This window comes from Parambassis ranga, chromosome 22 (genome assembly GCF_900634625.1).
Source record: "Parambassis ranga chromosome 22, fParRan2.1, whole genome shotgun sequence".
Lineage (NCBI taxonomy): Eukaryota > Metazoa > Chordata > Actinopteri > Ambassidae > Parambassis > Parambassis ranga.
Genome location: NC_041042.1, coordinates 18,090,896 through 18,309,248, shown reverse-complemented (window position 1 = coordinate 18,309,248; position 218,353 = coordinate 18,090,896). Strand labels below are relative to the sequence as shown.

At 42.6% G+C, this 218,353-nt stretch overlaps 19 protein-coding genes, 1 long non-coding RNA gene and 2 pseudogenes across 31 annotated transcripts; 7 read left to right on the top strand and 15 right to left on the bottom strand.

Moving 5' to 3' along the window:
- Nucleotides 1-452: 452 nt before the first annotated feature.
- On the bottom strand, nt 453-1,174 carry LOC114427399 (histone H1-like; annotated as a pseudogene).
- A 1,920-nt stretch (nt 1,175-3,094) lies between these two features.
- On the bottom strand, nt 3,095-3,489 carry LOC114427439 (histone H2B 1/2-like; annotated as a pseudogene).
- A 2,953-nt stretch (nt 3,490-6,442) lies between these two features.
- On the bottom strand, nt 6,443-6,856 carry LOC114427075 (histone H3). The gene has a single exon (XM_028394825.1). The coding sequence runs from the start codon at nt 6,851-6,853 to the stop codon at nt 6,443-6,445; it is 411 nt and encodes a 136-aa protein (XP_028250626.1). The 5' UTR covers nt 6,854-6,856.
- Nucleotides 6,857-7,203: 347 nt separating this feature from the next.
- LOC114427072 (histone H2A-like) lies at nt 7,204-7,610 on the top strand. Its single transcript, XM_028394823.1, is given in 2 exon segments — nt 7,204-7,408; nt 7,410-7,610. Coding segments are annotated over 2 exon segments (387 nt in total). The 5' UTR covers nt 7,204-7,222.
- Nucleotides 7,611-11,426: 3,816 nt separating this feature from the next.
- On the bottom strand, nt 11,427-20,288 carry LOC114427071 (histone H3-like). Its single transcript, XM_028394822.1, has 2 exons — nt 19,945-20,288; nt 11,427-12,152 (listed from the first exon to the last, which is right to left on the bottom strand). The coding sequence occupies exons 1-2, from the start codon at nt 20,286-20,288 to the stop codon at nt 11,840-11,842; spliced, it is 657 nt and encodes a 218-aa protein (XP_028250623.1). The 3' UTR covers nt 11,427-11,839.
- LOC114427070 (histone H1-like) lies at nt 12,118-14,512 on the bottom strand. Of its 2 annotated transcripts, none has more exons than XM_028394821.1 (3): nt 13,928-14,512; nt 12,960-13,080; nt 12,118-12,286 (listed from the first exon to the last, which is right to left on the bottom strand). In XM_028394821.1, exons 1-3 carry the CDS (start codon nt 14,498-14,500, stop codon nt 12,207-12,209), a joined length of 774 nt encoding a protein of 257 aa, XP_028250622.1. In that variant the 5' UTR covers nt 14,501-14,512; the 3' UTR covers nt 12,118-12,206. The 2 variants fall into 2 exon arrangements, with proteins under 2 accessions (XP_028250622.1, XP_028250621.1); XM_028394820.1 differs by having other exon boundaries at nt 12,199-12,286; nt 13,887-14,500.
- On the bottom strand, nt 16,460-16,855 carry LOC114427073 (histone H2B 1/2). Its single transcript, XM_028394824.1, has one exon. It carries the CDS (start codon nt 16,853-16,855, stop codon nt 16,481-16,483), a length of 375 nt encoding a protein of 124 aa, XP_028250625.1. The 3' UTR covers nt 16,460-16,480.
- A 350-nt stretch (nt 20,289-20,638) lies between the features above and the next one.
- Nucleotides 20,639-21,051, top strand: LOC114427628 (histone H2A). The gene has a single exon (XM_028395796.1). It carries the CDS (start codon nt 20,658-20,660, stop codon nt 21,042-21,044), a length of 387 nt encoding a protein of 128 aa, XP_028251597.1. The 5' UTR covers nt 20,639-20,657; the 3' UTR covers nt 21,045-21,051.
- Nucleotides 21,052-25,443: 4,392 nt separating this feature from the next.
- Nucleotides 25,444-27,097, bottom strand: LOC114427054 (histone H4). Its single transcript, XM_028394787.1, has 2 exons — nt 26,976-27,097; nt 25,444-26,303 (listed from the first exon to the last, which is right to left on the bottom strand). The coding sequence occupies exon 2, from the start codon at nt 26,166-26,168 to the stop codon at nt 25,857-25,859; it is 312 nt and encodes a 103-aa protein (XP_028250588.1). The 5' UTR covers nt 26,169-26,303; nt 26,976-27,097; the 3' UTR covers nt 25,444-25,856.
- A 1,754-nt stretch (nt 27,098-28,851) lies between these two features.
- Nucleotides 28,852-31,373, top strand: LOC114427057 (uncharacterized). The gene is made up of 3 exons (XR_003669420.1): nt 28,852-28,942; nt 30,933-31,015; nt 31,327-31,373. It is a non-coding gene; the product is annotated as an uncharacterized LOC114427057 (long non-coding RNA).
- Nucleotides 31,374-34,685: 3,312 nt separating this feature from the next.
- LOC114427858 (histone H3-like centromeric protein CSE4) lies at nt 34,686-40,467 on the bottom strand. Its single transcript, XM_028396066.1, is given in 3 exon segments — nt 34,686-35,107; nt 38,603-38,623; nt 40,056-40,467. Coding segments are annotated over 3 exon segments (855 nt in total).
- A 6,047-nt stretch (nt 40,468-46,514) lies between these two features.
- LOC114427053 (histone H2A) lies at nt 46,515-46,927 on the top strand. The gene has a single exon (XM_028394786.1). It carries the CDS (start codon nt 46,534-46,536, stop codon nt 46,918-46,920), a length of 387 nt encoding a protein of 128 aa, XP_028250587.1. The 5' UTR covers nt 46,515-46,533; the 3' UTR covers nt 46,921-46,927.
- A 3,761-nt stretch (nt 46,928-50,688) lies between these two features.
- Nucleotides 50,689-52,343, bottom strand: LOC114427056 (histone H4). The gene is made up of 2 exons (XM_028394788.1): nt 52,222-52,343; nt 50,689-51,548 (listed from the first exon to the last, which is right to left on the bottom strand). The coding sequence occupies exon 2, from the start codon at nt 51,411-51,413 to the stop codon at nt 51,102-51,104; it is 312 nt and encodes a 103-aa protein (XP_028250589.1). The 5' UTR covers nt 51,414-51,548; nt 52,222-52,343; the 3' UTR covers nt 50,689-51,101.
- Nucleotides 52,344-54,097: 1,754 nt separating this feature from the next.
- On the top strand, nt 54,098-62,454 carry dglucy (D-glutamate cyclase). 4 transcript variants are annotated; one of them, XM_028396355.1, is made up of 15 exons: nt 54,098-54,188; nt 56,179-56,261; nt 57,234-57,387; nt 57,577-57,663; nt 57,936-58,083; nt 58,319-58,469; nt 58,566-58,688; nt 58,773-59,012; nt 59,114-59,231; nt 59,385-59,527; nt 59,615-59,714; nt 59,831-59,979; nt 60,604-60,723; nt 60,800-60,960; nt 61,101-62,454. In XM_028396355.1, the coding sequence occupies exons 2-15, from the start codon at nt 56,186-56,188 to the stop codon at nt 61,260-61,262; spliced, it is 1,932 nt and encodes a 643-aa protein (XP_028252156.1). In that variant the 5' UTR covers nt 54,098-54,188; nt 56,179-56,185; the 3' UTR covers nt 61,263-62,454. The 4 variants fall into 4 exon arrangements, with proteins under 4 accessions (XP_028252156.1, XP_028252155.1, XP_028252153.1 ...); XM_028396354.1 differs by having other exon boundaries at nt 57,234-57,405; XM_028396352.1 differs by lacking the exons at nt 54,098-54,188; nt 56,179-56,261 and adding an exon at nt 56,301-57,056 and having other exon boundaries at nt 57,234-57,405.
- A 6,079-nt stretch (nt 62,455-68,533) lies between these two features.
- gpr68 (G protein-coupled receptor 68) lies at nt 68,534-86,921 on the bottom strand. Of its 2 annotated transcripts, XM_028396333.1 has the most exons (7): nt 86,719-86,921; nt 74,702-74,928; nt 74,262-74,411; nt 74,042-74,175; nt 71,156-71,378; nt 70,895-71,075; nt 68,534-70,819 (listed from the first exon to the last, which is right to left on the bottom strand). In XM_028396333.1, exons 2-7 carry the CDS (start codon nt 74,798-74,800, stop codon nt 70,377-70,379), a joined length of 1,230 nt encoding a protein of 409 aa, XP_028252134.1. In that variant the 5' UTR covers nt 74,801-74,928; nt 86,719-86,921; the 3' UTR covers nt 68,534-70,376. The 2 variants fall into 2 exon arrangements, with proteins under 2 accessions (XP_028252134.1, XP_028252135.1); XM_028396334.1 differs by lacking the exon at nt 86,719-86,921 and having other exon boundaries at nt 74,262-74,446; nt 74,702-74,774.
- Nucleotides 86,922-89,502: 2,581 nt separating this feature from the next.
- Nucleotides 89,503-121,670, bottom strand: ccdc88c (coiled-coil domain containing 88C). Of its 4 annotated transcripts, none has more exons than XM_028396330.1 (31): nt 121,606-121,670; nt 118,841-118,953; nt 115,224-115,332; nt 109,535-109,604; nt 108,668-108,726; nt 107,794-107,877; nt 106,859-107,002; nt 106,116-106,348; nt 105,565-105,646; nt 105,204-105,362; nt 104,828-104,974; nt 104,580-104,730; nt 104,305-104,486; nt 103,856-103,993; nt 103,492-103,776; nt 102,615-103,412; nt 102,357-102,484; nt 102,125-102,266; nt 101,891-102,031; nt 101,450-101,611; nt 101,094-101,371; nt 100,309-100,452; nt 99,974-100,160; nt 99,588-99,733; nt 99,332-99,421; nt 97,911-98,209; nt 94,310-94,399; nt 94,092-94,211; nt 93,861-93,998; nt 93,535-93,773; nt 89,503-92,490 (listed from the first exon to the last, which is right to left on the bottom strand). In XM_028396330.1, the coding sequence occupies exons 1-31, from the start codon at nt 121,657-121,659 to the stop codon at nt 91,717-91,719; spliced, it is 5,886 nt and encodes a 1,961-aa protein (XP_028252131.1). In that variant the 5' UTR covers nt 121,660-121,670; the 3' UTR covers nt 89,503-91,716. The 4 variants fall into 4 exon arrangements, with proteins under 4 accessions (XP_028252131.1, XP_028252130.1, XP_028252132.1 ...); XM_028396329.1 differs by having other exon boundaries at nt 121,035-121,669; XM_028396331.1 differs by having other exon boundaries at nt 91,717-92,490; nt 94,101-94,211; nt 121,035-121,669.
- A 2,787-nt stretch (nt 121,671-124,457) lies between these two features.
- pals1a (protein associated with LIN7 1, MAGUK p55 family member a) lies at nt 124,458-139,725 on the bottom strand. The gene is made up of 17 exons (XM_028395613.1): nt 139,542-139,725; nt 133,098-133,397; nt 132,291-132,468; nt 131,740-131,840; nt 130,618-130,725; nt 129,856-129,933; nt 129,447-129,587; nt 128,605-128,766; nt 128,440-128,514; nt 128,113-128,296; nt 127,866-127,937; nt 127,668-127,739; nt 126,869-127,036; nt 126,697-126,786; nt 126,132-126,244; nt 125,939-126,049; nt 124,458-125,855 (listed from the first exon to the last, which is right to left on the bottom strand). The coding sequence occupies exons 2-17, from the start codon at nt 133,272-133,274 to the stop codon at nt 125,679-125,681; spliced, it is 2,007 nt and encodes a 668-aa protein (XP_028251414.1). The 5' UTR covers nt 133,275-133,397; nt 139,542-139,725; the 3' UTR covers nt 124,458-125,678.
- A 396-nt stretch (nt 139,726-140,121) lies between these two features.
- gphna (gephyrin a) lies at nt 140,122-159,444 on the bottom strand. Its single transcript, XM_028395015.1, has 24 exons — nt 159,252-159,444; nt 155,581-155,659; nt 155,447-155,504; nt 154,845-154,937; nt 154,644-154,738; nt 154,457-154,523; nt 153,147-153,443; nt 151,383-151,484; nt 149,153-149,290; nt 147,857-147,899; nt 147,562-147,699; nt 147,375-147,467; nt 147,017-147,072; nt 146,670-146,789; nt 146,531-146,589; nt 146,300-146,453; nt 146,086-146,207; nt 145,639-145,726; nt 145,421-145,494; nt 145,133-145,197; nt 143,615-143,718; nt 143,224-143,320; nt 143,004-143,142; nt 140,122-142,920 (listed from the first exon to the last, which is right to left on the bottom strand). The coding sequence occupies exons 1-23, from the start codon at nt 159,442-159,444 to the stop codon at nt 143,009-143,011; spliced, it is 2,469 nt and encodes an 822-aa protein (XP_028250816.1). The 3' UTR covers nt 140,122-142,920; nt 143,004-143,008.
- dnal1 (dynein, axonemal, light chain 1) lies at nt 157,722-167,505 on the top strand. 3 transcript variants are annotated; one of them, XM_028395017.1, is made up of 8 exons: nt 157,722-157,857; nt 165,507-165,545; nt 165,689-165,798; nt 166,020-166,075; nt 166,154-166,209; nt 166,302-166,428; nt 166,540-166,680; nt 166,801-167,505. In XM_028395017.1, exons 3-8 carry the CDS (start codon nt 165,764-165,766, stop codon nt 166,845-166,847), a joined length of 462 nt encoding a protein of 153 aa, XP_028250818.1. In that variant the 5' UTR covers nt 157,722-157,857; nt 165,507-165,545; nt 165,689-165,763; the 3' UTR covers nt 166,848-167,505. The 3 variants fall into 3 exon arrangements, with proteins under 3 accessions (XP_028250818.1, XP_028250817.1, XP_028250819.1); XM_028395016.1 differs by lacking the exon at nt 157,722-157,857 and adding an exon at nt 164,748-164,855; XM_028395018.1 differs by lacking the exon at nt 157,722-157,857 and adding an exon at nt 164,878-165,000.
- Nucleotides 167,506-168,493: 988 nt separating this feature from the next.
- tedc1 (tubulin epsilon and delta complex 1) lies at nt 168,494-171,824 on the top strand. 2 transcript variants are annotated; one of them, XM_028395905.1, is made up of 8 exons: nt 168,494-168,775; nt 169,300-169,384; nt 169,464-169,675; nt 169,760-169,897; nt 170,079-170,147; nt 170,280-170,366; nt 170,557-170,700; nt 170,791-171,824. In XM_028395905.1, exons 1-8 carry the CDS (start codon nt 168,635-168,637, stop codon nt 171,076-171,078), a joined length of 1,164 nt encoding a protein of 387 aa, XP_028251706.1. In that variant the 5' UTR covers nt 168,494-168,634; the 3' UTR covers nt 171,079-171,824. The 2 variants fall into 2 exon arrangements, with proteins under 2 accessions (XP_028251706.1, XP_028251705.1); XM_028395904.1 differs by having other exon boundaries at nt 170,557-171,824.
- A 125-nt stretch (nt 171,825-171,949) lies between these two features.
- Nucleotides 171,950-172,989, bottom strand: pth2 (parathyroid hormone 2). The gene is made up of 3 exons (XM_028396065.1): nt 172,886-172,989; nt 172,485-172,664; nt 171,950-172,127 (listed from the first exon to the last, which is right to left on the bottom strand). Exons 1-3 carry the CDS (start codon nt 172,987-172,989, stop codon nt 171,950-171,952), a joined length of 462 nt encoding a protein of 153 aa, XP_028251866.1.
- Nucleotides 172,990-176,955: 3,966 nt separating this feature from the next.
- On the bottom strand, nt 176,956-189,688 carry rin3 (Ras and Rab interactor 3). The gene is made up of 14 exons (XM_028396166.1): nt 189,490-189,688; nt 185,093-185,579; nt 183,606-183,717; nt 183,454-183,526; nt 183,194-183,285; nt 182,085-183,090; nt 180,593-180,773; nt 180,341-180,512; nt 179,917-180,038; nt 179,647-179,833; nt 179,181-179,312; nt 178,913-179,079; nt 178,351-178,465; nt 176,956-177,354 (listed from the first exon to the last, which is right to left on the bottom strand). The coding sequence occupies exons 1-14, from the start codon at nt 189,513-189,515 to the stop codon at nt 177,089-177,091; spliced, it is 3,138 nt and encodes a 1,045-aa protein (XP_028251967.1). The 5' UTR covers nt 189,516-189,688; the 3' UTR covers nt 176,956-177,088.
- Nucleotides 189,689-218,353: the final 28,665 nt, after the last annotated feature.

Below are 218,353 nucleotides of genomic sequence, written 5' to 3'. Positions count from 1 at the left end.
AGTATTAAGTTGTTACAGGAATTAAAACAACAAGGGATGGTACGTCATAAACCTTATTGCACAGATGCCATTAATTCACATACATATCTGAGAACTCTATGCTGTTTGACAGAGTAACAGATGCGACTTGAACAAGCTATTGTTGAATAAACTATTCAATAATGAAAACAATCAGCTGAAGATCTTAATTTTCATTTTGTGTATGGTGCACATGCGCTGTGACTCATACACTAAATGTGTTCAAACAATAAAAGCATGTCTGGTCTAAAGTCCACAGAATCAACCTACGTTCTACATGTGATCAGGTACATAGTAATAGGCTTGAAGGTCTGTCCAACTGATACATAGATATATCAGTACACAGTATCTACAGCTCTGTAATTAATGTAGACAATAATAACTAGCTGCCACAGCTGCAGGAGCCACAACCTGGAGTTTAACAACTACCAGGTTTTAACAACAGTGAGTAAGGATGAGCTCTTTGTGGATGTTGTGGTGGCTCTTAAAAGAACCTTTGTGTTTGCTGTGGTGACAGCTCACTTCTTCTTGGGTGCTGCCTTCTTGGCTTTGGGCTTGGCTACCTTCTTTGCGGGGGCCTTCTTCTTGGCAGCGGGGGGCCTTTTTGGGAGCCACCTTCTTGGGACTCTTGGCGGCCTTCTTGGGGCTTTTGGCGGGCTTCTTGGGACTCTTGGCCACTTTCTTGGCCGCTGCGGGCTTCTTGGCCTTCTTGGGGGACTTCTTAGCAGCTGCTGGTTTCTTGGCTGCCGCCTTCTTGGCCGCTGCGGGTTTCTTAGCGGCTGCGGGCTTCTTGGCTTTAGGTGCGGCTTTCTTTACGGGCTTGGCCTTGGTCTCAGCCTTCTTGTTCATCTTGAAAGAGCCGGAGGCCCCGGTCCCCTTGGTCTGGACCAGAGTCCCTTTAGCCACCAGGCTCTTGATGGCGATCTTGACGCGGGAATTGTTCTTCTCCACATCATATCCTCCGGCAGCCAGAGCCTTCTTGAGGGCGGCTGTAGACACGCCGCTCCGCTCCTTGGAAGCGGCCACAGCTTTCACGATGAGCTCGCCGACGCTGGGGCCGGACTTCTTCGGCTTGGAGGCCTTCTTCTTGGGAGCTTTTGCCGGAGGGGCGGCTGGAGCTGGAGCTTCTTCTGCCATGTTTAATCAGTAAGTGTTTGCAGCGCAACCAGAGTCAGAGTACAGTTATGGTGAAGTGAGCGCAGGAGGCGGTACTTGAACACAGCATGAGAACCGTTAAGACTCAATCCAAGCCTGCCTCCTCCGTGCAGGCGGAATGTTTCCACTTGTGTTTTCTGTGCGTGGATAAAAGAGTAAAAACGAGTGTGGGAGCAGCGCTGCAGGCTGACAGTGGAGGAGCTGATAGCGGACAGTGTCTCTTCTTGTTCAGCTCATATTCAGCTCTGATGATCGCTGCACTTTGTTGCTGGAGCCTCCAAAGCTCAGAGACTCGGCGCGCTGCGCAGCGCCTTTTCCCTCTTCTTCCTCTCATAAATGATCACAGATGTATCAGAGCTCCATCAAAAGTTGTTTTCCAGCTGAAACACATGTTAGTTTAGAGACTCAGGGGAAAAACACACATCTGCTGACCGTCACTTTGTCACAAAGTCACGTTGTTGTGGCAGCATCAAACACACTGTGATGACGCTACAGTTCTATCGGAGTTGTTTGCTGTCGTATGCCGCCACTGTTTGTCTTCCACTAATGTTAGAGTGAACTTAAACTGACAGATGAATGACATGCGGTCACTTTAACTGGAAATGGAAACAATTTCATTACTGGATTTTTGCTAAATGTTGGAATACCCAGTCCTCCTGCACACTTTGCATCCAATAGCCTCGCCTCAGTTATTATTTTACTATTTTACTGTATACAGTTGTCATTTACTATATTACTGTATACAGTAAAATAATTCACTTCTTATCTTCTCATATGGTCATGTAACCACTGCGCATTCAAACGGCAGCGGAATCCACAAAAAAGTCCCTAAAGTGAAAGACAGTCGTGCGTAATTACGCACATGGTACAACAGCGCTGCCTCCATCCATGGAAGGAAAAAGTGATCTGTGGACAAATTTAGAAATCACGCTGGTTTTATTTTAAAACAATAAGTTATCATAATGTATTTGTGTATACTGTCTTTGTCATTTGTTATTTTGTGACAATCGGTTAAAACATAAGAGTGAGAACAGAGGAATGCTTGTAATTGCTTCACTTGCAATTACAAGCATTATAAAGCTCAACGCTGACAGTTTTGTGTTTTTTATGGTGAATAATTATTGTAGTACTATATGTACTTTTTGGAGAACATTTTGTTATATTAATTTACTTTTTCATCCCACTCATTGAGTTTTTGTTAATGTTCTTTGGTGTTTACACGGCCGGAGAAGCCGAGCTTGCTACATACAACATCTGCCCCTTTGTTAGACGCACTCAGTAAAGGCTCCTGACATTCAGCCCTGCCTCCTGTCTGTTTGTACACTACATAGCGCAGAGTACCAGACACACCGGGTTACACATGTAAAGAAAAAAAAAAGAGTGGAATGACAGGCCATGTCAGACACTTCTATCTTGATGCACGTGTACTGTTTATTGACAGACAGAACTGTCGGTACCTAGGATTAATTTCGATTTAAAAAAAAAAATCACACTTGAAAGGTATTGTACAACCACCGACAGTAGACTGAGCTGGCTGACAGCACAGCTGTGTACAAGGCCTGCAGCAGACTCTACTAGAAAGCTGAGGTCCTTCAGCGTGTGCAGCAAGATGCTGGAGATCTTTGTGGCCACAGGCCAGGACTGTTTCTCTCTCTCCCGACAGATTTTGCGCAATCCTTTTATTATATAATTGCACATTTATATGTAATGTTTCTATTTTCTGTAAATGTGTTTACAGCGAGGTATGTTTAGTATGCAGAGTGCGTGTATATTGCTACTGCAACAGCGAGGAATAATTAAGATCCTTCTATACTATACTTTTCCTATGGGCATCAATACAACCAACCATAAAACAAGGTCCCTCTTAAAAACGGACTCGCTCTTTACGTGATGTGGGTGGCTCTTAAAAGAGCCGTTGGGTTGTTGTTCAAGCAGCAGCTGTTTACTTGGAGCTGGTGTACTTGGTGACGGCCTTGGTGCCCTCAGACACGGCGTGCTTAGCCAGCTCACCGGGCAGCAGCAGCCTGACCGCGGTCTGGATCCCCTGGAAGTGATGGTGGAGCGCTTGTTGTAGTGAGCCAGACGAGAGGGCCTCGGAGGCGATGCGCTCAAAGATGTCGTTTCACAAGGAGTTCATGATGCTCATGGCCTTGAGGAGATACCGGTATCAGGGTGCACCTGCTTCAAGACTTTGTACACGTAGATGGCGTAGCTTTCCTTCCTGGTCTTTCTCTTCTTCTTGCCTCCTTTGCCGGCGGTCTTGGTCACGGCTTTCTTGGAGCCCTTCTTGGGCGCAGACTTGGCGGGTTCAGGCATGTTTATTATTCGGGATTCTCAACAACGAATGATGTGAGGGCCGACAACGACTTTTCTTATACTGACTGCATGCAAATACTTTTGTGCAGTCCCCTATCTGTGATTGGCTCAGCTGGTGGACTGGTTGGATGTAGGGGGATGGGTGCGTTGCTCTGGCATCAGTTCTGCTGTAGTCAGGTTTCATTTTCCTCAGAAGAAGAAAACCTCTGCAAGAAGCAAAGGTTCTTTACTTTTACCACTAACGTATAATATTAAATCAGTTATCAAATATTTGGTGTTTCATTTGGTTCATTGAGTTCTCCTTTTCTACTTTAGAAAAATGATGATTTATGCAGAAGGTGTTTGTGTGGACACGTCCTTGTCCAGTTCGCTGGTATCATTCAGAATGCATTGTTCCATCAATGCTGTAAGTCATCCTGGTTCAAGAGAGAGGCCTTTAACACAGCCAGAGGAAGACTCATTTCTGTTACAGTCATCCTTCACAGCAGTGTTACTGTATGACACTCAAAACCAGCCTGATGAAAACACAAGCTGGATGAACTCCTTCAACATACGTCTGCATATCATTTGTTATTAGCGGATTTATTCATGGTGTTATTGGTGTTCTACTAGTAGTGGACAAGTGAGGCTTTGGATCTTGTTCCACACTGTCACCGTGACTGCACAGCCGGCCACAGTACAGAAGATATGAATGTACCAGTATGAATGTACAGTGTCTGAGTGACTGTTACAGTTCAGAGTTCAGTAGTTTGATTGAGACAGGCAGGAATGACTTCCTGTGCTCTCAGTGGTGCATCGTGGGAGTCGGAGTCTGTTGCTCAACGAGCTCTGTAGCTGGTCAGCACAGTGTGGAGCGGATGAGAGGGACAGTCCAGTATAATCTTTACTTTGGAAAACATCCATTTTAGTGTTTCACTTCAAATCGCACTGCAGTGCAACTAAAAATTGTTATATTCCTTTTTTCTAGGTCCTTGTGACTTATGACATAACCACTTCACTCGGGATCACAACCCTGTCATTGGGTTTGTTGTCTTGAACCGCGATTACTTAACCCAATTAAAAATCTGGAATGCAATCACATCTGCCATCTAGGGACTGCACACCCACTATTTTTAGGGGCCATTTACAGTCCTTTTAGGAGGAGTTATCTATATATTTAGATTTATAACACAAAATGCCTGGCTAAGTATAATGCTAAAATATATTACTATATACCATGTTAATAACACCTCTCTTTAACCCTTGTATGGTGTTCGGGTCTGTGGGACCCGTTTTCATTATTCATCAATGGAAAAATGATACAACCAATTATTATTTCAAGCTGAGATTCACTGGCCTTGGCTCTTGTAATGAACATATATCAAAACACATTTATATTACATACAGGATGTTCAGGTCTACTGGACCCGGGGCATATAAAATCCCTCTGTCTTCTTTTACCTGTTGTTTGTATGTGTGTTTCTGCCTGTAAGTGTGTGTGTGTGTGAGAGAGAGAGAGAGAGAGAGAGAGATTTGATTCTGCCCCTGCCATTCGCGCACAAGGTTTGACATCGTCGACCTGTCTCACATTTGACCCTCTGTCCAGTCTTTATTTGCTCATTCTCTATCTGCAAATTTTAAGCAGGACACAATAACTATAGCTTTGATAGAACAGATCATGATGGCCAAGATGGCGCTGTTCAGAGGGCCTTGCAATTGATTTTAGAAGTGAGAGAGGCTTTTAATGATGAAGAAGGGGAAGAGTTTCAGAATGTGAGGATCACATTTCTGAATATTCGATATCAACGTTAGGATCAGTAATTACTCGATACTAGCGTGATGAGATCGATATTTCTGTGGAAGTTTCTCTTCTGTACCTTCAGCAACTTTACTCGTATTTACTCGCGGTGCAAACAGCGCTCCTCTCTCAGTCTGCTCAGTGCTCAGGCACAACCACCCCTCCCCCTTCTTCTCCACTCTGCCGGAGCAGACGGAGCTCCTGATTGGCTGTAAAGTGCAGCTAGCATCATGGAGATGGCAGAGAGGAAGAGGAGCGCTGTTTGGAGTTATTTCACAGCTCTGTGCATAGGCTTATATAAGTTATTGTGTGGAGGAGAAACAGGGACTTTTAACTGACAGCAAAACAAACTGAAGCTAAGATAAAACTAATTTTATTTGTTTGTTTGTGTTATCATTAGTCATATGAAAATGAATGCAGAGAATTAGGATCACCCTCTTTATGGGTCAGTGAGGTGGCTCTTAAAAGAGCAATGTGTTCAGCGGGGCTTCAAGTGAACTACTGAACTTGTAGAGTCAGTGCAGTAGAGCTCCTGAATGGAAATGACATAGACGACTGAGGATCTTCATCGACTTTGTGTTCAATGGGGCTGATATGTTGCACCTACAGACTGACGTGGTTACTGTATGTGTTCAGCTTGTGAGGTAAATGAGTTCAATTTCTAATTCATGTATATTTCAAACACAACAATAATTCAGTAAGTATGAAAAACCATGCTTCATTTGTACATTTGTTTTGATTAATTATCATTAATGTTGGATTATGTGCACTGAAGCTTTACCATGCTGGGCATTCAGTATAACATATGTTACACTGATCTAAGCTCTGACAGAGCTTACTGTAAACCTGTATGAATCCACGCACATGATGTTATCTTGATGTTCTTCGGGAAAACAGACTGTTTTAACCAGCTCTCATATTGTAATCTGACCTTTGAAAATAACACATGAGGATAATCAGTCAGGTTTATGTTTGTGAGTCTAAATAAATTTACAAAACTGTTCACCGCTTATGGTAACTTTAAACAAATGTATTATATTTTGACAACAAAAAGCATTAGAGGTCTTTAAATAAATGTATTGCTCAGTTGTGAATAAAGGGCTGAGCTCTATAGTCGAGTGTGAGGTGGCTCTTAAAAGAGCCGTTGTTGTTGTTGTTTGTGGAGCCGCAGACACTTTAAGCTCTCTCTCCGCGGATGCGGCGGGCCAGCTGGATGTCTTTGGGCATGATGGTGACCCTCTTGGCGTGGATGGCGCACAGGTTAGTGTCCTCGAACAGGCCGACCAGGTAAGCCTCGCTGGCCTCCTGCAGAGCCATGACAGCGGAGCTCTGGAAGCGCAGGTCGGTCTTGAAGTCCTGAGCGATCTCTCTGACCAGGCGCTGGAAGGGCAGCTTGCGGATCAGCAGCTCGGTGGATTTCTGGTAGCGACGGATCTCTCTCAGAGCCACGGTACCGGGCCTGTAACGGTGAGGCTTCTTCACGCCACCAGTGGCTGGGGCGCTCTTACGGGCAGCCTTGGTGGCCAGCTGCTTTCTGGGGGCTTTGCCTCCGGTGGATTTACGGGCGGTCTGCTTGGTTCTGGCCATTTCTTCTTTCTCTGAGCAACAGAAAAATATGAAATGAAAGAGAAGACACGCGCCTCTTAAAGTGTGGGCCCGGCTGTGAAGCTGTGACGCTGCTTCAGACCTCCGGATCCTGATTGGTCAGCGGCTCCTCGTGGAGCTCGGCCCGCCTGGAGGAGCGGCCTCGCGCCTGAAGCTGCGCTGCTTATTGGAGAAAAGTCTGTTCAAAACGGCCGCTGAAATAAAGAGCGGCCCCCCTGCTGCTGCTCCGCTGAAACCAGTCCTCTGGTTGGTCTGTGAGGAAGGGCCCCGCGCTCTTGTATATAAAGAAGACTCTCAGCTTCCTCAGACACAGTTTCTCTGAGTTAAGACACCAGAAAACACAATCTGAAAATGAGTGGACGTGGAAAGACCGGTGGCAAAGCCAGAGCTAAGGCCAAGACCCGCTCCTCCCGTGCTGGGCTGCAGTTCCCCGTGGGTCGTGTCCACAGGCTGCTGCGTAAAGGTAACTATGGAGAGCGTGTGGGTGCCGGCGCTCCCGTCTACCTGGCGGCTGTGCTGGAGTACCTGACCGCTGAGGATCCTGGAGCTGGCTGGAAACGCTGCCCGCGACAACAAGAAGACCCGTATCATCCCCCGTCACCTGCAGCTGGCTGTGCGCAACGACGAGGAGCTCAACAAGCTGCTGGGCGGAGTGACCATCGCTCAGGGCGGCGTGCTGCCCAACATCCAGGCCGTGCTGCTGCCCAAGAAGACCGAGAAGCCCGTCAAAGCCAAGTAAATACGGAGACCCCTTGACCCCACAAAGGCTCTTTTAAGAGCCACACACTCTCACGTAAAGAGCTGATGTCCTGGATTTTTACATTTTCAGTTGCTCCTAATGCTTAATAAATCCATATAAAGCATAATCACATTTCTGCCTTTTTAATTTCAGAAATTTAGATTTTTTTTAGTGTTTACAATACATAAGATATAAGACCAAGATGACAGGCTATTGTGAAATATTTATGTATAATCTACACATGCTGACGCTGCAGACGGACTTCTATCGGAGCTGCTTCTCTCGCTGACCTGTTTGAATAAAGTCCATCACTGTTCTCTTAGTATCTCAGCTAATTATAATTTAAACAGGGGGGATCACTTTAAAATGAAGCAGAAGACTGTTTTATAAACAGTTTATTGTTGGTTAAATAATAGCTCTACTTCGGTTCCACACTTCAGACGCGTACTCATCGCAGCTGTTGTTAAATCCTGTTACATACAGTGGTGATAGGTCATGGCTGCTTTTCTAATGTCATGTAATCGCTGTACCTTCCTTGCAGCATCAGACAACAGGGATATCAACAAAGTCTCTACAGCATAGGTTCTCAATGGCGGCCCGCAGAAAAAATGTTGGCGGCCCGCAATGAATTATGTGAATTTGTGTTATGATGTGAATTTTAAATGACCTAAAATGTCCGGAACTCAGCGCGGTAGTAAATTGTTTCACGGGGACGTTTTTAATTGTTGCACCGCTGCTCACGCAGGGATCAGAGCACAGGTATTAGTGGAGTTGTCGGTGAGAATGGACAGGGGACGTTCTGAAGCAGGAACGTGTGTAAAACTCTTCACACGGCTCTTAGCGCACATCGTGCACACACAAACAGGTTTTGGAGACTTTTGGAGACGCTAAACAGCAGCAGAAGCAGCGGTTAAAAGAGGTGAACAAACATGTTTGACAGGAGCAGGACGATATTGCTACTTTTGGTATTTCACGACTTTGCCCGTTTCCTCAAATATCTCCGCTTCATACATGTTCACCTGAACTGCTGCTTCTGCCGACGATTAGCAGCGAAATAGCGGCAAAACCTGTATGTGTGTGTGGCGCTGCGTGCGCTCCGTATGAGCAGTTCTGCACACTCGTTTGTCATGAAGTATGAAAAGTCCGGTCCAAACGGATCTTGCTCTTATTTCTGCCACCTCAGGAACACGAACAGATTTCTCTGTCCTCGTGGAGTATTTAACAGGCTTCTGTCACGTCACTCCGCCTCCTTCATCTGGTCTGCGTTCACTCGAAGCCACGAGTGAAGCTGAGTATAATTTAACTACCCCCCCCCCCCAATTATTTATAATTATTTTTAAAACAAAAAAATGAGCGTTCTTTAATCGTAATTGTGGAAAAACCCTCACGTAATCACGATACTACTGGATAATAAATAATAACCCACAGCCCTGTTGTATTACATGTAATACTAATGTGGATTTTTTTTTTTTTGTACAATTCTCATGACCTGGAACAGGGTAACCACTCTGCAGTAATTCTTCTCACAATCAATGCAGTTAACACGTCATGCATGATGAGAGAAAATACTGTCAAATACTGGAAATATATAACGTTATAATAATATAAAAATACTGTGATCTAGAATTTTGGTCATACCGCCCAGCTCTAATCCCCGGGGATTTTTTGTGCATAACAATGTTTCCCCATATGTGTTTGTTGCACATTACTGGATACAGACCAACAAATGTAAACTGAAGAGATGCAACTGTGTCATTAAATTTAATACACGTGTATTTTTTTTCTTTTTTCTTTTTTTTCATTGGCGGCCCTCAGCTATCAAAATTTGAGAACCCCTGCTCTACAGTAACAGAGAGCTGTGCGTAATGGCGCGGTAACTTTACCCTGACCCAAAAAGTAGCTTTCGGCAAATGTGTGAAATCTGGACACCACTCTTATGAAGACTTTAGATAATTGTTAATATGGAGAACACAACTCTCACGGACATCATCAAGCAGAGTATGAGTGGCAGACAAATACAGGATAGTGAAAGTGTTTCGGGGAAAGTAAATAAAAGTTAAGAAAAGCTTATACAGCTACAAAGAGTCATATATATTCAATAATATAATATAATTCAATATTTATATTCAAATGCAAGGAGTATTACAGCCACCTACAGCATGTGTACATGTTATTTTATGAGGGAAATGTTGGTAATATAGGACACTATCAGATATTGGATTGAAACTGACTTGATTATTGTTTTATGTACTTTAAGATGTATGTTTTGTAGCACTGTTGAGTATAATAAGTCATAGAAATAAATAATTGATACCATGTATGGTTTGTATACTAGTAATTAATTACTCTCACTTTGCACAAAAAATAAGCAAAATAAATAAATAAATAAATACAAATCAGAGAAGCCGCTTGGGAGCAGGCTCAGCCGAAATTCCCATATTAGCTGAAATATTAAAGAGGGTTCTGTTCTTTAAAAGAATTGGTTTATATTAACTGTGTATAATACATATAAAAATACATTACAGGTCTTAAGAGAAGAATCTTTAAAGGCTTTATCAAATATGATATCAAATTCAATATAATATAACATTTCTATGTGTGGGGCCAAAAATTCTGCTCATTCTGTTCAATTTATCAATGAGTGGTCGTCTTTAACATTAATTGTCTTCTGGCCCATCCCTGCCTGTAGAAGAGTCAGCTCTTCTGAGACGTGAGGCGTCTTTTACATACATTTATTTAACAAATACAGAAAAGCATTTTATAGGGTTCAGTCTTTTTTCCATGTCCTGGAAATGATCTATACATCTATATCTAAATCTATACATCTATATCTATATCTATATTGGAATAAAGCATCATCACAGGTGCATTTCAAACTTCTCAGTTACATTAACTGTGTTTTTATTGTCTCCCTGATCTGCTTTATGTGAGTGTATGTTTTTATGTGAGTTGTTGCTTGTGTTTATTGTATTTATTCTTTAAAATGCTGCTACTGCAACTTAATTTCCCCACAGGGATTAATAAAGTTAATCTTAATCTAAATACAAGATTACATGAAGAGATGACAATGTGAGAGAGTGTGGAAATCCACCCAATGTTAGACATTTTTTATTATTCATAGTCATAAAAATGAATAATTAATTAATACGACAAACCTTGCCATGTTCTGCTCCAGTGTATTTTTGTGCACCTCTCCACTTCCTGCATGACCTTGTCCCCCTGTGTGTGGTTCTTGCTAGCAACAACCTACCGAGTTACATTGTACAGTTTTTGAACTAATGATAAAACATCATACTGTTTACCAACAGCCTCTGTTGTTTTACTAACATATGCATTGGTGTTAACACCAGAGGCTCTGGTAGACTCAGCTCTAGCACCCTGGATAGTTCCCACAACTTCGCGGGAGAGACCCAGTCTCTCTAGGCGCTCCCGTTCAGCGGCCAGACCCACAGCCGCTGGCCTATTATGGGATAGCTCCTGATCAGGCGATCAGGAGCTCCACGGCAGTTCCCACGGGTTGCCTGACAACATCTGCTGTAGGCATGGAAACCACGACGCATTCGTGCGCACTGGCGCCACTAAAATAGCCGACAGCTGCTCCACTCTCACTGTGTCCAGAAACTGAGGGATAAGTGTGACTGGAGGAAACGCATATAGAAGCATCCTCGGCCACCTGCGCTCTCCCCAACCTGCTCCAGATTTGCCCGGCCAGATCGGGATGGAGACTCCAATTCCCGGAACGTGTTCAGTACACCTGGGACGTACACCGCTCTGATAGAGAGAAGGTGTGTGTGCAACACTGACATCCTCATTCACACCCTGAATATTGTAACTCATATCACCCCCGTCCTTCCCACAGGATATTTTTGAGCATATCATAGTTATATATAATGCAAATGCATAATCAACTGACCAACCAATCAATATAAACTACACTCATCACAAATTAAGACCACTATGTCACGGAGAAGCTTTGAATTAACACATACTCGACACCAATACTGACAATAACGTCCAATAACGCTTCATTTGCACCTCACTAGTTTATCATCACATAAATATTACACACACGTGTAATAAAGGCAGAGATAACGACAGAAGCGTTAGTCGGGGGTATAAATAAATATTAATATATACACACAATACATATTGTAGAATTCAGCTCTTCATTGACAGAGTGTGTGGTCCTTAAAAGGACCTTTGTTTCGTTTTGTTGGATCTGTCACAGTTTAACCGCCGAAGCCGTACAGAGTGCGTCCCTGCCTCTTCAGAGCATACACCACATCCATGGCGGTCACAGTCTTCCTCTTGGCGTGCTCGGTGTAGGTGACGGCGTCACGGATCACGTTCTCCAGGAAGACCTTCAACACACCGCGGGTCTCCTCGTAGATCAGACCAGAGATACGCTTCACTCCGCCACGGCGAGCCAGGCGGCGGATAGCGGGCTTGGTGATTCCCTGGATGTTATCACGGAGGACTTTACGGTGACGCTTGGCGCCTCCCTTACCGAGTCCCTTTCCTCCTTTACCACGTCCACTCATGTTTGTTGTTGAATTGTTTTCTCGACAGTGAGGAAAGACGCGCACTCACTGGAATTTACTTTGTTACTGAGGACGTGATGGGAGACAGAGGCGGAGTTTTCCACTGTGATGTCTTCCACGACTCAACGCCACCATCTGGACAATAGTAGAAAGTATTTGAGTGGATTACAGTTTTTTTCTGATTGCTTAAACACTAACAATGATTCTTATAGCACAATTTCTAAAACTATTAATAGTTATAGCAAAATCACTCACTGAGTTTGCAAAACTAAAAGCAAAAACAATGCTTTACACTCAGTTTGCACTTTTGTAACACACAATTTGCAATTGTATAAATATAATCCACTTCGGAATGGGTTAGTACAGTTCCCTCACACTAAGTGTTGTAGGTGTACCTTACCCTAATGCATAAAAAAAGAGGGGACGAGTCATGAAAATGTTTGAGATCTGTAAAAAGAACATCTTAAATGCAGTTTTTACAGTGACTCTAATCTCTTTCGTAAGTGAAACTGTGTTCCCTTTAGATTGTTGTTCTGACTACTGTTTAATACCGACTGGCTAAACAAACAAAAAAAAGAAAAGGCCAACAGTGTAACTATTGTGTTGCAGTTAAAGACAAGTAGAAACTCTTTTTGCCACAAAGCATGAGCCTAAATGAGCAGTGCCATCAGAGGACGCTGTGAAGCAGAAATAGAGCTTCAGCAGGCGGGACAGCTCTGACCAGGACTTTATCTGCAAGATGGAAGAGGTGAAGAAGACAAAGACTTTTAAAACGTTCTGTGAAGACTCTTCTGGAAGTGTAATTTACATTTTAGCTTTGCAGTGTGCTGGGATACAGGGCTGAGCATCTCACTGGTCCACATGGTGTTGGTCTCAGGTTTGGAGACAGGAGGTCTGGATCCTGTTGTGGCTGCCTGGCCAACAACGGACTGAAACACAACAATAAATCTTACATCACTTCACTGTAATGTAAATTTAATGTAATTCCTTCTTTTTTCAATGAAATTAAACAATGCCCTCTGTCTCAATCAGAGCATGTTGTGTCATCATGTCCTAAGTGAGGTACCATTCTACAGCCTCAAAGTCAATAACATCAGAGCATGAGACGGGCACATGACGGACTAAGACCGAACACACACAGTGTGTGTGTGCATGCCCCCTGAGAGTCACTTCACTACACCTTTAACCTGCTCATAAGTATTAAGTTGTTACAGGAATTAAAACAACAAGGGATGGTACGTCATAAACCTTATTGCACAGATGCCATTAATTCACATACATATCTGAGAACTCTATGCTGTTTGACAGAGTAACAGATGCGACTTGAACAAGCTATTGTTGAATAAACTATTCAATAATGAAACAATCAGCTGAAGATCTTAATTTTCATTTTGTGTATGGTGCACATGCGCTGTGACTCATACACTAAATGTGTTCAAACAATAAAAGCATGTCTGGTCTAAAGTCCACAGAATCAACCTACGTTCTACATGTGATCAGGTACATAGTAATAGGCTTGAAGGTCTGTCCAACTGATACATAGATATATCAGTACACAGTATCTACAGCTCTGTAATTAATGTAGACAATAATAACTAGCTGCCACAGCTGCAGGAGCCACAACCTGGAGTTTAACAACTACCAGGTTTTAACAACAGTGAGTAAGGATGAGCTCTTTGTGGATGTTGTGGTGGCTCTTAAAAGAACCTTTGTGTTTGCTGTGGTGACAGCTCACTTCTTCTTGGGTGCTGCCTTCTTGGCTTTGGGCTTGGCTACCTTCTTTGCGGGGGCCTTCTTCTTGGCAGCGGGGGCCTTTTTGGGAGCCACCTTCTTGGGACTCTTGGCGGCCTTCTTGGGGCTTTTGGCGGGCTTCTTGGGACTCTTGGCCACTTTCTTGGCCGCTGCGGGCTTCTTGGCCTTCTTGGGGGACTTCTTAGCAGCTGCTGGTTTCTTGGCTGCCGCCTTCTTGGCCGCTGCGGGTTTCTTAGCGGCTGCGGGCTTCTTGGCTTTAGGTGCGGCTTTCTTTACGGGCTTGGCCTTGGTCTCAGCCTTCTTGTTCATCTTGAAAGAGCCGGAGGCCCCGGTCCCCTTGGTCTGGACCAGAGTCCCTTTAGCCACCAGGCTCTTGATGGCGATCTTGACGCGGGAATTGTTCTTCTCCACATCATATCCTCCGGCAGCCAGAGCCTTCTTGAGGGCGGCTGTAGACACGCCGCTCCGCTCCTTGGAAGCGGCCACAGCTTTCACGATGAGCTCGCCGACGCTGGGGCCGGACTTCTTCAGCTTGGAGGCCTTCTTCTTGGGAGCTTTTGCCGGAGGGGCGGCTGGAGCTGGAGCTTCTTCTGCCATGTTTAATCAGTAAGTGTTTGCAGCCCAACCAGAGTCAGAGTACAGTTATGGTGAAGTGAGCGCAGGAGGCGGTACTTGAACACAGCATGAGAACCGTTAAGACTCAATCCAAGCCTGCCTCCTCCGTGCAGGCGGAATGTTTCCACTTGTGTTTTCTGTGCGTGGATAAAAGAGTAAAAACGAGTGTGGGAGCAGCGCTGCAGGCTGACAGTGGAGGAGCTGATAGCGGACAGTGTCTCTTCTTGTTCAGCTCATGTTCAGCTCTGATGATCGCTGCACTTTGTTGCTGGAGCCTCCAAAGCTCAGAGACTCGGCGCGCTGCGCAGCGCCTTTTCCCTCTTCTTCCTCTCATAAATGATCACAGATGTATCAGAGCTCCATCAAAAGTTGTTTTCCAGCTGAAACACATGTTAGTTTAGAGACTCAGGGGAAAAACACACATCTGCTGACCGTCACTTTGTCACAAAGTCACGTTGTTGTGGCAGCATCAAACACACTGTGATGACGCTACAGTTCTATCGGAGTTGTTTGCTGTCGTATGCCGCCACTGTTTGTCTTCCACTAATGTTAGAGTGAACTTAAACTGACAGATGAATGACATGCGGTCACTTTAACTGGAAATGGAAACAATTTCATTACTGGATTTTTGCTAAATGTTGGAATACCCAGTCCTCCTGCACACTTTGCATCCAATAGCCTCGCCTCAGTTATTATTTTACTATTTTACTGTATACAGTTGTCATTTTACTATATTACTGTATACAGTAAAATAATTCACTTCTTATCTTCTCATATGGTCATGTAACCACTGCGCATTCAAACGGCAGCGGAATCCACAAAAAAGTCCCTAAAGTGAAAGACAGTCGTGCGTAATTACGCACATGGTACAACAGCGCTGCCTCCATCCCATGGAAGGAAAAAGTGATCTGTGGACAAATTTAGAAATCACGCTGGTTTTATTTTAAAACAATAAGTTATCATAATGTATTTGTGTATACTGTCTTTGTCATTTGTTATTTTGTGACAATCGGTTAAAACATAAGAGTGAGAACAGAGGAATGCTTGTAATTGCTTCACTTGCAATTACAAGCATTATAAAGCTCAACGCTGACAGTTTTGTGTTTTTTATGGTGAATAATTATTGTAGTACTATATGTACTTTTTGGAGAACATTTTGTTATATTAATTTACTTTTTCATCCCACTCATTGAGTTTTTGTTAATGTTCTTTGGTGTTTACACGGCCGGAGAAGCCGAGCTTGCTACATACAACATCTGCCCCTTTGTTAGACGCACTCAGTAAAGGCTCCTGACATTCAGCCCTGCCTCCTGTCTGTTTGTACACTACATAGCGCAGAGTACCAGACACACCGGGTTACACATGTAAAGAAAAAAAAAGAGAAACAAAGCAGCATTATATGGAATGACAGGCCATGTCAGACACTTCTATCTTGATGCACGTGTACTGTTTATTGACAGACAGAACTGTCGGTACCTAGGATTAATTTCGATTTAAAAAAAAAAAATCACACTTGAAAGGTATTGTACAACCACCGACAGTAGACTGAGCTGGCTGACAGCACAGCTGTGTACAAGGCCTGCAGCAGACTCTACTAGAAAGCTGAGGTCCTTCAGCGTGTGCAGCAAGATGCTGGAGATCTTTGTGGCCACAGGCCAGGACTGTTTCTCTCTCTCCCGACAGATTTTGCGCAATCCTTTTATTATATAATTGCACATTTATATTTAATGTTTCTATTTTCTGTAAATGTGTTTACAGCGAGGTATGTTTAGTATGCAGAGTGCGTGTATATTGCTACTGCAACAGCGAGGAATAATTAAGATCCTTCTATACTATACTTTTCCTATGGGCATCAATACAACCAACCATAAAACAAGGTCCCTCTTAAAAACGGACTCGCTCTTTACGTGATGTGGGTGGCTCTTAAAAGAGCCGTTGGGTTGTTGTTCAAGCAGCAGCTGTTTACTTGGAGCTGGTGTACTTGGTGACGGCCTTGGTGCCCTCAGACACGGCGTGCTTAGCCAGCTCACCGGGCAGCAGCAGCCTGACCGCGGTCTGGATCTCCCTGGAAGTGATGGTGGAGCGCTTGTTGTAGTGAGCCAGACGAGAGGCCTCGGAGGCGATGCGCTCAAAGATGTCGTTCACAAAGGAGTTCATGATGCTCATGGCCTTGGAGGAGATACCGGTATCAGGGTGCACCTGCTTCAAGACTTTGTACACGTAGATGGCGTAGCTCTCCTTCCTGGTTTTTCTCTTCTTCTTGCCTCCTTTGCCGGCGGTCTTGGTCACGGCTTTCTTGGAGCCCTTCTTGGGCGCAGACTTGGCGGGTTCAGGCATGTTGATTACTCGGGATTTCTCAACAACGAATGAATGTGAGGGCCGACAACGACTTTTCTTATACAGACTGCATGCAAATACTTTTGTGCAGTCCCCTGTCTGTGATTGGCTCAGCTTGTGACTGGTTGGATGTAGGGGGATGGGTGCGTTGCTCTGGCATCAGTTCTGCTGTAGTCAGGTTTCATTTTCCTCAGAAGAAGAAAACCTCTGCAAGAAGCAAACGTGCTTTACTTTTACCACTAACGTATAATATTAAATCAGTTATCAAATATTTGTGTTTCATTTGGTTCATTGAGTTCTCCTTTTCTACTTTAGAAAATGATGATTTATGCAGAAGGTGTTTGTGTGGACACGTCCTTGTCCAGTTCACTGGTATCATTCAGAATGCATTGTTCCATCAATGCTGTAAGTCATCCTGGTACAAGAGAGAGGCCTTTAAAACAGCCAGAGGAAGACTCGTTTCTGTTACAGTCATCCTTCACAGCAGTGTTACTGTATGACACTCAAAACCAGCCTGATGAAAACACAAGCTGGATGAACTCCTTCAACATACGTCTGCATATCATTTGTTATTAGCGGATTTATTCATGGTGTTATTGGTGTTTCTACTAGTAGTGGACAAGTGAGGCTTTGGATCTTGTTCCACACTGTCACGTGACTGCACAGCCGGCCACAGTACAGAAGATATGAATGTACCAGTATGAATGTACAGTGTCTGAGTGACTGACAGTTCAGAGTTCAGTAGTTTGATTGAGACAGGCAGGAATGACTTCCTGTGTTTCTCAGTGGTGCATCGTGGGAGTCGGAGTCTGTTGCTCAACGAGCTTCTGTAGCTGGTAAGCACAGTGTGGAGCGGATGAGACGGACAGTCCAGTATAATCTTTATTTTGGAAAACATCCATTTTAGTGTTTCACTTCAAATCGCACTGCAGTGCAACTAAAAATTGTTATATTCCTTTTTTCTAGGTCCTTGTGACTTATGACATAACCACTTCACTCGGGATCACAACCCTGTCATTGGGTTTGTTGTCTTGAACCGCGATTACTTAACCCAATTAAAATTCTGGAATGCAATCACATCTGCCATCTAGGGACTGCACACCCACTATTTTTAGGGGCCATTTACAGTCCTTTTAGGAGGAGTTATCTATATATTTAGATTTATAACACAAAATGCCTGGCTAAGTATAATGCTAAAATATATTACTATATGCCATGTTAATAACACCTCTCTTTAACCCTTGTATGGTGTTCGGGTCTGTGGGACCCGTTTTCATTATTCATCAATGGAAAAATGATACAACCAATTATTATTTCAAGCTGAGATTCACTGGCCTTGGCTCTTGTAATGAACATATATCAAAACACATTTTCAATAACCACACACTGTATGGGTATACAGTGTGTGGTTATTGAAAATGTGTTTTGATATATACACATTTATATTACATACAGGATGTTCAGGTCTACTGGACCCGGGGCATATAGAATCCCTCTGTCTTCTTTTACCTGTTGTTTGTATGTGTGTTTCTGCCTGTAAGTGTGTGTGTGTGTGTGAGAGAGAGAGAGAGAGAGAGAGAGATTTGATTCTGCCCCTGCCATTCGCGCACAAGGTTTGACATCGTCGACCTGTCTCACATTTGACCCTCTGTCCAGTCTTTATTTGCTCATTCTCTATCTGCAAATTTTAAGCAGGACACAATAACTATAGCTTTGATAGAACAGATCATGATGGCCAAGATGGCGCTGTTCAGAGGGCCTTGCAATTGATTTTAGAAGTGAGAGAGGCTTTTAATGATGAAGAAGGGGAAGAGTTTCAGAATGTGAGGATCACATTTCTGAATATTCGATATCAACGTTAGGATCAGTAATTACTCGATACTAGCGTGATGAGATCGATATTTCTGTGGAAGTTTCTCTTCTATACCTTCAGCAACTTTACTCGTATTTACTCGCGGTGCAAACAGCGCTCCTCTCTCAGTCTGCTCAGTGCGCAGGCGCACTCCGCCCCTCCCCCTCCTTCTCCACTCTGCCGGAGCAGACGGAGCTCCTGATTGGCTGTAAAGTGCAGCTAGCATCATGGAGATGGCAGAGAGGAAGAGGAGCGCTGTTTGGAGTTATTTCACAGCTCTGTGCATAGGCTTATATAAGTTATTGTGTGGAGGAGAAACAGGGACTTTTAACTGACAGCAAAAAAAACTGAAGCTAAGATAAAACTAATTTTATTTGTTTGTTTGTGTTATCATTAGTCATATGAAAATGAATGCAGAGAATTAGGATCACCCTCTTTATGGGTCAGTGAGGTGGCTCTTAAAAGAGCAATGTGTTCAGCGGGGCTTCAAGTGAACTACTGAACTTGTAGAGTCAGTGCAGTAGAGCTCCTGAATGGAAATGACATAGACGACTGAGGATCTTCATCGACTTTGTGTTCAATGGGGCTGATATGTTGCACCTACAGACTGACGTGGTTACTGTATGTGTTCAGCTTGTGAGGTAAATGAGTTCAATTTCTAATTCATGTATATTTCAAACACAACAATAATTCAGTAAGTATGAAAAACCATGCTTCATTTGTACATTTGTTTTGATTAATTATCATTAATGTTGGATTATGTGCACTGAAGCTTTACCATGCTGGGCATTCAGTATAACATATGTTACACTGATCTAAGCTCTGACAGAGCTTACTGTAAACCTGTATGAATCCACGCACATGATATTATCTTGATGTTCTTCGGGAAAACAGACTGTTTTAACCAGCTCTCCTATTGTAATCTGACCTTTGAAAATAACACATGAGGATAATCAGTCAGGTTTATGTTTGTGAGTCTAAATAAATTTACAAAACTGTTCACCGCTTATGGTAACTTTAAACAAATGTATTATATTTTGACAACAAAAAGCATTAGAGGTCTTTAAATAAATGTATTGCTCAGTTGTGAATAAAGGGCTGAGCTCTATAGTCGAGTGTGAGGTGGCTCTTAAAAGAGCCGTTGTTGTTGTTTGTGGAGCCGCAGACACTTTAAGCTCTCTCTCCGCGGATGCGGCGGGCCAGCTGGATGTCTTTGGGCATGATGGTGACCCTCTTGGCGTGGATGGCGCACAGGTTAGTGTCCTCGAACAGGCCGACCAGGTAAGCCTCGCTGGCCTCCTGCAGAGCCATGACAGCGGAGCTCTGGAAGCGCAGGTCGGTCTTGAAGTCCTGAGCGATCTCTCTGACCAGGCGCTGGAAGGGCAGCTTGCGGATCAGCAGCTCGGTGGATTTCTGGTAGCGACGGATCTCTCTCAGAGCCACGGTACCGGGCCTATAACGGTGAGGCTTCTTCACGCCACCAGTGGCCGGGGCGCTCTTACGGGCAGCCTTGGTGGCCAGCTGCTTTCTAGGGGCTTTGCCTCCGGTGGATTTACGGGCGGTCTGCTTGGTTCTGGCCATTTCTTCTTTCTCTGAGCAACAGAAAAATATGAAATGAAAGAGAAGACACGCGCCTCTTAAAGTGTGGGCCCGGCTGTGAAGCTGTGACGCTGCTTCAGACCTCCGGATCCTGATTGGTCAGCGGCTCCTCGTGGAGCTCGGCCCGCCTGGAGGAGCGGCCTCGCGCCTGAAGCTGCGCTGCTTATTGGAGAAAAGTCTGTTCAAAACGGCCGCTGAAATAAAGAGCGCCCCCCCTGCTGCTGCTCCGCTGAAACCAGTCCTCTGGTTGGTCTGTGAGGAAGGGCCCCGCGCTCTTGTATATAAAGAAGACTCTCAGCTTCCTCAGACACAGTTTCTCTGAGTTAAGACACCAGAAAACACAATCTGAAAATGAGTGGACGTGGAAAGACCGGTGGCAAAGCCAGAGCTAAGGCCAAGACCCGCTCCTCCCGTGCTGGGCTGCAGTTCCCCGTGGGTCGTGTCCACAGGCTGCTGCGTAAAGGTAACTATGGAGAGCGTGTGGGTGCCGGCGCTCCCGTCTACTTGGCGGCTGTGCTGGAGTACCTGACCGCTGAGATCCTGGAGCTGGCTGGAAACGCTGCCCGCGACAACAAGAAGACCCGTATCATCCCCCGTCACCTGCAGCTGGCTGTGCGCAACGACGAGGAGCTCAACAAGCTGCTGGGCGGAGTGACCATCGCTCAGGGCGGCGTGCTGCCCAACATCCAGGCCGTGCTGCTGCCCAAGAAGACCGAGAAGCCCGTCAAAGCCAAGTAAACACGGAGACCCCTTGACCCCACAAAGGCTCTTTTAAGAGCCACACACTCTCACGTAAAGAGCTGATGTCCTGGATTTTTACATTTTCAGTTGCTCCTAATGCTTAATAAATCCATATAAAGCATAATCACATTTCTGCCTTTTTAATTTCAGAAATTTAGATATTTTTTTAGTGTTTACAATACATAAGATATAAGACCAAGATGACAGGCTATTGTGAAATATTTATGTATAATCTACACATGCTGACGCTGCAGACGGACTTCTATCGGAGCTGCTTCTCTCGCTGACCTGTTTGAATAAAGTCCATCACTGTTCTCTTAGTATCTCAGCTAATTATAATTTAAACAGGGGGGATCACTTTAAAATGAAGCAGAAGACTGTTTTATAAACAGTTTATTGTTGGTTAAATAATAGCTCTACTTCGGTTCCACACTTCAGACGCGTACTCATCGCAGCTGTTGTTAAATCCTGTTACATACAGTGGTGATAGGTCATGGCTGCTTTTCTAATGTCATGTAATCGCTGTACCTTCCTTGCAGCATCAGACAACAGGGATATCAACAAAGTCTCTACAGCATAGGTTCTCAATGGCGGCCCGCAGAAAAAATGTTGGCGGCCCGCAATGAATTATGTGAATTTGTGTTATGATGTGAATTTTAAATGACCTAAAATGTCCGGAAGTCAGCGCGGTAGTAAATTGTTTCACGGGGACGTTTTTAATTGTTGCACCGCTGCTCACGCAGGGATCAGAGCACAGGTATTAGTGGAGTTGTCGGTGAGAATGGACAGGGGACGTTCTGAAGCAGGAACGTGTGTAAAACTCTTCACACGGCTCTTAGCGCACATCGTGCACACACAAACAGGTTTTGGAGACTTTTGGAGACGCTAAACAGCAGCAGAAGCAGCGGTTAAAAGAGGTGAACAAACATGTTTGACAGGAGCAGGACGATATTGCTACTTTTGGTATTTCACGACTTTGCCCGTTTCCTCAAATATCTCCGCTTCATACATGTTCACCTGAACTGCTGCTTCTGCCGACGATTAGCAGCGAAATAGCGGCAAAACCTGTATGTGTGTGTGGCGCTGCGTGCGCTCCGTATGAGCAGTTCTGCACCCTGTTTCTAATGAAGTATGAAAAGTCCGGTCCAAACGGATCTTGCTCTTATTTCTGCCACCTCAGGAACACGAACAGATTTCTCTGTCCTCGTGGAGTATTTAACAGGCTTCTGTCACGTCACTCCGCCTCCTTCATCTGGTCTGCGTTCACTCGAAGCCACGAGTGAAGCTGAGTATAATTTAACTACCCCCCCCTCCCCAATTATTTATAATTATTTTTAAAACAAAAAAATGAGCGTTCTTTAATCGTAATTGTGGAAAAACCCTCACGTAATCACGATACTACTGGATAATAAATAATAACCCACAGCCCTGTTGTATTACATGTAATACTAATGTGGATTTTTTTTTTTTTTTGTACAATTCTCATGACCTGGAACAGGGTAACCACTCTGCAGTAATTCTTCTCACAATCAATGCAGTTAACACGTCATGCATGATGAGAGAAAATACTGTCAAATACTGGAAATATATAACGTTATAATAATATAAAAATACTGTGATCTAGAATTTTGGTCATACCGCCCAGCTCTAATCCCCGGGGATTTTTTGTGCATAACAATGTTTCCCCATATGTGTTTGTTGCACATTACTGGATACAGACCAACAAATGTAAACTGAAGAGATGCAACTGTGTCATTAAATTTAATACACGTGTATTTTTTTTCTTTTTTCTTTTTTTTCATTGGCGGCCCTCAGCTATCAAAATTTGAGAACCCCTGCTCTACAGTAACAGAGAGCTGTGCGTAATGGCGCGGTAACTTTACCCTGACCCAAAAAGTAGCTGTCGGCAAATGTGTGAAATCTGGACACCACTCTTATGAAGACTTTAGATAATTGTTAATATGGAGAACACAACTCTCACGGACATCTATCATCAAGCAGAGTATGAGTGGCAGACAAATACAGGATAGTGAAAGTGTTTCGGGGAAAGTAAATAAAAGTTAAGAAAAGCTTATACAGCTACAAAGAGTCATATATATTCAATAATATAATATAATTCAATATTTATATTCAAATGCAAGGAGTATTACAGCCACCTACAGCATGTGTACATGTTATTTTATGAGGGAAATGTTGGTAATATAGGACACCATCAGATATTGGATTGAAACTGACTTGATTATTGTTTTTGTACTTTAAGATGTATGTTTTGTAGCACTGTTGAGTATAATAAGTCATAGAAATAAATAATTGATACCATGTATGGTTTGTATACTAGTAATTAATTACTCTCACTTTGCACAAAAAATAAGCAAAATAAATAAATAAATAAATACAAATCAGAGAAGCCGCTTGGGAGCAGGCTCAGCCGAAATTCCCATATTAGCTGAAATATTAAAGAGGGTTCTGTTCTTTAAAAGAATTGGTTTATATTAACTGTGTATAATACATATAAAAATACATTACAGGTCTTAAGAGAAGAATCTTTAAAGGCTTTATCAAATATGATATCAAATTCAATATAATATAACATTTCTATGTGTGGGGCCAAAAATTCTGCTCATTCTGTTCAATTTATCAATGAGTGGTCGTCTTTAACATTAATTGTCTTCTGGCCCATCCCTGCCTGTAGAAGAGTCAGCTCTTCTGAGACGTGAGGCGTCTTTACATACATTTATTTAACAAATACAGAAAAGCATTTTATAGGGTTCAGTCTTTTTTCCATGTCCTGGAAATGATCTATACATCTATATCTAAATCTATACATCTATATCTATATCTATATTGGAATAAAGCATCATCACAGGTGCATTTCAAACTTCTCAGTTACATTAACTGTGTTTTTATTGTCTCCCTGATCTGCTTTATGTGAGTGTATGTTTTATGTGAGTTGTTGCTTGTGTTTATTGTATTTATTCTTTAAAATGCTGCTACTGCAACTTAATTTCCCCACAGGGATTAATAAAGTTAATCTTAATCTAAATACAAGATTACATGAAGAGATGACAATGTGAGAGAGTGTGGAAATCCACCCAATGTTAGACATTTTTTATTATTCATAGTCATAAAAATGAATAATTAATTAATACGACAAACCTTGCCATGTTCTGCTCCAGTGTATTTTTGTGCACCTCTCCACTTCCTGCATGACCTTGTCCCCCTGTGTGTGGTTCTTGCTAGCAACAACCTACCGAGTTACATTGTACAGTTTTTGAACTAATGATAAAACATCATACTGTTTACCAACAGCCTCTGTTGTTTTACTAACATATGCATTGGTGTTAACACCCCCCCCCCCCCCCCCCAATGCAGTCTTGGTGCTTTTGCCTTTAGAGGCAGAAAGGCAAAGAGTAGATGGGTGGGTGAATCGATCTAAGTATCAATAGTATCGATACCAAAGTTGGGATCAGTATTTACTCGATAGTAGCGTGATGAGATCGATATTTCTGTGTAAGTTTCTCTTGTTTACGTTCAGCACATCACTTGTATTTACTCGTGGCTTCTGTGCTGGACAGAGAAGATGAGATGTCCTCTCCTCATCAGAACTGTGAGGAGGAGGGGAAAAACCATCCAACGTTATCACCCTGGATCTGAAAGAGCTAGTGATGCTCTTAGGTATAAAAGTCTGAGGAGCAAAGGAGCGGGACACAGGCCTGTGTCTCCGCACTCCCTTCAAAAAACGCTTTGTTAAAGGATGGCTAAAAACTGTTCTGTCACCAAAACCGTCAGGACAGGCAGACACCGCAGCCGCGTAGGCTTTAATTAAAAAGCAGAGGAGAAAAGACAACACAAGAGGCAGGGGGCAGCTGGTGGGATCCACACTCCTGTCAATGCACCACTGCTGGAAAGCAGACCATTTAGCAGAGTAAGAGGCTCTGGTAGACTCAGCTCTAGCACCCTGGATAGTTCCCACAACTTCGCGGGAGAGACCCAGTCTCTCTAGGCGCTCCCGTTCAGCGGCCAGACCCACAGCCGCTGGCCTATTATGGGATAGCTCCTGATCAGGCGATCAGGAGCTCCACGGCAGTTCCCACGGGTTGCCTGACAACATCTGCTGTAGGCATGGAAACCACGACGCATTCGTGCGCACTGGCGCCACTAAAATAGCCGACAGCTGCTCCACTCTCACTGTGTCCAGAAACTGAGGGATAAGTGTGACTGGAGGAAACGCATATAGAAGCATCCTCGGCCACCTGCGCTCTCCCCAACCTGCTCCAGATTTGCCCGGCCAGATCGGGATGGAGACTCCAATTCCCGGAACGTGTTCAGTACACCTGGGACGTACACCGCTCTGATAGAGAGAAGGTGTGTGTGCAACACTGACATCCTCATTCACACCCTGAATATTGTAACTCATATCACCCCCGTCCTTCCCACAGGATATTTTTGAGCATATCATAGTTATATATAATGCAAATGCATAATCAACTGACCAACCAATCAATATAAACTACACTCATCACAAATTAAGACCACTATGTCACGGAGAAGCTTTGAATTAACACATACTCGACACCAATACTGACAATAACGTCCAATAACGCTTCATTTGCACCTCACTAGTTTATCATCACATAAATATTACACACACGTGTAATAAAGGCAGAGATAACGACAGAAGCGTTAGTCGGGGGTATAAATAAATATTAATATATACACACAATACATATTGTAGAATTCAGCTCTTCATTGACAGAGTGTGTGGTCCTTAAAAGGACCTTTGTTTCGTTTTGTTGGATCTGTCACAGTTTAACCGCCGAAGCCGTACAGAGTGCGTCCCTGCCTCTTCAGAGCATACACCACATCCATGGCGGTCACAGTCTTCCTCTTGGCGTGCTCGGTGTAGGTGACGGCGTCACGGATCACGTTCTCCAGGAAGACCTTCAACACACCGCGGGTCTCCTCGTAGATCAGACCAGAGATACGCTTCACTCCGCCACGGCGAGCCAGGCGGCGGATAGCGGGCTTGGTGATTCCCTGGATGTTATCACGGAGGACTTTACGGTGACGCTTGGCGCCTCCCTTACCGAGTCCCTTTCCTCCTTTACCACGTCCACTCATGTTTGTTGTTGAATTGTTTTCTCGACAGTGAGGAAAGACGCGCACTCACTGGAATTTACTTTGTTACTGAGGACGTGATGGGAGACAGAGGCGGAGTTTTCCACTGTGATGTCTTCCACGACTCAACGCCACCATCTGGACAATAGTAGAAAGTATTTGAGTGGATTACAGTTTTTTCTGATTGCTTAAACACTAACAATGATTCTTATAGCACAATTTCTAAAACTATTAATAGTTATAGCAAAATCACTCACTGAGTTTGCAAAACTAAAAGCAAAAACAATGCTTTACACTCAGTTTGCACTTTTGTAACACACAATTTGCAATTGTATAAATATAATCCACTTCGGAATGGGTTAGTACAGTTCCCTCACACTAAGTGTTGTAGGTGTACCTTACCCTAATGCATAAAAAAAGAGGGGACGAGTCATGAAAATGTTTGAGATCTGTAAAAAGAACATCTTAAATGCAGTTTTTACAGTGACTCTAATCTCTTTCGTAAGTGAAACTGTGTTCCCTTTAGATTGTTGTTCTGACTACTGTTTAATACCGACTGGCTAAACAAACAAAAAAAAAGAAAAGGCCAACAGTGTAACTATTGTGTTGCAGTTAAAGACAAGTAGAAACTCTTTTTGCCACAAAGCATGAGCCTAAATGAGCAGTGCCATCAGAGACGCTGTGAAGCAGAAATAGAGCTTCAGCAGGCGGGACAGCTCTGACCAGGACTTTATCTGCAAGATGGAAGAGGTGAAGAAGACAAAGACTTTTAAAACGTTCTGTGAAGACTCTTCTGGAAGTGTAATTTACATTTTAGCTTTGCAGTGTGCTGGGATACAGGGCTGAGCATCTCACTGGTCCACATGGTGTTGGTCTCAGGTTTGGAGACAGGAGGTCTGGATCCTGTTGTGGCTGCCTGGCCAACAACGGACTGAAACACAACAATAAATCTTACATCACTTCACTGTAATGTAAATTTAATGTAAATTCCTTCTTTTTTCAATGAAATTAAACAATGCCCTCTGTCTCAATCAGAGCATGTTGTGTCATCATGTCCTAAGTGAGGTACCATTCTACAGCCTCAAAGTCAATAACATCAGAGCATGAGACGGGCACATGACGGACTAAGACCGAACACACACAGTGTGTGTGTGCATGCCCCCTGAGAGTCACTTCACTACACCTTTAACCTGCTCATAAGTATTAAGTTGTTACAGGAATTAAAACAACAAGGGATGGTACGTCATAAACCTTATTGCACAGATGCCATTAATTCACATACATATCTGAGAACTCTATGCTGTTTGACAGAGTAACAGATGCGACTTGAACAAGCTATTGTTGAATAAACTATTCAATAATGAAAACAATCAGCTGAAGATCTTAATTTTCATTTTGTGTATGGTGCACATGCGCTGTGACTCATACACTAAATGTGTTCAAACAATAAAAGCATGTCTGGTCTAAAGTCCACAGAATCAACCTACGTTCTACATGTGATCAGGTACATAGTAATAGGCTTGAAGGTCTGTCCAACTGATACATAGATATATCAGTACACAGTATCTACAGCTCTGTAATTAATGTAGACAATAATAACTAGCTGCCACAGCTGCAGGAGCCACAACCTGGAGTCGTTTAAATGCAGTTTCATTCATTATAAATTACTGTAACATGGTTCCTCCAAAGTTTAAAAAATTCACTTTGTAAGTTTGTTACAGACGTGTGTTAAATTAAAAACCCTCAAACATCAGACAGGCGGGTTAATTATCGTATTTTCATAAACAGATGCTTCTTTCCTGCTCATTGATTTATAAACACAACTTTTCTCCTCATAGATATTACATATGGAATAATAAAGACATCTTACACAGGAACAAATCTTTATTTTACCCTTTCTGGTTTAATCACAACATACAGTCCATCAGTTATTTAACTCCAACGCTTCACTTTTTACATATGAAGAATTTACTTTAAAATATAATGTCTTAATTTTTAGGGAATGTAATGTTGTTATAAATGCAATCCCTGCTGGTATTCTTATGTTATTTAGAAGCACAATATGTATGTTTCTATTCCATATGTGGCTTCTTACTGGAATAACTTAATAAGTTATGAGAAGTGTCTTTCAAAATAATACATACAATTTACCCCTCTAAAGTCTTTTTTTGCACAACGTTTTAAAAATATTACTGATACCAGCTGCTCTTTTTGTTTGGGTTCCTCTGAATTTGTCTTCCATTTGTTTTGGTCTTTGCTTCTTCTACCAGCTTCTGGACAGATGTCTGTAATTTGATTTCATTTTCTATCGATCCAGATTTTTCCCTTTGTTTGGAGAATGTACTGTTTGGCTTCATTACCCTTTCACTTACAAAGACTAATCAATATTACCTTATTAATCTTATTATTTTGTTATCTAAATGGTATATTCACAAATGTCGTTACACAAATCCATTTTTTTGTTGCATTTAGGAATGAGGCCATCAGAACTATAGAAAAATCTCATAATTTAAAAGCTATAAAGACTTTCCGTTTATGTGCTCTGTACTGTATTTTTGTATAATATTCATTGTAAAAATAATATGTTTGTACATGTAACCCCCGGCACTGTTCTAATCAGACGGACAGGTTTGAGTAGCGTGAGGCTTTTATTGTGAAGGCCGACTGGAAGTGTGGCACTTCCGGCATTTTGTAAACATTTCCTGAGTCACCAGGAGAAGCAGCGAATCTATAGACTGTTAACTCTCATAAAAGACACTGAAGTGGCTTATTGAAAGGTATGGAAGTGAGAAACAAATGTTAGCGACGTATAATTTGATGGCATTTTTCTAGCTATCGCACACAGACTGCGCAGTGGCTTTATCTTCGGTAGTTTTGCTAATCACACAGTATTCGTGGATATAGCAGCATAATATGACCTGCTACACATGCACAACATGCCATATAACCAAAGTCTGCATCAGCATTTAACTTTATGAACATGAATGACATTTTGTGGACAATTAATTTGGATTTGTTGCATAATTTTAAGTGGCTGTTCTCTTCACCACTTAACATTACACGACCAACATCTGGCACAATGAAACAGAACTGCTGGCTCCTGTGGCCAAACAGAAACACACAACTCAAACATACACACACTAACAGGGCTGCACACAAGTCAGTTTATTCTTCAATAAAGACATTTGCTCTGCATATTAACCTGTCATAGAGAAGTGTCAGAGCAAAAAAAAACTGACAAGATAATTATATTCAACGATCGGAATAAACCCTCCCAAAAAACATTTTAGAGGGAAGAACTTTTAGGTTTTAAAAACACTGCAGTAAAGCAAACGAGACTCGTCATGCTTTCATTGCTGAAACATACAAAGTGACGCTTTAGCTAAACTCACAGTTAGCCCATATTTCTTGATGTAGCTACTCACAATTTTTACACTTTATATTTACCTTAAGTTTTTAGTAATATGTTATATGTTGCGGAGTGAAGAGTAACGTAATTCTCTGTATGTCCTGCACATGTAGCAGATTTGACAATAAAGCTGACTTTGACTTTGACTTTTGACAAATTAAAGCAACTTTTTTTGTACTTTCCAAATTAAATGAAGTTAAACTCCTCGGCTAATGTAGTAAAAGCGCTAAATCTAATTTTTTTAATCGAATATTATGGCACTGAAATAAACTTTTATTAAGTTCTCCCCCTAATTTATTACATTGCCATGCTAGCGATGACATAACTAAAAATTGACTGTACCTATCCGCACTGCGTCGCAGGTGTAACGTTTAAACGTCTTGACGTATATTATTTTTAACAGCTTTTTATTGGCTGCTCAGTCAGCGTGGGGAAAATCACGTTTGTGCAACATCTACGGCACAGACGGCTAGAGGAAGTCTCGTATCAAATACTGAGAATCAACAGGATACGTAACAATATATAACAGTTGTTATATAAAAACAAAACACCAAAATCTTCGTATGATAGCTATAAACACTAAAATATATTCTTTGTCCCACTACATTATTACGGCGTCTACTGCTCCACAGCGACATCTGCTGGTATTTTGGTAACTCCTGCTGCAAAGTGCACAGTGACTGGATGAGTTGTAGCCCCACATAAACACACATTAAAACTGTTTTCAGGGCCATTTTAATAGTTATTAACAGAGACTCAGTGGCTGCAGATTCAATGGTAGTTTTAGAGCCTGACGCATGCAAATCAAGTTACAGCATCTCTCAGTTTACTCTGCTGTCTTCTACCATTCACCTTTAAACATGCTGTCTTGTATTGAACGCTCAGTTGCTTTTTTAAAGCAAACGCACATGCATTCTTTATTTTGTTTCATAAACATATTCTAAAAGAAGATAACAATGATAAGACTTGATAACACAGTTTTTAACTGCTATGAACCTGGAGTGCTCACATCAGAGAGGGCTGAAAGAAACATCATGAGTTTTAAGTGATAAAAGCAAATCTCATGATTAATCTGAGGTCAACTTACTGTCCACAAACATTTTCTGTGTGTACATATGAAACAAAGGTTTATTTCCAGTGCAATGTACGTGCATAGATTTGAACATTGTGGATTCACATGTGAAAGTTGACATTTCTATATAAACAAAACACCTTTATTTTTTTGTAAAATTTGATTCAAAATTAAGACTCAACCTCTCTTACAGTATAGTAGGTGAATGGAAGCTTACTCAAGTGGTCTGGAGTACAGTATACATGGTGTTCAAGTGGTTCCTTCATTTGTGTGTGTTTGTGTTTAGGTGAAGCATGCTTTCTGCTGTGAGAGCTGCCAGACATCCCCTCAGAAACTTCAAGACTATCTGTAACTCTGCGGTGGACAAAGGTGAGGCAAACACTCACATACTGTACATCTACCTCACTGCAGCAGTGTTATGGTCAGGCAGAGTAAAGAAGGCACTCTGGAGATCACTTTGTAAATCCCATGTACGGCATGTTGCAAGTAAAATGACTGTTTTCAAGTCGGATTGTGAAAAACATAAAAGACATAAAAGCTACTATCCACAGATTAACAGTGCCCCACTGTGATGTCAGTTCAGCAGTTCATTCAGAGTGCACTACTGTCACACAGCCACAGAGTGGCAGCAGAGTGCTGCTGGTATAACTTCATCTTTTTTTTTTTTTTTTTTATTTTAGATACTGTATTAATCCCAGAGGGAAATTCGTTACGGCTGCTGCACAAGCAGTGTCATACAATGACTAGCAAGGCGCGCCACAGGCTAGGGTGAAGTGTCTTGCCCAAGAACACACAACAGTGACTAGGGAGGAGTTTGGGATCGAACCACCAACCTTCCGGTTATTGGACAACCCTGCTATCCCACTGCACCACTGTTGCCCCCCAACACTTTTTCCCACTTTAACTTTTTTGTATCTGTTTTTCACTCGTTTCCATTCGGTTGACTTCTTGTTGTAAGTAATGTATGGTTTGTTCATGTTTAAAAGGTCAGGGAGTGTCTAGCCTTCGTTTGAATCCATCTTTTCTATAGATTATATATACAGCCAGAAGTTATTGTGAATACCAGAGAGCTGCTGATGATAGAAAAACAGATCATCTGTAAAAAGAGAAAACAGTAGACTACAGTAGAAATAGTGACTGGTTGGATGTAGGGGGGATGGGTGCGTTGCTCTGGCATCAGTTCTGCTGTAGTCAGGTTTCATTTTCCTCAGAAGAAGAAAACCTCTGCAAGAAGCAAACGTGCTTTACTTTTACCACTAACGTATAATATTAAATCAGTTATCAAATATTTGTGTTTCATTTGGTTCATTGAGTTCTCCTTTTCTACTTTAGAAAATGATGATTTATGCAGAAGGTGTTTGTGTGGACACGTCCTTGTCCAGTTCACTGGTATCATTCAGAATGCATTGTTCCATCAATGCTGTAAGTCATCCTGGTACAAGAGAGAGGCCTTTAAAACAGCCAGAGGAAGACTCGTTTCTGTTACAGTCATCCTTCACAGCAGTGTTACTGTATGACACTCAAAACCAGCCTGATGAAAACACAAGCTGGATGAACTCCTTCAACATACGTCTGCATATCATTTGTTATTAGCGGATTTATTCATGGTGTTATTGGTGTTTCTACTAGTAGTGGACAAGTGAGGCTTTGGATCTTGTTCCACACTGTCACATGACTGCACAGCCGGCCACAGTACAGAAGATATGAATGTACCAGTATGAATGTACAGTGTCTGAGTGACTGACAGTTCAGAGTTCAGTAGTTTGATTGAGACAGGCAGGAATGACTTCCTGTGTTTCTCAGTGGTGCATCGTGGGAGTCGGAGTCTGTTGCTCAACGAGCTTCTGTAGCTGGTAAGCACAGTGTGGAGCGGATGAGACGGACAGTCCAGTATAATCTTTACTTTGGAAAACATCCATTTTAGTGTTTCACTTCAAATCGCACTGCAGTGCAACTAAAAATTGTTATATTCCTTTTTTCTAGGTCCTTGTGACTTATGACATAACCACTTCACTCGGGATCACAACCCTGTCATTGGGTTTGTTGTCTTGAACCGCGATTACTTAACCCAATTAAAATTCTGGAATGCAATCACATCTGCCATCTAGGGACTGCACACCCACTATTTTTAGGGGCCATTTACAGTCCTTTTAGGAGGAGTTATCTATATATTTAGATTTATAACACAAAATGCCTGGCTAAGTATAATGCTAAAATATATTACTATATGCCATGTTAATAACACCTCTCTTTAACCCTTGTATGGTGTTCGGGTCTGTGGGACCCGTTTTCATTATTCATCAATGGAAAAATGATACAACCAATTATTATTTCAAGCTGAGATTCACTGGCCTTGGCTCTTGTAATGAACATATATCAAAACACATTTTCAATAACCACACACTGTATGGGTATACAGTGTGTGGTTATTGAAAATGTGTTTTGATATATACACATTTATATTACATACAGGATGTTCAGGTCTACTGGACCCGGGGCATATAGAATCCCTCTGTCTTCTTTTACCTGTTGTTTGTATGTGTGTTTCTGCCTGTAAGTGTGTGTGTGTGTGTGAGAGAGAGAGAGAGAGAGAGAGAGATTTGATTCTGCCCCTGCCATTCGCGCACAAGGTTTGACATCGTCGACCTGTCTCACATTTGACCCTCTGTCCAGTCTTTATTTGCTCATTCTCTATCTGCAAATTTTAAGCAGGACACAATAACTATAGCTTTGATAGAACAGATCATGATGGCCAAGATGGCGCTGTTCAGAGGGCCTTGCAATTGATTTTAGAAGTGAGAGAGGCTTTTAATGATGAAGAAGGGGAAGAGTTTCAGAATGTGAGGATCACATTTCTGAATATTCGATATCAACGTTAGGATCAGTAATTACTCGATACTAGCGTGATGAGATCGATATTTCTGTGGAAGTTTCTCTTCTATACCTTCAGCAACTTTACTCGTATTTACTCGCGGTGCAAACAGCGCTCCTCTCTCAGTCTGCTCAGTGCGCAGGCGCACTCCGCCCCTCCCCCTCCTTCTCCACTCTGCCGGAGCAGACGGAGCTCCTGATTGGCTGTAAAGTGCAGCTAGCATCATGGAGATGGCAGAGAGGAAGAGGAGCGCTGTTTGGAGTTATTTCACAGCTCTGTGCATAGGCTTATATAAGTTATTGTGTGGAGGAGAAACAGGGACTTTTAACTGACAGCAAAAAAAACTGAAGCTAAGATAAAACTAATTTTATTTGTTTGTTTGTGTTATCATTAGTCATATGAAAATGAATGCAGAGAATTAGGATCACCCTCTTTATGGGTCAGTGAGGTGGCTCTTAAAAGAGCAATGTGTTCAGCGGGGCTTCAAGTGAACTACTGAACTTGTAGAGTCAGTGCAGTAGAGCTCCTGAATGGAAATGACATAGACGACTGAGGATCTTCATCGACTTTGTGTTCAATGGGGCTGATATGTTGCACCTACAGACTGACGTGGTTACTGTATGTGTTCAGCTTGTGAGGTAAATGAGTTCAATTTCTAATTCATGTATATTTCAAACACAACAATAATTCAGTAAGTATGAAAAACCATGCTTCATTTGTACATTTGTTTTGATTAATTATCATTAATGTTGGATTATGTGCACTGAAGCTTTACCATGCTGGGCATTCAGTATAACATATGTTACACTGATCTAAGCTCTGACAGAGCTTACTGTAAACCTGTATGAATCCACGCACATGATATTATCTTGATGTTCTTCGGGAAAACAGACTGTTTTAACCAGCTCTCCTATTGTAATCTGACCTTTGAAAATAACACATGAGGATAATCAGTCAGGTTTATGTTTGTGAGTCTAAATAAATTTACAAAACTGTTCACCGCTTATGGTAACTTTAAACAAATGTATTATATTTTGACAACAAAAAGCATTAGAGGTCTTTAAATAAATGTATTGCTCAGTTGTGAATAAAGGGCTGAGCTCTATAGTCGAGTGTGAGGTGGCTCTTAAAAGAGCCGTTGTTGTTGTTTGTGGAGCCGCAGACACTTTAAGCTCTCTCTCCGCGGATGCGGCGGGCCAGCTGGATGTCTTTGGGCATGATGGTGACCCTCTTGGCGTGGATGGCGCACAGGTTAGTGTCCTCGAACAGGCCGACCAGGTAAGCCTCGCTGGCCTCCTGCAGAGCCATGACAGCGGAGCTCTGGAAGCGCAGGTCGGTCTTGAAGTCCTGAGCGATCTCTCTGACCAGGCGCTGGAAGGGCAGCTTGCGGATCAGCAGCTCGGTGGATTTCTGGTAGCGACGGATCTCTCTCAGAGCCACGGTACCGGGCCTATAACGGTGAGGCTTCTTCACGCCACCAGTGGCCGGGGCGCTCTTACGGGCAGCCTTGGTGGCCAGCTGCTTTCTAGGGGCTTTGCCTCCGGTGGATTTACGGGCGGTCTGCTTGGTTCTGGCCATTTCTTCTTTCTCTGAGCAACAGAAAAATATGAAATGAAAGAGAAGACACGCGCCTCTTAAAGTGTGGGCCCGGCTGTGAAGCTGTGACGCTGCTTCAGACCTCCGGATCCTGATTGGTCAGCGGCTCCTCGTGGAGCTCGGCCCGCCTGGAGGAGCGGCCTCGCGCCTGAAGCTGCGCTGCTTATTGGAGAAAAGTCTGTTCTATTTCGTATAGGCTTCGCCCTTTAAGGCTATCGCTAGTGGGTTTCATCCCTTCGCGCGCATGCGCAGCACTGAAAGATTTAATCACCGCCCACCTATTACGTGGGCCTCACCTCGGTCTCACCTCGAGTATAAATTGGACTGAGACCGGACAATCGGCTCCCATTTTTCTTCAGCGTAAGCTGCAGCACTAAGAGCGAGCTAAGAGCGAGCTAAGGGCGAGCTAAGAGCGTGCAATGACGAGCAATAGCGAGCAAGAACGAGCAAGAGAGTCCGCTAAGTCCTCGGATGGCATCAGGATCTGCCCGGTGTGCCAGATCGGCTTCATCATGAGCTTTGATCTGCATGCCCGTTGCGAATCCTGCCTTGGCCCGGAGCACGCCGGCCTGGCGCTAACTCCACAGGCAGCGTGCCCCTATTGCAAGCTCCTTCCCGAGGACGAGAGGCGGCGGAGAGCAGATGCTTTCACCGCTGCAGCGGACGCAACTTTTCCCGTGGCAGATGACTACCCGTTAGAGGACGCTATTGCTCTTTTTGCAGAAGGGTCGGAGTCGGACGACTCTGCCCCACCTTCACCACATTCTCCTCAGGTCGATCCCCCTCTCCGGATGGAGGGGCTGGATGATGATGATAAGGAGATGCCTGGGGTTCACTCGGGAGTCCCCGAGGTCCCCGCTTTAATCCTTTCTCCCTTGCCGGCAATAGGCGCTCTCGTCAGGGATCTTCCTCAAATGATTCAGCGTGCGGCAGCGCTCAGGAACCTGACGGTGCCGTCGGCCGAGGAAGTAATTCCTCGGGACGAGATGGGAGGGCGTTATGCTTCAGTACACGCGGCTAGACGGGACCCTGTCTGGCCACGTTTTCCTGCTATTGTGCCGTATCTGTCGGGGGCAGCGGCAGAACCTGGAAAATAAAGGCGCCGGTCTCTACCTATTCTCCCATCACCAAGGTAGATGGGCTCACCGCCTCTGGTTTTCCTCCCGTCCCTCCCCTCGACCCCAGCCTCACATCTCTGTTTGGAGTCAGGGCCAACGTGCTGAGCGGACGCCGGCCAGCCCTGCCCTCCGGCAGAGATCAGCTGATCGCACGTTCTCATCAGTGTGCTTTTCAGATTAAAGCGGCAGCCAACAACATTTCTCTCCTGGCGTTTGCTATCACTAAGCTGACGGAGGATTCCGATCACCTTTCTGAGCAAGCCTTGGAGCTCGGCAACCTTGCCAGCGCCATCCTGAATCTGTGTGCATCAACTGCTGTCTGCGCGGCCCGGATCGCAGTGTGGCAACAGCTGATTCAGAGGAATATGTGGCTGCACCTGTCATCCTCCATTCCCGATGCTGTGAAGAAGGAGTTATTGGAGTGTCCCATCAGCTCGGACGGGCTGTTCGGTCCTCACCTTCAAGTGTTGGTGGATCACATGCAGAAAGCTTCTGAGGACGCAGAGAAAATTAAGAAGCATGTTGCTCGAGCCCAGCGCTCCTCTGGTCACTGGCGGGACCGCCGGGACCCGCGCCCCAGGCAGAGACGCCCCCCAGTACCTATGACGGCTGCGTCTCAGCCACAGCAACCACTACCTGCTTCTTTCAGTGCTCCACCGCCGTCTCACCCGGTGCCCGCGGCGGCACCCCGAGGCAACAGACAGCGGCGGCCGGCATGCACTTGGTCTAACCCTCCTCTGCAGCCTCCCAGGAAGCAGCCCAAGAAACAGTGACGGTGCGGGGGGGATATGTGTGATATTGTTTGTAAGGATGTTGGGAGTGTTTCTCCCCGTTTTGAAATAAAACACGTACATCCTGTTGAGAGCAATCCTACAGCTCAGGCTGTCGCACACATGTCTCCCACACAGTGTGAGCCTGCAGTCTCTAACCTTTCGGTTACGATACAGCAGGAGCTCATATCACACAAGCAGCACGTCTCTCTGTCTTCACCTGTGCCTCTCTCTGATGAGCCGTCACACACACAGACGCTCTCAGCTTTGCACAGTCTCTCTCCTCCTCACTTACCAGTGAGCGGGGATGAGTCTCCCTCTCTGTGTCATAAGCCCTGTCTGTCAGCACAGACATGATTTATGCAGAAGGTGTTTGTGTGGACACGTCCTTGTCCAGTTCACTGGTATCATTCAGAATGCATTGTTCCATCAATGCTGTAAGTCATCCTGGTACAAGAGAGAGGCCTTTAAAACAGCCAGAGGAAGACTCGTTTCTGTTACAGTCATCCTTCACAGCAGTGTTACTGTATGACACTCAAAACCAGCCTGATGAAAACACAAGCTGGATGAACTCCTTCAACATACGTCTGCATATCATTTGTTATTAGCGGATTTATTCATGGTGTTATTGGTGTTTCTACTAGTAGTGGACAAGTGAGGCTTTGGATCTTGTTCCACACTGTCACATGACTGCACAGCCGGCCACAGTACAGAAGATATGAATGTACCAGTATGAATGTACAGTGTCTGAGTGACTGACAGTTCAGAGTTCAGTAGTTTGATTGAGACAGGCAGGAATGACTTCCTGTGTTTCTCAGTGGTGCATCGTGGGAGTCGGAGTCTGTTGCTCAACGAGCTTCTGTAGCTGGTAAGCACAGTGTGGAGCGGATGAGACGGACAGTCCAGTATAATCTTTACTTTGGAAAACATCCATTTTAGTGTTTCACTTCAAATCGCACTGCAGTGCAACTAAAAATTGTTATATTCCTTTTTTCTAGGTCCTTGTGACTTATGACATAACCACTTCACTCGGGATCACAACCCTGTCATTGGGTTTGTTGTCTTGAACCGCGATTACTTAACCCAATTAAAATTCTGGAATGCAATCACATCTGCCATCTAGGGACTGCACACCCACTATTTTTAGGGGCCATTTACAGTCCTTTTAGGAGGAGTTATCTATATATTTAGATTTATAACACAAAATGCCTGGCTAAGTATAATGCTAAAATATATTACTATATGCCATGTTAATAACACCTCTCTTTAACCCTTGTATGGTGTTCGGGTCTGTGGGACCCGTTTTCATTATTCATCAATGGAAAAATGATACAACCAATTATTATTTCAAGCTGAGATTCACTGGCCTTGGCTCTTGTAATGAACATATATCAAAACACATTTTCAATAACCACACACTGTATGGGTATACAGTGTGTGGTTATTGAAAATGTGTTTTGATATATACACATTTATATTACATACAGGATGTTCAGGTCTACTGGACCCGGGGCATATAGAATCCCTCTGTCTTCTTTTACCTGTTGTTTGTATGTGTGTTTCTGCCTGTAAGTGTGTGTGTGTGTGTGAGAGAGAGAGAGAGAGAGAGAGAGATTTGATTCTGCCCCTGCCATTCGCGCACAAGGTTTGACATCGTCGACCTGTCTCACATTTGACCCTCTGTCCAGTCTTTATTTGCTCATTCTCTATCTGCAAATTTTAAGCAGGACACAATAACTATAGCTTTGATAGAACAGATCATGATGGCCAAGATGGCGCTGTTCAGAGGGCCTTGCAATTGATTTTAGAAGTGAGAGAGGCTTTTAATGATGAAGAAGGGGAAGAGTTTCAGAATGTGAGGATCACATTTCTGAATATTCGATATCAACGTTAGGATCAGTAATTACTCGATACTAGCGTGATGAGATCGATATTTCTGTGGAAGTTTCTCTTCTATACCTTCAGCAACTTTACTCGTATTTACTCGCGGTGCAAACAGCGCTCCTCTCTCAGTCTGCTCAGTGCGCAGGCGCACTCCGCCCCTCCCCCTCCTTCTCCACTCTGCCGGAGCAGACGGAGCTCCTGATTGGCTGTAAAGTGCAGCTAGCATCATGGAGATGGCAGAGAGGAAGAGGAGCGCTGTTTGGAGTTATTTCACAGCTCTGTGCATAGGCTTATATAAGTTATTGTGTGGAGGAGAAACAGGGACTTTTAACTGACAGCAAAAAAAACTGAAGCTAAGATAAAACTAATTTTATTTGTTTGTTTGTGTTATCATTAGTCATATGAAAATGAATGCAGAGAATTAGGATCACCCTCTTTATGGGTCAGTGAGGTGGCTCTTAAAAGAGCAATGTGTTCAGCGGGGCTTCAAGTGAACTACTGAACTTGTAGAGTCAGTGCAGTAGAGCTCCTGAATGGAAATGACATAGACGACTGAGGATCTTCATCGACTTTGTGTTCAATGGGGCTGATATGTTGCACCTACAGACTGACGTGGTTACTGTATGTGTTCAGCTTGTGAGGTAAATGAGTTCAATTTCTAATTCATGTATATTTCAAACACAACAATAATTCAGTAAGTATGAAAAACCATGCTTCATTTGTACATTTGTTTTGATTAATTATCATTAATGTTGGATTATGTGCACTGAAGCTTTACCATGCTGGGCATTCAGTATAACATATGTTACACTGATCTAAGCTCTGACAGAGCTTACTGTAAACCTGTATGAATCCACGCACATGATATTATCTTGATGTTCTTCGGGAAAACAGACTGTTTTAACCAGCTCTCCTATTGTAATCTGACCTTTGAAAATAACACATGAGGATAATCAGTCAGGTTTATGTTTGTGAGTCTAAATAAATTTACAAAACTGTTCACCGCTTATGGTAACTTTAAACAAATGTATTATATTTTGACAACAAAAAGCATTAGAGGTCTTTAAATAAATGTATTGCTCAGTTGTGAATAAAGGGCTGAGCTCTATAGTCGAGTGTGAGGTGGCTCTTAAAAGAGCCGTTGTTGTTGTTTGTGGAGCCGCAGACACTTTAAGCTCTCTCTCCGCGGATGCGGCGGGCCAGCTGGATGTCTTTGGGCATGATGGTGACCCTCTTGGCGTGGATGGCGCACAGGTTAGTGTCCTCGAACAGGCCGACCAGGTAAGCCTCGCTGGCCTCCTGCAGAGCCATGACAGCGGAGCTCTGGAAGCGCAGGTCGGTCTTGAAGTCCTGAGCGATCTCTCTGACCAGGCGCTGGAAGGGCAGCTTGCGGATCAGCAGCTCGGTGGATTTCTGGTAGCGACGGATCTCTCTCAGAGCCACGGTACCGGGCCTATAACGGTGAGGCTTCTTCACGCCACCAGTGGCCGGGGCGCTCTTACGGGCAGCCTTGGTGGCCAGCTGCTTTCTAGGGGCTTTGCCTCCGGTGGATTTACGGGCGGTCTGCTTGGTTCTGGCCATTTCTTCTTTCTCTGAGCAACAGAAAAATATGAAATGAAAGAGAAGACACGCGCCTCTTAAAGTGTGGGCCCGGCTGTGAAGCTGTGACGCTGCTTCAGACCTCCGGATCCTGATTGGTCAGCGGCTCCTCGTGGAGCTCGGCCCGCCTGGAGGAGCGGCCTCGCGCCTGAAGCTGCGCTGCTTATTGGAGAAAAGTCTGTTCTATTTCGTATAGGCTTCGCCCTTTAAGGCTATCGCTAGTGGGTTTCATCCCTTCGCGCGCATGCGCAGCACTGAAAGATTTAATCACCGCCCACCTATTACGTGGGCCTCACCTCGGTCTCACCTCGAGTATAAATTGGACTGAGACCGGACAATCGGCTCCCATTTTTCTTCAGCGTAAGCTGCAGCACTAAGAGCGAGCTAAGAGCGAGCTAAGAGCGTGCAATGACGAGCAATAGCGAGCAAGAACGAGCAAGAGAGTCCGCTAAGTCCTCGGATGGCATCAGGATCTGCCCGGTGTGCCAGATCGGCTTCATCATGAGCTTTGATCTGCATGCCCGTTGCGAATCCTGCCTTGGCCCGGAGCACGCCGGCCTGGCGCTAACTCCACAGGCAGCGTGCCCCTATTGCAAGCTCCTTCCCGAGGACGAGAGGCGGCGGAGAGCAGATGCTTTCACCGCTGCAGCGGACGCAACTTTTCCCGTGGCAGATGACTACCCGTTAGAGGACGCTATTGCTCTTTTTGCAGAAGGGTCGGAGTCGGACGACTCTGCCCCACCTTCACCACATTCTCCTCAGGTCGATCCCCCTCTCCGGATGGAGGGGCTGGATGATGATGATAAGGAGATGCCTGGGGTTCACTCGGGAGTCCCCGAGGTCCCCGCTTTAATCCTTTCTCCCTTGCCGGCAATAGGCGCTCTCGTCAGGGATCTTCCTCAAATGATTCAGCGTGCGGCAGCGCTCAGGAACCTGACCGTGCCGTCGGCCGAGGAAGTAATTCCTCGGGACGAGATGGGAGGGCGTTATGCTTCAGTACACGCGGCTAGACGGGACCCTGTCTGGCCACGTTTTCCTGCTATTGTGCCGTATCTGTCGGGGGCAGCGGCAGAACCTGGAAAATAAAGGCGCCGGTCTCTACCTATTCTCCCATCACCAAGGTAGATGGGCTCACCGCCTCTGGTTTTCCTCCCGTCCCTCCCCTCGACCCCAGCCTCACATCTCTGTTTGGAGTCAGGGCCAACGTGCTGAGCGGACGCCGGCCAGCCCTGCCCTCCGGCAGAGATCAGCTGATCGCACGTTCTCATCAGTGTGCTTTTCAGATTAAAGCGGCAGCCAACAACATTTCTCTCCTGGCGTTTGCTATCACTAAGCTGACGGAGGATTCCGATCACCTTTCTGAGCAAGCCTTGGAGCTCGGCAACCTTGCCAGCGCCATCCTGAATCTGTGTGCATCAACTGCTGTCTGCGCGGCCCGGATCGCAGTGTGGCAACAGCTGATTCAGAGGAATATGTGGCTGCACCTGTCATCCTCCATTCCCGATGCTGTGAAGAAGGAGTTATTGGAGTGTCCCATCAGCTCGGACGGGCTGTTCGGTCCTCACCTTCAAGTGTTGGTGGATCACATGCAGAAAGCTTCTGAGGACGCAGAGAAAATTAAGAAGCATGTTGCTCGAGCCCAGCGCTCCTCTGGTCACTGGCGGGACCGCCGGGACCCGCGCCCCAGGCAGAGACGCCCCCCAGTACCTATGACGGCTGCGTCTCAGCCACAGCAACCACTACCTGCTTCTTTCAGTGCTCCACCGCCGTCTCACCCGGTGCCCGCGGCGGCACCCCGAGGCAACAGACAGCGGCGGCCGGCATGCACTTGGTCTAACCCTCCTCTGCAGCCTCCCAGGAAGCAGCCCAAGAAACAGTGACGGTGCGGGGGGGATATGTGTGATATTGTTTGTAAGGATGTTGGGAGTGTTTCTCCCCGTTTTGAAATAAAACACGTACATCCTGTTGAGAGCAATCCTACAGCTCAGGCTGTCGCACACATGTCTCCCACACAGTGTGAGCCTGCAGTCTCTAACCTTTCGGTTACGATACAGCAGGAGCTCATATCACACAAGCAGCACGTCTCTCTGTCTTCACCTGTGCCTCTCTCTGATGAGCCGTCACACACACAGACGCTCTCAGCTTTGCACAGTCTCTCTCCTCCTCACTTACCAGTGAGCGGGGATGAGTCTCCCTCTCTGTGTCATAAGCCCTGTCTGTCAGCACAGCGGCACATAAATGACTTTTCTGACGCCGCTCCACATCTCTCGGGGATGGCAGCGTGCGCTGCGTCTATCCCACAGACACATGACTTGCCCTTTCGATCGGAGCCCCCCATGGGTTGCCATGGCAACGGCGGCAGGGACTCAGACAAGGGGCGTCTCCGTAGTAGCGGCGGAGTGTCAGACAGGTGTACGCCCGCTTTCAGAGCGTTACTCAGAGTGGCGGCGCGTATGTTCCCTGGACAGATGGATGGACAGGCTGATCAGCAGAGGTTACACTCTACAGTTCGCCACAACACCTCCGCCCTTCAACGGCATTCTGGAGACAGTTCTCTCCTCCCCAGGCCAGCGTCAGGCTCTCCAGGCGGAACTGGAAGAGCTGCTGGTGAAGCGGGCGATTTCCAGGGTTCCGCGGGGACAGGAAAATCAGGGGTTTTACTCCCGTTATTTCCTGGTTCCGAAGAAGACAGGGGGAATGAGGCCCATTCTCGATCTGTCTTACTTCAACCAATCAATAATGAAAAGACCGTTTCACATGCTGACTGTGAATCAGGTGCTGGAATGTGTGCGTCAGGGAGATTGGCTCACATCCATAGACCTAAAAGACGCGTATTTCCACGTCCCCGTTGTTCCAAAACACAGGAGATACCTGCGTTTCTCTTTTCTGGGGATCCAGTACGAGTACAATCGCCTTCCGTTCGGCTATTCTCTGGCTCCCCGGACTTTTTCAAAGTGTGTGGAGGCGGCGCTGCGGCCGCTACATATGTCAGGGATGAGAGTGCTGTTTTACCTGGACGACCTGCTGCTGCTGGCTCGGTCCAGAGAGGAAGCTGCGTCACACACAGAGCGGCTAGTGAGCCACCTGTCGAACCTGGGGTTTATTATAAACTGGGAAAAGAGTTCCCCAGTCCCTGCTCAGACGGTGATTTATCTGGGGGTGGAGCTGAACACAGCCGTGATGAGAGCGCGGCTCTCACAGCAGAGAGTGGAGGCGCTGACGGCGCTTCTCCATCGTGTGTCACCTGGCAGCGTTGTGACAGCGCTCTCCATCATGCAGCTGTTGGGCATGATGTCAGCGGGTCATGCCGTAGTTCCTCTGGGACTGCTTCATATGAGACGACTGCAGAGATGGTTCATCCGTTTGCGCATCGATCCCGTACATCAACGGAGACGCATGGTGTCGGTGCCTCCCTCCGTAAGTCCCGATCTTTCTTATTGGAGGAATCGACAGGTCCTGTCGGAAGGTGTGCTTCTGGGAAGGGCAGTGTCACACATCTCAGTGTTCACAGACGTATCTCTGTCCGGAATGGGAGGAACGTGTCTGTCTCAGGTGGTGGGAGGACGGTGGCCGGCGCGCCCGTCACTCCACATAAACGCGCTGGAGCTTCTCACCGTGTGGAAAGTGATCCAGCATTTCGCCCATGTACTGCAGAATCAGCATGTTCTGATTCACACAGACAACAGAGCAGCAGCGGCATACATAAATCGACAGGGAGGAGTGCGCTCCGCCCAGTTGTTAAACATAGCCAGACGGCTGCTGCGCTGGGCGCACACACACCTTCTCTCTATCAGAGCGGTGTACGTCCCAGGTGTACTGAACAAAGGAGCGGATGTGATGTCGAGGGGAGGTCCTCGTTCCGGGGATTGGAGTCTCCATCCCGATCTGGCCGGGCAGATCTGGAGCAGGTTCGGAAGAGCGCAAGTGGATCTGTTTTCCAGACGCGAGAATGCGCTGTGCGCTCTGTGGTTTTCTCTGAGCGCACGGGACAATCCTCCACTGGGAGTGGATGCTTTTGCGCATCGACCGTGGCCCAGGATGCTTCTATATGCGTTTCCTCCAGTCACACTTATCCCTCAGTTTCTGGACAGAGTGAGAGTGGAGCAGCTGTCGGCCATTTTAGTGGCGCCAGTGCGCACGAATGCGTCGTGGTTTCCCTGCCTACAGCAGATGTTATCAGGCAGTCCGTGGGAACTACCCTGGCGCGGGGACGCGCTCTCACAGGCAGGAGGAGCGATCAGGAGCTATCCCATAATAGGCCAGCGGCTGTGGGTCTGGCCGCTGAACGGGAGCGCCTAGAGAGACTGGGTCTCTCCCGCGAGGTTGTGGGGACTATCCAGGGTGCTAGAGCTGAGTCTACCAGAGCCTCTTACTCTGCAAAATGGTCTGCTTTCCAGCAGTGGTGCATTGACAGGAGTGTGGATCCCACCAGCTGCCCCCTGCCTCTTGTGTTGTCTTTTCTCCAGCGGTTGCTGGACAGAGGCTTGGCTTTTAGTACAATTAAAGCCTACGCGGCTGCGGTGTCTGCCTGTCATGAGGGTTTTGGTGACAGAACAGTTTTTAGCCATCCTTTAACAAAGCGTTTTTTGAAGGGAGTGCGGAGACACAGGCCTGTGTCCCGCTCCTTTGCTCCCCAGTGGGATTTGGCGTTAGTTTTACGCGCACTAACCAGGGCGCCCTTTGAGCCCCTGGATACAGTTTCACTGAAGTTTGTGTCTCTTAAAGCTGCTTTGTTGTTGGCTTTAACATCTGCAAAGAGAGTCAGTGATTTATCTGCTCTCTCTGTGGCCCCCTCCTGCCTCAGGATTCAGGGGGATGGCAGTTCAGCTGTATTGCGTCCTAATCCGACTTTTATACCTAAGAGCATCACTAGCTCTTTCAGATCCAGGGTGATAACGTTGGATGGTTTTTTCCCTCCTCCTCACAGTTCTGATGAGGAGAGGACATCTCATCTTCTCTGTCCGGTGCGCGCGTTGTCCTGTTATGTGGCGCGCACAGCTGCTGTGCGCCGCACGCAGCGTCTGTTTGTGCATTACAGAGTTCAGTCTTTGGGTCTTCCTTTGTCTGCTCAGCGCCTGTCACACTGGCTGTGTGAGGCGATCTCACAGGCATATCTGTCATCTGATGCTGTCCCTCCAGACAGGATCAGGGCACACTCCACCAGGGGGATCTCATCCTCTGCGGCTTTGCACAGAGGGATGACAGTGGCTGATATCTGCTCTGCAGCATCCTGGTCCTCCCCCTGTTCATTTGTGCGTTTTTATCTGCGGGATGTTTCTGGGTTATCCATGACCCGCGCTGTTCTGGGTTTTTTGTCAGAATGAGCTGTGCTGTGTTCCTCCTCCCGGCCTGTTGGCGGGTGAGGCACGTCTCTCTCCCTGTGCTTCCTTCCTCTGTTTTTTCGGCACATGGTGATTGTGTGACTACACTGCTGTGTTATTGTTTCAGTGTAGTGATCTGGCAGGTGTGTGGTTATGCTTGTGGTACCGTACGGACCCAGTGAGGCATGGACTACATCCTGCTTCGCCTTTAACCCACTAGCGATAGCCTTAAAGGGCGAAGCCTATACGAAATAGAACGTTGGTTACGTATTGTAACCCCAGATTCTATGAGTATAGGCGCAGCCCTTTAAGCTGTGGGCCTCACTGGTTCCTATTTTTGGCTGAAGAAAAAGCCGTTTTTTATTTGGGAGCCGATTGTCCGGTCTCAGTCCAATTTATACTCGAGGTGAGACCGAGGTGAGGCCCACGTAATAGGTGGGCGGTGATTAAATCTTTCAGTGCTGCGCATGCGCGCGAAGGGATGAAACCCACTAGCGATAGCCTTAAAGGGCTGCGCCTATACTCATAGAATCTGGGGTTACAATACGTAACCAACGTTCAAAACGGCCGCTGAAATAAAGAGCGGCCCCCCTGCTGCTGCTCCGCTGAAACCAGTCCTCTGGTTGGTCTGTGAGGAAGGGCCCCGCGCTCTTGTATATAAAGAAGACTCTCAGCTTCCTCAGACACAGTTTCTCTGAGTTAAGACACCAGAAAACACAATCTGAAAATGAGTGGACGTGGAAAGACCGGTGGCAAAGCCAGAGCTAAGGCCAAGACCCGCTCCTCCCGTGCTGGGCTGCAGTTCCCCGTGGGTCGTGTCCACAGGCTGCTGCGTAAAGGTAACTATGGAGAGCGTGTGGGTGCCGGCGCTCCCGTCTACCTGGCGGCTGTGCTGGAGTACCTGACCGCTGAGATCCTGGAGCTGGCTGGAAACGCTGCCCGCGACAACAAGAAGACCCGTATCATCCCCCGTCACCTGCAGCTGGCTGTGCGCAACGACGAGGAGCTCAACAAGCTGCTGGGCGGAGTGACCATCGCTCAGGGCGGCGTGCTGCCCAACATCCAGGCCGTGCTGCTGCCCAAGAAGACCGAGAAGCCCGTCAAAGCCAAGTAAACACGGAGACCCCTTGACCCCACAAAGGCTCTTTTAAGAGCCACACACTCTCACGTAAAGAGCTGATGTCCTGGATTTTTACATTTTCAGTTGCTCCTAATGCTTAATAAATCCATATAAAGCATAATCACATTTCTGCCTTTTTAATTTCAGAAATTTAGATATTTTTTTAGTGTTTACAATACATAAGATATAAGACCAAGATGACAGGCTATTGTGAAATATTTATGTATAATCTACACATGCTGACGCTGCAGACGGACTTCTATCGGAGCTGCTTCTCTCGCTGACCTGTTTGAATAAAGTCCATCACTGTTCTCTTAGTATCTCAGCTAATTATAATTTAAACAGGGGGGATCACTTTAAAATGAAGCAGAAGACTGTTTTATAAACAGTTTATTGTTGGTTAAATAATAGCTCTACTTCGGTTCCACACTTCAGACGCGTACTCATCGCAGCTGTTGTTAAATCCTGTTACATACAGTGGTGATAGGTCATGGCTGCTTTTCTAATGTCATGTAATCGCTGTACCTTCCTTGCAGCATCAGACAACAGGGATATCAACAAAGTCTCTACAGCATAGGTTCTCAATGGCGGCCCGCAGAAAAAATGTTGGCGGCCCGCAATGAATTATGTGAATTTGTGTTATGATGTGAATTTTAAATGACCTAAAATGTCCGGAACTCAGCGCGGTAGTAAATTGTTTCACGGGGACGTTTTTAATTGTTGCACCGCTGCTCACGCAGGGATCAGAGCACAGGTATTAGTGGAGTTGTCGGTGAGAATGGACAGGGGACGTTCTGAAGCAGGAACGTGTGTAAAACTCTTCACACGGCTCTTAGCGCACATCGTGCACACACAAACAGGTTTTGGAGACTTTTGGAGACGCTAAACAGCAGCAGAAGCAGCGGTTAAAAGAGGTGAACAAACATGTTTGACAGGAGCAGGACGATATTGCTACTTTTGGTATTTCACGACTTTGCCCGTTTCCTCAAATATCTCCGCTTCATACATGTTCACCTGAACTGCTGCTTCTGCCGACGATTAGCAGCGAAATAGCGGCAAAACCTGTATGTGTGTGTGGCACTGCGTGCGCTCCGTATGAGCAGTTCTGCACACTCGTTTGTCATGAAGTATGAAAAGTCCGGTCCAAACGGATCTTGCTCTTATTTCTGCCACCTCAGGAACACGAACAGATTTCTCTGTCCTCGTGGAGTATTTAACAGGCTTCTGTCACGTCACTCCGCCTCCTTCATCTGGTCTGCGTTCACTCGAAGCCACGAGTGAAGCTGAGTATAATTTAACTACCCCCCCCCCCCTCCCCAATTATTTATAATTATTTTTAAAACAAAAAAATGAGCGTTCTTTAATCGTAATTGTGGAAAAACCCTCACGTAATCACGATACTACTGGATAATAAATAATAACCCACAGCCCTGTTGTATTACATGTAATACTAATGTGGATTTTTTTTTTTTTTGTACAATTCTCATGACCTGGAACAGGGTAACCACTCTGCAGTAATTCTTCTCACAATCAATGCAGTTAACACGTCATGCATGATGAGAGAAAATACTGTCAAATACTGGAAATATATAACGTTATAATAATATAAAAATACTGTGATCTAGAATTTTGGTCATACCGCCCAGCTCTAATCCCCGGGGATTTTTTGTGCATAACAATGTTTCCCCATATGTGTTTGTTGCACATTACTGGATACAGACCAACAAATGTAAACTGAAGAGATGCAACTGTGTCATTAAATTTAATACACGTGTATTTTTTTTCTTTTTTCTTTCTTTTCATTGGCGGCCCTCAGCTATCAAAATTTGAGAACCCCTGCTCTACAGTAACAGAGAGCTGTGCGTAATGGCGCGGTAACTTTACCCTGACCCAAAAAGTAGCTGTCGGCAAATGTGTGAAATCTGGACACCACTCTTATGAAGACTTTAGATAATTGTTAATATGGAGAACACAACTCTCATGGACATCTATCATCAAGCAGAGTATGAGTGGCAGACAAATACAGGATAGTGAAAGTGTTTCGGGGAAAGTAAATAAAAGTTAAGAAAAGCTTATACAGCTACAAAGAGTCATATATATTCAATAATATAATATAATTCAATATTTATATTCAAATGCAAGGAGTATTACAGCCACCTACAGCATGTGTACATGTTATTTTATGAGGGAAATGTTGGTAATATAGGACACTATCAGATATTGGATTGAAACTGACTTGATTATTGTTTTTGTACTTTAAGATGTATGTTTTGTAGCACTGTTGAGTATAATAAGTCATAGAAATAAATAATTGATACCATGTATGGTTTGTATACTAGTAATTAATTACTCTCACTTTGCACAAAAAATAAGCAAAATAAATAAATAAATAAATACAAATCAGAGAAGCCGCTTGGGAGCAGGCTCAGCCGAAATTCCCATATTAGCTGAAATATTAAAGAGGGTTCTGTTCATTTTTTATTATTCATAGTCATAAAAATGAATAATTAATTAATACGACAAACCTTGCCATGTTCTGCTCCAGTGTATTTTTGTGCACCTCTCCACTTCCTGCATGACATTGTCCCCCTGTGTGTGGTTCTTGCTAGCAACAACCTACCGAGTTACATTGTACAGTTTTGAACTAATGATAAAACATCATACTGTTTACCAACAGCCTCTGTTGTTTTACTAACATATGCATTGGTGTTAACACCCCCCCCCCCCCCCCAATGCAGTCTTGGTGCTTTTGCCTTTAGAGGCAGAAAGGCAAAGAGTAGATGGGTGGGTGAATCGATCTAAGTATCAATAGTATCGATACCAAAGTTGGGATCAGTATTTACTCGATAGTACCGTGATGAGATCGATATTTCTGTGTAAGTTTCTCTTGTTTACGTTCAGCACATCACTTGTATTTACTCGTGGCTTCTGTGCTGGACAGAGAAGATGAGATGTCCTCTCCTCATCAGAACTGTGAGGAGGAGGGGAAAAACCATCCAACGTTATCACCCTGGATCTGAAAGAGCTAGTGATGCTCTTAGGTATAAAAGTCTGAGGAGCAAAGGAGCGGGACACAGGCCTGTGTCTCCGCACTCCCTTCAAAAAACGCTTTGTTAAAGGATGGCTAAAAACTGTTCTGTCACCAAAACCGTCAGGACAGGCAGACACCGCAGCCGCGTAGGCTTTAATTAAAAAGCAGAGGAGAAAAGACAACACAAGAGGCAGGGGGCAGCTGGTGGGATCCACACTCCTGTCAATGCACCACTGCTGGAAAGCAGACCATTTAGCAGAGTAAGAGGCTCTGGTAGACTCAGCTCTAGCACCCTGGATAGTTCCCACAACTTCGCGGGAGAGACCCAGTCTCTCTAGGCGCTCCCGTTCAGCGGCCAGACCCACAGCCGCTGGCCTATTATGGGATAGCTCCTGATCAGGCGATCAGGAGCTCCACGGCAGTTCCCACGGGTTGCCTGACAACATCTGCTGTAGGCATGGAAACCACGACGCATTCGTGCGCACTGGCGCCACTAAAATAGCCGACAGCTGCTCCACTCTCACTGTGTCCAGAAACTGAGGGATAAGTGTGACTGGAGGAAACGCATATAGAAGCATCCTCGGCCACCTGCGCTCTCCCCAACCTGCTCCAGATTTGCCCGGCCAGATCGGGATGGAGACTCCAATTCCCGGAACGTGTTCAGTACACCTGGGACGTACACCGCTCTGATAGAGAGAAGGTGTGTGTGCAACACTGACATCCTCATTCACACCCTGAATATTGTAACTCATATCACCCCCGTCCTTCCCACAGGATATTTTTGAGCATATCATAGTTATATATAATGCAAATGCATAATCAACTGACCAACCAATCAATATAAACTACACTCATCACAAATTAAGACCACTATGTCACGGAGAAGCTTTGAATTAACACATACTCGACACCAATACTGACAATAACGTCCAATAACGCTTCATTTGCACCTCACTAGTTTATCATCACATAAATATTACACACACGTGTAATAAAGGCAGAGATAACGACAGAAGCGTTAGTCGGGGGTATAAATAAATATTAATATATACACACAATACATATTGTAGAATTCAGCTCTTCATTGACAGAGTGTGTGGTCCTTAAAAGGACCTTTGTTTCGTTTTGTTGGATCTGTCACAGTTTAACCGCCGAAGCCGTACAGAGTGCGTCCCTGCCTCTTCAGAGCATACACCACATCCATGGCGGTCACAGTCTTCCTCTTGGCGTGCTCGGTGTAGGTGACGGCGTCACGGATCACGTTCTCCAGGAAGACCTTCAACACACCGCGGGTCTCCTCGTAGATCAGACCAGAGATACGCTTCACTCCGCCACGGCGAGCCAGGCGGCGGATAGCGGGCTTGGTGATTCCCTGGATGTTATCACGGAGGACTTTACGGTGACGCTTGGCGCCTCCCTTACCGAGTCCCTTTCCTCCTTTACCACGTCCACTCATGTTTGTTGTTGAATTGTTTTCTCGACAGTGAGGAAAGACGCGCACTCACTGGAATTTACTTTGTTACTGAGGACGTGATGGGAGACAGAGGCGGAGTTTTCCACTGTGATGTCTTCCACGACTCAACGCCACCATCTGGACAATAGTAGAAAGTATTTGAGTGGATTACAGTTTTTTTCTGATTGCTTAAACACTAACAATGATTCTTATAGCACAATTTCTAAAACTATTAATAGTTATAGCAAAATCACTCACTGAGTTTGCAAAACTAAAAGCAAAAACAATGCTTTACACTCAGTTTGCACTTTTGTAACACACAATTTGCAATTGTATAAATATAATCCACTTCGGAATGGGTTAGTACAGTTCCCTCACACTAAGTGTTGTAGGTGTACCTTACCCTAATGCATAAAAAAAGAGGGGACGAGTCATGAAAATGTTTGAGATCTGTAAAAAGAACATCTTAAATGCAGTTTTTACAGTGACTCTAATCTCTTTCGTAAGTGAAACTGTGTTCCCTTTAGATTGTTGTTCTGACTACTGTTTAATACCGACTGGCTAAACAAACAAAAAAAAAGAAAAGGCCAACAGTGTAACTATTGTGTTGCAGTTAAAGACAAGTAGAAACTCTTTTTGCCACAAAGCATGAGCCTAAATGAGCAGTGCCATCAGAGACGCTGTGAAGCAGAAATAGAGCTTCAGCAGGCGGGACAGCTCTGACCAGGACTTTATCTGCAAGATGGAAGAGGTGAAGAAGACAAAGACTTTTAAAACGTTCTGTGAAGACTCTTCTGGAAGTGTAATTTACATTTTAGCTTTGCAGTGTGCTGGGATACAGGGCTGAGCATCTCACTGGTCCACATGGTGTTGGTCTCAGGTTTGGAGACAGGAGGTCTGGATCCTGTTGTGGCTGCCTGGCCAACAACGGACTGAAACACAACAATAAATCTTACATCACTTCACTGTAATGTAAATTTAATGTAAATTCCTTCTTTTTTCAATGAAATTAAACAATGCCCTCTGTCTCAATCAGAGCATGTTGTGTCATCATGTCCTAAGTGAGGTACCATTCTACAGCCTCAAAGTCAATAACATCAGAGCATGAGACGGGCACATGACGGACTAAGACCGAACACACACAGTGTGTGTGTGCATGCCCCCTGAGAGTCACTTCACTACACCTTTAACCTGCTCATAAGTATTGTTACAGGAATTAAAACAACAAGGGATGGTACGTCATAAACCTTATTGCACAGATGCCATTAATTCACATACATATCTGAGAACTCTATGCTGTTTGACAGAGTAACAGATGCGACTTGAACAAGCTATTGTTGAATAAACTATTCAATAATGAAAACAATCAGCTGAAGATCTTAATTTTCATTTTGTGTATGGTGCACATGCGCTGTGACTCATACACTAAATGTGTTCAAACAATAAAAGCATGTCTGGTCTAAAGTCCACAGAATCAACCTACGTTCTACATGTGATCAGGTACATAGTAATAGGCTTGAAGGTCTGTCCAACTGATACATAGATATATCAGTACACAGTATCTACAGCTCTGTAATTAATGTAGACAATAATAACTAGCTGCCACAGCTGCAGGAGCCACAACCTGGAGTCGTTTAAATGCAGTTTCATTCATTATAAATTACTGTAACATGGTTCCTCCAAAGTTTAAAAAATTCACTTTGTAACTTTGTTACAGACGTGTGTTAAATTAAAAACCCTCAAACATCAGACAGACGGGTTAATTATCGTATTTTCATAAACAGATGCTTCTTTCCTGCTCATTGATTTATAAACACAACTTTTCTCCTCATAGATATTACATATGGAATAATAAAGACATCTTACACAGGAACAAATCTTTATTTTACCCTTTCTGGTTTAATCACAACATACAGTCCATCAGTTATTTAACTCCAACGCTTCACTTTTTACATATGAAGAATTTACTTTAAAATATAATGTCTTAATTTTTAGGGAATGTAATGTTGTTATAAATGCAATCCCTGCTGGTATTCTTATGTTATTTAGAAGCACAATATGTATGTTTCTATTCCATATGTGGCTTCTTACTGGAATAACTTAATAAGTTATGAGAAGTGTCTTTCAAAATAATACATACAATTTACCCCTCTAAAGTCTTTTTTTGCACAACGTTTTAAAAATATTACTGATACCAGCTGCTCTTTTTGTTTGGGTTCCTCTGAATTTGTCTTCCATTTGTTTTGGTCTTTGCTTCTTCTACCAGCTTCTGGACAGATGTCTGTAATTTGATTTCATTTTCTATCGATCCAGATTTTTCCCTTTGTTTGGAGAATGTACTGTTTGGCTTCATTACCCTTTCACTTACAAAGACTAATCAATATTACCTTATTAATCTTATTATTTTGTTATCTAAATGGTATATTCACAAATGTCGTTACACAAATCCAAAACTTTTTTTTGTTGCATTTAGGAATGAGGCCATCAGAACTATAGAAAAATCTCATAATTTAAAAGCTATAAAGACTTTCCGTTTATGTGCTCTGTACTGTATTTTTGTATAATATTCATTGTAAAAATAATATGTTTGTACATGTAACCCCCGGCACTGTTCTAATCAGACGGACAGGTTTGAGTAGCGTGAGGCTTTTATTGTGAAGGCCGACTGGAAGTGTGGCACTTCCGGCATTTTGTAAACATTTCCTGAGTCACCAGGAGAAGCAGCGAATCTATAGACTGTTAACTCTCATAAAAGACACTGAAGTGGCTTATTGAAAGGTATGGAAGTCAGAAACAAATGTTAGCGACGTATAATTTGATGGCATTTTTCTAGCTATCGCACACAGACTGCGCAGTGGCTTTATCTTCGGTAGTTTTGCTAATCACACAGTATTCGTGGATATAGCAGCATAATATGACCTGCTACACATGCACAACATGCCATATAACCAAAGTCTGCATCAGCATTTAACTTTATGAACATGAATGACATTTTGTGGACAATTAATTTGGATTTGTTGCATAATTTTAAGTGGCTGTTCTCTTCACCACTTAACATTACACGACCAACATCTGGCACAATGAAACAGAACTGCTGGCTCCTGTGGCCAAACAGAAACACACAACTCAAACATACACACACTAACAGGGCTGCACACAAGTCAGTTTATTCTTCAATAAAGACATTTGCTCTGCATATTAACCTGTCATAGAGAAGTGTCAGAGCAAAAAAAAACTGACAAGATAATTATATTCAACGATCGGAATAAACCCTCCCAAAAAACATTTTAGAGGGAAGAACTTTTAGGTTTTAAAAACACTGCAGTAAAGCAAACGAGACTCGTCATGCTTTCATTGCTGAAACATACAAAGTGACGCTTTAGCTAAACTCACAGTTAGCCCATATTTCTTGATGTAGCTACTCACAATTTTTACACTTTATATTTACCTTAAGTTTTTAGTAATATGTTATATGTTGCGGAGTGAAGAGTAACGTAATTCTCTGTATGTCCTGCACATGTAGCAGATTTGACAATAAAGCTGACTTTGACTTTGACTTTTGACAAATTAAAGCAACTTTTTTTGTACTTTCCAAATTAAATGAAGTTAAACTCCTCGGCTAATGTAGTAAAAGCGCTAAATCTAATTTTTTTAATCGAATATTATGGCACTGAAATAAACTTTTATTAAGTTCTCCCCCTAATTTATTACATTGCCATGCTAGCGATGACATAACTAAAAATTGACTGTACCTATCCGCACTGCGTCGCAGGTGTAACGTTTAAACGTCTTGACGTATATTATTTTTAACAGCTTTTTATTGGCTGCTCAGTCAGCGTGGGGAAAATCACGTTTGTGCAACATCTACGGCACAGACGGCTAGAGGAAGTCTCGTATCAAATACTGAGAATCAACAGGATACGTAACAATATATAACAGTTGTTATATAAAAACAAAACACCAAAATCTTCGTATGATAGCTATAAACACTAAAATATATTCTTTGTCCCACTACATTATTACGGCGTCTACTGCTCCACAGCGACATCTGCTGGTATTTTGGTAACTCCTGCTGCAAAGTGCACAGTGACTGGATGAGTTGTAGCCCCACATAAACACACATTAAAACTGTTTTCAGGGCCATTTTAATAGTTATTAACAGAGACTCAGTGGCTGCAGATTCAATGGTAGTTTTAGAGCCTGACGCATGCAAATCAAGTTACAGCATCTCGCAGTTTACTCTGCTGTCTTCTACCATTCACCTTTAAACATGCTGTCTTGTATTGAACGCTCAGTTGCTTTTTTAAAGCAAACGCACATGCATTCTTTATTTTGTTTCATAAACATATTCTAAAAGAAGATAACAATGATAAGACTTGATAACACAGTTTTTAACTGCTATGAACCTGGAGTGCTCACATCAGAGAGGGCTGAAAGAAACATCATGAGTTTTAAGTGATAAAAGCAAATCTCATGATTAATCTGAGGTCAACTTACTGTCCACAAACATTTTCTGTGTGTACATATGAAACAAAGGTTTATTTCCAGTGCAATGTACGTGCATAGATTTGAACATTGTGGATTCACATGTGAAAGTTGACATTTCTATATAAACAAAACACCTTTATTTTTTTGTAAAATTTGATTCAAAATTAAGACTCAACCTCTCTTACAGTATAGTAGGTGAATGGAAGCTTACTCAAGTGGTCTGGAGTACAGTATACATGGTGTTCAAGTGGTTCCTTCATTTGTGTGTGTTTGTGTTTAGGTGAAGCATGCTTTCTGCTGTGAGAGCTGCCAGACATCCCCTCAGAAACTTCAAGACTATCTGTAACTCTGCGGTGGACAAAGGTGAGGCAAACACTCACATACTGTACATCTACCTCACTGCAGCAGTGTTATGGTCAGGCAGAGTAAAGAAGGCACTCTGGAGATCACTTTGTAAATCCCATGTACGGCATGTTGCAAGTAAAATGACTGTTTTCAAGTCGGATTGTGAAAAACATAAAAGCTACTATCCACAGATTAACAGTGCCCCACTGTGATGTCAGTTCAGCAGTTCATTCAGAGTGCACTACTGTCACACAGCCACAGAGTGGCAGCAGAGTGCTGCTGGTATAACTTCATCTTTTTCCCACTTTAACTTTTTTGTATCTGTTTTTCACTCGTTTCCATTCGGTTGACTTCTTGTTGTAAGTAATGTATGGTTTGTTCATGTTTAAAAGGTCAGGGAGTGTCTAGCCTTCGTTTGAATCCATCTTTTCTATAGATTATATATACAGCCAGAAGTTATTGTGAATACCAGAGAGCTGCTGATGATAGAAAAACAGATCATCTGTAAAAAGAGAAAACAGTAGACTACAGTAGAAATAGCACCGTCCACAAAAGTGACAGAAGCAAGAAACACAACAAGCGGCCCAAAGAGTAACCACATCTAACCCCATTCACTCAAACATTAACCATAGTAAAACAGATAATAGCAGACCAGAGCCTTGTACAGCTCTGCATCGAGTCGTTGGGTGGTTTACCGTGTGTGCTCTGAGATGCAGCAGTCAGGCCATTTAAAAAGTCTGAGTCCTGCTGAACTGAGGCTGTTAATCCGGCAGAAAGATCCCAGAATAAGAACCACAACTGGCCTAGCTAAGGGTAAGAGCCTGCAGCACTGACTGTGACACTGAAACTGCTCCTGATGCACCTTGATTGTGACGATCAAAGTCTTTTGTAAAAATACTTACAAATGTTGTTTATAATATATGTCTATATATAATGTTTTCTGTACATGACCTGCAGATTATATTCCTTCTTTTTTCGTTTTTTTGTTAGGGTACCAGCAGGCTAATGTCGTCATCCTGCCAAAACATCTAGCCAATGACTTTGAAGCCTTCTGTCACAGTAACCCCGCCCCTTTGCCGCTCCTTTACCGCAGCCAATCAGGAGAGACATCCTGTCCACCTCTGGCTAGAAATGCTGACATAAGGTTGCACACACACACAAGGCAGGCTTAGTGTCTCACTTAGCAAATAATTCATGAAGCACAAAGGTGAATCTGTTGGAATGAATGAAACGATGAGACATATAGTGTCTAAAATATGTTGTAGAAGCTGTGTTAACATTTACATTTTCCTTCAACATGAAACACATGTTTGTGTGTTTTCTGTGTCTGTAGGACAGATATTTCTCAGTATTGTGTGTATGAGGAAGGTCGCCTGGTGAAAACAGTCTCCAGTCTGGAGGAATATGGAAGTCAACAAAGGTATTTAAACAGAGACACAACAGTGACAAAAGTTTGAAGAGTCAGACAGGCGACATCATGCGGAGAGCTCAATCTCCATTAGTCAGTGGAAAAAGACCTTGTTACTACACACATGAGCAGCTGCGCATTGTCATGACAACTGCTACAGCTGTAGGTTTTGATGATTTTATATATACAGTAGGTAACATTGAAATACTAAAGTCTTTATTATAAAAATGTATTCAGCAGGGTGGATGTTCTTTATTTCATTGTTTGTTTGTTTGTGTTCATAGAACAGAACAACAGGCCCTGCATCACGACTTCTGGTCAGACATGGTTTGTTTCTATCTGGGCTGCAGTTTTGGCTTTGAAGGCGTGCTGAAAAAAGCTGGCATTCCAGTCAGGAACGTGGAGCAAGGCAGAAATATCAGCATGTATAGAGTATGTATAGATGTTATATAATGTGTTGTATAATGTGTGTTTTTAAGGAAATGGTTGAGATATATTGAGTGCTGTATGTATCCAGCGTTGACTTCTGTTCTGTTTTGTTCTGTTTGCTTTGCTTTGTGAGGACATTGTGCAAACAGTCAGTGCACTCTTGAACAGCACAATCTGGTATATGAGTTTGTTTGTTTGTTTTTTCACTTTTGTTCACACTGTTTTTGTGTGTGTCCAGACTGCCGTGTCCTGTGTTCCTGCAGCAGCGTTCAGCTGCCCCCTGGTGGTCACTATGCGTCCTGTTCCAGTTGATATGCTAAATGCAGCTGTGGAGGTTACACATCTCAACCCACTGGCACATGGAGCCCCTGTACATATTGGAGACCCAGGTGCACATGTGCGTCCAGGATACACACAGGATAACAACTGGCAGATGGTTCATGAGTGTGTGTTTGTGCTTTCTGTGTGTGTGTGTGTGTGTGTAGCTCTTTTAGGCATACAGGACCTGTCCAAACCAGACTATGGGGAGCAGGTAGAGCTGCAGCCTGGTGATGTCACAGTCTTCTGGGCCTGTGGAGTGACTGCTATAGAGGCAATACACAGCAGCAGTGAGCAATATGATTGGCTGCTTTGTTACTGTTACAACGATATAACAGTTTGATTGCGGGCTGACATCAGACTGTATCTTTCAGAGCCCTCCTTGGCGTTCAGTCACTCACCAGGCTGTATGTTTCTCACCGACGTCCCTGACTCTTCTTCTGTCTCCATGACTCGCTTTTTGGACAGTTTGGACTCTCCATACAACAAACCTAATCCTGAGCTGGTCCCCCTTTGCTTCCAAATATCCCACAATCCCCCATTTTACAGCCTAGTATCTCAGGCAGCAGTGGAAAGGATCAGATTGTTAGAGATGATTATTGGAGATGACCCAGGTAAAATATACTTCCGTTGGTGTGTCACTGAGTGTTCGTGTTCATTTAAGATCAGAGTCAGTTTTGCCGGAGGATGTCAGTTCGTCACTTTCTGTCATCAGGTGAGCGAGGGATCAAGGCTTTATTTGTTCAGGATGAACTTCTGCGCTCATGTCTGGCACTCTCCCACTCCTCCTCTGTTGCCATAACAACTGGCTTCCCTACACATTACATGCACAGGTATCCTAAACTAATTTATTCTGCTAGCTCTTTGCTCATGGTTACTGCAACCTCAGAACTGGAGACCATAGATCAAAGCTGGTGGTTGGTGAAGCTGATCAATGTTCTTGATTCCTCGAATGTCTCTCCATGTTATTATTTGTTATTCGTTAGCCCTCCTGACGAGACAGATGGCCCGCCAGGAGCCATTGCCATGGCAACCATACTGCTGTCTCTTGGGAAACAGGTGACATTGTTGACGGACAAGAGAGCCCTGGAGATGAACCGCGCCATCATCGATGAAGCAGTGAGGACAGGTGGGAGGGAGATTTAAATCTATGAACACTAAAAGGAGGCAGCCACAGAATTAAATTAAATCACATTTAATCTAATTTAATCCATAGGAGTGCTGAAAACTGCAATCCCAGTGGTCACTTTTGAAGACAGTGGCCCAGACTCTGCACTTGACTTCCTGTGTCACCATGGAGACCCTAGCAAGCCAAGGTCAGCTGATATGTAATGCAGGGGTTAAATGTATTGACCGTATTGATGTATGTGGTGATGGATGATTTTTAGCTTCAGAAGTGTGAAAGGAATTTGCCTTTGATGCTTTGTATCAGGTATGACCATCTGGTGGCGATAGAGCGCAGTGGACGAGCTGGAGATGGAAATTATTACAACATGAGAGCAATAAACATCAAACATCTGGTGGATCCTATAGACGACCTGTTTATTGCTGCCAAGAATATACCTGGAATAACTACTACAGGTATGTATTCATATACATGTTTATATAGATTTAATAATGCCTGTCTGTCGTGTAAACAAAAAGATGTCAAGAATGGAAAAATACGAATTTCTCGCCAACACTAAGTTCACTGCATCATCTGCATCAGCAGAACCATTCAAATTTAGGCATGTTGAACTTAATATTCATTCATCAGGTTGACAAAATCAATATAATAATGAATTATTATTGTTCATTAAATGCACAGTTACCAGTAGTTCAACTTAAAGTGGCTCTAATGATCAGTTTTGCAGAACGTTGTCTTTCACACACATCAGCATATGCAATGTCTCAGTGGACGTCCTGTCACAGCTCACCATTCTAACAGTACTGTTTCACTGTAGAAATAGCATTTCTATGGTGAAAAAAAAATCAATGTTAGGCTACAGCCAGATTGTTATCATAATGGAAGATGTTGCTGGATGTGAAAAGAAGTGGCAGGAAGCCAAAAGGAATTCTGATAAATGGCATGAAGTAATGTCCCCTGAAGCAGTGGTCCTTATCTCTGCTTTGACCGACACAGCAGAATTCAGTACTGGATGTATGGAAAGCGACGTAAGTGACGTAACCTGTGTGTTGTTATGTTTCCGCTTTGTGTTTCCAAAGGAATCGGGGATGGTGGTAATGAGTTGGGGATGGGTAAACTGAAGGAGAAGGTGAAGAAGCTGATGCCCAAGGGGGATCTCATAGCCTGTGATGTCCCTGCTGACTTTGCCATCACTGCTGGTATGGATGCTCCCTCTCTGTCATACCTACACAGATTACATAGGTATCATACCACCTTTTGCTTCTCCTGCCTCAGGGGTGTCCAACTGGGGGGGCTACGCTGTGGCCTGTGGGCTGTTCCTGCTCCATACCTGCCCATCACACCAGCGCTACCTAAAAAGTGGACTGGGACTGGAACGTGTGACCCCACAAGAACTGCTGCAGGACTGGACTGCTAATCTGCCATCTGTGGATAAGGTAACACACACATGCACATGCATTTCAGGAAGTTTAGAACAAGTTGGTTTAAGCAGCTACGCAGCAGGATATTTCCTTCAGGCTAATTTGTAACAGTTCATCGATGCCATTTAGACGAACACTGTGCTTCTGTACTCCAGGAGGAGTCCTGCCTTTCAACTCTGGTGAGGTTTGGAATACGAAGTGGGAAAACTGCTAACTTGGCCATGGAGGTGGACGGCTTGACCTTTCACCCTACACACTCTGACATCATCACACGGTTACTGGAAGTCACCCACGGCTCCAACATGCTGAAACCCTGATCAACACATCCTGTTCTGCCTTTTTTTAAGACACATTCACATAGTTTAATACCAGCAGACACTTTTTCAGAGAAGAAAAAAAGAGCCAGAATGAAAGGAGGGGAGTGTGTGTGGGATCATAGATGCAGCCCTCTTCCTTGACTACCAGGGACAACGCAAACTAAAAGCAGCTCTCTGTTCCCCCTCCCCTCTCTCTTCTTTCTGGCTCCTTTGGCCTCAGTAATGAATAAACCAGAGCTCTGATGCTATCTTGATGACTGGAAGTGTAAAGGTTAAGTTTTGAGGTTACTACAGAGATGTTCAATTCTCTTGTGTAAAGACAGTTACATGCTTGACTTGCCTTTGCTTCTAGTTTCTTAGCCTGAACATGTAGGATCCCTGTCAAAGTGGAATGAGTGACAAGTTTGCGGTGCAGTGATGAGCAGTGTAGGAGAAAACAAGTTAACTTTCTCTAATCATTTTGGCATTAGTATAAGCTTTCAGACATTATTCTCCGCATCAATTCTTTTAAGAATTTCTATTCCATATTCTACACTAAGAAGCATGATGCAATCAAAAGGAAGTGAATTCAAGAACAAAATGTTGGCTGCATAAAAACAACAATCAATTTTCCCTGGAGGCTGTACCCAGAGGCATTGAGGACAGCACTACACCAATGAAGAGGACGTGATGAACTTACAGACTGAGGAACAAGAAAAATCGCAGTTTAAAATTCAGACCAATATGTCACTCTGACCCCTCAGCTGTGTAAATCTGATTACAGGCTTTGAATGCAAAATCAGTGGGAACACATTTGTTTGTTTGTTGTGACGGCCACAACCCCAGACACAGACACATGTTTTTATTTTTTGTTAGTTATCAGTGACCGCAGGCTTTTTTTGCTTCGTCTGTGAAATCCATGTTAACATCAGAATGCCTTAACATATCTGTAACTGTATGTCTCTATGTTTCTACACGGGCGAAAACAAAATCTACAATTCTCAATGTAAGGAGAAAGAAACAGAAGAATGCTGGGTCAGCACTCTGTCCTTTCCTAAAAAGCAAATCTTAAAGAGCAGCAGCTGTCACCCTCATTATGATTCATTTTCAATACCACCCCATTTAATAACAGTGTTTATGTATTCTGGCATTCATTGTTAAATGATTGAAAAATGATTAACAGAAAATGTGATTTTAATAGAAATTGATGCTGCTAATGTGACGTTTGTTTTCATTATATATATATATATATATAAAATTGCTGTATTATAGCTGTATTGTACCAATAAGTGCTTAGTGTTAGCTGTTCACTGCTGTTATAATGCCTTGACTTTGGATTTACCAGTGCACTTCTGTGTTAATAATACATGTATTGGTGTCTGCAGTGGGAGAAAATAAACAGCTACCAGCACATTATTTGGGAGATCCTCTGAAATGAAAACTCTGATTTCACACTTTAGAAAGAGTGGCATGCTTCACAAAGCATTAATCCCATCTGACAACAATTGATCGGACCTGTCCTTCCCCATCGTCAGCAGCAACAGGGAGCTCAGTCTGTCTTAGTGCAACAGAAAATCTTTGTATTAATAGACATTCACAGCTGCTTTTTATTGCTGTTTCTACATTTAAGAATGATTCGTGACATATCTATTTGGGGTTAGCACACAAGTGCAGATATTTCCACTTTGCCTGAAGGATGGTGTTGACATTTCTTGACTGGCATAGTGTTAATCTCAGGGTAACTGCAGACTGAGGCGTGTTTGGATGGAAACCACAGTTATGTGCTATAACCGTGCCGTGCAAATATCTGGGAACAATTTTTTTTTTTTTACTTTCGAGGAGGTCCTCAGGATATGCCCAGTCAAGGTCTGCTCTAAAATCATTGGACTTCCACTCAGATCACTGAACACAGTGATCTGAGTGGAAGTCAGACGCTTGTTCCCAGCTGTTGAATGGCTCCCCTCAGGTCGGCAGCTCCGCTGCCCCCGATGCAGGACTCAGAGGAGAAGGACAACCTTCATTCCCAGATCCATTCTGCTGCTTAGAGAAGATTGAAGCAAGGCGTCTGGACTTGTAGAGTTTTCTTGAAGACGTTTCGCTGCTCATCCAAGCAGCTTCATCAGTTCTAACTGTTTGGTGGGGAAACATGGTTTATATGTGGTTACAGACCTCAGTGGGTGGGTCTGGGTAAAAACTTAAAAAACTTAAAAACAATAGCACTAAATGTTTCCATACTTACCTGTGATGTTCTGGCTGACTGGGCCAGGTGTGTCTAACGACTGGCTAACGACTATGAAACTGCCGGAGGGGGACTGATTGACAGCCCTTTGTTCTTGCTGTGAGTATGTGCAAACTTCCTGGGAATGGATGGAATCACTGCATTGTATGTGGTAGAAAGATGATGTCTGAGGCCACCACCTCTGTTAAGGGAAAGTTTTTCCAGCTTAACATAGATGGCTTCCTTGACTCCTCTTTCATACCACCTTTCCTCCCTGTCTAAAATGTGAAAATTGTTGTCCTCGAAGGAGTGTCCTTTGTCTTTGAGGTGGAGGTGAACAGCTGAGTCTTGTCCTGAGGAGGTGGCTCTCCTGTGCTGAGCCATTCTTCTGTGGAGTGGTTGTTTAGTTTCTCCAATGTACAGATCAGAGCATTCCTCACTGCACTGGACTGCATACATCACATTGCTGTGTTTCTCCCTGGGAATCTTATCCTTCGGGTGAACCAGTTTCTGTCTCAGTGTTGTCATCGGTTTGAAATGGACCGGGATGTCATGGTTGTTGAAGATCCTGCGGAGTTTCTCTGATACTCCTGACACATATGGAATGGAGATGTTCTTTCTCCGCCTGGTGTCGTCCTTCTTCTTGTTGTTGGGGGGTCTTGTTTTTGTGGCTTTGATGAGTGCCCACTTCGGGTAGCCACAAGTTTGCAGGGCCTTCCTGATGTGGTGTTGCTCCTTCTTCTTCCCCTCTGAGCTGGTGGGTACAGTTTGTGCTCTGTGCTGCAGGGTCCTGATGACTCCCAGTTTGTGTTCCAGTGGGTGGTGTGAATCAAACAACAGGTACTGGTCCGTGTGTGTGGGTTTCCTGTACACTTCCACATTGAGGCTCCTGTCCTCCTCAATATGTACTGTGCAGTCCAAGAAGGCCAGATAGTTATCCTTGGTGTCCTCCCGAGTGAACTTGATGTTGTTATCCACTGCGTTGATGTGTTCTGTGAACCGTTCCACTTCGTTGGTCTTGATTTTGACCCAGGTGTCATCCACATATCTAAACCAGTGGGTGGGGGTGGTTCCAGGAAAGGAACTCAGGGCTCTTCTCTCCACTTCTTCCATGTAGAGGTTGGCCACAATAGGAGACACAGGTGATCCCATCGCGCAGCCGTGCTTCTGTCTGTAAAAGTTCCCATTGTACTGGAAATAAGTGGTGGTCAGGCAGAGGTCCAGCAGGTCACAGATGTGGTCTGGCGTTAGGTTGGTTCTCTCCTTGAGTGTGCTGTCTTGTGTGAGGCACGTCCTTACCATCTCTGTGGCTTCTGATGTAGGGATGCAAGTGAACAAGGAGGTGACATCAAATGAGACCATGGTGTCATCTGGGTCCATTTGGATCTTCTCCACCTTGTTCACAAAGTCCTGTGAGTTGTGGATGTGATGTGGTGTGTCACCTACCAGTGGTGTCAGGAGTTCAGCCAAGTGCTTAGCCACGTTGTATGTGACTGAGTTTGTGCTGCTGACGATGGGTCTGAGGACTCCTTCCTTGTGTATCTTGGGGAGTCCATACAGGCGTGGAGTGGCTTCCCCAGGGTACAGTCGAAAGTAGAGCTTGCGGTTGATGATTTGGTCCTTCTCCAGTTTTTGTAGGTAGCTGACTAGTTTCTTCTTGTAGTTTCCGGTGGGGTCCCTCTTCAGTGTCTCATATGTGGCTGTGTCACTGAGGAGATCTGTCACTTTGGAGTGGTAGTCCTGTGTGTTGAGCACCACTGTGCATCTTCCTTTGTCTGCTGATAGGATGGTGATGTCCCGGTCCTTTTGTAGTGCAATCAGGGCCTTCCTTTCATCACTGGAGAGGTTGGATGGCGGTGCTGCTGCTCAACTCCCAACCCCCCCCCCCCCCCCACCCCCCCACCCCGCTCTCGAACTGTGCATCCATCCCACATAATTGTACATTTTGACTTCCATCATACAGGGGGACACTGAGGCCAGGGCCATTTTAATTTTAGGACAACCATACCCCTACTTATTAATGCCAGTGTAATTTACATAGAGGAGCACTGTGAGATAATTATCTATGAGTGGAGCTTAACAGCTAAAATGATCATTTACACCTGTGTCTGGACAAAAAGCTCAGTGTATGTGATATGTTATACACACACACTATGTTATACAAATCTAAATAAATATAAAATGCATCGGTTGTTTTAACCACTTATGTTGCAAACTTGATGAAACTTGCTCAAATTGTTGTTAATTCAACTTTCTCCACAGAAGTTCCACAGAACATCCCATCAGCGCCCCCTATATTCTAGACTAGACTGTAGAAATTCTCTGACAGAAACACTATAGAAGACAGAGGTCTGTAGCAGGCCAAAATCACAGAATTCATTTATTATGGAGAGACAGGTCGACAGTTCTGTACTTTACATGGGGAGCAGTTTTTGACCACAAAGAGTCCCCAAAATGAAACAACTTTTAAATGGACAGCACTGCCAGCCTTCCATTTATGTCTGTAGGTTTCTGGCATTTGTAATTTAGCCCCAGAAAAGATGGATCCACAGTCAGGGAGAGGCAGGAAAATCTGACGTGTAAACAACTGAGGTCGGCTTCCCAGAGTTCATACGTTTGCCTGCTTACGGTATTTCCAGACTGTGGGTGCAGTAACAGTAACTAATCAGTCTCTGGCAGAAACCAGAGCGCTGGCTTCACATGTTCTTACTCAGGCTCACTGTGGACTGGAAGTACCTGGAGACTGCAGCTCCATCACATCACACAACACACTCTCCATCCTGCTCTGCAACAATATGTGATGGAAAACCACATAACTAGCTCCAGTTTAAACACACGTCCTCTCTGCTTCTGTAGTGTCACATTTTTCTTCTCATCTCCCTCCATCTCATTTTCAACTGCGACCTTTGACCCCCACCTGACCCAAGATTAATGTGACTTCCTGCTGGATGACAACAGCAGCCAGGAGATGCTAATACTGCCAAGATTAACACACACATGCATGCACGCGAGCACACACACACACAGCACAAGAATTTCACAGTACACAATTTGTTTTAGTCACACCACACACACACACACAAAACCTTTTTTTATTTCAGCACACACAGTTATCAAGCCCCTCTAGAGGAAGGATTCTCTTACAAAAACAAATACAGTAACGCACAAATAACACTTCTCCTTTCACACACTCATTCTCATTTTCAGCTCCCAATTCACCTGACAACTGTATTTATTAATCCCCTAAAACCAATAAACAGCACAGACTCACATTCATCCTGCTACTACTCCCCAACTTCTACAGTAAAGTGAAGCAGATCCTCTTAAAATGACCATGCTACAGAGATGCTACTGTCAAGATGGCCAGTAAACCAGTGTAGAAACTAAAACTAGTTTTCATATAATCACACAAGTGGGAACATGACCATTGAGATGATGAACTACTCTGCCATGGAATAAATTAGAAGCTCCCAAAATGAGCTTAAACACACAGGTGAAGGACTCTGAGTCACATTTTAGAGCAAATAAAACAGCAGCAGTACCTGAACGCCCACTGTGTTGTCTGGATTGTCCAATTTATACCTGTTTTTTTTCTGGGTTTCCACCTCCTCACGTGTTGCTCCCGGCTTCATTCTAAGTTTCTGGAAATGCATTAGAAGAGAGCGATGGTGGAAAAAAAAGACATTTTCACAGCAGTATGCAGACATATTTGGCGCCTTATTTACTTCTCACAGATAATGCATGATAAATCTGTCTGTTGCACCTAGTAGAACTGCCTCGACCACTCAGTGTAGTGACATGTTTGCAGACACAGTGGATGTTTTTCCCACTATTATTTTGTCTATATCATTCCAAAGGGAATGCTGTTTCCTGTTAATGATTTATACAGCTGTGCCCTTAGCCTGCTTCCATTACAAATGCACAGCCCCACGTGACGTCATTCACATACCGTGCACTATGCAAAACATTTGTTCATTTGTGAGATTGTGCTACTGCACAGCTGGTTGTGGGAGCTCTCAGTGGGCTAAAGTGACCAGTCAGGACAGTATCTGTTTAGTCCAGAGGGGAACATTTGACCTGAAACCACAGAGGTACGTAATAAGATTGTTAACTGTGACCCACTATTCTTATTAAATCTTTTTGTCCTACCATCTTTTCATGTTTAAGTGCACTTATATTGATTAAAGGGCAGCTGTTATGTGTGCTACAAGGCTTTATTTTGGTAGTTACTTCCAATTGAATTTAATCCAATTTGATTTATATGGAACATTTTACAAACATGACATGTCCACTATGTATTGTATTGTATTTGCTTTTTAGCTGATATGTTGTTAAAGTTATTAATACTAGAGAGAGAGATGGAGAGGAAGAGAGAGAGAGAAAGAGAGAGAGAGGAAAACTATGAGGAAGGACACAGTTAGTGACATAAAAGAGGTGGGGGAACCGCTCAGTGGATCGTTTGTGTCCTCCGGCAGCGTAGGTCTGTGGCAGCGCAGCTATGATAAAGATTGTATTCTTGAGCCCACTGGGAGCCAATGAAGAGAAGCTAGAACAGCAGAGATATGATCCATTTTGCTGATTCCTGTCAGAACTCTAGCTGCTGTGATCAGGATCAGCTGCAGGCTGTTATTTGGAATAATGTGGACATCCTGACAGTAATGAGTTGCAGTAGTTGACTCTAGTGGTTTCACTTGAATCAATTGTGTGTTTTCCCTCCAGATGTGCTCACCTGTGCTTCATCACTTAGCCCCATGCTGTCCCTCTGAGTCGGTATGGAGCAACTTTGTTCCTTAGTTTGGCATGTGTCTGGACTCAGACAGCCTGCAGGTTGGTTTCTTTGTATATGTTAATAGCTGTAATCAATACAGCATGTAGACATCTTTCCTGCCTGTCACGGCCTCAGTGTTTTTTACCTCACAAATGATGTGTGAGAGCAGGGCCTGCTTGGTTTAGGGTAACAGTAAAGGTGTGTCTTTATGCAGATGACACTGTAATTTTCATTGGATTGTTTGACACAAGAGGTGGTTGGTTTATAGAAACACACACACACACACACATACACTTTCTTTAGCAGTTTCAGCCTTATAAAAATACAGTATTTATTATAACTGTCAATTTAATCTTTCACCATAGTTCTATTTAATTTGACATCCAATCAACCATGTAACAATACACTGACAAACATATTCCTAAAGATACCAGCTCTGACAATAGCTCTGAGCCATTTGGCGCATGCAGATTGCATTATAGTTTCCCTTTATATTTATCTAAGCAGGCAGTGCATACGCATGCCATATACTAACACTGAGTGCAATAACATTTAACAATGTCACCCACAACCTGTTTGTTTTCAGTCATTTCTTAAAATACCTTTTTAAATAATGACAAATAAATAGTAACACTATAAAACAAATCTGTTAAAAGCCATTAAAAAAAAGGTTAAAGTTCTGAAACAAGCACAGAGGGAGGGGCCATTCAGGCCAAATTGATAAAGAAATTATTGTCTACAGCTTTCTAAATGTAACGGTTTATTATTTAAATATTTAATGGAATTATTGAAAAACACATTTAGCGGACAGCTACAGCTTTACCTGATCTATTGTTTGTCAGCTAGTGGTCATTTGAGCTACATGGCCTTCTTTTAAAGCCGCAATTGTGTAAATGACTGGTGTAATGCTGTCAAGTTACCCTGCATCTTTTAATAATAGAAAGAAAAAAAAGTCATCAGATATCAGTAAATTCATGTCAGTAACTGTCCAGCTGCAGCATTGGTCTTTAACCTTGAAATTGAGCAAAAATAGTAAATAGTTTGTTCTGGTACCCAGTTTTTGTCAGATTGTCCGTCACAAAGTATCAATAGTTACAGCATTTCACAATGAATGCATTTTAATAGTACACAGGGAACATTGGTACCACTTCATAACAATTCACCCTTTACGTAAAGTTGTTGACAAGTGTTTGGCCACTTTGTCAGGTCCACCTTGTTAGTACCAGCCTGGATGGAGGACAAAGATTCAACATGGTGTTGGAGCTTTTCCTCCATATCGACATGATAGTATCACACATCTAGGATTTGAATCTCCTGTTCCACCACAAAAGGGGCAAAATGTGGACCCTGGTGTTGTACTTATTTGTGTTACCACCAGTCTGACCATTCTCCTCTGACCTCTGACATCAATAAGGTAAGACAAAAATCACCTTTCTTTTCCATTCAGATGCTCACATCTGAGTTGCTGCCATGTGATTAGATTAAACTGCCAGCTTTGCTGTTAATAGTTAATCTGTGATTGGTTAACCATTACTGTGGCCTTCACTTTCACTTAGCTTCCAAAACTGCATTTTATTAGAAGTGATACCATAATACTGTCAAGTTCTCCTCCACATTTTTTAGTATGACCTTGTGATGCATAACAACACTTTCCATTCATTTGCTATATCTGCTTTCTCCTGTAGAGGGTCACAGGGTACTGGAGTCTATCCCAGCAGGCTTTGGGTGCACTGACACACTAACCTTCTGTACAATCAACCGAACATGCATGCCTTTAAAGTGGACAGGCTCCACACAGAAAGGCTCAAACTATAGCCTTATCGCACCTCTGTGCTGCCTATATTGACATTTTGTAAGTCTTAAATTCCCCTTAAGGTCCCATTAAAATTGCCCTACTTTGTACAAAGCACAGAAATGTAAACAGGCCATTACAGTGACAATATAGATCCACTCTGACCTCTTGCACTTTGTCTCAGACAAGAAACAGAGAACAGAAAATAATGATGTAAACACAGCTGGGTGGGCAGCAGCTCTCATTACTGCCACATTGAGACTTACAGACAGGTTAGTCGTGGTTCACCTCTAGCAATTTTTCCAGCACGAAATCAGTCTGTGAATCAGCTTTTCTTCTCAGTCTGTGGCCCTAAAGCTAACAAAGTTCCGAACCTTCCTCAGGCCTAACTGTCTTCTGGCTCTCCATGGCTATCACTCCATCAGCTTCCACACATTTGTCTTTGTGTGTGTTATTTTGCAGAAATTTTAATGGAATGTTGTTCGTCTGTGTGATTACAGCTGTGTTTTTGCAGGGAGCGTCTGTTTTTACGTTGTTGAGTGTGCTGGTGTGCGTGAGCAGCGTCACCGTTGGTTGGCCATTGTTCTCGTCTGTGGCGACCTCGTTTGAATCGTTGGCCGGGTTGGAGGGACTGGCATTTCCACGGCGACAGCAGCAGCAGAGTATCCTGGCAATGGGTCGGAATACGGCTCTGTACAGGCCACGGCGGGCGCTTTCACTGACGAAGCAGTAGAGGGCAGGGTCAGCCACGCAGTTCAGGGTGGTCAGCAACAGTGACAGGTGGTAGTAGTTGAATATGGCTGTAAAATAAGAGAAATAAGAAATAAATCCTTTACCTTCATTCAGTGGATTTCTTTCAATGGATGAAAGAGTACCTGTGATAAAGTGGCAGTCGCGCTCCAGAAGAGTGCGTATTAACAGAAAGATGTGGTAGGGGGAGAAGCAGACGAGGAAGATGAGAATGGTGCTGCTGACTAGCTGCCTGATCCTGGTCTTCTGGTCTGGTTGTGTTCCTGCACTCCGACCCACTGCGCGAAGCACACACAGGTAGCTGATCTAAACCAAGAGACAAAGCATGCAGGTCACCTCATCCATCCAGGTTATATCTGAAGTATTCGTGCAAACTGTTATCATACCAACAAGATGGCCAGTGGGAACATGAAGCCAATGGTGAAGCGGTAGTAGTTGATCGGGTATTCCCATGGCTGCATGGGGTAGTGCTCAAAGCACACTGACTGGTTCTTGCGGTCTCTGCTCAGTTCTTTATGGCGAAAGAAGACCACGCCCACTGCGATCTCCTTCAGCCAGATGATGGCACTAACGAGCCACGCGGCGCTCATGGAGCGGAGAGACGTGAACCTGGAGACGAGGACAAAAAGAATGTAACGTATTGTTCTGTGTGAAATGTGTAAAACCTTCTGTAGAAGCAACTTCTTGTAGCTGTTTTGCATTACAGGCAACCACTTTCTGACATCAGCTTGCTGATTTATTTGACCAATTGGGTTGGGTTCACTTGTATAGTTATCAAGTGGTTAAAATCACACAACAAAGGAGTTTCTTTGTTGCCATGGGCAACTGTTTTTCAACAGAAATGTCCTTGACCAGTGGTGTCCCCCAGGGGTCAATCCTTGGACCATTAATTTTCCACCTATTTATGCTCCCACAAACAACTCAATCTGCTATCACAGCTATGCTGATGACACACAAATTTACTTTGCTCTGTCCCCTAATGACTATGCCCTGCTTGAATGTCTTGTTCAGTGTATGGACCAAATTAATGACTGGATGTGACAATTTTTTCAGCTCAACACAGACAAAACTGAAGTAATCATATTTTCTTTGTCATACTTGGAAAAAGGGAGGAAAGACTCAGGATCGCCACTGTTCTTGACACAAAGGGGCTAAAAGCAAAGAAACTGTTGAAAACCTCAGGGTCTTTATTAACAATGATCTAAACTTCAACAGTCACATAAAAACAATCACTAAATCAGTATTTTATCACCTAAAAATATTTCCATGTCACAAAATGACTTAGAAAAACTTAGCAATGCTTTTATCTCCAGCAGTGTTGATTACTGCAATGGTCTTTCAAAAAGCTTCAGCTGATCCAAAATGCAGCTGCTTACAAGAACAAAAAGGACTGACCGCATTAGTCCAATTCTTAAGTCTCTGCACTGGCCTCCTGTAAGCTACAGAATTGGTTTTAAAACGTTGCTTGTGTTTAAATCACTAAATGGGACAGGACCCAATTACCTATCTGACATCTTTCAACAACACACACCACCTCTCAGCTCTTTTAGGTCACAGGAATGAAACGTGTTGGTTAAACCTGAGGTCAAAACAAAATGTGTTCAAACTGAAAGCTGTTTCACCACATTTTGTTTTGACTTCTATGCAGTTCAGCTCTGGAACCAACTTCCAGAATAGATCAAAAATGCACCTACTGTTGGCAGTTTCAAGTCTGGACTTAAAACCAAGCTGTCCTTAGATCTCATTCTACTAAAAGATTCACTTTTATCACTATGTGTCTTTTATATTCTGTACACTTTCCTTTTTTATTTAATCATCTTATGCTTTTAATTGAACTACCTTGTGTGTATGAAATGCACTCTATAAATAAACGTGCTTTGCTTCTCATTCATGGACTTCCCTACTGTTTAACTCATCAAATTGTGGTAGCCACTGGGAGAGGAAAGGCAGCTTCCTCCAGCTCCTTCTGGGCCTGTGGCCAGCTGGTGGTTCCTGGTAAACCTCCTTGTGCTTTTTTCAGTTTGAAGGAGTTCTTCTTTATTCCCTTTATAATGGATTATTGATAACTTACTTTGTACCAAAACAGAATCTTTTTAGCTTTTTTTGGTCAATACCAATTTCATGTACTCATGTGAGGGCAGGGTTTCCCATACAGACACGGGCCGCCACACAATCAACACCCGCCGCCAAAAATTGATTCCATGTTTATTTTTCCCAAAGCGATTTTAAAATAGCACTATCCTTCTGTTCATTTTACTCCGCTCAACTCTTTCTCCCTCTCGTTCACAAATACACATGCACACACCCTGACAGCTGATCTGCCCACTCCTCCTCTCTATGCGCAATGCCTGGCGCCTATAAATTATTGAAGGAAAACCTGAATCAGCAGATATTTGCACAGAGAAGACGTTCAGCAATATCTGGAGTTAACTTAACGTTATTGATAATGGAACACCCTAATTCAGCACAGACAGAGCTGTTTAAGATGATAAACTATGGTATATAGTCAAATAAAGAATATTTAACCTTTATGTAGTTTATACTATTTATTTTCATCTTTATTTTACCAGAACATGTCATTTTACAACACAAGAACAGGTTGGGCTGAGGTCAGTCTTGAGTTTGTATTGTGAAATAAAAACCTTTAGCTTTAGCTGTTTTTGTAATCCATTCCTTAAATGACACACAATCTAAGGACTGGAACTAAAATAGGCACAAACTCAAGTAAAAACTCATAATTCATGTAACACCACAAATTACTGATCTGTGGGAAGCACTGGCCTGTGGTCAGATTCAGATTCAGAAAACTTTATTTGTCCCTGAGGGGCAATTTAAGGCACAAGTGAGCAGTTCGAAGTATAAGATACAAGTAGAATAGAAAATAGATACAAATAAAATATTAAATATTAAATTATTATCCTCATGGCTATGCATTGTAGTTTAAAATGATGAAACGAATGTATTTATTCTTTATGTCATTTATTGGGGTGATATATTGAGAAGATATGTATAGGTACCATTAGGTACCCGGTACCTAATAGCAGTCAGGGTACCTCTGGCTAGCACATGGAGGGCTGTGCGGCCCTCCAAAGAAATGCCTCCCCACACCATTACTGACCCACCGCCAAACCGGTCATGCTGGAAGATGTTGCAACATGCCTGCAACATCCTCCAGCATGACCTTTTTTTTACTATTTACAGACCATGAGCAGTACAGCAGTGTATACATATAGAAATAATGTGAGGATAATAATCAGACATTTTTTCATTACCTCAAAGGATGGACCACAGCTAGGTAGCGATCCAGGCTGATGCAGCACAAAAAGCCAATGCTGATGTAGATATTTTCATAGAGCAGGAAGCCGCACAGCTGACACAGCCATTCCCTGTGACGCCAGTCGTCATCCTGAAACAGCAACAACATGCGCTATATGACATCACAGTACAGGTCACCTACCAAGCAGTCATGTGTGTGAACATGGGAGTATTTACCTGAAAGATGTACTGCAGCCACAAAGGCAACGACGCCAGGTATAACAGATCAGAGACGGTGAGGTTCATTAGGTAAACCCCAAGCTCATTCTTCTGCTTGAGCTGGAGAGCAGCATGGTACAGAGAGTACAGGTTGGAGGGGACACCAACCTAGAACCAACATCACTGATGATTACCGTCTTTCTCTGTGACCACCAGAATACATCAATTATAAACAACACCAAAGTTAACACCAAAAGTGTGGGGCTCTGATCATTGCCCCATCAATGGTAAATACAGGTCATGCTTCCCAGCATTATTGCTGCAATATTGTGATTTTAAAGAGGAACTAGGGCTTCTAGAGGCCAAGCCATGACTGCTTACTGCGTCACACCAGTGCTCTACTGCTGACTATGTACATTTATGAAGACAGCGATGACAAGATGTCCACACACACTTACCAGCAGTACAAGGATATACACACAGGAGAAGAGGTACTGGTGGATTTCATGGCTGATGGTGCAGTTAATTACATCCTCTTCAGACATGGTTAACACCATCAGTCTGCTTCACCTTTATGAAACATAACTATAACATCAGCACGTATTATGTCTTCATGTTGGCTGGAGCTTGTAGTGATGGCTTCAACTTGTCCTCTTTGATTGCGTAGTCAGGTTTCATGCGGCCACTGTGGAGCACAGAATGAACTTAGTAGGGAAGTTACAGAACATTCAAACATTGTCATTTCACAATAAAAGCTTACAAAATGTGACATGTTTTTTCTTTATCCATGTGAACTTGGCAAGCTTGAAAATAAAGTAGCAAACTAAGTAGCAACTGAAGTAAGTAAAAAACAGCAGGAAAAGGTCTCACTTGAGGATCGAATTTGACTCTTTAGGGTCTTCTATCCCTTGACCGCAGACCACAAAAATATATGGCATCTCACAATTGTAAAGAACTTTTATTGTGAAACTTTGTGCTGCAAGCCAACACAGCAATTGCACTTTTTTTTTTAGAAGTGAGACTGAGGATGTGAGTGTGAAGACAATAATTATCATAATGGGACCAACAAATGCATCCATGCCCCTCAGCTCAGCTTCATGTAAAATGCTGTTATTGAACATGTGAAGAGAGGAAATACAGTTTCCTTTTGAAGCAATAACTACACTCCTGTTCCTGTTATTGGCTTAATGCTGATTATGTAAGTAGATAAAAATGAGCATTTCCTGTTGTTAACTCTTAGCTGCTTACGTCAGCAGTGAACTCATTAATTGAAGCATGTGCAAATAAAACCTCAAAAACCCAGCTCTCTTGAAGAGTTGAATGACAATTTATATAACAATAATATATAACAAGTGGCAAACTAGTGTGTGTGTGAAGTGCCAAAAACTGCAGTTTTTAAATCCACAGTTAAATGTCCAACTTGTACAGCAGTAACAAATGTCTCTCCAGTATTTTACTCTTTTTAAATTTTATATATATAATTCATTTGCATTTTTATGAATGAAATAAGTATTTGATCCCTTCACAAAACGTGCTTCAGTACTTGGTGGCAATCACAGAGGTCAGACTTTTCTTGTGGTTGGCCACAAGGTTTGCACATATCTCAGGAGGGATTTTGTCCCACTCCTCTTTGCAGATCCTCTCCATGTCATTAATATTTCATGGATGATGTTTGGCAACACCAACCTTCAGCTCCCTCCACAGATTTTCTTTTTTTTACGGTCTGCAAACTGACTAGGCCACCCTAAGACCTTAACATGCTTCTTTTGATCAATCCATTGTTTACCTGTTACCTGACTTGTTTCTCGAGCAGGGGGACCTTGCAGGCACTGCAGGATTTCAGTCCTGTTTTCTTGTGGTCCCAGCTGCCTTGAGATCATTAACAAGTTCCCCCTGAGTAGTTCTGGGTTCTGGGCGTTCTCATTATCATTGAAACTCCACCAGGTGAGACCTTGCATGGAGCTTCAGACCGAGGGAGATCAGCAGTTATTTTATGTTTCTTCCATTTGTGAATAATGGCACCAGCTGTTGTCACCTTCTCAGCCAGCTGCTTGGCGATGGTCTCATAGTCCATTCCAACCTTGTGTAGCTCCACAGTCTTCCCTGACATCCTTGGAAAGCTCTTTGGTCTTGGCCATGGTGAAGAGTTTGTAATCTGGATTGATTGATAGCTTCTGTGGACTGGTGTCTTTTATACAGGTAACGAGCTGAGAGGGCTCCCAATGTCAGCTCCTTACCTGTATAAAATACACCTGGGAGCAGAAATCCTGCCGACTGATAGGGGATCAAATCTTATTTCATTCATGAAATTTTTTTTTTCTGGATTTGTTTCTTATTGTTCTGTCTCTCACAGTTCATATAAACCTACCATTCTAGTGATAGACTGACCATTTATTTGTTATTAGGCATACTTACAAAAACAGCAGGAGTTCAAATCATTATATATATATTAGTATATGACCAAGTGAATTGTTGTACACAGTGTTAGCACATCCTTAAAAATGTAAAATGCTCTGACACTGTGATATAAAAACAACCTCATGTCATGACTCATAAAATGATTAGAGCTGTTGAAATTTCCCTCCTACTGTGTGTGTCAACAGGACATCAGTTTTATTAATGTCTGGCAGAGAGAAGGAAAACAGTGACACATTTCATTCCTATTACTCCTACAATTCAAACCATAATGGTTTGAATAACATCTAACAACCTTTAAAAGAGATAACGTGGCAACAGCTCCTCTAAATATGTATGTATCCTACATCTTAAATGGTTTAGCTGTGGTAACCAAACAGAAACCATCTATTCCAAACCATTAGAAACTACCCAGATCAGTATGGAGTTACTGAAGCACCTGTTTGAACACTCCTTTACACAAAATTTCAATTAGCAATCAGTCTGCAGGCCTTAAAAGATAAGGCATGCAAGAAGATTCTTCCCACGGTGCATTGCAAGAGAGGATATTGAATGTGATGTGGATGAGGCCATGTGGCCCCATCGCTAGGACAGAAGAGGCAGGGTATCTTACACTAGATAATATTTTGGTTTACATGTGTATGTATGTAGTTTGAAGGCAACATGGTTAGAGCCTTTTACAAACAAAATATGTCATTTTGACCATCAGTGCCACTGTTTAGGCCTGTGTGTTAGCTGTTTTGAAAAACTGCAATAACTGCTGTTTCTTTCAGGATATAAACCACAGACTGACAGGTAATAACCATGTCATCAAAAGACATGTCTTGTGGTTTTGTTTATTGTGAAAGACTGTGCTCTGTCTTGTGTTTACAGAGTGTTTAGAGCAAATGGGAAGAATTGTTACATTGAGACCTGAGGTTCAAATAAAGCGAGTAAGAGTGAACTCTTCCCTTTTTAAAGAAAAACCCAATGCAGGTAAACATTTTTCCCACTGGCACAGAGATGAGTGTTGCCAACATGGTGACTCTTGCTAAATTTAACGACTTTCCAAATCGTTTTTTGTCAAAAGCGACTAGCAACTAGTCTCCAAAAGTCACCAGAGACTGATGACTTTTGGAGACTGACGTGAAAGCATGTATCTGCCGTTACATCATGATTCGGTTATGATTTACCTGTCAATTTGATTCTACATTTTTGAAACACATTTTTCACACTGTCTACTTTACACATGGCCAAAGCTCCCATGGTGTTAGCACAGTAGCATTCCTATTATAGTGGTGCCATGTCCGCCAGAGGATGGAAATCAATGCAAATCAAGCCAGTACGCTATCACCATGTGCTGCAGGAGTTCCACACCTACCACACATACCTTCTCTATTTAGGCTACACTCAGTAAAAAGCCACACTTTCTTTAATTACAGGGATGCAAGTGACACTGCATACAATAAACATCTCAGTGTTAGTGTGGCTTTCATTCTGTGAATCGGTGTCAACAAAGAGTCAGTGCACAGTGAAGCCTTTTAGTATAACCTCTAACTACATTTCTTTGCTTTGGCATCCCAGCACCTTTAGAATGTCTCCATAATAACAGACTGGAAAACATTTAGAGCCACTATAACACCACACATATAAACCACAAGTATCATCTCTCGGCCCATCCTTCTTCTATGACCCTCTGTCTCGCTGGTTTTCCAACATAAAACACAGCTGGACACACTTTGCATTCTTCATGAGTCAAGCTAACCCAGGGGTTTAACCCTTATTCAATCAGGTTAGCAGAGAAAGTGGCCTCGCCTGCATACCCTTTGACCTGTGTTTTACTAGACGCTCCACTGTCCCGAGTCCAATGTGTATTTATATCTAGAGCCAGTCCGATCTAAAGCAGTGTCCAGACTACAATGCAGATGGATGTCATTGAAACTCTGTAAACACGGAGGCTTGCAGGCCTATGTCACACTGTCACACGTGGTTAGATGTTAACAATAGAGGTTTACACACAGCAGGCGCAGCAGGTGTCTCAAGCAAAGGCCTAGGTATCCATCAGACTGTGTGACAATTAACATCTTAAAAACATCAAATCACACTGATAGAAAATCTGAATTTATATCAACAAAGTTTGCCTCCTTCACATCGAATCAACACAATGGAGTTTAATTGGAAAACTGCTCTCTAACTGCTCCATGTATGAACGGCATAACACGTGTTTATTTATGGAAAAGAACCCGTCCACGGATAAGGGACAGCATATTATACATTTTTAGACATGCTCCATAATTTGAATACTTTGGCTTATGGACATAAATTGAGTAGACTACTTCACAAACACAGCCCAACATCAAATTAGCTCAGACACACCACATTTTATCACTTACTGCATCCATTTTCCTCGTTCAGCTCTCACCAATGACTGTAAGCTGCTGCAATATTCACTCTTGCTCAGTTACCCTCTTGCTTTCTATTTTTTGTTTCCTCAGACAAGATCCTTTTTGGTTTCTTTGCTGGCTCTGCTACAACATCCACTCAGAGCATAACAAGCTACATAGCTCCATCGTCATCCTCACTCCACTCAAAGTGAATATATATGCCTGACATATGAGGCGGAGCAGGTGATTTGCAGCTGTTACAGTGCAGGTGCAAAGCATGTCAGACTCACACACACTCTAGAGGAGGGGCCAATCACAATCACACTGTTATGAGTTGATATGCCATCAAAATGATGTTATAAGCATTTATTTTATGGAAAATCTATTTTATATTCATCACATCACACTGCTCCTTTATTTGTCCAGCTATCACTGCAGTGAACCTTTAGATATGTTGGGATGCATCCTTCACTACCAACAGAGAAAAGGATGCAGCCCCTAAGTCTTAGGTCCAAGCCAGGCAAATGGATGTAAAAACAATTCTACATATTCTAAACATGCATCTAAAGTCATTGATAATAGGATGCTGGAGTGCAGCAGCTCTTAAAGGGCCAGTACACATTTCCAAACATCAGTGCCAACAACAACAACAACTTGTGTATCCTCACACAGACCTGTAACACACTCCTGTGAATGGTTTCTCCACCCCTGAGGGGAATTTCATTTATCACATAGATGGTGTATAATGTCCATGTTTATGCTTCTCCCAGTCATTCACTGGTCCCCTGTGGTGTGGTTCTGGCCTTATGTTCTGACCTTCATACTGTAACAGGAATTGTGGCCACGATACTGCTGAGGTCTCAGATTTAATGAAGTAATTCGATCACTTGGGTGTATGTGGGATAATTGGCAGAGCCTCTGACTAATGGACACTTACAATGAATTAAATGGACTGAATGCATAGTGATTAACATGAGGTGGGTGACATTTTAATTTAGGATTTTATTTTTTGATAGATTTGGGTTTTCCCTTGTTTTATTTAGAAATGTTTGCTTTTATTCAATTAATTTAACCCTTTTATGTTTTATTTTTCTGTATATTTTATGGGATGGGAAGCACTTTGTAACTCAAGTTTATTGTTATTATTAATAGTATATGAAAAGACAAATATTAATAAGACAGATGTTTAAAGTAATAATCAGTGAAAATAAACGAAACGATGAATGAATATCCCTGTATGGGTTTAATCCCTGTTACAGACAGGATCAGTAACAAGTGAGCCTGTGACTGATTATTTCTGTAGGCCAATGCTGCACCTTGATTATTGATCTGACATTGGTAACTATGGCAACGGAAGCAACTTGTAAATTGCTGTCGAGTATCCTGTCAACACTAGCTTCATCACTTCATCGGCATATCAACATATAAACTGTCACGCCTCACCCGCCCGTCCACAGCTATGATTGGCTAATCCTTCCTAAAATAAGCGAAACTAATTTTAATAACCTGATGTAAGAAGAAAATAAATACACCACAATCTGATCTAAAAACAATATATACTGGCTAATGATTACGATGTTTCTTCTGAATCACAGGATGTTTGTGTTTTAGTTCACCACACAGCAGCACAAGTTTTCCTGGAATCAGACACATTAGCACAGACTGTTGATAGCAATGCAGCTGCAGCGTGGTGAGCTCACCACAAACATCCGTACATTACACAGTCACCAAGACCTTGTCCTGATTCTGTTATATGATTCATATTAAACTACTGGACTGCACAGTGACATCTAAGATCACATCCCATTACGAGCAGTGAGCTTTGCTGCACACTTATCCTGGTGTCAGCACATTAGCACGGACAGAAAGTGAACACAGCCTGCGACACTTTTTATCATGCCATGGTGGAACGCTTAATTTCCTGCCTGTGTGAAAGTTGCCTTTACATTATCTTGTGCTATTTCCAATAGCTAACTGGGATATAGGCTCCAGGCTCCATGCTGCAGGATGAAGCGGGTTACTAGATGATGGATGGATCTGTCAACATACGCTGAAGATGTGTTCTAGAGCTGAAACACACCACATAAAACTCTTATCTGACACATCCTAATGCTTCAACAACACAAAACAGATTATTAATAACGCCTGAAATGATCATTTAGAAGAGACGCAAATATCCTGACCATACAGATTGGAAAGTCTGGTTTCAAAAAACAACATCCGGAAGTTTGTCCTAGACACAAAGCAGGTGATTGGATGAACCATCTGTCAGTCATTTTCTCTTATCTCTTATCTACTCTCTGTACTCGGTCATATCAAGAAGAGGAAACACAGGCCCGTTCACACTGGAGAAAGTCATTCCAGCTAGAGTAGGATTGAGCCCAGACAGCCTTTAAGCTGGATGCGTTCAGACCTATTTTCAAATGTGGCTAGCACACAGTTGTGTCCGCACTCAATCCGGCTTCATCCAGCGTGTTTACTGTTCTCCAAACCACTAGGTGGCGCCTCGTAATATGGCTAATAATGTGGCTAGCCGGGTTCGCTAGCCACATTTGCGTTCACACCTGAGCCACATTTGAGCTAATCCGGCTAGATCCAAACTGGATACAGCCGGATTCGAGGTGTTCACACTCAGAAAAAAACACATCTGGATTGATCTGGATGCGACCGAATCCTGCTTAAGCCACATTTTTTTCCCCAGTGTGAACGGGGCCACAGTGGAGTATTGATAAAGCTAGCAAGTAGCAGCAAGCTGTATTTATCATCTTTGTAAGGAAATAGAAGACACAAAGCTGTAAAATGTTACTTCTGAGCATCGTTACCTGCACTGTCACTTATGACTAAGATGAGATACATTTCTCAGTGAGGTAATGTAACAGGTATGAAGCTGACCGCCTCCTCGTTACTCAGGGGAAATTATCGTCATATCGTCCAGGAGGCTGTAAATCAGCTTCCATCTCTGCTCCTGCTTTGATTTACTGTTGGTTCAGTAAATGTGTTCTCCTACAGACGTGATTCATTGGCGGTGCATCCAGACACAAATCAGCAGCCAGGCTGTTCTCACATATGTGTGACTCCAGACTGGGTTTTATAAATACATTTGAATCATCATCCAAACGTCCAACAGCTGATTCGTGAGCAACACATCTGGATCATACTGCCTCAATCATCAGACCTTCCATCTATTTATGTCAACGAACAATCAATAGAGTAATCTGGAGTCCTTCATTTGTGTAACTTATTGTGACAGTGGAGCGACTGGAGTGATATGTCGCTCAATGAGATGGAGGCATGATGCATGTAGCTCCACCCTCCACTGTTTGATAAGTATCTTCAGCTGTGAGGTCAGTCTGTGAGGCTGCTGAGATGTCGCTCTAAATAACATCAGCATTTTGCCTCTTTGATACAGACAGGGATGCACAAAGTCACTGTTTTCTGTTTGTGGCATTTGGCTGAGGCTTATTCAGAGCCGGGAGCTACACTGGCATCAGACCAGGGAGCATCAGCTGTACAGAGCTGCGAGGAAAGAGACCAGTTACAATTACAGCCAGTTAAAGTCTGGAATATGAGTGTGTGGGGGGGCTAGTTTAGCATAATTTTTCTGTGCAGTAATTGGATTGTCTATAGATAATTAACATGTCTTATAAACAAACTGCAAGATATTTATTAGCTATTAGATATTAGAGGTGATTGATCAGTCCTCAGCTAGATCAAGACAGGGGTTGGGACCTCCAGAAGTAAATAAACAGACACATTGACATCATTTTAAAAATGACCACTGAGCTCCTGCTTCACCTTGAGAAAGAGCCGGAAGGTGCTGCATCAGGTGAACAGGTTGTGTGATGGATGTTGGCAGCTCTCAGCGCAGCCTTGGGAGCTCGAGGATCATCCTGGTGGAAGAGCACTCCTCTTGTTCCATGCTCAATCATATTGATTTTGTTTGTCTGGCAGCTGTCGCACCTGTCACCCTTCTACAGGTCAGGTAGTCAACTAGGAGTGTTCCATTTGCAGCCCATAAAACATAGGCAATGCGGCAACCCCTGAGGCTGAGGAACGAAGCCTCTGAAGAAGTGTTCTCCATGTTCTGGGGGCTGGCTGCCAAGATCAAGGTCTCCATGTTACAATGTCCAACTTAAAGCAGGAATAAGCATGTTTCACTCATTCATTTTCATTATATTAAGGCTTAAAGTTTAGGATAATTGATCGATAATGACAGAAGGTTTCCTGCTTGCTGTCATCAGACATTAGCTCCACCTGTTAACCTGTATATGAAGACTGACATGAACAGTCAAAGCCTCCTGTCAAAGCCTCCTGACCAGCTCACCATTACCATCAAAATACAGTGTATTTTGATGGTAATGGTGAGCTGGTCAGCCTTCCCAGGATGAAGGAGGAGGCCATCTTTCAGGCTCTCCAGAGCTCACCATCTCATCTCATTCTTCATAGTCCAACAACTTATCAATCACATTTTCAGATTAACAAAGACATTAGGATTCTAATCAATGTACTTGAATATTCATTGCTTTGAGGCTGCAGGACTCAAAGGTGAAACAGACTGTTACACACACATTTGGGAAGTCGTCAAGCAGCGTTTATGGTAGCCGTGGTGACCGACAAATAATAGCAGAGTCATTAATAATGCATTAAATGTGGTCACTGGTCTGAAGGGATGTATTGTATTATTGAAATATTGCCAATGTCTGGACGAGTTAGAGCAGCGAGGTAAATGATTCATTTTTAATAATATGGTAATATGATGATGAAGCTTTAGTGCTAACATCAACAGCAAAATATTCATATTAAAGAGCCAATATTGAAGATGAAGTCGTATCACATGCTTCACAAACATCCTCTAAGCACAGGCTGCGGTAATAAGAGGTAAATTGTGGATTTTTATTTCCATCTTCAGGGCTAATTGTAGCACTGTCACATATCTGGGTTTGAGGAATGAGGTTTTCTTTTCCAACAACCAAAACAACAACGCTTAATATTACTCTTCTTCCTCACTTTATTCATTAAATGATGTAAAAAAGAAAAATCTTATTCAAAGTGTGGAGGTTTTTATGGCCCATGGGATCTTTAGAAGGTGAAAATCCATTGCCGTATAGCAGCAGTAAGTCAGTACGTTAAGAAAATACACCTCATACGGAGTAGAGACTCAGATGCATTATTCACAGTCTGCTTTCCAATACCCTTTATTCAGTATGTGAGTAAAGGTGGCATGCTGTGTTTGTGTCTAGAATGAGATCAGGTGATCCTTGTGTGCATCCTTGTATGCAAACAATCTTATCTCTGTTTTTGTCCTACTGCTAATGAGGATGAAAACCCATTCAGCTCATTGTAAATTAGATATGAGCTCTCTACGAGCCAGCTTCTCTTCATAATGCTAATTTATCCTGAGCGACACACTAACAAAGAAGCTATAACAGAGCTACAGTGTGCTCTTGGTTCCCTGCAGGACCTCATACGCTCGCTACTAACAAACACTCACACTGAATACTAAGTCAGAGGTTTTTAGCCAGAAGCGTTATTGTACGCTGCCTCTCACAGCAGTAAGTTATCCGGTAAGAAAAGGAAAACTGAAGCAGACAGCAAGAAGGAAAATGTATCTAAAAGCACAAAAATAAAGATGACTTCGGCTTTAGGACTCCAGAGAGCATCCTCCCATATAATCATTACAACTTTTTAAGAAATGGCATTAAAAGTTCTTCTGTGTCCGTCTTGAACCCCCTCCACCGTGGTCACTCCACATGGAGTAGTGCAGCAAAGAGTTTAATATGTACAGAGCTCTCTCTAACCTGCAGACTTCCTTGTGGGTTTGCTGGAGTGTCGCTTTGTCCAAGATAGAAAACTTGCGAAGAACCAAAATAGCCTGGCCCTTACTCTAAAACCACTAAGACTTGCATCAGGGTGCCCCTTGTAAATTTTGGTCTCCACATTTAGCATCACTCCTGCTGAACCACTGACATTAAAAAACAGGGACTGCTTTTCTGCTAATGTCTGCAGAGTGGATGAAATTTCATGGATGGATGGGGTTAGTGTACACAAAGGGCCACTGCACTCTGTCCAAGTGGTGCCCAATGTCTGGGCCTAGACCCAAGGGGAATAAAAAAAAGAGGGTGTCTGAGATGTCCAGGACGAAGCACAAGTCTAATGTCCACTACACTGCATCCTCCTCAAGGTAGTATCAATGATTACAGCTAAAAACAATCTGCAATTCTATGGTGTAAACATCCTTCAGTCACACTCATCTTCATGCTGTGCTGTGACTCCTGTAAATTGAGTGCTAATGTTCTGCGGTGCACTGAGGCACTCTGGCAAAGCGGCTCCTCTTTCATGCATGTCAGTCAGGATATGATAGCCTTATCAGATGTATCTATATGTGATGGATGAGAAGCTAATTTGAGCTGGTCGGCTGATGATGTTTATGTGGGCAGGGAGTCAAAGAAAGACAATCCCTTATTATTCAGGAAGCACTTAGTGACCAACAACCTGCAAGGACCAGGACACTGGAGCAGCAGTATAAAGGCACACATTCACACTCATCTGTCCCATATCCATCGTATGTTGATCATTCTGCCTGGGTGCTCAACCACTGTGGAGATGCTGCTGTGCTGTAGGGCAGGAGAAGTCCTGCAGCCCCACAGTGGCAAATACGGAAGGTCACAAATTATCTATTCAGTGCTAGCTGGCTTGAAGTCATGCACAAAAACACAAACCCCATCCCTGTCATTCCATTGAAAATAGAGGGATACGATGCAAAAGTTCACTGATACTAATAATGCTTTTCCTTGCCTGTGGGAGGTTGCCTAAAAGCCACTACATAGGCAGTGATAGGAGGTATGACAGGTAGTGGAGGCACACATAAGTCTGCAGGTTAGGTTTAGGAAGAAAACCTATAATGTGTTAGGTTTTTAAAAAATACATTCATACATGATTACAACTTTTACCTTCACTCTAGTTATCCATTCATGTAATGGCCCACTCAGTTCCTTGAGAGAATCTAACAAACATAAACTAAGAAGCCAGTCTGTCAGTCAGGCTGTGAGAGAGTGAAGCGGACAGATGAAATTACCCAGCAGCCCTCTGTGGCTTCCAGCCAGAACACTCATCTGGATCTCACGCTTCCTCATTACCACACTTCTACAATAGCCAGGCTTTTATTTATTTATTGTCCTAATAGCATCATCACAACACTGCTGTAATACAATCAGATGCATTTGTACGGCACGTGAACGGTTAATGCATGTGTGTGGCTTGATTTTAAATTCCAGCAGTAAACAAACAGAGCAGCAGGTGAAAACGAGGCGGCTGCACAGGCTTCTCATTATGTCCACACATGCTCTCTGAATAATACACGAAGTTCTACAGTCCACCAACCACGCGAGAAAAAAACACAGCTCCCGTCCGCAGCTTCTCAGGGTGAATGCTTCAGTTTACAGCAGCCTGCTGACCGATACATTATTGATGAATTAGAAAATCAATAACTCCGGATCGCACCGCCTGCGCGCTCCTTTCTTATTCATTCTATCCAAACGTGCGCTCCACTTATCCACACCAAACGCGCGCCATGACGCGCCATGAGCTCCACGACAATCACATTCAACAGGACTCCGCCGATATGTCACCTCATCTACAGATGCAAGAGAGACATCGATGACTGAATACAGGCTATAGATTAATGTCATGAAGCCTACCTTACAGAGACGCTTGGTCCATGGAGGCAAAAACACGCACAGAAGCGGTGAAGTTGAATAAGAAGTTGTTTAAATATTCACATGAAATAAAGGAAAGGACATCAGAGCGGCTCTCTAACGAAACCTTCTCCGTCTGAGGGTCTGTACGAACCTGACCGCTCTCTCTCTCTCTCTCTCTCTCTCTCTTTCTGACGCACGCTCTCTTCCCACACAGCAGACGCACCAGGCCTACACACAATGCTCAAACATTAAATGTCACAGTTTATAGTTTAGTTTTAGGAAATAGGTAACACCTTTGTGTCTAACCACAGTTGCTCTTGTCAAAAAGTAATTTCCCGTTGAGCAATAAGCCAGCAGACTACTTGACGTGACTGAAGACAGCAGTGAGACACCAGAAGAGTGCCACATACAGACACAAAGGCTTATGTGCAATACTACATACAGTTTGTTAGATAACGTATAGCAGTAGCGAGCCTGACTGTTAAACCTGGGCCCTCTGCCTCCAGCTTCAGCGATGCAAAGAGCAAACAGCAGGAGAAAGGGAGAGGTATCACCACACAACAGTCAATCCTCCTCCAACTAATAATCACACAGGGGATCCGCTCTGATGACACACACGAGCGCAGGGAGGCTCATACTGTGCAAAGTTTAAACATTATAGTTAGTTATTCAACATGTTTATTTATTGCATCTCCAACAGCAGAGGCAGGAGGACAGGTAGAGAGATGTGCGCAATTACGCATTTGGCACAATGGCAGTAATTTCATGAAGTGGCCACACATGCCAAAGCAACTGTTCCCAACATGGTTTATGATCCGTAATGATAATGTAATAATGTAACCACCTGACCCCGTGTTATAAGCGCTGCCCCCGCATTTACCGTGGCTTCAGCGGAATAATGAAATGTGGCATTATACAAACAGGGCCAAAATTAAACATTTTGCCACATTTAGCCCCACACCTTAAAAAAGAGGGGGCAGGTGGGTGGGGGCTGCCCTATTCCAGCTGCAGTAGCTGCACTGACATGAAGCTGCAAGAAATTGCCTCGCAAGAAACAATACAGGTATCTATTCAAACATGCTGAGGGTGAGTGACTTATGACTGGAATGTGACTCTTTAACCTACACACACAAAGAATTGTTAAGCAGTCCATCTAAGCGTATCAAGGGCGTAGTTTGAGCATGGATGGAGGTGACGCATCCTCACCAATAATTTCCCCTCCAAAACAAAACAAAAAAAGATAGGGGTTAAATTCCGTTGGAATCTTGCGTCCACAACAATGTCATAAAGCAAATCTACACCCCTTAAAGTGTATGGGTTGTTATTTATCTATTGTATTTAGTAAAACAGTTAAACCACACAAAGTGTTTCTTTTGTGATTCACTTTCCATTTGATTTCTCTGGAAGACAAGCCATTTCCCCTCTGTCACTTTCAGTGTGTGTGTGTGTGTGTGTGTGTGTGCTCACGCATCTAATGTCATACTCGAACACTGCCCTTTACCCTGGTGGAATATTCTGTCACACGCCATCAATCACCACATCAATCACTGACACTATTCAAATTTAGAAATCTTTATTACGAAAAAAGCTTTTGCGTGTGTACTGACATTAGCTTCAGCTCAATCAAACTAGTTTTTTTTTAACAGTAGTCACACCACAGCAAAGCAGACATAAAGTGAACTATAGTAATTTGAGTTACAGCAGGAAAGATCAGTGACGACAACTCCACCTTCTTCTTTCACTTCTCTGTGACAGTGCCTCACATTGCAGTTGTTTGGTGTTCGTTTGAACTGAGGCAGGACAGAGAGGTGTAGGTGGAGGTTGGAGGAGGACGTCACGTTTGCAGCATAGTAAGGCAAAGCAAGCATCACGATTAAAACGCACAAACAACATATGAAACAAGTTTCCTTTGAGCCCTTTTCTTTCATTTTGACGTTGAAAACTGACACACACACACACAGACATATGACCAGAGGAACCGATAATGATGATGCCCAGACACAGACAACCCATCTACAGTGTTTCACATCTTAAAGCCTTTTTAAGAAAAATCTACAAAAACAGTTTTACAGTGGAATCACAGATTTTACCAGTTTACAGGATTCATGTGGTTGGATTTTTTTTTTGGTTCTTCAAGGTAAAGTTTTTACAAAATTCATCTTCTAATATCTGACCAGTTAAAGCAAGGCGTCTGGACTTGTAGAGTTTTCTTGAAGACGTTTCACTGCTCATCCAAGCAGCTTCATCAGTTCTAACTGTTTGGTGGGGAAACATGGTTTATATGTGGTTACAGACCTCAGTGGGTGGGTCTGGGTCAAACAATAGCACTAAATGTTTCTATAATTACCTGTGATGATCTGGCTGACTGGGCCAGGTGTGTCTAACGACTATGAGACTGCTGGAGGGGGACTAGTTGACAGCCCTTTGTTCTTGCTGTGAGTATATTAAGCTGGAAAAACCTTCCCTTAACAGAGGTGGTGGCCTCAGACATCATCTTTCTACCACATACAATGCAGTGATTCCATCCATTCCAAGGGCTGTCACCAGTCCCCCTCCGGCAGTCTCATAGTCGTTAGCCAGTCGTTAGACACACCTGGCCCAGTCAGCCAGATCATCACAGGTAAGTATGGAAACATTTAGTGCTAGTGTTTGTAAGTTTGACCCAGACCCACCCACTGAGGTCTGTAACCACATATAAACCATGTTTCCCCACCAAACAGTTAGAACTGATGAAGCTGCTTGGATGAGCAGTGAAACGTCTTCAAGAAAACTCTACAAGTCCAGACGCCTTGCTTCAATCTTCCCGTATGATGACCTGGATGACTGAGAATCTTCATCAACATCTGACCAGTTAATACAAATCTAACAATGTACAAAAGTTACAGGAAAAATAATTTAACTTGCTGCATAAACAAGTCGGAAAGATGGACCCCAGGCAGATCTTCCTCCTTAACATCATCATTTTTACATTAGTGCTTTGTGTGAACTTCATCGTGTCTCTTTAATATCTCCCACCTCTTTATCGCCATTCACATACAGATAATGCACAGAGCAGTTGTTCATTCAGCCACCAAATTCATCCATGTGTGATGAGAAGTTTGAGCATCAGAGAGAAGGATGATTTTTGAGAACAATGGCTGCTGAATACTAATGTGATGCAACATAAGAAGTGTGTACAGCCCAACTGCATTTTTACAATATCACTGTTATACTATCTGATAATAGTTTAGGTTACAGTGAGCCATCCTTTACTATCTGTGGTTACAATAATCGGCTGATGTTAGCTTGAGATATCCATCCAATCACAAGACAACTGCTCTGATGGTTCTGGTGCACTGGGATACTTTGTTCTACAACGCAGAAGACAGATTCTACAGAAACACACTGCAGTCACCAAACAACATGAGTTGAGCTGTTTTAATACATTTGGATGAGATGTGGTTCTTGTAATAAGGTAAAACAGCATTTTTATAGGATGAATCAAACAGGCTAACAATCGATTTTCAGTTTAGACGATTTAGTTATGATCAATGATCAATGGATCTACCACATCTACTCTATCTTTGCGTAGGTGAATGCGATGTGCACAGGCATCTGTAAAAATCATAGCCTCAAAGAAAAGGTTAATTCTATTATTACTTCATCCCTCAGTTTTGTTTTGTTTTTGGTTGTTTAGACTAAAAAAACCTCAAAGCTGATGGCCTGAAAGTGGTCCCTATTCAAGATGATCAGCTGCCACAATAGTTGTCAATAGTCTGGTCAATTTTACAATATAAAAGTGTATTTTATCCCAATCATCACTTCCTGCTACATATCATTCAATACTAAGTAGTTACTATATGCTACAAAACATAGCATTATGCTAATACTTAATGTGCACCAACATCAATAGGTTTACTAGACACTTGAGGATGTTTTGTTCTCATTACATCATAATTGTTTATCAGCACAACAATCTGCATAACAATTGGTGTTTTCATTTCACTTCTCCCTCCTCCCAGTGGGTTCAGCCTGCACCTCTCTCTCTCTCTCTGTGGTGCTTACAGTGTGCAGCTCTACACCCATCCAAAACACAGTGGTTTTACCCAGCGGTGAGTGTGTGCATGTGTGTGTGTGTGAATTAAGTCCAGCTCAATGGTTAGCAAAGCCACAACCAACCCCCTCAAGGACAATGCCTGTGTGTATTATTATACATATATATGAGAGTGTTTGTGAAGCTAGTGTTGGCTTGGGTCAAGCAACATTTCCAGTAAAGTGTCAGAGTGTTGCATGCTGGGATAGAATCTAAAGATGGAGGGAGAAAGACTGTAATTTAACTGGGAGGAGCCCCTCTGTCCTGTTTATCTATCTGTCCTCCAGTCACACCATCTGTCTCTATATCTGTTCACTGCTCTCTTCATTCTTCCATCTCCTCACCCATTTCGCCTTCACTAAATTTGAATCCCTCTTGTCTCCTCCTGTCTTTTCCAGTGTTTGTTCTAAGAAGGGAAATCTGATACATTCAGTTGCTCTGGTGCTTCTGGTCATTCTCTGGAGTTCAGTTCAGGGCTACTTCCTGGTGTATTTGCTAAGCAGTCAAAGAGTTCCAGCTCTTAGACAAGCCCACTCATGGTAGTGTTCTTGGTCCACAGCACTGCACCTGCTCTCTGTTAGTTGCCCCTGCAGGCTTTACGTGTTATTGCAGCTTCCATTTTTGTCTCTGCATGTGTTTAAAAAACATTTAAAAGACATCCACCTTTTACAATCAGTAATAAAAAGATCCTTTGGTGGCTCCTCTGCCCAAGAGAAAATCACAGTAAACATGGTGATAATAGCATCCTCAGAGACCACTGATAGTGTTGCGGTGTTCATCCAGCTCAGAGAGATCCTTGTAGATGAGAAATGGTGAGACGACTCTAATTAGCTAGTATGGCAGGTGGCGTTATGGATACCATAGACTTTAAAGAGTTCTATCATAAAGCACCAGTCTTGCCCCAGCAGAGTATTCGTTTGCAGTGTTTAGACGCAGCCGTACTCATACCACACAGTCTGAGGGTCGTTGTTGGGGTCAGGGGAGGCCGGCGTGCTTTTAGGACGTTCCACTGAGGCACACCTTGGTCTCTCACTTTCCTTCTTTGAGGAGTCGCTTGGTCGTCCCTCCCTCAGGGCATCCGCTAGTTCAGATGAGTCTTCTGGCCGTGTTGTGGTCACAGCCCTGACTGGGGTTACCATGGCGACCTCTCCACGGTGATGAGAGGTGGATGAGGAAGGGCCATTGCGGGAAACAGCAGTCCTCCCTCTGTCTCGCTCTCTCTCTGCGTATCTTTCTGTCTGCAGATTGAGAGAGGACGAGTGGTGAATGGTTGGGCTTAGGAAGCTGCTGTCTCCATGCTGAGTGGATGGACCGGCGAAACGAGCCGACAGTGGCCGCTCTCTTCCATTAGCTGCTCCTCCTTGCCGCCGAACCACTACATCTTCTCGGCCTGAAGATCCCTCATTTACGCGGAAACTATCTGGCCCGTTGGAGCGAAGCAAATCAGCCGAGGCCAAGCTGAAGGCCCGGCTCAGCGATTGGCTACTTCTTTGGGTGACGGGCTGGCCAGAGGCTGGTGACTGGCCCACAGGCTGGCGTGGCGAAGGCTTCACACTCTGGCCTGGCCTGTGGTTGGAAGACTGCACAGTGGGTGTGACATAGCTGGTGGGAGTCACCTGATCCCTGCCAGTGGGACCTGAGGGGGCGGGGCTTCTGGTGAAATAGTCAGTCATCAAGTCTTCCCTGCTTCCTGTAGACACCTGGACAAAGAGAATCATGCATTTACAATCAATTCGGAGGAATCTGATTTGTGAATAAATAAATAAATTATAAATAAACAAAGCTCACTCTTGCTCTTTCAAAATTCACCTCAGTGAATAGGTGCCAAGCCCTTAGACACTAACATCCCCTTCACATCAGCATACTGAACTTCATAACCATTGTGACTAAAATAATAAATATTTCTTAGTGAGTGAATACATCCAGTCCACAGAAAGATGCTGGTGGATTCACAAACCTTTGAAGTAAGGGTGGGGATCAGCAATGATTTAAACATCCTCCAGTAATAACTATTCTGTTTTAAAAGAATGTGTTGTTTTAGAGGCAAACATGAAAGCAGCTCTCACTTTACAGGATCATCAATAAGAATTATTGTGGGTGTACATATGATCAGAAGAGATAAAAAGTATTTTCCCTATGGGTGGATTGTGACTCGTCTGTTGCTCAATGGGAAAAAAATAAGTAAAATCACTCCATGATGTCTGGGTGGTGTCTGGTGTAGGCTGCTATGAAACAAAAATCAGTGTCTGCAAACATCCAAGAATAATTAGATATTTAAAATCTGAAACCCTATCCAATGCTGACATTAATTTAGGTTTCTCTTTCCAGACAAATCACAAAAGAAAACTCATTCAAGGACAACATTCAAATGATGAGGTACGTAACAGTAACATCTGAGTGTAATTTTAATGAGAGGTATGTGGATAACTTTTTCTTTCAAAGTTCATATCCTTTACCAGAAACATTGGCCTCATTTAATTGATGCAGCTGTGAATTCAAAGCTCAGAGGAACATTTTAACAACTGTAAATTGAATTATTTTGAATAATTTATGATACAAGACTATGTGGTATTATAGGAATATTTTGTCATTCGTTGAAGTGTTGCAGTGATATGTACTGTAGTTAGCATGCTAAGCCTCCTGGCTGTGGCCCAAATACCCATGTAATACATGTTAGAGGGATTTGTGTTGTCATGTGTTTATAGGTGCATATGTCCATATATTGGTATGTTATGTGTTCTTACCACAGGAGGAGACTGTATGTTGCTCTCCTGTAGAAACTCTTCCAGTGTCACCATCTCACTTCCAGGAGACGATGGGCGTGTTTTATTCCTGGCCCCGCCTCCATGTTGTGGCTGGGCTCTCTGGGGTGCATGGTCATATGGAAGGGTGGAACTACGAGATAGACTCGGATGTGATTGGCTGAGGCCCATGACATCATCACTAGAGAGGCTGGCTGAACGAATTTGCCGATCAGGTGTGTCTGATGGAGATGGAGACACGTTAAGAGTGAGATCTATTTTTGTTGAACACTGCTTTAAACACAAATAGCTACTGAAAGTGTCTGTACCTCTGCAGTTGACAGGTGAGTTAGAACTGGAAGTATTATGACTCAAATCTGCAGACCCTGGACGTCCTGCATTGTTGCCATGGAGACCGTACATGGAGTCAGAGGTGTTGTGGCGAGAATCTTCATCAAATAACAGCCCTGAAAACATTTCATCCACAATAATTACTATATCCTTTCTTCTGGTAACGTATGAATAAAAAGTCTAAAAGTCTAATTAAACCAGGTTATTACCTGGTGTACCTCTGGGCCTGCGACTGGGGACTTGTCCTCTGGAGGTAGAGCTGTTACTGAGCCCCAGCGAAGATAACTGATGGCTTGGAGTTGAAGTTAAATGAGTCTTATGGGTCTGACCTGGGATTAAAACAAATACATAAAAAGTTAAACTACACAGAAGAGAAGGGGACGTTTGAGCCCTCATTTTCCTCTAGATCCTTGATTATATGAATCACCTTGCCCATGCCCATCTTCTCCATTGACGTTTTCACTACTGCTTCCTGGAGTGCTGCTGCGATAGACGCCTCGGCCCCTGTCAGTCAACCCTGCAAACCAATCACAAAGTCATGAGGGAGTGCTCTGTATCCACAATGTGACTAAAAGGCATACAATCACAGGAAGCAAAGTGCTGCAACAGAGCGGGAGCATCGCTACAGGGTGTGTTTGAGTGTGTGAGATTAGTGTAGCAAGAGGGCAAAGCAAAACATCCACCTAATATCTGCCATCAGTCTTAATACATTTTAGTAGCATTCTGGTGTGATCAAATACACTATTGTTCTCTTTGACACCTGCAGTATCCTTCACATTTCCCCTCTGTGTCACACTGAGTCATCGAAACTAAAAAAAAAGGTGTGATGTTCCACCAGAGCTTCACTGATGCAATGTTCTGCCACACACCGTTACAAACGTGGTAGACTTAAACAAAATTCTGGGCTGACTGTTGAAAAAGAAAAATGGACATTTCCATAAAATGTTCACTTTAATGGGTAGTTTTTAGATTTGTATATGTGTCTCTAACAATCCTCATTTAACCACAAGTACACTGAAACATAGTCCTATAGAACACACTGGCTTGGAACAGATTAAGTTCCACAGTTCCAGTTCAAATGAAGACAAAATACTGTGAATGAGACACCACGTAGATACAGTATATTATAGACGTACATCCTTTCTACTTCCTGTATAGCGTTTCCTGTGTGTTGAGGTGGCAGAATCACACAAAGGGGAGAGACTATAAAAGGCTTTGGAAGACATCCACTTATCATAATTTATGTATTTATAATATAATGCATTTATATTTACAAAGCTAGTGGCCATATATACTCGTACAGAGAACTGAAAGCTGAGAGCTGGGAGGCTGATTATCTGTGTGCTGCTGAAAGTCAAACAGTTCCCCTACTAGGGTAGTTTTCTTGGGATATTTAAGTAAAATATTTCTGTTGTAATTTTTAAAAACAATTAGATTGGTGGGTTTAGAATATGAGCGTTCACACCTCCCATTTGACTCTAAAGACTGAGTTAGTCTTTAAAAGGACAGGGCAGAGGGGAGACCTGCAAGACATCTCATTTCTGAACAGTCTGTGGCTTCCACAAAGCTTTCATCACAGTAATAGGACAGATGGACAACCCCAAGCTGTAACGTCTCCAAGGCATACCAGAACCCAGATAATCAATATCTAGACGATCTGCATTAGAGCTACAAGATCAACCACAAGCAGGAAACAACAATCATCTTTCCTGTCAATAAACAATGTATTTAATTTGGTTTATACTTGCATGATGAAACTATTGAACCACATAGGATAGGGACAGGGCCAGGTTATGTGCAATCATACAGACTTAAACTCATGTGCAGTACGGTTGCTGTGGTGATGTGTTACTGCTGAGTGAAGCAAAGCCTTGTGATGTAAACACATTTATCTCAAAGCAATAAGATCAGCTCTTGATGAAGCCATCACTTCTCACTTATCTGACTGAAAACATCGAAGTAGGCGACAGCACACACACACACACACACACACAACACTTAAACAGATTGTAATCAAAAGCACACAAGCTTTTACATGTATGCAGAAATTTGAAGGCAGGCTTGACGTGCTTGGAGACAAATGTTCGTGCACAAACACTCTCTCTCTCACACACACACACACACACAGAAACACACACACTACTTACTAGGTATACTGGCCGGCAACATGCACCTGTTTGTGTTTTATTAGTGCTTATACATGTCTGATATGTGTGCATTTTGGCGTGACATTTTTAAGGTCACGGTGAGTGTTGATGGTGTGGGCAGTGATGATGATGATGATGATGATGGTTACAAATGATGATGAAGAAGAGGACATTAGAAAACTCCATTGGTAGAGATAGTTGGGCTAGTGATGGCGTCGGCTGTGATGTCAGTGGAAGACCAAAATCGCAGTCGTCTGGAGAGAGAGAGGGAGGGACGGGAGCGGGAGGAGGAGGAGGAGGAGGAGGAGGAGGAGGAGGGAGAGGAGGAGGAAGAGGAGGAGAAGAGGAGCTTGTCTTGACTTTTACTGCGGAGAAAAGGGAAACGTTTTGGAGGAGGAGGAGCTGAGAGGGAGACAAATGAAAAGAGATAGGAAGGAGAAATGTAAAGAATATGAAACAATACTGATTAAATTAAAGAAAACACACAGTTAATTAGACAATTAATTATGATTAGCAGAATGTGAAGGTATAGATAACATGCAATAGAACCACGGAAACAGGATCCCATTATAAAACCAAGCTTCAGATTAAAATCTGACCTCAATTCACGTCAATTTGAATGAGTGGTGGGAAGCTCAGCACAAATCTGACTCTTATATGTTACAAAAACAAGACAGAGCTAATGGGAAGTGTTGTTGAAGCTGACTTAAACAGTTGACATACACAACTTCTATTTTTTTTCCCATTAATGAACTAGGAGTGAATTGAGCTCAGGGTCATTCAGTTTAAGTGCAGAGCAGCAGAAACCCCACAAACATGAAAAGAAAAATCATTCAGGACCATGCATTATAAAATGTGCATCAGGCAGTGAAAGGTCACCTTCATCATCCCTTATCACAGAATGGATGACAATGGAGGTAGTAGCAGGATTATGCCACTGTCAGGAGACTATCAGGAGAACTTACTAAGAACCTTGTCTTAATCCATCTATAAGATGTAATGAACAGAAGGGCAATGGCAACACTGACTGTTCTGTGCATACCATCACAAGGATTTCATAATCTCTGCTCATCCACAAAACAAATGTTTTTACAGCATGTTACACTTTCAGTATGCTGATCGGTTTGTCTTTACACAATCAATCACAATGTCACGAATCAAAGCAATCGGGGAGAGATCTTTGAGAATAATAGTGAGCTGAAATGACAGCAAAGCCTGCCAGTTAGCCGTTCCTGTTCAGCTGTCCTCGGTGACTAAACATCTCAGACTAAAAATGTGACAACTAATGACGTCCGATTCATCATCACAGGCCAAAGACAACACATTTTTGTTGTTGTTTATTTTTTTTCTTCTTTAGAAAGTGTTAAGACATTGTAATCCCTGGCATATTTTATTCAGTGCCCTCTAAGATCATAGGGGAACCAAGCGTCTTAAACTTCTGACCACTGCCTTCATTTCTGTTGCCGCTATGTTGAAGGATATATGCAAGTTGGTTTTTGAATTAAACGGTAAGTATGTGTGAATTAACACATGTGGCTGTGAACACAAAATAACATATAGAATGTTGTTGTTCTTGCAGATGTCTAATTTTGGGCTGGGATGAAGTAGAAAACTTATTTAAACATTCTGTGACAAATTCAAGTGCTGTTAGTAGTAGTTGAGTATCAGCATCTGGTTAAAACAAACACAGTGGAGTAGGCTGTACAGTCATCCAGTCGGTTAAATGATGGGCAACATCACCCTCTAAAGGAGAAAAATGGAGGTGCAACTAACCCAGAATTGTGATTTTAGTATCAACTATAACAATCAAACCCTGCAGACATCTGTCAATCATCGATATTGCTCTATGAATCTGAAGCGTTTAGTGTATTGTGTGTTTACCTCGGCTGATGGGTGTCAGAGCAGGACTCTGGGGTCCCAGGCCAGGGCTGGTGATGTGGTTGCTTTGGTTACTATGTACGTAGTTGCCGTCTTGTGAGTCACTGCCAGACCGCTGGGGGAGAGGTGGTGTGGTCTCAGGGGGGAAAAGGGAAGGGGTTGCAGGTAGGGGGATGTCTGGGGCACTCTTTGCCCGGTCCCTGCCCAGATCCTTGTCTCGGTCGCCTCCTCTTTCCCTGCTGCTCTCCTTTCGGGGTTTTATCAGTTTGGCTAAAGCTTTGGCTCCAGACCATTGACTTCTCCTGACATTATACAAAAACATACAGTTATAGTCAGATGCAGAATTGTTATCAGCACAGGTTAAAAAACAGAAGCAAATAAACACCACAGCAGTTGCACAGAGACCTCAAGATTCCATTTTGTGGCTCTATTTTAATTGCACAACAGCAAATGCAAAGGATTTAGATACGCTAACTGTGGGGGCAACTGATGTCCCTGCTATTTAAAATCATGTATAGCTGAAATGGAATACAGATCAGATGGTGACCCCTGGCCACACAACAGCTGAGCTGAACACACTCAACAATTAAGGACCAGAGAAATATATGAAGTAAATCAGCATCATATTACTATTTAATGCTAAACAGCATCTACTGTTTAGGGTGTGATTATATAAAACCTTATCTACTTTTCAATTACTTTTCTGTTTTTGTTGTGTATTTAATCCAAGTTATGCATGCATTATTAATGATAATCAGTCTGGCAGCTGACTAAAAATGTACTACAGACAGTGTCTGTCTCAGCCCCAAACAGACGTCACACCACTTCCTCCTCCTGTCTGCACACTGCTTACACAGACAAGGATAAGCAAACCCAGAAAAATACCAGACTGCTGCTGGGAAACAGAGTCTGAGGTTGTTTGTAGATCTATTTCAATAGAGGCTGTAGGCTTGCTTGCTGAGGGCAGACAGCTTATATGTCTCTTATTACATGATCAACACATTTATTTTCTGAAAGCAGAAAGACAACATCATACATGATGTCTCGGGTGTCTGCTGGTTCAGAGGTTGTTAAAGCGGAAACAGCAGATGTGACAGCTGGCTGCTGCCTGTTCCAGTGGATGCACCAAATTACTCATGTTCGCCGACTACTCTGTGCTATTCTGTCTTCTGGCCAATGCCCTTTGGACACCAGTACAAAAGCATCTGCTGTGTGCAGCTAACTGAACACTAGCAGGCTGAAGGCCTACAGGGCTACACTATGTTTAGTTACAGCTTCATTTCTGTGATGTGAGTGGCTGATTATGTGCTAAACAACCCTTTCCTAATGTCATTGAAAAATATTATACTGTTATGAATGTATAGAATGAGTTTGTTGTCCTGGATATGTAAATAATAAGGCATTGTTAATGATTTGTGCATTACTTTTTAGGTGTGGGGTCATAGAACTTGTACTGGTCCATGATCTTCTCCTCCAGTTTCTCCTTTTGGCGACGAAGAGAATTCAGTTTATCTCTAATGAGAGGGACCAACAGATAGAAAGACAGAAATGAGCAACAACAACAAAAGATATTCATTCATAAAATGTCTTTGTTTTCAAAGTTTCAATGCATCAATATCCTGCCAGCATTCATTGAGTATTGTACAGTACACTACATCTGCACACAGTGTACTTAGTTACATGTATAGTTTTTGTTCCTGGTGATAGAGCTCCTTGCTCTCCATGCTCCTCTCCAGTAGGGTGTGGTTCTGCTGATTCAGCAAGTTGATCTGACTCAGGAGGTGATGGTTCTCCTCTTCAAGATTTCCTTTCAGTCGACTCAACAGCTAACAACACAAACACAGGTAAAAGAAAGTAACAAATAAGTTAGCCATCCAGACTTGAATTTTAAAGCTGCAGTGAAAATCCACATTTCTAGACAGGAGCTGTGAACACCCTAAAAGTCACCAACCTCTGCCTAATGCCTACAGTTAAATGGCAGTTGAATATAATGTGAATGATGTGTGTACCGTGGCCCTCTTCCCACCACAGACTTATTTATTACTAAAATGAACACTCCTGTTTACCTCACAGTGGTTGTCCAGTTTGGTCATGGTGAGATCCAGGCCCTGGTGCTGCTCCATTAGTGAATCATATCGTGCCATCCACTGACTTACGTCCTGCTGTGCCGAACTTAAGGAACTCTTGAGTTCATTCATGCGCTGCTGGAGCGCTTTACTTTGCTCTGTTTGATGGGAATGACTGTCTGTAAGTCTAAAGGGGCAAAGAAAAGAAATCAAGGAGGAGAAAAAGGATTGCTGGGTCAACAGGAGAAAAGCCAAGTGAGTAATCTTGTCAGCTCCACTGTACCTGCCCTGAACCAGTGGGGAATTTGTGTATTATGTTTCATACAATACAGTACCTGTCCACTTCAGTTTTCAGCTGCAGATTCTCTTGCTGGAGTAGTCGACTCTTCTGTATCTCTTGGTTTAGCTCTTCCTTTTCTTTCTGACCACGGCCCTCCTGCTCCTCCCATTTATCCTTCTGCTGCAGCAACAAACAATACCTACAAACAGAGATCCAAGCACTTAGATTCTTAGAACACTTAGATGGGGAGTAAACAACTGCAGTCACCTCATATAAACATTTAGCAGACAGGCACACTAGAAAACTCCTTACAACCTTACAAACAAAGAGAAGTACCTTGAAAATAATAATAAAAAAAGACAAGTTGAAGTTAAACACTGTGACTGTCATGGATCAATAATTGTGACCTTCAACCCCCCCTCTGTTAATACACTATGTGTGTACAAGCTGTCAATAATCAACAAACTGAAAGAAGGAGAAACTTATACAAGCATTCAGGCTTATATAAGCATTCTGTTTTTATCTAGTTATGTTGTTTGGTTATATTTTCTTGATGCATTCAGGGACCGCTTGCTCTATTCTTATAACTTCTAAGTAACAGAGCATTTTAGTAGAAAAAGAATGGATGCTTTTCTATTAATGCTGATCAAATGCTTACAAAACAAATGCTGAATTATGTGAAAAACTGTCTTCTGACCTAAGGGTCAAACATTAGAAGCAGTCTATAAATAGCTAACAGTAGATAAAATACCGAGTGATCTTTAATCTATAGTTTCCTTACAGGCGGTGTTCTTGTCATGTGTTTATCTGTCAGAGGACCTTGTGATGCTCTTAACTTACTTGCTGTGCAGCGCCCTCTGTTCACTCTCTAGCGCCCTCTGTTTTCCTTTTAGCGCAGCATGCTGACTGATCAGCTGCTCATACTCATGTGCCTGCCTCTCGTGAACGCTCAGCAGCCGTTCATGGTCGCTGAGCACGTTCTCTCTGCCTCGCCATGCCTCCTCACGCTGCCGCTGCCACGACTCTACTTCGGTCTCCAAGGCGGTGACTTGCCCCTGCAGCACTGCATTCTGGGCCATAAGTGATGCACTCTGAGAAGATATTGTGGAGTTCTCCACCTAAGATGGGGTAGAATTAGCTCAGTTACTCTATTTAAAGAGCAGATCTGTTTTATTTACAGGCAGACTTCGCAGTACCTGTAATTTTGCTGTCTGTGTGTGCAAGGCTGAATTCTGTTCCTGCAGGGTGGTGGTGTGTCGCTGCAGCCCCGCCATCTGGTTGTTAAGAGAAGTGTTCTGGTTCTCCAGCTGTTTCAGCTGCTCCTTCAGCAGACAGCTCTCTGTCTGTAGGGAGGCATTCTAGAGGAAATAAGGACAACCACCAATACTCAGAAACTTTACTGGACAACCTATTCTATTACCAAAGATATTGTATGCATGCAATTAGTTTCTGTTCCCTCCTGTCAAATTATTAGTCAGTGTAGCCTGATTTTTCTTTGCACCTTTATGGAAAAAAATCCTGTTCCACATCCTGTTGTTGAACTTAATGTTCAAATGTTTTTTTTTTTTATTTTCTGGCTGTGATGAATGGTTTAAAAGCACATATTACAAATGTGCCATATTAGAAAAAGTGCATACATTCTTTTCTACGTCTATGAGATGGTCTTTGAGTCGAAGCAGTTCAGCTGTAGCTCCCCTGTCGTTGGCCGAGCGCTGCTGGGAGTTGTAGTTTCCTTCCTCCTCCTGTTGCTGACGCAGGACAGACACAGTCTGACGAGCCTACAGCCAGAGAAAAAAAACATGTTTTAGTCACATTTGTTGTCTTTTATCATTACAGACCATAGAATAAAGAAAGTGTGCAAAGGTCCTTACAGTGGCCAGCTCAGAACGGAGAGTAGCATTGAGAGTCTTGCTTTCCTCTAGCTTCTTTTCCAGACTGGAGATTTTCTCCTCCCTGATCTTCATCGTCTGCTGGACAGTTTCCTCCAACCGAGACTCCAGCAGCCTGTATTTGCTGACATATGCATGCAAATAAGGTCAATCAGTGACTCAGTTTTCTGACAAGCTGACCTAGAATATGGCCAAACACATCAGAGCAGGCTACCTGTCCTCCAGTGTGTGTTCCTGCTGCAGTAGTTTTTCTCTGTTCAGTCCGATCTTCTCTAGCTCTTCATTGAGTCGCTCTAACTCAACGCTTTGCTGCTGAACGCTCAGCTTCTCCGACACCAGCTCCTGCACACACGTACACATATATGAAACACAATATGAAACTCTAGATACAGTCCCAGAATTCCCAGTGTTTATTTTTTCAGTGCTATTCTGTTGTGACTGCAGGAAACCCTTACAGTTCTTTTCTTCTCACCTCCCTGAGTGTAGCCAAAGTCCTCTTATCAATTGTAGCTTGTTTCTGTAGCTCTTTGTTCTCCCGCTCCAGGTCCTTGGCTTTGACTGCCATCTCCTTTAATCTATCTACTTCCTTGCTCTGAGCTGCTCCTTCCTTTATCACTGTAGACAATCGCCTGACCTTCTCCTCCAGCTCTGTCTCTTTCTGTTCCAACAACGTTCTGATCCTCCAGCTTTCCTTCTCCAGAAACTTCCTGCCTTTCTCTGACTGCTCCAGATCCAGCTGGAGCTTCTTCCTTTCCTCGTCTCCTTCTTCCCTTCTTCTCCGCTCTTCCTTTAACTCCTCTAGTTCCCTTCTTAGGTCCTCCTCTCTGCTCTGCGTCTCCTGCCTCTGCCTCTCTTCCTCTACCTTCTCTTCTTTGCTCTTTTCTATTTCCTCTTCCAAACGATGCTTTTCCTGATTTACAGCTGCCAAACTGAGCTCCAGCCTTTCTGTTCTCTTCTTCTCTCCCTGCGTTTCCTCCCTGGCATCTTCCAGGTGTCTCTGCAGCTCCTGTGTCTCTTTCTGTGCCTCCTTCAGCTCCTCCTGTAGAGTGACAAGCCGGGCAGTTGAGGTGCGCAGGTTTTCCAGGGAGCAGCGGAGATCCAGGTTTTCCTTGGACAGCAGGCTGTTTTCTGCCTCCTGCTTTCCCAGTCTGAACAATTCCCGCTGGGCCTCCTCTGCCTCTCGCTTTAGCTTGTGCACCTCCTGTTCCAAGGATGTCACCTGCTTCTCTAGAGTCTCTGACCGTTCGCTGCACACACGTAGGGATGCCACCTACAACCAAGGAGCAATCAGGTATGTTTTAAATGAGTAACATGCCCAAAATAAAACTTTGTTTTATTAACACAATTACCTCTCTGTTCAGAGCGTCTCTGCTCCTTTCCAGCCTGGCTGCATCTCTTTCTGCCTCCTCGCACCGCTCTGCTCTCTCCCTTAGCCTCTCTGCCTCTTCACTCACTACTTTCAGTTGAAATTCCAAGCTTGCCAGGCGGGAGCTGGTGTCGGTGATGCTCTGGTGCAGTAAACGGTTCTTTGCTTCGACCTCACGGACCCTTGCCTCACTGTTAGACTGAGCACGCTCCTGAAGGGACGCTACTGCGTCAGACAGGTGCTGCTTGTCACTCTCCAACTCTGAGATCTGTTTAGACAGGACGGTTTGTTACCTTAGGATTTAGGTCTCTTCAAGTACTAACAGAACTTCAGTTTCAATGGTCTACCTGTCGATCCTTCTCTGCTCTCAGAGCATGCAATTCTCTCTCCAGACACTGTTTTTCCTTCAGTATTTCCTCTCCCAGAGCCTCCATGTCCTGATTGGTTAGTCTTTCCTGGTCCAACAATCCTTGGAGGCGCTCCAACTAATAACACATCAACAAGACATGAGCAGTTGTTAGTAATGAGCTACATAGGTAGGTAACTATGCAAATTAGTTATTTTTACTAATTACAGCTTTTCCATAAATAACAATTTTTGTCTGTTTTTTAGGTGGCTACGGCAACATATTTTCCCATATGCACTCTCTCTGCTGGTGGGAGTGTGTCACCTGTGTGTGTGTGTGTGCACATCAAGGTGGAACCCCACCGTAAAACCTAGCTTAGGTGCCTCCTGATATAATGAGACACTGAAACACTGGTTACTACAGTGGCTGTAAGACATTCAAGTCTCCTACCTTGTTGCTGAGACTCTGGTTCTCCCTGTCCAGCTCCTGCGTGTGGAGCTGTTGTTCCTGCAAGACGTGGTTCTCCTCTTTCAGTCTTTCTATAGATGCCTGCAGTTCCCGGTTCTCCTTTTCCAGCTTTAACACCCGGCTGGACACACACTCATTCAGCTCATGGACCAATGACTTACGAGCTGCAGCAGAGGAAAATATCTCAGTTAACAACAGACAGTTGAGATTTCTCCACCATCAATGAAGACACATATAGCAGCAGGTTAGTGTCTCACTCTCTGCGTTAGTGTTGTCATGGTTCTTGGAGAGCTGTTCCAGTTCCCAGCCAAGATGAGCCGACTCATTCATGCTCTGTTTCTGCCCGATCTCCAGCATCATATTCTCCTCCACCAGCTCTTCCAGTCTGCGACGTTCATTGTCCCTCTCCTGTACAACACACACAGTTAGCAAATATACAGTGTATAATCAACTATGCACCAGATTTGACTTGATTATTACAGCTTGCTGTCTGGCAGGGTAATACCATTTCCAAGTCGTGTATCTTTGCTCGTAGTAACAGATTATCTTTCTCCAGTGTGTGTAGTTTATCACAGCGACCTCTGGAGGCCGACAGCTGCTCCTCCAACAGCACCTTTGTCTCCATCAGTGTCAGGTTGTCCTCACGAAGCTCCTAAATGACCACAAACACACACAGATCCATTGACTGTCAGTACCAGCTGCTCAGTCAGTGTTTGTGTCAGATGAAAGGTTTTAGTAAGATGCATCTCAGCACACGGAATATGGGTGCATACAACTGCCATGTATTTAGTAGATAAACTGTCTCAAATAGAAGACAATGAAAACTGTGTTTGGTACAGAACTACACGAAAATACTTGGGGTGAAGCTTTAGTTCTAGTACCTCCACTCTGGACTTGTAGAAATGTACATCATTCAGCTTCTCTTTACATCTGGTCAGTTCAGTCTCTAGCCGGTCAACCCGCGCTGATTTTTCCCTCAGTGAGTCCACCTCATCCCGGTATGCTCGGACCGAACGGGCCTCACAAGACAGCGACTGGTTCTGAACCACACATACACACATGCAAAATTATTGAATTCAAGTATCCTCATACTTACAGTACATACAGTAACAACTCTTCTTGTCGTTCATTTAGTGCTTGTATGTTAGCTTCATAACCTGGAGAAAGTACCTTATGCTAGTTAAAACTAATATGAAAATGTATTGGATCATTACAGAAACTGCTGTTTATAATTGGTCTGACCTCTTGTTTCAGTCTCTGTAACTCCTGATCCAGACGCTCCACTTCATGTTTTGAGTCCATCAGCTGCTCCGTCTTCTCCTCCCTACAAACACACACAACATGCACCGCCAATTAGAATATTTTCAATCCATCATTAACTTGTATACTTAGCTCAACATCATGGTAATATCTGGATATGCTGACAATAATTGAAGAGTCTGACCACTAACAGCAATGACACTTACAGTAGACTTGTATTACTATACAGTAAGTCTACCTCTAGTATCCATTCTGCAGAATGAGTCCGAGCAGCTGCGAGTAAAGTACGAGTGTATAATCTCCAAATAGATGGATCCACTGTGTGATTACACAGTAGCACTATAATAAGCCATGCTAGCTGTATAATAACTTCCAGCTGCTCCATGGGAGTTTAAACCAGTGACCCAAAGATATATTCTCAGGTTTTGAAGTTTGCAGTGGATTTCTGCTACAGTCATAACACATCTGTTCACAACACTTGTAAATAACTACTGTAACACAAACACAAAATTTTCTTTGACTGTTAGACTCACAGTTCTTGTCTGTATCTTCGAAGCTTGGCCTTGGTGTCGGCAAGCTCCACTGACAAATGCCGCTTCTCTTCTTTGGTCAGCCCAGGCACAGTGACAGCCAAATCACCGTTATTCAGTCCCATACCTCCAGAGCTCTGCCCTCGCTCTGGGCTGTTCATGCCCAGGTTCCTGCACCCTTCCTGTGGCAGCTGACTAGATAGGTAGTCCCTCTCCTGGGTGAGATCCACAATCACCTAGAGGGCAAGTTGACAATAATGTGTTAAGGTGGAAAATCCTCTGAAAGTGCATTTTATTGATTGATACATATCCGTTTTTCACCAAAACAAACACTGCTGAGAATATATTGCAAATGTAGCATCTGGAAAAACAACTGGATTATTATTATATAACAAGTTAAAGTGTGGGACATTTGATCTGAGGCGTATTATAGGCATCAAAGTACAACCTTACTGCAGAAGTTCAGGTTTCAGTGGTAATACGTGCAGTGTTAATTAGGCTAGAACAAGATTACAAAAGAACACTACGGCTTCCTCACTTTTGACCTGGCTTGTGTGTGATGGTATGTAGAAAGAAGGACATCCCACCCACAAATGAAGACACTGTTTTTTCTGAATATTATTAATTAGTCATTCATTCAGATGAATTATTATCATTATGAAACAACATAAATTGCAATTAAAATGGTTCGACAAGGGAGTGTGATGAGACAAACATTAGCCACTGCTTTGTTTGTGTCTTCTTACCTCACTGGCTTTGTCTCGCTGGTCAATAAGTTGCTGTAGAGAAGCAGCCATGCTACGGGACAGAGGTTCCAGCTCCTCAGGGGGGAGCTCACTTCCTTCCTCCAGCCAGGACAGGTCAAGGACATTCAGCTGATTGTGAGTTACCTGCAATGAGCAGACACATGCAATATTATACTACAAAAATATATATTTTGATCTACATTTAACTATTTTATTCCTAATTTATAAACATTTCTGTCGCTATTTGGCTGAACACATTTGGAAGCCATGGGATCTCAGTGTGTTTGAGAGTTCAAACAAAGTTTAAACAATGCTTGTCCACAAGGTGAGTAATAATGGGCTCTTTAAAGTATCTTTAGGGTGGAGGAGGTTAACTAGCATGGTAATATCATTAGCCTGACCTCATGCAGCAGAAGAAATGTGTGTGTGTGTTATGATGGCTGACCCAGGGACTAAGTGACCTTTATCAAAAAGAACACTTATAAACAATGGACTTTAAATAGATTACTGTCAGCCGATGCCGGTCATATTGAAGAGACTACATAACAGCTTCTTCTGCTCTTAGCATCTGGTGCTTTTAGTGTGAGTAAAAGGAGGCTACCACAGGAAGGAAGAAAACCCACTTACATAGTTAATTTAATTTAAACTCTGACTCAATGAGAGGTGCTGCCTACACAGATTAGAATAGGATGAAGATGAACAAAGAGCAAGGTAGTAGATTTGGGCTTCCCTTTAAGGTCCAGTGCAAAGAGTGTTGCTCAGAATTCACTTTAAAGGCGACTGGTGAGAACACAGCTTTGGGCTATTAGCCTATGGTCAAGCATCCATTGTACTGACCAATTTGGGTACTGTGAGGATCTACTAGCTGCTACAGGGATATGTAAGGTGTGGCATGTCCAGTGATGATTATTAGTAGATTTCCATCGTCTACTGACCTCCTGTATGTGAGAGACAATGGCAGCCTGGGTCTCAATGTCCAGCAGCTTGATCTTCTCTATCATCTCTTCCTTACGATCACACTAAAAACAGACAGGTGTCAAACCAGGAAATAAAACTTACATAATGCCAGTTTGTTTAGCAAATGTTTGAAGGGCCTGGAAAAAATGTTGTCATAAACATCAACAGCATTTTCATATGATTTTCTCCATCCCTCTGTTCCCTCCCTCTGTCTTTCCCATTCAACGCTCTCTTGTGGTCTTCCTCTTTCCTGGAACCAGTCAAACCAGTACAGGTAGACAGGTCACAAAAGGAGGCTCAGCAGAAAAAGGGGGAGCGGAAAATTAGGATGAAGGGAATGAGGACGGAAGAGACAAAGGAAGAAAAGGGAAAGATGAGATGAAAAAAAACCGTTTGCTGGCAGAGGTGGAAACGACAAGCCAAAGGAACAAACAAACAGAAACCACCTGCGGCCCCACATCCCACATGACTAGCCCCTCCTGTTTGCTTACAGGTAACCCAATTAACTCTTAACTCACCACATCTGGCTGTAACTTCACTTACATTTCTAAGAAGGTAATTCAAGGTTTACCCCTAACCACATTAAAATATACACACATTTTAGAATAATTTGACTTAAATTACTGAACAGTGCAGTTCTAATGACATACATTTGCATTCCATAGCACTATAATCTTGATGAGTGATTACAGCAGTAAATCAGTGATGTGTTTTCAACGTCTCTAACCCTGCCCACATGAAGGGCCACCCTGCACCATCCACGGCTGTGCTCAGACATGCAAAACTACACAGACAGAAATACACTTCCTGGGAGAGGCTGGGTGGCACAGTGTCTGTGTGTGTGTGTGTTACCTGTACAGCACAGCCTAGTATCAGCAACAAAAGTCTTTTCAGCTCTTCCATGCTTTTGGCTGAGGGGAAAACAAACCACAGATACATACAGTGAGTTGAACTTGGTGTATATGCTTATAACAAATCATGGTATTGGTGAACAACAGTGAAAATGTCACACAGGCCTTCTTGATCACAGTGTCCTAAGAAATGCTTTTGATAGATTACAGTAGCATGCAATGATATAGCTAAACACTCAGTGCTGACTGCGCTCAGTGCTTTCACAAAGCAAAAAAGATGCCACAGTGAGTCAGTCAAAACATACTTAGTATCATTATATTAAGCCCAACAGAATGCAAGCTAAGTGAATTTAGGTTGGAATTTCTTCAGCTGAATTTTGGGTGCAGGGAGACATGAGCTGTTTCCCAATTCCAGGCATAACCCTTCAAAGGAAGCATCTGAGGACAGTGACTCTGGAATTCTTTTTACAATAGAATACAGTGTGCCTAATAAACATAACTCTATCAAGCAAAGAGAAAACCTTTAACTTCAACTCAAGGTTGCTAGTGATAGGAGCACTGCTTTGTGATAAACAGGAAGTCTTCCACATTATAAGCGGAGGACCCACTGTGGATCACGTCCTTGGAACACAGCAATAGCCCATGATTTTGTAATAAGCAGAATCTACTCCCTAGTCTTCCTTGTCTGATACTTACAAACAATTTATAATCCTGCAACAGCAGCACAATGCATTACATGTTGTACACAGTTTAGTAAATTAAATATCCAAAGAGTGTTGTTGTTGGTGTGATGAAATGTTACAACATACATGCAGGCAGTGGAAACGTATAGGTCCAGATTAACAATAGGCTGCAAGCCGTGTGTTACCTGATATTGGATCCTTGGCGATGCAGAGGATGTTGGGAAGGGGCATGACTATTAACTGCTGCAAGGTCTCCTATTGCACAGAAAAAAGAAATTGAAATTGTCTTGTCACAATGATAACTGTTCATCAAATAATGAAATAAAATAAGCTGGTCCTGGTCACAATATAAATAGCAGTATGATTCTAAAACTCATATTAATGATGTATGAAAACCTTGTGTACACAAATGATATGTTAACTGTGGTGACATTTACGATCTGGGTGTGTGAGCAAAGCTGACAGTGTCTGCCTGCTGCTATTTATGTTTGATCAAAACACCTTCTGGGGAAATAAATCAAAGTCCAGCAAGCCACTGACTAGTGTGCCTGTGTGTGTATAGGCAAGCAGCCAACAGGAAACACCCTGCTGTCGACAAAGTGTGTGTATGTGCGTCAGGAAAGAAAAAGCCCACTAGGAGGGAATGCTTTCCATGCATTCCATCCCAAAACACACCTGACTGCAGAGGAAATGTCAGACAAATAACTATTAAATCTTTTTCCCCTGATTCTACATCATTGAAGTCAGCACTCAGGGAGATGTAGAGGTGCAGTGTCTTCACTAAATCTAACATAATTTGGCCGACAAAGCAAGTTCAGATGAGGAAGCAGAGCAGGTAAGCACAAAGCATAAAGTCACATAGGAACATTTAAAGAAAACGCACATGGGAAAGAAAGAAACTGATCTGACCGCTGAAAAGAAGTAAAACATAGTAATCAGGAAGTGGGAGTGTGTGTTGTGGGAGGAGGAACTGTCAGCATTGATTGGCTGATTCTAATAATACACCTTACACACACCTGCACCTCCTCACAAGAGAAAAATATGGTGTTACATCACATATCAACTGGAAGCACACCTCCATGTTTACGTATAAGTTTGGCAAAGGTGCCAATGAATATTTTTGGCCCCTGTCACAACTTAATGAGATGTAGGGCCGAGGTCGAATGTCAGCTGCTAACCAGGCAAATAAATGCACTATCACATTACCACAGTTCCAACTGAGCTGCAGGGACAGCTTCGCAATAGTGATGGTAGAGTTGAGGTAGTGTAATACCCGCAGATTCTGTTACACTGGTCTGTACACCTGGAGGAAATGTGATAGTCAAATAGTCTCCGTCTGTCTCTCTCTCACACACACACTGTACAGTGTGAATAAAACATGTGAGCTGGCTACCAGATGCCTTAAAGGCAGAGTGACGCTTGATCTGAAACATACTGTCCGTAAATTTTAGCAAGAAGGTTTAAGTTCATAGCCTTCATATTAGGCTTAGCTTTACACTTTCAGATAAGGCTGTTACATCTAGCAGCACTTTTAGCAGCAGTGAATTGTTTGTTTGTATGTATGTCTACACAGAAAGTGTTCAGGAGCACTGCTGATTGTTTTCAGAGCTCAATACATAATGGATAGGCAGTGTTTGAATTGCTTTCTGTATGGACAGGTTGTTAGTGTTAGTGATGGGATCCTATAGCTAGCTCCATGTTTGTTATGGAATCATTAATCAGGCTCTTATCCAACGCCTTCCTTGTTTCTCTGTTTAGTTGTTCTCTGTCTGACCAAATCCATTAGCAAAGAAAATGCACAACACCGTAATGAACAGACTGATGGAACATGTGATAAATCAGTAACAGTGTTGTAAACAAACATGGTGCACAGGGACAAAAATGTGTTTAAGCTGCTTCTTTGGTAACTGAATCTAAATAACAATTAAAACGATGTCTAATATGCGATACAAACGCACTTCATTTTTGACGGACCTGAATGTGAACTGGAATTTTAAAAACGATAATAATAATAATGGTCCCAAGTGATCTGTCTTTGCAGAACAATTATAGCAGAAACAGCTTTGTCAGCAATGGCTATAAGGCAAGAACGCAGGAGGGGTGCGGTTACAAAGAAGGCTCTTCTGGAAAGGATACACCACTCAAAGTCTAATCATTGCACTTTGCTATGAACAAGGCCATCTTTGACCAGAACAACATGATGTTCTAATGCATGACAAACATGAATTCACATGCAATTTAGGAAGACAAACAAATACATACTCTCTTATTCGGACTTTGCTGTGTGTGAGTATGCATACTGGTGAGATCAATATATATCTCCTGCAGCAACATCACTAGCAGGATCAAACACTTGAAATTGACAGGGGATCAATAGTGCCAGCTGTACTGACCCATTTACACATACACGCATATACAAAAGGCCTAAATCCATGGCTCACTAACACAGTGGGCTCACATTTCTAATCCGAGATCAATAAAATGGTGGCAGGTAGCGGAAGAGCTGACTTTTACTAAGCCACCAGCTTTTAGACTACACAACTTTCTCACCACTTTGACTGACTTAAACTCCAAAGTGTTTGCAACAATCTAGTTGGGCTGATAATCATATAATATAGACAGTTTAACGCAGAAACAGCAAACTAAAGTACTTAAGTTGCGTGATCCTGTATAGTGGTTTCTTTCCATTATTTGCTCTGTAGCACAGTCTCTGAACCACCAGTTAAAAGGGCTGGAGACTGACTACATGTATATACACACACACAGCAAAATAATTTTAAACTCAAAAAATAAAACTGCTCTCTAGTAACCTTCCAGTCCAGCCTCAACCTCTCAGCACACAGACACACACATCAGTCCTTTGGACAGTGGCTGCCAGTTAGCTGGGGCAATAAAACACTGTCCACCAAGGTAAAAATACACAGTCCACACAAACATGCACATGCACCACTGCACGCACAGGGAATGTGTGTGTGTGTGTGTGTGTGTGTATAAAGTAGGCCAGAGGATACGGAGTTCAAAACATCCCATGTAGGCTTTGTTCTGCAGTTCCCACGGTAACCAAGGAGGGGTACAATCAGAGGAAAGAAAAGGAGAGCGAGAAGGAGAGTGCTGCTTAAGTTACTACACAACAATAAAATCTCTTTCACAAGAGGTTCATACTTTCAGGACCTAACACACACTTAGATTATGCCAAAAATACAAAGGCTCAGAAACCTTAAAAAGGCCAACAACACACACATTTATTAGACATGTAATGTCTTTTTAGACTTTTCCTTTTGCTGATATATCTTCAGGGTTATTTCTACACCTTTTACAAGCTTGACTAGACAGATGTGTGTTAGAACAAGTTGCCTTCATGTTCAGACATGCTTGATTTGAAGATAAAGGTTTTGTATGTATTGCCATCTGTGGATGGAAGTTGCTGCCATGCATGGTGTGAAAAATCATGTCATCAGACCACATTCATGGTTTAATCTATCCTATTAATAGCTTGAAGTGGGATGTCATAATATTCTTTCAATTTTACCTGATCCAAGTATAAAAATTAATATAAAAATTAATAGAGACAGGTGGTAATGGAGCTAACATTGACATCAATACTCCCCGCAGTGCATAGAAAAATATGTCCTATGATTATTATACTCCACCTTGACCATGAGTGCTGAAGTTGTTCTAACATGTGAGCTCAGCAATTTAATAAAATAAATAAATTGCCATATTATAACCACTGATTATTTTCGGTTGAGAAACTGATTCTATTAATTATGAGGATTAGTTGAGAGCATGCAAAGAGTAAACAGCTCACGGAGCAAAGAGCCGGTGATATCAGGTTACAGTGCTTTGTCCAACAGAGGGGAAAGGGAACGACAGACACCCCACTCCCCCCTCTCCCAAACACACACACAGGGGTTAGAGTTTTCACTGGGGGGACTGGGAGGATTCACCAGACCAGCCTGTGTGTCTGCTGGGACCTCATCTAATTAGGTGAAAGCCAACGCCTAGCCCCATATGAACAGCAGGAGGTGTGTGTGTGTGTGTGTGTGTGTTTTGTGTTTACAGCCGATCTCAAACACTCTACAGCACATGACTGATTGACTTAAGGTTGTGGCATGAGGTGTACACATGCATACATGTGTGTGACTGTGTGTGTGTGTTAAGACCAGGGAGATTAACCATCATGGAGAGATTAACTCTATACAACCCAGAATGACCCACTTCACAGACACACACAGTGAACAGCAGATGAGGTCTCCATTGTCTCTGACCTCCAAGATGTGCACACAATGAGCAGTACTGAATTGTGTTTGTTTGTAGTGCAGTAAACTGAAGAACAGTTAGTGTGATGAGCTAAAGGATTTGGTTAAAATTGTTTTTTTTTTTCAAATACTTCCCACATATTAGTGAAATACTCACAGCATGCTAAAACATGATGGCAACATGCCGTTGACTACAAAATACCAACCTAGGGTCAGTCCTGCCATATTTCCTTACTAAATGTCATTCCTGCCACATTTTGTATTTCTTGTATTTATTTCTTACTATAAAATATAAAGAAAAACTATTTTTGCACTTTGGGATCAATGGGACTTTGTGAATGGGATTTGGTTGGAAGGCTAAAATACAGTCTGTAATTTTTGTGTTTATGCTGCAACACATAATACAGCAGTAAGAAAAAAAGCTTGTGATTTTTCACAAAGGTTTCACTTGTGTTAAAATTGGTAGCTGCTAGCAGGTGGCTAAATGAGACTACACATGTGTCTAATTGATCCATCATGGTGAACAGGTCCCACTAATGCTAAACTAAACTACTACACTCTAATAAAAATCATCAGTATGTTTACTGGGCAAATCTGGCCATGTGTATCCATGCAGCAGCTAGCATTAGCTCCCAGATTAGCTGTTAAAACATCAATATCTTTATTTCCATTTCAAGTGAGTGCACCACTGTTCTGTCAAAACTCACAAATGCACATAGTGGACTCAATTTAAAAAAAATGCATAAATAAATACAACTACTCCATATATGTGCAGCGCATTTATTTGTAGCTCATAATGTAAATTGTTAACCCTTAACCACTGTGTAAATAAACTTTCCAGTAATCTTCCTAGAGCACTAGTATTTATATGCAATATCCATAAGCAAGCAAAACGCTTCAGTCAGTGAATGGAGTTAGAGCTTAGAGGAAGTGTGTGTGTTAGCAGGATATGACTGCAGCTCAGTCAAATCAACTGTATCTGAGCTCCTTATCTCTGATTTTTACAAAAGACACTCTGTGTGCATGCACGCACATACAGCAGGACTTGTGCCTGTGAGGAGGTTTGAGAGGATGATCACATTACATTACCCACACAAAATCATCTGTGCGGGTGTGATGCTATAGGACACTAGGAGGAGAAACAACAGCTCTAAAATTGTTCTTATTAACTTGGTGGGTTATCTGAAATTCAGGTCAATTTAAAATAATAGACATTTTAATAGAATGTTCTGTCCACTACGATAACTGCTGGTTTTTAGTAAAACACCTCAAAATGAACTAAAAAAAGATGAGCGATCATATTGCATGAGTCTGCACTGATGTCCGCCATAATCAGTAATACAACCCATGAACCACGCTCACAATGCTTCATTTATGAAGGTGTCATGTGTGTGTGCCCAGTTTGTCTTATGTTTATAACGTTCAAACGTATGTGACACATCAGATGACACATGATGGCTAAACGATGAACAAACACACAAACATGTGCACTCAAACCAATGTTGGATGCATAGATTTGTTTATCAGCTGAGGTTACAACAATGACGCCTCCACCTCTGAAGAGAAAGTGAATAGTTTGTGTTGCTGTGAGTGTGTTGGAATCGTAAGCGTGTACCTGGTAGAATGTCCTGACGTGCCTGGTGAGAACGGTCAGGTTGTGAAGACGAAGTGACATGTCATTGTTCACATTCTTGCTCAGCCTCTGGTTGGTGGGGCTGGGGTCACTATGGAGATACACACAAACAGCAAGGCAGCATTTAGATTGACATTTGTGCCTATTTAGGACAAAGATCGTTACACACACACACACACACATTTATGTTCCAGGTCCAGGATGGCTATTGTGCTGAAGAAGGATTTATGCTCACATCACCACATGTCAGCCTGTGCCAGACTGATTTGCATGTGAAGAGGGGGTGTGTTCTGCTGTCTGGCTGACCTACCGTGTCTGACATCATGACGTCAGTCTGATGTTGGAGTCGTTTCATGATATGGTCTTTACTATTACAGCTTGTGGGCAGTCCAGATGGCTAAGGCTGGTCAAACTGGAGCTACTTATAGCAAGCTATAGTAATATATAGTTGTCACTCTTTTAAACAAACATCAATGCTGTGCTTATGGTAGGTATACCAAAGAGAATCTTAAAAACCAAAAAAAAAATGTATGTGACTGACTGACAGTCTGCTTCAATCACATTCTTTATATATGACACACTCAACTGCATTCGTAGCTCGCCATTTAGCCTGCATTCCTGCATCCATTGTTTTCTTTTCTAAACCTTATGGCTTCTTTTCTGTGATGTTTCCTATAGTTGTCTGAAACTCGGTATGGAGCCTTTGGTGATTCATATCAGGCCTGATGCTGTATTCAAGACACAGTTAGACCATTTTTGACCTCCAATCTTTCCTGGTGTGCTACACAAAATGCTGTCAGGACTTCATCAAGGAAGTGGATGCATAGAGGAGAAGCCAACATGTTTGTTTTTGTCGTAATCTGCATTTTATATCAAGGTCAATGGAGCTTGAGTCATTTTTGGACACTGGACAAAAAGTCCGAGTGCTGCTTGTTCAAACATTTCCATCTCAATTTTTCACTCCCAGAATTTGAATCCTTAGTAGGAAAACTTTGCATGCTGTCGGCTAGTTTTATTAGTGAAAAGACACAGTATTTTTTTTTCATTCTCTTTTATTATAGATTTACCAGCCTCTCTCTTCACTTGAGGCCCACAGCCTGCCCCAGGACACAGACTTGTCTAGGTCTTTGATTTCTTTCAGCACCTCAAACAGAGGCAAGCAGCCAAGTGGGTACATTGGGTGAATCATTTCAAAATGTCTTGTTTTAAGGAAAGCAGAAACGAATTGATTAAAATTGTAAATCGAGTGTCATGTGAAAAAAAAAAAAAACGCCTAGCCCTATCAGCAAATAATGGTTTTTAAAAATGCCCTCCAAAAGCGTGACCTAAGCAGGTCAGGCGAGGGTCGGGGCATGTGTGAAACAAATTTCCTTTTAACAGATTCTTTTCCTGAATTTATTCTACATTTCATTTTAACTGCCTATTCAGGCTCTAGCCACACTTTAGAATTTAACAAAATCAAATAACTAATTTCATGTCCAGCTCAGTATTCCCTTTTCAAACAAAGGTCAAACAGGGTAATACCGGTAGGTCTGCAGACTGACTGATTTAACAGCTGACTGGCTCTCTGACTGACTGCTTCACCAATAGCTTCTGAGAGGCTTTCCTTAATATTCCTCATGGCTCTTCTGTCCTGACCCCTTCCGCTGTAACCCACTTTCCCATAAACCCCTAACAAGTCCTAATCACCCCCCGAGTCAGCCAAGCCTACATTTGGAGGGTGGAGAACAATGGCCTGATTATCATTGTTTCTGAAGACAATAACTCACATATGAACATGTGGTGTGATAAGGGACACGTCTGGGCAGGAGAAGATTCAGACTCCACACAAGTACATGTGTTTCACTATGACAGTGGACAGCATTTGTGTTCTGGGTGCTATGTTCCTTCATTACTTGGGAAATGCTATAAAAAAATACATGTGAATAATACATGTTGCAAGTTTTGATGTCATAAAAAGTCCCAAGAAACTGGATACAGTATAGAGATATCATGTCAGAGCATTGTGATTCAGTGATGGCTGTGTGATGTCTGCTGAAGCCCCACAGGTCAGTTTGTGTATGTGGTGATTCAGGCACTAAAAATGCTGGAACTAAATATGCTGGAACTGAATCGGCCGAGAAAACCCAGCTAGTAGAGAGAGCTGCAAGTAGGAGACCTGAGCAGCTGCAACAAGGACGGCATTAGCTTTTTACTTCTGGGTATCATATTTAAATGTGTTATTCATTAGCATCGTAACTGTAGCAATCCAAAGCCAATGAAAAAATGTTTTTTTTTGTCAAAACAACCTATGATATACTAACTTCAGAACCTCCACACTTGCCTTCCATTATAGACCTGGCTGTCTAATCCCTGAATCTAAGAACAATCTGAACAGAACCTCAGCTTCTCTCTACAGTGCCTAGGCTGGTGCAAAATCATATCGTGTGCAATTAATCGTCAGAAAAACTGTCACCGATTAATATTTGCCACTTATCCATTACTGCGATTAGTGCCTCGTCATGATGACGCATTTTTGTGTGCGATGTTCTCTCACCATCAACCGCGCACAATAACAATAATAGCAGCACGTTCCTAACATAAGTTCAACGTCGGTCACCATAAGCCGGAGCACGAAGAAAGCCAAAGAAAGCGCGACGAGGCCACAACGCCGGCTACAGCTGTATATAGTGCCGCGACATGCATTAGGTGATGCGTGGAGCGTTGGTTGTTGCCATAGAACCTGGATTCTTGCTCGTATTAAATGAATGAACTCCAATCTTTATTTACGGACTCCACAGCAACACAGGAAAACACTACAACAGCGAAGTCTCCTCCAGCAGATATTGAAAGAATTCCACTCAGACGAGAATCCGTGGTTCGTTTAGTCATTGTCCTCCTTACGACCAAACTAAGCGCTGGAAGAACGCAGAAAGGCAGGTTGATTTGCACAGACACACATCTAAATGTGATATTGTCCGGTTAGTTTGTTTGTTTGTTCTTTCTGCTGCTGATCTACAGTATTAATGAAAACATGCACTAGTGTGCGACATATTCCACAGGTTCATTCCACAGACACATTTTTTAACTTGAAATAATCACTGATGTGACTTTTCTGAACCTATTTGTCCTGTTTAATGTTAATGTTGACATGCACTGCTCTGTGACCTTAACATAAGAACATCTGGTTGGTGACTAATCACTAAGAATGAATGAAGGAGTTAACTTGACTGATGATTTGTCGGTATCATGCTAGAACACTGTGCCGATGTAGAGTCAAAAACACGTAAGTGCAATTGTCATCAATTAATCGTCAAATTAATGGTTATCGGCTAAATGCCACAATTAATCGTGATTAATTTTTTTGCCAATATCGCCCAACCCTAACAGTGCCTCTACATTAGAAATCACCCAATTTCTAGCTGCACACTTGAGCAGCACATCTGGCTGTGACGTTTACGACCTGAAACCAGCAGTCAGGATGTGGTCACAGATGCGCCCTCACACCGACAAACACACAGGAAACACCGGATTAACGAATTTACCGGCATACACCAAGTCCAGACGCACACAAATACACACAAGGACATTTTTCACTGACTCTGCACGTTGATACCTACATGTGTGTCATGATCTTGTGCAGGAAGACGCCGTCCACCAGCTCCATGTACATGTTGACGCGTTCCTCTGAGCCTGCATTGTCACATGGTCCTAATGGGCCCAGCGTCCGCACCTAGAGGCAGACAGAGATAAGCCACTGTATCACAAACAAATACACTTCATACAAATTTGAGCGTGTAAACTTTTTAGTGCATATTGTTGCGGGTCAAAGGTTGCTGTGCAGGCAGAGACACTAAACCACTGGCTGCTCCATGAAGCTCATTAAAACATCATCAAAGATGATGTCATCAGTCACGAGGATTGTCTGCAGCTGGGGGGTGTCCTGAGAGCTAAACAGTAACAATATATACCATTTAACCACGTTTTTCAGTCACCTGGGGAAGACAGACGTTTTTAAGTGCAGTGGTTGTGTGGAGCCTATTATGCCAGGAAAGGTTTGCAGACATTGGAATCTGTTCAGTCCCCTGATGACTCAATGACAGCTTCTAGTACTGCTGCGGTTGCATATTGGTTGGAACCCATCACCTAGACTATTCACATAAAGCTTTTATGCTTGCCAACCAAAAATGATTAACATTAATTCATAACATTAACCAGAGCTAATGCAAAGTGTGATAAATGTGCTGTACCAGAGTTCTGTTGTGTCATGTTACTGCATGGACACCAATTGCACATGTGCTGGAAAACCAAAAATAGATGCTGAATTGTAAGTAGTGCTATGTGGACAGGCTTCTTTCTACCCACAATGTACCATTACTGTAGCCCTGTAAAGATTATAAGAGCAACCAAATGTGTCAGTGTTTTTATTACCTTATGGCAACTTGATGGGACTTTCAAAACACTGTTGCCATCACATGAATAAGGACGCACACAATTGTGGAGATATAATGGCTTTAAAATCCAATTTCATTTACTCTGTCTAACTTTTGTTCCTCAGAGGGGCCTGCTCTCTGTGTGAGGAACGCCCGGCTCAGACTCACACAGTGACACAGCTGGAAGCTGCCCAGGACGACCACAGTCTGATGCATTGGCCACAGAGCAGCTCCACTGGAGCAGTTGGGAATTAAGGCTTTGTTAAAGGCATGCACTACTCTTTTATTTTCCTTAACCAGATAGAGTCTGCAAACTGTTTGAGGGACCAGGGGTTTGTACCTGCAAAGGTCTGGTCCTTACGACCGACCCCGCTAGGTGTGCAAAGTGAGAGATTCACAGAGCATAAGTGAAAGTTGTCCTGTGCCACTTTCCCTCTTTGTGGCTACATTGTCTTTTTTCTCTGTGTCCAACAAAGAGGGAAAACTGTGGGTTGACCGGTCAGGTCAACAGGACATGAGGTCATGGGGAAGCAGGAAGTACCACAGAGTTAATAACCTGTGGACTGCTCAGTTGGTTGTCAAAGTCTGGGCTGGGAGCCCGTCCAGGGCTGCAGGAGGATTAAAACTGGACACTGGGGTTTGTAACATTTCAATCAGGGAGTGAAATTAATGTATGTTTACTTCCAGTGTTGTGAAGCATCTTCAAGTATTGCTCTTAAATCTTTTTGCTGGTTACCAGCTGCTGCAGCGTTTAACCTGTTATTCAAAGCAGATCCAGATTAGAGGAAACAGCTGCTGTTTGCTGTGCTGGACACATTTAACATCAGGTACTATAGAGGCTGTCTCTGCTAACAACCCAGCAGGGTGGCTCGCCGGCTTTACTTGGTGATCACCGTAAGAATATTATTGAATCATCATTACTGAAATATTTTTGTAACAAATGATCAGGCAGGCTCTGAAGTGCGTCCAGTTTAAAAACTTTCAGCCTGTAGCAGCCAGCTCTGTGGGTGTATGGCTGCTGGCTGGTTTGTGAGACACAATGCTGGAAAGTTCGTGAAGAACATGGAATCCTTACCTGCTCCAAAAATCCAACATAGACCGGCCTTTTTATAGTCCGCACAGCTTATGTTACTAATATTTATAGAACAATGGAGTCTAGTGGGGACTTCTGTGAACATTAGAGGTAAAGAAACCGAATGTGAGGTGCACCAGCTGCAAGCTGGAGAGTTTCACAGTAAGAACAGGAACCTCTGAAGCTGCTGTATTTCAATGAGTTTACTCAACATCACAACATGTGGCTCGGTCACAACTCCACCTGACAAGTGAAAACAGCTCGTGCGCATCTTTTTAACAATTGTGTGCGCGTGCACGTCCCACTCACCCACACCACCAGCGGTGACTCCATGAAGGCAGCCAGTAACTCGGACAGAGTGACGTCCATGGTTGCGTCGACAGCTGCCCGAAGCACGCGGATCAATCACCAACAGATCATGAAGGCGCCGATCAGTCAGGCGATGTCCACAGCAGGCTCGCGGCAGGTCTCCACGCAGGACAGAACAAAGCCCCCGCGAGGCATCGACCTCCCCCCCTCCCCTGCACGAGCTCTCCTCTCTCACCCACACCACTATTGTCTCGCGCCGTCCCGTTTCCCTAAACACTTCGTTTGGTTTGAAAAAAAGTTAAAAGACAATAAAAACAGTCCCGAGCTCTTTCCCGCGCGCTCTCGTCCACGCTGGTGTCCGCTCCGTGGGTTCAGCGCGTGAACATCCTGTTTGATTTCAGGTTGAAGGTAGAACACTTGATCCAAACTTCGCAGGACAGTTGATCGTGTTGCCAGGGATACGCGAGTCGGACCGTAAAGCGGCAAAACCGACGCGAAAAAAGAATAAAAACATAAACTGCGCAGAAAACGGTGAAACGCAGCGCAGAGGAAACATGGAGCGTTAAAATACCTGTTTCCGTTGTTTGCTACATCTGCACGGAGTCTGCACCGCTCTGCTCTCCATCAACCTGACTGCAAGACCGGAGGCGATGGAGGAGTGATTGACAGGAGGGCTGACAAATCAGCAGCGGCAAGAATAGTAGGCCCCGCCCTTTGTGATAAATCAGCCAATTACAGTGCAGAAATTTGGATGTTTTTTTTATCCCCTGAGGCTGACGTCACCACACTACACAAACCAGCAGCCAAAGAGTTTGAACGGAACAAGATAGTTATCGCCCCAATTACAGACAGTTTTTAGGTGTTAAGTACTTAAGATAATGAATACAGGACGGTAAACACAAGATAACACACCGTGGACGCACCAGAATAAGAATGGAAGCAATCTTGAAATATTTACTATTAGCTACATCTAGCTAAGAAACATTTTAAAGCATAGATTTAAATTAACAATAGAATAGAATAGAACAGAACAGTAAGCTAATAGCCAGGATTTAGCAGGGACCCGCATCTAAGACCTAAATAAAGTTGAGTTTATTTTTACAATAAATGTTTGTTGAATATTAGAAGGTACATTTGTAGCTATATGACCTAGATATATCAACTTAGCCACGACTTCCCCCTCCTCAGCCAACACACGCCTGTTGCAGGGTACCATCTCGCTCTGCTACTATCTCTGGTCGCTCTTCAAACAGGTTGAAAGGAAACCAAAGATCAAAGAACTCTCAGAGGCCACATGCAAAGCAGCAGTAACTGATGACATGATATGAAAGGAGTGCACAATTTGCACAAAAGCACACAATAAACGAGTGATTGAGCTGCAGTTCAGCTCAAGTTTAGTTTATCAAGTTTGAGATTTTCAGCAGAGTTTAGATTCTATCTCAGGATGAAGCAGAAGAGAAGAGACTTTAGATTTGTGTTTGTTCGTTTTTCATTTGTAGGATAAGAATGCAGGAAACTACAGACACATGTGCTTCATGTTCAGACCGGAGCCAGTCGATGTGAGGGAACGCTGCGGTGAACCAAACTTTGCTCTGATTACACATGGCGTCAATAATCTGGAAAACAGCACCACCTTGTGGCAGATGGTTGTTACTACACCTCTATATACTATGGGCTATTTCCACACTGGAGGAACACGTGATGCCAACCTCAGGCCTGTTTAATTCCAAACTAAACATTTTCACTTTACCCACATCAGTTAGTTCCTCATGTACATGTTCCCCTCTTCCATACTTTAGCCTATGATATTCATGTTGTGCTCTGCAGCCGCTTTGGATTCATTATTTATTATATCCTGAATTTCCCTGAGGGACCTTGCCTAAAGGGATTAATAAAGTATATTCTATTCTGTTCTATTTACTCATTTATTAACATTTGTGAAGTCTAGCCTATATAAATGCAGTGATTTTATACATATTTTCCATGAAATTAGCTTCAAATGTAAAGTCAAAACAGTAAACAACAATAACAGGAAATCCAGGAATTCCAGCTTTCCTGGATTTTAATTTATGGTATACAGATAGATTAAGTTGCAAGTCACTTTTTTTATGGAAACATAATCTAATCTAAATCTGAATTTATCAAGAAATATATTTGTTATATATATATATATATATAAAAACAATTCACAGAGCCACACATAATCAAGAACAACACTGGCTTTGAGCAGTTTGTTGATTATTTTATCCCAACAAATAAACCATAAAGCGTAAAAATGTTTTGTGTCACACAAGGGGTGACGAAGATGATGACGTGCAGCTGAACTTTTACATGAACTTTCCACACTGTTTTATAAAATATGAGGTGTGTGATCATACTTTTGAAGAAAAGCAAATAGCCTGTTTTTTCTATTAATTAACTATTTATTTATTCGTTGTGAATATCCTTACAAAAAGCAGTTTTTCTCAGGAAGAGGTGATGTCTGAACAAGAAGTGGTATCCATTTACAGTTACATTCAATACAGTTCATTCCACTTAGCCCCGCCCCCCTCGTCCTCCTGGACTGCAGGCACAGCAGGGAACTGGAAGAGTGTGAATCCTATTGGTGCACTCTGGACTTCATAAATCTATTTAATCAATATTACAAATATATAAATGTTCTCTACACAGTGATGACAGTGATGTGGTGTCTACTTCAGTTCAGAATAATACTTCACCGTCTTCAGACAGGCACACACACACCCATTCACACACACCCACACATATTTATTATTAATGAATACAGCATCGTGTGCTGATCAGGAACGCAACAAAAAAACTACTTTTTATAAAAAACCCATTCACCCCTCAGGGGTCAGGCTCAAACGTCTACTAAATGTGATCAGACAGGACAGAAAGGATCAGTGGACAAAGTGTCACAGGAAAATCAGAAAGAGGTCAAGTGCTGTGTCCTTTATTTTAGTGTTTATTGCAAGAGTGTCTGGAGATGTCAAAAACTAGCTATAGTTTCAGGCCATCAAATGCCAGACTTGCCCGTACAGAGGGAAGTCAGCAGCTAATGCACTGTGGTGCTGTATACATACATGTGTGTGTTCTTCATAGCAATAAAAGCAGTGGCTCAGTGTGAATTTCAACTTCTATTACATGTCATAGTGTGTGTGACTTTCACATTAACTTATCATCAGGTATCCTTATCTGTGCCTCGAATCAGAATCAAAGTCTTTCATATATATATATAGCTTCCTGAGGCTGTGATCATTTCAAACGTAGTGATTAATATTTAAATCGGTGCCTTGAATCAGTGTAAAAAGTTTATATATATATATATATATATATATATATATATATATATATATATATATATATATATATATATATATATATATATATATATATATATATATATATATATATATATATATATATATATAAACTTTTTACACTGATTCAAGGCACCGATTTAAATATTAATCACTACGTTTGAAATGATCACAGCCTCAGGAAGCATTATTGATGAAGCCAACCTTTTCTAAGAAAAAAAAAATCTGTCAAAGAATCCAGGTCCATATATTGGGAATTGTGATGGTGAGAGCTAAATACAAACAGAATGGAAAGGCCATCCTCCCATTCACACAGGTCAGAGAGGGCGTTCTGCCTCTTCTTACCAGTGCCACCAAGACAATACATTCTGATGAAGATGCAGACAGTGTGCAGCATGTGCCCTCCACGGTACAACAAGTATTAGGGATAGTGTTAAGAAACGCTACAATCTGAGATTTTAAGAAAAATATCTCAATGTCATGATAATCCTGTTGAAGCAGTTTTCTGAAAAGCAGTCAGTGAAATGCTGCAGTTTTATGAGAATGTATGCAAAAAGGAATAAACAGTGATAACAGTCATATGTTGTGGGTGTTTCTTATAATGTTCTAAAGGCACTGTCTATTCTTTTCGATGTACAATGGCTGACTGAGTGGGGATGAAGCATAGGCAGGTAATAAATTAATAGATTTGAGGATATTCAAATAAAACCAGAGACATGATGTGAGACATTCCTGACATGTCTGGAAGCAGAGGATGGATCAAAGACCAGACCTCTAGAGTCACAGAAGAAATAGCATCTGAGGACTTCTTGGTGGAAGAAGTCCAAGCTCTGCTCTAATGTTAAATATACAGGTAGTAAGTGTTTTTTGCTACCAATAAATACTGTTATTATTGTAATACTACAACCTGTCTACTAACTCTATTCATGTTTTGTGCTTTTATTGTGAAATTCTTTCATGACTTAGCCTTCTTAACAAATACATGTTTCTAATATTTTATTGTATCATAACTGCATATCAAAAACCTTCCCAGTGACTCTAATGTCAAATTTGCTCTGAAAAATAATTCATTTTGAGAATATTGTGACACTACTGCAATAATGCTGCAAATTTAAAATGTAATGTCACAGTATCCTGACATTCGTTACTAATCCTTAAAATCTCCAATATGGTTTTTCTTAGCATCCACCCTAATATGACGTGTCCACGCTCAGCACAGCACACTGTAAAAAATCCACACAAGTGTTACATGGTCCAGTTTGTCATATCTGTAGAAATGTGCACTTCATGAGCCTCACGTGTCTACTCTACAGATGACGTGTTTTCAGCGCAGCCAGGAGGAAGGCACCCACTGAGGTTCAGTGTCCAGTTTGTTGATGAGTCGTAGCAGCTCGTTGTAAGCTTTGTCCTGGTCTGTGTTGACGATGACGGCATCAAACAGGTGACCGTGACTCTGCTCCATCTCCCGGGCCTTCTCTATGATCTCCCGCAACTCCTCGGGCTGTATGAAACACACACATATTAGCAACACAATTCTAAACACAGCTGGTATTTATCCTGGGCCAAGTGTAAACAGACAGTAACCTTGGGGTTTTTGTTATCTTTAGCCAGCAGGGCTCGCAGTCTTTCCTGGGAGGGTGGAGCTATGAAGATGATGTAAGGCTTTAGGTCTGAACTCCTCAGCACCTTCAGAGCCTGTACACACACAGACACACACATACACACACGTTAGGATTCAGCCAACAACCTTTGAACTTCAGTCCCTGTGCGTACTAACCTGTGTGTGCAGACAGAGAACACAGATTTTTCCAGTGTTGATGACCTGCCTCACTGAGTCTGTACTGGTTCCATACAGGTTTTTCTCAAACTCGCCAGACTCGATCAGCTTTCCTGGGAAGAGCAAAGAAACATTTAATGCAAAATAATATCAAGGTATGAAGACTTCAATTAAATGCCACTGTTTAAATACTCAAAATGATAAATAATCAAATGAAGACTCTTTTGGTTTAAACTGGGGGCAGCAGCATCATTTTTCCTTAGAGTACCGTTGTTGGTGTCTAGACCTAAACTGAAGTTCCATCTGTTGTGTATCGAACCCTGTAATGTCTTCAGAAGAAGTCTCTGACTATCCTTAAATGGCTCAGACTCAAAGCCTGCACTGAGGCCCTTCCTGTCTTAACTTCCAAATCCAGGCTGAATACTTTTGTAAATGAAAGATTTTATTTTTAATAAATCTCACTAAAACATGTATCCATTTTGTTCCTGGGTTGCTTAATAGTCGTCTTATTGCATGCAGACATTGGCCTGAATAACTCGTCTGTAAATGTTTATCACTGACTTACCAGCTGCTAGTTCTGCCTCAAAGGTCTGCCGAGAGACAAAGTGGTAGTCTCGACCACTGAGTTCACCTTCTCGACGGCTCCGCGTGGTGTCTGCAAAACACACACACACATAAATTACTATTATCTAACACACGGGGCAATGAGTAACTGTGTGGTTGTGTGAGTTTCTTACGAGGTACAGCTCCAGCAAACCGATCTTGCTGGTTGTTGAGCAGTCTCTGTCTGAGCTCTGTCTGTCCACAGCTGGTTGGACCTATGAGTGCGATGGGCCGCTTCCTGTTGGCTGGCTGGTGGTACAGGGCCATCTCCTCATATGTGAGAATTTCTTCAGTATCAAGATCTGGACCAAAAAAAATCAGTAACGATTTAGTTGAAAGAAGAGCTGCACCTACTTAGCTGCTCCTGGATGATATGGATTAGGTGCATATGTCATATGAAGTGCAATTCGTTTCTTGGAGAATCAGCCACAGTCCTTCTGTGGATTGAGGAGGCCTCATATAATGTCCCTGATGTCTTCATGTGATCCAACAATGAAAGAAATTGAGGGGATTCATTCGTTTTCAAGATGGCTCTTTATGACTCTTGCTTTATGTCAGGATGGTTGTTATCCTTTAAATAAATCTGAAGGAGTTCATATAGTGAATTGTTGTTTCCCTACAACATTAAAAAGAAAGCTGCTGTGTTTTCTTGGTCAACTATTGCACTTGAAATCCTTAACTGTTCCTTTGTCTGTGCACTCCTGCAGAAGGGCTTAGGTAGCACAGCCGTGTGCCAGAAATGTTGCACTGAAAGAGGCCTTGCTGATATAAGACAACCACTTTTGGAACACAACAGGGTCCATGTTTGCCACAAATCAAAGCTAACTACAGGTAACAGGACCTGAGTGACCAAAATTTGGAGCCACAATATCAAATGAAAGCTTTGTTTAATATTTGATGAGATCTTGGTGAGAGCGACTCAGATAGCCATACCATCATTTCTGTGGGCGTTGTAAAGCAGCTTCTTTCTCTTCCTCTTGTTCTTCTTTGCACACCACAGCTTCCCTGTGAACAGAGGTAGCTTGAAACAGGCTTTGGCTAAATGGTTTACCACATGTATAGCTGTAACCATAACTGACTTATACTGGCTCTTTACAGTAATGTAATATCACAGATGGTGGCTGGACTGACCAGATTTCTCAGGCTCCTTGTCTTCTTCTATGGTCTGTTTCATGGCTTCTCTCTGCTGCTGGAAACTCTTCCCTGTGGAAAATATGAGAGAAAATGAGACAAAACTAACATTAGCATCATAATTCTAAACAGTGGAAAGTGACAGCCAATCACAAACCACCCTGTGCAGCTGCCCACATGCCGACTCAGCATTTTGCACAGGAAACGTAAAAACACCCAGATCGCAGCTACAGAAATGCAGCAGTACCTGGTACCAATCCAGCTAGTGGCTGGTTATCCTCATCTCCGTCCCTGTAGGCCTGCCACCAGTTCGGGTCAGACTGGCTGATTATGTGGAGAATATCTCCTTTCTGGAAGGATAAGCCCAGCTCTCTGCATGGCACATAGGGGTCATCTGAGGGGTCATAGTCAAAATGTGCCTTTACATGGACCTGAAGAGTAAAACATGGCAAACAGAAGACAGATTGATGAGATAAGGTTCAGCCGAGTTCATATTTCCAAAGGGCAACAGTCTGGAGATGATCTTTCAAGGAGACAAAGCTGCATCTTTACATTCTGAGAGCTCAGCACTCACCACAGGCTCTTTGATCGGAGGTTTACCCTGATTGTTGGGTATTAACACGAAGGTTAGGAGACCATGCATGTCCGCCTGTTAAACACAAAAACATACACAATGTAAGAGGGACAGAGGCGTGCTTGCCGATCAGCTTCATTGTAAATGTATACTGTATATACTGACAAGAATGTCAAAGACTTGGTTGACGTCTTTCCCTCTGATCTCTATGCCGTTTATCTCCAATATTTCATCTCCTTCAGACAAAAGTCCGCTGCGTTCCGCTGCTCCGCCACGTACAATACGACTGATCACAACGCTGTCCATTTCATTGCGAACAGTCGCTCCCTACAGGACAGAAGGAGAAGAAGACGATGACAAAGGAGAACCAAACACAAAAGATGTCATTATTCACAGTTTTTATTTATGTATATGACCATTTATCATCATCATATAAAATCATCTGCTGTGTAACTTATAAAAAGTGCTTAAACTGATGGCATTAGAGACCATCTAGCATGAAATATAACAGGGCCTTGAAATGTCTCAGTACTTGAGATAAGATGTTGTAAACTGGTTCCTACTGGAATTTGTTTTTTCAGACAATAGACAAAACGGCTCAGAAAATCCATACAGTCGTCCTTATGACCTCGTCCTTATTGTGGTTTAGTATAATCAGCTGGTGGAAGCAGGAACGTATTCTGATTATGTGCTGTTCACAATGAGTAGAGTGTGTCTCCTGCTATAGACCAGGGATATGAACCAGAATGTGTCTACATTCATCATCATCTCTATCCACTGAGCCAGTGCAGACTCACAGAGTGGATGAACTGATAAAAGCTCACACCGAGGAGGAGGTAGGGGGCACTCCAAACCACAGGCTGCCATTTACACCAATAGTGAAATGGGCCCTCTGAAATGACACTCAGCCTTTTTAGATAGTGGAATAAAATACAAACTTTCCACACAAGTGTCTTTTGTGTTGACTGTGAATGTGACAGCAGGGGCACGTGTTGTGTCCCACTTACCAGTGGTATGTCTTGGGCCTTCTCTATGCGAACTATTTTGACAGTTTCTCCTCCCCACTGGGTCAGTGTCTCTCCCTGGGCAGGCAGCGGCTCAGGCTGCATTTCTGTCTCTGCTATGCTGTCATGGGCCAGGAGCAATGACTGCAAAAGACACGCACAAAATCGGACTGGATAAACAACTGTCAATCAGCAATTCTTCTTCTTTAGTTGTTATACTACTTTGTGAATGGGTATTAATGGGGCATCAGTCTGTTTACCTAATGACAATGCAGGGGGAAAAAGTAGGTCTCCATGATGTGAGAAATGAAATGTTAGTGTAAGGAGGGTTTATTGTTAGAGTAAGATCGTTTTTAAGACTGAGGTTAGGGTAACAGATTTAGGCTATGCACGTGGGTGTGTGTGTCTCTACCTGGACATGTGTGTCTGACAGCAGCGCGTGGAGTTCGAGTCCTTCTTTGTTCTGACTTGACTGTACGAGATTCCTGATCTGAAACCAAGGCAATAATATCATCACTGGTGTTATTCACAAGAAACACACATTATAAATATTATATGTAACCTTAAATGTATCTGTTATCTATCAATTTATAATTAAAACTAAAAACTGGTCTGGAATTTTCTCTAGTTTGTAATCTTATGTACTGTAACTGTTGGAAATGTGCTGGGCTTGAACTCAAAAGATGTTTTTAGTCCTTAAAAATGATTGCATATGATTTTATCTTCTCATTTCTTTTCCATTTCATTGACAAAGGACTTGTTTGCAGAGGTTCAGTGTGAATCCAAGTTTTTGAAGCCAAGCACAGGACAGGGGGCGGAGATGCCACCATGGAGCAGAAATAATGTGCTGCCTTTAATGAGACTCCACTGAAATGAGCCTTGAATAGTTCTGACAGCTCGCCAACTCCACACTGTGGCAGAGCAATAATTGCAGTACTGATCATATGCGCATCAAAGATGATGCTACACTTGAACGGGCTGGTGTCATCTGGACGTTACCTTACATGATCGTTGTTGGCTTCAAACACTTCAATCAGTGTTTGAGCTCTGATTGAACCCAGCGACCCCGTTACAGACGTTATTCCACGCTCGGCTATCTGTACTCTCACCGACACAATGTGTGTGAAATGAACACAAAGATTGTCAAAGCTTAAAAGAACTCTGGATGGATTACCTCCATGGCCAGTGGGAGCGCCTGTTGAGTGTGTGGGTATGGAGGAGAAGGCCGGTGCATGCTGGTGGCCACGGCATTGTGAATCTTCAGTGCTGACTGGAAGTCAGACTACAGAGGGGGGAAAAGGAAATGTCATAAGATTCTACTCGTCTGCATGTCACTCTTACTTAAATCTAAGAGCTGTTAAAAATTCTTTGATAAATAGCAAAACAATATATCAGCAATACAGCCACCCTGTAGGAAAGAACAGGACCCACGAGGTGGTGATTATGAGTTGAGCTCAGCCTCAAGGAATCCAAGGGACCAGCGCTGGTGTGGGCAGACTGCTTCAAGCACGAGTGAGGCGATGAAATTCCACCCAAGAAGGACGATTTGAATAATAGATCAAAGAGTATGAACAGCAGCTTCTAATGCTCTTAGAAAGGATTTTATAACTTTAAAATTACCACACATGTATCTGATGAATAATCACGGCGAAAAGTAAAGAACTCATCACATGCTTTGTGCAGTATAACACAGAAAGACAGGAAGTGTAGTAAAAGAAAGAAAGCACCAACATCTCAGTGTGTATTTAATTATTGCCACTTTACACCTTCTTCTACAACTTTTGCGATGTGTCTGCTGTCCATATGAGTCATCATGGCATCCAAGTAGTGCTGAGAAGAACTACACGTTTGGTTTTGTACAGACTCTTTCCAGTGCAAACAATTCATTTTTACTTAAAACACAAAATAAATGAGTTGGGGTGAAACAACTTTAAACTTTCTGAGATCCTGAATGTGTCTGTTAGACACGGCCCTATGAGGAACTTTGACACAGTGAGGTTGCAATATTCAAGAGACAACACAGAGTTCCTTTGTAGCTTTGAGTAAAAAACAAACTCCAATAAATGTAATATAAGTTCAAAAGAACAAATCTGAAGCTTCAATTGAAAAAATATTTGCAATGTGTAACAGCCTGCAGCCTTCTATCATCAAACTCCAGGGGTCCCCGTTGTCATGGAAGCTCTAGCAGTGACAACATTGCTCTGTTTTTATAAATCCCTTTAACCTCAGATGTTTTGAAAAATTCCACAATTATATACAGACCTGAGGCCATTCTATTTAATTCCCTTTATATTACCTTGTTTAGTAGTGCAAGAACCAGCTCGATGTCATTCTGACTCTGCTGGTCCGACAGGCAGCCTCTGACCTGCTTCAGCGACAGCAGCAACTCCTCCAACTCTGCAAGAAGCACACAGAATTTACCTTCACAAATCCAACACAACAGGCATGTGTGGAAAATGAGACTTAATTCAAATGATCAGAGAAAGGAGTTCTGCTAGTCCACATTAAAGTGTTTGTCAGACTGCTTCTCATTTCCTACTCAGGATTTAGGTCTCCAGTGTGTTCCTGCTCCTGTGAGTGTCAACACTACCACCCCACAAACAAAGTTTTAATTAAGTCGCCCTCAAGAGCCTCTTATGTGTTTCTCTCCCTCCCTTAGGAATTCCCTCCCTGACATGAGACATGTCTTCCTTACATTCCTTTTTTACCAGCTTTCTCTCTTCATTTCTCCTTTTCTTCGTGCCTTCTGTTTTAAGATCTGTCCGCATCTTTTTGCCCTTCAGCATCTCAATCTTAACAAAAATGGCCTGCTGTTCTACAGACTGTGTTTTTGTGTGAGGGGTTTACCCAGTAGTGCATGTGTGTGTTGGGTTGCGAGCGCTGGCTGCTGCGGTACATATGAGTCCTGCAGGAATGTGGGGTTGTCAATCCCTATGTGGGGATTCTGTGAGAGCTTCCTGAGTCTGAGTGAGGCGTTCAGATCCAGTTGCCGACCCTCTTCTTCTCGACGACGCCGAAGGTCCTCCTAAAACACACACACACAAAATTCCCTGCATCAAATTAAGGGTTACAGCTTATCAAAGCTAGGTGTTATGACACAGTAGATCAATGCAATTTTACAAACAGAGACCACTTGATGGACTTGACTCAGAAAAAATCATAAACTCTCGACTTTGTTGTCTGTCAGTGTCATCTGATCACGATATACATGCTTCTGTCTTGTGTGTACACAACTACAGTAAAACACTGCGTTTGAGAATACACCACTCACTTGAAAGAAAGGTAAATTCCAAAGTTTATCAAGGTATAAGGCTGATGCCATGGGGCCAAATACAGACCAATATGGAGTCAAGAGCAGCTGATCTGAAGTTAATTTTCTTTAGCTTTAAATATTTGATGTATTTGCTAAATAAAAAGAAGAAACATGAATGTGTGTGATTAGCATTACATAAAAATTAGCATTTAGGTAAGGTACTAGTTCCAGTGTTAAAGATAAACAGGTAATTTACTTGAATAGAGCTGTTGTAAGCTCAACTTGAGTAATGATATGCAGAACATGACTATAGCATGGCAGTTCACTGTATTAGTCTATGTCCATTCATGCTTGCTGTTCTTTACATCATCCCATCAAGCAACAAGTGCGTGTTTACATACCTGGTGTTGTCGTATCTTCTCCAGCTGTGCAGATCGTCGAAGCGGCAACGTCCGACTCCCCAGCTCTCCTGGACAGTCAACAGCCATTTCTCGGTGCTGCTGACCTCCTCTTAGCTCTTCATCTCCTCCTCCGCCTCCCTCCCGAGCAACATGGCCGTTCAGATGGGAGGTTGTCATTCCTCATACACGTAGTGTGCCAAATCGGGGTATTTTCCACAGATGTGAAGGTTACACTAGGTCTATGTAAAATGAAAGTTTAGGAAGGTAACTCGGTAAAGAGGGTATCCATGACACCATCACCTGTAGAGAAGCAAAAAAAAGGCGTCATTCTGTATCCCAACATTGGTCCAAAACTTACTTTTTAAGAGTAAGTTTGCAGTGTGAATTGTAATTGAACAAGCCCAAAAGGCATGTATTGTAAATGTCCATGACCCCTCTGCTTTATCACACTCTGCTAATTCTGTTTACTCAACACAGAAAAGCAAGTGAAAGAAAATGTATTTTATGAAACATCACAAACTTTTTTTTTAACCTGCTCTTAGAAAGTGTTCAGTGCGTGGGCCTCACTGATTTTCCAGTCTAGTTGTGCACTAAATGACTGACTACTGACACACAATGTGATTGGCTGATTAACCGACCAGTGGGCAAGCACCACCAACCACAGCACAGTATGAGTTAGCACACGGTCATGTTCTACTGTGCTCCCTTGCTCTCTCAATCTCTCTCAACAACATCATGACAAACCCCCCACTTGCCACAAATAACCATGACAACGGCTTTGTCAGCAGCCGGGTGGTCCCCAGTCCTGTGTAGGGAGGCGGCAGGAGGGAAGAGTTTATATATGAAAAAACAGAGGGTTGGACAAGCAAGGTAGACATGATTAGAGAGAAAGGGGTGGGGGTGGGGGTGGGTGAGAGATGGATGGATGCCTTATCTTTCAGTGCCACAGTAACAACAACAACATGTTTGATATGCTATCTCTGACCAGCAGGACTGTGGACAGAGGCAGAGGTCCCATGATGCAGCAGTGAGGAATGCCAGGCAGCCCTGGGAACGAAATTCCACTGATGGGGGAAGGGACTCTGTGTGTGTGTGTGTGTGTGTGTGTGTGTGTGTGTATATATATATATATATATATATATATATATATATATATATATATATATATATAGATATATAGATATAGATATGTGTGCTTGTGTGTGAGGGAGAAAGTGTTGTTGGTATATTTGAGCTGCCCTGGAAATGTTAGGGACAATTCAGAATATAGCACTAAATACAAGGACGGCACAAAACATGAAGGTTCTCTAATTTAAAAACATATTTTATATTTTATTTTATAACTGTGTGGAAAAGATAATTTTTTCTAAGTTGACAACAAGCTTGCAAAAACACCTAAGGACCACCCAAAAGAATGTGTGTGACACTGTAGTAGCCAGTTAACATTTCCTTGACTAAGTCGTGTTACTGCCAAGCATTTCTATTTCAAAGGAATCTGTCATTTTACACAAATTTACAGCACTATGTTGTCGACAACCACTCAATGGATAGATAGGCAGAAATAAACTTATAAAACTTATATGGATCATCCACTATTGCGAAGCTAATCACACAGATATTTGTACAGAAGACGTCTTCGTACTGTGTCCCACTTTAGTCAGAGGCTTTGCAGGGTGACTGTGCTCCCTGCTGTGCTGAATATTCATTTCATTCAAGCAAAGATGCAGACGCAGTCCGCCCAAGACAACAGTCCTGTCTCACAAAGCTTTGCTATCGTTCTCAGTTGTAGGCTAATTTCATAGCTGCAGTAGTAGCCTAAAGTCATGTCTTTTGTAGCATATAATTCTCTCTACGCTAGCGCAATTTATTTATAATGTCTGGTATGAGATTACACTGCTGAAGAGCTGTATTTTATACAAATTTGTCCTATATTTAACCTGTTAGTATCTAAAAAGCAATAAAGAGGAAGGTGGTAAAATCCTAATGAGAAATAGAAAAGCATCATACACTGGTGGCTGATTTACAGCTTGGTGACCAAACATGGTTTGAAGAGACATTCTTGACAGGCTGACATGCTGCAATGAACCACAAACAAACCACTGACAGATGAGGATGGTTACTGTGGAAATGTAAGAACTCATATGTATATTTCTATGCAGTGTAAACAGCTTGTGTTTTGCCATTTTTACTTCTGAGTTATTTTAATGATTATCATTATTTTTTAGATTGAGTCCAAAACTACTATGCCTAAATGTAAATGAAGCTACTACAAAGAGAAGCAGGTGGATACAGTCGACACAGTCAGTGGAATTTCAACTGTGCTATAAAACAGTGATAAAGACTGTCTGAGCAGCTGATGAGTGCTGGTACAGGATGATCTGAACTGCTCTATTGGAGACTAAACTTCCTCTTACAACAATAAACACAGTAGAAGACCACATACTGCAAGGACAGAAACACATTTATTCAGTGCCATCAAGAGCCTAGAAACAGTTCAGGGATATTACAGCTTCATAGCTAACTTTAATTTATGGTCTGTCTTACATGGGGTTTTGGCCATGGGTTTGGTGATGACAAGTCCTTGTCAAGTTCCACTTAAAAAAAAACTGAAAATACCTGAGTAAGTGTGCACAGGCAGCATCAACACACTGAGAACTTCCAGTTGCCTAAATGGGAAAAATCTTGGCACTGCTGAGAAATAATCTCATTAAACAGGCAAGCTTTCTTATCTAGGTTGACATTTAAATCTACCAATAATACTATGCGAGCCTTTTGTACAGTTGGTGAGAATCAGAAATACTATATTAATCCCAGGGGGAAGTTGCTTTAACTTGTACTACAACCGTGCTAAAAGATGATTTTCCATCTCTGCTATGGTGTTGACTTGAGCAGTTTCCTGAGTAACCTGGACACGATGAAGAATGAACACAAATGACATTAACATAACAATGACATGGCTCTGGTATATAAAGCCTTTGGCCTGTCTCCGCTGTCCACTGTGCATCCGTTTTAAATTAATGTAAACCACATCAAAGCAACACAGCAATAACAACGAGGCAATGGACTGGCTGCACTGCGGCATATTTTACAAAAATTATTGAAATATTATGCCGAATGCATTCAACACAACATGCGTCATCAACTGGATTGTGAACTACAATGTTGACTGAACACTTAAAGATAAGAGTGAAGCTCTTTCTACATAAAGGAACCGTCTGTGCTAACAAATAATATACATTTTCTAAATTTAAGCAAGCTGAATCCAACTGATGATCTACTGCGTAATCCACATTATTACTGAAAGCTGTCTCTAAAGATCCGTTTCTGGCTGCATGTGCTATCGTTGCTGTGAAAAGGATGAGGCGGGGTTTGGAAACCCAGTTTGTCCAGAAAAGCCTGTATTATGGCTGATGAATACCTGCAGCTGTTTCCCTCTGGATCTTTGGCTTCAGACCAGTAACTTGGTTTAATAAGCATTTATCTGTTGACCTTCTGGACTGCACATCGCTGAAGAAAGACACAGCATTGATAAGCTATATCCTAATCCAAGATTTCCCCCAATATACATCTTTTCAAAAATGACTGATGAAAAGATCAAAACAACTAAAATACAGGGGGGTTTTAGTGTTATCTGTTATAAGGCAGCACCTTATAATTGATCTATTTACATTAACAAAAAAACTGGCGTGTGGACTCGAACCACAATATCCACCAACATTTCCGACAGGCCTGTATTTCATTTAATCATCAGCTGTTCAGGCAAATATTCAGGGTCTGATCACAACTGATCTGACAGAATCCAACTTAAACTAAACTCCTGAAACTAGCACATAATACATCAGTTAGTAAGACAGTGTGTCTGTTAAGTGAATGACATCAGGAGCAGCAGCAGAGTCGACTGTTATCTTGTACGTAACAGTTCACGTAGAAACACACACAAGCACACACACTAGCATTCTTAAAAAAGGCTGTACCACCCTGTACCAGGCAAAGAGGTAACTCTAAAACATGAGAGGGGGGGGGGCAGGATTGGTATTAAAATTTTGAATGTTACTTAGAATTAGGGATAAAAATAAGAAAGGATGAACAGTAGTGACAGGTTGTAATAAACTGATCAATGTTTGAAAACAGCTTTGAAATACCTGACATGGGAAGGTTTCAACTATGAGGTAATGGTGCAACAATAAGCACTGGAAGCATATTTGAGGGATTAATAATGACAGATGCATGTAAAATATTTGCTCACCCTTCTAAATTATCAGTACATCCCTGCTCTACGTTTTCTTTAAATGGTGAAATAGCCATAGAGACAGCATAATATTTACAAAACTTAAACTTGACGAGACATGATGATCTGACCTGGCCCAGCTGGTCAGCTTTCAGTAACCTGGCTGAAGCAGGTTTAAAAACTGCTTCACAGATGTTCTATGGGAGAAATAATGATTAGCCACGGTCACAATAGTCCCTTAATGTTACCAGAAGTGGCTGACACTGACCAGGACACAATCACAGTATCAGCCCCAGTGACAGTCCCTGGTCTGGCGACACCTTTTGATTTGGCAGCTGACAGACATGGGTTCCAATCAGGTCAGAGAACCAGAGTGAGAGAGTGAGCATTCCAGAGAACAGAAGACTTCTGTATTTCATTGGCCAATGGCCCGATGTGCCTGTCCTCACCTCTCTGCTTCACCAGCTCACTCTGCGTGTACGTAAAAGTCAGCTTTGACCCTGTCGCTATAGCAATGTGACCTCACACCTGGCAGTAGAGCCCATCTAAAGGTCGGTTCAGAGTTGTTCAGTCTCCATACTGCCCTATAAAGTACACTGTTCTGTGTTAAAACTTGAACTGCATGCACCTGCAGTGAGGCTGCTGCACACATCGCAGCTCATTTAAGGGAACCTGTAGCTGCTGGCTAAACTGTATATTCCTATTCTTTACTCATTTGTTATATAGTACAACTAAACACTTATGGTTTACTGCTGATAATAGCACTGGTTTGAAAAATATTGGATATGAATGCAACATTAGACAGAAACCAGTCCTTGCTGGTTGAACTTTGCACAGACAGTATACATGCTATAGTTCAAACAGAAGCAACATCCAAACACTACTGGAACCAAAACAGGAATTTTAAATGTGCAGATCTCATTTGTCAGTAAAACTGTGAAGCTTTTTACTAAACACTGATAAGCTGTGCAAGTTTACCACGCTACAGGTACAGGGTTTTACAGGGGATGCAGACAATTTAACGTTTTAAAAACATAAGCCAAGTTTATCAGTCAGTAACTCAAATAAAGACTACACTACTTAAGTCCTGCCCAAGGGTGCATCAAGAGGTGAAAGCTTACTCAAAACAAACCAAATGACTCAGCTGCGTGAGCACCTATGGAAACGTGTCAGCGCTTCAGGAAAATAAAGTGCTGCACAGTGTTATTTACAAACCCACAATAGAAACCTTAGCACAGAGCATGACACTGCAAGGTAGGACTGATTCACTATCAAGACATAACATAGTGATGAGCGTGTGCCTGCTTTCCCTCCTCCATGCCTACCTCTCTTGTCTTTGCATACATACTGTCTGGAAATTACTGCAAATCTGATTTGAGAATCTGGACACATGAAAGCAACAGGAAAGGCTGTTAAACCGAGCCCACTCCATGAACACGGTCTTTAATGGTATCTCATGTTGGCACAGCCCAAAAATACCGTTCTCGATAGATAAGATGGAAATTTACACCATGGAAAGATCTGTTACATATTTGCACTTTTACAAACAGTAATAGGCAACAGGTAAAAAAAAGGTTGAGCTATGATTTCTCAGACGCTTCTAATCTGTTTCCATTTATACGTATTGTTCTGATAAGCACAGAAACCACATTTCTGTGGAGTTCAGCATCCGGGAGCGCTGATACCAACAGGCAGGACCCTACAGCACTGTTCCTTTAAACAGACTTAACATACTATAACATTAACCATCGACACTGGGTGAAAGCTGCACACTAATCCCGAAAAACAAAGAAAGAAAAAACCCACAAAAATAAATACTTCTGGTGTAATAGTAAATAATTCCATAACGCCAACATGTCATTGTGCCCATCATTTCTCTCTGTTTCAAAGACTGGGTGGAGTGACAGCTAGCTAACTTCACGCTAGCTAGGAGAGTCTGTTTTGGTCAGCCTGTTACTACCAAAGTAACCCTTGAGTATCTGAGCTATGTTTAACCGTACGTTTCCAGCAGAAATACAGCACCCCCATGCTGCGAACCTTTATTGTCAGGTTAGTGAGTAACCACAATCACAGAAACGTACTTTATCCAAGAAGCCGGGGCTAATTTTTACTTTATCAGGCTAATGTTAGCAGCTAGCAGCTAGCTTGCTCCTTCCTGCGGCACCTGTTGATAACAAAGCCACTTCAGACCACAGCGAAAACACCGGAAAACTCACCTCCTACCGAGCCGCCAGCGAACCAGCTCCGAACAGCTCCGAACTCCCACAGGGAATCTGTAATAACGGGTCAATTTTCATCCAGCAAGGCGCGATCCGAGCTTCGTATTTCTTCAGTTTCACTCTGAGACTTTGAGCCTCAGCTCTCGGACGCAGCAGCAGAGACTCTCCCTCCTCCTCTCAGACTGTCACAACTCCAGACAGGGGGAGGAGCCATACTACACCAGCTACATAAAACAAAGACACTGATTGGATGGAGCGATGAGAGGAATCTCGTGTAAACCAATCAAACACGTTGCTACATGTAAAGCAGCACGTGAACGTTGCACAATTGAAATTCATACAAATCAACAAATAACTAATAATTAACGAATAAACTTTTTTTTAAATATAAGTTTCTATAAGAATTTGATATATAATATTATTATTACAGATATGCGAATACACGAAAATGCATTTATTTGCTATATTAAATAACGATAAACACAAATATTACTAAATTAGGAAAATTATTGTACAAAACAAGAGAAATTGACTTAATTTCTGATTATTTCAAAAACAAAAGTCATTTGCCCAAACAGACTTTACAGAATAATCAGGATTATTTTTATTAATTCATCTTCAGTTTCAATAATATCATTACAGAAAAAACATCCTCTTCATTATATTTATACAGTAGTAGTAGAATGCTGTGTCATTGCTTCATTACAAGTGCTGGTCATAGTTTATAGTGTGTGCAGTGTGACACTGAGTTCAGTGTTACGAATCACTCAGTACAAAGGCAGTTCAACAATAACCTGCTTCTTCTTACTCAAAAGAATCTATGTGGATTTGATTGGTTCTCCTTGGGCAGGTGCCAGGATGTGCTCGGATGCTGCGTTCATGTCATAATGGAGTGATTAAATATGAGCTGCCAAATGTGGGAAAACATAAATGTATATATATATTTTTTTAATATAGTTTTCATGCCTTCAAAATGTTGCGATGTCACCCTGTTCTTCTTCTCTTTATAAAAATGACATGAACCCAGCATGAGTCACTGGTGCATTTGAGGTAACTGGGAAGTCTCCGATAACCAAGCCAGAGGAATAAAGAAAGACAACGTTGGAACTGGAGCTTACACAGCGATAATCACATTAAAATTTGTCATGAGTGTAACATTGACTTTAATCAGATCAGAAGCTCCACCCAGGTGCTGCACCTTGGTCTCACGCCTGGATTGATTCACACCTGCCCAAAGAGAAAGACACGCCCCCCCCTTTATGGGCATGCAAGTGTGAGGAGGGGAATGGAGGAACAATGAGAAAGAAAGAGGAGTGGGGAAAAAGTGTGTGTCAGCCTATTAGGAGAGCGGTCAAAGCTCAGGGGCAGTGAGTAGTGCTGCTCTCAGTTCACATGGGCAGAAAGCAGCTTTTATTAATGAAGGTTTACTTTAGATTTCTGAGGTTAGTTGAAATGACTTTAGGTACCATTAAATTCAAATAAAGTGCCAGAGCGCTGTAGTTACTCTAATATGACTTGAATGCATCATGTGGGTTTGTTTGGCACTGATCACACTAATAGTGGGAATGGGATGCATTTGAGTACTTATTGTTGATCGGTAAACAATTAAAGGTCAGCGTTGAGTAATTTATATTACCTCCAACAGGTACAACAGGAGTTAACTATTCGTTCGTAGTGGGCTAAATATCAAATGAGTTTTCTATATGCCTAGACTACATACTTACATTGAGAGGAAAGCGGTCAAATGTCTTGATGTACAGCCTTGAACTGTATCGATTCTTTTGACTTTGACAAGCACCTTTACACCGTCATGGTAGAAATACACGTGGTGTAGTTTACAAGCACCTGAATGTGACACCCTGCTTTCAAGTGATGTCAGGTTGGAGTTTTTCTCTGAGTTGGGGGAAGAGAGGTGGAGACTGTCAACTGGTCACACAGATGTTAGAAGCTATTCTACACATATCTGTGTTAACAAATCACGGACAAGGATCAATCCCACATGTAGTTGCCAGAAGGACTAGCCCCCCCCCTCACCACTGTCCAGCTGTTTACTGCGTGGAGTTCGTCTCTGATCATAATGGAATCGGACAGACATGAGATTTTATTTCCTCTCACAAATATAAGGACCTAAATGACGACTGATTCAGTATTTTTATCTACAGGGGGAACAAGTAGCTTAAAGCCCCAAACAGTGTAAAGCCATCACAAGCTGCTTATTTTGGTAATTTTGTGTCAAGTTAATACAGTAATAAAAATATAGAATAAATATAAAAATTCAGCCTTATCTTTCAGTAGTTTTGAAAATATAATTCTACTGTTATATTAGGATGTAAACTCACATACACCAAACACCACTTGAATGCAGGGTCAAACTAATACTGTCAGCGTGGCCCATCTCTGATATGACTACAGATCACACAGGTTATTATGAGAAATATCACTATTATGTTTATATTAGACCAACGAAATAAATCCATGGTGGTGGGGGAGGAGTCTATTCCTGCCTCACCCTCTCCTACAGATGAGCCACTGACCCACCTAGAAGAATTTCATGGCTTTGACTGAGAGTCATGATGGAGCTTCAGTGTCTCTAGTATGGATTGAAAGTAATACATCTGCAGAAATTAAAGATAATAAATTACAAACAAATACAAAGTATTCTTGTATTTTCTCTTTTTTTTTGGCAAAAAGGTGATATTTACTGTACTGGCACAAACTATATCAGCAGCTTCAATCAAAAAAAATGTCTTTAGTTCATATTCCAGTCAATACTATTGTTAGGGTATTCCAAGAGGGGATGTAGGGGTTACTGCAGGGACGGGTTATCAAGGGGTTTCTATATCTGGATAGAGGACGACAGAGCAGAGCAGGAGTAAAGGTAGAAGTACAAAAAGAAGCAAGAGGAGGGTGAGGGATAGGGGAGAAAGTTCAGGAGGACTGGAAGAAAGAAGGGACAAGTCTCTATATCTCTAAATCTACCGGGGAAAATGCACAAAGCAAATGAATAGGAGAGAAGAGGGCATGGATACTACTAAGATGATAATATTCAATCAGAACCATGATAATAATAATAAATAGAATATTAATTAAGAATATTAATAATAATCATTATCATCAGGATAGTAATAATATTACAGAATAAATCTCATATTTCATATATTTTTTCACTTTTTTTTTTCTTCATTGAAATACAGTGATCTCTTCAGAGCAGACCAATGAGGACTCAGCCTGCGCTGGCTCCGATTGGCTGTTGCATATGACATCACAGCTAATGGCGACCAGGTAGACATGCATCACTTCCTGCCCCCGCCCATTTCCTGTCCAGACAAGAAGTCCCGGTACTGCCATGGTTAATCGGTAGCGAGTGACATTGAGTCTGGGGAGAAGGATTGTTGTTACACACTAAGATATGCGGCAGGCCTGCTGTGTGACCTCTGGGGATTGCCGGATGTGCTGTACCTGCATCATAGCCGTCCGATGACCATGACGTCCACGACCTCTCCCTTATGCAGCTCCACGTACTGCTCTGTTTTAGGAGGTAACATCAGCAGGCCGTTGGCGCTACGCATTGACATTAGCCTGCTGGATACCTGGTTGCCTGTAAACAGTGCCAGAATGGCAGGGGTCAGGCATGTGTGAGACCCTCACAGTGTTTGTGTTTACATCTGTGTGTGCATACCTGTGCTTTGTGCCCAGGGCAGAGGCTCCTGATGATGCCAGGTTAGAATACAGCGGTGGTACTCTGGTCGGGGGTCCAGCTTAACATCACAGGAAAGCTAAAATACATTGACGCAGATATATTGATAAATATGAATGTCATTAAAAATAAAGTTTATGACACTAATTACAAAGTTGCAGAATGTTACTGCATGGATAATTGTTGCATTCTTAGGGGCTCAGGGACAGTGGCTTCATCATCATTCCGGCTGATGATGATGATGATGATGATGAAGGGAAGTGGCCAGACCTTCCAGAAAAACTCTGCTATGAGTCCAGTTGTCTCCATTTTAAACTCTTGGATATAACATGACCTCGGTGAATAAACGTCTTCAGACATTTGCATCTCTTACCCTAGCTTTAATAATTGTGGGTCTAGGATCCAGAATGCCTTGCATCTTCCTCAGAGCAGGAATCACAAACAGGTTACATGTCACCACAGCAGACACTGGGTTACCTAGAGGATCACACAGTAAACAATTACTATGGTCTGTACTTCACATCAGTGCACAGTGTCTACTCTATTTGCATGGAGCATTGAGTTGCTGTGTTGTATGTGCATGTGTGTTAGCTGCTGATCGCACCAACACGTACCTATGTGAATTATAGAGACCTTGGTGAATAAATAAACTTCTTACAGTCAAACAGACAACAAATCTCTGGTAGTTGTCGTCAGCAGGGGTAAACCAGATTGTTCTCAATGAAGAAATTAGATCAATTAAAGTAGTGAAAGGCAAGCAACATGCCACTGAAAATGATTGGTTATTATTGCTGTATGTTGTAAGATAGACCCGCTCAGAAAGAAAGAAAGAACAACTGAGCTGGGCAGTGAAGAATAAACATGTCAAATCATGGTCAGAGAGAAGAGCCTCTGAAGCTCAAGTTAAATAACAGTATCAGCAAAGACCAACATGCACCAGATCACAAGGGCCGACTAAAGCTACACTACGCTGTAGGATTCCTTTACATTTCCATGACAACGTTACTGACATCTGGCACTGGCAACAACAGCAGAAATGCAACACAGTAAAACACTGTCGGGCTTCACTCCAACAGACAATGAGGGTTCTGTATGAGGCTTATTCCCAAATTTCTTTGTGCAGTAACACCACACAGCTGGCAGCTCTTCAAATTTTAACCTGTTGTAACTTTGTTAGTTAGTGCTAACTACAGAAGTTAGTTGCTATATGTTGTCTAATCTTAAATATTTAGAATATGCCAAATAAGAAAAAAACATGTAAATCTTACACCGATCAGCCCGAACATTATGATACCCATGACAACAGGTTGAACTACAGATTCAATCTGTTGGATCCGACCACACGGGCCAGTTGTCACTCCTCACATGCATGAGTGCATCTCAGCGTCCACTGCAGACTGGGAAAACCCCACAAGACCTGCAGTTCTGTCGATGCACTGAGCCAAACGGTGGACAACACAATTTGATCCTCGTCAGTGTCACTTACAGCCTTCTGCTTTCAATTTGCAATTTAAATTTCTTAATATATCCCACTCTGACAGGTGCCATGGTAACCAGATAATCAGTGTTATTCATATCACCTGTCTGCTCACAATGTTGTGGCTGATGTGTCTATATCAGATTTAGTATTACTGCACTTGTGGAACTTTAAGCATGTACATTAGTGGCACAAGTAGTAGTTGTACACCACATTCCTCACTCTGCTTTAATGTGCCTGCTTTTCTAGTGTTATAGATCTAATTTTGCAAAATGGATTCAGATAATAATAATAATCATGTCATAAAATATTATCTTGTTGGTGTTGAGGCTGAGAACACTAAATAAAAATGATCCCTGTGATTAAACAAAAAATAGATACATACTCATTAAGACCCTTCAGACATTAATATACCTGGCAGAGCAAAGATGAGTTTCCGTGTTCCATCAATGTCAACTGTGGCAAAGGTAGTAGGAAGACTGAGGAAACATAATTAGATCAGATATGAAGGTGGAGACAGCAGCAGCAACAGCCAGCAGTCATACTGTAGTAGGAATATACTACTATGTATAAATGTATAGAAACCACCTTAGAATAACAGAGGTAGTAGTACTAGCAGGACTAGCAGTAACACAGAATTAGAGTAGTAACATGTAGAACTTGATAGTGTTAGAACCACAGAGACCCTCTCCTCAGTCTCACCCTGGTTTCATGAAGACTCGTCCAAAGTGGATCTGAGCGTGAAGGTCAATATCCAGCACCTGTTTTAGGTAGTCCTGAAACAAACAAACACAGACAGGATTACTAACTGCTTTAATGTGATGTTACAGCAGCAATATCAGAGCTGTAAAATGAGGTGTTTGAATATATTTACAACATGTGGGTTAATGAGTGGAGATGAGTCACAGGTGACAGGTTACCTTCTCTCCCATGGACACACCCCCTGAGGTGATGATGACATCGGCACGACTGATTCCCTCATGGAGAGCTGACAGCAGGTCATCGGGGCTGCAAACACAAGCATATTACACTGAACACAGACGACTGATGAGGTTTTTACTTAGCATTAAAAAGGATGATGTATGGTGGAGCTTTAGTCAAGATTGAGGGAATAATTTATATGTTTGTGTTTACCTAAGGAGGGGTAACATTGAGCTGAGTGGGAAGTCATCAATCTAATATTTTTAGGATATTGAATCCGAATACAATAAGAGCTCCTATGCTGTCATGACATGTGTGCATGGAATAGTGCTTGCTTCAGTCTAAAGGTTTTGCAATTTCCTGATCACATGATATGGTTTGTTAAGACAGAAAAATCTGACAACAGGGACAAAACTTTGAATAAAAAAAAGCTGTAATACTCTTACTTGTCCCCAACAATGCCTAGGTTAATAGTTGGATATCCGTGCTCCTGGATGGTGGCCAGAAGAGTGGAGCGGTTAGAGTCTCTGATCTTGCCTGGGTGGAGATCATCCTCTGGATTTAACAGCTACACATACACACACACACAGATGAATGCACCTGAATCAGAAGCAGTGACTGAAAAATGTTGAAAGAAAACTTCCGTTATTGTGTTTGTACCTCGTTTCCGGTAGACATGACAGCCACAATAGGGAACTTGTGCACGCTGACCTCGGTCACTCCCACTGTAGCCAGCAGGCCGATCTCTGACGGGCCCATATGTGTTCCTTTAGCCAACACACACTCCCCTCGCCTGATGTCATGACCTATCGGCCTGTGCAAACATGTTACACTCATTATTAACCACTGTCCAACAGGACAGCGCCAAAAGTATGCCGTTTCTTTTTTTACCTGATGTCCTGCCCGGGGCGAGCCTGGACCATAATCCTCACCTCTAATTCTTCTGTGCCCTGTAACACACAGACGATTAATATCGCATCACACAAATGAAAACTCTGTGGTCGAGGTGACACATCACTGATGTTCTTACATCCTCAGACTCCCTCAGCAGCTCTGTATCTTCTATTTGGACCACAGCATCAGCTCCACAGGGAATTGGAGCCCCGGTCGTCACCCGCATTACCTGGCCTGGCATCACTGTATGGGTTGGCTGCACACACACACACACAGACATGTAGTAAATGTATACTTATAGCAGAATACCTAATAGAACTAAGTATGTAGGAATAGTCCCCTGTGGATGTTTTTTTTACCCATTCTTAATTCAAGAATAAAGAAAAGGTGACCTCTAGTAGTTCTAGCAGTAAATATTACAATTCTGATACAAGGTACATGCTCATTTAAATTACACAATAGCGTTCTTGTATTGGAGCTGACCTGTTGACCAGCCTGTGATTCTCCCATGATGAAGCGGTCTCCTGGGCCGTCAGCAGCTACAGATCAATTATAAATATAAGTTAACTGTGAAAATAAAACTATTGATTTTTAATAGATCTAATTTTAATTTCATGTGTAACTGTCAACGCTGTGCTCACAAACTAACGACAAACAGACGCATCACCTCACATGCACTTCAAACTTCTTCAGTTACATTAACGGTGTATTAATGGTCATACGGCTGCTGCTATGCCTTTTTCTATGTGTGTAAGAGTTTTGTGGCAGCCAAGAGGTTAGTCTTATACTTTATTTCACTTCAGACAAATTCAACGAGTACAGGCAGCGTTAGTGGTCTTACCCCGTACAGCATAGCCATCTTTAACCGAGGCGGGGAATGGAGGAAGGTTGTCTTTGGCATAGATGTCCTGAGCGAGCACTCTACCCAAACCATCTGTAGACAAAAAGCCCAAGACAGTCCTGTTCAGTGCTACAGGCACCAACAGCATCAGAGACTGCAGCACACACACACACATCTGAAAACTCACCTCTGTAGTTGATTACTTCAATTCCAAGAATAGGTGTCATCTCTAGAACAGTGATGAAGGCTTTATCCATTGACGTCAGAGGGAATGGGGACATGCGATGACGACGCGCCACTTTACTGATGTCAACCGCACTGTGGCCTACACACACACACACACACACACACACACGATTTAACACAACAGGTGTGTGTAAGTATGAATAAACAATGCCATGAAGTTTACATATGTCTACATATTCCACAAGCTGCCTTTGCAGAGCTGGTATGTTAATGTGACAAACACACAGTGAACTTACTGGCTCTCAGAATGTTCTCATTACTGCCACATCGTGACTGAACCTGCAGAGACAGACACACATTCTATATTTGGTCATTGTTTGATGCAAATATATGTGAGAAATGATTTAAATACCTTTCCCGCATAACAGGACAGCCTGGTAAAGGCTTCTAAGCTGATTTATCTATTATTAGCAACTACACTGAAACATACATACCACGAAGTCTAGTTGTGTTATTCAAAGCCACCAAACCAGCAGCTGTGTGTCATATTCCCTCATTGTGCAGAACAACACAAGAACTGGGTTTGTCTCATATCTTATGAGTCAGGGTGCATCATCAACTGACTGCATTTTTAAATTTTGGTTACTAAATTCACTTCTTCCTCCACTTGAAGAAAAGGAAGAATTAAACACTGAACAACTGTATGTTGTGTTTCAGCATCGTGATTCTTTTTTCTTTTCCTGGCTTGTGCACACTCAATATTTGTTCCTTCGATTTAAAAGTCAGTCACAAATAAGAGGGATTATGTGCTTTAAACTGCTATACAAGTCACATGTCAAGTGAGTTTCAGTGATTGTAATCCTGAATCACAAAACAAATTGTAAATATTCATGTTTTCATGTTAGAGATGCAAAACTCAGACCAACATAGTGGTGAGTATGACATGACTGATGTACTGAAAACAGGTAAACATTGAGAAAATGTCAAGTTAAAGCTGCATGACCTTCAAGACAATTCCAGCATAATCCAGAGTTTTCACATTTTTCCCCCACTTTAATCCCATTACATACATTAATTGGGACCATATTTCCAGGAATGTACCACAACTGAAGATATTTATACATACCCTCACAGTCCCATTCACTCCCATTCAATTCCAAACAACACACAAGTCCCGAGACGTTCTGCGAGGTTGAATCAGGATGATAACATCTGAACTTTTACATCCCGCTACATTTGACATGGTTAGGAGTCATATTAGACCTATTGGAGGTGAGCTTCACTGGGACTTAACAAATACCCGAAAGGTTTATAAATTTCACTTGAAGAAAACATTAGAAAATATCCTATAGGGAAAGAGGTATGTTAGGGAGTCATGGAACTTAGCAGAAACTCTAATCATGCAGGAAACTGTCCAATATTAATTTGCTATAACTGGGGAACTTTTGTCACTAGTATCATACTTGGCATGCTTTATAAATGCTGCACAGCAGGAAGTTCATGCAAACATGTTTCTGTTCTGAGGGTAGGAAGCACAGTGGGACAGTGGGACCTGCTCCTTTCTGTGTGCATGTGTGAAAGTTTGTGTGTACCTTGGGTGTCGGGCATGAGGCGGTGGAAAGGCGGGAGGTTGCCTGTGTTGCCCGTGGTGACTCAGAAGGGGTGGAGCTTAAAGAGGCCGAATCTCGAGGAAGCACCTGAACGCCCCGAGAAATGATCGAGTCCGGGATCTACACTCACGCACACACACACACACACACACACACACACACACACACACACCGACACACTTAATGCTAGTCAAAAAATTTCTTCAGTTGTTTTACAGTACACTACAGCTGTTTCTGTATGACATTTATTACTGACCTGGGCTTCCGGCCACTATTTTTTGACATATAGCCAATACTGTTGCATTCAACTGTCCTGATAAACTTTCTCCACAAGTTACAACGTACCAAAACACTCCATGTTTACCTACAAGATCTCTGCCTTAGACGCAAAGTGACAGTGAGGATGATTATGGTGATTTCATCGAGACATAAATGAGAATTAGTCTTTACTAAATAATAATTGTGGTCGTTGGGCTGTATAAAATGTATCTGCATGTAAATAATCATTGGTTCCAAGATACAATTCACTTATTAACCAAATGTAGACCAGTAAAAGACACTGGGACAATAAAAAATATGTAGATGTTGTTATGAGTGAAATTGTGAAATTACTTCAGAGTGTGCAAATGTATTGTGAAAAACTAATTTTTATTTGTAACAAGCTACCATATTTTGTTTATTTACCTTTTTTTTTATTAAAAAATTTGAAGAAATTGTAACCTTATTTTCTTTTTTCATGATTTATAAATGCGTTAAACTGCACAACAACATTTTTGAGTGAAATAATTAGAAACTGGAAACAGACTGAATTGTCAGGCTTTGAATTTCACGCTGGTTTAATGGGAAACTGTAATGAGTTCTCAGCTTCAAATACTGATATTTCATCACATCAATTACCGGTACATGTATTAATTCAAAAAACAAAAACTACAATCCTTAGCATAATTTGGTAGCCATGATTAACTCGCCTATGACCAGTAGTCACAGATGTTTACCAGTCTGTGGAAACAGCCATGAGTATGTAGTATGTTTCCAAAGAGGTGCAGGACTTTATATTACAGCCCACACTGACAAAACATGTTACCAAAGAACTGCTGTTTTTCACAGAATAAGACCAGAGACTTCATGTGATTTAGGAATTCCCTAAGTGTGTGGCACATTCACATGAGGTAAACAAAGTCTGTCTTTGGCCCACATTTACTAAACTAATCCCTGATTATGTCTGGATATAATTTGATCTTTCAATGGCACCCAAAATACTATCAAAGTTCTCATTAACAAATTCTAGTGTAACCTCATTATTCCAATGAGAAAGAAAAAGGGGATTTAGACTTCTGTGTCTGGAGCAGAAGTAGTAGGGCATTTGAAGTGGAATTACACACACTGCATACGTACAAGGCTTAAATCTTCACTGTGATGGACTGCAGTCAGTTGTAGGAACATTTATATCGCAATGGAGTCAACCTCTACCTATGGATGGTTTAAGAGTAAATAATCATTCTAAATGTAGATACATTCACCATTTTTAATATATTTTGGAAAAGAGTAAAATAATATGAATGTATTCATGCACTGTCAATGATGAAGGATCATTTCTATGTTACTAAATGACCAAGCTGTCCAACATCTCACGCAAAATATATTGAATTATTTAGACAGGTGTGTTGCTTTTAAATTAAATTAAATAGCACCGACAGCATAGCATCAACACCACTGCTGAATTTTAACTTGGGCCCTCTTCTTCATTTACATAAACTTTAAAGGGGAAGTTCACCCTAAAATAATATATTCATATTTTCCTGTTTCCTGTTTTTCCATCTTGATTGTTATGGAGTTGTCAAGGCAACCCATTTTCTCACAGCATGTGTGTTTTCTCAACTATCCAGGTGACTTCCAAGGGAAAACTAGTTCCATTGTTTTGAAGAGTTTTGGCAGCATTCTTTATGGCTGTGAGATACAAGTTGTCACAACAAGCTTTCATAAATGTCATGGTAGCCCAGCTCTCCAGCAAACACTATTTTAGCCTGAATATGATCTTGTCTATTTATTTGAAATCCTAATTAAGTAATAATCAGTCATCTACCATCTTATCAAGTGACCCCACTTACCAATGTCTGAAGAACAGACCTAAGTGTGTGATGTACACATGTGATGATGAACTGACCACATGAGAGGAGGTAGAACAGATGTGTGAACAGTATGAGTCTCTCACCTGCTGGTCATGAGTACAGGAGCAGGTGAAATGAGTGGGAGGGGCAGGTGTGTTGCCAGGCAGGTAGGGACTCCCCTTAGCCATGACCACAGCATGGCTCGTCTGATGGACACACACACATGCATTGCAGGCAGAAACACGCACACACACACACAGATGCATGTCGACACAGACAGACAGGTGAATGAGATGGTATGAAGTTATAAAGGGTTAACATTTTAGTGAAACACAAGCTTTACCAGAAGACACTGGTTTATTTACCTGACCCTGAATACTAATGACTCAAAGTCATGACAATTTCTACATTTCACATTTAGACCCAATTTACTCTAGGGGCCAGGGGCATAAACAGGTTAAACGATAAATACTCACATCATTATTTGGTGATTACTTACCAATATCATATCAATATAAGTATAATAGGGAGTGACAAAAGCCTGATACTGACTGCATTCTAACACACTTTCTCTAACCAGTTAACAGAGACCTTACAACAGCTATGAACAGCTAGAGCCATGGTGTTGACAGGCAAACAGTGCTGGATGGATGTGTCAGCTTGGTGGACTCATTCAAAGAGCTGGACCCAGTCAACTGCTGAGAAACCTTCTATTCTTCTTTGGTGTTCTTTGCAATGAGAAGTAGAATGAGCAGATGCCTTGGTAGCAAATACATGTTTCAGTGTGTTTCTTTAGACATTCACGGCTAACTGTTGTTTTAAATGTGAGAACGAATGAATGTCCGAGTTGTCGTCTACATGCTGAAGGCTGACACATGGTAGCACGTTGATGCTGGTTTGCTTACAAGAATCAGAGGTACTGAGTTATGTGCTAAAGCAACCGAACGATTGAGAACTGTGCGCTAACAGGACCAAGGTATTCTCACCTGCATAAACACTGAGTGAGCCACTGAGTAAACCCCATGCATGAACAACGCATACACCGATTAAACAGTAATATGCCAGGAGCCTTGTGCACGCTGTGAGGTCATAGTTGTTGTGACAGAACTAGCCAGGGCGCAGCATGTGATTGGCTAAGTCTAATTTAGTTTGGAATATATTTTTCATGTATTCATATGGAAAACGGTGCCACATGATACAAACTGAGTAACCCTGTGCATCTTAAAACATGTAATCATTTTCATGCAAGAGTTACGCAATGCAACGTTATCTGGCGGGGCGCTTAAGTGGCCAATAAAATATTAACTGCTCATTCTTGGTAGATTGCTTTACAGCATCTATTTCTACCCTGCTTTGTGACGTACAGCAAGGTAAAATATCTGTCACTGTGAAATACACAAGAGACACGCAGGGTAACATCACATCAAGAGGCAAATGTGATCACAGTGTATGCAGTGTGAGTGCATGTTGGAGCCACTGGAGATGTCTGGCCGGTTTAATCACCTCACATCTATAATGTGTTTTCATACATCATGTATCTAAATCTAGACTAGCAGATGGGAATTTTGGAGCTTAGAGTAACTTAGTTTCCATTACCTGCATTTAGCAATCTAACAGTGTGTAACATTTTAATTCGAAATTCCTCCTGAAGTGTCCTGCTGTTTATTTAATCATTACTAATGTGTGCATTTGTTGTGTTTCCTGCAGCAGCCTATAGTCTTTAAGCAGCATGTATCTATAGTACAGTACCCTGCTGCTGCAATGACCCAATTTCCCCACTGTGATCATTAAAGTTTCATCTGTCAAGTTTCCAGCAGTAGCAGCAGCAGCAGCAGCACTGGTCTTGGTGTGTCCTGTGGACTGGTTACCTTGGCAGCAATAGCGGCTGCGGTGATGTGGGAGGAGCCATGCTGGTGGTGGTGATGGTGGTTGTGCGCATGGCGGCCTCTTCTGCGGTCCTCCTCCTCGTCCTCCTCTTCCTCGCACTGGGTGCCGCGCTCCATTGTGTGTGTGTTGGAGTGAGTGTTGGAGTGCGTGTTGGCCATCAGAGGTGAAGGGGACGGCAGCTGCTCCAGTGCGACGTGAGTGGACTTGACCCGGACCAAGGCTTCACGCAGCAGGTCGATGGCATGGGGCAGGGCTGGCAGAATGAACTGGAAACACTCCTGGAGAAGACAGGATTTGTGGTTTGACCAGTATCTAAAAACCCGCAGATCAGCCAAACCTTTCTGAACTCTTGTCATGTGACTGTTTTACACAAGTCACTCATGGCTGCCAAGCAGCAAGGAGTAAAGCAGATTTTTATTGGTTCAAATAGTGTATTTTATGCTAATTATTAGTAAAGACATGTTAGTCATAATGAGTTATTGGGATATTAAGCTTAGATGTGTTCTTGACAGCATTGTACTGCACACGGTGATGCATTCAAGCACCATTGGGAACTTAAAATTCCACCAAATCTAACCGTTTCTATTGTTTTTTAACGGATGCATTGCAACTTACCAATGAGTTTTAGAATGTAGGGGATTACCCTGGTTTTACACCGGCCACCTAACAGCCGCATAACGTCAGCGGTGCGACAGCCGCTGTAAACCGCTTCCATTTTAGTCAATGAGTGTATTTACACCAAACACATAGAGCAGACAGGGTGTCAGGCACCAAAAACTGGTAGATTTTCACAATAAAACGCAGTGGGTGAAGTCTCCCTCATTTAACTTTACAACTTTACAACACAGCCATGTACGATGAGAGATTCATTTTGGAAGTAGAGAAACAGCATTTTATATAATATAACATGCTTTTTATACAGACAACATCAGAAGGATAAGGCAGGGAGAGAAGCAGCAACTGTTTTAAGAGTGGATGGTGAGAAGCTGCCCTGTATGTACATGCGTTGATGGAGTAAACATAGGTTTCAGTAATGTGCTCTGTCACCCAGCTAGTAACATATGCATGGATACGCTACGCTTCAGAAACAGTGTCTGGTGGACATAAATAAATCCGGGATTAGACTTAGGGATTTCTTTAATTTTAAATTTCACATGCTAATGCTCATGCCAAACAGTATCAGAATCACGGCATGTCTGTAATGTGTTCCAGCGGCACTTTTTAGTGGTCGGGTTCACAAAAGTAAAACAAGCCTCTATGTAGTTTAATACAAAAAGCCAGAGGACTGTACCTGGGAACCCTTCTTGCTCCCTGGAAGGTTGATGATCAGAGTTTTACCACGAATACCACACACTGGCCTGAAAACGCAAAGGACAGCAAATTAAAGCAGGAGAGGACACAGATTACAACAACATAGCCCTGTAGCTCCTGGTTATCATGTCTAACTCACTGTAGTGGTGGGAATAGTAAATATTCACCTGGACAGCATGCCTAGTGGTGTAACATTTAGTGATCCCATTAGCATGGCCAGAGCCATACCCGGGGCCTCTCGCTCGATCACCTCTCTGGTGGCCTAAAACACAATTGCACGACCCATTGAATGATGACATTTTACACACTTGAACAACAACTTTATTTCTTGGTTTTCATCGAGGCTTTGTGGCTTTGTCTGCGTGTACCTCAGGTGTAACATCTCGAGGAGCAAAGCCAGTTCCTCCAGTAGTGAGGATGAGATTCAGCTCCTGTTCATCGCACCACTCCAAAAGAGTTTCCTGCACAGATAGAATCACAGCGTTAACATAACATTGTATGTTCCTCATCTCTAGCACTATAGGTCTCAGCTAGCTGCAATGAATTGCTGCACTTTCCTTCAAAGAAACACCAGCGATGACAACATATGCCCTACTCAAGGGTCCTTGAGGAAGACAATCCCTGCTAGCTCTGATGCGCTGCTCAGGTACTCAAGACACAATTTTCCCCATGGGGAAACATCACAGGGGCATGTTTCCATTGTATTCAGTGGCTGGAAGATGATTGAATTGAGGAAACATGACTGGTTGAGTGTTAGATGATGGACAGATGGGTTTCAGCCAAGTGCTAATAAGATTTGTGAGTCAGGAAAGCAATGTACAGTTGGAACAACTAGCCTGTTTTCATTTAGCATTCAGCATTTCAGAATGTAACTTTAGTGACAGGTTAAAACACTTTGAGTTCTGGAAGGAAAGTCAGACTGTTCGGTATACTAAGTGCCTCGTGGACTCTGAATTATGTTAATGTTTACCTTGATTTCATCTATCTCGTCTGGAACAATTTTGTAGGCTGCTATGACTCCTCCTAGACTGCAAAAGAAAGAGTAACAGTTAGTGTAATGTGAGCACATCTATGTTTTTCTGTGTGTGTGGTTTGTTTACTCACAGTGATGGATCATGGACCAGATCCTTCAGGTTCATTCCACTCCTGTCCTCAGCCAAGTTCTTGTAACAGCTGTCACTGACTGAGGAGGAGGAATGATATCCTTTTATTATCTCTCCAAAATAATATTAATTTAAGCAGACATTTGGTGCCTTCGCCAGCTGATACACACACAGCTTTATTCAAACCCTGGTGCAATGGGATCAAGGACACAAATATTTGGAGATCATCTAGGCTGATGAACTTTTGTATCTGGGTAAAAGTTGGATCAGAGCATTGATTTTTCTATGTTTTCAGGTGAAACTAGCCATTGGTGGAGAACAAACAGGTCTCAGTGTTTCACAGCTGAACATCACTCAGAGCATCACACTGCCTGCACCGGCACATATTAACCCCATGGTGAACTAGGCTCTTCCTGAGGTTGTGTTGTGGTTGACATGTGTACTGGTGCTTCCAAGTTGCATCCATCAGCCTGGCCTAGTCATTGGTCAGCCTTACCATATATATTCATGACATGCATTTATCACCATTTGGCCACAGTGTTACTGCTGAGCAACCAGTAAGTCAACTTTCTAGCTTCCTTCTCAAGGTCACCCCTCTGATAGACTCACAGGGTGACTTACTTCAGGCTTGCAGGACCAGAGGCTGCAGCTGAGGGGAGATCATAGCCTCCTGGAGCCACACAGAAACGGTGTCACTCAGAAATGTGCCACTGATGTGGCCATCGTTTATGGCTGGTACATGATCCCTTAATGATGGAACAAAAAACGTCATGTGTGGAAGTAAGTCCAGTAAAGGCCAGCCAACTGGGGCCAACAAGACCCATACACTGCCAGTCCTCAGCTGGGGCAGGAGAATGATCCGTACCTGGAGCTGCTAGGCTCTCCACCCAACAAAATAAGAATCATATGACCCTGTTATTTGACACTCAATGTTGTGCCTTTTTTAAGCAAGCAGATCCTTACAGGCTTCCCTGCACCCAACCCAAATCGTTACACCACTTGAGGGTGGACCCTCCACCCCCAGAGCACAGACTCTGGTAGGAATACAGTAATAGGCCACAGAATTTGCACTGGCTCAGACACGCATCAGCCACTGGGAAACAAGCACAAGATAAGCCCACAGACACAGTCTCTTAGTTCTCTAATAGACTTCAGGGCTACTATGAGCATGTTTCCCCTTGAAACAGGGTAAGCAGTCCCTCACAGCTAAACAGTCTATAGTTCTAGGAAAACTGATATATTGCCCTTCCTACCAAACTCCCTTGGACTCATACTGCCCAACACGTTTAGGATGAGGATGCTGTCACCACCCCGTTGCTCAGTCCCAGCGGGCCTTGCAGTGAACCTATCGTATCAGTGCAGCTTCTTCATCATATAGGATGAACCAGGCATTTGTGAATGACTCTGACCTTGACCCACTTGGAGATGAGGATACACATGCATGTTGCTGCATCGCCTCTGAGAGCACATTGATGAAGTAGCCTCAAGATTGTGAATGCTTCTGGCACCCCCAGCAGCCTGAGCCACGTCTGGGTGGATACACTTGCTGTTTGTTAACAAGCATTACCGTACATTGCTATCATCAGGGAATCCATCTCCGGGTAGGACAGAGCTACTTCCTTCACCTATGAACATTTTTGGCAACTGCGCTCCTCACTTGCTGCTTCCACCTGCTGCACTTTTCTCTTCAACAGGACTCTGATTAGTGAGCCCAAAGGGCGGAGGCTGTCTCAAAACATCCTATTCTCACTGTGAGTGAATGCTGTGGCTAAGACACAGGGTTTCCTTGAGATGACACACACCTAGAATCTTAAGGTGCAGGTCATGTCTTAGAGGGCAACAATTTACATCAGGGTTTCTACTACACATCTAACATTTAAACGTTTCCATACTTAGCTAGAGGATTATTATAATAAATAAAAATATCATAAAATTGTAAATTTGATGCATACTGTGTACAGAAAATCAAGATTTGTACAGCCTAGAGGGACTGCGTTAAAGTTGGTTGTCAATGTCCAAGGTCAAAATACACAACCGGTTACAATCACTGTGCGTATGGAGGTGACAACATTATTATGATGCAATAGCTTGTGCAGCTGATAAAGGTTGTCAGCACCAACCTTGTGAATTCATATGAGATGATGATTGCACACTTTTGTGACTGCACAGGAACCCCATTGCAAGCAGAGTGACAAACTTACAAGCAATTAACCGGTGAAGAAAATCAAAGCATATGTTCAGACTACCAGGCTGAGAGGACTCAAACTGGATTATTCAGGTCTGTATAGACACACAACTCTGATGTTTGAATCAGGATCAAATCTTTTCACGTTGTAGTCCTATATCTCTGATTTATGGACATGAGACCTGAATGTGAATCCAGCTAAAGATGCCTGATGATCGGAAATCTATGATCAAACTAGAATAACACAATATCAATTTTAATTTGCAGCAACACAGAGTCACAGACCCATCACTTGGCCCAAGGTGTTCTATGGAATTTTAAAACCCTTATAAGCAAAAACCCTTCTAAAGCTCTATAGGATAGTCACATTTCATGAATTCATATTTCACCAAAGAGCCCTAACTAGCAATAAATACATTGAAAGAAACACACCCAACCTCAAACACCAATCACAGGAATGGGTTGGGAACGTGTGTTAACATGTGACAGAGGTTGTTCTCATCAGCTGGATGGGCAGCGAAGGGGTTGGCTGCTCTTAGCCGAGATGCTAGCTCATCAAACCACCACAGACCTGCCAGCCAGCTGCTGGCTTCATCTTCTTAGCATTATCCTCACGTCTCCCCCCTCTTGCCTTAGCAAACACGGGGATCCTGGTGCCTGTCGCACGGCTGTGCCTTGGTCCCAGTGCTCCTCTGCACGACTCACAGGCGAACATCAGCTGAGGAGCTGCTAACACAACCTGCACGACAGAATTCATTTTGCCTGGCGCTGCGCCGTTCGTTCTAATTTTAATACTGAAGATTTATGATTAACAAGAGCACGCTACTGCGTTAAATAAGGACACAGACACACCGCCCATGTTACCAGATAGAACTACAGGATGTCAATGAAAGGCTTCATCAATCGCCGCCAACATATCGGCTCTGCACAGGGACATGAATAATGCAGCTCATGTAGGCTCGGTAACGCTACAATGCTCGAAAATATAACTTGCACCAAAACTGAAACGGAACCATTGTGGCTTTGCTTTCAAAATAAAAGCGCTGTTTTTTTTGTGTTAAATTCTCACTGCAGAAGATTTTCACCGAGGAACAGCTCACCCAACATTCTGAAAGTCTTCGCTGGGGGGTTCGATTTCCTCCTGTCAAGCTTGACGCTGAATAAAATGTCTCACTATACTGTCCTGTAGCTAGGAGCACCGCTGAAATATGACTTCACATATAAACACACGTGTTCCAACATCACGATACAAATGCACACAGCACGGTTTATGAACGCTCTGCACATCTGTCCGAGCTGTCAGGGGAGTCAACTTGTCCATTAGAGCAGTAGGAGTACCGGTTAGCATAGTGGCTAACGTTAGCTAGCTCTGCAGCGAAGACAGCTCGTATCGTGACACGGACGTGCAGAGACGAGCGACGGTAAAACGGCACACATGTGAACCATTAGGACGCATCTTGTATCATTTATTCAAACTGCCTCCTTACCCGTCAGAATTCCAACTCGGGTCTGATGGTCGTGGTTGGTGAGCACCATCCCGTCCGCCGCCATGTTTACAACCTCTGTCTGCACTGTGACGGCACATACATAGAAATTGTGTGGTGGTGGTGGTGGTGGTGGTGGTGTGCGGACTGCTGCTGCTGCTGCTGCACCTCTGGAGGACGACCCGAGAGCGTGCATGCGTGTGTGAGTGCTCTGGTGTCCTTTAGTGTTTAAATGTCCTGGCTCCAAGTGGAACGGATCCGGGCCCCGGTGACACCGGCAGAGAGCGGAACCACAGGACTGGGGAGGACAGCCTCACATAAGCAGTGAGGCGACAGCAGGAAATATATGGTTTGATCTGAAGTTGGCTCCTCAGCCACAAATCATCTGTTTAGTATCAGATATAACCTCAACACAGGGAGGATGCAGACATTTGGCACCTTTGAGGAACATAATTATTAATATGTAATATAGGCACTACCACACAAAACATCTTAGAGTTTAAAGTGTTTTATTCCACTGTTTCCACAGGCACTGCATATAAATAAAGCTTCCTGACACCAAGATCTGACCCTGAAGACATTTCTAGAATAAGATCATTTTCTAAGATAAGGGTTATTTACAACGTCTCAGTTCTCAGGTGTGAGATTAAGTGGCTTTAAGAGGCCTAATAGAGAAAATGACTAAAATTCAAAAAGGTTCCCCCCAAAAAACTGATTGACATTGTGTTAATGAAACAATGTTGATATTTTGTTGTTCTAAAATTTTAAAAATTTGTTCAAGTTTACATTCTTTTAGTTTTTTTTTTTTACACTGGATTTATTTATTTATTTTATTCATTTACTATTAAACAGCAATTGAAACATTGACTTTCGGACAACATGTTTAACACCAATGGTGTCGCAGGGTTACAGTAATCACATTTTATTTGCACATTTCCTGACATGGTTCCATCTTGTCCTAGTGGAGACGATGATGTCATCATGTCAGTGTTCCAGCTCCTCATCATTATGGGGCTAGTTGTCAGGGGCAACGTTTTACAACATTACTTTATTAAAAATGAAGAAAGTTATTATTTACTTGTTTCTTGTATTTCTTTTTTATATTAGTTTATTAGTATGTTTGCTCATACGTAATGTTAGTTTACTGAATTATCTCTGCAATAGTCGTCTTGTTTATAACAAATAAAATATTTAGACACGGTTTAAATACATTTATTTTCATTGTAAATAAGACACTGACTGCAGGGCTGTAAGCTGAGAATCACTGGTCTTCTAGGTCATGGTATGAATCTATCTTTAATATCTTTGTGTTACACTAGCTATAAGACAAGGCCACATAAAGCAGCAGCTGCCCCCAGATTTACCCCAGGCTGCTCTGACACACATATTATAATAAGGAGGATGGTGGTTTGAACGTGGTGTGATAGAACTTGTATTCTCCTCATTATGGAAGCATTGATGTGTGAAATTTCCGCCTGAAATGTAGTGAGTGAGATATAGCAGAGAGGATGTTGTTGCCATGTAACATGAAAGCAGGACGTAAGGTTTGTGTCATGTGACGGATGTGTGTGACAGAACACGGTGACTGGCTTTAAAATACTACGAGATATTCTCATGGTGACCTTTAATGTCCAAAATTGCCAGAGATTCTAATCTAATCCAAAAATTTGTTCAAAATTGTGTTTGGATTTCTTCTGTAAACTGTAAAGTTAAGAGAGAAGAGAAAACCTAAATTACAACCAGTGGATCTGGGACATGCAGACCTCAGCTAACACAGCTTGACTTTACATTTTGTAATCTCTATACATATCTATTATTATTAATCTCAGGGTCAGATTAACAATTGTAATCTCACCAGTATGTTTGGGATCTACTCTTAATCTTACTCTTTTTAGACTCTGAAAAGACTGAGATATTAATGGTGGCAGGTTTGGATTGATTAAAGCCCATTGCCATGTAAATCATGGTGTGCACGCCACAAATGGACCCACCTGTTTAAGGGGTCTCAGATGCTTCTGGTGTGGGATTATTGGCATTACAGCCACCAAGTGTGTCATCTCTTCTCTTTCCTATACCCTTTATTTTTCTATCAAATAAAAGAGGGCAAACATACACCAACCAATCTTAAACCTACTTTATCCTGTACAGGAACACAGAGGCCTGTCACACAGCTGTCGTGCTAAAAATGGTTAGTTCACAAAACTCACGTTCATATCATGTATGGCTGTCTACAGATATCTGGCAATGATTTCCCCTACATACAGAGGAGGGGAAATGAAAGCAGATGGTGCAACACGGATAATTAGCTTTGAGTGTTTGCCCTTTGTTGACATCCAAGTCTGTATCAGGGATACACTGATCCCATACACACAGCCCTACAGACACCTGGGCCTTACATGGTGTATCAGCAGATACCTGACACTTCTTCAATATACAGTGTACGACCAACTTACATCAAATCCATCTACAATAACTGCAAACAGACATGAAAGCAGGCAATGATCCCTGACAGATAAATACTTCCATATAGATGGATAAATCATGATATGATAAGATATCACATTTGATATGGTTCTTGAATAACACTACACATGCTAAAGGTTAATGTTTGTCCCTTTTGTTACCTCTGAAAGACCTTTATGAAAATTTAAATTTTACATCTGTGCATGGACTTCAGCAACATGTCATCTCCAAAATCATTTCCTAGAGTACTGAGAGCTTTATTTGTCTCCTCTGTAGATTATGTTTATAGTCCCCACATCCTTCGTGTCGTCGTCATTATGTTTTGAGAACAGGCTTGAGTTGACTTTAAGGACCCACTCTGTGATCCTCTGTTCAGTGTAGTATTCATCATCACTGTCCTCTCCCCCTGGACGACCTTCAGAGTCCTCAGATTCTGTTTCAATAGCAGAGTCATCGGAGCAGAGTTCTCTCTGATGCCTCGGATCACAGACGCCGGCGTCATGTTTGACCCTGACTGACATCATCGTCATATGGCCGCCGGTGTCACCAGGATCGCTGGTGTCCAATGGTTCTGGAGTCATAACAGGAGCCGGCTGATGATCAGAAGTCTGTCTGATCAGTCTGCTGCAGGTCTCTGAATCCTGGAGAGCTCCTTTGTGACTGGCTTTATCATATTTGTTAAGCTCCTGAGGTATTTTCTCAGAATGTGCAACACTCACCTGGGACACAGCGTTTTCCTTTACTTTGTTTGGTACGTTTGTTCTGTATGTTTTAGGTTTGAATGACTCCTTCCTGTGCAGAACAGCAGAGGGGTCCACTTTTCCAAAGATGGTTCTTGACTCAGTGATGGGCGGTAGATAGACATGTGTCTGTCTCGGTGTGGACAGACCCGTGGAGTGTTTGGACCTGCTCAGGACATTCACACTGTTGCTAAAAGTTACAGCGACTTGAAGATTATTGTACAACCGTGCTGGCCTGTTAATCCGTTGGACACCGATCTCCAAAGTTTGACTTTTCTTGTCAGGAACGTTCACTGCCCATCTCCTTCTGTTCTTGTTCAAATCTGAACGATCCTGTTTGTGATGAACAGCTGCATGCAAGCTTTTCACGCCCCGCCTTTGCATTCTCTGTCAGGCGAACTGATCGTTGATGACCAGGAGGCTGACTGTCAAACTTCTTTTATACTCCCCCTGTTTCTTTCAGACACCACCCACTCCACACTCACACACACACATTAGCACTGTCACTGGATCTGTAACAGCACTCCTAGGTTAGGTTTCTTTCACAGTTGATTTATCACCAATGCAAAAGGAAAAGTATTTCTAAACCCTTTTAATTTCACCACAAATTGCACAGTGCAGCTTTTTAATAGTGTCACTGATATTGCAAATTTCATTTTACATGCTCCCTGTCATTTAGGGGTCATCGATACACCACGTTTTTCACTCAACAGGATGACTTTTGTGCCAAAATTGGAAGAAATGTTAGCCTAGCTTAGCATCTATTCATAGCTAGAGGCAGGAGACGGCTTGATGTAGAAGCGCTCTCACAGGAGAATGTTATTATAGAGAGTATGCTTCGTTAGTGTGTTTTATGCTAAGCTAGGCTAACCATATATTGACCCCATGCACTACAGTATGTCTAAAACCTATGCACTTCCAAAAACTGTTCCTTTAATCCTTCTCTTGGCTTTGATGCACTTCTTCCGCCTCTCCCTATAAACCCATTCACACATGTGTTCTGAATGAATTCCTGTAAAACATTCACTACCCAGGGAGGCTATTTGATCTGTCACTGTGAACATATATGTAGGACAAAATCGTCAGAGCAGGAAATGTCTGCTGCGTACTGCAAACCTAAACCCGAGGTTTCAGTTTCAAGTCACGTTCTCTGTTCAGAAGCTTATCAGTGACTCCATCTAAATCCTGGTCATTTAATTAAAATGTGGAAAAGGAAGAGGGGATCGTTTAGCAATTATACAGCTGTTGAAGCACATGCTTACTCCAAGTCTGCACTGTACAATTAAAAGGCCTGCCGTTCTTCTTTACATTCTTCTTTCTGGGTGTTTAGACATGTACTGCAGTCACAGATAAACTCTAAAGTTGCAGTGGCCTGTGTGTTTTTGTGTCTGTGACACTGTACACCGTGTGCATAGGCTGGTCAGTGGACTGACATACTGATCTGGCTTCTTCCCCTGATGGGTGCATTATGCATGTGTGACAGGAGTCAAATGTACATTTATTAATACAATATAGATTTTAGGTTTTAAAACGTGACACCACATTTAATAATGCCATTAAAAAAAAAGCATTCAAGACTACAGACCTCACTGTATGTTCTAAGAACAGGAAATTAAATAACAATTTGCCTTCAATGCTCCGTTTCATCTAAAGTAACATGATTCATATGCCTGTTGGAGCTTACAGTGACACATACAGAGATCATGGGATCATTATAAGTGGCTGAGCAACTACAGGATATAAAATGATGCTGTTTTTGTTGATACAATGGCATGATTTAGTAGGTCACAACTCCTGCTGCAATGGGGGGCCCTCATGGATTATGATGCGGTAGGCTACATTTGGGATGTAGGCTATTGTTTGGTAGCTCCAGCATTAGTACAACCATTGATGGATTTTCAATCCATGTTCTATTTATTCAATGCATCGTCCTATCAAACTAATGACACATCACACATTTTAGACAATCTCAGTAAAACTATTGCAGTGCACAGCATGTGTTCCTTTACTGTTCAGTGGTGTTGAGAGTTGTGTCAATAGCACACCTATTCACATTTCTCCAAATCTAATGTAATCCAAGGTTAGTGGATCTATGCAATACCCATGTTTTGTCACAAGAGGTCGGTGTTGCAGCACTGAAGCGGTAACAGCTGCAGGAAACAAGGCTTTATATTCCTTCAGATCAGGTTGTAGGTCTGTATAAGCCAAGCTAGTACTCAGTGTGCTAAGGCAACGCTTCAGTTTTGTGTGCTTTGATATCTACAAAAGCAATAACTGCATTGGTCTTAATTGCAATTACATTTTGTTATCTGGGTCAAGCGTTTCGAGTTATTTACACTGCGCATGCGTAGTTTATAGTCTGCCAGTGCCATAGCAACCAGAGCAGACATCAGTCCTCAACATGGTGAGTGTTTGTGCTTTCGGCAAAATTTCGTCGTCATTTGTGTCGTTTGTTAGTCGCTGCTTGTGTGATGTTAGCTGTCAGCACCTATAAGAACATGCGGCGGGGTTAAGACTGACGCTAGACGCTGCAGCGCTGCAGCTGCGAGGTAACACGGGCTAACGTTAATTAGCTTGTTAGCTAGTTAAAGGGCTGACAGTACAACTGGAAAAGGGCATTTCCTGAACAAAATGCCAGTTTGGTTGCTGCAGCTGGAGCGTTGCTTTGAACGCTGATGTGAAGGATTGATCTGAATCTAATCAGAGCAGTTCAGAGCTTTGCATGGCTCTGTGTATACCTGTGTGTCAGCCTGTCACCATGGTAACAGCAGACACCGAAATTGCTTAATATTTGTAAAATTACATTTTTTTTGGAAAGATAATGCCAAAAAACGTACGGAAGAATAAAAAAGAAGACGAAGAAAGAGGATGAAGAACAATCAAACTAATGACTAATATGCGTCTGTGTTTTAACATAGTGTAGCCCATGTCTTGTGTATATAGCAAAACACCGCAGTAAGATAATGACAGTGTACATTTGAAAGTTTCTGTTTACCTTAGACTAGCCAGATGTGTTGTGGTACCTCTCTGACTGAATGTTATGTCATGTCTTCAGGCTAAAGCTACGACTATCAAAGAGGCGCTGGCCAAATGGGTGAGTGGCAAACAGACAGAATACCATGCAATACTGTGTAATAGAGGTTTAAAACTGCATTTATACACATGTAAGTACAAAAAAAATGTTGCTCGTGTAGTTGCAAAATAGGTCTGCTGATAACAGTGTGTGTTTGTATACAGGAGGAGAAGTCGGGGGAGAAAGCGAGTGAAGCTACAGCCATTAAACTGTATGGTCAGTATCCTCCTATAGAGAAGATGGACGCCTCTCTCTCCACACTCACCAACTGCGAGTGAGTCCCAATACAAAGGCTTAGTCTGTACTGACTTACTCACCCGTGGAGTGTTGTTTCCTAATACAAAGAGCCATTGAGACTTGACACAAACATGGTTTTGACTGTACAGTATACATGCACCACATCTGTATCTTTAATAGTGAATATCAATACATTTCTGAGTAAAATAAAACACAGTGCTTACTTCATTAATATGCTATGTGCTGTGCCCTTCACAGGAAGCTCTCGCTTTCCACAAACTGTATTGAGAAAATAACTAATCTCAATGGCCTGAGTGAGTATAAATACACACACACACAGTTCGATCCCAGGTGGAATTCTGTGTTTGTAACGTGATGTTGGGTTTTTCCAGAGAACCTGAAGATATTATCACTAGCCAGAAATAATATCAAAGCATTCACCGGGCTGGTATGAAACTTAATTGATGATCAGACATTATGCTAAATTCACACTTTGGATGCACATGGTTTGACTTCTGGTTGGTGCCTATGTGTTCACAGGAGGCCGTAGGGGACACATTAGAAGAATTGTGGATCTCTTATAATTTGATAGAGAAGCTCAAGGGAATCCATTGCCTGAAGAATCTTAAAGTCCTCTACATGTCCAACAACCTGGTCAAAGATTGGGGTAAGCTACAATCATAAACATAGTGCACAGTTACATTTTGAAAGAGACTTACAGTGGATCTGTTTAGATGGTTTAATTGTAGAAGTTAATGGCATTGTCTGCATTGAGCAGGAGAGTTCGTAAAGCTGGCTGACCTTCCATGCCTGGTAGACCTGGTTTTTGTTGGAAATCCTCTGGAGGAGAAGCACTCAGCTGAGGGCACCTGGATGAATGAAGCCTGTAAAAGACTTCGTAATCTGAAAAAGCTAGACGGTAAGTTTCAGTGGAGTGTAAATCACTGACTGTTTAAGGTGCTTGTTACAAGGCACACACTGGCTTTTAGTGTAAGGTAATAATATGAGTGGGGTTTTATGTTGTTGTTGTTGTTTCCAGGGACTCCAGTCATCCAAGAGGAAGTAGAAGATGCAGAAGGAGACTAAGGAGATAAAATGTTTGTGCAAGTCTAACTGTATCCCCAGCAGTCTTCCTTTTTTACATTTTGTATTGTTTTTCTTGGTGCTGTTCCTTATAAAATGATACAGGCTTTGCTGTACATCAACAAGCACAACGTTACCAAAAAATACTGAATGTTTTAGAGTTAAAACATTTTTTTAAATTGACAAGACAGACCTTGTGGCTTTGGGACCAGAATGCAGTTTTGATGAACTTTTAAAAGAAGTTCATCAGTTTTTTAACGCCCTCCTGTCCATCGTATATCAATCTCTGTGTCTTTTACACAAGAGCTAAAGCACAGTGCAGCCCACAAACTAGTGAGAAGAGACCACTGGACCAGATCAGGCAACACTATTAGCTGTGTACCACTGGACCTTTTCTCACCCACAATGAGCTGATTGTTGTAGGTGTATCACAGGAAATAAGCTAATAATTACCTGAGCTATCTTTATCATCGGCCATTAATGCATCATCTTGTAATGGCAACATTAGGTTAGGAACATGGATCTAAAATTGGTGAGACTGTTTAATTTGGCCATAACCTTGTCTATATGTGAGCTAATTGAATACTTTTTGCTGAATAAGCTTAATTTTACATACATTTTGTTAACATGAGTTTAACATTTTTCATAGGTCAATAATACACTGTGGGCAAATTTTACCCCCTTTCGTGCAGGCCTGCAGGTAAAGGGTTAATAGGGTCATTAAGTTGTTAACTATAAAAATAATAAATTTTACCTCCTACCAACAGGGTAAACCACCAACAATCAGGAATGCATGATTATGTAGTGCCATGGCTGTGCAGTCAAAAAATGTGTTTATAATGGAAGTCTATGGGACAAAAATGTCCACGAACAATAAGGGAGAAAAAATGAAAATCCAGTTCTGTGCAAAAACTAATAATGCATTAAAGTCAGTGTTGTTACTGATGTTTGACATGACCAAGACTGTAATAAAGGTTAAAAAAATCCAGTCCACATTCACCTTTTGTATTAAAAATGAGCCATTATGTGTGTTTTTTTTCCATTTAGCGGCACCACCCCTTATGAAATTGGTGATTAAAGGGTTAAAATCCTGGGGGAAAATGATTTTTTTTACTACTTTTGATCAGAGCTGAAGTTAAGTAAAAGGTCTATGCACAAGGGTTAAATGCAAAAATATTTATGTAAATACATTTTTTTAAATGATTTCAGGCATGTTTGTTAAATGATTTTGATATTTTAAATGCATCTTAATAATATAACATTGTATTGTACTAGTTAAACTTTGATCCACTTTTATTATTTGATAAGTAATAAAAGCACAGGTGGAGTCTATGTACGGGTTTGGTGGACTTTGTTTCTGGGGTTTTATGTCCTGTGAAGTGTTTCTGAAGTGTTTTTGGAAAATTGATTTTTTGAACGTTGGTTGGGAGAAACAGTAATGTAACAGTGTAACTTTAAGCTCTGGGTATTTGTTAATATTTTTAACCTTTAGAATGAGTTGGTGAGTTAAAAAAATAGAGAAAGTAGTTTAACCACGAGCCCTGCTCAGTCAGACCCACTGCTCTAAGATCCACGTTTGCTATTGGTTAACACAAACTCCAATCAAAGTGACTCTCATTCGCTTCCTTGGCAACGGCTTCAAACCCGGAAGTTATTGTTTCCGCGCGAAATATCAACAGTCTCGGTGGAAATGTGTTTAAAGAAGAAGTGACAGCGGCTCTGCTCGTCTCCGTGTAGCAGCTGCGTAGATAGAGCGCGTGTCCACGCGTGTGCAGTGACACGAGGCCGCAATGCAGCGGAGTAAAGCGCCCGTGAGCGTGGAAGTGAAGCAGGTCATCGGAGCTCTGTGTAGACTCCTGACGGCCACAGGCCTGGACCCTGTACCCACACCGGAGACCTTCCGACGGGCTAAATTCGGTTGTGGAAACGAGGTACGTGGCTCAAAAAAATAAGACAATACCTAAACAACAGTGTGACTCCGAGTCAGTCACACTGTGAAATCAGCCTGTGCTCTAGGATCAACACCGACTGTGGATCAGTTCCAGCTGATTCACATTGATCATTGTTATGTTATTTAGTTCTTAATGTGTTCCACTATGTAATGAACGAAGGTTTTCAACTGGAATATTTCATTCAGTGAGATCTAGGAGTTTATTTTAGTGTTCCCTTTATTCTGAGCGGTGTATTATGTTGGTATACTAATGTTTTATCTTGGTAGTTAAATTTAGGAAACACATGGAACACTTAATGCTCCCACTGCTTACTAAAAAAACCGTTTAGTTTTGCCTGGATATAATCAACAATTAAATAAATAATACGTGTTAAAGTGTCTTTATGGGCTTCCAAAAAAACAAATTATTTCAAATAATAAGCAGAATAATTGTATGATAAATGCAGTTTATCATACAAACTATAATCATAGTGTGTTATCATCTTTCTGCCTGTTGTCTGCCAGGAGGATCAGTTCTGGCAGCTTCTAGCCAGCATTCTTCAAAACAGTGGAATTGTTTCAGATGAAGTCTGCACACAGCTGAGAGGAGGTCAGTAAAATAAATAAATAACTGTCTTTATTTAGCAGTGACTGCCAAGTAACGACATGTTCTCTGTGTCTGGCCTCAGAGTGCAGAAAGCTGGTAACTGCAGGCCTGTGGCAGACTGGCTACTATGCAGACTGGATGTATGAGACGGAGGAAAGAGGGCAGGAGGGGACAGGTTTCTCCAGCAGAGACCTCCTCCTGGCCCTGGGCTGGCTGCTTGCTGCAGGAACTCTGGAGAACCTGATGACACAGCGAGTACAGCAGCTGGACAGGACGTTGCTCATATCAATACCTGTGAGATTTATGGACAATTGTGTGCTGGTATCTCCGCTTTTGCGTTTCTACATTTGTATTATATGCTCACTCTGTGTGTGTTAGGTGAGCCGCGTGTTCTCCGGTCAGCTCCCCTTGGACTCTGGCTCACTGAGGAGACTGCAGTGGCTCACTGGATGTCTGAGGCATCAGGGACGTACTTTGCTTTCCATGCTACAGGAAAGAACTAAAGTGCTTCATGCTGTAAGAGAATCCTGACGAATCCTCACAAACATTATTTATATTTTTTCATAAAAAGAGGGTGACTTACTCTCTATTAATGAAAGTAGTAATCTGTCACAGTTAATTATGATGAACACAGCAGTAGAATAACTAGTTCTAACTAATTGTTATACTACAAACTAAACCCTTACTGTATCTTCAGGTTTTGTCTGTCAGCCTCTCATCCACTGGGCCTTCATGTTCTTACCAAAGCTCCACAGTACTAAAGGAGGTAAGTGTGTCCAAAAATGGATTTGTTAATTAATTGCTAATTTTACTCAACTATGCTATGTCTAAGTCGAATCTGGTCATTGGTTTTCACACTCTTGAAAGCGTTAGAACTTTGTGCATCTCTTCGTTGTAGGAGTGTGTTTGTATGCGGCAGCTCTGTGACGTCCTCGAAGCTTATCTCAAGTGGAAACAGGTGGAGAAAGTTTTCTGGACCTGGATGGTGCGTTAACATTTCACATTTCATAAGTCTAAAAAAAACAAAAATAGGTGCACAATCCCAGATGTGGCAGTGTACTTGTGACTGGACATTATCTTGCTGTGACCCAGTTTTACAAGTATGCCAAACTCTCCACCGTGTGTAGATGCTGTGTGGAGCGTTTGGCATGATGAGGATGTGTGTCTGTATGTAGGACAGCGTGGTGGACGGCCATCTGACAGATCCTGTTGTGAAGAGCTCTCCACATGCACCCACTTGGAGTCCAAGAGTGTGTCACCATGGAAACCAGGGGCTAGAGAAACTGCAGAACGTGCTGTCCAGACTGCCCACTGCACAGGTGGGTCTTCTGTGTATGAAAGAGTCGGCACACAAACGTGGCAAAATGACATTATTCTTGGTTATAATGATATTTCTGTGCTCCTTACAGGATGGGTTGGAGCCCCTCTCGTCTCTCTCTTCTTTGCATACTTTGACCCAGGCTTATCGACCCAGGCTGAAGGCTGAATCAGACAGTTGTCCTGTTAGGCGCTCAGCAGAGGGATCCAGCAGTGGGACTGAGGTTTCGGGCGTCATCCCAGTGTCTGAGGCTGCAGAGATGCTACTTCACGAGGAGGCTCTGCTGCTCGAGAGGAGGGACAAGCAGAGGCTGGCCAACAGGATGCAGCTGCAGGAGATGATTGGCAGGCTGGATGAACTGGTGTTGATACCACCATAGAGAGCCATCAGTGTTGTTCGATGACAGTCTGGACACTCTTTAGACCACAGACCAATGATGTTTTTGTTGATTAAAAACTGGTTCACTTTTCGCAACACCTGCTACCTCCTGCCTGTCAACCAGGTTTAATGGGATCTTCACACACAACTGAAAACTAAACTAAAAACTGAAATAGATATATAGATTAATGAAGCATGCAGTTAATATGTAAGTGTTTGGATGAGGTTGTAGAATATATTCACTGGTGAGCACAGTGAACACAAGGCTTGGTATACTCTCTGCTGGTGCTACCCCTCTCATTGCTTCCATCTATTGTTGGCATTGTCTCGGCTAAATAAAAAGAACAGCAGCTCCTCATGAAGGTCAGTCAGCACAGGAAATATCCAGTATCTTGAAGTGTAGTGAGGTTTGGAAGGCTCTATTAGTGACATCTTTGTTAACCGACATCTACAACATTCTCCAGCGACATGTTTGATCTTAGTGAAAAACTTCGATTTACATCATACATTTGACCAAGTAGCATGCTATTTCTTTTTTTTCTGCAATGTAGAAAATAGTTTTTAAAAAGAAAGCAAGACTGCATATAAATGTGCAGGTATTTTGATACTGTTGTATAAGGTCAAACACAAATTCCAGACATCAGATACATTATTTACATATTTATTGATTCTTCAAGTTGATAACACCAGATTTAAACATCAACAAAACATCTATCTTTGAAATCTTAAGTTTATCACAGTTTTTAACAGTGGTGAAATCAAAAGTTATTGGAAATAAATAAAGGTTTTAAGCTGTTATCTTTTGCCTAATAAGTCGATTTACTAAATAAAGTTTTAAATGCCTTTTGCCGTGATGTGTTCAGACCAAATTATCATGAAGAATTAACCACCATGAGCTTCTGCATGTAGGAGTTGAGCCACTTCTGCCTCTCCATGGAAGTGAGCAGCTTACTTTTCTCCCTAAATGCAGCATCGTCAGCCACCACCATGTTCCTCTTCATCATCCCCGCTCCCTGAGACGACCATTCAGGAGGCCAGGCGTCCTCCATGCTGGAGATAAAACCAGACCCTGGGGTTAGTGACCAGAAAACACGGCAGGTACCTCGGGCAAAAACATTTGACTTGTTTTTTACTTAATCTGATCTCATCTGACAAAAACTAATTTCTCCTGAGGCTACCTGTTTAACATGCAAACTAAAACCACAACCATGTGCATGGTTCCATTCTTTAGAGCTAAAATCCAAATGGTCCAGCCTTACACCACATCAAGGTAACAATATGCAAACTGAAATTCCTTATGTGTTATATATTCAGTCTACTTCCATTAATAGGAGATTTGTTAACCTCAGCGTCTCAGAATAATGATGTTTCCTTAAATAGTCAACAGTCTCTTTGCTGGACAGTTACCTTGCATCTGCCCTCTCTGGAGCAAAGAGCCACGCCTCCCTCATCAGTCCTGCCTTGCTGTCAGCTGCTGCTCTGAGGCTAGGTGCTGACATCATGTGGATGCTCCAATCACGGAGGGAGATGGAAGGGAAGAGCACGTCCCAGTCGTCTGGTTTGGACTCCTCTGATTCATTGGGACTTCTGGAAACATGTAAGATGACACTAATTACAGTATGTGCAAACCTGGCATTGTAAAATATTTGCAAAGACGATAGAGAAAACTGTATAATCTGATTTTACATATTAAATATAGTTTTATATTTTATAATATATTTTTTTAATGAGTAGGACACCATGAGAACAAGATCTGAGAAGATAACTAGTTAGCCAGAGAGCGTTTGTGATGTTTAGTGAAAAACCACCTGAGGGACAGTCGGGGCTGAGGGAAGCCAGATGTCAGCAAGCTCATACCCAGAATGCAAAGCAACAGGAAGGACATACGGGAAAAGACAGGAAGTGCAGACATCCTTTAAACAAACAACAAAAAAGAATCCTTAGCATTTATTATTCTTAATATGGCATGCGGTCAGTAACAGTAACCATTACCTAAACAATAAAAACACATACTCTGTACAACATCATCTACACAGTTAAAAAGAATATATTTGCACTCAGAATGAGAATAAATAGGTAAATAATGCACAGTTATGTCACATTGTACTTCTACATTTGAGCAGAGTAAAATCAAAGTATGTACCAATGAAGATCGAGGTAAAAAAGTTTAAAACAATTGCCTTTATATAGCTCATATGTATAATATTAGCAGTTTGAAATTAATAATCCACTTTATTTTCTTTTAGTAGTTGTTTGAGTGGTTCTTTGATCATTTGACATGTTAATTGCACACACATTTCCCAAAGTTGTTACCTTTTTATTATAAATGAGAATTGAATAAATAGAATAGTTTACATATTAATAATATAAATATAATCAAAACGATTGTTATAAAGCATAAACATCTGTTTACTGAGCATTAACCTGATGCACTGTCCACTGAATCACAAGGTGGACTTGCAAATTCAAACAAATATCCATACTAAAATATTCTTTAAAAAAAGATAACCAATAAATTGTGTAAAACAACAAAAAACAAATATCAAAGCAGTAATTTTAAGCCAACCCCAAATTAGTGGCATCCAACAGTCACAATATCACTTGGAACAACACAATATTATTGATCATCAATCTGGCACAAGTTTTGTAGAATTAGCTTTATGCAGTTGTCCTAAGACAGACCAGCGGTTTGGTGGTTTCTTACCGAATTCTTACTTCAGTCTCTCTGTAAAAACAGCTTCTTAAGGTTGGGCTTCAGGTTGGATGTCAGTCAGGAAGACGTACGTTTCAGCATGGAGCACTAACTGTAACCCAGAAACAACAATCAGAAAGCAGTTTGGTTAAAAAAAAAAAAAAACTTCTGCTGGTCCTTTTTCCCGGTGCAGATGGATGGTGGTTAAAAAGCACCAGTGTCCTGTCTCACATACTTATATACCCTGGAATGTTTTGACCCCCCATCCCCGTATCCCACCCACACGCACACTCCAGCGTACCATTCACCTGATCAATGCAACTTTGAGTTTCGCACGCAGGAAGACAACCCCTGTGCAAGTGTTAGCTTGTTAGTGACCTGTTTCAAAGACTCTCAGTCACGGAGCTGTTGTAGAGAGACAGCATCCCATTACTGACAATCATTATTGTGCTGCTGTGTGTATACATACAGTACATGCTGTGTGTCCATTCATACTCTGTGCTGCATGAACTAAACAATACATGTATTCTTTTGGACTCTGATCAAATATATTAATAACTGATAAAATGTTTTTAAATGTTTCTCTGTAGATTAGCCGTAAACTCTCCCTGCGACCCTCTTCAGACGATGCATCCTTCGAAGCACATGATCTACATAGATGTGTCCTTTGTATATCCTTAAACCCACCTACTGCTGCTGAATGGGAAAATCTGGTCTATGAAAGTCTTCATGTTTATGCAGACATGCTACTCCCGTCACAAAGCAACCTGTAGCTCATATTAACATTTAGAAGTTTACTCTTTGGATATTACAAAGTCTTTAGATATTACAAATAGACAAATCTATTTGGGGATTTAGCTAAATTCGGTTTTTAGAAGAATCCAACTAGCATGCAATGAATCCTGGGAAATGCTGGGTCACGAAGGATCCTCCTTGTGCATCCTTTGTTAATAGGGAACAGGGTCACCCTGCTGTGTCACTCTAAATATGTCCTTTAATTGATGTAGCTGCTGAATTGGGACATGTCTTTCTGGTCCCTGACCCAAGCATGGAAGCATGTAGTTGATTTTAAACTTACTGGTTTCTTGAACATGCTCATATATTATACCAGATCAGGTTCACACCCAAAATGACATTGGATCAATTTGCTGAAGGCCAAACAAGGCAGAGTGGATGATTATATTCCAGTTGCAAACTTTAATCCACCTAATATATCATGTTATGTTCTGGAAAAGACTGTGGTTTGAGTTAAAACAGACCCTTTGATAACAAATGTAGAGTGGCTGAGAGGTACCACTTCAGAAAATGCATCCAAATGGACAAAAGATTTGCTAGTATCACCGATCCTGCTGCATAGTAAACATATGATCAAATGAAAATGGATGTCCTCTCTGTTCCACTCATCTCAAATCACTCAGACAATTTCTTGACATTTGCTTTTTTAGAAGTCAGTCATCACTATACTATATAAAGACGTCTTGTTAGATACTGCGGGTGATGAAATATTTTTCTGTGTGTGGATGCCTGCTGAAACACGACAAAAGGGTGGAAGGGTGGAGATTCTGCAGGAGCTCATTATGGTCGCTGTAGGAAATAATGACCTATGGACAGGAAGCAGCTGGCTTTAACAGTGGCTCTGTTTTTACACAGGATAACGAGCTTCAGCCTCAACGTCTGAGTCAGAACACACAATACGTATGTTCTCATCAGAAACGGCGTCACTGGATATGACATGAATTTATCAATGACAAAAGGATATCTAGACAATGGTCACATTTAGAGGAATATAAGTGCATCGTGGTGCTTGGAGGCCTTTAAACAGCAGGTGTTTCTGACACCACTAACATCAGCGAAACTGACTTATTGTATGATACACTTAGGACTCTTCACCTTTTGTGTACATTTGCTTTACAAACGACTGAAAAACACAAGAAAGAACATATGGAATATGTTCCATACAAAGAACAGCAAGATTCAGTGTCGGAAGACATACAGTTAGGGAGGAAATCCTGTTTTTTGTACTCCTCTTTGCAGATCCTCTCCAAGTCATTATTGTTTCGTGCATGATGTTTGGCAAATCCAACCTTCAGCTCCCTCCACCGATTTCATTAAGGTCTGGAGACTGAACAGTCCACCTTAACATGCTTCTTCCTGATCCAATCCTTTGTTGCCTTGGCCGTGTGTTTTGGATCATCGTCATGCTGGAATACCCACCCACGACCCATTTTCAATGTCCTAGATGAGGGAGGGAGGTTCTCAACCAAGATTTGGTGGTACATGGGCAAAGTATAATGTCTCGGCCTCTATGTTTGACGAGGTTCTTGGAGTCTTAGGCAGCATTCCTCTTCCTCCAAACACAGCGACTTGAGTTGATGCCACAGAGCAGGAATTTGGTCTCCTCCAACCACAACACTTTCAGCCAGTCCTCCTCCGAATCATTCAGATGTTCAGTGGCAAACTTCAAACAGGCCTGTACATGTGCTTTCTCGAGCAGGGGGACCAGCAGGACTTCAGTCCCATCCAGTTCCATTTGTGAATAATAGCACCAGCTGTTGTCACTTCCACAGTCTTCCCTGACATCCTTGGAAAGCTCTTTGGTCTTGGCCATGGTGAAGAGTTTGTAATCTGGATTGATAGCTTCTGTGGACAGATGTCTTTCATACAGGTAACGAGCTGAGAGGGCTCCCTGTGTCAGCTCCTTCCCTGTATAAAATACACCTGGGAGCAGAAATCCTGCTGACTGAGGATCAAATACTTATTTAAACATGCCAACACGACCACCAACTAGCATCAAGGAGTTGTAAAAGTTGTTTATTTACACTATAGTCATTATTAATACATAGTAGATGAGTGTGAAGTCTGCTGAAGATTTTAGATGTTTTGGTCCATTATAGCTGCTGCTACACCTGTACTTAAAATAATGTTACAAAAATGCCTTTCCTCATAGATGGTGTCTTGGCAGCCATGCTTCACACAGTAGTTTTATTTTCTAAATATGGTGCACAGAAAAGAAAAGCAGAATATCAAAAAGAGTAGCATGTAAAAAACAGTATAAACATAATGTGTATTTTTACATTCGATAAAAACACAATCCATAGCAGTCCCTGGGGTTCCAGACCCCTTAATTGAACTTCTCCATCGTCACACACTATATTGTGTTACCCCACACGCACTGACCCACTTAGGTTTTTTTCAGTTCAATCTAAATTCAGAGTGACACCTGAGATTAAAACATTCTTATTTGTTTTTTTCTTTACTGCCATGTAGGTGTTGTGGTTTACATGAAAATGTAGATGTTCCCAATGTGGCGCGGGATCACTTATAAGCTAATCAGACTCTCCTCTTCCTCCTCAGGCTCCACGGGACTGACAGCCGTTACATCAGCTGGGAGAAAGCATTCTTCAGGTGGAGCTGGGGGCGGGTCTTTTGGGCAGCTGCGGATGGCTGGGGTGACGGATTGGCTGATGGGGTGATAGACGAAGCAGTAGGCTCCTGGTTGGCAGCTGTTCTTCACGCTGAGGGCCAGCTCTGTAGGGGCTGTGGGCTGGTGAACACCATCCTTATACACACTGAGGATGAAGGATTCTGGGGGAGGACACAGAAGGAGGCATCACAGCGCCGGCTGATTCATTATAAAAACAGTGTCAACGTCAGATTCAGAACACTTTATTTATCCCCGAGGGGCAATTTAAGGCACAAGTGAGCAGCTTGAAATATAAAATACAATAAAATAGAAAATGAATACAGATAATAAAATATTATGTACAGGGTATCTGTATATAACACATATGGTGTTAACATACAACCTAGCTATAGCTTAAAGTCTAGGGGCAGAGTAAACAGCTCTATCCACATAGACACTGATTAGCACCAAGGATAAAACTTTATTAACAAAGTTTAAAATTAATACAAATGTTTATTTTACTTTAAATAAAGGCGTTTAGTCTTTATGCCAAGTTGTCATCCTGACTTCCCCTCCACACTTTAACACCTTCCTCAGTTTTCTTATTGTACAGTGGGTGTGGAAAGTATTCAGACCCCCTTCAATGTTTCACTCTTGGTTATATTGCAGCTATTTGCTAAAATCATTCAAATCAAGTTCATTTTTTCCTCATGAATGTCCACACAGCACCACATATGGACAAAAAAAAAATTGTTGACATTTTTGCAGATGTATTAAAAGAAACAGTGAACTATGACCTGGTCCTAAGTATCAGAGCCTTTGCTGTGACTCATATATTGAACTCAGGTGCGTCCGTTTCTTCTGATCATCCTTCAGATGGTTCTACACCTTCATCTGAGTCCAGCTGTGTTTGATGATACTGATTGGACTGGATTAGGAAAGACACACACCTGTCTGTAGAAGACCTGACAGCTCACAGTGCATGTTGGAGCACACGAGGATCTTGAGGTCAGAGGGACTGCCTGAGAGCTCATTTTTTTCATCTCCTCATCTCTTTGATTAAATTAAACCCTCTCTGCATTATAGGAGATGGATCTGATAGTTTTCAAACCAGGGTGGTCACAACCGCTCGTGTTCATGAGGAATCAAGAGCAGTAATAAAACCGTGAGACATTTACCTTGTTCAAAGCGTGTGGCACACTGCTCAGCTAGCTGTTGGATCGTCGTTGTCGGGAGGACGCCCAAAGTTTTTGGGTTGGTTCCAATTTCAGGACAACACACTGTCAGAAAATCCTATAGTACACAGAAATGTGACACAAAGTGAATGAAGTCGTCTCTGCTTGTTCTCCGTGTGAGCGTTGAGTCACTGACAGCTCGGAGCTTTTGTGTTCTTAGTTCCTTTTTCTCCTCAAATATCATGTGTGCTGTGCCTCAGAGTGTCATGCACACACTCCATTAGAATCAGGCTTCACTCTGCTCAGAATAGCAGTCTGACTGCTGGCACTCACTTCTGATGCTATGTTCCCATTGTCAAGATGCTACTGGCAATGTTCTGTTGTGAGCCTGAGGCACAGCTGCTTCTATACTACTACATTTAACAGGTGATCAGTCTGAACACCAGTTTGCTTAAATGTGATAGCTGATCAGTGCAAAATCGTTGTTGGTTATGTCTGAATTTTCCTCTGCTTTTCTCTGTGTTGCATGGATATTATGTATTGTGTTGTGTTTGTGTGTGTGTACCCGAACAGATCCTTGGGCCATGCGCTCCTGGTTGAGTGTGCGCCGCCTCTCCCAGCGGTGGATAGAGTCCTGAACCTCTCTGCTGAGCTGCCGTGTTGCTGACCTCTGCTGGTCAAACGTTTTTATGTGCTCCAGGGCCCCATAGGTTGTGGTCAGGTAATAGGAACCTACCCGCACACACACATGCTGAGGATTTCTGTTGTTTGCTACATTAAAACTGCATAAACACACACACACACATATATACTGTATGTGTGCATGGGTGTACCTTCTCCTAGTGTTAATGATGGGTCCATCAGCTCCATCATGTATTCAACATCCAGCTGCAAGGCTGACAGATTGGATCTAGCCAGTACGTACATCATTACAGGAAGGAAGTCATCAGCACCATGGGCCCGCCCTAAACACACACACACACACACACAAGGAAATATATATTTAAAATACGACCAGCCTGTGGGTAAAAGTGGCAATTCAAGAATAATGTCACATTAAATTTACATTTATTTACCAATGACTCTCTTAGTTATGTTACTGTAAATATGCCATCATTAGGGACGGTTTCAAATCCCCCCACTCACTCAGCCAAACTTTAATCAGTCAATCTGACTTTATTCTTAGTGTGATCCTCACGTACACCCACGGCACCATGTCATCCCACCCTCACCCAGCCCTCCATCTATAATAGTCTAATAGACAAAGCATAGTGGAAAAACACTGGTAGGCATTCTGACCTGGACCGCTGACAGACATGGAGTCATAGATGATCTTGCAGGTCTTTAGTAGCAGCTCAATCTTTTTCTGAGGAGAATACTCCTGATGTAGGTTGTTGAGTTTGATGCTGATCTTCTCCATGGCAGAGGCCTCGGGGACAGCAGTGGTTACTCCTAGTGCTGTGGTGGTGCTGCCTAGGACAGCGGACTGACAATGCACACCATCAGCATCACAATGACCTCTCCTGAGCAGTATTGCATAGTTTTGTTTGCAGCTGTTGTATGTCCCACCTGGTTCTGTGCCAGTTGCTTTAGGCTGTTGTCGCCTGCGTGCAGTTTCTCCAGACTCTGGTAGATGTGCTCCCTCAGTGGCTTCAGTACGCTTTTACACAGAGCAGCTTCCACGATGCTTTCTACAAAGTGGTAAATATGTAAATAAGATAAACAAGAACACTCAGAACAGGAGAACCCAGTATGGGTCAGGGACCTACATTTCCCACCATGCAATGCAAGAGCATGTTTTCTTTAGTCTACCGCTGCAAACTTACAGAAACTTTTGGACATAAATATAGTTTTCACACTTGAGCTGACATCATCAGAGCTATTTTCTTCCTACCCACACAACATGTTCTTACAACACAGGAAATGACAGCTGTGCAAAATTCCCCATACAGCTTTTTTCCTTGAGAACTTAAAAACATAATGTACAAGTCACCTAGTTTGTCCTGTGTGTACTGATGCTGTGGCTCCAGCATGGCCTGCAGCTCTGTGCTCTGCAGCAGGTAACTCTTCAGCTGAGTCATCATCTGTCTAATCTCCTGTAACAGCTCAGTGGAGGAGGCATGGTTTGGCAGCGTCTCCAAGGTAAAAGCACGGTGCTCTTTCACCTAAGTACAAAAAAAATCATAAACCAACTTTTAGTCTGCAACTTCAGTGCATCAGTCCATTACTTAGTCTGCGTACTTACTAGATTACCAAAGTAGCTCAGAGGGTCCCTGGCCAACTCCACAATGCGCTGTGTGAGGCGGCGTTCGTGGCTGATGAGTCCAGTGATGACAGTGGAGAGGCGGTAGCGAGCTCGGTCCAACATGACAGTGGTGGGCTTTCTCCTCACTGCAGCTTTGGGGCTGCGGCTCTCTGAAAGGCGACTGGAAAGACATAGACAGCGAGTCTTTGCTTTGTCTCCATGCTTAAAGCAGCTGACACACCGTACTGGCAGCGTCCGTGTGACACAAGCTGCTTCATGACACCTCACTTCCTGTAAAACAAAACCTCGTGACCTAGCATTTCCTTTGACCAAAATAGTAACTCTGATTGATTATAAACTCCAGTGTTTATTGTGTTCAGGGAAGTTATCTATTTTTGATAATGGTGTTCCTCTTTGTGTTTCACACTATGTTCTGCATTTCATAACGGCTTTTTTGAAGAATCAGATCTGTTCTTGGTAATATATAATAATATGATGTGCACCTGATTTGGTTGTTATAAATAGCTGTTATCAGTTCACATCATTTCCTTGTAAGCATGTTATCATGTGTTACGATTAGTGACAAAGAAGCTCAAAGTTCAGCACTTAAAATTTTTTTTTTTTTTTAAGATACTGTATTAATCCTAGAGGGAAATTCTTTACGGCAGTGTCATACAATGACTAGCAAGGCGCGCCACAGGCTAGGGTGAAGTGTCTTGCCCAAGAACACACAACATTTTGATAAGCAGAATTTACTTGACTTGTATTTAAAGTATGTTTTCTGTGCATCTCTGACTTGAGTTGAAGCTTAGATGTACTGCAAGGGTCTATTTTGAAACCCTTCTCCCTTTTCGTGCGCATCCAATCACATGCTTTATAAAAACAACAGTTCAATGCAGAGCTAGTCACTGGTTAGATTCAGACCTGTAAACGCAGTAACACCAGATGGTAAAATGTCCGCATGAATAAGCGCATCCTAAGTGTATACATGTAAATATTTGAATTTAGAGACGACTGGCAGCTCACATGAGACTTGTGGTTTTGAAAGCCTGGGTTCATTAACTTCTGCATGAAAACAACCCGTCCGTCATGTTAGCGATCACTGCTGTGTAATTCTACTTCTAGCTATATTATTAAGTAAAGTAAAAGGTTGTCTTAAACTACACTGGAAGCTTATGAGCTGCTTGATCAATTGCTATGCTAACATATGTGTCTATTGTAAAGCCATGTAAGTCACTAACATGTCCAGCTAACTAAGTTCCTGCAGTAGTTGCAGTACTCCATAACACATATCTGTCTAAAGCACTTCATGCATTAGTTTGTGTGGCTCTTTAAAGCGATGTGGCCCAATGCAGCTGTGATCTTACATGTTTCATTACCATATGCATCAACATGCTGACTTGGAACGTGCAGCATAAGCCTAATCACAGTGTAAGTAGCCAATTAAAGTATGTATTAGCAGCTCTAGATCCAGCTCTATGATTGGCCTTACTTGTGGTTCTGCTCCTGTTCCTGGTTTGGCTCTACCTCCTCCTCTGTGCTGCTGGTTGAGCAGGAATCAGGATCCGTTCCCAGGGCAGCGCCCCCCTGTGGTGAGTACAGTGACACATCTGGCCGCCGTGCTGGAGAAGGTGGGGGCATTTTGATCCCCAAATTCAGGTTGACCCTTGGCGGAGGGACTGGGCGGGAAGGTCTCTTTGCCGGTGGCGGACACTGGGTGCTTGGTTTTTGTTTGTCCTCCTCAGCTTTTACTTCTTTTTCCTCCTTCTCATCCTCTTTATCATCCTTGTTCACCTCATCCTCTTGCTGCTGGCTGCTGTCCTCTGCTTCTGCTGCATCCTCGCCCAGCTGACCTGCTTTACTTCTGTTTTTATCCACTTCTCTCTCTCCTCCCTCCTCTCTCTCAGGTTTCTTTGCAGGATTTTGTCCCTTCTCTCTCGCTGTCCCCTCTCCTGCCTCTCGGTCGTTGCTCTTCCTGTGAGAGGTGCGACGGACAGGAGCAGGACGAAGCGGGGGAGCAGCCCGGCTCTGCGGTGGGACGGGAGGCCTACACGGAAGAGGTGATGTTGACTTCCTCTCTTCTCTGTCCCCTACTCCTCCTCTTCCTTCCTCTTTTTTCTCAGTATCTTGGGTGGCAGAAGATGACGTTTGAAGCGAGGGAGCAGGGCAGAAAAGGAGGCCCATCCCGGACCCAGTGCTCAGACTTGGGGGTCTGGGTGGGGGGCGTTTGTATTTAATCTCCTGGCCAGATTTAGTCTGAGGTTTGACCTGTGTGCTGACCTTCTGGGAGGCTTCTCCATTCTGTAAGGATGAGGTGATGTTTTGGTTGGTAATGACATCATGTTTGGAGAGCGTGGAAGGGTTCAGGTCTTTATCGGGCTTGTCCTCCACAGTGACTGGGTTGATATAAATGTATAAACTGGGCTGGATGGTGTCATTTTGATGCAAAACAAGATCCTTGTTTTTAGCCTGCTGGTTCAGATCTGAGGTCCAGAAATCTGCAACACATGCATTAACGTTATACCCTCCTTTTCTTTTCTACATCTTATTATCTGCTGCACTCATAATTTGACTAGATTTCATAGACTAAAATGTATCTACCTGCACCCAGAGATGAGATGACCTCGAGATCCTCTCGCTTAGTTGCCGTGGTAATGGCCTGGGGTAACCTCAGTGGGATAGCCAGGATGTCCCTGATTGGTGGATAGAAAAAAACCAGCAGAGTGTCAGCAGATAGTTGTGGCAGTATATGTGTGAATGTGAACATTTGCATAATATGTATTGCAAGAATATGTCAAGGTGCACAGATCTGTGCATGCTGCATCCTGCATGTACAATACTGTCGTGTGTGTTTGTGTTACCTGCTGGCACAATAGAAGGAGATCAGCTTGACGATGTCATCAAAAACCAGAGAGGAACCCTCTAAGTGGATAACTGAGACAGAAAACACTTTTTAAGAACACATCACTGCCCTGCAAATTAGTCAGGAGCTGCTCTGGTGTGTTGCACCTACACGTCTTGTGTTGTTTGACCGTCACATTGTGCACATGTGGTGCCCCTTGCTCATCAGGCAGCCGCACTGATATCATTGTAGCCTTGTCCTCCACACTGTGTACCAGGAATGCCTGCAAAGGTCAGGAAAATGCTGACTCTACTTATACAGTCATTTTGTTGCAACCAAACAATTACAACCAAACATTGTTTTATTTTGCTAAAATAATCAAGTAACATGGCACATGCCTCAATCCCTGCACTGACAGGAGTTTTAAAGACAAAAGCAGGAGAGGTTGGATCAGTTTGACAGGGCACTTCAAAGAAGCTGGATTCTTTGAAGCTTTAAATGGTGATTGTAAGTGTGTAATAAACTTTGGAGAAGACCTTCTTGATTGGAGTGATAGCAGTAAATCTTCAGCGTGCACTTTAAAATGCATGCAATCGGCACAGGTTAGGTGCTGATTAATGGTCACTGTATCCCCAATGCGAGGGTGCACAAAGATCAAAAATGACTATGTGTAAGTGGGAAGAGTATGCTAGCCAAGAATGGCCACGCAAATACAAACAACAACCCGCAACAAGAAGCCGCCACACAAATGAAAAGCCTTACACCACGATGGATGCTAACAAAACTTGTGCACTCCGTAATCTTCATGAAACCTTATTTGTTGTTTACAGTTATTGCTGTTGCTATGTGTCTCTAATGAGCAGTTGCTAATTGCCATGCTCATCTTTGCTTTAGCGAACAAAATTTGGAGAGAAATTACAGTGAAAGTAGTGTAATTTCCGTTATGGGGCTAACTTCCACCAGGTGTTTGCATTTTGTTGCAGCTTCTTGTATTTGTATTGTCGGTTTTGTGTCCTTTTAGTGCCACCATAAAAAAAAAGTGTGTAGAAAACCGTTCGCTAAATGTTTTGAGTTCTGCCAAACTGCATCCCCTCCAAATTAAATTAACCATATTAATGTGTTAACTGTACTGCAACAGAGACCTGATGACTTAATATGTTGCATTGGCATCTGACTGGATGTGACAGATGGTTTGTTACACAGAACCATCTGGAAATTCAGGGAGACTAGCAAGTAGCAGTTAGTGTATCGTTAGATGATTTTTGTCATCAGTGTAGGGAAAATGTGCTCAGAAAAGGTGAATATTTGCTGTCTGCAGAGACCATTGTCATACAAAAAATATGCCTGTACTTCCCCACATTACAGCGATTGGGAAAGGGCTTAAAGCCAGGCTTTAGCCTGACGGGATGAATTTGTGATCCCAGGAATTTTCAGAGGATCCAGATGCCTTTTAAGGTAAATCTGCATCTGGACAGTCTTGGACAATTTTGTAATTTTGTTATTGTGCATCCCTGCTTGTTTGTTTCCGTTTCTGATCAATCTAAAGTTGTGCTACCAAAATGATGCTAACCTGACGTTCCTGAATGCATCCTGTGTGGACACAGACAGAGCACTGAGGCTTTTTTTAGGTGAAAAGCGTGTGTAAAAGTGTGTCTCACCCCAGCTGGCTCTTTCTCTATTATGCTAGTGGCTTGTTCTTGGCTGAGCTCTCTTGGCTGCCAGACAGAGGTACTCCCAACCAGGCGGTCTATAGAACTCATCGATGGCGGAGCCGGTGAGGATGGTGGGATGACAGGGGGAGGTGGAGGTGAGTTAGGGGAGGATAATGAAACTGTAGATATAGGAGAAGGAGCAGGAGAGATAGAAGGAGTTGGATCAGAGGAGGGTGTTGCCTGAAGAGAAATCAAGGGGGGAGAGACTGGGGTGGGGGAGAGAGGGAGAGGGAGGGAGGAGGGGGGAGGTGCAAGGACAGGAGGGAGTGGAGGGGGGAGGGACGGAGGGGTGGATGGAGGTAGAGGAGGCCGAGAGGGAAGCTGGGAGGACTTGGCTGTAGGAGGTGGTGGTGGTCTGGGTCGACATGGCCTGGATGGAGGGTGGGAGAGGGGAGACGTGGAGGGGAGGGCTGCCGTCAGAGGGCTTGTATGGCTGTGAAGAAAAAAAATGGCTTACGGTCAGGAAGGAAATAACACACAGAGGATGTTTATATATCGCCTCTACATAAGAAACAATGACGCTGCTCTGACTCTGCCTTGTGCACGATGTTTCGTGAGCGTGAATAATGGAAGCTGCTGTTGAGAAGGCTGGCGACGCAACAACTAACCTACAAATGCTTAAGTAACATTGAGCAAAGTGCCAGAAAGATGTCACAAGTACACAGATGAGCCGCATCATGTGACCTATCAGCATGGTGAGTTGTGTAAGCCTAAGGAAGGATGCAATGTGACTGTGGAGGCAGTAGGAAACTTTAGTGCTGCGATCTTTCCATAGAAAGATAAAAGGAGCGTATCTATTACTGGCAGCAAAGTGTGTGTGTCACAAAGTTGATTTTTCAACATGTCTTCTCACATAGAATCACACAGATGTAGCGGAGATGATTCCAAAATGTAAAAAAAACTCTATTGTCATTTCATTGCAAATTGCTGACAAAGCCACAGCATGGAAAGCAGCGCCAGGTCTGCACAAAACTGTCCTCAGTGACAAAACTCAGTGACTGCCAGAGTTTCTACGTAGCAGAAAAGAAGGGACCACCATTGAATTTGCAGCATATAAACTACAAGGTTTCCTGTGCAAAGGTTCTATCTAGGACTATTTTAGCACCACTGTACAGTCAGAACCTATTGTCAGCCTGGCCAGCCATACCCATTCATTCCCCCAATGTTCTCTTTGAAATGGGCCTGGAACTACACAGTACAAGCCCTAGTGCACCAATCGGAACTGTTTATTTAAAATGGGGCGGGCTTTATGAAAGGTTTCATTGCTTGCCTTGATTGCAGAATTACCCCTAGGAAAACCAACAACAATCACTCACTGGTGTTCCTACTCTACTGTGGATGCCTTTTGTTTGATAGTACTCTGGTTGTCACTGGTCATCACTGTAGATCAGGGGGGCCCACACTTTGTCGGCTCGCGAGCTACTTTTTGCAATGACCAAGTCAAAGTGATCTACCTACTCTAATCCACGTATATACACATGTGTATATAATTGATTTCCATTTTAGGATATATGAACAGTAGCTATATATAAACAGGTTATAATAATCAACACAGAAATCATAAAATTATCAAAATAACAATGTGTAGTTAAATTACATTTTCCAGTACTAACATATTATAGAGTTCCCAGTCAAGTCTGTGTGTCATGGGGCAGGCTGTGGGCAATAAGTGAGGAGAGAGGCTGCTAAATGGATGATAATAAAAAGCAAGAAAAAAATAACAATCCCTATTTTTACTGTGTTTTAAATGATAAAACTAGCTGACAGCAAGCAAAGTCTTCCTACTTCATCCATCCGTCCATTTTCAACCGCTGTTCCTACTTTAGTTTAATGTTAATCAGCTCATCATGGATGGACGGACTTATGTTAGATGCTAACTAACGAGCCAGAGCACCGGCACCATGACTGAAGAACATTATAAAAACACAACGTGCAGCATCCAGTCTGAACTGGCATCAGGCTACCGTCCTCTGTCTGTCCTCCACAGCACTGTCTGTCCGGTTTGTTGACACGGCCCAAAAACTAGCCCCAAAGGTCTTGTATTGACGGTGAGAGACATCTGTGCTATAAAGGATCTTTGAGGCACCATGAGGATAGATGAAACTAACATGAAAATTCTTTTTAAATGACACGCGATCGACCCGCGCCCCCATCTTCGTAGTGGGCACCCCTGCTCTAGATGCTTTGTGATAGTAAGCAAATGTGGCTCCCTTCTGCATTGATATGCCACTTGTGGCCTTCATATGGCCCTGATGAAATGGATGTGAGCCCACATGTAAAATAGCAAATGTGTCTCAAATTTCCCAAATTTAATGTGGGCCTCTTTTGGCTAAGATGTGGCATAGTGAGCAATGGGTAGTCTGCCTGTGACTATAGTCACTACAGTGACCCAGATCTGGGCCTTGTTGTGGTGTATTTGGTTCATTTTGGTGGAGATATGGCTATGGTCTAGCCCGCTTGTGGTTCAGATGTGGCAAACAGATGTGGATCACTTAAGTGCCAACAATCCCAGGCCATAAGTTGTCCAGATAAGAGCACTGAAGGGAGCCAGATTTGGGCCACAAGTCTGCTATCTGGGTTGGACTTCACAGCAGGACTGTTTAGACAATTGATCACTAGTGTTGTTTTACTGGTGTAGACAGGCTGAATTTGGATAATACTCAGCACCTGTATCTCTCATGTCATTATTATCTAGTTATAGTGGCTTCACCTTTGCACTGAGAACACATGGTAAAGAGGCTGGTTGCACTATGACAAGCAGCTAGCTGCCCTCGCCTGGCAGTGACTACATCAAAAGTGGTCAGGCGGTGGATTTAAATAAACCTCAGTTGCTTGATCTTGTCTCACCTGTTCTAGTTATTTGTTAGCAACCTTGCATCAGATACTGCAGCATTATCTGCAGCGGGAGCCAAACACGGTCTTCTTATGAGAAAACGTGTTTAAACATTAGACAGTTTACTTCCTGTTTGTGTGTCTCAATATTTTGTACATAGTTGGCAGGTAATTGCCCAACTGTGTGTGTATTACATCAATAGGAAGTTGCTGTATGTGTAATTTAAAAGGAAAAACATCCAAATATGAGGAAATCACCACAGAAACCCCCTAAAAGGCCCATTGGTGCCAAATGTGTCCTGCTGGCACACAGGAGGGTAGTAGAATAAACTGTTAGGTCAGCTACATTTTTAGAGTGGAGTGTGATACCAACAGAAAATGTAGCTGTCAGTAAAAAGCTTAGCCCAGACATCCTGAAGCACTGAGCATGGAAATACCTCACACACACACACTGCATGTGTTATTATAGGGAATACAAGGAGTTTTTAGAAATAATATTTTCCACAGTACATGAGTATTCCCATTTCTTGCCACTTTGTATTGCCTTTCCTACGTTCATGCTGATATCCAAATAATAATTATTAATTTAAAAAAATATAATCTGGTAATACAGCATATCATATCAAGGGTGATACAAACTCTGTAAGTCAGAAGGAGACAGAGCTCATGTTGTGCATCTGGAGCTCAAGTAACTGTAATGCAGCTGTACCACAGCTTTGTGGTCTGTCTAAGCAGTGTCTGAGAAAATGAACAACATTGGCCTTTGTGCAGTCATCTGCTTCAGAACCAGAATGTGGCAGAGACAGAGATCCACTTAATGGATTCTCCAAACCTGCTTGACTAAGTGTTATACTAAAGGAGACAATTATAAAGAATAAGTCCTTCTACCCAAGGCCACACACTCATCAATCTTTTACAATCGACAATTCGGTTTAAACTTCAAAATTCATGTTTTGCTGTGGCGCTCAGAATACAGCGACACACTACACTGACACAGATGTTGTCCAACCTAACATGACCTTAAGGATAATACATTCCTTGTAAGAGAGAAACTGTCGCATCGTTGGAACATGGCACTTACAGCTTAAAAAAATGTAGGGTGAGTACTATGACATTTTCCTTTGCAAACACCAAAGTCCAAAGACTGAACTTAATGCTAGAATTGTGTTTTTCAAATGCTTTTCCAAACTTTCAACCCCTTGGATTCTCCCGAACAAGTAAGACTCCAAACATTAACAGATGACTGTATTCTCTTTTTATGTCATATTATAAAAATCTAATTTGCTGAAACAACACAAAAATCAGCTTATTCCAAAACCTCAAAGAAGCCATTGACCTATATAATAATCAGTGAGTCATCAACATCTGTTTTTCCTACTCTGGCTGTCAGACTTTCAACCCCTAACTTCCCCCCCTCACTCTTTCGTGATAGCTCCAACATGCTTGGACAGAACACACTCCCGACACTGCATCTCCACTCAGTTTTTGTCACTGACCCCTCAAAGACTCACCCTGTGTCCTGGGAAACTTCCATCATATATCCTTAGACTGAGTCGTTGGACTGCTCCTTCTTTCTGAGCTCCATTGTAGACCCCGCCTCCCTTTTTGCTCCCCCCCTCTTCTTTTTCTTCCTCCTGTTGATCGGAGCAGCACTGAATAAGGAAAAACTGAAAGGCAAAGGGAAAATGTTTCTGTGTGTGTGTCAGTCCCTCCCCTCCGCTTCTGCCTCAACTTCCTGAGCTGACTGTCAGGCAGGAAGGGGCCGATCACGTCGGTCAGACTTCCCCTGTTCTTTTAACCTTTGACACACTGTCTTCTGTCTGATGCCTTTCTAATCAATGAAAGCACATTTTCATTCACTTTATTCAATCAAATCATTTTATTTTTGCATTTTACAACACAAATTCTGAACAAAATGTAGCCCCACCTACTGACACCCTTTCAGCTTGTCCTCCCCTCTCCCCTCCCCTCTGCTTTTAAAGTTTTCCAGATGCTCCGTCATTCAAACTGTGGAATGTTCATGTTTTCTGCAAGCCTCACTTGTTTTTGACCCCTCTCCGTTTTCTTCCTCCCCCCTCCCCCTGCTCCAGCAGTGCCTCTCTCTTATCTTATCTCATCTCTTCTCTCCTCTTTCATATATAATACATTTCAGGTCTTTCAGTCCAAATGATTGCATCCTCATCACAACCTCACAACAGTACCCATTTTTTACATTTTATTTTGAAAGTCAAGTGCATGATCACAGTAAAAATCCCCACTGTTTTGCTGTTATGGTCTGTTGCTCTCAGAGCGCTCATGCTGCGTTTACTGTAAAAGGTGTATGAGTGCAGTGGACATGCAGGTGCAGCTGGAGTGCAACGCACTTCACACTCTATTACTATGCAGCCACAATGTGGTTGCCTTGCAGCTGCTTCCTGTACGATCAGTGGTCATATAGCAAAGTTTTTGACTTTGCAGCAGTGAGAAACCACTGGAGGGAGCTATGCTACACAGCATTACACACACAGTATTTACAGGAGAGCAAGCATACAGAACACATGGTCAGTCACTGTTTCATCACTGCCAAGTCATTAGGAGGGAAGTTTTGGTCATTAGAATACCACTGTGACGCTCAACTGTGCACAGTGATGAAGGTTGTGATGGTGCAACAACAACAAATCTGTCACAACCTGAATATATAAAGCTACAAAGAGTACATTGATACTTTTTTTGGCCACTTGGGGGCAGCGGATTGATCGCACACATTAGATTTTTCTTCAATAGTGCAGTTAACATATGTAATAAATACATCAAAGCATGCTAGAGGGATTTAATTAACCTGGTCTCTAGTAGTTCAGACCAATCAGTGTCTTGTAAGTAAGTACAGGCAAAAATGTGCATAAAACCTCTTTGCTACCCACCAGCTTGTAAAGATCCCCAGTGCTTCCTCATAGGTTGATCTGATTGGTTAATGTTACCTGTTGGGGCTTGACAGATGGTTGACCTGAATACGTACTGCCTGTCCCTTCAAACTGTTTCCTTTGGTGACATCAGAATGTTGAATGGCAATTTAGGGCCTCGTCACCATGGTAACCAAGGCAATAGTCAGTAGCTTGTTGGAGATGGAACACCTTCTGCCTTATGTTTAATATTGTGAAAGACTTGTGGAACAGTCTCTGAGTCCCGTCTCTGCGTTGTGTATTTTTATATTAAGACAAATCCACTTCTGTTTTGGCTCAGCTCGCCGTTTATTGAGCCACACAGACAGTATGGAGGGGGCAGGACACCACCTGGAAGCAGGAGCACAACCTCTCACTCACAATGGCCTGAGCTCCGCGTCGAACACACACACTATAATACAAAGCATGAGATTAGCGAACGTAGCATTTAAGCTATTCCCCCACAATGCAGTACACTTAAATAACATCAACAGAAATAATACTGCACACTCTAGGCAGTGGTGCCTTTGAAAACATTAACCCACATGTGGGTATTTACCATTTACAACGCATAAAAGAACATAAATATCTCAGTGCTAGCAGAACTCATGACCACACAACGTACCACGCGGACAGCATGGAGGATACTGGCGACAGCACTAGGGCGTGCCCAGGTAAGTCCACAGGGACTCCATAGGTGGCGCCAGTTCCCACTGTCCGCGGGTGAACATGACAACTGTGACAAACACCTAATATTACAGTGGCAAGTGGAACCATTATTAAGGGACATTATTACCCTGTTACACTCGGTCTTACCCAAAACTCGACCTAAACCCCACCAAATAGATGGCTAGAGAAGGGAAATGACGTTAATGATATGGGCTTTATGTTATCACCTTGGCAACTCTTGCTCTAAAAAATGTGATTTCTAGTATTTGTGTCAGTTACGGCCACCATATGCTGCGCCAAAAAATCCCACTGTGGTGCTCCTAAAAAGAATTCTAATCAGTACTTTGTCTTTTATCTGCTTTCTAAGCAGAGCGGCAGTATTTCAGCAGAAACATTTGATTTAGGTGATTAATTTGTTTACCAGGAGCTGGCTGCAGGATTTGACTTTCTTTCAACATTCTTCGATGATGACGATAAATGTGAAGCGATGAGCGAGTGGAGCAGCTGTCTGATCCTACAGCACAGGGTTGTATATAGACATGATGGAGAGCATACAGCCCTCCACTCTTGATTTATATGATGTTTAACACAACTGAGCATACACAGTTAAAATCTCTCTATAGATAGCTGGATAGGTGAAAGGCTTTGTTTACCTTTTCCTAAAAAAGGTACTTTCCTTTAATTTCATATTAATATCTACTATAACAAGGACACTATCCAAATTCAACACTTTTAATGACTGCTGCAGTCTCAAAGTGATTCAATCCCTTGAATTAAATTCCTCATACAAGCACACAATTGTAAATCAGGTATGTTTAAGGCACACCTGATGCAACCAGTCAAGGACTCCATTATTTGCATCAGGTGTACTTGACATGAACACCTGAAATACCTGCACTGTTGACGGGGATGTTTGATTGCGTGTTAAAAATATTTCCCAAGAGAATTCAGAGAGTTCAGAGAAGAGATCATTGCCTTGCACAAATAAGGAAAAGGATACAGATGCTTGCAACAGCTGCAGCCAGAGTCCTGAAGAGGCAGGTGGTCAAAATTCCAAGACACCTGAGACATGAGGGAGGGCAGAGACTTCAAAGTAAAATACAGGAAATAATACAAACACAACCAAAAACAAAGTTAAAAGCCCTGGCAGAGAGCTGAAACCCTGGCAGTATTAGTGTGAAATTGTTGTGATTGATTTGTTTCTTGCAAACAGCTGCTGTTTTGTATATTATGCCAATAAACCTGATTTGCAGTGGGGGTTACATTTTGAATTTGGATGTGTCAAAAATGTCTCTAGGTTCTTTACAGAAACCCAGAGTCTGACCCCCAAGCAAGCAATTAAAGTGACAGTGGCAACTAGATTCCTATGGGGGGAACCTGCTTCTGACAGGCAGCCAAATAGGGATGAGAAGAGGAGTTAGGTAGGACTGAAGGGGCTGTAGAGAAGGAGAACAACCTATATATGCAGCACATGCAGGAGTTACAGTCGACAAAAAGACAACACGTTACATATTAGCATTGATAATGGGCAGGGAACAAAGGCTGAAATGTAAGTTCAGATCTGTAACAGATGGTAGAAGTTTTGTGTGGTTATATTTTGCTGTGCTTTAAGCTAAATGAACCATCTATGCTAAGTGTTTAGCATTCTAAAATTTCTAGTATAATGAAAAAAGGAAATTAGCTGTGAAAAAAACACCAGGGTAAACTGCTGTAGAGCCACCTGGACTTTGGTACATTGGTACATGACCAGAATTTAGTCATGTGAACTAAATTCTGGTGTAGATGTACTGTGAACAAAACCAAGTCATTTTGGAGCTTTAACTTAGGGCAGACGGGCAAGAAGATAGAAGCGAGATCATTAAATTATCAAGAATTAAATAGACATCTTCCTGACATGTCCGTTTAATTATCCTAATGACAGAAAATGACCTTGTGTTGGTGTGAGAAGTGCCGCTTCTATTAGAAGGGAAGAAATGTCCTCCATTTTTTTTTGTTTGCAAAAAAGCAAAAACAAAGCATTACCCTCATTAGCAAGTGTACATCACCACTGCAAACACAGTAAGAGTCCAAGTCTAAACCAGAGCCAGAGCCAATGGTCTTATCAAACATGCTCAGCTGTCCAGTGTGGACACAGATTTACAGGCTCTTCACTTTTAGACAGATGTATTTTTCACAGTGTAGACTAAGACGTTCCTCTCCCTCTCTCTCTGCTCTCCTTCTGTCTGTCTCCTGTCTCAGTCTTTCTCTCCAGCAGACACACATTCACAGAGTCAACATCACTTGAGCTCACATAGCAGAACCAGCATAATAAAAGCCAGCGTGAGTCAGTCTTTGTCTCTGTCAGTCACACCAAACATCATAGAAACGACTGGCCCAGTTTTAACAAGACTGTGGCGGAAGGTACAGTGATTCAAGCCTCAGAGTTTGAGAGATCAGGCAATCTTATATTGACTTCATTCAGCTACTGTTAAGGCATACTGACTGGACTGGCTCACTGCACATTGGGAATAGCTAAGGTAACCACATGCAGGCTTAGCAGCCCTGCTTGTTGTCACATTCATATATACATGTGTCTTTCTGCAGCACTGGCTTCAGTGAAGTGTTTTGTTTCTAACCTGGCATGCCAGATGGTTTGTTACACAGAACCATCTGGGAGGTCACAGCAGGAAAATGTTTGGAAAGGACTGGCGTTTTCAAAAGAATACATGGCACGTGATTGGATGAATCATCTGTCTCTCTCTGTCTGTGACTTTGCGAGCCACTGAAAAACTGAGATGTAGCAAGTAGCAGGTAGCATGTCGGCAGATGATTTTTGGGGGTCTATTTTGGATGGCACTGTTAGTCTTACTAACCACTAAGTACGTATTTCTTCCCAAGACACTGATTGGTCCAAACCACCTGTAATTCAGCTGGAAGCACATAGCTGGAAGCCTGGAAAGCTGGATTTGTGAGTTCATGATCTCACAATAATACAAATACAATACTCACACAATGTTTCCAAGTTTATCAATGCCTCCTACAGGAGAATGTCAGAGTCTGTCTGTCTGCTGAAGCTCAGTAGAAGTTGGTGATGCAGCAGCACAACGTGCTGAAGTGGCCTCAAAATAACAAAATCCACCTTTAGAGTGTCGACCCAGTCAGAGCTCAGACCTAAATACAGAAGAGATGCTGTGGGATGACCTAAAGAGAGAGTTCACAGCAGACCTCCTAAGAATATTGCTAAGCTGCAGAAAAAAAAAGGTAACCCCAAAGGGTTCAGTTCAGTTTTTCTTGCTACTACACTGCTCACGAAATAAAAGGAACAAAGATAAGAGAAAACAAAGGGAATAAAGAACACAATGTGACTCCAAGTCCAGTTAGGATCAACGCTGACTGTGGATCAGTTTCAACAGGTGGAAATGAGAGGCAGTGATCAAGACAGCCCTATAAAGAAGAGGTTCTGCAGGTGGTGACCACAGACCATCTCTCTGCTCTCATCCTTTCTGCCTGATGTTTGATCTTCTGATGATGACCATGCTAGGCCTCATGTGGCTGAAGTGTGTCAGCAGTTCCTGCACGATGAAGGCATTGATGCTTTGGACTGGCCTGCTGTTCCTCAGACCTGGATCCAATCCAGCACATCTGGTTATGTTATTTTGTTCTCAACGTATTTCACTATGTGATGAATGAAGATTTTCAACTGGACTATTTCATTCATTGAGATCTAGGAGGTGTTATTTTAGTGTTCCCTTTACTTTTTTTTGAGCAGTGTATATATTTTTCTCACATGGTCGGCCATTGCTGCATGCATGATCTGGTTAGTGCTGTAGGTTTTCTGACATTTAGCAATTCATTCAGCCTGTAGAGCTGTTGTCATGGAAATGTTGATTTTAAACAAAAAAGATTCAGATTATTCTAAATATAAGTTTTAGTTTAAAAATGGCTAAATCTAATCATTATAAAACCAACCAATAAGATATTCAATACGGAGCCTTGTGCTGATCAATTATCAATCTCCAGCCATGTGGGCAGCACTGTGGCATCCTCTCTCTTTGATTTTCCTTTTGGAAGAAGTTTGTGTTGCTCTTGGTCTGTGGGTGGCACTTTCCTTTTTGTTCAAACGCTGCTGCTGCTGCTGTGCAAGCTCACAACTCTGTCCTTTCGTTTTCTGCTCATTCAACACAGAATGGAACTGAACAGACATCAGAGTCTGTGCCTGGCTTTTATATCACACAGATACATTATGATGATTAGTAAGCATCACCTGATTACAAAAAACACATCCATTTGTTCCATTGCTGTGTGTGGTCAAACGCTGTTGTGGATGATGATGCTTTTAAAATGCACTGTACAGTGTGTGAGTATCCATTGTTGCTCTTCTTTGTCTACCTCTCTCACTCTCCCTGCCGCCTCCACAGTGATGCGTGTTGCATTAACGCTGAGGTGAAGAGTGGGAGGTAGAGGGCAAACTGAGAGGGCTACAAGAGGGATAGAGTGAGCCATAGAAGAAAAGAGTGTGTGGGAGACTATAGCACAGATAGATAGATAGATAGATAGATAGATAGATAGATAGATAGATAGATAGATAGATAGATAGATAGATAGATAGATAGATAGATAGATAGATAGATAGATAGATAGATGTCCTCTCTTTTCTCCTTCGTTACCTCGTTTCTAAACGTGTGATGGTGATGATTTCCCAAGGGTAACCCACTCAGGTCAAACTAAATCTAGAAGAGAATGAGAGAGGGAGAGAGAAAGATAGACACATAATCATAAAGAGTGATGATGATGATGAAGAAGAGAGATGAGATGGAGAGAAAAGAGAGGCAGATGGAGAGGAGAAGTTGGTCTCTTTGCAGCTCCAAAGCTCTTAAAGCCCCGAAGCTGTGTGGAGTGCAAATGGGAGAGAGAGAGAGAGAGAGAGAGAGAGAGAGAGAGGAGAAGAAGGGAGAGCAAGAGGTGGAGGGAGGCTGAATTGAGGAGAAGGAAAAACTAGAAGCGAGAGAGAGAGAGAGAGAGTGAAAGGGAGAGGAGGAGGAGGAGGGTGTGCGTTGGTGTGTTGGTTGGCAGCGAGAGCGCTTGTCAAAAAAACCTTCCACTGACAGAAGGCATGATTCACAGCAGAGGGAGAGAGAGAGGGGGGAGGCAGGGAGAGAGAGAGAGAGAGAGCAAGAGAGAGAGGGAGGCAAGCGACAGAAAAAGAGAAAAACAGCACAGATAGAGAAAGAGAGTGAGAGAAGAACGACAGGGGCAGGGATGCCTGTAAGAAAACACAAATGAGGATGCTGATTTGAAGCCAAATGACAATACAATACTGGGATGGGACTAAGATCGACGGACTGGATTGACTGATGCCTTTTACTGACTGTGACCATGTTGATAAGGTTCTGGCTTTTCTATTGATTGGGAGGGGAAAATAGAGCAGGTGGCAGCAGGCAGCGATGAAAGAGAGCAAGAGAGGAGAGAGAAAGAGAGGGTGCTTAAGAAGCGAGGCGAAGTGAAAAGATGGGGAAAGAGATAGAGACTAGGAACGATCCTCAACTATCAATAGGCTCCTTTGATGGGGATTGAAGGCATCACTGATAGATGCAAATTAGACATAGATAAGTATACTTTCTAAAGATGTTTTTCTGAATGAATCCTTTTCAGGAAGGAAAGTTCTATACATTACTTTTTGAAACCGTAAATAATTATGTTTAACTTTTTTGCACTTAATTTGTGTTGAAATCAGTTATTGTCATTTTATATTTATGTTCATGTTGGAAAACAATAAGAGCCAAATGATCATATCGAGTATTATTATTGTTTCTTCCTTAAAGCTGGAGCTAGCTAGCTAGCTGTCCTCGTTTTGCATGTCCGAAGAAGTAACCGTTTTGTTACTTTTATATATATACCCACATTTTCAACAAAATGAAGATCCTGCCATTCATTTCTTGTATTGATAGAGGGAGCAGCTTTGAAGGAATGTTGACGTCATCTTGACTATATTTTTGGCACCAAATTTGCATGGAGCTTAAAGGCAGCTCAATGCAGGCTGTTGCTTTAACATTAGCTATGTAAGGTTTTAAGTGTTGTTGTCTTTGCTGTAAAATTGTATCACTCTTTAGGTTATAAGTTTATATGATGTCTACAAAGTTGACCATAGCGACCAAATGGCTTCCATTCAACAAGAAATATATAGTTATTTTTGTTTCTTGGCAGTGTATAGTATTTGTGCTTGCACCTACTAATTGTTATATTATTCTAAGACATAGCTTTTCAAAACTGACCAATTAAGGATTAATTGGGATTAGTAGGTCATCCATATTATGCCTAAGGGGTTTAAAAACTGTTGGTATGGTACGAAATTACTGAAAGAATGATCAAACGAGGGCTTCAGGTTACTTAAAGAAGTACGGCCTAGGGTTTTATTTTGTTTTTTGGATTTAGCCCAAGTGATTAGCAAACTAGCGTACTCATATACTGATAATGTTTTGGACTGTTGGTGTTAGCTACCCAATTGCATAAAGTCAATTTTTTAAAAGGCATGGCCCAAGTTCTGAAAACTACACTTCCCAGAATGCAACGCTTTCCTTAGACTTTCTGTGCAAGTAAACTGCTCCTTTAACTTGGCACACTAGAATCCTTAATATATCCAAACATTGACTATGCTCATTTGTATTGACTTTGATATACATGGAGATTTTTTTGCAAGCTGTCTTCCATTCAGATCAGTTTTTTTTTGTTTGCTTTGTTTCACACAGAGGGCGGACGGTAATCAACAGACACAGCCAGAATGAGAGAAGAAGCTCTGACTGGATTCAATCCTTCATCCACTGTACTCGCTCTTTCTGTCTGATGGACTAACGCTCTGCTGGAAAAAAAACAAAAAAAAGATTTAATTGGCTCTGAACAGACACCCAGAACAATAAACAAGCATAATAAATCCAAATGCATTCAACACCAGAGAAGATGAAGCTAAAAACAGCAATGTGATGGACATAAATCTGGACATGTTCATGTTTTTCCCATATCTGGTTGGAGTATATCATATTGTTTTCGGATGATGTCTTTTTGCAGGAGTGCCACTCTTTGATCACAAGATTCCCCTGACTTCTCATTAAAACAGAAGGAATATGCCTCAGTAAAAGAAGAAAGTAAACATTCGAAAGGTGACAATTCTGCTCTGCTTTTATTTTTCTGTGGCTTTCTTCAAGCCAGCTGCCATGCATCTTGAACAGTCTAGGGGGCGCTTTGCAAACACAGTTTTTTAGATTTAGTACTATTAACGACTTCACAATTCACCCTTCAAACTTTACTCGTGCCTCCCACCAACCCCTCCCGCCACAGGCCATCCAACCAATCATGGGCAAGCCTCTTAGCCGTCCCGGGTGTTTCAGGAAAAGCTCTTGTTGCCTGGAGAAACATGGAATTGGGGATGGGGGAGTGGGAGGCCGAGATGTGGGAATGGAAGGGGGATATGGAGACGGCTACATACCTCAGCGATCCATTTACGACACCATGTGCATCAATCAGCAGATTGACAGCCATCACCACCACTCTGGGGGGTCCATAAGGCGAGATGGGGGAGGGGAGGGGGGTTTTAGCTATTCTGCAAGTGGGTCCCTCAGAGGCAGCCGGTCTCCTGCAGACATGTTTGATCCACAGCCCCGCTCTTTAACTCCAAACCCCTCGTTTGTGCGGCGACTGGATGAAAGAGCCATCTATGATTCATTGAAGCTGGGAGGTCAGGAGGCAGATGGTGGTTGTCATTCGCCAGGACGTTACACTAGATCAGTTTCTCCCTCTGTGTCTTCATTCTCAGCACCAGGAGTATCCTCCTCATCAAAGAAACACCACCACCACCATCACCATCACCATGGAGACAGCACAAAGAGCAGAGATGGTCGCCATTCCTGGAAAGTCACGACACCTCCAAAACACTTGGAGTGTCTGGAGCTTACTACAACCGAAATGATGGACAGAGGAGGGGGCTACCTGAACCCAGGGCACTACCCTCCCCCTGGGGGCCAGTCTTCCTCTCTTACCTCCCCACTCATTTCACCCTTCTCCGGCTCACCTCTCTCTTCAGGTTACCACACTCCAGTCTTTTTCTCCCCTGCCAAACCTCGCCCCAGTCAATCTCAGAGTTTGCGCTGTTCCCCTCCCCATGTCATTCAGCCAAGGCATTACTCTCAGACCCAGAGCCTTCGGCTGTCACCACCCCATGAGCTGAGACGATCACCCTACCGTGCCCCGCTCGTCCAACTGTCTGCTCACGACCTCGAGCAGGACCTGAGGGATCGAGGAGGAGGATGGGGCCGTAGTGAGAGAGAGAGGGAGTGGGAGAGGGAGAGAGAGAGGGAGATGGAGCGCGGGTGGGCCCAGCGAGAGTGGGAAAGAGAGAGGGAAAGGGGAAGGCTGGAGAGAGAGAGAGCAAGAGAAAGGGAAAGGAGGGAAACATCAACATTTGGAACTTTTGGGTATGGCCGACCAGTACCTCTGCGTTCAGACAGAGATTCCGTCTTTTTAGAGCCTGAGCAGGGTCTAGACACAACGCCTCTTTTGCTCCCTCAGCCGTCACCTTCACCCTCCCCTAACGCTGCCCCCAGAATGGGCACTGGTGCAGTGGGTAGGAACAGAGCTGGGTCAAAGGTTGGCCCTGATAATGTTGGTGGGGGCATGGTTCCAAAATATGACAATGGGAATATGGGTTTGGTATTAGTAGAGAGTAAATCTGGGTGTGGGCCAAGATTAGTAAGTGAAGTTGGGGTTGGAAATATGTCAGAGGCTGAAATTAGGGCTGGAATACAAGAACACCACAGAGCTGAGAGTTGGAACAAATATGACAATGGATCCAGGTCTAGCTTTAAGAATGTGCCTGAAGCAAGGAAGGGCTCCCAGGTGAAAACAAGACCTGGAGGACGAGATTTGGAAGGAAAGGTGCAATCTGGGTTTGAGATAGAAAACATGGCTCCAGCTGTTAACAAGGAGGTACACAGAGGAGGGTCAAGGAGTGGAGACAAAACTGGTAGAGGTGTGCCTAAACCAGAACCTGTTGCTGAACCCATACCGACAAGCACTGAAAACAAATTTGTGCCTGAAGATAAAGTTCAGATTGATAGTAGAATTTGTCCAGGGATAAAGAAAGAGCTTGAGACTAAAGTTAGTTCCAGACAGGTGGAGAACAGGACTGCAACAGAGGCTGAAGTTATAGCTAAAGTTAAAAGTGAAGTTAGCGCAGCAGCAGCAGCAGCAGCAGCGGCAGCGGCAGAGTCCAAAACAGAAACTGATGAAATTAGGAGAGATATAAAAATTGTCCCTACATCTAAGCCTGAGGCAGTACCAGAAACCGGGGTTGGTGGTGAGTCAGGGAAAATGAGTCACAGTGAACCCAGTGTCCTCAGTGAAGCCAAGAGCAGCACTAAGCTTACAGATAAAGCTCAGACAGGTGTTGAGGTTCGAGATAAAACTGAAGCTACCCCCACAGATCAAGCTGAGAAAAAACCTTTGGACATTGATAAAGTTGAATCTAGCCACATAGAAAAAAGTTCAAGATCCCATAAATCTAAATCATCCAAGTCTAGCTCCAGGACTAGGCCTGGCACTGCCACAGGGCTGCGACCAGGTGCAGTCAGTCCTCGACAGACCAGAGGGCTTGGAGAACTTGAGTCAACAGGGCCGACCGAAGGCATTGAGTCAACCTGGCCTCGCCGAATCATTGTTAGAAAGAGGACCGTTCGCCAGGGTGGGGCTCTCCACAATCTTCCTATACTCCCCCCACTGCCTTCTGTTCTCTCAGCACTGGAGAAGAGGCGTCCACACCTCCAGGCCCGTTCCAGCCACAACTCAGAGAACCCATTATCAAACCTAGTGAATGCCACAAGTATGGTGGGACGATGCTCACTTAAAGAACCCTCTCATGCAGATCTAGGACAGGGGACAGGTTTGGTGGGCAGGGCTTCCCTGAGGGAGCAGAACCTAGAGCACTGGAGGATCTGCAGAGAGCAGGAAGAACCTAGAAGATCCAGAAGCAAGGAAAAACATGGAGAAAAAAACAAGGAGGGGACTGAGAGGGACGAGAGTAAAGGAAAGGAGGAGAAGAGAGAGAAGGAGAAGAGTGAAGGGAAAGATAAAAAGGAGGAGAAAGTGGAGAAGGAGAAGGATGAAATTATAAGAGAAAGGATAGAGCAAAGAATTGAAGAGAAGCTCCAAGAAAATGTTAATAAAAACAAAGAGGTGCAAAAGGAGAGGGCTGTGGAAATAACATGTGAAGAAGGGGAGGATAGAGGTGTGAAGATCAAGATTGGAATATCAGAACAGCAGGGACAAGGCATCGAGGAGGTGGTGGCTAAATTACAGAGAGAAGAAGGTGAGGTTGAGGGAGGAGAAGTAGGGGTGGAGAGCTGGGATGATGTCCTCCAGATGGTCAACACTTTGTGGGATGAAGGTTGGGAAAAGGGAGGAGCAGGACGAGGAGGAGGAGGAGGAGGAGGAGGAGGAGGAGAAGAAGAAGAAGGCGATGATACAGATTCCCTGTCAGGCTCCCTGCAGCGCTGGCCTCTCCTCCGACCTCCTATCGGATTCGGGGGCTCCCACCCCCCTTCTTCTGCAGCCTCGGAGCTCAGCCTGACAGAGTTAGAGAGGAGAGCCAGGGAGCTGGACTCCGACCTGGAGCACCTAGACCTGTCCCAGCCCCACAGGGACACCCAGGATCTGTACCAAACGCTCCTTGAGCCGCAAAGGGAGCGAGGCGATATGTACCAAACACACCCTGGGCCACAGAGAGAGAAAGCGGCTCTTCACACAGGTAGTTTTATTCCTAAGTTTTTTCTTTCATAAATTGAATTAAATTGCATTTTCTCATCCCTGAGACAATTGCTTTGTCATGTTTATAAAAAGGCCCTAATTATGCCCTAGTGGTGAAATTAATTGACTGAAGCACAATACTGCAACATGGACTAATTTAGGACTTGGGGCTCCCTGGAGGGTCGGTACATTAGCTTTGTTTTAGTAATCCTGCTAACAGTCACAATCACTTATAGATGTGTTTTATATTAATAAAAACAGTAGTTTTATAGCATTATTATTCTGTATACAGTGACAAATTTTATGATTGCATCAGCGTGACTGTCTTAGAGTTTGGCTGTGATGGTGCCTGTGAATAATTTTGTTTATACATGGACCAAAATAGGTGGTGGTGAGTTAGTGCCAGCAAAGCACAACTGTTCGTTGTTTTGAACTGGTGCATTAATCTGTTTCCAGGCACGAACTGTTTTGTTTTGTTTTTCTTTGTCTAAATAATACCAGCGCAGTACTGTAATGTGACCTGATAAGAATCTAAAAATCTATAATATGATATTCTGTTGCCTATTTTGTCCATTTATAAACAGCCACAAAAACATCACCCCCAAAAAGAAGATTTGGATGAGTTGTTTTGTGCATCTCATCTATTCTTTTTCCCTGAGAAACCCAGCCTTGCTAAATATAATCATTATATATTACATATATCTGTCTGGACACATAGTTTAATATCACTGTGCACACTGTTTTATAGCGAGAACATAAAGAGATTTCTCAGCTTGTTCATAGATCATCTTAAAATTCATACTTTGAAAATCAGTATCATCTCAATCGCCTCAGTTTAAAACCATTGAACAATTGAATGTCCACAGCTTGTACATGATAATACACAAATATCGGCAACAGAGATTTCAAGGAGGAGGGGATTGACATGATGCCCTGACTATACTCTATCTCTTGTTGAATGTGTGCTTGTCTTTATAGGAGTGGGCAGCAGATCTCAGGTCAGTCTAGAGCTCAGTGCCATGGCCTCACCTGCTGCAGACATAGACAGATCTGGTGGGACCTCCACTGCTGGCACAAGGTAACTCAATGTTAACATAATGTTAGCACTGATTGTCATGTATACCACTGAAGGGACACTGTACAAATAAACCAAGTGAAATGTGAGCACATATATAAATGCATTGGACCACATTTCAACTTAATTAAAGGTCATTATTATTAATTATGATTTGGGTCATATTAGTAGAATATAAATGGGTAATAAATGGAAAATGGCTCACGCAGCAGCACACTTTCTGAAACTTTTGGGATGTCTTTTTTCTTTCTCATTTCTCATTTTTTTTTGTTTTTATATTTTTGTGATATATACTCACAGAGCAATGAAATATATCAGCACCCGATTTTGACTTGCGGCTGTGTACCGTGCAGTGTGGTGGCAGTTTAGAATTGATCACGTACTTGGAATCTGCATGTAAGTAAATGCAAAGTCAATGCACAAAGCTTCTTGAGGCTGAGCCATTTAGTGATGTAAATGACCAAGATGGTACGAGGCTTACCAACAACAAACAATAACGTTAACTGTGATCCAAATTAGACAGATGGTGAGCAAACTCGTTCAGTCCCAGGGATTAAAATTGTATAAAACTTAGAAATATAGCAGAATGAACTGCTAAATTCACTGGAGGCCAGCTGTAATTTGTGTTTACGTGTGTTCCAGAGAGTCGACTGCACATTCATACATTTGTTTTAATGGACTACCAAATGCGTTCTGTTGCTGTTCCGTTGATTTTCATGTGTCAATATGAGCGTCTCATACATCATTTCCATTGGGAGGGGGAGGGGAATGTCTAAATTGAACTTCATATATTACTGTACTGTTGTTATTTGAATACATTATTGGTAACATGTGTGATATGACAATCTAATTTAATGACTGGATAACAAATGAAGACATAAACTGCCAGCTTGAAGTCTTGAGGCTGTGTGACAAAAACAAACCAACAGCCTTGATCTGAAAAAAGTAGGTTATAACAACTGCGGGTGCATCTGTGGGAACCGCTGGTAGAGAGAGAGAGAGAGAGAGAGAGCATCAGGATTCACAGGAGCTTAGCAGACACAAGGGGATGAAGCAGTCTTTTCACTGCCTTGCTTTTTTTCCCCCCGTCTCAGCTCCACTAAAGAGGACAGTTCTCCAGACTCCAACCTGACACTGGAGTCCGACTCCAGCGGCGTCTTCCTCTCTCTGTCGAATCAGAGCCAGGAAGAGGCCGGCTCTGACAGCGACCAGCCAATCAGCGGCTCCGATCTAGGCAGCAGTAACACATCGCTGGAAAAGGACGGGGACGATGGAGGGCTAAAGGAATGGGGGAGAGAGGAGAGTGCGGAACTACAGTGGTGCTACCCGTCGCTCCTCAACACACCCTCACACAACGAGGGAGACGGTGGAAGAGAGGACCTGGGACATGAAAAAGAGACCAGGAGAGAGAGTAAGATAGGAACAGTTTCAATCACTACGACCTCTCTAGAACATTCTGTCATCAAAAGCTACACAATTCCCCAAAGTGAAGACACACCACCCAGGAAAAAAGTAACCCTCATGGGAACAGACTCCCCTCGTCCTCTGTCTCCCTCAACACAACCAATCAAACACCTTCTCGATCCTCTTCAGAAGCCAATCAGAAGCTCAGGTCTTGACTGTGGTGACTTGGACCCCTTCGTCCAATCAGACAGCTTTGTTTACCTTGCTGTGTCTGCAAGACCTGCCTGCAAGGGTGAAGTCACCACAGTGACAGAAGTTTCCACTTATGACACAAAACCAGTCAGTAAACAGCACCATATGGGAAGCATCAAAACATACGTAGAGCAGCCAATCATGGAGCGGGACACCAAGACGGCTCACCTTATGCCCCAAAAACCAGAGGAGGGAGATTTTCTTTGCACTGACAGCTTTGTCTACCTGGCTGCTCCAGCTTGCCTCCTACTAGGCCCTGCAGGATCTACACCCTACAGTGGCAAGTATGTATGCATTTCATTTACATTGAGACATGTGTTTTCAGATCCTTATCCTAATTGTTTTGGCAGGATGAAAACAGACCACAGAAACTAGCAGATCACTAACAATACGTTTGGCTGCTAAACCTAGTCACATCCCTCTGTGCCCAAATGATCAGTATCTAGCTACAAGTCAACAAGACCTGGAACAGTTCTATGTTTGTCTACATAATATACAGGACAAAACATGATGGTTTAGCTTTCGGATACCATGGTTACAACAGCCATCTCTTTTTGCTGCCTGAGAAGGAGCGGCTGACTGGTGTCAGTTCCTTTAGTTAAAGCACCTTCATTTAATTTCAATGCATTTCATCATTCAAAATTGATATCAACAGGCTACCATTGGCTTGGAGAGATGTATCCCATTAAAGGTAGGGTAGGAGGTTTCATTCTGATGCACTTTTTGTTAAATTAGTGTAACTTCTCTTTACAATCCGATAGCAACCGATTAGTTCAGCAGTTTCGCATTAAGACGAAGAATATAAATCATCTGTGGAAGCTATAAAACACTAAAAACAATCAGCCAATCCTACGAGGTGCCCCTGCGTGTATAGTTGGCTGGTTGTCACTCTCTTCCTGCTCTGCGTGCACCAGAGAGGTACGTGCATGATGGCCGAAGTCACAGACTGGTTGGGAGGCGTGGCTTTGGGGTGAGCTCCGAGAGAAAGGGGCGTGTGTTTACTTTCAAAATCTGGCTGACTCTCACTGAGTTTTCAAAATCTCCTACCCTACCTTTAATCCTGCAGTGATCCCTTTTATTAAAATGTATGCATATAAAAGATACAAAGGCATTTTTTGATAAGTGCAAATCTAATTTTGTCAGCCTCAAAGCAGATAATAGTGTTCTTGATTGTAACCTTTGTCGTCTACTAAAGAGGGGCTAAGACCCCAAGCTGGGAAGCATAGATGGTTGCTAGGGGCTGGAGGCAAAGTACTCCCAGTACAGGTCACCAGACTCAAACCTATAGCTGAATTAGAGTCAACCTCACATGCATGTCTGTGGGAGGGAACTGTTTTTTTTAATTCCATCCTCTTCTATCTTTTGTGTTTTTCCAGGGAGTCAGATTCTGAGAGTTCAGGCTCTGGACCAGTGGATGTGTCAATTCTAGGCTGTGGCTCGGTGGCAGGGGATAGCGACTGGGACTCAGACCTGTCCGACTCAGATCCCAGCCGCTCCTCTCGAATCTCCACCACCGGCAACAAATCTGCCGGCGTGGCGCGGCCCAAGCGTCTGCCCACCGAGCCCGACTGGGACTTGTTCGGAGAAACCACAGAACCCGAAGTGCTGAGCGAGCTCTTCACAGAGCAAGACAGAAACAACGGCAAAGCAGGAAAGGTCAGCGGGGTCACCACCAGCATGGCGGCAGCACCTTCCGTTCCCATGGCTACCGAACCTCCTGCTGCGTCGGCGAAGCCAGCCGTGACAGCAGATCAGTCGTCGACGACGAAGAAGGTGACGTGGCAGTTTAAACCGGCCCAGAGGTCAGTCTGCACAGGAAGCAGGAAGGAGAAGGATGTGACATCATCGTCACTGGTAAAGTTCACAGAACTGGGAGGGGGAGAGTCCCATAGACCCTCCCCTTCGTCTTCATCTTCTTCATCATCCTCACCCTCATCATCGTCATCCGGTTGAAGCTGAACTGCGGAAAGGTAGAAAGGATGTTTCTGTTGAACTACACTTGTTTTCCCTGTAAATTTTCAAGTTTGCATCTAGCTGCTGCCATTGCCTTCTTTGACCTTGTATTGCTGCATTAAAGAACCGTTGCATTTTCATAGATTAGCCTGCACAGTATAGTATATAAAAATAATTCATTTAAGTTTGAAATGGAAGTGTGAGACTCAGGCTTTGCAGAAAATCCAATTTTGGATTCCATTGACATTATTCTATATTTAAATAACACATATAAATAGTTCTGTTGAATGTTCTGTACAGGATATATTGGACCCAACTAAGGGAAATCCACCCAAACATTTTATTTATTCAGTCAATACAGTAATCAATACAAAATCGTTTGGAAAATAATTTCCCCAATTTTTCCCACATACTTTTAATTAAAGTGACTTTCTAAACCTCCCGGAGGTTTTACAGTTTACAATGTATTTTCTAACCATATCCAACTTTACAGTGTGTCTATAATATACAGTATTTTGAAGATAATCATTGAAAATCTATATACGTGATGAATGTGCAACTAATGAAAGGACTTAATAATAACATTTAATTGAAATGTTTTATTATTTAGAAATTGTGAATGTTCTAATTGAGCAATATGCTTAAGGATTCATGCTATATTCTATGTTTCATGATGTGAAAAGTGTTGATATGTACAGCTGTAAAAAAAAAAACAAATAATAATAGTGGAGTTTATTTATGCAGCCAAACTGATTTTCTGATTGTAAAAGTACTTTTAGAGGTCTTATGTGTAACATTTTTAATCATCAGGTGATTCGGTTTAAGTGCCATAAACAATAAGGCCACGACTGAGATGATTGATAGTCTCACTTTAGCTATAGAGCTTCTCTTCCCATAATCCTCTCTGTCTCACCTCCCTGGCATTTATGGCTTTACTGAAGAGGATAAACAATTTTTTTTCTCCCTCTTCGCCTCCTCTCCACAATTTGTCATAGTCAAATTAGACAGCCTCAATTTAAAGCAAAGCAATCCAGAAGATTTCCATCCAAATCCAAGACGACGGCACGCAGTGTAAAGTGCAGTGTGGAGGCTGGAGGAGCCGCCAATCATCCCAGCAGTGGTCTTGTTGTTGAATAATTATGCTAATGTCACACAATGAATGTGGTAATCATTTACTGATGTTAAAAATGATACATGTAGCACCTTGAAAAGAAAGTCAGAGAAGGTTAACAAGTTATTGTCAGGTACATGCTAATAAGTCTCGTTGTATTCTGGTGTGGGTCAGGGCCTGACAGGAAAAGCAATTGTACTTGAATTTGAGATTGTGATGGCAAAACCTCCCGGGTTGGGAGGCTCCTTATTACAGTCGCTGGGTATTATAAAACAGGAAACTGTTGCTTTGTGCGGGTCTGCCTATATGTAAACACTGAGAGGCTTTAGGCTCGGTGATGATGATGCTCTGTTGAAACCAATAGGATTTGGTAGAGCCTTAAATGCACCTGTCAGGTTTGGTGACAGATGTCTTTTGGGTGCTTTTAAGCACATATTTACAAGCACATCCACAGATGAATTGAGTGTTTCATTAGCATATTATCCCTGTTTTTAAAGCTGCAGGTCTTTGATTCTGAGCGTCTGAATGTTTATGGGATGCGAAGCAGGTTTAATGACTGTGACTGCTGGGTTGTGACGTTTTTTATTTTTTATTCAACGCATGAATGTTTCTTAAATGTTGCTGTGACGCACAACAACACATGACAATAGGCACATTTCCTTTAAAATTAAAGTGCACACATAACAACATATGGTTCCTGCCCAAATGAATATTTCAGTTTAATTTCTGGAATATTTTATTTCAAAATCAACCAAAAGGTAATGGTGGGAGTTTGTGAAACATAAGACATTAGCATTCGCTCTGGTTGCTTGACAAAGGTGAGAATATAGTATTACATATTATATAACAGAGCTCCTGTGGAACACATCCTGAGCTGTGGCTGCTGAGGAAATGCTGCCGAGGCTGAGACTGAGACTGGCAGTCATGACTGTGCTTTGGTTGTTGTGATCATAGCGGTGACACAATCGTTATTGAGGGTGACACACATACATGCAGTGAATGCGTGTGAGCAGTAAGGTGACACGGCTCTGTTGGCTGTGCGTTGTGTTAAAGGGTTCCTGAGCTCTTCTGGTTACACGTCATTCGCACCATAACAGGAGCTCTGCAGGTTCAAATGCTTTCACCATAGCTACTCATACTCACAGCCCTTAGAGGTGAGACCAGAAAAGTCCAAGCAATAACGTTGTCCATTGTAATTTCAGTTTATCTGCTGGTAGTCCATGCAGCTTTTTTCTTATGCACTGGGCTAACTGATCCTTTGGTTGAGATGTTATTACAGTACAGTACACCTGTTGTTGAGAGTTTTTATATCAATCGGACAATCAGGAGTAACAAACATCTCTCTGTTCAATGCCCCGACATCTCAACTGAGCAATTTGTAATACTTTAATAGTAAAAGGTTCAGTATCAACTGAATATGTGCTAACACACTAGCTGATATTTTTCACCATTTGGTGATGCAGTATGGACAGTACAACAACAGATGAAAAAGAAGTATCAGCGTTATCAGTGTCTAGTATAGAAACTGTACAACAATAACCCGTCTGATATCTGCTATAAAATAAGCTAAAGGATGTCTGCTCACTGCCAGGCTTCTATTGTTCCCTGTGTCCCAGAGGGCAGACAAGAAGTAGAAAAGACAGAGAAAGCACAAGCTACAATGCACTGCAGTGTTTTCTCACCACATTAAATTGGACCACCCAGATCCAGCAGGCCATGCTGTGAGAGATTCGACATAGCTTTTTTTTCACAAAGATGCGGTGCCTCAGTTCACAGCTGCATGGCTTGCCAAAATTTTATGCTGACAGATTTGCAGCTCTGTGCAGTGAAGATCTTTAAATGAACTCATGCTAGTTTCTAGTCACTTCTCATCACTGGTAGAGTAGTGGATTTGCTCCATAGTTCATGTTTTCCCTTTGTATGATAATGTATTTCTACTTTTATACACATCTGTTCCTTAAACCTGCTGCTACTCTGCTAACACACATTTTAACATGAGACAACAGATAGCAACCAATTAGAGAAATGTACCACAAATCAACAGCAACATTGCTACAGTAGGACTAAAACAAAAATTAAAAATAGTGTTAATCGTAGGCCACGGTGTCACAGTCTGGATACTGAAGACAGAGAGCACTCGAATGAACTTGTGCAGCCAATCAGCATAGAGAAATCTCTCAATGTGACCAGGGTGAAAAATAATTAAGGTACTCAGATGATATATTTAGTCACAAAGTAAATAAAATGGCATTATTTTGGATGAACCAGAAATCTGTGGCCCATAGGGAGCCAGGGTCCTCTGTGGTTTGCTTGTTTTGTTAGTACTCCAGCTATTATGGAATGTGGGAGTGTGAAGATTAAAAATCAGAATTAGCTTTTTGAATGTGGCCAAGTTCAAATATGTGATATTCCACATAATTTGAACACATCCCACCCACTTTTAACAACTTAGCAATATAAAGACATGGAGAGGGTGTATGTGTTAATACATTATTCACTATCTCCTCCATTTTTTTGTTCTATATGAAAGACGCTTTGGTTTCAGAGCCAGCCCTGCCCTGCAGCCCCACGGTCCGGCTTCAGGCACTGTCACTGTGCCAGCCCTGATGATCGTGTACGGAGAGCTGTGCTGTTTCTTTGTGCATTCCCATCACACTTAGCCTGTGTTGGCTGTTTACGTGTAAATGTAATCTGATTTAATTTTTTTATTTTGTAACCTATTAAACAAATGGGACCTACCACTTGTAAACATGCAATGGCATATTCTATCCCTACAGCTTTATATGTCTTCTGGAAGATTTTTTTTTCTGACAAATCGGACCAAATGAAAGGACAAGTGAGACAGATGTGTGTACATTTTATATCAATGAAATAACCTTTGGTTTTTGCTCGCATTAAACTGTGGCAGGACATCTAGTTTCACTGTGATATACTTTGAATAACATCCTTCGCTGACTTTCGCAAAAAAATCCAGTAGGCTGTTTGCGTCATACTTTGCTGTTCATGTCAGCGGTGATCACTGTTTTAAAGCTTAGTGCTGATTTAAAAGCTAAGATGGACTCTTAATGGGAGCAGATGATGTATGTGAATTCTTATAGTGTGCCATATTCCCAAGCCTTGTTGGAACGCATTCATGTACAAATAAAGACTTAAATTTGATGGTGGAATAATGTGAGTCACTCTGGTCAGTTTGTTTTTCTGTCTCAGCAGAAGCAAGTCTGGATGAAACTACACACAACACATATGCATGACAGCGAAGGTCATCCAACACCCACAGCTCTGCCCACAAGAGGTCAACTAAAGCGTCGGACAGAAACTCAGGTTAGATCCTTAGCTTTGCTTTGTCCTTGGTTGGGTATAGGCATACATTAAAGAATTAACAGATTGGTTTCTGGCTCAGTTACTATGGTAACAGCTTTGTCCCTGCTACACTGTGATAGACTGCCTGAAAAAAAAGAATCCAAAGCATTTCTATTGGAATCAATTTGACAAACTAAAGTCAAAATGCTTCCACCCTCCCAGACCCTGGCCCCGTGAAACATCCCAGATTCTAAGTATGAGTAAAAAAATAATGATTATTGCATTTAAGTTCCACATCATTAATGTAGGTCAGGCAGGGAATTGCCTTTTTGCTGATGTAAACCGACTCACTACTTGTTGACATGTTTCCTATGTCAGTGCATCTACAGTATGTGCCTTTGTACAGACACCCACACACTGATGGAAAACTTGCAGTTTAAACACCTACAGTCATGTTCAAAAGAACTCCCTCCACATATTACAAATCATCAGATTGTAGTGCATCTTAGAATTAGGCACATTTATTGCATTTAGCAAAAATGAAGCCAAAAAGACAAAAAATCATGGGCAATCCTGAGCCCCCAAATACTTTAATAGCAATAACTTGATGTAATGATTTCCTGTATGACTTTAATCAGTCTCTGACATCATTGTGTTTCCAACCATTCTGATGTAGCTGTGCTGTGGATCATTGTTCTGTTGTATGACCCAGTTTCCATTAGTCTTTAAATGTGGGACAGATGGACTCACATTTGTCTCTAGACTACTCTGGTTTACAGAGGAGTTCATGGTCCACTCAATGACTCCAAGGTGTCCAGATCATCAGTCCTCCACCACGTGCTTGACAGTGTGTATGAGGTGTTTCTAGTGAAATGCGCTGTTTGGTTTTCAGCAGACATGGTGGTGATCATTAAGACCAAACAACTCCACTTTGGTCTCATGTGTCCATAGGACATTGTTCCACAACTGTTTGTTCTTTGTTCAGATGCAGTTTAGTGAACCTCAGTCCTGCTTCCGTGTGCTTTTTAGACAGAAGAGTCTTTCTCCTGGTAACAAACAAACAAACTGTACTCGGTATTCTTCTAATTGTGCTATCACATTAATACTGAGCATGCTCAGTGAGGCCTGTAGGCTCTGACTCTTGGGTTTTTTGGTATTACTCTGAGCTTCGGCTAAATTAGCTGGGACGTCCAGTCCTGTGAAGATTGACAGCTGTCTTGAATGTTTCCACTTGTGAATAATCTTTCTCACTGTAGAACATTGAACTCTAAATAGATTGAAATGGTTTTATAATTCTTTGCAGATTGATGTGCAGCAACAGCTGCTTCTCTAACACCATTGTTTATGTCTTTCTCTCTTGTCATTGTGTTAACACACACCTGAATGTTCCAGAGCAGCAAACATCTGTTTTTACAGAGCTCTGCACCTGCTGATGTTTTTTCTTTTTGGCTTCATTTTTTCATAATTAATGTCTCAGTGAAAAACGTGTTGTCATTAGTCTGAAGTGGTATTTGTCTAATATCACTTATCAGACCCACTATGATCAGATGATATTTATTATATGTTTTTACACACAAATCAAACTAAAACACAGGGTACTAACTTTTGAACTTGACTGTACATAACAACCAAAACTCTATTGTAGTGTCATTTGGTCAATAAGTTCAGTGTTTGTTCTCACAGGCCACTAGAGCACAAAGACTCACACTGTTGTGGCAATAATCAGTTAGATTCCTCATGGGGTCACTGAATGCATGATTTAAACACAACAAATGAGTAAAGGAACAGTATTCCCACCACATCACATATACATACACACAAAGATCTCACGCTGCCATCTGTGTGTATTAAATAGTACATGGTGCATGAGGAGTGGTGTCAGTAATATAGGTCCATCCATCTATTTAAGGATGATTAATTAGAGCACTTTGAATAAGGCCAGAGAGAGGGGGGAAGAGAGACTACCATTATGAATAGTTAATCTATGTGCCAGTTCCTCCGCTACCACAGGGACTGTGGCGATTTACTGGGCCAGATGACACAGTCTGTTTGCCACAGAGTCTGTAAGAATGCACGACTAGATTGTTATTCCTGAACTAATCTCAACAAACCTATTTAAATATATGTAAACATACAGGCTTCTGGAGCATGTTGGACCATTGTTTAAATAATACTGAAAGTGTTAACATTGTATAGACACTGATACTGATTGGATCATTGACGTGTTTGTTATTGACCCGACAAAATATCAAATTTCCCTCATTTATTTATTATCACATGAACATGATAATTATAAGGTGTTATTATAGGCTACTTGTCTAATATTGGGGAATGAAGAGTCATTTTAACTCAAGATGTTCAAAAAACACAATTTTTAGCTTATGATGCGTTCAAGTACAATCAGGGAGTCAGTTGTCAAACACACCTGTGGATTTTTTGGGTTTTGATAACACACAAAACAAAAGCAATCTGTGTTTACTGTAGGTCAGATGTCGATTCAAGGAAACGCAACGTCTAAAGACAATTATAGATAAATAATTAATGAGGAAGTAAATAAATAAACAATAATAAAAACACTGCGCTTCCTTTGGGGGTTTCTGTTGCCTCGTAACAATATCCCACGGCTGTCTTCTTTGCCTCTGCAAGACAACCCCCATTTACACATCTAAAGGCTTGTCGTGTTTCTGGAGAGGCCGGAAATAGCTGATGACAAAGATTTCTGTGTCAAACCAGCACTTAGATTTTTTTCCCAGGTGTTCTTCTGAGCAGGTAGGTGGCTGTAATGATTATCCAGGGTAGGTCTGCTCAGCGGGAAGGTCCTTGTTTTCTGTTCCTACAGCCTAATCACAATGAAAATGTCAAAGGAGAGGAGAGTAAATGCTGCATGTGTGTGAGTGCAAATGCCACAAAACCACTCTGAAATGCTGTGATTTATTTTCCCACTGACAAGATATAGATGGCCTTCTGAAGCGACCATTAGCAGTGTCCACATTTAACCTACTACAGGGAGGCCCCACACTGCTCTATTAACTGAGGCCTAATGTCCTTCTATAGTCACATGTATTCATGTTCAGACAAGATGAACATAACACACCCTCCGCTGCCCATCTCTCTCTCTCTCTCTGTTACCGTAGGTGTCTTTCCTTCGTATCTTTGTTGTGTGCTCGATGATGTGTGTGGGCGTGTGTGTGTGTGTGCGTGTGTGTATACGCGTGTGTGTGTGTGTGTGTGTGTGTGGGCGGCTGCTGGCTTTTATATTGTCAGTGTGTGTTCTTGTGTGGGCGCTGGCTGTTTGTATGCGCTGCATGTGTGAAGAGAGGAGGACGAGAATGGGAGCTGCTGAATCTCAGCAGAATCTAACAGACACAAACAGGAGCATGCAAGAATACAAAGTGGAAGGCATCCAGAATTCAAGGTTGAACATTTCTCAGGTTTGTACATTAAAGAGCTAAACATACTAAATGCTTACACACAGCGCTGCTCTTCGCTGTCAACAACAAGAATGACAAATCACACTAAAAATTGTTGATAGTACGATTAAAAAAAGGATAAATAAGATGACCAGAAACTGACTTTATAGAAAAAAAATTAACCACTTAGTCATGTAGGAAGCAAGCGGCAACACAAAATATCAAACAAATGCAGTTCCTTGAGTGGCCACTAGAGGGGATGTTCAAAAAATGATGAAGACTAAACCACACGTTTAAATTCTATTTATACTTAGACCATCAATTGACAGGCTAAACATGGGGCAAAGATGGTGACAGGTCAGAGTCTCTTCTGTGTATAGAAGAGTGGCTTCTCCGTGGCCAGGGTGGAGTTGATTCGCTGCAGGTGTCCATATGTACAAGCTCAGTAAGGACTGATCAGTAAAACAGCACCTTACATGATTTTGCTTGGTTTCTATGAATTACATATTTGGCTGGTTTTAACCCGCTCCTCTGGTCATGTCAGAGGATCATCTTTGTGGTCAGGATAACACATGTGGTCCCATGTGTTGGAAAAATTGTCCCATCTTTACACCTCAGCTCATGCACAATACATTGGACATGCACTTTATAGTTGGTGCCATATATATATATATATATATCAATATAAGTGTATACTGGGTAACATGGTGATTTGATGGTTAGCAGTGCACCTCACCACAAGAAGCTTCCCTTATTCCCTTATTAGAAACTGGCAGGGGCTTGTCTGTGTGACATGTTCTTCCCATGCTTGTGTGGGTATTCTCCGGGTACTCCAGCTTCCTCCCACATCCCAAAGATGTGCATGTTAGGTTAATTGGGAACTTGAAATTGGTCATATGTTGTTTGTCTCTGTGTGCGTCCTGGCAATTTGTCCAGGGTTTACCCTGCCTCTCACCAACTTTCTTTGTGTAGCACTTTTCAAAACCAAGTGCTTCACAAAGGGTCTCACATAAAATACACTGAAAAATAAAACATAAAAGAATAAAATAAAAAAAATCATAAACAATATTTCAAAATAAAAATAAGATAAAGCAAGCAATCAAACCTAAAACCCACTAAAAGCATGCTTATAAAAGTATGTCTTTAAAAGCAGATAGAGACCCTGCTTTGAGATGAATTCTGGAGAGGAGAGTTGTTATGTGTGTCTGTGTATGCAAAAAAAACAGGATTTACAATAGACTTGAGGTGTCTTTCCAGATTCAGACAGCATCAAAAGTCAGTTTTATCCATATTCAGCTGTAAAAGGTTTTGTGCCATCCATCTTTGAGGTCAGAGATTCAGTGATTATTCATGTGGCCAGAGTCTTGTGATTAAAAGACAGATAAAGCTGTGTGTCATCAGCACAAACATGGAAATTATTCTCACCCAGAGGTAGCATGCAAATAGAAAATTACAGAGGCTCCAGGACTGATCCCTGTGGGACACCACAGGTCAGTTTCTCCCTAGATGAGTATGACTTGCCCATGACAACACTGAAAAACCTGTCCGATAAATATGAATAAAAATAATTAAAGACTGTGCCCGAGATGCCAACCCACGCTTTAAGATGATGTATGGACCGAAAGATCCATGATGTTGGTGACCTTGTTAACACAGTGGGGAGGGAGACAAGTTACTGGTGGGAGGAGCTTCACTTTAACTGATTAATGACCTTAAAAAGCCGTCTGGGATTGGGTCTATTGGCATCTATCAAACTACAAGTAAAAAGTAATTTGCTCTGGCATTTCTCATTTGAAGGTTAAAATGATCCATGTGGTTTTTGAGGGCTTTCAGGTGCACAGTGAATTTTGTGGCTTCCACGCTCAGCCCTGCCACATCATTTGTTAAGGTCACAAATACTGTCACACCTGGCTTTAAAAATGAAGGTTCCATGTGACAAAATGATATCCAGTGTCTGACCCCTGTTGTGGGTTGCTCCAGTAACAGTTCTGTTTAAGTAAAGAAAAATCAATAATGTTTAAAAACTCTCTTGCCAAGTAATTTTCTGGATATTGAAATCCCTTGCAATGAGAACTTTATTATGGTTTGGCATAACAATAGAGAAACGTTCAGAGAACTCCTCAGCTGGATTTGGGGGGTCTGTAAATAAGAAGACATAAAGTTTTTCTGATACCATTTATATTAAAATATAAAGATTCAAATCATTTGAAATCCCCAAAGGAGACAGGTGAACAGTTAGATGTGTTATTATCCTCTACCAGACATGTCTTATATCCTGATCCATCCATTGAGAGCAAATGTTCCATATCAGGTTTGCTTTAGAAGAGGCCACATTTTTTCATACAGGGTTCTTTTTACAGCTACATTTTTCTAGTGCAGGTGTGATGGACCGAAAGAACCCACTTTCAGTATTTGACACGTATTAAACTCAGACTGTGGGAAGAGAGACCTGCTGGATCCAGTAAAGTGGTTAGCAGCTGCGGGGAGAAACCAATGGATAAGGCTGCCGTGAATAAAACAGGCGTGTGTAGGATGAATAAAATTCAGGACTATTAGCATTCTTTATGCAGCATTATTACCTCCACGGAACAAAAGCAGTGACAGCTGAGAGCAGGAGGATCGTTTTCATGTTTGCCAGTCTGTCTGGGCAAGAACAGACATGCTAGCTTCACCTTGATTTATCACAATTTTTTTATTTATTTTTTTCCAAATGGTGAGATATAGGCAGGCAGAATGGAATACAAGCACTAGCATGAAGAGGAAAGAGAAGATCAGGAGGTGTCGATTATATAAGACCATCACAAACATCATGGTAAAGACCTGAGAGAGAGCTGAGCTATTTTAAAACCTGTGCTCAGAGAAAGAAGCAGCAGTGTGGGCTGATATGTTGGCCATCACAGCAAACTGTGCTCATGTGTGTGCGAAGCATGCACCCCCCCCCCCCCACCCCACCCCCCGCCTGCAAAAACCTGGCAGATAGCAGGACTTTAAAGACATGTTACATAATGCAGGCTGGGGCTTTTATTATCACTGTGAAGCACCTCCAAATCTGTCTTCTGGTCAGACCAATCCCAGTCCTGACTGTTGTGTCAGAGCATGAAGGAGAGCACTGGCAAGGCTGATCCATCCATCCATCCTCCATCCATCCATCCATCATCTATCCATCCATCCATCATCTATCCATCCATCCATCCATCCATCCATCATCCATCCATCCATCCATCATCCATCCATCCATCCATCCATCCATCCATCCATCCATCCATCCATCATCCATCCATCTATCATCCATCCATCCATCCATCCATCCATCCATCATCCATCCATCCATCCATCCATCATCCATCCATCCATCATCCATCATCCATCATCCATCATCCATCCATCCATCCATCCATCCATCATCCATCATCCATCCATCCATCATCCATCCATCCATCCATCCATCATCCATCCATCATCCATCCATCCATCCATCCATCCATCATCCATCATCCCATCATCATCCATCCA

What these genes read in the sequence shown, in the direction of transcription:
- LOC114427075 (XM_028394825.1), bottom strand. Translation starts at nt 6,853, where the DNA reads ATGGCCAGAACCAAGCAGACCGCCCGTAAATCCACCGGAGGCAAAGCC.
- LOC114427070 (XM_028394821.1), bottom strand. Translation starts at nt 14,500, where the DNA reads ATGGCAGAAGAAGCTCCAGCTCCAGCCGCCCCTCCGGCAAAAGCTCCC. An exon ending in AGAAGGCCCCCGCAAAGAAG is followed by an intron (nt 13,081 to 13,927) that starts GTAGCCAAGCCC and finishes GTTGTGTTTCAG; the next exon opens with TCCGTTGTTGGCCAGGCAGC. An exon ending in GCACACTGCAAAGCTAAAAT is followed by an intron (nt 12,287 to 12,959) that starts GTAAATTACACT and finishes ACTATTGTCCAG; the next exon opens with ATGGTGGCGTTGAGTCGTGG.
- LOC114427073 (XM_028394824.1), bottom strand. Translation starts at nt 16,855, where the DNA reads ATGCCTGAACCCGCCAAGTCTGCGCCCAAGAAGGGCTCCAAGAAAGCC.
- LOC114427071 (XM_028394822.1), bottom strand. Translation starts at nt 20,288, where the DNA reads ATGGCCAGAACCAAGCAGACCGCCCGTAAATCCACCGGAGGCAAAGCC. An exon ending in AACCTGTGCGCCATCCACGC is followed by an intron (nt 12,153 to 19,944) that starts CAAGAGGGTCAC and finishes TTCAACAACAAA; the next exon opens with CATGAGTGGACGTGGTAAAG.
- LOC114427628 (XM_028395796.1), top strand. Translation starts at nt 20,658, where the DNA reads ATGAGTGGACGTGGAAAGACCGGTGGCAAAGCCAGAGCTAAGGCCAAG.
- LOC114427054 (XM_028394787.1), bottom strand. Translation starts at nt 26,168, where the DNA reads ATGAGTGGACGTGGTAAAGGAGGAAAGGGACTCGGTAAGGGAGGCGCC.
- LOC114427053 (XM_028394786.1), top strand. Translation starts at nt 46,534, where the DNA reads ATGAGTGGACGTGGAAAGACCGGTGGCAAAGCCAGAGCTAAGGCCAAG.
- LOC114427056 (XM_028394788.1), bottom strand. Translation starts at nt 51,413, where the DNA reads ATGAGTGGACGTGGTAAAGGAGGAAAGGGACTCGGTAAGGGAGGCGCC.
- dglucy (XM_028396352.1), top strand. Translation starts at nt 56,954, where the DNA reads ATGCAGCAGTCAGGCCATTTAAAAAGTCTGAGTCCTGCTGAACTGAGG. An exon ending in AGAGGCAATACACAGCAGCA is followed by an intron (nt 58,689 to 58,772) that starts GTGAGCAATATG and finishes TGTATCTTTCAG; the next exon opens with AGCCCTCCTTGGCGTTCAGT. An exon ending in GGAGACCCTAGCAAGCCAAG is followed by an intron (nt 59,715 to 59,830) that starts GTCAGCTGATAT and finishes GCTTTGTATCAG; the next exon opens with GTATGACCATCTGGTGGCGA.
- gpr68 (XM_028396333.1), bottom strand. Translation starts at nt 74,800, where the DNA reads ATGGTGTTAACCATGTCTGAAGAGGATGTAATTAACTGCACCATCAGC. An exon ending in GGCTGCAGTACATCTTTCAG is followed by an intron (nt 74,176 to 74,261) that starts GTAAATACTCCC and finishes TTGCTGTTTCAG; the next exon opens with GATGACGACTGGCGTCACAG. An exon ending in TCCCACTGGCCATCTTGTTG is followed by an intron (nt 71,076 to 71,155) that starts GTATGATAACAG and finishes CTCTTGGTTTAG; the next exon opens with ATCAGCTACCTGTGTGTGCT.
- ccdc88c (XM_028396329.1), bottom strand. Translation starts at nt 121,094, where the DNA reads ATGGACGTCACTCTGTCCGAGTTACTGGCTGCCTTCATGGAGTCACCG. An exon ending in CACAAGATCATGACACACAT is followed by an intron (nt 115,333 to 118,840) that starts GTAGGTATCAAC and finishes GTATCTCCATAG; the next exon opens with TGACCCCAGCCCCACCAACC. An exon ending in ACATACAGTCTCCTCCTGTG is followed by an intron (nt 92,491 to 93,534) that starts GTAAGAACACAT and finishes CTCTTTGTCCAG; the next exon opens with GTGTCTACAGGAAGCAGGGA.
- pals1a (XM_028395613.1), bottom strand. Translation starts at nt 133,274, where the DNA reads ATGACAACCTCCCATCTGAACGGCCATGTTGCTCGGGAGGGAGGCGGA. An exon ending in CTCCGATCAAAGAGCCTGTG is followed by an intron (nt 128,297 to 128,439) that starts GTGAGTGCTGAG and finishes TTTACTCTTCAG; the next exon opens with GTCCATGTAAAGGCACATTT. An exon ending in CAACGCCCACAGAAATGATG is followed by an intron (nt 127,037 to 127,667) that starts GTATGGCTATCT and finishes TTTTTGGTCCAG; the next exon opens with ATCTTGATACTGAAGAAATT.
- gphna (XM_028395015.1), bottom strand. Translation starts at nt 159,444, where the DNA reads ATGCACGCTCTCGGGTCGTCCTCCAGAGGTGCAGCAGCAGCAGCAGCA. An exon ending in CCACTAGGCATGCTGTCCAG is followed by an intron (nt 154,524 to 154,643) that starts GTGAATATTTAC and finishes TTGCGTTTTCAG; the next exon opens with GCCAGTGTGTGGTATTCGTG. An exon ending in AATCACAGGCTGGTCAACAG is followed by an intron (nt 146,790 to 147,016) that starts GTCAGCTCCAAT and finishes GTGTGTGTGCAG; the next exon opens with CCAACCCATACAGTGATGCC.
- dnal1 (XM_028395016.1), top strand. An exon ending in AAGAGGCGCTGGCCAAATGG is followed by an intron (nt 165,546 to 165,688) that starts GTGAGTGGCAAA and finishes GTTTGTATACAG; the next exon opens with GAGGAGAAGTCGGGGGAGAA. An exon ending in CAACCTGGTCAAAGATTGGG is followed by an intron (nt 166,429 to 166,539) that starts GTAAGCTACAAT and finishes TGCATTGAGCAG; the next exon opens with GAGAGTTCGTAAAGCTGGCT.
- tedc1 (XM_028395904.1), top strand. Translation starts at nt 168,635, where the DNA reads ATGCAGCGGAGTAAAGCGCCCGTGAGCGTGGAAGTGAAGCAGGTCATC. An exon ending in GAACTAAAGTGCTTCATGCT is followed by an intron (nt 169,898 to 170,078) that starts GTAAGAGAATCC and finishes CTGTATCTTCAG; the next exon opens with GTTTTGTCTGTCAGCCTCTC. An exon ending in AAGTTTTCTGGACCTGGATG is followed by an intron (nt 170,367 to 170,556) that starts GTGCGTTAACAT and finishes GTCTGTATGTAG; the next exon opens with GACAGCGTGGTGGACGGCCA.
- pth2 (XM_028396065.1), bottom strand. Translation starts at nt 172,989, where the DNA reads ATGTCTGCACTTCCTGTCTTTTCCCGTATGTCCTTCCTGTTGCTTTGC. An exon ending in CAGCCCCGACTGTCCCTCAG is followed by an intron (nt 172,665 to 172,885) that starts GTGGTTTTTCAC and finishes ACATGTTTCCAG; the next exon opens with AAGTCCCAATGAATCAGAGG. An exon ending in CCAGAGAGGGCAGATGCAAG is followed by an intron (nt 172,128 to 172,484) that starts GTAACTGTCCAG and finishes TTTTATCTCCAG; the next exon opens with CATGGAGGACGCCTGGCCTC.
- rin3 (XM_028396166.1), bottom strand. Translation starts at nt 189,515, where the DNA reads ATGATGGAAGTTTCCCAGGACACAGG. An exon ending in GGTCAAACAACACAAGACGT is followed by an intron (nt 183,527 to 183,605) that starts GTAGGTGCAACA and finishes TTTCTGTCTCAG; the next exon opens with TTATCCACTTAGAGGGTTCC. An exon ending in TCCTTCTATTGTGCCAGCAG is followed by an intron (nt 183,286 to 183,453) that starts GTAACACAAACA and finishes TCCACCAATCAG; the next exon opens with GGACATCCTGGCTATCCCAC.